The 288358-nt window shown below is 33.6% G+C and overlaps 13 protein-coding genes and 3 long non-coding RNA genes across 21 annotated transcripts; 4 read left to right on the forward strand and 12 right to left on the reverse strand.

The window, feature by feature from the left end:
- Positions 1-4923: 4923 nt before the first annotated feature.
- Positions 4924-6951, forward strand: LOC117911023. The gene is made up of 3 exons (XM_034825190.1): positions 4924-5784; positions 5872-6354; positions 6409-6951. Exons 1-3 carry the CDS (start codon positions 4924-4926, stop codon positions 6949-6951), a joined length of 1887 nt encoding a protein of 628 aa, XP_034681081.1.
- Positions 6952-18792: 11841 nt separating this feature from the next.
- On the reverse strand, positions 18793-19362 carry LOC117911024. The gene has a single exon (XM_034825192.1). It carries the CDS (start codon positions 19360-19362, stop codon positions 18793-18795), a length of 570 nt encoding a protein of 189 aa, XP_034681083.1.
- A 6538-nt stretch (positions 19363-25900) lies between these two features.
- LOC117911890 lies at positions 25901-30405 on the reverse strand. Its single transcript, XR_004650941.1, has 5 exons — positions 29201-30405; positions 27748-27890; positions 27496-27580; positions 27306-27378; positions 25901-26236 (listed from the first exon to the last, which is right to left on the reverse strand). It is a non-coding gene; the product is annotated as an uncharacterized LOC117911890 (long non-coding RNA).
- Positions 30406-35907: 5502 nt separating this feature from the next.
- On the reverse strand, positions 35908-39647 carry LOC117911863 (protein ABCI7, chloroplastic-like). Its single transcript, XM_034826286.1, is given in 4 exon segments — positions 35908-36479; positions 37357-37616; positions 38524-39140; positions 39143-39647. Coding segments are annotated over 4 exon segments (1440 nt in total). The 5' UTR covers positions 39387-39647; the 3' UTR covers positions 35908-36160.
- A 1551-nt stretch (positions 39648-41198) lies between these two features.
- LOC117911379 (gamma aminobutyrate transaminase 1, mitochondrial-like) lies at positions 41199-50393 on the reverse strand. Its single transcript, XM_034825734.1, has 19 exons — positions 50193-50393; positions 48496-48638; positions 48243-48327; positions 48052-48124; positions 46140-46237; positions 45783-45875; positions 45467-45540; positions 45343-45381; positions 45155-45243; positions 44985-45061; positions 44831-44905; positions 44108-44155; positions 43919-44002; positions 43761-43848; positions 43598-43676; positions 43086-43176; positions 42912-42990; positions 42326-42441; positions 41199-41402 (listed from the first exon to the last, which is right to left on the reverse strand). The coding sequence occupies exons 1-19, from the start codon at positions 50235-50237 to the stop codon at positions 41328-41330; spliced, it is 1551 nt and encodes a 516-aa protein (XP_034681625.1). The 5' UTR covers positions 50238-50393; the 3' UTR covers positions 41199-41327.
- Positions 50394-58074: 7681 nt separating this feature from the next.
- LOC117911067 (probable protein S-acyltransferase 19) lies at positions 58075-70250 on the reverse strand. 2 transcript variants are annotated; one of them, XM_034825235.1, is made up of 9 exons: positions 69649-70250; positions 63986-64099; positions 63158-63571; positions 61754-61822; positions 61543-61614; positions 61332-61460; positions 61145-61225; positions 60708-60908; positions 58075-59703 (listed from the first exon to the last, which is right to left on the reverse strand). In XM_034825235.1, the coding sequence occupies exons 1-9, from the start codon at positions 69691-69693 to the stop codon at positions 58612-58614; spliced, it is 2217 nt and encodes a 738-aa protein (XP_034681126.1). In that variant the 5' UTR covers positions 69694-70250; the 3' UTR covers positions 58075-58611. The 2 variants fall into 2 exon arrangements, with proteins under 2 accessions (XP_034681126.1, XP_034681125.1); XM_034825234.1 differs by lacking the exon at positions 69649-70250 and adding an exon at positions 64847-65162.
- A 9500-nt stretch (positions 70251-79750) lies between these two features.
- On the forward strand, positions 79751-92907 carry LOC117911155 (protein FAR-RED ELONGATED HYPOCOTYL 3). Of its 2 annotated transcripts, XM_034825369.1 has the most exons (10): positions 79751-80130; positions 80477-80658; positions 89152-91369; positions 91455-91511; positions 91721-91789; positions 91878-91946; positions 92053-92121; positions 92217-92267; positions 92363-92442; positions 92523-92907. In XM_034825369.1, the coding sequence occupies exons 3-9, from the start codon at positions 89198-89200 to the stop codon at positions 92417-92419; spliced, it is 2544 nt and encodes an 847-aa protein (XP_034681260.1). In that variant the 5' UTR covers positions 79751-80130; positions 80477-80658; positions 89152-89197; the 3' UTR covers positions 92420-92442; positions 92523-92907. The 2 variants fall into 2 exon arrangements, with proteins under 2 accessions (XP_034681260.1, XP_034681261.1); XM_034825370.1 differs by lacking the exons at positions 79751-80130; positions 80477-80658 and adding an exon at positions 88829-88913.
- A 5473-nt stretch (positions 92908-98380) lies between these two features.
- Positions 98381-102235, reverse strand: LOC117909895 (50S ribosomal protein L20). 2 transcript variants are annotated; one of them, XM_034823953.1, is made up of 3 exons: positions 102155-102235; positions 100169-100377; positions 98381-98777 (listed from the first exon to the last, which is right to left on the reverse strand). In XM_034823953.1, the coding sequence occupies exons 2-3, from the start codon at positions 100352-100354 to the stop codon at positions 98586-98588; spliced, it is 378 nt and encodes a 125-aa protein (XP_034679844.1). In that variant the 5' UTR covers positions 100355-100377; positions 102155-102235; the 3' UTR covers positions 98381-98585. The 2 variants fall into 2 exon arrangements, with proteins under 2 accessions (XP_034679844.1, XP_034679839.1); XM_034823948.1 differs by lacking the exon at positions 102155-102235 and adding an exon at positions 100497-101805.
- A 12564-nt stretch (positions 102236-114799) lies between these two features.
- Positions 114800-119036, reverse strand: LOC117911545 (pentatricopeptide repeat-containing protein At1g71210, mitochondrial). Its single transcript, XM_034825951.1, has 3 exons — positions 116133-119036; positions 115353-115411; positions 114800-115217 (listed from the first exon to the last, which is right to left on the reverse strand). Exon 1 carries the CDS (start codon positions 118963-118965, stop codon positions 116320-116322), a length of 2646 nt encoding a protein of 881 aa, XP_034681842.1. The 5' UTR covers positions 118966-119036; the 3' UTR covers positions 114800-115217; positions 115353-115411; positions 116133-116319.
- A 2294-nt stretch (positions 119037-121330) lies between these two features.
- Positions 121331-125534, reverse strand: LOC117911278 (protein FAR-RED IMPAIRED RESPONSE 1-like). The gene is given in 8 exon segments (XM_034825578.1): positions 121331-121782; positions 121861-121908; positions 122001-122069; positions 122206-122274; positions 122389-122457; positions 123186-123242; positions 123344-125479; positions 125481-125534. Coding segments are annotated over 8 exon segments (2559 nt in total). The 3' UTR covers positions 121331-121725.
- A 14697-nt stretch (positions 125535-140231) lies between these two features.
- Positions 140232-147389, forward strand: LOC117911353 (protein FAR1-RELATED SEQUENCE 2-like). 3 transcript variants are annotated; one of them, XM_034825697.1, is made up of 10 exons: positions 140232-140315; positions 143556-145694; positions 145797-145853; positions 145968-146036; positions 146157-146222; positions 146314-146382; positions 146470-146535; positions 146632-146706; positions 146778-146931; positions 147049-147389. In XM_034825697.1, the coding sequence occupies exons 2-9, from the start codon at positions 143598-143600 to the stop codon at positions 146850-146852; spliced, it is 2574 nt and encodes an 857-aa protein (XP_034681588.1). In that variant the 5' UTR covers positions 140232-140315; positions 143556-143597; the 3' UTR covers positions 146853-146931; positions 147049-147389. The 3 variants fall into 3 exon arrangements, with proteins under 3 accessions (XP_034681588.1, XP_034681587.1, XP_034681586.1); XM_034825696.1 differs by lacking the exon at positions 140232-140315 and adding an exon at positions 140349-140604; XM_034825695.1 differs by lacking the exon at positions 140232-140315 and having other exon boundaries at positions 141274-145694.
- A 1578-nt stretch (positions 147390-148967) lies between these two features.
- On the reverse strand, positions 148968-169681 carry LOC117908638 (diacylglycerol kinase 5-like). Its single transcript, XM_034822305.1, has 8 exons — positions 169638-169681; positions 168093-168192; positions 166633-166681; positions 162558-162624; positions 152744-152818; positions 151209-151275; positions 150956-151072; positions 148968-149335 (listed from the first exon to the last, which is right to left on the reverse strand). Exons 2-8 carry the CDS (start codon positions 168177-168179, stop codon positions 149099-149101), a joined length of 699 nt encoding a protein of 232 aa, XP_034678196.1. The 5' UTR covers positions 168180-168192; positions 169638-169681; the 3' UTR covers positions 148968-149098.
- A 26685-nt stretch (positions 169682-196366) lies between these two features.
- LOC117908854 (diacylglycerol kinase 5-like) lies at positions 196367-200079 on the reverse strand. Its single transcript, XM_034822648.1, has 4 exons — positions 200008-200079; positions 198480-198546; positions 198227-198343; positions 196367-196619 (listed from the first exon to the last, which is right to left on the reverse strand). The coding sequence occupies exons 1-4, from the start codon at positions 200022-200024 to the stop codon at positions 196440-196442; spliced, it is 381 nt and encodes a 126-aa protein (XP_034678539.1). The 5' UTR covers positions 200025-200079; the 3' UTR covers positions 196367-196439.
- An 8113-nt stretch (positions 200080-208192) lies between these two features.
- LOC117911051 lies at positions 208193-213697 on the reverse strand. Its single transcript, XR_004650832.1, has 3 exons — positions 213618-213697; positions 212025-212073; positions 208193-208261 (listed from the first exon to the last, which is right to left on the reverse strand). It is a non-coding gene; the product is annotated as an uncharacterized LOC117911051 (long non-coding RNA).
- Positions 213698-214543: 846 nt separating this feature from the next.
- LOC117911025 (putative disease resistance protein RGA3) lies at positions 214544-216812 on the reverse strand. Its single transcript, XM_034825193.1, has 5 exons — positions 216058-216812; positions 215726-215837; positions 215552-215638; positions 215315-215455; positions 214544-214633 (listed from the first exon to the last, which is right to left on the reverse strand). Exons 1-5 carry the CDS (start codon positions 216810-216812, stop codon positions 214544-214546), a joined length of 1185 nt encoding a protein of 394 aa, XP_034681084.1.
- Positions 216813-282761: 65949 nt separating this feature from the next.
- On the forward strand, positions 282762-285403 carry LOC117910356. Its single transcript, XR_004650657.1, has 2 exons — positions 282762-282962; positions 285130-285403. It is a non-coding gene; the product is annotated as an uncharacterized LOC117910356 (long non-coding RNA).
- The last annotated feature ends 2955 nt before the right edge of the window (positions 285404-288358 follow it).

Below are 288358 nucleotides of genomic sequence, written 5' to 3' on the forward strand. Positions count from 1 at the left end.
TGGGCAGCATAAGCTACAATTGTCGTCCAGGAATTGCCATGAAATTGCTCCAGAATAGCTTGAGTACTAAGGCGTTGCTCTTCGCGAAATAACTCACCAAAACAAATATCAAGAGAGAGAATAGGAGATCTATTTAGTAAAGAGGAGCGAATAGATTCATATTCCAAACGTAGTTTCATAAGAAACTGATCACGTCGGGTAGTCGCATGAATAGTTTGAATAGTTGAGAGAGCGGTAATAGGAACATCCGTTGTAACCAAATCAGCATATTCATGCCAAAGAGTCAGAAATGTCGAGTAGTAGTCTTGGATGGAAAGACTACCATGTTGAAACATGGCAATCGCATGTTCTAACTGAAAGCGACGAGCATCGTTATCCTGATGATAAACTTTCTTCAAGTAAGCCCACATAGATTGAGCGAAGCGATGGGGCCGCAAGCGGGTGACAATATGAGGCTCCACTGAACCAAGAAGCCAAGACATGATGCGTGCATCAAGCACAGACCATGAAGGAGAAGACCCAACATCCTGAGATTTGTCAAAAGTGGATGGTTTTTCAACATTTGTGCCATCAATATGACCCCATAGGCCTTTTCCCTTAAGAAAAAATTCAAACTGAAATGCCCAGATAGAATAATTTGTGCCTGTAAACTTAACACACACAGGTGTGGAATCCATAGAAAATAAATAGAACCCGAGACAAAAGGATTGATCAAAAAAAATCCCAAAAGAAAACTAACCCACGACAGCCACAGAAATACCAAGAAAAATTGTTGTGGTTGGGTGCAACACGGATCAACACAGACTTGATCAAAAGACACGAGAGGCACCTCTAAAACCGAAAAGACAGAAAAGAATTTGAGAGAAGAAAAATTAACAACCTTGCTCTGATACCATGTCAAAATATTGTGTGAATGGTCGAATACCTTAGCCTTGAGCTTTGTAAATTATATATAGACTTTACAAGGATGTTATACATGGAAAACAAATAAAAGCAAATAAATTCTCGCATGATTCTAGCCCTATACATGTAAACTATAATCTGTCAAATAATGTATGCTAACTGTACAAAATAATAAATGGAGAAATAAGGAAACAATTGTGGACTAAAATAAGGAAAAAAGTGTGGACAGCAAAGCTGTCCTTTGACAAGTAAAGGTGTCGATGTTGAGTTGAGGCAACAAGAAGAAAAAGGGAACAATCACAAACTTTGCAATGGGAGCAAAAGTTTCACGATAATCTAATCCTTCGACTTGATTGTATCCTTTTGCTACCAATTTAGCTTTATAATGTTCAACGGTCCATTGATTAGAGCCAAAATATGTGCTCTAATGGCACATATTTGATATGATTTGTGCACCAAAGGACATTCAAATCACCCAACTTGACCTAAATCAATGCTAAGGCCCTAGCCATGAGTTTAATTTGTACTTTGGAGACTTATCTCAGGTTCAAGGGAAGAAAATGGTGCAAATTGAATGACTTTAGATTTTGAAAGATCAAGAAAGGGCTAAATGAGGAAATAAGTGAGTCAAGACTCATGGAACTTAAGCAAAGGCAAGACGAGGATCTCATGAGTTTGGAAGATGATAAATGACCATTATGGAGTAAGAAAAAAGGCAAGAAAGCATGGGAAATGAGGCATGAAGCAAGATTCAGCTGCATGGAAATTTAGAACTCAAAAATCTGATGGCATTATATACTCTGACTTTGAGGACAAATTTAGAGCACTTTCTGGAGCCTATTATATACATACTTTATACCGTTTCGAAGCTCGGGAAGTCAGGAGTCCAACGCTTCAAATGGTGTGCAAATCGGAGCTGAAATGAAGAAGTTATGGCCATTTGAAGACAACTGCACCAAGCTAGAGGGTCATTTCGAAATGATTTCAAAATTCAACTTATGAATTCAAAATCCACTTCGAAATGACACCAATTTCGAATTCACCCACTGCCACTTTGATGTTCTGCCTCCTCTACCTCAGGAATTGCATCTAGAGCACTCCATCCACCCTAGGTGGACCCCACACGACTAGAAATCACCATTTTATTATTTTTTAAATCATTTTTAGGAAATTATTTTGTAATAAGTGGCCAATGAGAGTGTGACACATGTTAGGTAATTGATGGTATTATATAAACTCTCTCAATTCTAGGTTTGATGGATCTTGGATATTTTTCTAGAGAGTTTGACATTGAAGGTGGAAGAAGACGAGAACTTTGGTTTGTTTTCTTTTTCTTCTTTATTGAGTATATTGTTTTTTAGTTTCTTTTGATTCAAAGTATGGATTTTTACCCTATTATGGATTGTGAATGTGACATCACCCCCATGAGAGGCTAAGAGCCAACTTGGGTATTGAAGCATGAAAACCTAAGGGCTAGGAAACCTGTAGGGACAATGGGTAAATTATTATAACAATGAGATTAATTATTGATTGGGTGACAATTTATCATTTTTTTTATCTTATCCTTGTGAGTTCGTTTAGGAAATGATACGGTAGGTTATTACTTAATACTAGTGATTCTTGGTAATTCTTGATCATTAGTTATCCTCGTCTTCCCTACTGTTATTTGCCCATAAACAAAGCTATAAGGAGTAAGAAGGGTTAAAAAGTCAAATCTTAAATTGATAATCAATCTCATTCATTTGATGTGATAAAACAAAGGCTATGAATAATTAAGGAAAATACCCAAAAGGGGGGGTGAATTAGGTTTTTCAAAATCTTTTTCTACACAATAATATATGCACAAAATAAATAAAGGAAAGAGATAAAGTTAGAGAATTCAAACTCGGGTTTATAGTGGTTCGGCACTCCCTTGCCTACGTCCACTCTCCTCAATCTCCTAACCGAGTGAGGGTTCCACTAACTTGAAGCTTCAATCAAGCTTTCAATTTTCTTACACTTGGATTCTGGCTCCAATGGGCTCTTACACAATCTCTTCAAGATTTGAACCACTTGAAGGCTTTCACACTCAGTTTACACAAAGATGAAACTCTCAACCTAGCTTAAAGATGGCTCAAGTACAAAAGAAAGCTAGGATGATTTACAAGAGTGCACTAAGAATATGCAAGTGATGGTTTAATGTACTAAGAAAGAAATGAGAGCTTTTTTATCAAGAACAGGTAGGTAGACAATTGATTGTAAAGGTTCTCTTAGTCATAAATGAAGTGGAGCTCTCAATTTATAGGTTTCTAAGCTCGAGAGACAAAAAAAGCAAAAAGTAGCCTCGACCGGACGAGCAAATGGTCGACTGGATCACTAGCCGTTGGAGCATTTAATGCATGACAGGTTACCGTTGCCTCGACCAAACCTCAACCGGATCTCGACCGGACCTCGACCGAACAAGGGTGAGGCTCAACCGAGAAGAGAAAGCTACTGGGAAAGAGAGAAGGTTTTTGTGCTCCCTCGACCTGACCTCGACCGGTTCCCCAACCGGTTGAGCCGGTTGGCCATAGCCTCGACCGGTTGAGTCTTTTAGCCCCGAAAACCTATCCTTTTTTATTTCTTTCTTTTCCAATACTTAGGCAAGGTCTTTAGGTGAGTTAATATGCCAATTTTGAATCAATTTGCCTAAGGTATATTTGATAAAACTCGATTTTTAAAGAATAAACCTAGTTTTCTAAGATGCATGAAAAGGTATGAACATTCTAAGTGCACTCATGCTATCATCTTACATTCATTTCCTATTATCACAAGTCTTCCAAATGATCTCGATCCCGTATTCGTTTGGTCCTTGATGAATTTTTTAGATTATGCCTGAGATTCTTAACAATTTAAAACAATTAGTCACTTAACCATGGTTTGTTATCATCAAAACCTGATTAGGAGAACCCTTGGGCTAACATGATGGTTTTAGGAATATGTTTTTAAAAAGAAAAAATTAGGTTTCAGATGCAATTTTTTAGTTATAAAACTCGACTTGATCGCGAGCGGTCAAGGATCCCAAAACCCTAAGATCATATTACTTAAAATACCCTTGTTTTCTCTAATTTCTACACCCTAGGTTAGATTGTGGAAAACCCTAAACTTGAATCAATTGAATTTAAAATCAATATTCATTTTTTTTATTAATTTAATTTCTTTTACTTAGTTTCACATTATTCACATATTGTTTTTCACTTTAGGATTTAAACAAAAACAATTCATTTATTCAAGTATTAACAATTTTCATAAGCCAGTCCTTGAGAACGATACCTGAAATACTACAAAAGTCGTAGTGACTCTTTCTCTAGTTTTTCTTGACCAAAGCTACCACGTAAAAAGGCTAAGTATTTTGTACAATAGAGAATTTCGGTCAAGAAATTGGTGCCGCTGCCGGGGACTGGCAATCGTCATAACTAGGATATAGTGCATTACTTTGTTTTAGTTCTTTTATTTTTTATCTTTATACATGTTTTTCTTCTATTTTATGCTTGGTTGGGAAAGAGATCTTTCAGGTAGACTTCAAAGAACAACTAAGGAATCTCAACCAAATATGGAGGACACTGAAGAATTCAACAGTAATAACAATAGGCCACGACCACCTGTCCAGGGCCAAAGAACTATGAGAGAGCTTCTAAATCCTCCAGGTTTAGCACACCATCATGTTTTATGCTACCTCCAAATCATGATCATGTTACCATTCGGCCTCAAGTGGTGTCTCAACTACCCATTTTTAGGGGGACAGAAAATGAAAATCCATACTCTCACGTCAAGGAATTTGAGGACATCGTTTCAATTTTTCGAGAAGCCAACACTCCTTTGGAGATCTTTCGCATGAAGCAATTCCCCTTGTCATTGAAGGATAAAGCTAAGACTTGGTTAAATAGTCTTAGACCCTATAGTATCATAAATTGGGGTGATCTACAATCAGTGTTTTTGCAGAAATTATTTCCAACACATAGAACCAGTGCATTGAAAAATGAGATCTCGAATTTCAAGGCTATGGACGATGAGAAATTTTTTGCATGCTGGGAAAGATTCAGGGAGATTGTTGCAGCATGCCCCCATCACGGATTTGACAACTGGATGCTAGTTTCGTATTTCTATGAAGGCATGTCACCACCAATGAAACAACTTCTCGAGACTATGTGTGGAGGAGATTTCATGAATAAAAACCCCGATGAAGCATTTCAATTCCTTGATTATGTTGCCAAGGTATCTAGAAGTTGGGAAGAACCAATTGCCAAGGAACCATCTAAAGATAGAACAATGAACAAGGCAAGAGCTAGTGGAGTGTATACCTTACCAAAGGGTTTAGATGTCCAAGCAAAGTTTGCAACCGTTATGAGAAGGTTGGATGATTTGGAAGCCAAGGGAGTTCAAGAGGTACAAATAGTCAATGAGGGGGTAACTCAACTGTGCTTGATATGTAAGTCTACGGAACATGGTGTGCAATCTTGTCCCACTCTACCTACAGTGCAAGACATGTTTACGGAGCAAGCCAATGCCTTAGGGACATACAAGCAATATTCTAGCAATTCTCCATATTCCAACACTTATAATCCGGGTTGGAGGAATCATCCAAATCTATCATGGAGGGGAGCTAACAATGGCCAGTTTCAACAGCAAGGAAACCGATTTCAGGGTAATCAGACTAATGGGCAACAAGGTTTTCAACCACAAGGTATGTCATCTCAGAATTTTCAACAGCAACATCAAACCTCATCATCTAACTCAAGCCTGGAAGATATGATGAGAGAGTTTATACAGAAGCAAGACAAGCGTAATGAATATCAAAATAGGATAAATGCTCAAACATCTCAAGAACTAGTAGATATTCGAACCACTTTGAGCCAACCTGCTGTAAGTTTATCTCGAGAGAAAAGAAAATTCCCAGCTCAACCACAGAAAAATCTGAGATGAGTAAATAAAGTTTCTGAAGTGCAAAAGGAAGATTGCAATGCAGTTATCACACTCAGAAATGGGAAAGAATATGAAGGGCCCAAGTTACCTGTAAGTGAAGATATTCCTGCTAGAGATGAACCAACTGTGGAGAAAAATGTTAGAAATGAGAAAGCGATTGAAAAATATGAGGAAGTCATTATGAGAAAAGATAAAATGAGTGTTTCCAATCATTTGCCTTTCCCTTCAGCTATGCAGAGACACAAAGTAGGGGATAAGACTTTAGAGATTTTAGAAGTTTTGAAGCAAGTGAAGATCAACATTCCACTCCTTGATATGATCAAGCAAGTTCCTGCTTATGCAAAGTTCCTCAAAGACTTATGCACTGTGAAGAGAAGGATTAAATTAAGTAAGAAAGCATTCCTCACCGAGCAAGTCAGTGCCATCATTAAGAATAAGGCAATGGTGAAGTACAAAGATCCAGGTTGTCCTACCATCTCAATCCAGATTGGAGATTCATTCGTGGAAAGGGTTTTGTTAGATTTGGGAGCTAGTGTGAATTTGCTTCCATATTCAATCTATAAGCAATTGGGATTGGGAGAGCTTAAGGCTACTACCATTATACTCTCTTTAGCAGACCGTTCGATTAAAGTACCCAGAGGAGTAGTCAAAGATGTTTTGGTGCAAGTTGAAAAGTTCTACTACCCAGTGGACTTTATGGTGTTAGATACAGAACCATTGAAAAATGGTGTGAATTATGTTCCAATTATTCTTGGGAGACCCTTCCTTGCTACAGCCAATGCTCTCATTAACTGTCGAAATGGATTGATGCAGTTATCTTTTGGGAACATGATAGTGGAAATGAATGTCTTCAATTTATGCAAGCAACCGATGAACCATGATGATGTGAAAAATGAGGAATCATGCCTTATAGAGGCTTTGGTGCAAGAACACACAGAAAAGTTAATGGAAGAAAATATAGATGAATTTTTCTCTACAATCGTTAAGGAAGAATGTGTTCAAGTTGCTACAAAATGGAAAGAAAAGTATACAATTCAATCTTTGAACAGTGTTGAGAATGATGAAGAAGCAAAAAGGAAGAGGTTGAGATCAGAAAACCAGAGTTAATGCCCCTACCACATGGTTTAAAGTATGTTTATTTAGAGGAAAATGAAGAAAAACCTGTGGTAATTTCAGCTACATTAACTGAAGAGTAAGAAATTAAACTTTTGAAGGTGCTTAAAGAGAATAAAAGAGCGATTGGTTGGTCCATTTCAAATTTGAAATGGATAAATCCCTTCATTTGCACGCATCATATTTATTTGGAAGAGAATGCAAACCAGTAAGGCAACCACAAAGAAGGCTAAATCCCCTAATGCAAGATGTAGTCAGAAATGAGGTATTGAAGCTTTTAGATGTAGGTATTATTTATCCTATCTCTGATAGTAGTTGGGTGAGCCCCACTCAAGTAGTACCTAAGAAAAGTAGGATAACTGTGATGAAGAATGATGAAGGAGAGCTCATTCCTACAAGGTTGACTACAGGTTGGCGAGTATGCATTGATTTTAGGAAGTTGAATGCAGTCACCAAGAAAGATCATTTTCCATTACCTTTATTAGATCAGGTTTTGGAAAGGGCAGCTGGTCATGACTATTATTGCTTCTTGGATGGCTATTCAGACTATTTTCAAATTGCCATTGCATTGGAGGATCAAGAGAAAACCACATTCACATGCCCATTTGGCACCTATGCTTATAGGCGCATGCCTTTTGGTCTTTGTAATGCACCGGCCACATTTCAAAGGTGTATGCTTAGTATCTTCAGTGACATGGTAGAGAGAATCATGGAAGTTTTCATGGATGATCTGACTGTTTATGGGAAGACCTTTGGTGATTGTCTCTTAAATTTGAAAAAAGTTTTGAAAAGGTGCATTGGGAAGGACTTGGTCCTAAATTGGGAGAATTGTCACTTCATGGCAACCTTAGGGGTAGTACTTGGTCATATCATCTCTAAAGAGGGCATTCAGGTAGATCCAGCAAAAATTGAGCTCATCTCAAAGCTACCTTCGCCTACTACTGTTAAAGAAGTGAGACAATTTTTGGGACATGTAGGTTTTTATAGAAGGTTCATGCAGGACTTCTCAAAAATCTCTCAACCTCTTTGTGCTTTATTGCTCAAGGATGCAGAATTCATATGGACTAAAGCATGCCAAGAAGCTTTTGAGAGGCTAAAGTCACTCCTCACTACTGCACCAATTGTGAGACCTCCTAATTGGTCTCTCCCATTTGAGTTGATGTGTGATGCTAGTGACTATGCAATAGGAGCCGTACTAGGTCAAAGGGAGGATGGAAAACCATATGTGGTGTACTATGCTAGTAAAACTCTCAATGATGCTCAGAAGAACTACACAACTACTGAAAATGAGCTCCTTGCAGTGGTGTTCGCACTTGATAAATTCAGGAACTACCTTTTGGGAACTTCAATAATAATTTTTACTGATCATTCGGCCTTGAAATATCTACTCAACAAAAAGGATGTCAAAGCAAGACTTATCAGATGGATCCTTCTCCTTCAAGAATTTAACATTCAAATCAAGGATAAGCAAGGAGTAGAGAATGTGGTTGCTGATCATCTTTCCCGAGTTAAAGTAGAGTCACATTTCGAGGAAGCACAAATTAATGATGAGTTTCCTGATGATACACTTTGTGCAATGGAGAAGTTGCCTTGGTTCGCAAATATAGTCAATTACTTGGCAACCGGAGAGCTTCCATCATAATGGAACATGGAAACAAAGAAGTATTTTCTTTCGCGGGAAAAACACTATGTTTGGGATGATCCATATTTGTATAAGTTTTGCCCAGATCAAATTATGCGGAGATGTGTTCCAGAGGATGAACAATAAGACATATTGCGAATGTGCCATGAAGGAGCATGTGGAGGTCATTTTGCTTCAAGGAAGACTTCAGCAAAAATTCTACAAAGTGGATTCTATTGGCCAACTATGTTCAAGGATAGTAACACTCACTGCAAAAGTTGTCCACAATGTCAACAATTGGGGAAAATCAACACAAGGTATCAAATGCCTCAAAATCATATTTGTGTTGTTGAAGTCTTTGATTGTTGGGGCCTTGACTTTATGGGACCATTCCCTCCTTCTTTTGGTAATCTCAATATTTTGGTGGGAGTGGATTATGTCTCTAAATGGGTAGAAGCAGTGGCATGCAAGAGCAATGATCACAAAGTGGTGCTCCAATTTTTAAAGGAGAATATTTTCTCTAGGTTTGGCATTCCGAGAGCAATCATTAGTGATGGAGGTTCACACTTTTGTAATAAGCCCTTTTCCACTCTTTTGTAGAAATATGGAGTGAGGCATAAAGTGTCCACCCCATATCACCCTCAAACGAATGGGCAAGCTGAGCTAGCAAATCGGGAAATTAAGAGAATCCTCACCAAAGTAGTCAATACTACAAGAAAAGATTGGTCTACCAAGTTGAGTGATACACATTGGGCATATAGGACAGCCTATAAGACTGTCCTTGGCATGTCACCGTACCGGATTGTTTATGGTAAAGCATGTCATTTGCCTATAGAACTCGAACATCGTGCATATTGGGCTATAAAGAAGATGAACTTTGATTCGGATCAAGCTGGAGCTAAAAGGAAATATGATCTGAATGAACTTGAGGCATATCGAAATGAGAGTTATGAATGCTTACGTAATGCAAGGGAAAAACACAAATTCTACCATAACAAGCTTATTTTACGAAGGGAGTTCAAGCAAGGTGAAAATGTGTTGTTGTACGACTCCAAGCTTCACATTTTTCCAGGAAAGCTTAGGTCAAGGTGGAATGGGCCTTATGTGGTAAAAGAAGTCTTCCCTTATGGCACCGTGACCATTTGAAATCCGAGGACAGGTAATGAATTCAAAGTTAATGATCAGCGCTTAAAGCATTTCATTGAAAGATTTGAGATACGAGGAGAATCTCCATTTTCTTGATGGGGATGTCCAAAAGGGTTGAAGCATTTTCTGAAAATCCAATAGGTAAAAATTAGATTTAGGTAAAACTTTTATTCATTTAATTTCTCTTTTATTTTGTTTTATTTTATTTATTTATTTTCCTTTATTTAGTTTTGCATTTTTAATTAGTCATTAGCGATATGGTTAGCATTTTTTATTTATTTATTTTAGTTGTTTTTAACTTACTAATGAGTTTTTGAGTTGTAACAACTTAGCTTGCAAACATCCGAGTGATATACGTAAATGAGAACTTCAAGGGAGTGAAAATGTAAGCCTCACATGTGTTCAAGGTGACAAAGCTCCTACAGGTACGTTGATCTATATTTAAGACCATTGGTGAACTTTGAATACAAATCAAGTAGCCCTTGGGAGAGAAATCCTAAATTTTTATGATGAAGGGTTAAATTCCTTTGTCTTTAAATTTGAAATCTTAAATGGAGATGACACTTTTGGAGACTAGTAATGGGTGATTTCAATACTAAGATCTTTTCGAATTCAAATTTTTTGTTTTGGAATTACAATTTTAAATCTACAGAAAGTGAATTCGAATTGAGATTGATTTCGAAATCACTAGTAAATGGAAAAATAGGTGTTTTGAACTCACAAACAATGAGTTCGAAATACAATGAATTTTGAGATGGATTTTGAATTTCGAAATGAGCAATTTTGATGCTTTAATATGGACTTCAGCACTCACAGTGTGTTACCATCAGGTTTGAATTTGAACTTGTATACCCAGTTGCATCCAATCGGTTTCTTCCCTAGAGGTAGTGATTGAAGAGACCATGTGATTAGCCTTTAAAGCAACAAGCTTTTGTTGCACAACAAGACACTATTTAGGATTGCAAACTGCCTGTGTAAAGGATGTTGGTTTTTTTTTGGCTGAAAGGGAAATGATGAAGGCATGGTGTTTAGGTGACAATTTATCATATGAAAGTACATCGGATAAGGAGATAAGTAATATCTGGTGCTTTGACCAATGTTGAGTTAGATGAAGGAACGTTCCTTGTAGGAAGAGGGATATCAACAAGATACTCATGGAGATAACTAGGTATTGTTGTTGTTTGTGTCAACCGCGAGGGAGGAGCTTGTGGAGTAGGAGACAAAGTTGGAGAGTTTGGTGGACAAAGAAGTATTATGTGAAAGAGAATTTCGCGATAGAGCTTTGACGAATGGAATTAGGAGAAAAAGCTTCTTGAGAGATAGTTTCTGATGAAGAGGATTCGATTTTGGACTGAGAAGTAGAAGATTGATTGGATGTTGTGTGGATAATTATGAGTTTTTTTTTATCTTATTTGTTAGTTAGATAATTATGAACTTTTTATCTTATCTATTAGTTAGTATTTTATCTGTTAAACATTCAAAATAAATAAGGTTAGCCGAATATGACCTGCAGTTAGTATTAAGACTCTTTTATTCTATTGTTTTGGATTATTCTTAGGAGTTATTTGTATTTTTTTTTTATATATGTAAACACAGAAAAAATATATTAAGAGAATAGGGCGCCTAAAGGGCAACCCACAGCATACAAGAGGCGCCTAAAGGTAAGAACGAAAAAGAAGAGGGAATACAAAAAAATTCACCAGCCCCTCATTTAGAACCCAACTAATAAAAAAAGTTGATTCAAGGTAAAAGTGCTATATCTATACATGACTTAGACTAAGACCATTGATTACATACAAAAGAATATTTCATTCTTTGAATTAAAAGATCCTCATTTTCAAAAGTTATCATGTATCTTTCCTTCCAAACCGACCAAAATAAACAAAGTGAAGTTGCCATCTAAGCCTTTCTACGTTTTTGCCCACAAAGGATTTATGCCATCCTAGAAGGGTATCATTAGCCGAAAGTGAAAGGACCCACATCACACCAAACAACGCAAAAAGTAGTTCCGACAAAACCCTTGCCTTGGAACAATGAATTAGAATGTGATTACTAGACTCCTCTTCAACACAACAAAGGAAACATCTGTTATCTATGGGCCACCCCTCATTTTGAGTTGATCAAAGGTTAGAACCTTCCCCCACAAAGCTTCCCAAGCAAAAAAAAAAAACCCACCTTAATGGGGACACAAAGGCTCCAAATGATGTTCCTCGAAAAAGGGACTGCACTTATAGGTTCAAGAGCCACTATAAAGGGATTTAATAGAAAAATTCTTGTCCTTAGTCTCTTTCCAAAGCACCTTATCCTCCAAATTAATTATTAGCCTCTTTCCTTGTAAAGTCAATAGGAACCTCTCCACCGCCTCCACCTCCCAATCATTGAAAGGTCTAGACAACTAGGGATTCCAGTCCCCCTCTTTCCCCAAAGGGTCCTAATAGTTCACTACCCACACCTCTTTTGAATATGTTAAAGCATATAAAGAAGGAAAAGAATCGTAAAGGGTATTGCTCCTGTCAAAGGACACCTTTGTTGTCCACACTTCTTTCCTTATTTTAGCTCACTTCTTTCCTTATTTTAGCCCACAATTGTTTCCTTATTTCTCCATTTATTATTCTGTAGAGTTAGCATACATTATTTGACAGATTATAGTTTACATGTATAGGACTAGAATCATGCGAGAATTTATTTGCTTTTATTTGCTTTCCATGTATAGCATCCTTGTAAAGTCTATATATAATATACAAAACTCAAGGTCAAGGCATTCAACCATTCACACAATATTTTGACATTGTATCAGAGTAAGGTTGCTAATTTTTCTTCCCTCAAATTCTTTTTTGTCTTCTCGGTTTCGGAGGTGCTTCTCGTGTCTTTCAGTAAAGTCTATGTTGATCTGTGCTGCACCCAACCACAACCATTTTTCTCGGTATTTTTATGGCTGTCGTGGGTTAATTTTCTTCTAGGATTTTTTTTTATCCATCCTTTGGTCTCGGGTTCTATTTATTTTCTATGGATTACACACTTGTTTGTGATAAGTTTACAGGCACAAATTATTCTACCTGGGCATTTCAGTTTGAACTTTTTCTCAAGGGAAAAGACTTTTAGGGTCATATTGATGGCACGGATGTTGAAAAATCATCCACTTTTGACAAATCTCAGGATGTTGGGTCTTCTCCTTCATGGGTCGTGCTTGATGCACACATCATGTCTTGGCTTCTTGGTTCGATGGAGCCTCATATTGTCACCCACTTGCGGCCCCATCACTCCGCTCAATCTATGTGGGCTTACTTGAAGAAAGTTTATCATCAAGATAACAATGCTCATCGCTTTTAGTTAGAACATGCGATTTCCATGTTTCCACATGGTAGTCTTTCCATCCAGGACTACTACTCGGCATTTCTGACTCTTTGGCATGAATATGCTGATTTGGTTACAATGGATGTTCCTATTGCGCTCTCTCAACTATTCAAACTATTCACGCGACTACCCAGCGTGATCAGTTTCTAATGAAACTACATCCGGAATATGAATCTGCCAGCTCCTCTTTACTGAACAAATCTCCTATTCCCTCTCTTGATATTTGTTTTGGTGAGTTACTTCGCGAAGAGCAACGCCTTAGTACTCAAGCTATTCTAGAGCAATCTCATGGCAGTTTCGGGACGACAACTGTAGCTTATGCTACCCAAGGACGCGAACCACCTATGCATTCTAAAAACTTGCAATGTTTCTGCTGCAAGGAATATGGGCATATTGCTGCCACTTGTCCTAAGAAGTTTTGTTTTTATTACAAGAAGAAGGGTCACATTATCAAAGAATGTCGTATTCGCCCCTAGAATCGTCAAGCCCAAGCATTTCAGACTTCAGTTATTGTCCCTCCTGTAGCAACTTCTACAGTACTCGACTCTCCTTCAGTTGCATGCTCTGTTCCTGCACCTCCTACACCAGATTACTGCACCCTAGAAATAGTGCAACGGATGTTAATTTCAGCATTATCAATAATGGGGTTCCAAGGTAACAATTCTACTAAACTCTGGTATGTGGACTCGGGGGCCTCTAATCACATGACTAATAATCCCACCGCTTTGTGTCATGTTCGGCCCTACCCTGGTCAATCTTCCATTCAGACTGCCAATGGCAACTCTTTGCCCATAGCTGCTATCGGTGATGCCTCTTCTAAGTTCACTGATGTGTTTCTTGCTCCTCAACTTTCCACGAATCTTATTTCTGTTGGCCAATTAGTTGATAACAATTGTGTTGTTAATTTTTCTGGTAATGGTTGTGTTGTGTAGGACCAGGTAACGGGGGAGCCAATCGCGAAGGGACCTAAAATGGGGCACTTGTTTCCACTATTTTTACCTGTTCCAGATTTTTCTCCACTTTCTTCTATTAAGTCTTTTGCTTGTAATAATGTTTCAAATCTTAGTATGGTATGGCATCATCGTTTAGGCCATCCCAATACTCAGATCTTATCTCATGTATTGAACTCTGATTTACCTGATAATAAGGATCTCTTGAGTGTGATTCTTGTAAACTTGGTAAAAGTAAAACTCTTCCATTCCCTTTGCATGCAAGTAGAGCATCTTACTGCTTTGATCTTATCCATAGTGATGTTTGAGGACCTTCCCCGATTAGTTCACATGAGAAATTTAAATATTATGTGACTTTCATTGATGATCATAGCAGATTTACTTGGGTCTACTTTCTTCACTCTAAATCTGAGGTCTTTCATACTTTCACTAAGTTTTTAGCGTATATTGACAATCAATTTTCTACTTCTATTAAGACATTACGCACAGATTCCGGTGGTGAGTATTTGTCTATTGAGTTTCAAGCATTCTTGGCTTCTAAAGGTATTATTCATCAATTTTCATATCTCTCTACTCCTCAACAAAATGGAGTTGCCGAACGCAAAAATCGTCATCTCCTAGATGTGGTACGTACTCTCTTGTTAGAATCTTCTGTTCCATCCATGTTTTGGGTAGAGGCTCTGAAAACTGCTACTCACTTGATTAACCGTTTACCTTCTCAAGTCCTACATATGGAGCCTCCCTATTTCCGCTTATTTGCTAAGCAACCTAGTTATGATCACCTTCATATTTTTTGTTGTGTATGCTTTGTTCATTTACCTCCTCATGAGCGACATAAATCATCTGCTCAATCTGTTCGATGTGCTTTCTTGGGATATAATATATGTCAAAAGGGATTTGTTTGCTATGATCCTACATTACATCGTACACGTATTTCTAAGAATGTTATTTTCTTTGAAAATCAACATTTCTTTCCTATATCCTCTTCTACTGTGCCATCCTCTTCTACTATGGTCCTCCCCTCCTTTGAGCAGCAATTCTCAAATCTTCATCCAGTCAGTTCTCGCTTTCAACCAAGTATTGTGCATACGAGACGCTCCCGCCCACAGTCCCTTTCGGTGGCTCACTCGATATCTGATCCTACCACGCTCCAGATTCAATCAGTTGCAACACCTCCAGCACCTTTAGTACATCGCTCACCTTGAGTGTCTATACCTCCGAATAGGTATGGATTTCCCTCTTCCAGTTCTGGCAATTTTATTTCAGCCCTTACTGCTGCATTGTCTAATTTTGATATTCCCACATGCTACTCACATGTTGCCAAGCATGATTGTTGGCGACAAGCTATGCAGGAAGAAATTGCCGCTCTAGAGGCCAATCACACTTGGGACATTAAGCCATGTCCTCCCACTATTGTTCCTCTAGGTTGCAAATGGGTTTACTCAGTCAAGGTCCGATCTGATAGAAGTTTGGATCGTTACAAAGCTCGGCTTGTTGCACTTGGGAATAATCAGGAATATGGTGTCAATTATGAAGAGATCTTTGCTCCTATGGCTAAAATGACTACTGTTTGTACGATTCTAGCTCCTGCTGCTTCCAGTGATTGGCCACTACATCATATGGATGTAAAAAATGTTTTTCTTCATGGGGATCTTAAATAGTGTATTTATATGAAGCCACCCCCGGGATTGTTTCCCTCTCTGACTTCACATGTGTGTAAGCTTCATCGCTCTCTTTATGGTCTCAAACAGGCTCCAAGGGCCTGGTTTGATAAATTCCGCACCACTTTATTACAATTTTCATTCAGGCAGAGCAAGTATGACACTTCCTTGTTTCTTCGGAAATCAGACATGGGTATTGTTGTTCTTTTGGTTTATGTTGATGATATTGTGATCACTGGTTCCGATTCTGCTTTACTTGGTCAGCTCAAAACTCATCTCTCCGAGTCCTTTCATATGAAAGATCTTGGGTCTCTCATATATTTTCTTGGTCTTGAGGTGCATCATAGTCCCTATGGTATTTCCCTCAATCAACATAAGTATGCGAGTGACTTGGTGGCTACAACTGGTCTACAAGGGGCTACTTCTGTTGATACTCCCATGGAATTAAATGTCAAGCTTCGCAAAGAGGAGGGCGACTTACTTGTTGATCCCAGTTTATACAGGAAGTTGGTGGGTAGCCTTGTTTATCTCACCATTACTAGACCGGACATTTCTTTTGTTGTACAGCAAGTCAGCCAGTTCCTTCAAACTCCTCGTCATTTTCATTTGGCTGATGTTCGTAGGATCATACGCTATGTTCAAGGCACTTCTACTCGTGGCTTGTTCTTTCCTGCAGGCAATTCTACTCGCCTTGCTGCTTATAGTGATGCTGATTGGGTTGGTTGTGCGAATGCCCGTCGCTCCATCACTGGTTGGTGTGTGTTCTTAGGTGATGCATTAATCTCTTAGAAAAGTAAGAAGCAAGACAAAGTCTCTAAGTCATCTACGGAATATGAGTATCGGTCGATGTCTCTTGCTTGTTCAGAAATCATTTGGCTTCAAGGTTTGCTTGCGGAGTTAGATTTTTCTAAGACCGATCCTACACCTCTACATGCCGATAATACAAGTGCTATTCAGATCACGGCCAATCCTGTCTATCATGAGCGCACAAAGCATATTGAAGTGGACTGTCACTCTATCCATGAAGCCTTTGAAGCTCGTGTTATCATTCTTCCGCATATTTCCACTAACTTACAAATTGCTGATATATTCACCAAGGCTCTCCCTCGTCATCGACATTGCTTGCTAAGTAGTAAATTGATGTTTGTTGATCAACCTACATCAATTCAAGGAGGGCTGTCAAAGGACAGCTTTGCTGTCCACACTTCTTTCCTTATTTTAGCCCACAATTGTTTCCTTATTTCTCCATTTATTATTCTGTATAGTTAGCATACATTATTTGACAGATTATAGTTTACATGTATAGGGCTAGAATCATGCAAGAATTTATTTGCTTTTATTTGCTTTCCATGTATAGCATCCTTGTAAAGTCTATATATAATATACAAAACTCAAGGTCAGGGCATTCGGCCATTCACACAATATTTTGACAGTTGCCACACCTGTGTCGTTTCCAATCAAAAAAAATTGTTCCCACACCATTTGTTCTTCCAAAATCTCACTATTCTACCATCCCCCACAAAAAAAACAATATTTTTAAACATTAGAGGCCCTTCCTTCCTAATTTCCTTCCATAACCCCACCCCGTAGCCCTCCCTTACTTCACGAGTACACCATCCTCCTTCTTCCACCCCAAACTTCTTATTAATGACATTGGATTTGCTCTAATCTCAATCTAACTACTCTTGGCATACGCATTAAAGACATGAAATAAATGGGCATGCTAGACAAAGTGCTCTAAATGAGAGTAATTCTCCCTCCTTTAGAAATATATTGCCTCTTCCACATGGCTAGTCTCTTCTGAAACCCTTCCTCCACCCCCATCCCATCCCAAACCACCACAGCTTTGTGTGGTGCATCCAAGGGGAGCCCCAAGTAAGTGGAAGGAAGAGCTCCCACTTTGCAGCCGAGTTCAAGGGTCAAAATCTCTACATTCTCTACTCTCCCTATTGGTAAAATTTCACTCTTATCCAAATTAATTCTCAGCCTTGAAATAGCTTCAAACCACATTAACAACCAACTTAGAAAAATCATCTGCTCCTGGGAAGCCTCATAGAATACCAGGATATCATCAACGAACAACATGTGAGTAGTTTGAACCCCATCTCCACTCCTTCCTCTTATTCTATAGCCTGATAAGAATCCTCCCCCCCCCCCCCCCCCCCCCCCCCCCTTGCTGCTCTATTTATGAGGCAACTTAAAGTCTCTATCCTAATCACAAATAAGTAAGGCGATAGAAGGTCTCCTTACCTCAATCCCTTAGTGCTGTGGAAAAAACCCGTTGGTGAGCCATTAACCAAAACAAAAAACATTGCAATGGATATACACCAATTTATCCAACTTGCCCATTTCTCATTTTTTTGCATCACTAGTAGCAAAAAATTCCAATTAATATAGTCATATGCCTTCACTATATCCAGCCTGCACAACACTCCACTCTCATTCCTTTTCAGCATAGAATCTATGACCTCATTAGCAATTAAAGCAACATCGAGAATTTGTCTTCTGTCAACAAAAGCATTTTGGGACAAAGACACCACCTTTCCCACCACCTTCTTTAGCCTATTAGTTAAAACCTTTGCTAGCAGCTTGTACAATCTTTCCACCAAACCGATGGGTCTGAAGTCTCTCAGATCGTCTGTCTCTCCTTTTTTTAGAACTAAAACCAAGAACATGATATTCAAGCTCCTAAGAAATCTTCCATTCTCATGGAATTTTTTGAAAAAACCCATTACCTCATCTTTTACGAAGTCCCAAAAGCAAGAAGGAACCTATCAGGACCAAGCGCCTTGTCCCCATTCAACTTTGAAAGGGCAGAGAAAACATCTTCCATAGTAAACACCTCCTTTAATCTGGCAGCCTCCTCAACCCCAATTCTATCCAATTCTAAACCATTCAAACTAGGACGCCAACCACCAAGATTCATCACCGGATTCTGAAAGGCCCTAACCACACCTCTTTGAATCTCTTGCTCTTATGTCAACCAGTTCTCATTAATTTTGATCTTTTCCAAACAATTCCTCCTATTAGAGTTAGCCATCCTATGGAAGAAACCCGTGTTCTGATCACATTCCTTCAACCACACTTCTCTTGATTTTTGTCTCTAGGAGATCTCCTCCATAAGCGCCCACTTCTTGAAGTCTTCCCTTGCCTTCTTTCTAGTCTTTAACTCCCACACCGATAAAACTCTCAGCCGCTCCTGATCAACCCAAAAAGCAACTTTGTCTAGAGCCAACCTCTTGTTAACCCCCACTTTCCCAAACACATCATTGTTCCAGGTCTTCAAATTGGTTTTTAATGCCTTTAACTTTTCTGCTAGGATAAAGCTATAGGACCTACTAAAATTGAAACCTTGCCACCAACCTTTCAACAACTCCTTAAACCCCTCCTTCTTCATCCACATATTTTCAAAATGAAAAGGAATTGGACCTCTCCTCGCCCTACCCCCATCTAACAAAATTAGGAAATGATCATACATCGGCCTTGGGAGAGTACACTGCACCATCCCACTAAAATGTCTTTCCTGATCCTCAAAGACCAGAAACCGATTCAGTTTTGTCATGGATTGACCATTCAACCCCTCACTCCAAGTAAAGGGGTCCCCCTGGAGGGAAAAATCTCTCAAATCCAACTCATCAATCGCCTCCAAAAATCTTCTCATAGATGAGGACATCCTTCATTCCCTACTACGTTCTCTAGGAAATCTGATCACATTAAAATCCCCTCCAATACACCATGGGTCATTCCACAACTCTCGAATGGCCCTACCTCCTCCCATAAAATTTCTCTACACCTTTTCAAGGTAGGCCCATAGACACTTATAAAGGTCCACAAAAAGTCATCCTCACAATTTTTAAAGTGACACCAAATTGAAAAAAAAAACCCATCTTCATTCCTACCAATTCCAACACTCGATTATCCTAGAAGACTACTGTCAGCCCCTTAGTCTCTTGATCCAAAAATGGAGAAAATGGCCTCATGGGTAGGCCTTGCACCCATGAGAGCCTGGATAGAGAGCAAGGATGGCCTGGAGGTTTGGTGGTTCAAACCCCAGGAGTAGAAATGAGAAGGCCATGCGCCGCAGGCGAGCCAGACGTGCACGGCACACGCACCGCATGAGCACCAAGCAGGGACCTTGTGCACACCAGGCTTATGTTGGCTATGGAGTTGGTGCAGATGGAGGCGAGGTTCATTTTGGAATTTAATTTATAATTATTTAAATATTTCATTATGTCTCCTCAAGCATGTATGATGTCTCCTCTAGACATTGTGAAAATGACCTGTATTGCTCTTTAGGGGGGGGGGGGGGTAGGTGACTCAAGGGGGCACCATGGGAAAGCCTTGATCGCACCAAGGGGACACCATGGCATGGCTTTGGGCGTGCCTAGGACACACGGAAGGCACTCAAGCACGCATGACATGTGCAGCGTGCACCCCTTGGCTACAATGGCACGGGACCTGGTGCGGCCTACCTCTTCCCCGCGCAAGCACGAGGGCACCTAAGCCTTGTGCAGGTGAGCCAACTGAGGAAGCCATGGGCGCAATGCCATGGTCTGATGGGGCACTAGATAGACAGTTGACTCACATCCATGATGCCTACGCACAACACAGATGCGCAATGCCCTGTGCACCAAGAGGGAACAGCCATGGGCGCAATACTAATTTTGTTTAACAAGATTATTAATATTAATATTATAATTTAAACTTTATTATATTCATAATTAGATTTGAATGTATTGGGTATTATGACAACCTTACATAGATGATATAATAGTATTGCTTCCAAACATTTGTTTAGTTGATTAAGATATTTAACGAACGATGTGACCACTTATATTTTGCGATATTGTTGAGTGACATCATCTTAAGTGTGTGTTGCGACAATTTAGACTCATGTAGGGTATTCCACTGACATCCTCCATAGATACTAACCTTTACTCCGGAGATCAAAGCGGTTGAGCCCAACATGATTGGTAGTTACATCATGAGTGTTATGTGGCATTATTGGATGCTAAGGGGGACTACATTGTCACTGTAGAGCCTATAGAGCCTTATATGGACTACCATGATTCGTGCATGACATGGTACTGTCATATTACACATTGCTTTATTACATCTATGGATGATGTTGGGCCCATGCGATACATGCCTTATTTGCCTACTTATTGGTTTGTATCACTTTAATATTATTTACATGTTGCGTATAGTTTTTATTTCAGTAAATAATTATACATCATTTTGTGTGATAGACTGAGATAGTGACATCAATCATATCTTGAGAAGGTCATGCATTAGAGGACTCTAGTAGTGATGTTTATCGCACTAGTATTATTGATATTATTCGCATGAGCATTGATGTTATGTGAATTATTCGGAAGGATTATTGTCTCCCATATGTACAACATAAAGGAGGTAGACCACCAAGACTATTGCTCGATTGCCACATGTTCGAGGTCAATGGACATCTTGAGGGAAAGGTAGATATATTAGAAGTCAACCCATCTCCTTGTTAGTGTCAACATCATTACAACCTCCTACTTCTCTATCCCCACGATTAGTACAGTCACCTATCTCTTTTAAACCCAACATCAATGCAACCTCATACCTCTTTAGATCAATGATCAGTACAGTCACCCATCTATTTAGACCCAACATCAGTACAACTTCCTACTTTTTTAGACCCACAATTACTACAATCACCCATCTCTTTCAACCCAACATCAGCATAACCCCTTAGCTCTTTAAACCCACTATTAGTACCTACTATCTCTTCAAACCCAGTATTAGTACCCGCTACCCCATATGTCGATCCCCTTTCATTGCATCTTGATGCTTCCTTAGCTACTCCACTAGGACCTAAGTTTCGGACATCAATCATATCCCCAAACATAGATATCTACACCATTTACTCTACCACCACCAGAGTCATCTATATTTGTCTTTCTACTTTTAAAGATTGCCACATCTACTTAGATTTACCTTTAGTCATTTTGAGGGTTCGATATAGCCTATGTTGACCTAGATTGCTACCTCCACCATTTCTATTTCCGATTCCATCATAAATAAATGTTCATCACATGTCACATGTAGTACTTGCTATAGTTAGAGATGAGCAACCAAAAAGAAAGAGAGTACCAATTATACATAGGTTCTTTCTCGTGGAGGCATGTGAAATTATATATATAAATGTTTAGTAAGCATTTTTGGCGACTTTGATGAAACTAGTAAAAATTACATTTTGTAATAGACTTTTTCAAATTAATTTCATTAACTAATTCGAAATTGTTAGAACATTGAGTTTTGTTTATAGGTTGACAATTTTGTTCCAATTTATGCTTGGACATAGAAGTCTTTTTAGATAGTGACTTGTTTTTCATTGAAGATCAAGGGTTGTTGTTTGTTTAACTGGCAAGTCACAAGTATGTCTAAAAAGGTTTGACTCATGGCATATAAGGCTCTTTTGAGGTATAAAAAGTTTGATATCATTTTTTGAGCTTATAATGTTTTTAATTTATTTTTTTTTCAAAAAGTAGGGACCGCTCAAGCTATTAGAGCGCACAAACGGTCTAAGTCTGCTCAAGCAGTAGTGATAGTCCTGTCGAGTTTAGAAACATATTTTGAATAAATTTCACTCAAACTCTAATTTAGAAACTTGAGATACTGAAATCCTTATGCATTTTGCCTATAAATACCTCTTTTACAACCCTTTGAGGGTTAGAGATTGGAGATTAGAAATATCATAGAGATCTTAGAGTTTGTTGGAGACCTCTCATTCTTGAAAGAGAGACTCTTTGTGAGAAAAGCCTTATTGCCACACCATTCCCATTCTCTCATTCAATGATTCGATTATTTGAATTGTTGGTTGAAGACTGTAATCCCTTCAGAGGGATTAAAGAATCTACTAGAAAGCAATAAATAGTTGTTGTGTTGCGGACGTGAATCAAGTTGTAGGTACTAGAGAGTAAGTCTTTAGGGTAAAACGACCAAGTAAATTTGTAACTTGATTTCGAATAATGGATTTTGATTGATAGGTCTTAGACCTCATGGTTTTTTATCTTCACAGTTTGTGGGGGTTTTCTAAGTAAAAAATCATGTGCCTCATTGCATATTTATTTGATATTACGATTGAATTGCCTAGAATAGGTTAGTTTGTTTTAACCTAATATCTTGTAAGGCTATTCTAAAAGGTTTATATTTATTTTTGTATATATTTTGGTTGAAGATATTGAATATATTGGATTGATTAGTTAATTGAGTATTGAGTTTGTTGAATTGGTTATCTTGTGGTGGTTATACCTATAATCAATTATTGATTTGTTGGAATTATTGTTGAGTTTGTTAAGTTGGTCATTCTGGTAGTGATTATTATTATCTCTATCATATTTCAACATGTACTGTTAATCTTTGGATATCAATGAATCATAAAAATCATATTTTTAATTCAGGTGAAATCTTATTTGAATATACAGGTTATCCCTATAATATCTTAAGATAAGAAAAATTGTTATAATTTATAAATATTTATTTAACTTTTTAAAATCACCACTCCCCTCGAGGTGTTTCCTATTGGACTCTTGGTTGTTCAAGTTCAAAGCAATACCCAATTTTTTCAGAAATGTATCTTCAAGGCATATATGTTGTATGTGTACAAATAATAGTCTTTTTTTACATAAAATTATAAATATATGCTTTAAAATAATAATAAAAAAATCTATATATGGAAACTTAAGAGTATATTATTATTTCAATAAAAATAAATTTGTCACAATGCAAACAAATTAATATTTTAAAAATAAAAAAATTAAATATCTTAAATTAATAAATTATATAACTTTATATCTTATTTATATGTTGTAGACATCAAAATTTTTAATGAAATAAATTGTCACTAAATTGGTCTTTAAAAAAAATGCAACTCCCCAATTCAATAAATTTGGGATCGATAAGTGATAGGTCTTACACACATTTGACATGTAACATATATTAAAAATGTGACATGTGGCAAAATTTGAAAGACTACAAAATTTAGTCTTGCAAATAAAGTTAAATCTTTCAATTGCTGTCAAAAGATAATTTAAAATAAATAAATATTCTCTTGTGAACAAATTTCTAAAGGAAACAAATATTCCCATTGAAGTCAAAAGAGAATGAAAATAAATAAATAAATATTCTCTTGTTGATAAATTTCCTTATTGAAAAAGACAAGTTGCTAAAATCAAGGAACCAAATTCTTTGAATTAAACAACTAAATCTTGAAAAATTATGAAATTTAATTCCCTAATTTCACCTATAAATAGGGGTGACTTTTTTCAATGAGGGGACTTCTTCGGATTGGCAAAAATGACTTTACAGGGGGAAAGAAGGCTTCACAAAAAGGAAAAAGCTTCACAAAATCTGTGATCCTCACATTTCAATGAGTACATTCGGGAACAAGCCACTTGTGGCCTTCAATTGATCTCTTAAATTAAAGAAACATTTTCATGTCGACTTACAAATTGTGATCAAGGTGAAAGAATGAGAGGGATATATTTGATCACTTGGTTTTTGTCATTTATTGGATCAAAACACAATTTATAACCTAATTCACTATTCTATAGCAGCTTATACCCGATCAAAAAGTGATTTTAGTACAAACTACTGTAGTATAGTGGTTTTTAGGTGTCATCCATTAGGATAGATTATTTTTGTAATTAAGGCTTGAATGAGAGGAGAAGAAATGATTGTGATCAAGTGAAAATGATTTGACAATTTATGATAAAAGTTCAAAATAACAATGATTTCAAATTGAGAGGAAAATGGAATGTAAAATATAAGAAAATTAATAGAAAATGAAATTCTCGGAGTTAAGATTTTCTAGAAAACAATTTCCATGGTGAATAGATGTTAAGATCTAATTTTCATCAAGTTAGATTAAAAACCTAAATTTTCATTTAAACCGATTTTTTATTTAGTTTTAGATCTAGATCTAATTTCGCTTCAAATTAAGTCATTTAATCCAATAGATCAATTCAAATCATATATTCAATTCATCTTAAATTATCTTCCAATAATTCACACAATGCAACTATTCAATCTCATCAAATCTAGCTTTAAGAATTTGATGGATCTACCTAGCTTGCATTGTAGTAATCATCCAAGACAATTTGAAGAGAAAAATTCTCAAATTTCAATTAATCAATTAATTGGATCAAATTACCTTTGCAATTCAAGCTCATTTCTCTAATTCACCATAGATCTTGCCTCTAGATCCTCCCTCCTCCGAGAAAAACGAGATTTAGTCACTCATGCTTGGAGATTTGGTCTCACAAGACATGTTTGACTAGTGAGAAAATGAGAGAAAATGAAGGAAAGTAGAAAATTTTATAAAGACAGAAAATCTGGAAAATTCTCCAATTAGAAATGTCTAAAAGTCTCTTTAAATGCGAAAATAAAGTTTCTATTTATAGGCCAAGGTCAAGTGGACACTTGGCATCATCTAAGAGGTCTTCCAGAGGCTTCTTCACCAAGAAATCTAAAGTTTGGTAATAAAATACCCATTTTGCATGAGATCCAGCATTTTCGCACGAGCTCCAACAATTTCGCATGATTGTGCGAAATGGAAAATGCATTAGCACCAATTTCGCCTTCCTGGAGCATTTCGCATTATTGTGCGAAATTTTTGCATGATTGTGCGAAATTTTCGCATGGTCATGCGAAATCAGTTTTTAATTTTCCCTTTGAGCTGCAGCCAAAATTGCTTTCTAGTCCATTTCGCACGACTGTGCGAAATTTTTGCATGATCATGCGAAATGGAAATACTTAATTTTTCAACCCCTTTTTGCCATTTCTTCCATTTCTTTCTTTTAAATCCAGCTTAACCACCTTCAAATCAGCTCCAAAGCTTGGTCCAAGTGCATTGCATTACTTCTTTCATTATGCATTTGGATCATCATCAACTTTATTTGTTTTCTTAAATTTGATTCATCTCTTTTGTCACCAATTTATCAAAATCATACCTTAAAATGACTCCAAAACTTCATAAAACTTGTTAATAACTCTTACAAGAGCAACAACATGTTAATTGTAGTGTTTTAGGTATGATTACTACTCAAAAAATGTGAAACTCGTGAGAATTATTATCTAAAATATGCTCTTTGTGAGTAGTAATCAATATTCTTTTGTAAAAGAATATTACCATAAAGATTATACATCACAATTTATCAATTTTAATAAATAAAAAAATTTGTTTCACATGTTTTTCTATAGTTTTGATAATTTTGCAGGACTTTCACAATATTTGTGTGTATAAATTTCTTGCACACCTAGTGGGACATCTTTGTCTCTCATTTCTTCTGCCAAGAAAGTAATCACTACCAAGACAATGGTTAATGAGGGTGATGATAAGATTGTCACTACCCAATCAACATGCAACACCTCTAAACTGTGTATAGAAAAAGAAAATTAAAAAAAAAAATGTACCTGTTACATATTGTCCTGGATTTTCACATAAGAGTTCATTAGCTTCGCCATTTTTTCTATTTTTGCACTAGCAGACTATCTTTGCAACCCTATTAAATTTGCAAACAACAAAAACAATTTTAGTGGTATGAACCCTATGGATGGTTTTTGGAAAATTTAAGAGAAAATGCAAGACAAATAAAATAAAATAAAATAAGGAAAATAGAAGAAAAGAATAGGTGAAGGAAAATGAAAATTATATTTAAAGTTAATAAATAATTTTTGCATCCTTCTTCAACCCCATTTCACTCATTTTTTTTCTTCTATATAAAGATTAAATAACTTAAAAGCGCTTAAGTTTCTAACTAATTTTTATATTTTATGCTATTTTCTTGCATATTTTTCATGGTAAACCAAACACCAGACAACCATTTTTCTAAGTATTTTTTTCTTTTCCTTGGCACTTTCCATGAACCAAACATGGACTAAGTAATTTGCAAGGCAAAAAAAAAAAAAAGACAGAAAAAAAATAATAGCAAGAGGTGTGAAGGCATTTTTATAAATGCTCTTATAAATTTATTTTATTTTCATGAGAAGTTGGTATCTCTAATGCTTTTAAGATTGAAATAAAGCATTGAACTTTTGAATTTTATGGGAAAAATCAAGCAAAGAAAATGGAGGTAAAAAAATCTTACAATCTAGAGGAGAAAAAGAGAGCAGCCCCACTAATTCAAACGCTTATGCCCAAAAGATGTATCTATTCCCTACAAACTTAAACCTCTCCCGGTCCACACTAACCTATATGTCATCAAAGTGTAACACATAGTCCCATAATATAAAGAACTAATTGATTAAAAAAATCATAAACTTTTTTTCATATGATGGCACTACATGTGTAACACTTTAATTATATGTGTGTTGGTGTGGACTGGTCAGGTTTAGGTTTGCAAGAGATGCATCCTTTAGGATAGGCATTTGAATTTCTTGAACCGCTCTCCTATTCTCCTCTGAATTAAAAGATTTTATACCTCCATTTTCTACATTTGATTTTTCTCGGAGAATTTCAAGGTTGAAGACTCTGCTTGAATCGTGAAAATTAAATGTAAGCATACAAACAATGACAGAAGATAATTTTAGAGAGCAGAAATATATTTGAAACGGTAGGCATATTGAGAATACCTAAGGCTGTGCACCATAGACCAGCCAGAGAATCGAGATACTTCTTGCCATTGATGTCCCAGACATAGGCACCCTGTAGCCATGGATTAAGTGATGGTAAATTAGGTAATCAAAAAAAAATCGGGCTTTTAATACTTCAAAAATAAATAAATAAAAGGTCCCACACAGCAAATTTTTTAGAAAAGTATACCTTAGACTTCTCTATTACTAGAGGATTTGTATCAGAAGCCTGCCACCCGGCTGTGAAAGGTGCCAACATATCATGGCCCTTGAACCTGTCATAATCATGGCATTAGTTTAGTGCATATACTAGATCGAGATTCTATGGGCGTACATGTTCACATATGACATACAAGGTGAACATGTCAACGAAAATTTACGCTTCTTAATATAAATACATCATTGCACAAGAAGAACAGAAAAGAAATAGAACACAAAATACTCTTTAGCATTCTTCAACTCGGTTTCTGCATCTTCCCTTTGCATGGATGCCTCTGTGCTGTTCCATCTGGCCAGCACGGGAGCCCAAACCAGATGCTCCTGCAAACTTCTAGCAGTAGCAACATGATTTTTGTATGAAACAGCCTGTTAAATTAAAAGATAACATATTTTAAAGATGAAAAAATGAAAAAGAGAAGATTTATAGGGGCAGGATTAGGGAGAATAAACAGGAGAATATCTTTAGGCATTCTATACTAATCATATAATTTTATTTTGCTGCATGTAATACTTGAATTCAAAATCCAAAACCAAAAAGCAACACGAAACAATACAAAAAGACCAATACAACAATGTCAAATGTCTATCTAAAACCGATAATATCTTGAATCACAACACAATAAGCATGACTCCAGCCCTTCAAACATTGAGCAACCGTGCCACAGAGCATAGATAAAATTCAACCCCAGCAGATATCTTTCATCACCAATAAAAACTTATCAAACAAAGCAATTGGGTCAGTACAGTTCTCAAGATGAATGACAGAGCATAATCTTGTTCAAAGTACTGATTCTCATGGTCTATACACCAATTTAAACTGTGCTGAATTATTCTAAGAACCCTGAAGAAGTTTCCTATCTCAAACAATTACATCAATGCAACTCCAAAATTAATTCAAAAAACAATACCCCAAAATGGAAAAGGAAAAAAAATGAAAAAGTTAATTCAAAATTATGGTTGTAATAGAATTATCATAATAAAACCTTTACAGTCAGTTAAGAATTTAGAACAGAAAAAAGGGAAAATCAAAAGAAAAGTCCTGAAAGAAAAGGCAATGATAATCCATGATGATGAACTATATGAGCTAGTCAACAAAGCAAGAAACAGAAAATTTTGGAGTAAATAACAAGTGGATTCAACAGAAAACAAATAAAAAAGACACTATTTGAAAGAAAAATAAACTGAATATTCCTGGGAATGGATCAAAAAGAATAAAAAAATAAAACACAACCCATGAAGATGACCTGCTTTATGCAATGATCAAAGCAAGAAACACAAAATTTTGGAGTAAATAATAAATGGGTTCACAAGAAAACACATCACTTGAAGAATCATGAACTGGGTATTCCTCAGAATGGATCAAAACAGAAGCCTTAGAATTAAAAAATAAATAAATAAACACAACCCCATGATGATGAAATGCTTTATGCAACCATCAAAGCAAGAAACACAAAATTTTGGAGTGAATAATAAATGGGTTCATGAGAAAACACATGAAAAGGACATCACTTGAAGAACGATGAACTGAGTAATCCCAGCAAGTATTAAAGTTAGGGTAATATTTTCAGAGATTTTAATTGAGCCTTTTCCTACAACGATTGGCAAGGACCCATTAGCTATTTTGACACTCAGATTATCAGAACAAGGAGCGTATGAAGAAAACAATTGAAAAGTACCTGTCATATGGTCTGAAGGACCTGAATCTATGATCCAAGGTGCTTTTGAAATTCTTTGTGACACTAAGGGCTGCTAAGAAGTTACCTATTTGAGCAAGACTACAAGATCCGACACTGGTGTTGGACTGTTGTGATTGATTCAAAAGTCTACACAACTAGTGTCTGTTCCTTGCTAAGTGAGATTGAAGCGGTTGCAGATTCTTCCCTTTTAGAGATTGTTCCTGCATCTGCTGCAACCTTAAAGGCCCTTCGATCATTTTGCCTAGGCCTCCAGCCTCTAATTAGCAGGTGTTTCATGCAACAACCAGAATTTGTCTTTGGTGTGACTGAGTCTATTACAATGATCACAACACACTCTTCTTCCAGTTCTCTGCTCCCCACAGTATCCATTCTCACCTCCTTTTGAAGCTAGGGTAGAACCTTCCACGGGGGTATTGATTGAATCATTCTCTTCTCCCAACATCACCTTTCTCTGGCTCTCTTTTCTTTTGAATTCAGTAAACACTTCATTAAGAGATGGCAATGGTTCCTTTCCAAGAACCCTTCCTCGCAACTCATCCAGGTCCTCGTTAAGACCCGCTAAAAAAATCAAACATCCTTTCCTTCTCTATTGACCTTCACTGTTTTACAGTACACTCAAGGCAGCAATTGGCCTTTATAAATAAATCTAACTCTTAACATAAAGCTTGAAGATCAGTGTAATATTGAGTTACACAATGATTACCTTGTTTGATCTCCTTCAATTTACACCCGATTTCAAAAACTTTGGTTGAGTTTCTAAGGTCTGAATAAGTCCTCTTTACTGCATCCCACACATCCTTTGCTAAATAGGTAGAAATAGGTACATCTGATCAATCTGGAGCTCCGTTGGATTAATCAGCCATAAAATAGCAATGAAATCTTCTAAGTCCCAACTTTGAAAGCCTGTATCATCTTCAGGAGGCTTCTTTGTGGCTCCTGTGAACTGCCCTAATTTTTCTCTTCCTTTAATCACCAATTTCATAGCTTGAGACCATTGTAGCCAAAATTTTCCATCCAATGTCTGTTCAAGAAATTGTAAAGAGGTATTATGTCCTCCATATAACAGGGAAGCAGATGCAGGTTGAATCGCATGCTGTATGGGACCTGAAGTACCCACTGAAGACTTGTTTCCATGACGTCCACCAGCCATAGCAATCTTCGTCATAAGGTTGAATTAGGCCTAGATGTGCTGCTGCTCTGATACTATGAAATTAGACAGGAAAAATGCAACTCCCTGTTCTATATTTTATTGAGAATGTAAGCCCTAAATATATAGACAATCAATCTATTTAGGGAGATAATTATGAAAAAAATAAAATATTCCTAAGAACTAAGAACCTATGAAACAAAAGGCCAAAAACTATGTGCTTACACGTCTTTATTTGAAAATAAAAAAACAGATAAACACTCTAATAAAATAATTGGATAATTAGCTAGAGTTTATCCAAAGTTATCTGCAACTCCTACTCGCCAATAGGCCCACCAGATTAGCCTATCTCTAAGCAATATACCCAGGAGATTGCCCCATTAACTTCCTCCTGAAAATCCCATTACGCAAATACCCCAAGTGTCAAGTTAAGTTAAAAGAGGGTTCAGCCCTTAACCACTGCACAAAAAGTGGAACCTTCACATTGAAGAGTGGTCAACCTCAGATATCTGATCCATTGGCTGGTAAATGAGCCTTTACCTCTCTATCTTTCCATTAAATTATATTTACCAGCATATGCCCAGTGACATCCTAGAATTCATTTACCTTGAGATAGAAGAGTAAGCCTCCATGTGCCTTTCTGGTGAAATGCCACCATCTCCTTGTCCATTGCACATTACCTTCCAAGGGAAGCTTTGGCCTTTGGCTTGAATACAAGACTTAGGAAGAGAAAAATAAGACAGAAGAGGATGCAGAGGAACAACCATGGGAAAATAAAAGAAGAAAAGAAGCAACTTCTAGACAAGAGTGAAAACAAGATCGAGTGCGTTTGTAAAACAGATTTTTCAAACATGCCAGTTATTTGCTTCTAGGGGTTTGACAAGAGCTCTAGGGAAGAGTATTATGGCATTGTGCTTTATTAGATACTCTTCATGTTTGTTTTCTAGGGAAATTCCAGGATTTTTGAGTAGAAGAAGGCCAAACAACAACTAATTAGGCTAGAATCTATTACCAAACATCTCTTTTGGGTTGCTGTCATCATAAGTTTGCATGTACTCTTAGCATCATATTTTTGGATAGAAATGCAACCTTATCAAACAAGAAATGGTAGCAGTGCTTGTTAGTTCCCTAGCCTAATCTTCATCAAACTCAATTTTAAAGGGCATTTTTGAGTATCATGGATGATTGGTAATCAAGGTTATTTTAGAGACTACATGGGTAGGCTTACAGAGGTTCCTCCAAAGCATTATCATTCTGATATAGCCATTGAGGCTAAGATTGAGGCATTGAACTCTGTTAGAGGCCTAAAAGAGGCAACTGCAGTGGGAGTTCAGATCCTAATTTTGGAGGGGGTCATAATCGTTTTTTACTCTAGTGTCCTGATGTGGAAAAAAGTCATGGAGGTATGACTAATAAATGAGGTGGACTTTTCATGTTTCAATTACACGAATGTTCCTTTGCATGGAAGTCAAAATCATGTAACCAGGAGTTGGATAAAAGGATAAAAGGGTTGCCTTCTCTTCTATGGAGTTTGTTGTGGACTCCCTCTTCCTGCATGAGCTTCTTAGGTTTTGCCTTGTTTTGGGTGGGTTGCTGATGGGGTGTTTGGGTTAGTGGCAATGCACCCGACAGATTGTTATCCTTTAAATCCCTACACATATTCAAGTATTACATATCACATGCTCAGTTCATCATCAGGAATATTGCATGAAAGACAACAGAAAAGTAAAATAAATAAACAATGAAAAAAAATCCCAACATAAGTTTTTTATGCTTGGCGTCAGTACACCCATGTCAAAATGAGACAAAAATGCTTCTTTCACTTGCATGTTTCATTTCTGGAACACCTCTCACATAACAGATATTCTCAAAAGTGGAATTCCTAGCTGGTGCATATGTGAACATGACATCTAGGATGAATTGACCACTTGTTCCTCCATTACCTTAGCTAGTGGAATTAGGCAGAGCATTTTGTTAGTTGCTGACAATGCACCACCTGAATGCTGTTGAGGCATCAAATTTCACTTTTCAATAGTTCCAAGCATGTTGATTCATCCAAATTCATCAATTGTTGACCTCCCTCATAGAGGCCTTGTGTCATTGGTGCAAACCACAACCTCATTTGACACTAAGAGTGGGACATTGGTACAAATGGTTACTTCATAGAACTTAGAGAAGATTGTTGTTGAAGAAATTCTCAAAAATCCCAAAGTCAACAATTGTCATCTGAAAATTTTTGAGTTGGACCCTAATACCCATCACACCAACAAGTTGCAAACTACCAAGGTCGTCTAAGATGGGATTGTAATGCTCAATAGCCCCCAAACAAATGAACATATTACATAAGGTCCTCTTTATAGCATTAACACTGTCAGTTTACAGCAATGAAGGTGAAGACATTGCTTTATACTAAAGAACCCATGAAAGAGGGCATCCCATAGGTGCATCGATTCAAGGTCTCGGTTTTAATACCAAGCACATGCCCACTTGGTGAGAGACTTTGAGAATTCACTAAGTCTAAAGTTATGATTAAATACCAAATGTTAAGACTTTTGCTTGGCTTGTGGCTAAAAAGAAGGTTTATACCAATGATTTGGTTCAATTGGGGAGACCCTACAATGCTCTCAGCCTAGACAAATGCATTATGTGTTCAAAGAGTAGTGAATTAGTTGATCATTTTTTTTTTTTCATTACCCCACTACACTAAAACTTTGACATGGATTGTTCTACATAGCCAATCTCGAGTGTGTTCCTCCTAGACTCAGAGTAGAGATGTTTGGAATCTCCTTTTAGTGCTTTGGCAGTCTACCAAAAGGGAAAAGTCTTTGGTAGGTGGCTGTCTTATCCTTTATATGGGTCGTATGGTTGGAGAGGAATGCAAGGACATTTGAGGATAAATGAAGCTATGTGGATGCCATTTGGTATCTGTTCAAATAAATAAATAAATAAAGTTATGATTAAATCCATTGATCCTGAGGGATTAATGAAGCAGTGAAGAGGCTTGTGAGCATTCCTGGTGTAACACTGAAAATCTCAAAGCAGAAGCAGAGTAACTCAATGGATAGGGTTAACCAGCCATCTCGAGGGCATATAGTCAGAAAGCATCAAACTCTGGCGCTGGTTTTAGTGTTGCCTTTGCTCTTTTCTTTGCAGAAAGGCCTTTACTTCAACTAGTGTAATGTAACCCAGGTAGGCTACATTTGGAAAGGCTGAAGAATCTCTAGGGTGAGAAGTTGAACCAATAATCTGCAGCTGATCACCCCAAAGGGTGGGATTGCAACATGAGGTAATCATAACATAGATTCTCCCTATGGATTAAAGAGAATGAAAGCAAATCAATGTTATCAAAAGCAAAAGGCAATGTCAAAGCGATAAGACTCTTTTTAGCCTAAGGCGAAAGGCAAAAAACAAGGCAATCGCCTGACTATAGTAAGGTGATAAAAAATATACATATATTTACCTATTCAATACTCAACCAATATAAGTGTTGTCTTCAACAATCAACACTATTAATTTTTCATTGCTCATGATGTCTTATAAAATTAACAAAATAGTAATAATTATTCAAAGTGTTAAATATCATATCCCATGTCAAGAGAAACATCATATTGTTTAAAGATATTCATCTTGTCTAAATGCATATTCTAATTTTTCAAACATCTAAAAAGCAAAATAAAAAACAAAATAAGAGATTGAACATTCTTGAGAAGCTTTAGGCATCATCATCATTATAGTCATCAATGAAATTAAAATTGTCGTCACTTCCATCAAGACTAGATTGATGGCTCTCTATCTTATTATTTCTATGATTGATAATACAATATTTCATCTCATACTTTGTGTAAGTGTATTTTGTATATTGGCAATTCCAAGTCACAATTCTCATTGTGTCTCTTAGCTCATATTCTTCAAATCCTCTCTTGGACACTTGCTTTTTCCAAATTGTTCGTGTTTGAAGATAGCTAGAGGAATTGGTAAGTGCATTTGAGGTGATGGATAATGGCAAACAGTGATCAATCATATTTTAAATTTTTTCCTTTTATTGGAAAATGAAATTGAAGCTTAAAAGTGTAAAACATTGTGTTTAAAACATTTGGATCGATTTCTGACTTATTGAGTTAAATGGTAACAGTTTATCTTAAACCTGGATTTTTCAGTTTTGTCCGATCAATCAAACTTTGATCACACCTATGAATTTTCATGATTTTCCAAACAAATCTCAACCATTGGATATGCTTCAAAACCCTAATACTTAAGCCCTCTTTCCAGATGTGGTGTGGGCTGCTATGAGAGAGAAAACCCTAGGTTTTTGAGTTTCTTGTTTCTCTTGCTATATTGGGGAGTGTTTGCCTTGTAAGAAAATTTATGTGTTTGAATTGAAAATCAGTTTTTGAGTTAAACTCTTTGTTCCAAATGGGTTGATTCACCGTGTTCTTCATCCTAACTCTCATATTGCTCTTATATCCAACTTACTGGGGTAAAACTTAAGATTCTTCTTGTGTAGACTCAAGAAAAGGCCAAGAACAAAGCTTGTAGTGGATTCCAAGTGTTTTCTTGGAGAAGAATGGTGGTAGCTTAAGCTTGAAGGTTCTAGGCAAGTGGTCCGAGAAAGGATGAAAGGTTTGGGTTAGGTAAAACCTTATACTCAACTATTTTTTCTTCATAGTGGATTATTTAATTGTTTGAGGCCCATGGTTTTTTTATCTCTTTAGAGGTTTTCCACGTTAAAAAATTTGTGTCATTATCTCTCCTTTCTATCCTATCTTTTAATTTGCATTTCATGAGCTTATGATATTTCATTGTGTTATGGTGATTGAATTAATTGGAGCATGAGCTGAAATGTGTCTATTGAATCTTTGAAAGAACAAGATATATGTTAGTTGTTGTTATTGATTGATGACAAGGGGCATGTGAAAAAGAGTTTTTATATTGATGCAATGTTTTATATATTAGGTTTGGAGAGCGTAGTCTCATTTGCATGTGACTTGCATCGGATAACTTGTTTGGGAGAGTGTTGGTGCATCCATTGTTGCTTGCGATTTGCGTGTTTGTTGGTAAGGTTGAAAAAGAAGATCATTGCATAAGGGAAAAAGAGGGGAATTGTGAACATTTGTGAGATACCATCTCTAATTGTTTTAAAAAACACCTATTCACAACCCCCCCCCCCCCCCCCCCCCCCCCTCCCTTTCTAGGTGTTATCCATAAGTAATATTTATCTTCACTTTGTTTAATCCAATGCTAGATTGAATGAAATTATAATCTAGGTATGTTTAATCTTAACTCATGATCAAAGGCAATCGCCTCTACGCCTTATCCTAAGGCGATTGCCTAGGTGTTGCCTCTTTGAAGCCCACCTTGCGTAAGTCTTCAAGAAGTGACTTTTATCTGCCTCGTCTGGCCTGATGACCTAGGTGACCCAGGTGATTGCCTTTGATAACACTATTCCTTTTTCCTCCCTTTTACCTAACAACCAAATAACATTAGTGGATTTATTTACTGTTTCTTCTCCATCTTCAAATTAATTTCCAAGATCCAAAAATAGCCCAATACGGTGTCATACTCTTTATTCAATTTCTGCAAAGACATGAACCACATATCTGCCACATGGATCAACTGTTGCCATGATTATGAAACATGTTTCAAAATGGCAAAATTAAAATTTCCTTTCACTAAGTTTCAACCATAAGAAAGCTGCCCAGAATTTGAAGGGGACAACATCCTTTGATATGTTAAACAATGATGATAAATAAAACAACAGAACTATATAGAAAATATATACCATTTACTACTCATCATGAGGAACCTTTAAGTGTGGGTTCCAACAGTGCTTTGATATGAGTCTCTACTTTCTTCCGGATAGAGGAATAAGGCAAACGCTCTATAACCTCACCTCCAAAGGAGAAGATGAGAGCCTTTCTAGCAGTCTCTAAATCAATACCACGTGCCAAGAAGTAGAAAAGTTGGTTTTCTTCCAGGTCACTAATTGCAGCTCCATGGGAACACTTGACATCATCAGCAATGATTTGGAGGTTGGGTTTGACATTTACAGTTGCCCGAGGCTCAAGAAGAAGGCTTCTTGTTAGTTGTCCTGCATCCGTCTGTTGTGCATATCTGCATGATGGAAGCAGATGTAATAAAAACAAGTCAGAAACAATTTGAAACATCCTTTAGACTGCCCTTAAGCTATTGGTGACCATTGAACAATATAGGTGAGCACAGGATATGAATAGCATTATATGTGCATCTTCAAAGTTGAGTGTTCAGACTAAAAGAAATTTCAAGTGAGTCGTTTTACTCAATTAGCTCAACTATGGTGCAGGGCGGAACAGACAAACTACTTTTTGCCATGGCCTATTGAGTTCAGAGATGTTTTAAACATCTCCTGAAACAGCTAACTAAGCAAAAATTTTATTCATCATTTATTTATTTTTATAACAAAGAATCCACCCTGACAGCAAGCATTTATTCTAGCTGCAGGTGAAGCATATCCCAGGTGATATGAGCCCACCCCTCTACCCTACAGTACTTAAATATACTCAGGGACCTCAAGTTCATTTCCAGACGACACTATTGCTTAGCTACACCTTGGTAGGTAGTTAACTAAGCAAAACTATGACTTGAATAACATGACTGCATTTTCAACCAGGGGAATTCCATTTATTACAGGCCTGAACAGACATCAAATGTGCTTAGAGGCAACAGGCAAAATCTCATCTACCACAAGATGAAAAACTGGGTGGATACAGCAACATGAAATATATAAATATTAATAAGTGCCAAGAAAAAAATAGAAGTGCAAAGTACGCAAGAAGTATACAAGTGAGCTAAGTCGATATGAAACATCAATACACATGTATGTCTGAAAACAAAATCAAAATGATCATCAACTTAATAACACGTCAAGATGATGGATATTCACACATAGGAGTGCGCCAAAAAGTTATAATATACTATAACAACCAAAAATGATGAAATGAAATAGGATTACCTGTCGACTTTTATATTCCCATCAAATACAGCTTGTCCTAGTGAATGAGCCACAATGCACTTATGAAGTTGCCGGGAGTACCCTCGTGGATGGTCCAGGACTAGTCTACTATGTAGATCTTGTGTTTGGTCACCAACAGACAAGTGAAAAGCTGACAACTCTGTTACTGTATCTGGGCCGACTTGCTGAATGTTGACATTATGCCTGCTCAATTTTCCACCAGTACTTACCTCTATAAGCTCATAGGAACTAGAAGATCCCTGCAAATGATTAACCCAGATTTATAAATCTAATCATTTAGAAATCTAATGGTGTTGGAGATACTCATTATGCCTTAATCAGGATAGTGCTGAATAGGCAGTAAACATTCAGATTGAGGGACATTGGTATTGCAGCTGTTGTAAAGCTGAAATTTCACCAGTTGCTGAGAATTTCACAATGAGTATCTGAAATTCCAGTTTTGTAAGGCAAAAAAAAAAAAATATATATATATATATATATATATATATATATATATATATATATAATATAGACAAGTAAATACTGTTTTTATAAAGAAATCATAGTAAAGTTCAAACCATTTGTGAAAAATAGGGCAGGAAGTAGTTATTATGCTAATCTCGTAGAAACATTCCATGGTAAGGTCTTTTGTTGAAGTTCCTAGAATATAACTTATTCTTATAGAGGAATAATACTCAAGCACGATTGAAGAAGCTTCATGCTGAAATTGTTGTTTTGCTAATATTAAAATAACACTATAAGGTCAACAAATAATAGGATGTGATAATGTGACAGTATAGCCTCATACTGGGTTGCTAAATAACCAGGATTTGTCCAATTATAAGAATTTGCAACTCAACCAGTAAAAGAAAATCTAATAAATTTTAGGGGGAAAAAAGGGCTCATATTGGCAGAAATCAGAGTGGACCATATATCAAAAATGGTTTTGTGAATGAAGTTTAGATTGAAATCAATAAAATCTCATGATATACCCACATCATCTCTGTTTTATCAATTGCCTTAAGTTAAAGTAAACTGAAATTACTACTTTGTGTGCCATTAACATGTACATTAAACTCAAATGCCTAGCTTTCTCAATCAAACAGATCAAAAATCAACTTTGAATAATATATTCAACAACTAGCTAAGCTAAGAAAAGTAATTCACCTGCTGAACTGAAGTCCACTTGATATGAGCAGCACTCAAAGACTGGCTTTGAATGTAAGAATGTTTCACTTTAGCCCCTTCCCCAATCACCACCTCAGTAACTGCATTGGTCCAATAACACTTGTTCTCACCTCCACCCACATACTCCTCGATCACACCAATCTCCCCTCCCTCCTCCACCAACACAAAAACCCTTGGATTTGACACAGGTAACTTCTTAGACCCGATATCCCCACCCTCAACGGAATAGTACACAATATGAAGGGGCATTTCCACGCGACACCCAGCCGGAACATACACAACAACCATGTCCGGTGAGCCCAACCCGTTGAGGGACCAAAACAGGTCCCCTTCAAAATTGGCCACAAATTCAGACACCCTTTTCGTGATGGTTTCAGAAGGGAGGCTCGACAGGGAACCTACGAAAACGCCAGTGGGCAATTGGGACAAATTGGAGAGCGAATATACAATGTGGCCATCCACGATGCAGAGATTGGGAAATTGGGTGTCGGTGGAAATGGCGATTGAAGTTGGTGGGTGTGAAATAGGGGTGACTTGGGAGTATCTGATAAGGGAAGTGTCTGTGAAGCGAAAGGGCTCGTCTTTGCGAGAAGGCATGGAGTAGAAAGCACGGTTTGTGAGGAGGCGTCTCTGAGCTTTTGGAGAGGTGGTGGAGAAGAGGTTGAAGAAGAAGAGAGAGAGTCCTCTAGGCTTTCTGCAATCTGGAGGACAAATGGGTCGGAGAAGGTTGCCCTAATTTTGGGGGTTGAGCGGGATTTGGGTGTTGGGAATTTAGAAGCAGAGGTTTGCATGGATAGTTTAGGATTTAAGAGAAGATGAGGTGAAAGCAAAGTAGCAGCCATGGTTATGGGCTGTGGCCGGTTCCAGAAAGTCTGCGAGGCTACGCGTGGCTCACTACTAGGCGCCTTTAAGGCTGAACCCCGGCCATCCCCAAGAGGGATGATAAGGACTTTGCTGTGTCCAAGGATTGAAATGTCGAAAAATTTCGGGAAATATCGCTTATCGGCCGGCTCCGACACAATATTCGTCACCAATTATCGGTCGACGGAAATTTCGGTAATTTTTCGAAAATATCGCCGATATTTATTTTTACCGATTTTTCGGAAAATTTCCCGATATTTCCTACCAGCCCAGCCCGCGTACAGGATACAAAATCTGTCCAATTTTTTTAAAAAAAAAAAAAAAACATAAGATGCTATTTGGTAATCTGATCATGATTTGCAGGCAAAGGTTGTGTTTTTCAGCCTGGCTCAAAAATCGTGGATTTAGGGTTCGTGAAATTTAAATCGAATGGCACAAAAGCGAAGAGACCCCCAGAACAGATCCAGAAAACACAGGGAGCGAAAAAAAAAAACAATTTTTTTTGTTTTCCTTGGGGGTTTTGCATGGATTTTCTCGGAAATCAAACGAGGATGAATTTTCCCGGAAATCGAATGGGAATGGATTTTCTTGGGAATCAAACGGGGGCTGCAAAAATAATAATAATAATAATAACATGATTTAGATTAGTACGGGATTGAGAGTGGCAGAGGAAAATAGGGCCTTTTTAGGGATTCTCTCGTCTGGAGGGCAACTTCAGAAAAGGGCTGCTTGATGCCCGAGTGAGAGAAGTGAGTGGCCTTTCTCTTGTATGATATTTTTACATATTATTATATAGGATGGAAATGGTATTTTGGAATATCATATTCAATGTTATAAGCGTGTTTGGTTTGCAGGAAAATTTACTACCTCAAATTTTAAAAATTCTAAAAGTATAAAGGGTGGATTAGACATAATCATGTTTTTGTCATAATCATGTTTAACTTGTTTATGTAATCTTGTTAAAATGATTCATTTATGAATTATAATGTATTTAATCCATATACTGATTTTGTATATTTAAAAATTATTAAAATTAAAAATAGGTTCATAATTAAAAAAATTAAGTAATCAAATAGTAAAATTTGATATATTTGATTAAAAATATTTTTAAAATAAAATTATAAACCAATATAAAGTCAAAATTTTAATTTATTTTCCATGCTATAAATATATTATCATTAAAAATTAATCCCTTGTGGCATTTGGATCCGATTCTTGTTTTTTGCTTCTAAAATTTAGGAACTCCTTTATACAATTATGAAATTTTTATACAAAAAAGGCTTGTATTGTTAAAAACACTGTCTAAAATTTTTAAATTTGAAGAAATGAAATTTTCTTACTTTGTGAAATTTTAAAAAAAAAAATTAAATTTTTTTTTTAATAATATATGGTAAATCTCTATTTTTTGTATTCAATCAAACAGAGGATGCAAGTTGGATGAGATGGCCCGATCCAACCCGATATTTGGATGGGTTTTGGCAAATATATTTATTATTCGAATTGAGATTGAATTAAGTTTTTTCAATCCAAGTTTAATTTGGGTTGAGCTTCGACTGAGTTTCGTTCGAAATAACCCGAGTCTAGTTTGAACCGTATCTAATATTTTTATAATATTGATAATATTTATTATCATATATGATAATATTTATTATCTTTTTAAATTTTAAAGAAAAAAATATAAAATTATAATTATGTCATAACTTTTTCATTTTTAAAAAAATATATAAGTTTATTTTTACTTTTTTGTGTTATTTATTATTTAAAGAAAGAGACAATCGAAGATTGCAGTAGAATATCAGAAGTCCATGATAAGGGAAAATGCTTTATTAGGTTCCAGTACTCTCAACAACACATTATTGAGTTTTCTATACATGAAGCCAACAGACCTTTCGTCATCATCAGCAGCAAATGCCCCCTGCTGCTTACTTCTGCAGGGACTTGAGCTCCTTCACCCTCTCTTCAGTAGCCTTCAGTGCTTTCCCATATATGCTTATTAACTGAAATTAACAGCAATTTCAAATTTCCATTAATGCCGGGGCTTAAACTTGTAATCACTTTCTACCATGGTAACAATCACCATATAACGATAACGATGCATTCAATGTCAACTTTGAGTTGAGGAAGAATGATTTCTAATGGCCTAGCAGAAGCACATGCATGCAATTCGTGTAGTTAACGACAACTGCAACATCATTGAGCTTGAATATTGTGGTTTTTGTAGTGGTTTTCACATTTGCAAGAACTGCAAAAGGAAGTCCTCATGCATGGGAACATACAGAAGACACAAGAAACAAGAACAGCATAGATGATAGAACACATGTTTTTAGAAATTGTTTTTGAAAAAATTTATTGAAATGGGTCACTCTTGAAAATGTTAAGGGTTTGTTTGACAACATCTTTGAAAAACAATTCCTAGGGTAAGTTTTTGAAAACAGTTCCTAAAAGTAGTTCACAATTGTCAAACGTGTTTTTAAAATTAAAAAATTGTTGTCTGTTCTATATAATAGAAAACTACTTTTAAAAACATTTCCCAAGCAGACCCTAAAAAGATTCTACATTTATGTCAACGACTGAAAATAATGTGGTCAACTATTTTTAGATTCCAAAAAACTGCATCCTCATTTCTTACACAAAAACACCCTATATTTTTTGCCAAGCAACTGCTTTGACTTATCTAAAAAAGCACCTGGTATCTGACCTTTTGAGGAATCACTTAGAAGTAATGATCCGGGAAATATTTCGTTAAAAAGGCGTAAAATCATCAGTAAAATTATTCTTCCTTCCATCCAAGCACAACCACAAAAATAATGCACCAGCAAACCTCATTCAATCTCAAGATCAAGCATCAATAGAAATGGAGAGAAATTGCTTAAATTCTCATTGGTGAGAAAATAGTTAATAGTAGCAGCACTAAACCTACCTCGTCAACTTCTTCAGGGGTGATTATAAATGGGGGAGACATCATGATGCCATCCCCTGCAACACGTACTAGCATCCCATGCTTCTGGCACTGTGCTCCAAAATATGCACCTATACCTGTAATGTCCACCATTAACGACCATTATTGAAAAGGATGAAAAAAAGGACAAAACCCGGATGATAGAATCACTCAACCTTGTATTCAGGATACTAGCATGTAATGTGGCTACATATTTAACCTAGAACCTTAAGTTAATAGATAATAACCAGCAATATACATCAAGTCGGTTTATCATAAAAACCCTAACAGCTTACTTTAAAGCCTTCTTTGGGCTTGTACATGGCTCAATAAACGAGGAAAATATGCAAGTGGCATAGTAAGGTTCAAACTCATGATGTCCCAAAATACCTAGCTCTGATACCATGTAAGCTACCTATTTAACCTAAAAATTTGAACTATTGGGTAATAGACTAACAATGTATATTAAGCCGATATGAGCTAAAAAAGGTCGTAAAACCCTCCCAAAAACAGAACTTCTTTCATCAACTATAACAAAAAATAAAAGCAAAAGAAAGGTGGAACTTGCCCCATTCAGGAGGGAACACATCATTAGGTGACTTATTGTCTGTGAACTCAGTACCGAGAATCAAGCCAGTTCCTCGTATCTGGAAAAGCAGATGAATAAAACAAGGTAATTGTCTGGTAACAATGTATTCCCAAATCAGCTAAACAATTTAAGTGCTCAAGAAACAAAATGTACCTCCCCAATAATGGGACTGTCGGAGAAGGCTCTTATGCCATCTTGAAACTTTGGGGAAATTCTCTGTACTACCTCAGCAATGTTTCTTTCCCTGAAAACAAATCAAACAAATTATTCTCACAACTAAAAAAGCTAACACGTTTAGTGACCCGGGATCCGCCATTCAATGGGACCCATGAAAGCTAATAATATAGTTTAGAAAGTGCGTCAATTAGGTGACTTTGGACTATGGATGTAAGGGTTTTTTCCACTGTAGTTATGAGTTAACTTATAACAATAAAGAAAATTAAAAGTGAACGCTTAACCCTGAACAAATGAAATCAGATGGTCTAAAATCGCTTGCTCATATTCTTTGCCTTGTGCATAATTCATAGGGTCCATAACAGGCGTTTGGTGAAGATCCAAAGCGTGAAAACCGTGTTTGTGATGACATGTGTAAAGAGTTTTGAATGTTCAGAAGTTTTAAACATATTTATGGAATCTTCAGCATAGATAATCAGAAAGAAACATACTTGTAGATTTTGAGGGCTTCCAATGCAACTGCACAGGAGACAGGGTGCCCGGAATAAGTAAATCCATGAGAAAAAACACCTGGCCAGTTGTGGAATTAGGATAGGAGAAACACTCAACAACAATGATCAGAAAGACAAAACTCTCAATCATTAGTCGACATACCAAGTTTGTTGCTTTGAGAGTGTATAACATCTGAAATTTCAGGGCTCACAAGAACGGCTCCAATTGGCATATATGCAGAAGACAGAGCCTGGAAAGGATGAAAAGATGAGTATAGTATTCTCATGCTACAAAAACAAGGTATCCATGTCATATTTTACCTTTGCCATGGAGACAAGGTCTGGTTTCATGCCATATTTGTCACATCCAAACATTGTTCCAAGCCTTCCAAATGCACAAATTACCTATAACAAAAAAAAATGGTGGGAGTAAGCCTAAGATAAGAAGCAACATTGAAGATCTCCCTTATAACAAACTGGAAATGGAAAAAAAAAATGTAATCCAGATACCTCATCCGCAATAAAGAGAATATCATATTTTTTCAAGATAGGTTGGATCTGCATAAACGTGAAATGCTCTAGTTAAGCATACATATATGAAAAAACATGCCGATAATCAACATACATAATATGTAAGCTGATAGCATTAACATTCAAAACAGATGTGCTTGACAACAAAGTCTAAAATTGACTTAACAAGATATACCACTCTTAAAAAGATATATCATAATCAATAAGCAACTGAAGCCTGGCAGACGATAACTCAATTCAAAACTCAAATCAAGCTATCAACTATATAAAAGTGCCTCAAAGCATTAGAAAGGTAAGACAACTTATCAAAATCAGTACTTTTCCTGAGTTTGAATATTTATAAGAGCATGTGTCGATACTTCATCAGCACAGCCTGATTTAAATAGAATGTTGGGTTTTTGAAGGTTGTTGTGTCATGCCTTCTGTCTGTATTCATCTCTACATCAAACACATTAACCTTGTTTTTTATTTTGTGTGTGTTGGCATGGATGTGTGTCAATTGTCCTTGTAACATAGGCAGCAATGGTTCCGACTGCTTTCACATATTTATGTACACATATCCACACCTACACAGGCACATTCATCCATACCACACTCAAGCAAAAAGAATGCAAGAGACATAGGCACCAATGGGTTCCAGATTCCATAGCAAAGGACATTAGGCCAAGGTGTTTCAAGCTCTCGATGACACCAACAGCTTACCTTATCAAAATAAGTTGCAGGCGGAGGAATCACACCTCCTGCTCCCATGACAGGCTCTGCAATGAATGCGGCAATCTGAAAATGAACAATGGTGCTAGGTTATCAACCCAACCAGTCTTTCTAGTTGTAGAATGATTTCTCGTAGTTATATTACCGTCTCTGGTCCCTCTTTCAGGATAAGATTCTCTAAATTATTGGCTAATCTGGTTGAGAACTCCTCTTCTGACTCACCTGAAACAAGGAAGAGCACACCCATTGTTTTTTTTTTTTAAAGAAATAATAATAACCAAAAAGTGATCTCAGAATAAGAGATAAAATGGCAACCTGGAAGATGATAGCGCCAGTAATGAGGACAATCAGTGTGTAGTACAAATGGAGCAGGCAGATCAAATTTTTGATGCAATGCTGGAAGTCTGGGCAATAATTTTCTTGTTAATGAACTAAAGAGTTTAAAATTTATATAATTAGAATACATTTTTTGATTGGAAATGTTGAATATAAAGTTATCATACCCTGAAAGACTAGCTGATATTAGGGTTGATCCATGGTACCTGCCAAAATGTGGAAATAATATAAAAAGTTTGGAATTTTGCAAAGAAAATAGATACAGAACACATGATTGAGTGATTGACATACGATTTTGCCCGAGCTATGAATTTCTTCTTATTTGGTCTTCCAAGTGCATTATTATAATACCATACCAACTTCACCTATAACAAAATAATTCAAGATAAAAACTTTGTTATTTTCCACCGAAGTTTTGGTTCTGAGTACCAAAACACATGGACTTCAGGCATGATTTGCTTTTTTAGTTTTATTCTTTACTTCATTTTTTAAAGCATTGATGTTATGGATGATATAATTAACCAAGGCAACAATTAATTTTTTATGATAAAGTCTTCCTGAAGGAAGTCAACAAAATGCTTAAAAGTGCCATTTGATCTGATCAAACCTGGGTATCATTGGCTTCTGATCCACTATTTGTAAAAAATGCTTTTCCCATTTTTGTTGCTGTAAAAGTGTTTAGAAGTTCCTTTGCAAGATCCTGCAAGATCAAATGATAATTCAGAGTCAGTAGAAAGATTTCCAGAAGATAACCCACCTAAAAATCCAGTAAAAACAGACATTTGCAACAATAGCCTGTATCTAAAGAAGTAGAAAAACAGAGCAACATGAAATAGCCAAATTTTTAATATAATACAGCACATGGAATAAATAATAAATTAGAAGACGATGTAAAAGAAAGATGCAATGGATAACAAAAAGGAATCGTATTGTTGATAGCTGCAGGAATAGATAAAAAAGGTACCAGAGAGGGTTTTGTAGTACGATTCCAAAAGGAGTGGTAAAACGGCAAGGTATTTAGTTGAGCAATTGCAGCAGCAACAAGTCGAGGTTCACTCCCCCCTGCAAATTTCCAACAATACATAAGCAACTAAAAATGAAATATAAAATCAAATAGTTCACAAAAATATCAAATTTATATCAACTTTGGTACATGTGTGAAATGAATGTGTGTGTTAAGCCAACAGATTTTCTATTCCCTGTATCCTCGGACATGTAAGCAATCGACAGATCTTCTAGCCCTCAACTAAAGTCATGTGTGTGTGTGTGTGTGTTTGTATGCGTGTCTGAGCACGGGTCATATGTAGCAAAGACACAGCATCTTGTCAACCATTGGCAGCGTACTGTCTAGGGTTGCTGACATGTGCATATATAAGATACTTCTGTGAATATCCCTGGCACTTCTGGTTCAGTAACTTAATTTGTCAGTTTATCCATATGCATCAGGCAGAAAACAAACTTGGAATAGTAGTATTCAAATAAATATTTACTTCTTGTTTCTGTCAGAGCCACATCAATTTCAATAAGTAAATAAAATTCCACAAAACTCAAGGATACTTATATTGAGAGGAGAGAAAAATAAACTGGTTGTGATATTTCCCCGTTATATTCTGGCAGCATATTAAAAGGAGCATTTTTTTATGGTTTTACCTCATGTTGATTTATATCCATTGCAACTGTGTATAGAAAAAGAAAATTAAAAATAAAATGTACCCGTTACATATTGTCCTGGATTTTCACATAAGAATTCATTAGCTCCGCCATTTTTTCTATTTTTGACTATTGTTGCACTAGCAGACTATCTCTGCAAGCCTATTAAATTTGTAAAAAACAAAAACAATTTTAGTGATGTGAACCCTATGTATGGTTTTTGGAAAATTTAAGAGAAAATACAAGACAAATAAAATAAAAGAAGAAAAATAGAAGAAAAGAAGGGGTGAAGGAAAATGAAAATTATATTTAAAGTTAATAAATAATTTTTGCATGCTTCTTCAACCCCATTTCACTCATTTTTCTCTTCTATATAAAGATTAAATAACTTAAAAAAACTTAAGTTTCTAACTAATTTTTATATTTTATGCGATTTTCTTGCATATTTTTCATGGTAAACCAAACACAAGGCAACCATTTTCCTAAGTATTTTTTTCTTTTCCTTGGCACTTTCCATGAACCAAACATGGACTAAGTAAATTGCAAGGTAAAAAAAAGAAAGACAGAAAAAAAATAATAGCAAGAGGTGTGAAGGCATTTTTATAAATGCTCTTATATTTTATTTTATTTTCATGAGAAGTTGGTATTTCTAATGCTTTTAAGATTGAAATAAAGCATTGAACTTTTGAATTTTCTGGGAAAAATCAAGCAAAGAAAATGGAGGTAAAAAAATCTTACAATCTAGAGGAGAAAAAGAGAGCGGCTCCACTAATTCAAACGCTTATGCCCAAAGGATGTATCTATCCCCTACAAACTTAATCCTCTCCCGGTCCACACTAACCCACATGTCATCAAAGTGTAACACATGTAGTCCCATAATATAAAGAACTGATTGATTAAAAAAAATCATACACTTTTCTTCATATGATGGCAGTACATATGTAACACTTTAATTATACGTGTGTTGGTGCGGACCGGCCAGGTTTAGGTTTGCAAGAGATGCATCCTTTAGGATAGGCATTTGAATTTCTTGAACCGCTCTCCTGTTCTCCTCGGGATTATAAGATTTTTTTACCTCCATTTTCTACATTTGATTTTTCTCAGAGAATTTCAAGGTTGAAGACTCTGCTTGAATTGTGAAAATTAAATTTGAGCATACAAACAATGACAGAAGGTAATTTTAGAGAGCAGAAATATATTTGAAACAGTAGGGGTATTGAGAATACCTAAAGCTGTGCACCATAGACCAGCCAGAGAATCGAGATACTTCTTTCCATTGATGTCCCAGACATAGGCACCCTGTAGCCATGGATTAAGTGATGGTAAATTAGGTAATCAAAAAAAAATCGGGCTTTTAAGACTTCAAAAATAAATAAATAAAAGGTCCTATGCAGGAAAAATTTTTAGAAAAGTATACCTTAGACTTCTCTATTACTAGAGGATTTGTATCAGAAGCCTGCCACCCGGCTGTGAAAGGTGCCAACATATCATGGCCCTGGAACCTGTCATAATCATGACATTGAGTTTAGTGCGTATACTAGATCGAGATTCTATGGGCATACATGTTCACATATGACATACAAGGTGAACATGTCAACAAAAATTTACGGTTCTTAATATAAATACATCATTGCACAAGAAGAACAGAAAAGAAATAGAACAGAAAATACTCTTTAGCATTCTTCAACTCGGTTTCTGCATCTTCCCTTTGCATGGATGCCTCTGTGCTGTTCCATCTGGCCAGCACTGGAGCCCAAACCAGATGCTCCTGCAAACTTCTAGCAGCCGCAACATGATTTTTGTATAAAACAGCCTGTTAAATAAAAGGATAATATATTTTAAAGACGAAAAAATAAAAATAAAAAGAGTTATAGGGGAAGGATTAGGGACAATAAACAGGAGAATATCTTTAGGCATTCTATACTAATCATATAATTCTATTTTGCCGCATGTAATACTTGAATTCAAAATCCAAAACCAAAAGGCAACACAAAACAATACAAAAAGACCAATACAACAATGTCAAATGTCTATCTAAAACCGATAATATCTTGAATCACAACGCAATAAGCATGACTCCAGCCCTTCAAACATTGAGCAACCGTGCCACAGAGCATAGATAAAATTCAAGCCCAGCAGATATCCTTCATCACCAATAAAAACTTATCAAACAAAGCAATTGGGTCAGTACAGTTCTCGAGATGAATGAGAAAGAGCATAATCTTGTTAAAAGTACTGATTCTCATGGTGTATACACCAATTCAAACTGTGCTGAATTATTCTAAGTACCCTGAATAAGTTTCCTATCTCAAAACTATTACATCAATGCAACTCCAAAATTAATTCAAAAAACAATACCCCAAAATGGAAAAGGAAAAAAAAAACGAAAAAGTTAATTCAAAATTATGGTTGTAATAGAATTATCATAATAAAACCTTTACAATCAGTTAAGAATTTAGAACAGAAAAAAGGGAAAATCAAAAGAAAAGTCCTGAGAGAAAAGGCAATGATAATCCATGATGATGAACTATATGCGCTAGTCAACAAAGCAAGAAACAGAAAATTCTGGAGTAAATAACAAGTGAATTCAACAGAAAACAAATAAAAAAGACACCATTTGAAAGAAAATGAGCTGGGTATTCCTGGGAATGGATCAAAAAGAATAAAAAAAAATAAAACACAACCCATGAAGATGAACTGCTTTATGCAATAATCAAAGCAAGAAACACAAAATTTTGGAGTAAATAATAAATGGGTTCATGAGAAAACACATGAAAAACACATCACTTGAAGAAACATGAACTGGGTAAGAATGAATCAAAACAGAAGCCTTAGAATTAATAAATAAATAAACACAACCCCATGATGATGAAATGCTTTATGCAACCATCAAACAAGAAACACAAAATTTTGGAGTGAATAATAAATGGGTTCATGAGAAAACACATGAAAAGGACATCACTTGAAGAACGATGAATTGGATAATCCTGAGAATGGATCAAAACAGCAATCTCAGAATAATAAAAAAAGCACAACCCATGATGAATAATTGATTTATGCAATAACCAAAGAAAGAAACAAAAAAAAATAGAGAAAATAACAAGTGGGTTCATCAGATAACACATGAAAACGACATCACTTGAAGAAAGTTGAACTGGGTGTTCCTCAGAATGGATCAAAACAGCAATCTCTGAATAAAAAATAAGCACAACCCATGATGATCAACTGATTTACGCAACAACCAAAGCAGGAAACACAAAATTCTGAAGAAAATAACAAACGGGCTCATCAGAAAACACATGAAAAAGACATCATTTAAGGAAAAAATAAACAGGATGATAAAAAAAAAAAAAAATAGTGTAGAAACCTGAGTGTTCCTGAGAGTGGATCTAACGAGGTTTCTAAAAATCATTTTCTATTTTTTCCCTTATCTTCAAAGATGATGCAAGTTGCTATCTTCACTTTCCTCAGTCTGCACTCAACTACAGAAGAGGCAGAGGAATAGAGAGAAAGAGAGAGATAGAGAGAGAGAGAGAGAGGGCTTTGCTTACAACAACTTCAGTTAGGAGATTAATGATTCAAAGAATCGACTCTTCTCACACACCAACATTAGATCCAGCCTGTCCATATTCCTATTTACCAAAAAATCCATTCTAATTTCCATAATTTCACACCTAGATTTTCCCTAAAAAACATTCATGTCCTCACATTAAAATATACTTTTATTTAAACTTTTAATTCACATTTTTTTATCCTATATGTGAAAAATAGTCTGTTTTTTTTTTTTTTCAATTATATCCATTTTATTCACTCCAAGCGGTTTGGGAGATATCCTTAAACCATACATCCTCCCTACTCCATAACTTTTGGAGATCCAACTTTCCAGACGCCTTTTTTTCAATCATTTTTTTTCTATAAATTATTATTTTATCTATATTTATCTATCAATAAATTTCTTGTTGTTTATGAAAACAAAACTTTAGTAGTTTGCAGCTTTTGTTATTGATCAGTGTTATTTATATCTCTCCATTGATGATTTTTTTTTCTCTATTTTTTAGTAAACATCATTATTTTCTTTTTTTCTTCTTTTAATAGTTTTATTAATTTTTAGTTTTTACGAATATATATTAATATGATATAAGATTATACTTCAAAAAAATTGAAGTAATTCCCATTATTATTTTTTATCTTTTAAATTTAATATGATTATCTAATTTTCTCAATTAAGAAGTATTTAATCGGTATGACATGCAAACAAACTGATACATTTTTATTGTTTAAAATGGCATATTACAAAAAGGGAAAAATAAAATAAAATTAAATATTTTCTTTTCTATAAAAAATTGACTTAATTAACTCGAGTTTAATATTAACTCAAACTTTAAAAAAAAAAAAAAAAAGATTTGGATCAATTGGATTAGGTTCGGTTTGAGCTCAAAGGAATCATCAACTGAATCCAATCATCAAAATCGCGATCCTAATCACAACTAACTTTTCTTTTGGTGTGGTTAAAAGTGATTTTCTTAAAAAATGGTAAAAATTTCTCAAAATAAGCAATAACATTTGGTTGGTTCTCAAAGTTAGGGTTTGATAAGACAAGGAACTTGCTTTTTCTATTTTCACCTTACTTAAATAAACTTAATTTTGTGCGGTTTTTCTTTTTCTTTTTCCTTTTCCTTTAAATTAAAGCAAAATGCCCTAAAAATAAATTTCTCTTTCTTTCTTCTCATGATAGTTTTGTCACCCAAATCTTATCATATATTCAGCCACTTGCTATTTGGATAAGGCCATTGACTATTAAAGTTAAAGTTTTCTATCAGGTTATATGGGTTTTTTATTTTTTTGGGAAAAGTGGGTTTTTACTCGTTAATATAAAAATATACGAAAAAAACAATCCAAAATTTTTTGAATCACTATTATCTTCATTTACTTAAAATAATGAATTATATAATTATTTCCTAAAATATATATTTTACTTGTCATGTCATCAATACTAAATAACAACTATACTTCGTTTTCCTTCTTTTAGATATGTTTATTATTATTATTATTATTATTATTCCTAGATTTTCCTAGAGGTATTTGTTTTTGGTGAAAAAAATCCCAAATATTAATAATAATAATTAAAAATATATATATATATATATATATATAAAAAGAATGAAAATATTTATATAGAAGAGTCTAATTGTCAATTGTTAATGATAACATAACAAGTAAAAAATGGTATTTTATTGAATAATTATATGACTTATTAAAAAGTGCATATATTTCAAATTATTTTGAAATATATGAAGATAATACTAATTTAAAAAAATTGAGGTTTGTTTTTCCATATATTTTCATATTAGTGAGTTAAAACCTATTTTTCCCTTGATTTTTTATTAAGAAAAATATTTATTATTTAAATTTAAATTAATTAAAATTTATTTATTATTTCTTCAAGCAAATAACATTGTACTTTCTAAGGTCAAAGCAAATTTTTAATTGAATAATAGATTTCTTGATTTCATGCATGATAATGCCTGATAAACCCTAGTTTAGTACTAAGGAGTATTTGGTAAAATTTAATACTTAATTATTTAAGTTGATTTTAAGTTAAATTATATTAAATTGTTAACTTAAAACTTATTATTTAATTATTATTTTAAATATTAAATATTAAGGTTATTTGATAAAGTTAACTTAAAACATATTTTAAATCATCAAATTAACATATTTATTCTCATAAATTATAATTAAGGCAAAAGATGTTGAGTCACAGAAGAGGTGGTGAAGTAGCAGAGGAGATCATAGGGGTAAAAAGGTAAAATAAAGATGTGGACTTAATATTAAGTTAATTAGTTTTACTTATTACTTAAAATTATTTTTAACTTTTAAGTCATACCATTAAATTATTTTATCAAATATACTTAATTTACTTAATAACTTATTTACATTATTAAGTCACTTTAAGTTGGTATACCAAACATCCACTAAGTTTTATTCTATAAGTATAAAAATTAAATTAATAATAAATGATACATTAATCTTTTATATTTTATTTTATTTGTTTAAATCTCAATTTATGTCTAGCTCTTAGAAAATACTAAATAAAAAAAATTAAAAATTAATTTTCTTAAATCTCGAAGCCATGAAAAAATGGTAAAAGAAAAAAAAAATACTAACCCTATGTTTGGTTGTTTAAAAATTTAGGAAAAAAAATAAGAAGAAAGGATAAAAGAGATGGAAAAAAATCAAAATAGATTTAAAGTTAATAAATTTATTTTATATGTTTCTTTAAATTTATTTTATTTATTTTTTATCCTTATATAAAAATTAAATAATTTAAGAACATGTTAGTTTATAAGCAATTTTAATTTTATTTTATATTTTCTAGAGTAAACTAAAAATAAAAATAAAAATATTTTCCTAAAAAAAAAAATTACTTCTTTCTTGAGGAAAAGAAGAAAGAAAATGCTTTATATACATAGAGAGATTGAGATATTCCTTAAAACTAAAAAAAGGTTTGGGAAATTTAACAATTTTAATTTATTTTCCTCAATTTTTTATATAATAAAAAAAGTTTATAAATTTTTTATTTTTTATCTTCTTTCCTTATAATTCAAAATAAAATTAAGATGAAATTAATGCATTTTTTATTATATATATATACATAAGCCCATTACATACCAAGCTTCAGCATAAATTATGACCTTAAAAAATATTACAAATCAAGTATTAAGAGACCCGGCAATTTTTTAAAAAATATTAAAAAAAATTGTATATTATTATTATTTTTATTATAATATTTAATTTATATTGTGCAAATTATTTTCAATCAATAAATAAATAAATAATACATTGTTAAATGCAAGATTCAATTAGAATTTTCTTTTTATTAGTACTTTTAAGAGGGGTGTGGTGATCAACCACATTCAATGTTCCCTTCCCTTTGATTTCTCACAATTTATTCTCTTCCCACAGTATAAAAGAATAAAACTTTTACGTACAAGCATATATGCAACAACATTCTTTCTAATAATTTACAAATGCAACCCATGTGCAAATACTTCAATACTTTCAAAAATTATTTCATAAGAATAATTATCTCCTTACACTCATTTCCGATTACTAATTGATACCATTAATCAAAATTAACAGAAAAATATTATCCACCTATTTTAGTTCATTTTTCTTCCATTCAACTTATATACCTAAGTAAAAATGATATCATATTTAAAAAAAAAAAAAAATCAAACCATAGAATGAGAGAAAAAAACAATGGCATGAGATTTTAACATGAAAATTTTCTAAAGAAATAAAAAACCTTAGACCTACAACCGATAAAAAATGTCCACTATGAAAAACAAAAATTAAATATTATCTAACTCGAATCTACTGATCATTCTCAAATCACTTGATTAGTCTTTTTCCACTTTTAACTTCACACTTTCTTTTTATTTTGAAGAGTATACTTGAAGTTTGCACCAAGTTTAATCTCAGTCTCTTCTTAAATTCACACAAGAAGAAAATGAGTTTTCACTCAAACCTAATTAATTAAGAAAATGAGAGATGAATGAATAGGAATAATGAACCAATTTTTAAAAAAAATTGATGAAAATCTATTTGGAAATCAAGGGTTAAAAGAGGATTTTCTTAGTAGCCAACCTTTAATTTGGTAAGAGAGGAGAACTCAAGAGGGTAAGGAAACAAAAGATTACTAATATCTCCGTATCATAGGAAGCAATTTTTAGGTTTTTTAAATGAAATAAGTCTTTGATTCAACGGTTAAGATAACATCAAGAAAAAATAATCTAAATCAATTTGACCCAAATCTGGACCAACATTGGAATAAATAGAGCATTTGAACTCTTAGTAAAAAAAAAAATGCTTCCCAAGCTTGTCTAACTCTTTTTAAAAAATATTTTAAGAAAAATAATAATTTTAAAAACTTGGTTGATTCAATTTCATCCATCTCCAACCTCAACTTACATGTCAAGACTTTCATTAGACAAGTAATTTAAGGACCGATTCTAAAAACTGAGTTAGCAGACACTTAAAAATTTTGTATATAATTTCCAACCTAGTTGAATACTCACACCAATAATTGTGAATTATAGTAATATTTGAAAATAAAATATAAATGATTAAGGATATGTTTGGTAATGATTTTAAAAATAATTATCAAAATTCCGTTTTCAAAACTTAATTTTCAAAAATGGTCTTCTTGCCATTATTGTGAAACTATTATAATCTTGTATCTAATAGAATGTTCCACACTTATTCTTCGTGTTAGGAATGCCTTCTCATAACATTGTTTAGGATAATCTATTTGAATTGATTATTAAAATAGTTTTTATTCCAAAAAATTTAAACATATTTTTGAAATTAGAAAAATATTTTAAAACATTTGCCAAAGAGATCCTAAAGTATTATTTAGATATAATTCTTATTTTTTGTTTTTAAAATTAAAAAATAACAATAACTTTTAAACAACATATGAAATTCTTATTTCTTTATTTATTTATTTGAAATTATATATAAAAACATATTCAAAATTGATAAATTATATTTGTAACTCATTTCATTTTGTTTTTTTTTTCCTCATCTATATAAAGATTAAATAATTTGGAATTATATAAAATTTTAATTAATTTAGGATATATTGTCTTTTTTTTTATATTGTTTATCTAAAGATATCGCGAGGGGTAACCTTGGAATGTAAAATTGGATGATTCCATTTTCCAAGTTTTCATGGACTTTGCCATACCCTTATCTAAAGAACTTGTAACCTTTTCTTGTCCATAAATTACATTCCACGCATCATCATAAGCTATGAAATTAACATGTATGACAAATTAAGTATTAAAAGACATTCTGACGTGGCAATTATGTTTGCTAGCTGGCAGATGGGAGATTTTCATATATTTATTACTTTTTTATTATAATGCTTAATTTGTATTGTACAAATTATTTAAAAAAATAAATAAATAACACATCGTCAAATCCAAGATTTGATTACGATTTTCCTTTTTGTTTTTAGGGGTGCTCAGCCACATTCAATGTACTTGGACAGGTCCCAACAAATTTATTAAATTTAATAATTTGTCAGGATTAGAGGCTTAAAAATACATTATTTTTATTTTATATTAAAAGAAAAGATGTGGGCGAGAAAATACAATAATTAATTCTTACATAATTGTAAATTATTAGTAATAGTTAAAAATAAAATAAAAGGGTATGTTTCATAATCGTTTTTAAAAAATAATTTTGAAAAATAGTTGATAAGAACGATTTTTTAAAATTATTATCTAATTTTTGTAAAATAAAAGTACATTTGAAAACCTAAAATATTTTTAATCATTCTACATGTTCATTTAACTATTTTTTAAAATAATTCTTAAAAAATTAAATGAAATAATATAAAATAAAAATAAAAGATATTTTTTAAAAACACATTCTTTTTTATTCTTAAAAATAAAAAATAAAAAATAGATTTTAGTTGTTAAAGGTGTTTTTTATTTTTAATAATAAAAATTTGTTCTTAAAAATAATGCCCGAACAAATCCCAAATGACTAGGGAATGTTTGGTAACGATTTTAAAGACAGTTCTCAAAATTCAGTTTTTGACTATGCTTTTTGAAAATAATTTTATAAGATAATCTATTTGAATAAATTATTAAAAATGGTTTTAATCTCGGAATTTTGAACATATTTTTCAAACTAGAAAAATATTTTCAAAAAAAATTCCAAAGACTCTAAAGTATTATTTAGATATAATTTTTATTTATTGAGATAATAAAACCTTTTAATAAATCAATTTTTAAAAATATTATTTTATTCATATGTCCATAGATTAACCACATAAATTTTTTATTAATTAAAAATTTTTTTTTTGATACTTTTATCTAAAGATACCCATGAGGGGTAACTTGGGAATGTAAAATTTTTAATTATTATTTTTTAAAATACTTGTTTTATCTAAAAAGATACCCAGGAGGGGTAATATTGGAATCCAAAATTGGAGGATTCCATTTTCCAAGTTGACGTGGACTTTTCTATGGCCTTATCCAACAAGAGTACAATGGCATGGAGTGTAGTGGGGAGAAAGATGGAGTCTCCCAACTCTTTTGAGATTCCTTTAAGGCCATGCGGTCCTACATGTTTTTTCAACCTCCAACAGCAGATATTTCCATTGAAGTTTAGGGCATACACCACAAGTATGATAATGGCTCATTTTTCACCTTTACAAAATTTATATAAATAAGAAAATCAATTTTTTTTTTCACATGAGTATAACACATAACAATTTATATTTTTAGAGAATTATAAAAAAAAAAAAAAAAAAAAATTCCCTATTGAAAATCTTCATACCTAAAAGGAGAAAAAAATGAACAGAAAGAAAAACTGAAAATATATATAGATTTATTTTATAAATTTTCCTTAACCTCATATATTTTCCCTCTTCATTTTTCCCCCTCAATCTCTCCAAGAACTAAACATAACCTAAACAATATAACCCTAAACTATTTGAGTATTGGAAAGGCTGAGCTCACAACATTTGGTTGATTCCCAGAAGACACTACTGCTGAGCTACACCTGAAGGCATTTCCATTTCCATGTATGATACTTGGTCCAGTAGAGCAATTAAAAACCATCCTTCACAACCCTTGGGACAATTTCATGTGTAAGGCATTATCACAAGAATGGTATTTTCTAGTGTGTCTAAAATTCATCCTCTTTTTGATAGAGATCAACAAGAAACATGATAGGAGTTGATTCAACAACCTAGATTCACCATCACCTGAATGGCCAGACTAAAAGTTCGCTATGATATTGAATCGATACCATGTATTTGTCCATTGCAAATATATACAAATCTATTAATATTAACATCCAATAGTGTTAATCAACATAAGAAATACAAACTTAGCAATTTATTGGTTAGGATTAAAGAATAAAACTACCTAATATAAATAAATAAGTTCTAGCAGAGGTATATGTATAAATGACAAAAGGCATCCTTTCAGTGTTACATCTCCTGAATTATCATCAGCACTAGTAGTTTAGAAAGAAAGTTTGCAAGTTTGACCCTCAACTTCAATTCATTGATACTTCCTACCAAATTGTCTTGACTATTAGCCTAAAATTCCTTCATGATAATCTATCTTTTCAGTAGCCATTTTTGTCATCTATACTCATTTTATATGTGATGCCCACATTGACTTGGGAGACATTCAATTCCTTGTAATATATATGCAATAGACTCATCTTAACTATATAAATGCATTTTAAAGTTGTGAGGAACTAGGAACAAACAATATCTACATAAAAGGAGTGGGTCGTTACATCATCACTCTTAGCAGGAATTGGGTTTTCTCCCCACCTAAACATGCCTCTTCCATTCAAAAACTACAGAGTATGACCAAATATGGGAGATCAACAAGAGGAATCAGAAATAGTTAAATTGAGACTAAAGTGATGAATTTTCAAGACCTATAAATGAAGCTCAGTCATACAGGGCTAAAATGATTTTTAGAGAGAGCAAAAAGCTTTGGCCACAATGTAAGAGAGAAGAGTTTCTAGGATCACATCCTGACCTGGAAAACTTCTCCCCTCCTTGGATGCACCAAGTCAGAAAACCTGTCCCTGAGGAAGACCTGCTCAAAGGCTCGCAATTCAATCATGTTAGTGGCGGGTCAAGAGCAGCTCCTAGCACAGGTCTCTTCGATTTGCATAGCACTCCATTCATCAACCCTGATAGCTGGAGGGAAAAAATCATACATTTACTTCAAAGTCATCAACTACTTTAAACCCAACCCAGATGGAGGCTTCTGCTCGAAACCCCCAGGGATGAACACAGGAAGCTGGTTTGAGGCTGAATCCCTCTTGAATCTTGACTCCCTGGGCAAGTTCAGCGCCACCCTCTCTTGGCCCTCTCTTGGCCCTGAACCCCTCTCATTTCTCAAACCATCCCTAACTGGAACAATCAACCGCGGGCCACCAAAGAAGATAGACTCTCCTGTATACATCAGCTTCTCAGATTGCTGAGCTGGAGCCTTTAACGCAGATGATGTAGATTCTTGAGGTGGAACAACAGGTCTTCTACCATAGCCACCCATTTCTGTGGTAGGGTTTGATATTCCTATTTGTATGGTTGATCTGTTTCGAGCTTCTGAAGCTGATACAGGGACTGATACATATCTTCCGGCTTCTTGGTCCCACACCACTGATGTCCTTTTCACATCTCTAAGTAGAGAAGCAGCTGGAGCAGAAAGCAATAAGGGATCAGTACTGCCTCCTTTTTGAATGATTTTTTCTTCAAATCCAGTAGAAGGATGGGTCGACTGGTGGCTGATATTAGGAAATACTGCTCTAGAAGTAAATGGTCGATCATGAACAAAGGTAGGAGCTGAGGTAGCTGCAGTAAAGTGACCCACACCATGAGCTTGTGGGAGAGGGCTTAGTGTGACCGATTCATGAACATGGCTAGGACTGCTGAAGCTACTAACACTTTGAGTCCCAGTCTCATATTCATCCCGACTACCTTGACTAGGAGCAAGAGAGTTTCTGATGGGAGAAAGTCTCAGATCATTCTTGAGTTCCTTATTTGCCCCCATGTCTGTGCTCAAACTGCTTGTGACACTTATGTTCCCACTGGAACTCAATTCAGGATCTGCTACATGGCGGTTGTCAACTGGCCGGAGAACGGAAGAGGATGCCCTCGCTTTGGCTGCTGCTCTCACGGCCTCATTTGAATCTAACTTTGCAAGCCTCCAAGCACTGATCCGGACTGGCCTTTTAGGAACCTTGTTCCCTCTTTCTGCAAATCCAGCTGCATCTGGATCCACAGTAGATGGGACCATTCCAGGATCCAAGTGAGGTATAACTTCATCCTGATACAATTATTTCAAAATGGAGAGAGAGAAAAATATATTGTTCACCATCAGATAAAAATTAAATCAAAGGAAAAAAAACAAGCGGATATGTACCAAGGCTTTCCTGTATTTGACCAATACAGGATTTAGAAATTATTTTGTCCCAGTCATTATAAGAAACTGATCAAGAAATAAATGCTAAAAATAAAGAATCAAATTGTACCAAAACAGTTAGGCAAGCATCTCAGGAATTCAAAAAACAAAAACCAAAAAGAGGTCAAGAATGATTTTGCATTGAGGAAATGATATTAAAAGCATCACCATACAGTACATGTGATACAATCAGGTTGGAGAATAAAAATTAGTCAAGGCTACCAGGAGAACTCCTTTGCATGAACTTCATGGCCCAAATTTTAGTATACAAACTACAACACCACTGTGACCTACCATCTCAGTTTTACTTTTACCATTTAAAATTTCAGGCCTCAACTCATTGGATTGAAGCTTCACATTCTTTATCCTCGAATGTGTTGACAAACATAAGCACATTAACTTTGATGGACGCATGTGATAAACTAGTGAACATTTTCAAGCCCAAATTATAAAGGTTGAGCCAACTCGTGATTCAAGACGATGAGTTGATGTATACATTGAAACCCATGAAAAAATTTTCCTTGTCAAATGGGAGGGATTCATAGCAAGAAAACAAAAGCAGCAACATGAAAACCCCACCTAGCAAAAATCCAGTGTATTTAGGATGCAACCTAAGATGGCAAAATACTCATAATTATTATACATGCATCCACATAGTTTCAATGATGTTTAGCTGCTTATTGAGTAATCATTTAAGCACATGAAGCATCCTGGGAAGAGGATGCTTCATGTGCTTAAAGCAATTTGGGAGTGTAGAACCATGGCTCAATGGTAAAATATTTGAGCAAACATGCTCTGGAAGCTTCATGCTACTTTGTAACAAATAAAAGTAAATAAATGAATGGTAACTAACTTCTAAATGACTGTACCTGATAATCAACAAAGACTCTCGGAGGGGTACACCATGCCCCCTTGTATTGCAGTCCCAGGGAACTTCCACCACTCAAGCCAGTTGTCGCTGATCCTGATGGTGAGTATAGCACATTCGGCAATTCTTCATCAACAGATGCTCCTGCTGGTGCCTCACTCATGGCCCTCATCGCCACAACATACTCATACGTTGTAATACCCTAATTCAGTGGGACGGATTGGGAAAGGGAGAGAGAAAATCAAATTCATTTAGATTGCTATGAAAATGGAACCTCTTTTTCTTCTAACCATTGCCTCATTTTTATGCTCTGGTCAGTAATTCAACACCAGATGGATGTACAATTTCAAATTTTTATTTCTTTTCCTTGATTAACCAGTTGCCAAACAGAGCATTATGAAAAATGAACCTAGTATCTGAATTTTCTCGACTACTTACCTTTCTAATCAGTATTATGTGGAAAAAGAAAAGTTCACCCAAAGGTACACAAGCCAGCAATGAAACTGCAGAACATATGACCTGTGCAGAGTGAATTCTATCATTAACATTAGAATTCTTAATAATTTATTACAATTAAGTATCAGATGTTAGCTTCAATGGAAGGCACATTTGAGATGAGATATACCACAACAGTTGCAAATGGAGCACGGGAGAAACCATTTCCAAGTCTATCAATGATTTCAGTCTCCATGCCTTTCTTATTAACAAAGCAACGCACTAGGACAGCAATACCAACTCCAACTTCGATAACAAGCTGAGAGAGAGAAAGTGGGGGAGATCCATTAGCAGTTTAAGACATTTATTTTAAAGTACAACACTTAGGCTTCTGCACATACCCAAATGAGACTGATGGCCATAAGGGAGATAAAAGTTACATAATTTTTCCTCCCCACACAATTGTTAAGCCACTGCATTGGAATATAATGGTGTTAATTTCAAGTAGTAGAAGTAATAATAATAACAACAACAATAATAATTATAGTCACAAAACAAATTGAAAGGTATTCCAGAGGTGTCTGTAAAGAGCACTTGAGAGCAAAAAAATACCCGACAATGGTGATCAAATCCATCCACACATTTGTCACAACTTCTACAGTGTTTGCTGAATTTGCGTACCTGCAACATGAAAAATTTTCTTGGTAAATAAAAAAAGCCCAAAAGGAAATATTGTTAGACCATAAGCTGCATGTGGGCATGTCTACATCATAACCAAAGTTTAATGTTAGAGAAGGATAATGAGGGAGAGAAGGGTGATTGTGAGATTTAGGACAATTTAGGACGGTGAATCAAACTTGCAAAAACCTCTCCGAAACTGAATTTTAGATGGTAATCTCCACAAGAAAAGTCATTCCAATACCTCATCTGAACTGAATCAGCTTCAAGGAATCATCCCACCCTCCTGAATACCTTTCCAAGGCCCCTCTCCACTAAGGAACCCTTACCTGACCAGAGCACCCCCTCCTTACTATCTCCTCTTATATTTCCCTACAAGTTCTTTCATATTCTATTTCACTCCATGGCAGACCTCAATGAAACACTTCACTAAACAAAGCCAGAATTTCAAATCCCTAACCTTCCCCTCCTCTCCAAGTGGCACCTCTTCTCCTCCAAAAAAACCAACCCCGGAGGTAGTCCAATTGCAGATTCTCAAGGTTTAACAAACTAATATTAGAATGATGAATAACAGGCTGATATTATGATGATGAAAGCGGATGTAAGGTGCATGGTATCATCATTAAAACTTTATCTCACCAAGTTTCTCAGATGGAAGATAGCCTTGTTCATTTGGTCTATGTCATATAAGTATGCAATATCCCTTAGATTTTAACATTAGAGCACCAATTAGGGAATAGAAAACATGTACAAGAAATATGATGGCATGGGGGAGTTGTGGAAGAACATCTGTCATTTAATAAGATTCTTTTTTCAGTTGAGACTGGGAGTTGCAGAAGAAAATGAAATCCAATTTAAAGTTTTGATTGCCAAGGGTTAGACAATGATAAGAAACTTCATTTCTTACATAAATTACTCCCCTTACATTTAGAGCCAAAAATTTGACAAGCTGAACTTGGCCTAAGTCAAGCCTAACTCATCCAAGAACCCTGGATTTAAGTTTTGACATAGGGACTGGTCTTGGGTGGAAAAGGGTCAAAAATTAAGGTTGGATTGGTCTTCAAATTAGGGGCCTTAACAAAACCAATCTTTGGTTGATCTAAAGTACATATAGCACAAATAATTCTATTATACGATTAGGAACTACTAAAGTTGCTCTTGGAAGACCTAAAAAGGTAGTATAAATTGTGGTTTATTAGTTTTACTATTATGCCAATCAGTAATCTATAAGAAAACCATGGCATCCATTAGAAAAAGCATTGTATTAATAAGATATAACTTTGAGCTGCTCAGGACTTCAAGTTTACATAAGTATATAGACATGCAGTAGAAAATTACCTCAGCATTGCACAATGTGCAGAATAAAGCATCTTCACCTGCGCCCTGTTGCTCAGCTGTACCTTCTTGTTTGCGGCAATCCTCATGTACAAACAATGCGCAGAAAATTCCTCCAAAATTACAACAAGATGATTTCCTACTTGGAGATTTCACAGGAATATCTACCTTCCCAACTTCACCCACTGAACCTTTCCTGCTAGAGTTAGCTGCTGCTATAGAACTTCTAGAAGCTGATGATGGAGAAGACTGTGGCCCATTCCCAATTTCATCAAATTTTGTGGGCAAGTCCTTGGCTGATAATCCATGCTTTGTGTTGGGTTCATCAATTGCTTGATTATCAAATTTGGACAAAATGCCAGGATCTGCCGGGTTGATTGCAGTGCACCGAACATAAAGAATGAAAACAAGGAGTGCCTGCAATGCCATAACAAGAATAAGAGGAACAGCTCAGTTATAAAGTCTAAGTTTTGCTTAAATAATGAAATCACGAAAAGGATTCCATCATATGCAAATATATTGATGTGTCACTATTACGACAGAAATGATGGTAAGAGAGTGTTACTGGAGTAATGAATAGAGATGAGGAGCCATGTATGGTCATGCTATTTAAATAAAATAGTCGTTTCTTTATTTAGGAGAACCTAAGTATATATTTTCAACAGGTATCAATCTTCTTGTCCCTCAAAATGAAGTAATGGAAATCTTAATAGAACCATTTTTCAAATCTACTTTTCTGTTGATGAAGCATCCAAATTCAAGGATACATGCAGCATTTCAAATCAGGAAGAAATAAAGTTGGATATGTAGATTTAAAATGAATTCACTTACCACCGGAGAGTAAGTGCCGATCAATGCGTACTCCCAGATCCGGCCTCCAACAAAAGGGGCAAAGAAAGCATAGAAGGCAACGACTAACAAGCAGAATACAGTGATTGCAACAACCTATCCAAGATAATACTAGATGTTCAGAAAATAAGTTCAGAAATTAGAAATATAGTTATATATAGACCATGAAAACACAAACACTTCAAATATATGAAAGATCAACCACAACAATAGACTTGTGATATTATCATTATGTTAAGCTGCACAGAAGATGAATTTCTTTTTTAAAACAAAATTTTCAATCATTTTCCAGCTTTTACAGATATAAACAGATATTGAAAAAACCACATTTCTTCATTTACCATTACAAGGTTTCTCTTCAATTTTTTTCTGTTTCTTTTCTTGCTTTTTTTCTTTTTTTTAATGGGTTGAGTGGGGATGGTAGGAGGGATGAAAGGGGGGAAGACAGAAGGTGATGACCTACAACTTCCCATCCCTGTTAGTTGTCTAAGGATATCCTACTCTTTCACTTCAGTTTGCATTTTCATGAAAACCATTATAACTTCATTATTTACAACATAAATTTCTGTTAATTATTATAAAAATTCAACTTACAAACAATAAACTATTCCAAGCATTTGTTATAAAATAATGATAATAATAATAACAATGAACAATATCCTTATCCACACAAATACACACAAAGTTGAATTCAAAGCCTTGGTCCAAAGACTTCAAAGTAGCATTCCCAGGTTAGAACAGTTGCCATAAAACAGTTAACAGTGTGAAGCTTCAAGCTAGAAGGCAATTCAAAACCCCTTGCTTGACATGAGTTATGTGCAGGACCAGTCAGGAAATAAATACCACTTGTTTATCACCGTCTCCACTCCAATGACCATTTTGCTTGTCATGTAAATCTTGAGTAGCACCTAATGGGAATAATAGCATAATGGAGAATTCTTTTGCCAGCAAGAGTAGAAAGAAGCAAGAGCATTTAGTCCAATTCATTCTGGCCACAGATTGGGGAATTTGGATGATGGAAAATGCAAAGATTTTCCTAGATAAACAAGCTTCCAACAAGGTTCCAAAGGCATTGTTGTTTCACTGCAGAGTCCATCATGAAGGAGATCAAAGATATGCAATTGAGGAGTGTTATTCGGGACTGGCTGGCAGTGCATATCTGTCGGAAGAAGAATCATTTTATCATTGAAATGCTCCCCAAACTAGCCCCCACAATCTCTTAAGGTATACTTTAAGTTCACCGGGGAATCCAAGTTGGATAGGTGCTAATACATTTTCAAAGATCATGAAGTCGATAACAATTTACCCTTCCACTAAGGAAGTCAGAATAGCTTGTGGAATAGAACCCGTGGTTCAATCTTCCTGAGAGCTTGGAGGAGGCTAGAGCTTCAGGTTGACCCATAAGGAGTATAAAATTTTGCACTCTTTAAGACGGAAAATAAATAATTAACAAGAAAGGAAAAAAAAATCAAGTAATACTGATTATATGGAACAAAGAAGTCAGCAGAGGGTACCAGAGAGATAATAGTAAGAAGACCCCTCCTCAATTTTAAACGAAGGAAACAGTTAATTTTCCCTTTTTCTAAGTTTCTATAATTATTAAAAAAAAGGAAAACTAGATGGTAGATACAAGTAGTAGTATGATGGAATACATCAAGAAGTCCAAAATTAACAACAAATTGAAAGAGGCAGTATAGACATTAGACATAACTCCAAAAAGAGCAAAGCTACAACAGGCTGCATCCTATTTTGCTATCTTGTAAGTCTCCTTTTATTCCCCAATATTTAGGCTTGTATGGGAGATCTGCACCTTCCAAATTTAGTGCCAAATTGGCCATTAAATGAAATTTCATTTCCAATGCAATGCCATATATGTACATGCAACCAGTCAAAGCATACATGTGTCTCTTCTCTGCACAATCTGACCCCCTTGGTCAAATACAATTCACATAGAACCAAATTTTGCAGTTGGGACCCAAATCTGTCCCTTTATTTCTGTTAAACATGTGCCACAAGATTTAGGCCATCAGAACTTGTGGATACCAAGAGAAAGTGCCCCAGTGATAGTGTTTCCCTTCTGAAATCCCCCATAAACAAATAGTATTGGACCTTGCCTGGTTCAGAAATAAGTTTAGCCCACAATTGTTTTCCTCAAATAAGGGGCCACACATGTGAGCGTGCTTCCAAAGGGATAAATTGAATTAGAATTTAGACCTTCATGACATAGAATCTAGGTCTAAACAATTAGGAAAGCCTTTGAGAGAAATATGAGAACCTTTGAGAATTGTGAAAGTTTGGACCAACAATTAAAAGTTTTTTTTTATAGATTTTGTGGATTGGTTAGGTTCCCCATAGGCAGTTGCTTATTTTTATATATTTACCCCTTCTGGCTTATGTTGTTTTGTATATATCATGTATACTTTATTTATTTAATAAAATATCCTTTTACCTATCAAAAAGAATCAAGGTCCAACAGTGTGCTACTTTTGCTTAGAGACAGCTGACAAACATGAACATAGCCATCAAAATAGTACACACTTTTATGAATTAAGAAATTAATTGAAAAGTAAAAAAGGGAGGACCCCATGTTCATCGGATGTAAACAAAACACTTCAAGCAGTCCATACCCCAATCAAGAAATAGATAAACACAATGCAAAATCAAAGAACTAGTTCCTAGCCCATGGAGTTCTCATGCACCAAGACATTGGCCTCTAGAAGTCTCCAAGTTTATGCACTCACAACTCAAACACCTACAAAGATTCCTCTACGTGCTCCTTTCAAATGTCCTATAATAAACAAAGGAGCTACCTTTTGTATTGCTTCCTCATATAGTCAGACCTCTTTCTGTAATTTATTTATTCATTTATTTATTTTTGATAAGTATAACACTTTCTATCTTTTATGGAATAAAAGAAATAAGACATAAGGAGTTGTTTGACAATCCGAACAACCAGATCAGGCAATTAACTCTACTTTTATGTCTTCTTTTTTTCCTGGATGGGTTAGAGTGTACATAGATGACCATTCAATGTCCATGATATGCTTTGTCAATTAGTTGAGCTCCAAGAAGAGAGCTTGTTTTTATTTTATATTTTCTTAGCTAGCCTTTTGGCACAGATTGTACAAATTGCGTGTACCTAGGTGCATCCTTTCTTAGGCACTATTAATATATTCTCTATTATTGCCTATCAAAAAATAAAATGTTCTCAGAGCTTTCTATATACACCAAAACCAACTAAGGGGCATATAGCTTTCCAAGATTCCTCATGCCTTTTCCCCATGAGTTACCACACGTCCAATGACAGAGTCCTTTATGAAAGAGAAAACCAGTAAATACCAGAGAAGGAGAAGAGTAAGTATCAAAGAGAGCCTGCTGCCTTGCAATGGAGAAGACTTCTTGCTGAATTACAAAGACAAACACCAATTCACCAAAGTCCTAGCCATCAAAAGAAAAAACCCCTTCTAGACATTTCCCTTATCAGCAATCCTCCCTACCACCCTAACTCCGCACTAGTAAATGCATGTCATGAAAGAAGCCACTTATCCTTCACTGCCAATCATGCAAATTTCTGGGAAAAAAACAAAATCATATTCCAATGATCTTGCCATCCCCTAACTCCACAAATTCACAACTAAGCCTTCTCTATCAAAAGCAGAAGGAAAGACAAAATTATCTTTAAGCATCCATTGGACCCACCAACACGCTACTAAAACCATGAAAGCATCCCAACCCTGTCCGATAACAAGCCAAACTGCACAATCCATTGGGCCCTTAAACTCCTTAGAACACTACCCCCATCTACAGTCCTAAACTTATCCACCACCAATCTTTCTCACAATCTATCCACTTTGCATGAAAACGTGGAAAGGCACTTTCTGAGCAAGATATATTAAGAACAAGGAAATCAAGCATGTTTTGTTCTTTGTAGAATCTGAAGGCAAAACCCATCTAGAAATAGAGATACTAAAAGGAAAGGAGTCATCTCCTCAAGTCTAGAAAATAACAAACAATGTCATGTCATAGAAAGCTAAATATTGATCCCTATAAAAGAAAATTGATCCTAAAAAGAGATGAGCACTCTCATTTTAAATGCAACTGAATGAACGAAAGGACAAGCTCCAATTGATAAGTAAAATACTCAACAATTATTTCTTTTCCATGATGTATAATCAAACATGCCCAAAATAATAAAACTGAGTAATCCCATCCAAAAGATGAACTAAAAGCAAAACACAAAAAGACAGAGTAAACTAGGCCGGCTGATAAAATAAAATACTCGATGACTATTTTTTTCCATGAGATGTAGTCAAACATTCCCTGAATGATAAAACCAAGTAACCCAATCCAAAACAGAAACTAAAGCAAAGCACAAAAAGACAGCGCAAACTAGCACAGCCAATAAAATCAGCCTATAACCAACTTTAATATAACACAATTTAGAAGCCCATTAAACTTTTAGAAAGAGCTCAACCACAAAAGACAGATTGAGCAGGAGAAACATAGGCATCATTCTGGAGACAAACAAACATACATCGTCTTCAACAGGGGCCCTCCCCCTCACCCTCAGCTAATCCTGCAAAGACAGCAGAGGGGGTGGGGCACACCACATCAACAAAGGTTCCAATTGGTTACAAAGAAAACAGAGGAAAATAAAAGAAACCATATTTTGAACCTTCTGTTGTTTCTTTTTCCAAAATTAAAAACATGAATCCCAACTTCAGCCAAATAGCCGTATAGAACTCGGACGAGGGAAGGTCTTTGTTTTCTTGAATCCCAAATGGAAAACCCAAGATTCAAATTTCTCATTTATTTCTTATTTTCCTTTACCTAGAGGGAGAGTAAACATGAATCCAGAGAAATAAGAAAAACCAGAAACACATTCATAAATTAGAGATTAATACAGTCACTTTTAAATCAAAAAATAATAATAAAAGCACCATTTAGAAAACAAAACCCAAGATTAAAAAAAAAATCATTTATTTCCCTTTTCCTTACCCATAGGCAGGATTAAATGCAACTCAAAAGAAGCAAGATAACCCAGATACAGATTCATAAATAAAAGCTTATAATAATCAATTTAAAATGCGGAAAAATATATATCATTTAAGACATACAAACCAAAAAATGTAAACACACCTACAAAAACTAGGAAATGACACTATTTTTAGCATTTTCAGTGAATATCCGTAATAATCAGAAACAAATCCATGCGTTAAAGCTTAAGATAAGCCATGTCACAATGCATTAATCATTCTGCACATATTAACGAACAAATGAAACCCCACATACAAAAACATGGATTAAACCCTACTTTTGGCATTTTTCAAGAAATACCCACAAAACAATCAGCTGATGAAGGAAATCCTGTCCAGGGTTTTAAAAAAGAAAAAAAAAAACTTAAAATGAAAAAAGAAAAGTAAAGAATATCATTCAACACACAAATGAAAAAAGAAAAAGTAAAGAATATCATTCAACACACAAGAACCCAAAAGCGAAAACCCACTTACAGAAACATGGACTAAACCCTAGTTTTAGCATTTCAAGAGAACCCACTCTGGAAAACACAATCATCCAATACGGAAAACGCAACTAGGGTTTTAGACAGAAATCAACACAGATTTACGGCGAAATGAGCTTTAAACCTGGAAAGTATGGGCTGGTAGTTGCCATCCATGTTTCCTCACCATCACTGCCACTTCTCAAACCCAAACCGCCACCCAAAAAAAATAACCCAGCAAAAAACCCCCGTCCCAGAGACTCCCACCTAAAGAGAATCTCCAACCTGTACTGCAAAAGCTATAATAAATCCATTTCGAAAACAAATTCCATAAAAAAAATAGAAAAATCTCATTGGTTTGGTGGGCACTTAGATTGTTGTCTGCACGCCAAAAAGAAAGAAAAAATTGAGAAGGATTGCGATGAATTTGTGAGAAAGAAAACCCAAGAAAAAGGAGAAAGTGAGAGAGAATGAGGGTGTGAGAAGTAAAGGTGTTGAAGGGGGTGTGTGGAAACGCAAATGACAAGAGTTTTGGGCGTTGACGGAGGAGGGAAAAGGGTGGTGGGGATATAAATGTCGGACCCCACTATTATTATTCTCCTGCCCCCACTCTCTCCACCACCACTGCTAACTGCCACATTTGTACTCTAAATCTGCCACAGATTCCACTGGTTTATCTGATTCTGAGAAACCCCTCCTCTGAAAGCCAAATTATATTCGAAAAAGTGAGGAGTATTGGAGAAACATGAGCTGGTTCAGACTTTAAGAGAAATTGAAGGAAGAAAAAAGAGTTGAAAATTGAGGAGCTGGGGATTGGTTGGTTGCTAGGAAACATAATGTATCTACATTTTTTTTTCCTGAAAATGAGCTTTTGAGATCTGATCTTAAATTTTTCATTATATCTGAGAACAAAAGTTACAAAACTAGAAACTTTTAGAATTAATCTATTAAAAGAGATACTCCCATTTCTGAATCTAAACTCCTTTAGTATTTTTTTTTTTTTTTGTAAATATCTTTCAAATATATTAATTATTTACATCTATATTTTGAGGAAAAAAAAATCTTTTTGTAAAAAAAAAAAAAATTGATGGTATTTTTATCCATATTTTTTATTAAAAAATTAAAAATTAGATTTATAAAAAGGATAATTTCAATTATTTTTCTTAAAAAAAAAAAAAGTGTTCAATACTTTTTCTAGAACAATTATTGCACTTTTAGCCCTATTTGGATTCATTTAGCCACAAAATTATGTAATTTTGTAACTTTTGTTGCTTTTTTTTTTTCTCTCTTTTTTTTGTTGTCAAAAATGACTTTTAAGGAAAAACTTAATATAGAAGCCATCATTTCTTTGATTAAATGGTATGGAAATTTCTTTATATTTGATTAAAATTTAAATAGTTTTACAATAAGGTAATGTATTTGCCACTTTCTAAACGAATTAAAGCTAAATTCAGAAAAAAAAAAATATATATATATATATATTATGGTAGACGAAATAAAAATTAAGTGAGATATTTTATTATATTAATTTAGTTATAAAAATAAATTACGATTTGCTTTATGGATTCCTTCTTAAAAAAAATGATTGGTATAAAATTTATTTATTTTTATTATAATAATGTGTTATCAAAAATAGTATTAAAACATTTTTATATTAAAAAAATTAAGGACCCTTTGAAATATATTTTTTTGTTGATTTTGAAAACAATAATAATAGTAATAATAATAAATCTAATTTAGAAAGTAAAAAAAAAATAATTAAAACTACTTGAATATATATATATATTTAAATCATTTAAATTCTCTACATCTATGAATAAATAAAAATAATTTATCGATCTTAAATCTATTTTTTATTTTCCTTCATTTTTTATTTTCGTTTACTTTTCCTCTTTATTTTTCTTTTCTTAGTTTTTGTTAAAGGGTTTTCAAAATGCTTTAAATCTTTTATTTCCATCTTGATCTTCATTTGGTTCTCAACTTGATAAAAAAAATTTCTTCAAAACTAAATTTCAAATAAAATAATTAATCAAAATCATGTTTAAGTAGGGAGAAAGCGAAAAAATTTTTAGAATAAATAAATTAATTCAAATAATATTTGAGAAAATAAGGTTAATCTTAGGTGAAGGGAGTGGACTGGGTTTTTAAAAGATTTTTTTAAAACACAACAAATTCAAATAAAATAAGTATAAATATAAAAAGATAAGGTTAGAGAAAACAAACACATATTTTATGGTAGTTTGACACCCCTTAGCTATGTCCACTATTTTCAAGTTCCTAATCGAGTGAGGGTTCCACTATCTTAAAGCTTCAACCAAGTTTCCAATATCTTTACACTTGAATTCTCCCTCCAATGGACTCTTATACAATTCCTTCAAATTTCTATTTACTTGAAGCTTTTAACACTTGCAAAAACACTCAAACTAATAGAGGAAAACCTCTCAACGTAGCTCAATAAGGGCTCAAATACAACTAAAATGCTAAGAATAACGATAAGGGTGCACTTAAAGAGTATGGAAGTGAAGAATTAATGCACCAAAAAGATAATGAGAGCTTTTAGGTGAAACACATGTACTTAAACAATTAAATGTGGATGTTCTTTTACTCATAAATAAAGTGAAATTCTCAATTTATAGGTTTTTAGCATTGAAAGTCAAAATGTCAAAAAGTAGTATCGATCGATTGAGTTGGGGTCGATCGATTGACTAGTCGTTAGACAATAAATGTATGACAAGTGATTGTTAGGCCTCAACCGGGCCTAGATCGGACATCGATTGGGAATGCATGACTACTATAAGAGATAAAAGGTTTTTTGCATCCCACGACCGGTCCTCGATTGACAAGGCTTAACCGATCGACAGATACCTTGTTCGGTTGACCAGTCATTTGACTAGTTCCCCTATTTTGGCTCAAAAACCCATCTTGTGTTTATTCCTTTCACTTTTAACACTTAGGCAAAATCTTTAAGAGTATTAATGAGATAAATTTAAAACGATTTGTCAATGATTTGTATAAGAAAACTCGAGTTTTAAACAAAATTTAACTTTAATAAATAAATCGAGTTTTTAAAGATGCATAAAAATATAAGAAAATTCTTAAGTGCACCCATGGATTTTACTTACATATGTTTGTTATCACCAAAATATGATTAGGAGAACCATTGGGCTAATAATATTGACAAATGCAACATATTTTATAATCAATTACCCTTGGAAGACAAGTGAATTGCATAAATGAGAAAATCTCTCATTCCTTTTATAAATAACTGGATTAATTTCATAAACCTCTCTTGAGGCTTTGGCCAAATACACTTAACTCTTATTGATTTGAAATTTCATCACATATTTCACACATTCTTCTCATTTGATAATTTCATCGGTTCCCCTATAATTCAAAATAAGAGAGGTATTTGATGAATTTTCAAATAAATGGAGGCTAATTGTATTTAGTTAAAACCTCGAGGAGGTAAGTGAAGTTATCCTTAAGGCTATGTTTGGTTTTTGAAAAATTTGAGGGAAAATGTGAAAGAAAGAAAATAGAGAATAAAAGAATAAATAAAGAAAAAAGGAAGGAAAATGAAAAATAAGTTCAAATTAATAAATTATTGTTATATATTTATTCAAACTCATTTTACTTATTTCTCTCTATTACAATAAAATTAAATAATTTAAAAATATATAAATTTTAATTATTTGATTTTTTTAAATATTTTTTGATAGTGAAATCAAACATGAGAAAACCATTTTCCTTTTACATTTTTTTCCCTAATATTTTCCAAAAACCAAACATAACATGAATAACTGCATGCTATATACATTCTGTGTGTGCCATTAATTTTACTTATAATACAAAATTATAAGTTTAATATACAAAAATAAAAAAATTGTTATGGTATGATTAAATTTGTTGTTTATATGATCATTGAAGAAAGAACATGGAATTATTAGTGATAACATTTTAAATATATTTTAATCCTATTCACTTGTTGGGCACTCATAAAGTAAATCATCATTTTAATTTGTTGTCAAATTAATAATGATAATGAATTAGAGTTACAAATAGCAAAGCAATCCACACCATTTTTCTTATTAAAATTTAGTGTTTCACAATATTTTAAACTTCAACAACACTTAAAGAGTATGTTTGGTAGTGAATTTAGAAACTCTTTTTAACCTAAAAATTGATTTTGAAAAAAAATTAGGTATTTGATAAAATTTAAAAAACATTTTAAAAATTTTGAAAAATCATTTGTAATATTGAAAAAATATTTGTAGTGTTTTTTTTTTATAAAAACATTTGATAGGTGATTGTTTTAAAAATACTTTAAAAAATAAAAAATAATATTTTTACTAAAAATAATTTGAGTAAAAACACTACCAAATGGATTTTTAGACGTTTCAAGTGTTTGTAGTTTAAATGTTTTATTTGAAAATGTTTTTATCAAATGTTTTTTTAGAAAACACTATAAGTTAAATAATTTTTCAACAATATAAAATTTTTTAAAATATCTTTTAAATTTTACTAAACATCAAATTTTTTTTTTCAAAAATACTTTTTAACCTAAAATTACTGACAAACTAACTCTTATTAGTCAATTAAAGGTTTTTTATTTTTTAAGTTTTTTTAGTCTTTAATACTTTTAATAGCGCTTCCCCTAGAGTTTTATAAGGAGGAGGAAATAGGAAACACTTCTAACATTTCTTGCAATACCACCCAAACCAATTTTTAGGGTTTTAATATAAACTAAAAATGTTTTCATCATTTTGAAAACATTGATAAACAACCTATACTCGTTTTAGAAATCATTTTTTTTTTTAGTTTTATTATGAAATACTGTAGACCCCCTTTCAGGAGCTGGGGATTTTTAGTTTTTTTTTGTAACAATAACATTGGAAGGATACCTCCTCCTCACTGGCAGCTGGCAGCATCCTAGGCAAGTGGAGGGACCCCTTTCGACACATGAGACGAGCTGGTGGAGGCAGCAAGTTGAGATGGCCAGCCATGCTGTTGGTCAGAGGTGCCATGCTTGCTGAGTGGAGCAACAGTGGAGTCGGTAGTGGCTTGCTGTGGAAGATAGAAACAGGAGGAGATAAAAGGTGAAATTTTCTAAAGGAAAGGGGTTTTTTTCGAGGGAGGAGGGGGACGGAAGCGAGAAGAGTTTCTTTTCTGGGAGAGGAGGTTAAACAGAGGCGGGGGTTTTGTGAGATCCAACTATTTTTGCTGGAGGGAGCATTCAGGTAAGCTTACCATGTATCTTTTGCTTTATTTCTTATCACTACTGTTTTCTCTTTCTCCTATAATTGTTCGGGTTCCGCTTTTATGTTTGTTTAGGAATAACAGGAGATATATCTGAGTAGCATCACTTTCTGGCTTCTTCACATGCTAACTGATCGTTTCATTCATTATCCCTCCTAGTATTGGTTTTATCCTGGGAGAGTTTTGTTTCATTTTGCTCTATGTAAAGATATAAATTGATGTTTCCTCGTTTGAACCTGTTTGCTACCCTTTCCCACCAATGCGAGCCCATTGTAGAGGCATCAGATGTGGTTTTCTCTTCATTCATATGTTATTTGTTTGCTTTTCCTGGCTCTCCTCTGTTCTGGACTCTGTTTTCTTTTTTTTGTTGTTCTTTTTATACGCTCGATCTAGGGTATGGATCGATTGAATATCAGCCAGAGGGAAAGGTTTTGGGTTTATATTCGAGGAATCCGCTGGTAGGTATGTATGCGCAGCGTGGGAAATGCTAAGCTGTTAATACCTCATCCATTTGTTTTCTTGGGCACCCGAAATGTTGGTCAAGTAGTTGGAAGATTAAGATGAGGCTTTTCTCCCACCATTGCTACAGCTGATTCCGCCGCGACTTCTGTTACATGCTCTATGCTGAGGTTCGTTCAAAGGTGTCTTTGACCAAAGTTTATGCAAGCTGGACTAATGGGTAACTCATGAAGAATATCATCAGTTGATTGCATCTGGAAAGGTTCCGAAGGGTGACACGACATTGGATGCAGTTGGCATGTGTTAATGGTGGAGCAATGGAATATGGAGATTTTCTTTGCCGCCATTGATAAGCCGCATGCACTAATGAAAGAGTTGATTCATTGGGCTTGACTGTTGAGACAATTAATGGTGCTATCCTGTAACCATTTCCCTTATCTAATTCTTGGAAAGTACCCAGAAAACTCTGAGAGGCTAAAGAATAGGGTATGTATCCTCAAAAGAGAATGCATAGATGAGCTAGTGCAAGCAGACAGGGATGGCGGAAAGGAGCTTTGTTCAGGAACTCTCTTAAATTCTGGGTCATGGGATGCTGCGTTTCTGGCTGCTGGTACTGCATTATCAGCAAAGATGCATATACTTATGGGCATGGAAAAATTGCATAGGCATTGGTCGAACCTCCTGATCATCAGGCTCAACCTGGTCAAGTTGATGGATATTGCTTCCTAAAATCATGCGGGTCCGGTTGTTCAGTTAGCTTTAAAGTCCGGGTGTGCAAAGGTTACAGTTATTAACATTGATGGACGAGACAACTGAGGGCTTCTACCACTCTGATAAAGTTCTTATCATCTCACTTCATATGATTCATGGTTCATGGGATCCATCCCGTCCACAGTCTAGTTATGTTGATGAGCTTGGTGGAAGGGAAGTAGTTGCCAAAACGGTAAAAAGAAAAGAGCATTTGAGGGGTCTGCTGTAATGGCCATGATCCATACCCACTACCACTCACGCCAATCTTTTTTTTTTTCCTAACCGTATCACTAAACATGTTCATCTCTCTAAAACCATTTCATACCCATTCCCTATTCCCTCACCATCCTTTCTTTCACTCACCACCTTTCCTCTCTCCACGTTCCCCATAACTCACTTCTCTCTCTAACATCTCTATACCCATCTCCCCCACTTATCATCCTTCTCATTCTCTGAATCTACATACCCATCCTCATACCTTTAACCTCATGCCCGTTTTCTGCTGAACCCATTTTCCACGCGTGCATGGCCACCCGAGGCTCTCCTCAAGGCCTTCATTAAAATCCCGAGTTCCACCTATTCACATGCATGAAGACTATATTTGCATGGCCACCCTCCATACTCTTCATGCACTTCACCACATCATGTATCCATCTTCGTTCATGCACACGAACCCACTGCCCTCATCATACCCACTGCCAACCAACATTACCACCATATCTATTCACTTCTCTCTCTAAAACCTACTCATACCCATCTCTCAAACTATCCATAACCCCACCCAAAACCACTTGAACCCATCATCATCTATATCCTCACATTTACCCAACTTCTCCATACTCACTGCCCATTTCATCCCGTCACCTTCTCTCTCTCTTCATCCCACCAAACTCATCCTATCGTATCACCTCTCTTATTTATCCTCCCGTCTTGCATGCACTGGAGGTCATCTTCCCAAAGGCAGGGTTGATGATGAGAGGTTCTCAAGTGATGAGGATTCGCGAAGTATGGTGAAAGCTAAGTACTCAAGTTTCCGAGGCCCATAAAGATCAAATGTCATACCATCTATAACAGCAACTATAGCAGCTCATCGGGTGTCCCTAGGCATTGAGAATCCGAGTTGGTCCACTGAAAGGATACCTCTGCCGTGTCTTAGCCATACGATATTCTGATGTTACAGTGAAGCTTGACTCTCAGCATAAAGTTCTTACAGTTAAACGTGAGCGTTTTTCTGAGTGCCAGAGATTGGGTTGATGATGCTGCCACATCAGCTGAAAGTGATAGGTGGAATACTGGAGAGACATCTGTTGAGAGGAGCAACTACTAGTAAAACTGTTGCTGATAGTGATCAAGTTGGAGGGACTGGTGGCGAAACAGTGAAGCAGAATGAAACTGTGCCAAGCGTTTTGAACAGAATCCCTGTAACGCCTGTCACCAAGAGTACACTCGAAGTTGTCATACCAGAACGCGCAATTCCCAAGCTCATAACCGGATCGAAAAACAAGCTTGCCCAGATCAGAGAGTGGTCTGGGGCTCATGTTACCCTGTAAGAAGATAGACTGGAGGCGACAGGGAAGATGAACTTGGCGTTCTATTTTTAGGACATGCAGCAGAAGCTGTTCATGCTCTTGATGAGGTGGATGGAGCATTGTCCCATGGAGTAAGTCCTGATGGATCAAGGTGGTGGAGGGAGACAGGGATTGAACAAAGACCTGATGGTGTGGTTTGCAGGTAGACGCTGATCAGGGGAGTCAGTGCTGATCATGTTGTTGAGTGGGAAGATAAGTTTTAGGAGGCTGCTGACGAGTTTCAATATAAGGAACTTGGCTCAGAGAAATCAGGGCGTGATGCAACAGGAAATGTATGGCGTGAATATTGGAAAGAATCAATGTGGCAGGATTGTGGGCTTATGCACATGGAGAAAACTGCTGACAAGTGGGGAATTTGCCGCCAGATGATCGAATTGCTTTCTGTCCATGCTCCTTCTCCTGATATGAAACTGAAGTTGCACAAGGAACTAACAAATTAATGGTGGGCGCCTCGTCTTTGCCACTGCGGCTTCTCCTTCCCTTTGTATGAGATTAGAGTAATCTGGAGGAATTGCCACACAGTCAGCGTAAAGTCTAAAACCTGGAAATTGTCTCTTCCTCAACCGGTCCCAGGTACACGTTGAGGCCTCCTTATGTAACCTCCTAAAAGGAAAACCTCCTGGAATTGAGAATGGACCAGAAGTACATGATGAGAAGGGGACCCCACTCCAGCATGCTAAGCATGGCCACCTTTGATTGGGCCATCTTTAAGACACACGTGACTCGCCTTATATTTTCATGCATGTTTTCAAAAACCCATTTTCAAAAAGAGAATCTCACTTTCAAGTGATTTTAAGTCTTAATTTTTCTCTCTCTTGTTTTTAAATAAATCTAGTTTTAATAAATCAATTCCAATCATTTTCCCTTAATCATGCATCTTTTACTTTTTTTAATCTTTATTCATATTTTCATTTTTATTTCATTCATTTCACCTTTTATTATTATTATTATTATTACCTTCCTTATTATTATTATTATTTTATCCTTGTTGTTTTTAAAATGATCCCTCAAATTCCAATTTTCAAATAGTTTTCCAATTCTTAAAAATTCTTCAAATAATTTCAACTTCTTAAAATTTTTTCCTCCTTAGGCATTTTTTTTTAGGTTCTAAATACCTCATTCTTTTAATAAAATTTGGCCGCCATTTTCTCTTCAGCGAGCCACTTTCGAATTTATTTTATATAATTTTAAAATGTTTTAAAATAAGCAAGGGTAAAATTCTGTAATTCCAAGTGATGGAATTCATGGAATTGATACATGCAAAATAAAATGGGCTTTGGTGGGGGCCCAACATCAAATGAATTTTCTTCAAAATAAAAGTGAATTTTGAGTGAAGTGTCATGCGTGCCTTCGATAATTTTGCACTCAATTTAGTGACATGTGAGCTATGTTATGCTATTTATTGTGCACTAACCTTTTTCCTTGATAGCGCATGATGATTCGTTGCCCAGGTACGCGCTCACTCCTACTCTGGTTAATTCATATTTTGCTCATTCTTTATACCTGCTTTGCTTCTCATATTGTGCATGATCGATTTGAGTATTCATCGATTTTCTTGTTGACTGCCACATCAGCTTCACTTTATTAGTAGAGATCCGACTTTAGGGACTTAGAGGGGTGCTACGGTTTTTACCGTACCTTCCCGATAAGTAACCTGACCCCCGAACCCGATCCGGTTTTTCATAGACCACCTTTTCCGAAACAAGGAGTCACACTTAGGGTTTTTCTTTCTTATTTTGTTTACCCTTTTTAAAAATAAAACAAAAATAAGTGGCGACTCCAAGTCATTTTTAATCAATAAAAATCAATTTTTCAAAATAAAAATCGAGCTCGCCATCGAGTGGGAAACGCATTGAGCCGAAATGCGGGGTCCACAAATACATTACTCAAAACACTATCAAATTTTATTTGTTTATATTTTAATACTAAAAAATGTATTTATTTATTAAATAAAATTATACTTCTTGATAAATAATTTTATTTTTATATCTTTATAACTATTCTAAATAAATATTGCAACATATATAATAATAATTAAAAAAGAAAAAGAAAAAAGAAAAAACCTTATGGGAGACCAGCGGACCATGATTCTTTCTTGGACCTTCTCCCAAGTTGGCTCCATAAATGGGCCCAAACGGGCGCGTGGGCTCGAAGCAGAGCTTGGAACACCGGTGAGCACGCGCCGCACGGCCCATCCCCGCGCGTGTCCGAGCTCAGGGTCCATGGAGCCCAGACCTCGGCAGGGGCGTTTTTCCCATGTTCCGCACGCACACAGGAGCGTGGTATAGACCGCTGCCGCCAAAATTACGAAAACACCCTCAGCCACCACCCTCGCACACGCGACACGTGTGGAGAGCGAGTGAGAGAAAAGCGAGTGGGAGATCCCGAAACCCTAATCGCCCCAAATTGGTCGCGGATCCTCTCCCACTCGCCGCCCCTACTCGCGTGTGGATTTCCCGATTCGCAGCAGCAGCAGCAGCTGCTCCCGATCGCACATGCTCGCTTCTTCTTCTTCTTCATCTTCACCATCTTCATCATCTTCATCATCTTCGTCTTCTTCTTCTCCTTCCTAGGTGATTTCTATCTCTCCATTTGTTTTTAATTTCAATTTTGGAATTTTTTTCTTTTTTTAGTTTTGTTTGTTGATTTTTTCTTACGTTTGGAATTGAGTATAACGTGTTGGTTGAATGCCTATGTTGCTTTTGGTTAAATAGTCTGAGTTTCTTCATTCCCAGAATTGAGTACAATTTCATTTAGTATTGTGATTGTTGATGACTGGACTGTGTGTAATGTTCATTTTCGGAATTCAATGCGTCTTCATTGATTTTGTCGAATTCGGTTCAGTTTTTGGTGAATTGGAAGATTGCAGATTGAATTTGCCCTAGCATCAGTGCCTAATCCGCAGCTGAATTGTTGCAGATATCGGATGGTGAATCTGAAGTCCGTTGATAGTTATGTATGATTGAATTGTGCTATTGATTGATGATCATTTGTGCAATGGAGCTGACTCACTAAATAAAGGGTGTAAAGAAGAAATCTGAACTAAATTTGCATGAAAAAGCAGAATAAATTGATAGGGGGAATTGTTGAATCAAACAAAAGTAAGTTACATTATTTCTGTTACATGGTTATGAGTATATACTTGTTGCTTTTTTGTTTGAATTTGTGGAACTTTAAGGTATTGGTGGATCACTTCAAAATTTTTTTATGCTTGTGTAGAGGGCTAGTAGGTGACGTGTGTGATCAACTAGTGTTTACAGGTGATCGGGGCTTTGTCGTCGTGTTAGATGAGCCCATTTTGAGTATTACCTTTGAGCATAGCTCCTGCAATGTTGGGCTTGGATTGGCATGTATTGGTAGGCCTTTGATGAGTAGTTTTTGGATTTGATTGCACATGGGTTTATGTATTGGCATTAGTGGGAGCATAGATTGGGTGTTGATAATATTGTTTGGTATTGGCCAAAACATGGAAATAGATAGAAATAATGGACTAGAAGTTACTGAAGAACATGAGGGAACTAGATGAATAGTGGTTGGACTAGATTGCACATGGGTTTATGTATTGGTATTAGTGGGAGAATATGTCGGGTGTTAACAATGTTGTTTGGTATTGGTCAAAACAATGAGATGGAAATAATGCATCAGAAGTTACTGAATAACATGAAGGAACTAGAACAATAGAACCTATCCATTTCCATTTTTAAATTCAGAATCATGGCATAAGCATGATAAGATACATAGACAATCTGTTGTTTAAGGAAAGGAAGTGCCTTATCGGTGTTATACCATAGCATAGTAGATGACTGCTGAATGGAGTTTGGATTATCACAGGTGTCATTTGGAACAAACAATGTTTTCAATAGGTTAGCTTTGAAAACCCGTTATCACCCACATATATTCTTAGAGCATTTTCGTTGGATTTTGCATTATTTTTGGGCTTAAATAAGGAAATAACAGTAGATTGAATTCAACAAATCAAATATTTATAACTAGATGTCACCAAAATGGAAAAAGATACTGAGAGAATATCATGACTGCACATTTTGTGTGGAAACTAACAAAAATGCCTGCTGTTTTTTCTGTTTAACAAAAAACGTATCCTGTTGACACAAACTCCCAATATTTGACATGTGTCTCAAAAATTTGATATTTTTGGCCTAATTGACACAAGAAAGGGTAAGAAATACTCTTCCAAACCCTTGAACTTGTTTTCTTTCAAAAATAGAACATCCTCAAACCTCCCCTACCCCAATAGTGCCCAAATAAAGAAAAGGAAAAGTCCATGTTGTTTTATTGTTATTGTGATGATTTTCCATATTATCTCTGCATATGAGGTGCCAATTGAACTTGTATCTGATGAAATTGGTTGAAAGCCAATTGGTTTTGGAAGATAAATTGAGGTTTTGGATTAATATGCTATGGCTGATATTTGTTTTGGCCCTACTCTTTTTCATATTACTGTTCGAAAGGCTCGATACAACTTTTACTAATTATACAGCTGTCTGAAACAAGATAACTCAAAAAAGTCTTTTGTCCCAACTGTCTAGGTGAGCAAAATGAATCCCTTCTTACCATCCCAACTCAATCCAGGGGCATATTTCCCTACAAAACCCATGGCAATGTTATTTTCTGCTGCCTCTTCCTATGTCTTTTTTGATCTATCTCCTTTTCTTTTGCTACCTCCAGTATGAATGAAATCACTACCTCAGTATGTTTTTTGCAGGTCTTTGTTGTTCATGATTGAGCCATCTTAGGAAACTCCCGAAACCCCTATATGAGATGGTCATCATCTTACATATGCTCTTGGTTGGAACCCACTCCATCCTAGCCTGTTTGAATAGATGGTACCATAGTCTTATAGTTGCAAGGCAATGTAAAAAGGATGATAAACCATTTCTCTACTCCTCGAACACAAAATGCACCAATTAGTATGACATTGGCATCTACTTTTTTATATGCCTCTGGCCTAGCAAAGGCCTTAACCTTAGATGAGACTTTTGATTTTTATGTGAATTTGGATGAAGAAAAGGGACATAAGTCTGATAGATTGGACAAGGCCACAAAGAAGGATTTTATCGAGAACAAACTTGAGGGGAATAAAGAACAAGCTTTTGCATTTGGGATGGTTGAAGACAAATGCAGATGATCGAGGGAAGACATAAGTCTTTCAAGGTTCTCAATTTCAAAATCGGTAAGGTTACTACGAAAATAAGGTTCCAAGAAAACCAAAGTACACGTGACATTTATGTGGGGCGCCTAAAAGAAAGGCACCAAAAAAAGAAGACACCAAAAAACACGCTCACTCTCAACAAGACTCTGCCCAATCTACAAAATCAATCAAAGACATTGAGCCTTCTATTATGTACACGCTAACCCAAGCTGAAAGATTACAAAGGAATGAATGTTTTAATGTAATATAGGAGTATAGAAAACTAATAACACGCTATCATGTCCTGGACTGTGCACATGCTGTAGGCTTTGAGCATTTTTTTGGTGTTTACAGAAGGAGCAAAATTGGAGGATTTTTAAGGAAGGAGTTATTGGTTCATAAGCTGACGTATAATTTCCTTATTTCTTTATTTGAGTACTCCAAGTTTCCTTTAGAGTGTTGACTCTCTCTTGCTTCGATTTTATTTATAGTTTAGGGCAGCTTAAGTGCTCTATTTTGGCAGTTTTTTTATTTTTTATTTTATGTTTCCCCTTCTTTTGTCTTGTTTTGCTTTGCTGTTCCCTGTTACCTTGTTTAGTTGGATGTGCCCTGTCTACCACAGTTGCACCTCCTTTTGTCAGGAACTTTTCTTAATATATTATTCTTGTTTGCCTATAGATAAGATACGGGATGTGATCCTTATCAAATTCTGAATCTAGTAATTACTAAGTACGTTTCAAACGTTCATCAAGATTAGTGTTGGGAAAATGGCTTCCTAATGGGTGCTTTACTGGGTAAAACTCCAACGATTTATTCCCTAATATTCTCATAATCGGCCAAAATGTTGAGATATTATTCACTTTAGGCTCTTGAGTTTGCCCTTGCATTTTCAATAAAGGGTTTGTAGGCCGATGGAATGTCTAAATTTGGGGCACCTTATTGCATTCTTATAAAAACTGTTGAAAATAATAATAATAATAATAATAATAATAAGAAAGAGTGAATTTAGAAGCTCACTGATATGGATATTGGGACATCTTTTTGAATTCTTGTGGGTGCCAAATGTCAGTCTCGTCAGTGTTCCCTTCCAATTTGCTTCACCCAACTTTGGGTTGCAGAAGAAATGATAATGATGATAATAATAATAATAAAGAAATAGTGAATTTAGAAGCTCATTGGTGAGGATATTGGGTTTGACATGGATATCAGATGTCTCATATATTGGGGTTGACATGAATATCAGATGTCTCATATTTGGCTTCTAAACAACATGTACTAGAGCAACTAGTCTTGGAGCTCAAAAAATGTCTAACTAGACAAAAAAGTTATGGTAGGGGGTGCCTACATAAATAGAAGTATTGGAATCTAAGCACAAATATTAAGCATAATTTTTTTTTTTGATAAGTAAGTGCAAATTGTATAAAAACGCCAAAAGGGGCGTACCAAAGTACACATAGTGTATACAATGGCTGCCTAATAGCGCCAAAAAGGATAAGGAAACAAAAATACTCCCTCCCTCAATCCGTCCCCAACCAATAAATAAAATCAACTAAGGACATAGAAATATTTTCTATAAACAAGTTTGTCCAAGATAATAAGTTGCACAAAAACATGAACTTCAGCCTTTGAACAAAAAAGTTCCATATTCTCAAAAGATCTTCTATTTCTCTCCTTCCAAATTGTCCAGAAGAGGTGCTGCTCTCCACACTTTCATCCTCTTTCTTCCAATGAACGAACCATGCCATCTTAAAAGGGTCTCTCTAATGGAAGCATGAATCACCCAACACACCCTCAACAAAGAGAACAAGAGCTCCCACAACAACCTTTCCTTTTCACAATGCAAGAGTATATGGTCAATTGACTCCTCATGAGCATAATAAAGGAAGCATCTATTGGCTAAAGACCACCCTCTCTTTTGCAATTGGTCTAAAGTCAAAACTTTCCCCCATGTTGACTCCCAAGCAAAAAAACTAACCTTAGGAGGAACCTTAGCATTCCATACAATACTAGTTGGGAAAGGGCCTACCCTTACTTCCTCAAGGATAGAATAGAGGGACTTAACAGAAAAGGATCCACTCTTTGTAACCTCCCTAAACACCTCATCCTCCCTCTCCTCAGCCACCACCTTGTCTTGAATCCTCGACAAGAAGCATTCCACCATCCCAATCTCCCAGTCATTGAGAGGTCTAGAGAAGTTTGGGTTCCAACCACCCCCCTTAGAAGAGTGCACTCACAAATTTGCCACCCAAGCCTCTTTTGAGCTAGCTAGAGTGAACAAGGAGGGAAATGACACACATAAAGGCTCATCCCCGCACCATCTGTCTCTCCAAAACTTGACCCTTCTCCCATTGCCCACTACGAAGAGAGTTCTGGAAGAGACATCTCCCACAATAGCCTTATAGCCTTCCATAGACCAACACCATAGCTACCCCTCACTTCCTTAAGCACCAATCCCTTCCAACTCCCTAAATTTACCACAAATAACTTCTCTCCAAACGGCATCCCTTTCCTTAAGGATAAAATTTGCCACAATATTTTTTTTTTTTTGATGGGCTTAACATTTGCCGCTACTTGCTCTATATTTTAGCTTCTTCATTCCCTTATCTGCCTTGCATATTCAAATACTAGATTATTGAACAACCTATCAAAAGCTCATTTCATATGGGCACCAATTTCTGGCTTTTGTTTATATGTTCGGTCTCAATTTCTGGATTTTGCATATTGTGTCTGGTACACAGTATAACTAGTCAGCAAATTAGAAATGGGAAAATTTCATTCATTATATTCCTGAAAAGTATGAAATATTGTAAACACTTTATGTAGCCAATTACCTAGTTGATAAAGTCATCAACTTCTATAGCATTCTACTGTTACTCTGCTAACAGTGTTTGCTTGAATGATAGAATTACGAAGTATTTTATTTGCTATTCCTGAACATGTCTCAGGTTCTGGTCTTAGCCTCAAATTTTCAGTTTTGTAATATTAGCCTTGAGTTTCCATCATATACCTTATATGTTACAAACTAACAATAGATTCTTAGCTTGTAAAAGAAAAATGGACTTGTAAATTTTAGCTATAGAAAATTCTGTGCATGCAGATTTTTTTATTTCTATTGCTGTGACTCTTGATGTAGTGAGAATAGAAACAAATGGTGTTATATTTGTTGCATCATCAAGGGAAGTTTACATTTTTGTAGAATAAGACAAAAAAATTAAAAAATCTGAAAGAAAAATAAAATAGAGCCTCATCTGCCTTTAAAAAAAAAAAATAAAAAAAATCCTTAAGTCCCTTTTAGACAGTACGGAAACAGATGTTGGAAAAAATCTAAACAATTTTTGATGATCTTTATTCAACTGCCAAAAATGTATGGAATTTTGATAGGAAGGGTAGAATCAGCTAACCACATTTTTATTCATTGTGATAGGACAAGGGAGTTATGAATGTTTCTTTTAGTAATCTTTGGCATGAAATGGGTGTTTCCAGTTATAGTGAAAGATCTCCTCTTTGAGTGGGAGTTTGAGGGATTGTATAAGAAGAGACCATGTTTGGCGAATGGCTTTCCGTATAATTTTTAATGGAGAAGAGCTTTCGGATCAAAGATTAAAGAACTTCATTAAATCCCTTTTGGAATAGTCCCATGTTTCGTTGGGAACGGGAAAGTTCTAAATGATAGAATTATTGGATTGCCTTAAGTGTGGGTACTTTAGGTTTTTTAAGGCTGTTTCTTTTAGATACCATCGCATTTTTGTTTTGTAGCTTTGTGTATACTGCCAGTATTAGATGCTCTGTTTGCTTATCAAACAAAAAATAACTGTCAAAAGTGTTTGTACCATGTGATTACCTATAAAAAATAGATAAATAAACTACAAACAAAAAAAAATATGCATACTGTGATGCTTGTAAGACTAGCATAATTTGATGTTTTATTCAAATTAATATTTTTTTCTGTTCACTAAAATATGAAATAGGATGACGTTTGAGAGAGTTTGATTTTGGTCTTTTGTGATATTTTGTACATGCCTTTATTTGTAGTTATCCTTGTATGGTGGAGGAGTATAGTATTACTTTGATCAGGTTTTGTATTTTGTGGGAAGGACCTTTCGTCCTTTACTTGAACATTAATATTATCAATATATATTTCGTTTCTGATCAATATATATATATAATTTTACTGCTTAGATGTGCTGGTCAAAGCATCCTGGTAGCATGGCCTTTGAATAAACGTAGTGAGTTACACCATATGATTTCTTTTAGGGTTTATGCTATAATGAGCTCTGGATTTCTCTGAACTAAGTGCTCATAATTATCATGAAAACTGTATTCCTTCGGGGAATTTTCCCTTTATTTTGAATAAACATAGTAAGTCACACTGTAAGACTGTACTTCAATCAATGGTTATTTTATATGTAGGAGTTACTTGGTATGTTTTATTTAGCTCATGGTTGGGGCCGGTTTGAGGGGGGGGAAGTTGTTTTTTGTTTTCCCTTTCCTTTTTGGGCTTTTTGGTGGCTGTTGTATATAGCATGTGTACTTTGGTGCGCCCCTTTTTGGCGCTTCTCAATACTATTTCTATTTACTTCTCAAAATAAATAAATTTGGGGTGTTCATGGTGACATAATCTCTGTTAACAATATATTGAAAAAATATGGCCTTTGCTTATGTGCATACATTTCTATTTCTCTTCTAAAATAAATTGCATGGTTTTAATGAGGTAATATATATTGGTTTATCCTCTATGATTGCTTTTTCTCTTAATGATTAAGAAAAATAATTATTATAAAAAAGGTGTAAGAAAAAAAAAATGGTGAAGGAAAGTTAGGCTAAGTGCCATGTTCAAAATGCTAAACAGTGCCCTGATGGCTCAAAAACCATGTGATGATTGTCTAGCTTTGTGAGTATTAAATTTCTAAAACCATTTGATTGGAAACTGTATTATTCATCCAAGTTATACCTATCAAAGATAGAACAGATCCAAGTTGGATTTCTTGAGGCCCAACAATGGGTTTGACTGGCCCAAATTGGTTGATGTTGGATTATGCTCCTTTGTTGGTTTGTTCACTTGGTTGCACTTCAGAAAACCTGCTCTGGTGAATGTCCTAAAGCATATAATGATTTGATTTGAATGTATAGTAAATTGAATTCAAAATCTAGTCTTTTGCTCATATTATGACTCCCTTCATTTTTCATATATAATAACTGGTTGGTGGCAAGAGCAACCCCATCTACCTCTGTTAAGCTTGCTTCTTAGTTCTCCAAAATGCTTCTTAGGCAGCTTCCCTGTGAAATCACTAGATTGGAGTTTCTATACCTTGCATTATCCTATAATTGCAAAATAAACCCTCTGTTACATAGACAATTGTTAGCAGAAGCAATATGCATGAACAGATGGCCACCATGCTGTTTTTCACCTTCATCTTACGGAGTTAGTAGCTTTTCATTTATCTGTGCATTTGTATGAATGTGAGTATACTCTAGTAACTAAATACCAAGGATTTTTTTTTTCCTAAAGAGCTACTAATCATTAGGAATTAAAGGATCTATCCATCATAGAACTAAGTCGGGTCCTAAAAAGATTCTTACTGTTTCTTCGTAAGAGACAAGTTTGTTTACCGTTAGAGACTTATTAAAGGCTTGATGCTACACTTTCTATTGTCATCTATAATTGCTATCTGGGCAGTAAATTAGACTAAGGTATTATCGATGAAGTAAGCTCACTCTCATTAAGGGTATCAAGCATCTCCCTTTGTTTTGTATAAGGTTCTTTATGTCCCTACTAGCACTAGCAGTTCCTCATGAAGTATCTAGTTTACATGCATTTGCACATACATATAACTCACCCATCAAGGAGATATATTTTAATATAGAAATGTGTCAAATTACCATTATTAATAGAAAGGAACCATTAATTTTGTGCAAAGATTATAGCTCTCATTTTTTATATATTTGAAAAACTATGAAAAAGGGCTTTTATTGTGGTATTTTTTCACAACTATTTAATGATAAGCTTCAGATCTATGTAAACTGTTTGGTCACAATAGAATCTTGATTTTGTTAAATATTGAAAATTGGTTTGGGATCTGGGGTTACTAGTGCAACTAAGATACCCATCCTTATCATTGTAGCTGCTCAGAAATGAGTTAACTATTGCCTTCACTGTCATGACCTCATCAGCAACTTCGTATCGTCTACTTCCTCTTCATCTATCTGGTTAGGCATTTTTTCCACCCAAGATTTGCTTCTGTTATCTTGATTACTTAAATAAATTGTGTTAAATGTTTTCAAGCATAAAAGTGTTGGCATTTGTTTGTGTTTTAGTTAGTGTCTTAAAGAGACCAAAGAGGTGTTAAGGGCTGTTTGTTTTAAACTTATTGTTGTTATTTTTACATAATTATCAGTTTTTTTTAATGGTTTTTACTTGCATAAACTTTTTCTTTTAACTTCTCAGGTATCCTTGAAAAAGGATTTACTGGACATAAAAATATACTCTCATCATGGATATAGATCTTAGATTACCTTCTGGTGAACATGATAAGGAAGATGAAGAAACAAATGGAATTGATACTATGTTGAATGGTGAAGACAAACTACATCATGGAGATGGAGAGACCGGAACTATGGTGGACGTTGGAGGTGAGGTACATGGTGAAGATGGAGGGGACATGAATTCTCTCAATGCAGATCTTGTAGTGTTTAAAGAGGATACGAATCTTGAGCCACTTTCTGGTATGGAATTTGAATCACATGGTGAGGCCTATTCTTTTTATCAAGAATATGCTAGGTCTATGGGATTCAGCACTGCAATACAAAATAGCCGTCGTTCAAAGACATCAAGGGAATTTATTGATGCAAAATTTGCATGTTCTAGATATGGGACCAAGCGAGAGTATGACAAATCTTATAATCGACCACGTGCCAGACAAAACAAGCAAGACCCAGAAAATGCAACAGGTCGACGATCATGTGCAAAGACAGACTGCAAAGCAAGCATGCATGTTAAGAGGAGATCAGATGGAAAATGGGTTATACACAGTTTTGTGAAGGAGCATAACCATGAACTCTTACCAGCTCAAGCAGTCAGTGAACAAACGAGAAAGATGTATGCGGCGATGGCTAGACAATTCGCTGAATATAAGAGTGTGGTTGGTCTCAAGAATGACTCCAAAAGTCCATTTGATAAGAGTCGGAATCTGGCACTAGAACCAGGAGATGCAAAAGTTTTGCTCGAATTTTTTACACAGATGCAGCATGTAAATTCCAACTTCTTTTATGCAATAGATCTGGCTGAAGATCAACGTCTGAAAAATCTGTTCTGGGTTGATGCCAAAAGCAGGCATGATTATATCAATTTCTCTGATGTCGTTTCTTTTGACACTACCTATATTAGGAATAAGTATAAAATGCCTCTTGCTCTTTTTATTGGAGTGAATCAACATTATCAATTTGTGTTGCTTGGATGTGCGTTAATATCAGATGAGAGCGCAGCAACATTTTCTTGGTTAATGCAGACATGGCTGAAGGCAATGGGTGGACAATCTCCCAAAGTAATGATTACTGACCAAGACAAAGGCATGAAATCAGCTATTTTGGAGGTTTTTCCAAATGCTTATCATGCCTTTTTCTTGTGGCACATTTTGGGGAAGGTTTCTGAAAGTCTTGGGCAGGTTATTAAACAGCATGAAAATTTTATGGCAAAATTTGAAAAATGCATTTACAGGTCATGGACAGAGGAAGAGTTTGAAAACAGATGGTGTAAAATTCTTGATAGATTTGAACTCAAAGAGGATGAATGGATGCAGTCGTTGTATGAAGATCGTAAACAATGGGTGCCAACCTTCATGAAGGATACCTTTTTAGCTGGAATGTCTACAGTTCAGCGATCTGAAAGTGTTAATGCTTTCTTTGACAAATACGTGCATAAGAAAACTACAGTGCAAGAGTTTGTGAAACTCTATGAAGCAATTCTACAAGATAGATATGAGGACGAAGCCAAAGCAGATTCTGATACTTGGAACAAACAACCTGCTTTAAAATCTCCATCGCCTTTGGAGAAGCATATGTCAAGGTTGTACACACATGCAGTATTTAAGAAATTCCAAGGTGAGGTTTTGGGTGCGGTTGCTTGTCATCCTAAAAGAGAAAGACAAGACGACACAACCATAACTTTCAGAGTTCAAGATTTTGAGAAGAATCAAGACTTCATTGTAACGTGGAATGATATGAAGTCGGAAGTTTCTTGTATATGCCGGTTATTTGAATATAAAGGTTTTCTTTGTAGACATGCAATGATAGTTCTCCAAATTTGTGGCCTTTCAGACATTCCATCTCAATATATCCTGAAACGTTGGACGAAAGATGCAAAGAGCAGGCACTTACTGGGAGAAGAATCTGAACAGGTGCAATCTAGGTCACAGCGATACAATGACTTGTGTCAACGAGCTATGAAATTGGGTGAAGAGGGATCATTATCCCAAGAGAGTTATGATATTGCATTCCGTGTGCTAGAAGAAGCTTTTGTAAATTGTGTTAATGTGAATAACTCTAGTAAGAGTCTTATAGAAGCTGGCACATCAGGCGCTCATGGGCTCCTCTGCATTGAAGATGATAACCAAAGTAGAAATATGAGCAAGACAAATAAGAAAAAGAATCCAACCAAGAAAAGAAAGGTCAGTTGTGAATTGTGGTTACTTTTATTATTTTTTTTTTGTGCTTGTCTGTCATATTCACCAAAGGACTCTCTTAATATTGCAGGTACCCACTGAGCCAGAAGTTTTGGCTGTTGCAGCATCAGACAGCTTGCAACAAATGGTTTGTCATACTTCAAACATACTTGCCTGCTTAAATTTATATTTCAATTAATTTATGTCCTATAAATTATTTTATCATTGAAGATCTGATTTTTGAATTGTGGTCCTCCCAAGCTCAAGAGGTTCTTTACAAAAGGATGCTATGGAAAAAAAATATTTGTGACAATTAAGAAAGGAAGTTTACTGATGTGTATTAAATCGTGTTTGTAGGACAAATTAAATTCTAGAGCAGTAACCCTTGACAGCTACTATGGTGCGCAACAGAGTGTCCAAGGAATGGTATGAAGTGCTATAATTAAGGTCATGCATCTCATGAAGCGTCAGAACAAAATTATAATTTAAAATTGGTGTTTTATGCTTTTTGCAGGTACAACTTAACTTAATGGCACCTACTCGTGACAATTACTATGGGAATCAGCAGACAATGCAGGGCCTGGTATGTAGTGTCATCATTGTGACTATTTAATAAGGAAGATTGACATGCTTACACATGAATAGAGAAACATAATGATGATGATCAAACTTCTGTCTCATATTTGTAGGGGCAACTAAACTCAATAGCACCAAGTCATGATGGTTATTATGGTGCTCAGCAAAGCATTCATGGACTGGTATGTTAATTCATAATGTTTGTCATTAGTTTCTGTTTTAAAGTTATTTCAACCTATAGTTGTTACATTTACAAATTGGGGTTTCATGTCTGCAGGGGCAGATGGATTTTTTCCGAACACCAACTAGTTTTGCTTATGCCATTCGGGTCAGTTTCTCATATATGGTATTCAAATAGTTGGGTAGGGTCATGCCACCTTTACTACATAGCTTTCTTACACTTTTTCTTCTCCTCTATGGCAGGATGAGCCTAATGTGAGATCCGCGCAGTTGCACGATGATGCACCAAGACATGCATGAGGAGCCTATCTCTCGTTACAAAAGTTAGTTTACCTTTAAACCCAAGTTATTCCTCAAATCTGATGATAATTTGGGTATCAGACAACAATCACTTTGTTTGCAGGCAAGGCATTACAAAAGGAAAATTGTGCTGGGGCTGGAAATCTCTGTAAAAAATGAAATGTACCATGCATTGTGAATGGAGGATTACCGAAGAAGAGAACCTTCTTCTCGGTGTCTGTAAAATAAGCAAAGGTAGATGAGGTAGTTCTGTTATTACCCTACATCTGATAGCAATACCCATTAAGCGTTGGAACAAATCCTGAGTTAGGGTTTATTTCTCTTGTAAAGTTTGTTGTATTGTTATATCATATTTGTGACTGCTTCTAGCCCAAATAGTACTTAGTTTGAATTTCTAGAACTTAATTTCATCACTCCTTTGAATCATTCTGCTGTTATCAGAAAATTCCTTACAAGTGAAATAGATAGGGTTTATTGTGTTGTATTAATATCACTTGTTGCTTCAGTCTAATCCTGTTCGGTTGAGACAGTTTGGTTAATAAGTTCTCTCAGAACATCACGGTTGCTGTGGCTGCTGATCTTCTTTTCCTGGAGGTGGCATGATGGTTCAGTTTCTCCGGACCAGGGTCAACCCTAACAAAATCTCAGGTGACAAACTGTATCCTCACACTGTAAGGAAAACCCCAAAAAATCGAACTGTACTAAGCATATTGCATTTGGGGGTTAGCTTTTTGCTATGCACCCCTAGCAGTTCTATGTTGGATACTAGGGTTTCATTCAGTATGGCTTCCTTTATCGTTGATGGGTCTGAGTTGAAGCTGAACTCGGGATTTTTAAAAAGGGTAATTTTGGTATTATGAAAGTTTAGCCATGAGTTAAAGCTGAACTCATAGATTCTAAAAGGGGCAATCTTGGTATTATGAAAGTTCCGCTAAACCATAACAACTTTTTGCACTAGCTAAAGAGATTTTATAGAGGTCCCAGCCAAAACTCCTTTGCCTCTGCCAAGATTTTAATTTTCTAAAGGATGGAATTACCCAAGTGAGAAGACTCTTTAGCTTTTACAAATTCATGCATCCCCACCTCTTCTTCCTTTTCTTCCCACCCAACCACTCCATAACCCTCCAATTGGAGCAATGAACAAGCCAATCATCCTCTCCAATGACGTTAGAAGTGAAGAGGTATAGTTTGTTTTAACTATTTTTGCATTTTCAAAGCTCCCTTTTAAGAAAGATTTGTTGTGAGTGTTCGGAATTTTAGGATGTCCAAAAGTATAGTTTCAAATGCGATAAGAGATGTCTGACATTATAATTTCACTCTCTTACATTATCTTACAACAAATTTAGTGTCCAAATGATTGAATTTTCCCCTTTTTCTTTTTCATGTTCAATTCTCTGTTCTTCATTTTTATTAAAGACGTTATCTACCCACAAAGATGAATGCATTCTAACATGATCCCACCTTAAAATATTTGTAGGTTCATTTAAGAATGTTTTTGACAGTGATTCCACGAAGCATTTTTAATCTTTTTAACACTTAAAAGATAAAAAATTTAAAGTGTTAAAAATATTAAGAACGCTTCCTATAATCTTTATCAAACGAATTCATTTTAGGTCAAGTTATTTTTCTGTCATTATTTTAGAAAAACCATTTTTCCAACAAGGATAATGTTGGTGTAATTCGAAATTTAATATATGTTCAATTTAGTTTTGTTTATTTGAAACATATGAAAAAGTGAAATAGTTGTATAATTTTAAAATTTGTGCTTATAAATTCAATTAATAATGAAATTTACCTATAAATTATGCATGGTGAATTCTCTTAGATTATTTTATGTTTTTTACAACTTATAAATTATAAATATTAATTAATAAACTTGTTCAAGTTTATTAAAATTCATAATTTATATTTCAAACCGTATCAATTATAATTTTTGATACAATGATTTATTAAAACTTATATTTCATATGTCATACACTATTTTTTTTCAAAGTTTTTTTTAATTATATAATTATAATTTAATTTTAAAATTTATCATGAAATAAAAAAATAAAAATTAAATTTATAAAAAATAAACCCGATTGAAGTGGCCATATGGCCGAGTTTGGCCTTAGATTGGGGAAAAACTACCTAGCCCAGCCCAACCCAAGTTTCTCTTTGACCAAAAAGGTCCCAAGCTGTTCAAACTCTATGAGAAGTGCTTTTAAGGAAAATCATTTAATGGTAGATTTAAATTAAAAAAAAAACGTAATTTAAAGTGTTTTGGTAACACACTCCATTATAAATTTTTTTTTTTTGGAAGAATTAATTATCAAGTGGTTCTCTTGATTTTTAAAAGTGATTTTCAAAAGTTTTTCAGACATTTAGATTATGATTGGTTCATAAAAATTTGGAGGAAAATGTCAGAGAAAGAAAATAAAAAGAAAAAGTAGAAGGAAAGTAAAAAAGATATATTCAAACTCAACAAATTATTTTTATATATTCTTTTAAACTTTTTTTAAATCAAATATGAGAAAATTATTTTCCTTAATATTTTATTTTTTCTTTTTTAAGAATTTTATGTGATCCAAACATAGCCTAATTTTTTTAAGGGAGTGTTTTCAAGTATTAGAAAGTACCTCTAACTCTATTAAAATCACTTTCAAACAAGTTCATAATCAACTTAATTGTGCTTGGTAGGTATTTGTTCGAAATTTCATCCATTAAAACACAAATTGCAAATGATTCTAAAAAATCTTTGATGATATCAACATTAAAATCCACTGGTTAGATATCAACATTCAAAATTTTTCTATCTTGCACTTGTCTGCATATAGCATAAAGCTCTTCCATTGTTTGTCTTATTAAAACATCACCAATAGGGGTCTCATCAAAATAAATGCAAGATAGTTTGTCAAATATGAAAATTAAGAAGATTTTTTCTAAATATGTCAATAATATGGACATATATTTTGTAACATGACCGGTGTACATTTGAAAATTTGAAGTTGTGAGATTTTGTGTCACAAAGCTACCTAGTCGGGGGAGTAAATTGGTAGTCCTCAATTATTATCCCAAAAATTTGATGTTGAATTAACAAATTCAAGAGCATATAGAGACAAATAATTTATGTGAAAAATCATCTTAGAGAGATGAACACCAAGAGGAAAATAGATGTCAAGCAAAATCTACTAAATTTATGAAAATTCAAGTGAACAAAATTATATAGTAATCTCCTTGAGACTTAACACTATCAGAATTGTCTTCACATCTGCAATATAATATCTCGATGCTTTTTAATGAACTCCTCAATGACTCGAGGGAATGTGATCTTTTATCATGAACTTCATAAACAATAATTTTTCTTTTAAGGACATTGGGTTAAGCATAGAGTATAGTGATGTTATAGGACACATCGAAAATAAAATTTTCCCCCAAAGGACATATTAATAAACCCTAGTATTTGTGAGCAGATATTAGAAAGTGTAACATATCCAAATTTGGTTTTGGAAATTTGACTGAATACAAAACTATTCAAATGTGGGCAAATTTAGGGGCAAACACTTGAGAGTGCCATTCAATGGCACTAGAACGATTCTTAATTTTTATTTTATTAGTCCATTGGATGTCAATTTTATGCATTTATAATGGAATTAACCCAACTATACTTATCGATGCTATCTCGAAACTACATTTTCTATATTCTTGAGCTTTTATGAGTAGTATAAGTCGCAAGAAAATATGTAGTCTTACATCGTGACGAAGGAATGTAGTATTTTATAGTGATGCAACCTTTTTCATCTTGGCAATAGCTTTAAAAAATGGTTTTTCATTATTTTTAATGGGCCACCAGCTGGGCCGAGCTATAAACTAGGCCCAGGGGCAGCTTCTTCATAATTGGGCCTGGTAAGCCCGGCCCCCTTACAGGCCAGGGTCAACCGTACGGACCAAGCTAAAACCTATTGGGCCTGTTTCGTCAAAACACATCCTTATTTAATATTAGAATAAAGTACAAAGCCGGTTTCGGAGTAATTTTGAGGTGATTAAAAGTACTTTCTAATGTTTAAAAAAATTTTCTTGTAAAAATTAATATTTGACAAACTTTTAAAAAATTAGAGCATCAAATCACTTCTAGATATCACTTGGAAGATGTTTGATAGCATTTTTCAAAAGCATTTACACTAGAAAAAATATTTTTGAACAAAAATTAAGAGTGTGTTTGATATTGAATTTAAAAAATATTTTTATCCTTTCTTGAAAATTTTTATTATTCAAGTGTTAAAAAATTTAGAAACATTTTCTAAAATTAATATCAAATGCACTTTAAGTGTTTGATAAAATTTAGAAAAAACGTATAAAAAGTAGAAAAACACTTATATTATTTTATGGAAAAACATTTGATAGGTATAAGTGATTACCTAAAAAACACTTATACAAAAAATATTTTAACTAAAAGCATTGCAACTACAAATATTGCAAAACACACTTTTAACTTGTTCGGCAGTGATTCAAAAAAACATTTTTTTTCCCTTGAAAGTAATTTGATGATGAAGGGTAAAAGTGGGAGCATGGTATATGACCATTGAGATAGTGGGTAACGGCTGAATCCATCAACCGGGAAACCTAATGATTTTCAAAACAAAATAAAAGAAAATGAAAAGCCCCTTGAACAAAGCAGAAAATTGAATGAGACACCCCAAAAAGAGCTTCTAAATAATTTCATAGAATTTTTTATCATAGTTGCTCAACACAGTGATGAAACAAAATTTACAAGCCTTCTTGAATATGAAGGAAGCATCATGTTCTTTGGAGATGGAAGGATTGAATGAATTAGTAACTTCTAATGTACATATACCTTTAAAAACCTACAAGAAACTAATAACAAAATAGATTTACAAAGAGAAAATATAACTCTTCAACATATAGCATCCATGATGCTTAATGGAAATGACTTAGGTGGTGTTTGTTTTTTTACTTAATTCTAAATAGAACCTTAATACTTAATAGTGTTAAATATTAGGTTGTTTGTTTTTATAGTATTTTATTTCTATTAAGTATTAAAAAGTAAAAAAAAAACCAATATTTTATTTTTTCTAATTAGAAAAAGCTACATATTTTGACTTTTTCTATTTAGTAAAAAGTTTATAATAAGTCATGAAAAAGTAGAAAAACAAACAACCTAAATTCTAAAACTAAATTGCTTTCAGCAAAAAGCCAAAAAAACAAACACCACCTTAGTTTAATAGTTTTCAGTAGAGGAAGTTAATACAACTTATTACATAATTAATAGATTTACTATAGAAATGATGCTACTCAAACTCTTTACAATAAAAGATGCCTAATTTTAAAAGTTTTAGGGATTTTGGTTGCAAGGTTTCATCCTTAGAAATGGCAAAAACCTATGAAAAATTGAAGTAAAGAGTGATAAGGACATCTTCTAAAGCTTATCACTTTAATGCTACCACTTGAGGTGCCCAAGTGGTAAAGGATTGCAAAGGGTTTGTAGAAGGTTCCAGACGAGGACAAAAATTTACATATGAAGAAAAAGGGACATTTTCTAAAGCTATCTATCATATAATAGAGGCTAGAGGGTGTTTCACAAGATATTAGGGTGCATAAAAGTTCAAAAATATGACCAAATCAGCAATTCTAACTAGAGTTACTAAGATATTTGAAGTTGACTAAATGTCACGGGAGATTCTAGTCCATGGTATAAGAGGCCATGGCTTCTTGAGAACAACCCCAACCATGGACTTAAAACAAGAAGAGATCACCTACTAATGGTTAAAAAAGGCTCACATCTAAACAGCAAGACTAGATGATTAAAACCATGGACGATTATGTTAAATGCACCTTATTCATATTAATACTCAACTTTTTTGCATTTTTACTAAAGTTTATCAAAGATTAAGCCAATTTGCTTACATTATCAGGGCTCCACATTATCTCCTTTCTTCGATCTTTTGCATTGCCCTGTTTTCATAAACCACCAAAACCTGGAGCAATGTTAATTATTCAATCAAATATGATATTCGGGGAAAAAAGAAATAACATCATCTTTTTGTTTTTTCTTGCATTCAGTGAGCACTGATACAATATAAAAACCTAACAGGTTTTGGAACATCTGTTACAGACATACTCTATAACAGGAGGGGAAAATGAATGGGAAGGTGATCAAAATGGCCAATTACAGAACAACTGAAATGCCTTCCTTTCTGGGAGGAAGCACCGCTTTCTTATTTCCAGGGAAGGCATTCTGTGAGATATCCACCAGGGCTTTGAAGCTGTAAGGTTCATGCATAGACAGCTCTGAGAGAACTTTCCTGTTCAGCTGGATGTTCTCCTTCATCAACCCATGTATAAAGTTATTGTAATTAACCTGTGAGACAAGACCAAGGTAGAAAACAAGGAAACAAATAAGTCAAATTCTAGCTTATGTATACTGTTATTGAAGGAAAGCCTCCTATATTTTCAGAACAGACAAGTATGAGGATGATAACATAGCAAAATTATGCTCGAAATTTTACAATAGTTATGCTTGAATATTTAGGCTCTCTCTCAAACCAATCTCCCCCTCCTGGCTCTTCCCCTTTTACATTTTATTTTATTTTATTTTTTATGTTCAAAATAGGTTAGAAAATTTGACATGGTAATATTTTACCACAGGATCTAAGATCATAATCCATGGAGCAGAGCAAGAAGAACAGAACCGACTATCTAGCTGATTGTAAGGGAAGTAAGGAGAGTGAAGCCAACTGGGAAAAGGATGTAATTTTGTTGCAATTCGAAAAGGCAGTGCAAAAGTACTTGCACTGTAAGTTGACCAGGGTGTCGACTCCACCTAGTGAGAGCAGTTTATTAGCGCCCTAACAACTTTGATTCAGAACAAAGGCCCCAAATGGTGGCACCTTGCAGAACATTCCAAAACTCAGACAAGGTGGTCATTGACAGGTTTACTGCATTAGAAGAATGGCTTTGCGGTATGAAATTTGCTGCTGCAGCAGCATTGGAGCAACATGGCGCAACAAGCAACAACTCAAACTTGAGTGATGGACACAATGGCTGCTTGGCTAAGCTTCTGAGTAGAATAAGCATTTTATTATATGTGTGCATATATCTCCATATTTGATAACCCTAAAATCATTTTTCAATTATCACAAGGCTTAAAACCTAGAATGTTCTATCCTTGCCCATCAATTAAGCAAGTTCATACAGAAATATTCTCAGTTTTATGTGCTACTCCCTTAATATAATAGGCCACCGATTACAATGCCTAATCATTACAATGATTTGCAGTATCATTGGCACTACTACCACTAGCAACACCACTGCTAACAATCCATAACAACACAACAATTATTCTTTTAAATTCTTCAGTCATCAATATGAACATCCTCGCTACCATCGTAATAGGTAACATTTTTCTCTGTTACAATTAGAATAAATGTGAACTTTTGCATTTTCAAGCTATATTGTCAAGCAGTGAACATTAATGCTCAGAATGGCAATATATGAAATCATTAGGGATGAGTCGAGCTTAGTTGTTGCCCTAACAGTAGTCAAAGTAATTCATTTTCAAACAATTTGCAACAGAGATGGATTGCTGAAAACAAATCATTTAAGGATAAAAATCATCTATGCATCAAAAAGTGTGAGAAAGATCGAGAAAGAAATTAGATTAGGAGAAATTAATAGAAATGAGTTAAAGAAAGAGGTATTTACAGAGCAGTTGAAAAGGAAAAAGGATGTATGTAAAAAAGAGAAGCATACTCCATGCAGGCGGGAGCCAGCATTAATTCTTTCGATCCAAAGAGAGCGCATGTCCCTTTTTTTGGTTCTTCGATCTCTGTAAGAATACTGCAATGCCTTCTCCACCCTCTCTCTCGCTATCCTTATGCAGTTCTTCGCCCTCCCCCTGAATCCTTTTGCTAGCTTAAATATTTTGTCCTTGTTCATCTTTCTATCTTTCTCAATGCAGACTGCACATTCACACAAAGGTGTTAATTCCACTTTGCTTGGCATTTACCTTGGAATGGTTTGTACAATATCAATCAAGTGGAAGTCACCGCTATGAAATCACAGGCATTTAACCATTTACCCTGTGTCATTCAAAGAGAAGGGAACACTATAGATGGGGGAGCCTACTTGGCCCCTTTGATGAAATGAGCAAATTAACCTCAACTCTAACAATGTAATGCTGACAGGAGTGCCAGTGATCCCATCAATGACAAGCATCCTTTGAGAAGTTAGTACCAAGTACTACTCCACAAATCATCAATGGGACCCTTCTATATTCAAAGATTCCCACATTCGTCTTGTGCCAAATCACCCAAAGAGTGGCTAAGCTCGGTTTTCACAACATCCCCCACCAGGTTTCTTCCTCAACCCTTCCAAAGAAACATACATCCCAAGACCGCAACCATCCCTCTTCCATTTTTTTATATGATAAAATGATAAAGGGGGTAATTTTACAAACTTCCAAAAACATGGGGTTTTACGTTGACTCCTATGATTATAAATACTTCTCTCTCTCATATTTTTTGTACTCGTTGTTTTCAGATTTTAGTTCATGAAACAAATCAAAACCACTTGTCCCTCCTTTAGTGATAAGCATATTTCAACTTTGATCCATGATTAACCCATAGTCTCCCAAATTACTATAATCCTTCATAGATTCATTGTTCATGAAGGTCACTAAGTTGTAGTCTGACTGCTAATGGAGATTGTTCCCAATGGTTTTTCTAACAACAAAAAAAAAAAAACAGAGAACACTTTATTCATCCTGGCACACCTAAGGAGTATGCAAAATGAAAGGAACGGGCAGTTTGGTAGGAAAAATGCAAACTTCACAAATGTTTTCATAGCTGAAAATAAAACCAATGAACATTTTCATTTTTTATTGTGAAATGCTTGCATTTTTTTTCCAGATGCAGAAATCAGTATTTTGAATGCTCTCTAAAAAAAGACACTTCTAAGAAACATTTCCACAAATGGTTTCTGAAAACATGTTGCCCAACATGTTCTCTATACCATATCAAATTTTCCAATTTTAGAAACAGAAAACATCTTCTTGAGAAACAGGGCCCGAAAAATTTACATCATTCATTAACGTCAGAGCCTACAGGGGGAACTCTGGCCCTAAATGCAAGTCTATAAAATTCCCGGCATTGAATCGAGCAAGCCCTGTAAAACTCCAACAGAACCCAAGCAACTTTCAATTTCAAAAGCATTTAAGATAATTGCTGTTTCCCACAATTTCTTGAAAAAGGCATAAGCCTCTTCCAAGCGAAAAAAATCATGCAATTTCGCTTCGAAGGCCAGAATAGAATATTCCAGATGTCAAGCACATGGCTACCAAGATTAAGACAGTTAAATTCCCGCCTCTCCTAATTCATATGCAACAGGCATGAATTCCAGTAATTTGTACGAAAAATTACAACTATGATTATCATTGTGATAATTATTCCCTGAAACAGTGTGTTGTGAAAATATCTAACAACAAAAACTCCAAGAGCAGCCGACAAATCAATAAACCCAAGAGCGAACAATCTCAGCACGATGATTTATTCTGCAATCAACAAGAAAAAAGAATAACTTTCGACAGCCCTAAGTCTCTGTTTGGTTTCTGAGAAAACGCAGAAACCAAAACTTCCACTCGAACTGAGCCTCAGAAATTCTCCATTTTTTTATCCCTTTATTTTCAGAAAGCAGACCGAAAAACAACATAAGATAAAGATTCAAAATATTGAAACTTGCCTTTATTGTGTGAGGTTTCTCGAAAACCAAACAGAGGAGAAAATTGAAAACCCTACAAGGAGAGAAAGTGGTGCAGTCGAAGTGTCCGGTTCAGGGGTTTGGTTTTGAAATAAGGACAACTCAGAGAACCGGCCGGTTCAAAATTCAACCCGGATCGACCAGAAATGACCTCCTTACCATTTTTATTTATTTTTTTTACCATTTTTTTTAAAATTATTATTATTAGGATAAAATCAATATAAAATTTTCCTTGTGTACCAATTATTACATTGGCAAGTATTTAAACCTTTAATAAATTTAATAAAATAATATTCCAATACAAAAAATTATTAGAATTTATTTGATAAGGCCTAGTAAAATTCTTTATTTATATTTCTTTTTTCTTGCATTTTTCTTAAAAAAAATTTAGAAGTCAAATATATTCAAGGGAAACATATAAAGGAAAGAAAATAAAGAAAAAAAATTAAAACAAAATAAAAAGTAAATTATTCCACACACCTCTTAAAACTCATTTTACTTATTTTTACTCTTATATATAAAAATTAAATAATTTATAAATATAATTTTTTAAATTAATTTGAGTTAAAATTTGATTTTTTTTTATAGTAATTTTAATGATAAAAAACCATAAATTTTTATTCATTAGTATTTTAGAAAACCAAACTTAATATTTACGACATTTGGATGCTTTAATGTCATGCAAGTTCGAAAGTATTCAAAGAAAAAAAATATCAGAAAAATAAATTTATTGTGTTTAATTTTACCATAAAAATACAAAAAAAAAATACTAAAATTAATTAAAAAATTTTAAATAAATTAAATAAGTTTAAAATACATAAAAATAGTTTAATTTTTATTTTATTTTTTTATTTTTTTATTTTTCATTTTTATTTTCTTTTAATTTTTCCTCACGGAATGAATGGCTTTGAACCTTTTACATAGAAAACTAAAAATCAAATAAAATAAAAATCTATAAGAGCATTTATAAAGGCATTATGGCAGCGATTCTTAGCACAAACAAACTGTTCAAACATTCATTTTCCTCCTACACATTATTATCATTATTATTTATTTTATTTTGGTTCTTAAAAATAGTTTTTAATTATTTTTAGAAACAAAATGTTGTTCCAAAATCCAAACATAAAAAAACAGTTTCTAAGGGATTATTTTGTAACTGTTTTTTAGAGTAATTTTATGTCATTCGAAACAAAAAATCAGGAAAACACATTCGTTAATAAAAAATTATTTTTTGTTTATTACTTATTTTCTTAAGATTGTTTTAAAAAGTAATTATACAGAGAATAATAAAATATAAAATATTAGATATAAAAATTATTTTTAAAACATATTTAAAAATAGGGAGAATTGTGTTTTGGGCCCAGTTAGGCCCAAAAATTAATAAAAGATCCTCCAAACACCTATAATTGATCGTAAGGATATAAGGTTGGAATAGACAAAAATACCTCTTTTTACTTACACCCATGATTTTGTCTTTATACCACCACTCTTTACATGCCCCATCCATAAAATTCTCCTTTATTTAATCATTTTTTTTTATTTTTTTTTATTTTTTAAACTCCTTTAAAAATAATTGAAAAATCAACATTATTTTCTATTTTTAAATTATAAATAAATAAAAATTACATTAATGATTCAAAAATTATTTTGGAACATACTTTTGAAAAAAATATTAATTTAAATGAATAAAAATTATTTTTTACATTTTACAAGTAAATAATTTAATGATTAAAACACTATTTAAAATAAATATATTTACTTTTTTTTTTCTTTTATACTCAAAAGTATTTTAAAGTTTATTTTTTTATTATTATAAAATAAAAAGTTTAAAGTTTTTTTTTTAATCTTTTTCTTTCCATAGTTTAATAATTTTTTGAACATAGACTTTTGTAATAAGTTATATGAATGTTCCAAATTTGTTTATTAAGGAATTTTTTTAATGATTTGAATTAATTGAAAATTTATTGAAATGAGAAAAAAGAAAAAGAGAGAAAGAGGATAAATGAAGAGTTTTTATTTTAAATATCCAACTAAAATGTTTTCGTATTTAGAAATGGATTATATCAATACATAGTATAGTAAAGATTGATTTTTTTCTCATACAAAAGGGTTAAATGATATGTTTACTCATTTTAAATAAAAACAAGTAGTTAAAAATTATATAGATTATGTTTGAGTTTGGTTTTAAAATATTTTTTCTAGTTTTTATTATTTTTTTATTTTTAAAAATTATTTTTATTTTCTATATTGTCTCTTTTTGAAAATACATTTAATTAAAAAAATGAAAAATATTTTTAAAATGAAAATTGAAGACCTTGTTTAATACTAAGATAATAAAAAGAATTAAATTTCATTTATTAATTATTCTTTTTTATTTTTAAAATATAATATGTTCACAATTAAATAAAGGAATTGGTCAATTGTATATTTTTTCACAAAAATGTAATATGTTCATAAAAAAATTGGATTGAAGTTTTTCATCATTTTTTTAATCAAACTACTAGAATCATGTTTAATACAAATATAGGCATATATGCATTACGGGAATATGAAATTTGTGTCACTATACAAGAGTATTTACTAACTGTATAAGGGAAATGTACTAAGTGTACAAGCAGTGTATAAGATTATCATTTATAAAAGATTTCAATCTATTTTGAACCACTCCTTTATTTTCCTTGTCACTCACAAATTGTATACTCATGTCATGCACTTTATTTAACTCCCATATGGAAATTCCGATACTTTCCCCAATAATGATGTTTGGGAAAAAAAAAAACTAACCCTAATTCATCCATCCTTTTATTAGTTAAACCATTAGAAATATGGTTAACACACCTACATGGACATATTACTTAGGATAGATATATTGTACAATGGTATTACACTAATTGTACAAGGGAAATGTACTAAGTGTACAAGGAAAATATACTAAGTGTACAAGGGTGTACAAGACTACCATCTATAAAAAAATTTAATCGATTTTGAATCACTTTTTCATTTTCCTTGTCACCCATAGATTGCATACATACGTCATGCAATTTATTTAACTTTCACATGAAAATTTCGATACTTTTCTTAGTAATAATGTTTGGGGAAAAAAATTTTAATCATAATTCATCCACCATTTTGTTAGCCAAACCATTAGAAATAAGATTAATATATCTACGTGGACACACAACTTAAGAGGGATATATTGCACCATTGTACAATGATGTTACACTAACTGTACAAGGGAAATGTACTAAGTGTACAAGAGAAATATACTAAGTGTACAAGGGTGTACAAAGCTACCATTTGTGAAAGATTTTAGTCGATTTTGAATCATTTCTTTATTTTTTTTGTTACCCATAAATTGTTTATGAAATTTGCACTATTATATAAGGGTGTTACACTAACTATAAAAGAGTATTCCACTCACTGTGTAAGGCAATGTACTAACTGTATGGGGTAAATGTACTAATTATATAAGGGTGTACAAGGTTATCTTTTATGCAAGATTTTAATCAATTCTGAACTTTTTTTTTCTTGTCACCTAAGGATTGAACACTTTTCCCCCACACATTCCTTCACCTAAAAATTGTTTTAATTTGAAATTTTAAATTTCATCATCCAAATTTGTAATTGCATATTTCATTTAAGTAGTTTAACAATATTTTTTCTTACTACATTTACATCCTATATAAAGGAAAATTAACCATAATATTTAGGTATAACCTTTTTTTTTTTTTTGTGAAATCAAATTAATATAAATGGATAACACATTAATGTCATTGTTTTAAATAACTTAAGACAATATAAACAACATATAATAACTGTTGAGGAAAAATTATGAATATTTTTTTACCAAACTATGTCATTTAGATCTTCTCTACCAAAATTAAAACATAGGAAATAAAATTAAAATTAATCACATTTAAAGTGTTTATTACAAGTAAACCGAATGAAATATATATTTTTACTATTTTACCTTTATAAACATAATGTTAGCAGATATTAAAAAAATCATATTTAAATAGAATTAAAAAGGATAAAAAATTATCTTTGTAACATTTGTAATTTTTTTTTTATAAAAAATCATTAATTTAAATTATCAAGTTAATTTAAAATAATTTTTTTTGTTGTAATTATAGTTTTAAAGATTCTACAATTTTTATATTATTACTTTTAATTTATTTTCTTTGATTTTTTATTTTAAATTTCATCTAAACTTGTTTTTTCTTACATTTATATGTTTTATATTATATCCTTATTTAAAGTGATTTTCATCTAATTTGTATTCCATTATATTCTCTTTTCAATTTTAATGTGTTGTTATACCTCTTTACATAACAAAATATTTTATTATTTTTCATCTACAAAACTTTATACAAAAGATATCATGTACGAGGAAAAAAAATAAAAAAAGAGAAAATTATGATATAATTTACATACACATCTCTTAATATGATACATTTGCTTGACTTAATGACATCATGTTTTAATAATTTAAATCATGTCAAGTCCACATCTATTTTAGATTTAAAAAGGCATTTGAATATTTTTCAAATTATTAAGTTATAATACATTATTCAATTAAAAATTAATTATCACCATTAGTTAAAAGATGATCATGTTACAAAATAATATATTAAAACAATATCAATGTATTGTCCGAAAAATAAAGAAAATATTCAAATAATTGTTTACAACCTTAAAGATATTTATATATATATATATTGGATAAAAAAGAATAATAATATTTTTTAAGGTGTTTAAAAATTATTTATTATATATTTTGTAAGTTTTAAAATAAATATTTTATGAGGTATTTAAAAAATTTTTACTTTAAAAATATAGTAATAATCCTTTTCAACCATTGATTACCAATATTTAATTTATTAGGCATGGTTTTTGGGAGAAAAATAATTGATGAAAATAGTAACACCTTTCTAGAAAAGAATTAATTTACATGTCCCACCGATTAATATGTGAGAGAAAAAGATAAGGTGAATGATGAAAGAGAGGGAAAAAAAGAATGAAAGAGAGTGGGAAGTTAGTTGTTTTCTTTTTCTTTTTGACAATAAATGGCATTTTCGGAAAATTAAATGTTTCATATCCTTCTTTTCAATTTGTAGACTTTCTTTAGGTGTTGGGTTTAAATATGAAACTTATGAGGATCTTTTATCAATTTTTGGGCCCGGGCCCAAAACACAATTCTCCCTTAAAAATATTCAAAATAGGTTAAAAACATTATAAAATAGTTTTTAAAAACTATTCTTATAAATTGCTTTTTAAAACTGTTTTTTAAAACAGTTACGAAAAAGACCCTAAGTTTCTTCCTTCCGTTAAAGTCTAATGTGCATTAATGCATAATTGAAAAGTTTTCACAAGGTATTTGTCATATTTTCAAAATACTCTACCAAAAAACCGAGCTAAAATTATTTTCAAAAACATGTGTTCAAAACAAATTCTTGAAAATCCATTTTCAGTAAAACATTTGTCAAAACATGATTTTGAAATTAAAAAAAAAAAAAATTGTTTTCAAAAATAATTTCTAAACAAATTATCAAAGCTTATTTGGAAACTGTTTTTAAAAATAGAGAACTATTTTTGAAAAACAAAAAGTTGTTTTCCTCACTCGAAGATGTGTTTTTTGGGAACTTGTTCTTTCTAAGAATTATTTTTTAAAAATAATTACCTAGAATGATTGAAAATAAAGCATTACAGATAAAAATTGTTTCTTAAAAAATATTTGAAAACATAAAAAAACAGATTTAAGAACATTTGAAGCTCTAAACAGATTTTTGTTCTAGTCTTTATATCTTGGAGAAAAAAATGGACAAGGTATTAATGGAACTATGGAAAGGTAACCATGTTCATCTGCTCTGGAAAAGAAACAACAGTGAGGGATCCTGGAACACCACAACCCTCAGATTGCTTTCTGATGACCAAAGCTGCCTCTGTAACATCTAAACCAACTTCAGGGTGTCTGAACACTGTTATTCCGGTGATCGGGTGGCACAGTTCATCCTCCTGCATGTCTCAAATCGTCGCCAGGCAACCGTGTGGATCTCATATTGTGCACATCCTGCAGTGGAAGACTGGTGTAAGATAAGAAATTGATCTCACAAACTGACCTGTATGCTGCAACCAAAGCTAGTTGGAGGTAGAAAATCCAGGATGCCCCTAAACATGAGGCGAGAGCAACATCAGGGAAATTTCATCTGAATTATGTTATCGGACCGAATCTGCATGCTTGAGTCCCAAAGAACCTGTCATTGCCAGGGTAATTTTCTTATGAACGTATTTGTCAAAGAAAGAGTGTGTACTTTAAGCTCACTGAGCTGCCAGCCAAAAAAGTATCCCCCATAAAGGTTGGTACCCTCTTTCCACAATCTTCATACAGCTGAAACCATCCATTCCCTTCAAGTTCAAACCTATGTATTTGTTAATCTGTCCATGACTGAAAACTGCATTTGTTAATAGATATTTATCCATTCCTAACTTGCTTGTGATTGCTTGAAATGAGGGATTGGCTAATCCCTTAGTAAAGATGTCTACAAGTTGTCCATTTGTTGAAACATATGGTACGCGTATCAGTCAATCTGGCTTCTCTTTTATGAGTGCCGATCCACTTCCATATGTTTGGTCCGACCATGTTGAACTAGGTTATGAGCAATGTTAATAGCAGACTTGTTGTCACAATAGAGTTTCATTAGTTTTTGCCACTTGATTCTAGATCTTCAATAGTGATTTTTAGCCATAACAATTCACAAATTTCATACGCCATGCTTTGAATTCAGCTTTACTACTTGATCTTTTTATTATTTATTTATTTATTTATTTTATGCAAAACAACAATATAATATATTAAGATAAGTAATAAGAGGTACAATAGAAGGATGAAAATCCTCCAAAAAAACTACACCAGAAGTATGCTGGGACTTTTGAAGCACCAAGTAAATCTATATAACTGTGAGGTGTCATAACCAATATAGGAATATACAAATATTAATCAATCTTTGCTAGCCTACACCTTTGGAACTACACATTGACATCCAATCAAGTTGAATTATATTAAGGGGAATACCCTTAAAAGTTGTGGTATTAGAGGCCCAAAAGGAAGCAAAAAAATGAATGATATCCCAAAGAACCTCTGAAGTTTTCACCTTGTCGTAAAAAATCCTAGTGCTTCTTTCCTCCTACACAACCCAAATCAAAGCAAGACAAGTGGTTTGCCATAGAACCCCGCCTCTAATGGAATTTCCCAACCATTTATATGAGATGGCCATCATGTTACACATACTCCTAGAAGGAATCTAGACCAAATGAGCCAATTTGAATAATCTATGTCATGGCCCAAAGTCAAAGGACAATGTAAGAAAAGATGATTCACCGATTCACCACTCTCCTTACATACAAATATCAAGACTGAGGGCTTTGTAAGATCTTCTCAATTATAGTATGTTATTGGTATTAACTTTCTTGTGTGCTACTAGCCAAACGAAGGATTTAACCTTAAGTAGACTTGTGATTTCCAAACAAAATAGCAAGGAATAATGGAACTTGATCAGCATGGTTGGACAAGGCTAAAAAGAACGACTTTATTGTAAATAAACTTGAAGAAGATAAAGACCAAACTCTCGCATTTAGAACAAATGGAGATAAATTAAGTAAGAAAGAGAGGATATGAGTCTTTAAAAATCTCCTATCTCAAAATTAGAAAGGTTGCAACAAAAGTTTAAGTTCCAAGAGAAGGGATAAGTGCACCTAAGAATTGATGAAATAGTAAGGTTTTTTACTATGACAATTCTGAATAAACTTGGGAATTTGGAACACAAAGGTTGATCCCCCACCAAAGTCTTCCTAGAAACGGATTCTTGTCCCATCTCCCACCACTAACCAAGTGCATTTGGTAAAATCCTGAAAAACCTATCAATGGCCTTTCAAGGGCAACAATGTGATCAGCTGACAATAGTGTTGGCATCCCACCCATTAGTATGCGTTTCATAAATGTTTAGAATAATCTAATGTCAAACAACAAAACTTTTATTAGGAAACCTCCAAAGTCATTTCCCTAATAAAGCATGATTTCTTAAAGAAATCTTCACAAACCCTAGGGATCTTTGAACATGGAGAGCAAATAACTAGGAATATGAGACAAGAAAGAATGAATAAGAGTTATCTTTCCACCTAATGACAAACATGCTTTTTTCCACCCATTTTATGTTCACGAAATTATCTCAATCATCAAATTTCAGAAAGCATAAGCCTTTGGGTTCCCTTTAGTGGGAGCCCCAAATAAGGAATAGGCTAATCAAACACTTTGTCACCAAGCAACATTGCCATCTTAGTGAGCTAATTTTGATCAATGTTGATGTCAGAGAAGGTACTCTTATTTAGATTGAATTTAAGTACATATATATGTCCAAACACTTAACAAAATTATCTTAAGAGTTTGCAATTCTTCCAAATAGGCTCTTGAAAAGAAGATGGTATCATTTGCAAATTGCAAATGGGACACTATAGTCTTACTTCTACCGACAGTGAAGCCTTCTAATAACCTACTCTCCACAACCTTAACATCATTCTACTTAATACATCATCCACAATGGTTAAGGAGAAAGGAGATAATGGATCTCCTTATCTTAGGCCTCTAAAAGCTTTGACCCAATCTTTAGCATTGCCATTCACTAAGATTGCAAAAAATACGAAGGATAAACCACCTCTCATTCAAGTCTTTCATTTAGAACTTAACCCCTTCCTTTCAAGTACATGGACTAGAAAACCCTAATCCACATAATCATAAGCCTTTTTAAAATCAATTTTGAAAACCACCATTTCCTCTCCAAAACGTCTCTTTTTATCCACTATTTCATTGGCTATCAACATAACATCAAATATTTGCCTTCCTTGAACAAAAGCTCCATGTGTAACATGGATAGTTTCATGAAAAACACATCATATAAGACTTTGGCTATGATCTTATACAAACAAGTGGTCAAGCTCATAGGTCAAAAATTGGAAATCCTTTTTGTTTGACTCTTTTTGGACACTAGAAGAATGAATACATTTGTACTTTGATTAACTACCCCGTTTCTATGAAATTCTGAAAACATCCTTACTAAATCCTTCTTAATCACATCCCAACACTCTTGAAATATAACAATGATGAAAACATCAGGCTCAGGATCTTGTCCCTATCTAACTGAAAAATGGCTTTAAAAATCCATTTTTCACTAAAAGGGCATTCCGACCATGAAGCATTCTCTATTCAAAAGGGTGACCAATCTCAAACTTCTAACCTCCAAGACTCTCTAGGAGGGCTCACATATAGTTTTTCAAGCAAATGCAAAATCTCCATCAAAATACTATCAATGTTATCCAAAATTGTTCTTCCTTCATTCTCTAAGATCTTAATATACTTCCTATTATGCTTGCCATTAGCCATCCTTTGCCAATGTGGAGAAAAATTGTATTTCTCATTCATATATTAAATATATATATATATATATATATATATATATATATATGCAACCCTTAAAATATATACAACAACAGAAAAAAAAAATTAAAAATCCCTACAAACCAAGGATTATATACACAAATCCACACAACCATATATGCACACAATTGTACATAGATATACACAGTTGTATACATACACAATTATATATGACATAGTTGTGTACACACACACATTTCTATATGACATAGTTGTATTTCCCATACTCCACCTCAAGTTGGTGACTATATATTATCCATTTCTAGCTTGGTAATGATTTCTTGAAATTGAGTATTAGCTAATCCTTTCGCTAAGACATTGGTTAATTGACCTCCAGTAGACACATATGGCGTATAGATTAAACCACTGTCCAACTTCTCCTCAATAAAATGTTTATCTACTTCTACATGATTGGTTCTATCATGTTGTATTGGATTATGTGCAATGTTGATAGCTAACTTATAATCGCAATAAAGTCTCATTAGTGTCTCCCATTTAATCTTCAAAGTCCTCTAAGATAATCTTAAGCCAAAACAACTCACAAATTCCTTTGGTTATTGCACATAACTCTCCTTTTGCACTAGATCTTGCAACAATGTTTTGTTTCTTACTCCTCCAAGTTACCAAGTTCCCTCTAAGAAAAGTGAATTATCCTATAGTAGACCTCACATCAACAACTGATCTTGCATAATCTACATTAGTATAGGACTCTAATGATAACTTAGTGCTTTCCTTCAACAAAACTCCTTTCTCTAGAGTTACTTTTAGGTAGTGTAGTATTCTGTATACAACTTGTAGATGCACTCCCTTCTGGTTATACATAAATTGACTCACTAGGTTGACTACATAGGCTATCTCCATTTGCATATGTTAGAGGTGAATCAAACTGCTAACCAATCTTTGGTACATACCCTTGTCCATGGTTGCATCCTCACTTGCTTCTCCAAGCTTGTGATTAAGATTAATAGGTGTGTCAGCTAATTTACATCCCGTTTTTCATGTCTGCTGCAATAAGTTAAGAACATACTTTTATTGGGAGGCAAAAATTCCCCTTTTTGAGTGAGTCACTTCAATTCCCAAGAAATTCTTTAGTTTTCCAAGATCTTCTATTTCAAACTCTTTTGCTAAGCACTGCTTCAATGCTTCTCTTTCTTCAAGATCATTTTTAGTCACTATTATATCATCCACATGAACTAGTAGGGCGATTACTCCCCTGAGGCTGAGTGTTTAACAAATAAGGTGTGGTCACTATGACTTTGTTTATAGTCAACAATTATCACGACTTTAGCAAATCTTCCAAACCAAGCCCGTGGAATTTGTTTTAGCCCATTCAAGCTTTCTTCAATTTACATAACTTTTTTCCTTTCAAGTGCATATTAAATTTAGCAAAGTGGAAGATCCATATAAATTTCTTTTTCAAGCTTTCTATATAGGAAATCTTCCAAACCAAGCCTTGGAGATTGTTTTAGCCCATACAAAGCTTTCTTCAATTTACATGCCTTTTTTCCTTTCAAGTGCATATTAAAGCTAAGTGGAAGATCCATATAAATTTCTTTTTTGAGCTCTCTATATAGGAACACATTTTTCACATCAAATTGTTGTAAGTCCCAGTCAAATTGGGCAACTAAAGAGAGTAAAACTCTCAAAGTGTTCATCTTGGTTACCGGTGCAAAAGTCTCTTGGTAATTTACTCCATATGTCTAAATATACCTTTGGAAACAAGCCTGATTTTGTACTCTCTCAAGAGAACCATTCACCTTGTACTTGATTGTGAACACCGACTTGCACCTTTCTTGACTCTTCTCCCTTGGTAACTCAACCACATCCCAAGTCCCATTCTTGTCACTTGCTTCTTGACCTTCATGGTTTGTTTCCACTCCTTACTATTTAATGTCTCAAATAAGGTCCTCGATATGGCTATGGTGTTTAAACTGGTGAGAAAATTTCTATGAGATGATGAAAATCTATTATAGGACACAAAATTAGAAAGTGGATTGTGTCTTTTCTCACTGCAATGGGCAGATTTAGATCACTAATCTCAGGAGAAATCTCAGGAGAAGATGAATTATTTCTCATAGGAAGTGGCCGATTCTGATTCTTGGACGGGTTTAGTGATGGTTGCTTTCTTACTTGAGTAAACCAAAGTTGGCCTTGTAGAGCTAGGAACTCGTTTCCCTAAAGGTGGGACTTCTAGGGTTAGTACTTGTATAGATGGTTCAGCATGTGCTTCCGGTTTCAGAGCATGCTTTGCAGCCAGACTTGCCTTCCTGGAATACACTCAACCCATGGGTCAAACTGTTTCATAGCCAATCCAATAAGTGGCTATTAATCAAAATATAGAGAAAACCATTAGAGAACACTCTAATCCAACCTCTTGGATGGAATACTAAGCTTCCCATATTTGTATTTTTGGAATTTGTTATCCATCAAATTATAAGAGAAATACTAATGCCACAATTTCTTCTATGTGGTTACTGGAACTATGGTGTCTGTCATGCAGATAAAATAATATCGTTTTTGTTTTCCTCAGGCTGTGTCATTTCCATAGCCACATCCAGTTGAGTCATCGATCTGACAAAATGCCTTTCATATTCCGGAGGTCCGGTTTCAATGCTGTAAGGGAATAGAAAAGTAAGCTTCTCATTCACACCTCTGTAGTTATCATCCAAATCCATAATTTGAGAGCCAAAGGATCAATACTGACCCAGACAGTTCGTTCAACATTTTTTGGAACAAGTAATATTATCCTTTGTGATCTACATAGAAGCTTCTCAACATCTCTAATATATAGAACAGTGGGACAGGTTTTGGAAACCGAAACCATGGAACTGGTTTACATTCTATCCGTAAGGCCCAAACAAATTGAGAGGAAAAAAAAGAACAAAAAATGGAAACAGAGCAAAAGAATAAAAGGGTTATGGCAGCATCTATTGCAACTTATGCTGAGAGGTACAAGTCTGAAGAAGCTACCCCTGAATGCACAAGCACAAATAGCATAAAGAAATAAGACCAGTCAATTTTATTGGAACTTCAACTCATTCAGATTCGTTTTTTTTCTACCTGACCAGTCACTATTGCCAATGAACCATCTTCTTCAAGAAACGGGCATCAAAACAAATGAAGTAAAAAATTTAGCAGCATTTCACAACTCAACAACTGATTTAATCAATTCTAACTATTAAACACAACTACAGCATAGTTCAAATCTGACACTATGAAAAGTTCATCATAGTCATTAAATCATATCCCACATATTGGAGTATTAACATTAGAGGCAGACAACCCCATTTCTGGAATACTGGCAATTGAATCTCAAATTACCTTGTGGGACAATCAACAACACTTTTTAGAAAAATTCTTAATGCTAAGAGGGAGGTATTCCAAAAAGACCCTCAACAGTGGATGGGAATATTGCAGAGAATTGTTCATTAGCAATTCCCCATGAAGTTCATTGTAGAATTGAGCAGAGTAGGAAGTGCCCTGGTCCTAACATATGCATCTCCTTCTACTGACAAGTGCTTAAGCTGGGCTTCAATTTTTGGGATCTCAATTCCAACCCTGTTTAGCACACAATTTTTTTGTTCCATGACATTTTAGTTAACAAGTGCAAGCAATGATGATAATTGAATTGGATCAAAGCTGAAAAGTCAGAAAATATATAACCAGAACTTGACAGAAAGAGAGAATAATAACCTATCAGTCCTGTCCCTGAGCCTAAGAAAGGACTTCCTTTCTCCTTGCTTTTGTATTTCCTGAAACATAGAAAAACATCAAGGGCAAAACATAGAAAAAGTAAAATAAAACCAACCTGGTATTTTATATAAAAAATTACTGCTCTCTATAATATTAAGTAGAAAAAATGGTTTGTAAAAGATGCTATTACTCTTGAGTAGGACTGAAGCACAGAAGGTTTCCTAAGGAAGGGACTAAGTAGTCGTTTATGATGCCGATCAAGTAAACAGCTTTAAGAACATTTTATTGGCTGCTTCATCACTAGGCTTCTGCCCCAATTGTTTTGCCACCTTCTTAAAATAGTTTAGCTGTGTTAAGGCTCATCCTTTTTTCCCCTTATTAATTGAAATACAATGCTTGTTTCTAATGTTAAAAAGAAAAAAGAAAAGAAAAAAAAAATCTAATATGTGTAAAAACGGGAGGGTTATTCACCATGAAGGAGAAAACAAATTAAAAAACAAACCAAGGATGTGTAGCTTTTTTTCTTATACAACAAATTGTGGTACACCATCTAAGCAAGACAAAAAGAATCAAAATGAACTTCTCCATCAATCTGATACAACACAAGACATGAAGTTAGACTCCTTATCCATTGCCATTCAAAAAATGAATAGATAATTATCTCTTGTTGCCGTTGAGGGAAAAAGGCATGAAAGAAAGCAATGTACAGGAAACAAAATATCTCAGATGATCAATCTTACTGAGGCAGCAAACATTGATTGTGAATGTTTAACTTTATACCTTTAACTCTCCTACACAGGAGACTGTTAATTACTTAATAGATGAATAGATTGGTTGCTTGGTTGGTTGAACCCCATTAGATAAATTGTTTGGCATGCTCAGTTGGATCGAACCCTCTGAAGATCTCCTCCTAGATGAATGGTTTCATATGCTTGGTTGGATCGAAACCTTTGCCGAAAATCTCCTATTAAATGAGAAGTTTGGTAGCCTCTGTTGGCTCAAACCCTTTGCAGAACATCTCCTCCACCCATTTATTGGCCTCAGATGTCCTACCATGCTTAAACAGACCATGTACTAAGATATCATAAGTCCATCTATTGGGTTCATACCCTTTCTGGCATATCCTATTAAACAATTCCAATGCAAGGTCCATGTCGCTCCTAGTAAGTCTTCTCAACAACATATTGTAAGTGTAGAGGTCAAGTGGAAAGCACTGTTGCATAACCTCTTCCAAGTAATTAAAATCTTGGTTCACTCCAATACAACCAGAAAATTCACCAATTAGCTGGCCAAGAATCAAATTAGGAGAAGAAATCTCATTGTGCGCATCTTTAGCATGCACCCAAGTCTCAAAAAGCTCCGGAGTCTTCAAAGAATGCAACAAAAGTACATTACCAATAAAGGATGAAACATGCCGCCCAACTCTCTCTAAGTCATCAATAAGATTTACCACCACATCGTATCTTTTATTCGTGCAAAGTACCTTCACAAGCTCCTCATAACATTCAAGACTTGGAGTTACTCCTTTTTCCCTAATTTCCTTCAGGATTTCCAATGCAATATCCACCTTGTTGGCTTTGCAAAGGCCAACGACCATGGTGTTGCATAGTTTCCTCCCTACCTTCCTCCTTTTTTGCAAGTCACTAAAGAAATTTAGAGCATCGGAGATTCTTTCATTCTTTAGGTAACTCTGCAACATCAGAATGTCAGAACTCAAATTTGGCACAATTCCACTTCTTACCATCATCTCAAACACTTCTCGAGCAAGCTCAGGTTTTTTGGCATGCCCAGCTCCATCAATGAAGAAGTTGTAAACCTGACAGTTAGGCTCCTGGTGAGACAACTGCAACTCTAGCAGTTTGAGAAACTGCTTTTCTGCATTATCCATATCACAAAGACGACAAATAACAGCTCTGAACAAAGACCTTGTAGGGGTATGACCTTTTTCTTGCAATTCAATAAGAAGTCTGGCAGCAATATCTGCCCTATTTAAAATGTTAAACCCACGTATCATATTAAAGTAAGTATTTTTGCTAGCAACCTTATTTATTTTGTTGAGTTCCCCCTGTATCAAATAACCATCATCTACCCTCCTCGCTTTACAAAGAGCTAATATAAATTTGTCATAGGTGGAAGCACTTGGCATAATATTGCGATCCAAGGCAACAAGGACCAACTCCTTCATCTTGTCCAGCTTCCCCTCTTGGCACAAAGCGTCAGCAAGAATGGAAAAGGTCTTCTTGCCTGGGAAATAACCTTGCTCAAGAGAATGCTTTAACACGTGATATGCTTCATCAGTGCTCCCATCCCCACAGAGAGTGTTAATCAGATAGTTGTAGGCCATGCTATTCGGAGAGAGTCCAAACTCTGCCCTTGAATTATACAACTCAAGAGCAACATCCACCATTCCAGCCTTACAAAAGAAGCACAAGACAGCATTCATTGTGACCTTGTCCGGCAAAATCTGACCCTCCCTCATCTCCATCAATAAATCAAGCACCTCCTCAAGTCGATTCTCCCTCAAAAGCCTACATATCAAAATGTTATAACCACATACCTCAGGCACATACCCCTCAGATTCCTTTTTGCTATGCAAGAACTCCAGGGCCCCATCAAGCCTCCCAGCCCGAACAAGATCCCTAATCCACACTCCATAAGCCTGCTCCACGGAAACCATCCCAGACCCCTGAAATTCCTCCACCAGCCTACCCGCCTCCCCAAACCTCTTCCTCTTACAAAGAGCGTCCACAATTAAACCCACCATATGCCCACCACTCAACCCAACTCTCCCGCTCTCGACCAACTGTTCCACAAACGCTTTCGCCTCGTCCAGCTGCCCCTGCTTGCAAAAATTCTTCACAATAATTGAATGGGTAATCTCGTTATCAAGCCCCCTCATCCTAATCTGCTCCACCACAACTCGAAACGCATCAAAACAATTCTCCTCCACCAACGCATTCAATAAAACATGATAAGCAAAGCTATCCAAATCAAGACCCTGAAAACGCATTTTCGCAAACAGTTGGAGGGCAATCTCCGGCTTGCCCGCAACCGCATAACCCATCACCAGGGTATCATAGAACCTAACTCTATGCACATACCGGAGCTCCGTATAATTCTGCAGGAAGTCCAGCATGAGCGACATGAGCTTCGCTCGAGCAAGGATCTTGAACGTGGCATGGAACGTGGCACGGGTATGGTGAAACCCCGGTTGCCTTCCAGCCCAATCAAAGAATTTAAGACAAGACAAAACATCACTGCCATGGGCAAGCACATCAAGAACGAACCGCTCCGAAAGCGGGAGGCGGAGGCGGCCGAGGGCGGCGTCGGCATCGTCCGGCGGGAGATCGGAGAGGATTCGGAAAATCTGGTCCATAAGGAGGATATTTTGGGGGGATTTGAACCACTGTTTGAAGGAGAGAACCACATCTTTGGCTTGAAGAGAGCCGATTCCGCCCAAAACGACGGGGTTATGGCGAGGGAGGAGGTGGTTGTGCGGCGGGGATGCAGGGGTTGTGGGGGATACCGTGGAGGTGGAAATCGAAACTCCCAAAACCCTTAAAACCCTAAAAACCCTAGGTGGATTGGTGGATGAGAGCTTGGTTCTCAGCATCTTTTACGAAGAAGAGCATTGGACTGAGACACTGAGGAGAGACTGAGGATTTTCTTCTCCGAGCAAGATGAGCTTCAAACGAATATTATTATTATTATTATGGATTTTTTTTAAAAAAAGGTTTTTTAACTCAAAATGATAGTTGCTAAAGTTGTTTCTTAGAATATTTTTAAAAATAATTTAAAATATTAAAATTATATATAAATATAAATACTAGAAATAAGTGAAAACAACTATTTTTGTTATAAAAAAAATGTTTCCTAAATTAATTGACAAAAATTAAAAACATTGTAAAACATATATTCTTAGGCTTTGTCTTAAAATTATTGTTGAAAACATTTTCTTTTGAATTTTTGAGAGATAGTTTTTTAACTTAAAAAACATGTCTGATAAAGTTGAGACTAAAAATATATTTTGAAAATAAAGTTATTTTTAATTTTTTGATAGGATTTTGTTCTTAAAAATAATTTCTAAAAAAAATTAAGAATTATAATTGTAAATTTATTTTTTAAAACCATTTAAAAAATTGTACTAAAACAAAGAGCCTATTACTTTTGGTTGTCGTTTTCTGAAAACAATTTTTAAAAACAAGGTAAAATGAAAAACAATTTTTAAATAACAAGTAAAAATTGTTTTTCATCAATTTTATAAACAAAAGAAAAATATGGACTTTTTAAATCATTTTTTGAAACTTATTTTTAAATTAAAAAATAATAAACAATTTAAAAAAATATAACCATACAGATGCAAACTCTCACACACACACACACACACACATATATATATATATATATATATATATAGAAACATTTTAAACTTATTTTATAATCACTAAACACATTTTTATTTTTATTTTTAAAAACAAAAAAATGAAAGTGGAGTTTCTAATATGCTACATATGTTTAATATTTAACATTTAATATTTATAAAAATAAAAAATATAATTTAAAATTTTTATTTTTATTTAAAAAATAATAAAATTAAAGCATACCCAAATAACAACTTCACACAATCCAGGATTAATCAATTAATTTGATTAAGGTTTTGGAGTGAAGGGTTTATGTAATTTGGAAACTACCCTTTAGAACTTGGAATTTTCTTTTCTTTATTATTGAAAGAAGAACATATCTTATAAATCATCCCACAAAATCTAATTAAAAACAAAAGGAAAAAGGAGAATCATGTAAAAGTGTATCATTTGAAAAATATAAATGAATTGGGAACTTAAAAAAGTGAGTTTCATAGGACACTATATTTTGGAGAAAATAATCCTCAAATATTGCACTACAATAGTAACTTGTATATGCTTCCAAAATTACTTTTCAATAAGTTGAAGGTGGGCTGCCACTTATACGATTTTAGGTAAAAATGATTTTTTAAAAATAAAAATTCCACAAAGTGATTTCATTCTCAAATTAGTTCATTTTGTATGTCATAAAACACGATTTTGAATTTTTAAAAAAATGGTAAAAACTATAATTGATAACGACTACTTTAAATTCAAACTTAAAAAGTGGTAGTTACCAATTATGATGAAAAAAAAAAAGAAAAAAAATTCCCAAACTGCCAGGATGTCCAAATGGCTAGAATGCATTATTTTGAAAATTATTTTGGTAGGAGGTTTATTTTGTAAATTTTTTTTTTCAAATATATTATTTTTGCTCAAAACTCCAGAAAAATAATAATAAATAAATGTGGCAACCATGACACCTACCTTTTTGGTACAATGGCCTTTATTTTTTGCTTTTTAAAAAACAATAAGTATAACCAAAGTCGCCATATATACTTACTATTTATAATAGTAAAATGTTTCCATTTTTATACTCTTAAAAAGTACAAATAGAATTGTATCTAGACCACATCTTAAAAATATAAAAATTTCAGGGCATGCCTCTAAATGCAATGTTAAACAATTAATTTTTATAAAAAATTAAACCCGTAAGATTTGGATCCACAATGTATATTATGTAGTCTAACACCCTCGTTTGATGAATCTAATTAGAACATGAAAGACACTATAGATGTTAGTTTAACATGTATCACACTTGACAAGAGTTCATACACTCAACCTCAATACATGTTTATTTCTTAAATGTATTAAACCCAAAACCCAAAAATAACAATTTTATTCCTCAAATTTATTAAGCTCACTTGTAAACCTAAAGGAGGATACACATGAAAGAACATGTTTGAGTGCACAATATCTGTTATGGGCCCAAATCTTACAAGTTTAACCTTTTAGGAAAATTGTTGTTGTTGTTCAACACACACAGTATACAATCGCTATAAAAACCTGAAAAAAAAAAATTATCTTAACTAAAAAAGTTTAAAAAATTAAAAAATTCCAAATCAAATCAAGGAGAAGTGCCTAATCACAACAGATGAATCTCAAGCTTAACAATACAAGAGCATTTACAGAGGTATTATTGCAGCAACTCTTTTCACATCTTTAAGTACAAAGGAAATGTTCAAATTTTAATGATTTTTCCCCCAACAGATCCATCTCCTATCTCATCAGTCATCACATGCCAAAGAAGCATTAGTGTCTATAACAGTATAGGGCTATAAGCAACTTCCCAGTTCAAGAATTAGACAATACAACAAAGGGAAGGTGAGGATATTCTTCTGCTCTGGGAAAAAGAGCAGTCGAGGATCCTGAAACCATGACCAAGATCAACCCAGATTGCTTTCTGATTGCTGTTGCTGTCTTTAGGGGGGGCAACTGCTGTTGTTCAGGTTATTGGGTGGTGCAGTTCATCTTCATGCATGTCTTGAAGCATCTCCATGCAACTGTGTGGATCTCAGGCTGTGCTCATCCTGCGGGTGGGAAGAAGTGAGAATTATAGACTCACAGTGACATTGATGAATGGAAATTGCTGTATCTCACAAACTGACCTGCATGCTGTAACCAAAGCTAGTTGGTGGTCGAAAATCCAGATGCCCCTACATAAAAGGCAAGCAACATTTGGGAAATTTTGTCTTCTGGGTTATGCTTATCAGAAGCGAATTTACATTGGCATTGTAAAATACTATACCAGGCCATGCATGCTTGGTTGAGTCCCAAAGAACCCGTCATGGCTGGGTGCTACTGCATTTAGTTGTCCCTAAAGGCATACAAACCCAGGCTAATAATTACAAAATTCATCCAATTCTTCTAAATTCAACTTCAGCAGCAATCTCAATTTAAAGCAATGACAAAAAATCATTCAACTCTTTTCATCGTACTTCAACACGACTTACCAGCCCCTGCATGCCCTGCTGATTAACATAGTAACCATCATGAGGAGGCTCCATTAAGTTCAATTGCACCTGCAATCAACATCAACCAAGAAAGATCACCCATTTGAATTACATAAATCTTTTTACAACATATGAATAAATTTTAGCTAGCACAGAGTGGCTCAGGTTTATAATCTGCGATACCAGTCCTTGCACATTCTGTTGGGATCCATAAAAGCCATTAAGAGTTATTCCATCTGAGCTTAGATTTCCCTACATGGGTGAAATTCAAAATTAATAGGAATGACAACATAAAAAATACATTGTGCATTGGAGTATATATCAATTGTTTATTTAATATATATATATATATATATATCCAAAAGCTGAAGTGTCAAACTTTTCTCTAACAGGGGCAGTCATGTCTTTAAATAAATTTTCTTTTTGTTACTTTAATCTGGTTGTAATGGATCTTCCTTTCACTCGTTAGTTGAAATGTCAGATCTTCCACTCACCGAACATCTACCTAATCCACACCTTTATAAGAGAAGGCTTTTCATGTCAACTGACTTGAGCTCTAACAATTCCTTTATGCCTTTATCACATATACAGGATACCACCAAACCAAAGGAAACAAATTCAACCTGAACTATGTAAGAGCTCAAAGCTAGTCGATTACTTTTTGTTATCCTGCTCCTGAGCCATAGCCACTAGGATCACAAGTTTAAATGCCCTTTTTAAGTGGTTGGGATGCTTTATGAAAGGAGGGGCAAAATTGCCAAATACATTAACTAAAGGCGGGTTTGGGTCTTCCTAATTCTTCCATATGATTCTCTCTCTTTGGCAACAAATATAAATATATCATCGCTCCCTACAGGATTCATAACCAATAAAAAGAGGGAGCTCTGGCACAAAGTAGTAATCTCAATCTAGTTGTGATCCAATGCAGTTTACATCAGACTCTAGTGATTAGACCAGAGGTAGGATTTTAAAGGACAAACCATTTGCTGCAAGCTATCTTGTGCCTCGGGAATTATAACACCAGGCTCTGATTGTCCCTGAAACATAAAGAACCCTTTCTTAATGATTTTCTTTTAAAAGAGACAGCAACTGCAACATAATGACAATATATGCACCAACCATCAGTTCCAGAACTCACCTTCCTTTTCCTGCTTGCCATCTTCTTCTTACTTGTTTTGGTTCCAAGGCTTCCCTGATTCTCTTCTTCCATGTCACGAGGACCATGAGCATTGCTGATAAATTCTACAGCACTGTTATTTGAATTATTCACATTCACACAATTTTTCAGGGCTTCTACCAGCGTTCGGAATGCAATACTGTAGCTCTCTTGAGACAAAGATCCTTCTTCACCCAACTCAATGGCTCGTTTACATAAATCATTGTAACGTTGCACCCTAGTTTGTATGCGTTCCGTTCCTTCAACTGTTGATGGCTGGTTCTTTGCATCTTTTGTCCACCTCTTTAGAATATACTGAGCTGGGATACTAGAAAGGCCACAAATTTGGAGAACAATCATTGCATGTCTACAAAGAAAGCCTTTGTATTCAAAAGAACGACATAAACAAGAAACCTCTGCCTTCACTTCTTTCCATGACACCATAAAAGTTTCGTTCTTTTCACAGTCCACAACTCTAAACGTCATATTCGCTCCATCTTCAATTTCTCTGCTGGGATGGCACCCAACTACACCCAAAACCTCAACTTGGAATTTCTTGAATATTGCATGTGTGTAAACAGTTGACATCTGTTTTTCCCAGGGTGAAGGAGATTTCAATGCAGGCTGTTTGTGCCATGTATCGAAATCTGCTATTGCTTCCTCTTCGTACCTATTTTGTAGAATTAATCCATACTGCTTCACAAACTCTTTCAGGGTAATCTTCTTATGAATGTATTTGTCGAAGAAAGAGTTTATACTTTCAGAGCGCTGAGCTGTAGACATGCCTGCCAAAAAAGTATCCCCCATAAAAGTTGGTACCCACTTTTTACGATCTTCATATAATGACTGAAACCATCCATCCTCTTGAAGTTCAAACCTACTGACCATTTTCCACCATCTCATATCAAACTTATCATCTGTCCATGACTTAAAGATGCACTTGTTGAATTTCGCCATAAAATTTTCATGTCGTTTGATTACAGGAGTGAGAACTTCAGGGATTTTTTCCAATACGTGCCAAAGAGCAAAGCAATGACGTGCATTTGGAAAGACTTCTTCAGTAGCTGCCTTCAAAGTTCTGTCGTGATCAGTTATTATCACTTTAGGAGCCTGCCCACCCATTGCTCTAAGCCAAGTTTTCATTAACCAAACGAATGTTGGTTTGGTCTCATCTGCAATCAACGCACATCCAAGCAACATGGATTGGAAGTGATGGTTTGCCCCAATAAAAAGCGCAAATGGCATTTTATCGTTGCTTTTTACATAAGTAGTATCAAATGATACAACATCACTGAAATGGATGTAGTCATTCCTACTTTTGGCATCAACCCAAAACAAATTTCTTAGGCGCTGCTCTTCATTCAGGTCTAATGCATAGAAGAAGTTAGGATTATCCTTCTGGATGTGCTTAAAATACTCAAGTATGACTTGGGCATCCCCCTCATCTAGAGCCAGGTACCGCCCTTTATCAAACTGAGAAGGTATTTCATTCCTAAGAAACCCAACATCTCGATACCCACCACATTGTCTAGACATTTCAACATACATCTTTCTTGTCCGTTCACTTACAGCTTGTAAAATGTCAATATTATTCTTTTCAGCTAACTTTACATTCCTATGAATTCGAAAATGATATGCTAGAGCTGGTAAAAGCTCATGATTATGCTCCTTTATAAACTCATGAATTACCCATTTCCCATCTGGCCTTCTCTTCACATGCATGCTGGCTTTGCAGTCTGTCTTCTTTACACTTGGCCGTCGGCTACTACTACCACTATCTGATTCTGGAGTGACCCCATATCTAGAACATGCAAATTTGGCATCAATAAATTCTTTTGATTTCTTTGAGCGCCGACTGTTTTTTATCGAGGTGGTGAATCCCATAGACTTGGCATACTCTTGATAAAATGAATATGCTGCCTCGTGTGATTCAAATTCAATGCCATTACGTGGCTCAAAATCAGTGTCCCCTTCAACCCGTATAACATCCATTTTAGGGGAATTAAGAATCTTTCCATCCCTATCATGCCCTCCATCTACAGCATCAACCATATTTCCACCCACTCCAATACTATTCACATTTTCCTGACAATCCACAGCATTACTAACTGCGTTTTGATTCCTCGCATTTATTATCATGTTCAACAGAAGATAGTTCAAGATCTATTCCCATGAAAAACTGTTTACAGTGAATCATTTATAAAAAGACCTGGAAAATAAAAAGAAAGTTTATAAGGCACACAAGTCCAAGATAGAGAGCAAACTGAAGCTAACTTTCTGATGGCAGGATAAATTTAAACATAAACTATGTTTAACATACAAATCAATTCTTAGCATTGTTGGAGACCAGACAAGCTCAAGAAACCTAATTATCACAAAAAAACTTCCTATCCCATATTCCAATGATTCTCCTTGTACCATCTTTCTTTGTGCCTTCTTATGGTAGATAATTATCAGAAAATCGAAGGTGATTGACAGGTTAAATGCTGTGGTCAAAGGAAAATATTCATTGTTCAAAATGTATATCAAAATAACTTATTATAGGCATCAAATTGCCATACAGCAACAGATATTTCATGTAGCAGGAGCAATCACAATAGGATTCCCAAATTCCCTACATGCACATAGGGCACTTTGGGAACTCATTGTTAAATGCAGCTATTGCACAGATATCTGACTGCTTAACAAACAACAAGAAAAACAAACCACTTATAGTAGAGAGTAAGAAACACGTTTAACAGTCCAATCTCCATTCTTGTCAAAGATTTCTAGTAGGAAACATAGGAAAAGCCCTTTACATTGTCAGACCAGCTATCAAAAGCCTAGTTTAGCAACTAGAGAGACCCTGAACCATCCATTTGAAACCTAGTTTAGCAACTAGGTGACCTCCTAGTTATAGTTAGGACAGCAACCTGGACCAGTTGAACCCAACCCAACCTAAAATTCATCTGTTGCAAGCTAACCTAAGTTCAGTTTGGGCTCTAGGAAGTCTCGGCAAAGACCAACTTAACACATAAAAACATTATCATTTATAGATTTCTTATGGTATGTGATTATGTTTCTAAAAATAAGACACTTGTTTTTTGTTAAAGAATGCCAAAATTATGAGAAATGACACATATTATTTGAAAGTCTTAGATGCTTCATTAGAAATGGAGAGCCCCTCTATTTTGGATTTTTCAGATGCTCTTCCTTGTGGATGGTTGTTTTTTGTAGGCTATCCTTGTAAATGTTTTTTGGTGCTTTGCATTGTGATGTTTTGTGTATACTGCCCACATACATAGGGTGCTCCCCCTTAATACATGCTCTTGTTGTCTATTAAAAAGAAAATACTTGAAATCCTTAAGAATCAACTGTGTAGATTGACTTCATTTTTGTCACATTCTGTACTTGAATAAAAACAAAATAATGAAGTAACACAGTAAAATATGAAGCAGAAAATGTACAAGCACTTCTAACAATTATACAAAAAATGGTACAAAACCTTGACTTATCTTGATGCCAATCATTTCTATTACACAAAATTGCAATTATTTTTATTCCATACCTGTTGCAAGTTTTGATGTTGTCCTTGCAACATACTTTTTAATGTCTATGTATAGATGCATTATTTTGTAAAACTTGGTTTTCCTAATTCATTGGCAATGTAATCAAGACAACAGAGAAAGCAAATTATATAAATTTAAAAAGAATTAAATTCTCTCCTAACCCAATCAACTTGACCTCATCAATCTTAGGATTGAAAACCGCAGACCTAATGTAAGTTTGGTTTGGGTTGAGGTTAGCCTCCAACCATACTGAGTTATAAACCCTTTTACTCTCCTAAGCAGCCACTTAGTATTACTTTCCTCTAATTACTAACATTCCTAATAATGGCTCTTTCCTATGCACCATTAATTGAAACCAGTGTTTCACAAGATAACATACTTTGCAAAAAAATTGAGATCTTATTCTAAAATAATTAGTATACATAAGTTGCATTTGATTGATTTAGAATGATAAAAAAGTGTTAAATCCCCTGACTTTTTAGATGATAGTTTTCTCATTGCTTCCAGGCAGAATTGCAGGCTTGACAGAGTTGCATGGTTCTAAAAATTCTATGAATTTCCACAAATCAAATGAAGTAGCACCATTTCTATAGTGTTGACAGTCAACCAAATTCAAACCTCTAATCCTCAAATTGGATTTAATCATCCAGAATTAACTAGTCTTTCACATTGGTCAAAATTGAACTGAAATCAGACTTTAAAGCATTTAAATTTTTGGCCTTCTCTGAAAATAAATAAAAATGTCTTTGAGTTTCCAAAAAAATCAAAGTACATGATGTCTATCATGTTACCCTCATATTTATTGATAAATTGACATTCCCAACCATTACAGAAATTGCCTGCAGAACACTCCAGTCAGCACCATTGCTATAGTTAGCCTGAAACATTATGCCATAGCAACAAGCCAGTTGAGCAGAGGAAATGAGAACAATTTTTATGTTCAAAAACAGAAAAAAATGAAACCTTAGAAAATGTATTTGGTGGTAGATTTTAAAAAACTGTTTTCACAAACATTTCTGAGAGTGGGTCATTCTTAGAGAATGCTATAATATAGTTTTTCATGATTTTATCAAGCATGAACAATTGAAAAAAAAAAAAAAACAGACATGGGCACTTATCTCTATTTCAAAAATAAAAATGTTTCTGGAAAAACATTTCATTTCTGCTAGCAAATGTGCCTTTTGTTTGGTTCAACATATTGGCTCCCTCATGATAAAGCCCTTAAAACTGTAGGTAAAAGATTCAAAACATACTGCAGTTCCACCACCTCATAGAACTTTTTGTCATATCTGAGTTGTGCAAACTAAGACTGAAATTTGAGCATTTCAATGCTTTTCTAAGCACAAAAGAAGGAATGAAAAAGGAAGAAAACATATATATATATATATATATATATAGAGAGAGAGAGAGAGAGAGAGAGAGAGAGAGAGAAAGAGAGAGAGAGAGAGAGAGAGAGTACTCACACCTCTAAACTTATAGGTATAATATGCATCAAAGTATATACCATCTTATCATATGTATATTTTCACCTAAAGAAATCACACAATTACTATACTTTTCCCACAAAATTATGCAATTACTTGGGTTTTTCTTGGTCCAACAACTGTATTCCCACATGTTCAGCCTCTTGAAACCATACATTTTGCAAAATCTGAAAAATGGGTTCTGCAAACAAAGACTAAACTGTGAATATTCCACCAAAAAAAAAACAAACCCTCAGACTTTGCAACTTGTAGGTGCAATTCACAGTGTATAGCAACTTATTATATATCTACATAGACCTAAAAATTCTGCAAGAAGTGTATTTTTATTTCTTCAACAACTGTGTTCCCACATGACCAAACCCTTGAAACCAAACATTTTGTGAAATCTGAGAAATGGGTTTTTTTTCAAACAGATACTGAAATATGACCATCCCTTAAAAAACTCACAGTTTGGAACTTGAAGACACAATGTGCATCACAGCGTAAACCATATGATTTCATGTGTATGTGAACCTAAACCCACAATTGGAAATAACCCATCAAAATGAGCTCTACAAACCCAATTCTCCAACCCGGTAAAGCATTATTCACACATAAATTTACATACAATTCCTTCATAAACGCACCAAACCCAGTACTTTTTTAATGTACAATGGAAGACGAAGAAGACGACGAAGACGAAAAGGAAGAAGAGAGGGGTTGTGAATTACCTGTTGTTGCACCGCTCGTAGAGAGAAGCTCCGTTTTCGACTCCGAGAGACAGAGGAAGGCAGAGGGAGAAGCTAGGGCACGATGAGAGGGTAAGGGATCGGTGTCTTTTGGGGTGACGTTATCATATTGTCCGTGTTAGTGTAAAAAATAATAAATATTTGATTAAAATTTGATAACATTCATATTTGGAATTCCACATGTAATCTTATTTTAACATTTTTAACCTTAAAATTTTTATGTAAGAAGTATTTGAAATTTGATAGAGATTAAAAAAATCGTTAAAATATTAATTTCTTTTAAAAAAATAAATTATATTTCATGTTTTTAAAAGGGTTATTTTTATTGAAAATCCAATTTTTGAAAATATAACAATTTTTCCTTCGACTTTTTTGTTTCTGTAATAATAACCATTTCTTTTAAAACATTCATATAAATACTTAAACTAGTTAATAACGTTTATGTTGGTTACCCTTTAAACAAAAATCCATGAAGGTTTAAATTTATAAATATAAAGATTATTTCATTTGTTTTAACCAATTAACAGAAGATTTCTATACTCAAACAATTATATATGTCTTGTATTATTACATATGCACATTGATACACCCCGTTGTTAGGTTGGAAGATGCCCTTAACATGGGTGTTGACCCCCAGCTTTGTAAGTACCTACTTGTAGCAAATGTCAAGTAAGTGCATCATCGCCTTCTAGTTAATAAGATTTTGATAAACGAAACGTTACTTTTTTTATATACATGGAGAGGAGAAGGTTTACCTCTTTAAGTTCTCATAAATTGGTTGACTTAAGCCCTTACAAGTTAGTATCAGTGTCATCCCTAGTGTAAGGTTAGCTTCAACTTGCTCCCTCCACGAGGTGGTGTCAATATCATCTTTTGTGTGATCAATGTCAACACACGTCTCTCTCATTTTATGAAGGATGAGGAGCACTTCCTTCAATTTTGTATCACTTTTGTGCCCTTTCCACTTGGTCTCTACACTCCCTCGAATAAGTTCCATTTAGGATGTGACACCCTAATGTTGTTATGTCTTTCAAAGTCGGGAGTAGAGTTTAAGAAGTTATACATGGATTTGGTATGCCTACCCTTTGTTATTACTTATTTTGGGATGTAATGTTTAGATTCACACATTGATCTTTCACATAAATTGAGTTAATTTAGATGGAAGACTTATTGAATTAGGGTTTTGGAAATTCCCATAATTTAAAATTTAGATGATTAAATAACAAATGATATTTTGGTTAGCCAAACATTAGATAAGATAGTATAAGAAATAAAATAACACATGTTATCCCATATTTGATTAATAATGGGATAAAAATAAATTATTTTATCACTCATTATAATGTTTAATCAAACGTAACATAAGATAGGCAGTATAATATATTATCAAACATCTTTTTTGTATTCTCTTTACATATAATATAATAATCCTAAGTTGAGAGGGGATTGTTCTTTTTATATTTTTCATTTGTTGTTCAATTATTCATATTACTTATTTTATAAAATAATTTTTTTTAAAAAATTATTTGTCAAATAATAAATTTTAAAACAATTCCCAACCTATACTCAATATGAGAAATATTTCATACTTTTTTTTTAGCCTTAGGGCACTTAAGCACTCGTCTTTAAATTTTATTTTTTCAATTTAATTTCACGTCTAATTTACTTATAAGTTCATCATTCGACAATTTTACATCATTATACTTTAATAAACTGAATAATACTAACTTGGACCATCTTGAGATGTGTTTTATTAATCTTAAATCTTTCAAAATAGTGTAAATCATATGAAAATATACAAAGTTATAGATTAGGATGAAAGATGCTAATTTAATTAAATAACTTAACAATTAGGGTATAATATAATTTTCAGTTTAAACAAATATCGAATATTAAAATACAAGATATTTTCCATTTTATTTTTTACTCATCATACAAACTAAACATGAATATGTATGACGTATACCTTATATATCACATTTAATTAGAAATTCAATTTTAGAATATGCATATCCCATTGAAAATAATATTATGAAATATGTATTGTGGGATCCTCCCTAAAAAATGCCACATGGCTCTCTCCCCCTTAAGACCCGCGACATAGCTCATTCCACCCGAAGAAGAATTCTATCCGGCCAACGTTCTATCTTATCCAGATGTCTTACAGCCGCAATTATGTCCGGCTGACATCCCACTTTATCCGGATGTCTCACAGCCGTCATTCTGTCCGGGCGACGTTCCACCTCATCCGGATATCTCACATCCGAATCCAGCCGATGTTCCACTTTCTTCGGTTATTTCACATCTGACGCCTGACGCCGGATGAGAGAGAAGGGCGATTCAACTTCCCTGCTCAGACATGTTCGGATACTTTGATAGTGCTTACTCGGAGAACATCCGCAGCCGCCAAATCAAATTCCCCGGACAACTTAGCTTGTCAGACACTCGCAATTCGCCGGATCCATTTCCGCCCACAATCAAAAAGCAAATTCAGATAATACTGACGACCAAGTCTCCTGAACTGTCACTCATCTTCAATGCAAGATAAGCTCGGCAAGATATTCCTCAATTTTATCAAAGTGCCTGACACATCCCCGATATTTAAAGAGGCAAGATATTCCTCAATCTTATCAAAGTGTCTGACACACCCCCGATATTTAATATCATAACTGAAGTGATAGCCGCCACCTGGCGCCAGAAGTATCATGATTGCTTTGACAGCCACCACCTGGCACCAGAAATGTCATGATTGCTTTGCCGCCTATGAGCCGCAATCATGACGATGGGACTCGCTAGCACAGCGGTGCCATACTTTCTGACACTATATAAAAGGGTCTTCACACAAGGAGGAAGGTAAGCCTGCTATCCCTAAGAAAATGCCGATAACTTAATTTCTCTAGCCATGGCTAACAAAACCATCTGAGGGTGTGTCCGGACAACCCATCCGGACATCTTTTTGCAGGAGGAAGGAGGAATTACCACTATGCGTTGATCGAGATTTCGTTGTTGATGACTACTATTGAAGCAGGGGAATTTTGCCATCAACATTGGCGCCGTCTGTGGGAACATCTTTTCTTCTTGGTAAATCCTATACCTTCCAACTATAAAGATGACTTCACCCTCAAGGAGTCGTTCTTCCGCTAGAGGTGGCGAAAGTTACTTCGAGTGGTGGAACAGCATGGAAAGACGACAGCGAGAAAACGAACGGCAAACACAAATTTTGCTCCAAGAAACAAGGAAACTCAGGGAAGAAAACAATGTCTTGAGGATCCAAGGCTCTTCCCAACATCAGCACTATCAGCGGAGACAGGATCCCTATCACAACCAGGAAGCTCCATTCCCCCTCGAGGCGAGCCTAACCCTCGAGGCGCATGAGGCATGGCCTATTGAAACCCCGGTGCACGCTCGCCATGTCCGGCGAGACGAAAGTTCAGGCTCTACTCGAGTCTCATCCAAGAGACGACAGGAGAAAAGGCCCCAAATATCTGACGCAATGCGCGCGCGTCTGGGACCCCAAACACCCTGCAGAAACAGGACTCATGCCGCCATATCACTGGAGGCACACTCCGAGCCTTCAAGCTTGCCTACTTTACAGGGACATGCCGCCCGCCCGCCAGTGGCGCGAATTGGTAAAGATCCCTCGCACACAGCCCATCCGGGCTCTATTAGCAGGCGTCTGGACGACATGCTCTCCACGCCTTTCAGTCCTCGTATTATTAAATATGAACCCCTACGAGGGTTCATCGTCCCGAAATTCTCCACGTATGATGGGTCTAGCGATCCTTTCGATCACATAATGCATTATCGGCAGCTCATGACCCTAGACATAGGGAATGATAGGCTGTTATGAAAGGTTTTCCCAGCAAGCCTACAAGGCCAAGCTCTCTCGTGGTTTCACCGACTACCCGCGAACTCGATTGACAATTTCCAGGATCTGTCCGAGGTCTTCGTGGGACAGTACTTATGCTCAGTCAGGCATAAGCAAAATATCAGCACCTTGCAGAACCTCAAAATGCAAGAAAATGAAACTTTGAGAGAGTTCGTAAAGCACTTCGGACAAGCTGTCCTACAAGTAGAATCATACAGCATGGACACAGTCCTCCAAATTTTCAAACGGAGCATATGCCCATGGACCCCCTTCTTCGAATCCCTCGCCAAAAAACCTCCTACATCCATGGACGATTTATTCCGACGAGTGAGTAAATACTTCATGCTAGAGGACGACATTCGAGCCGCAACACAGCAGGTCCTGGTAGCTAGCCAAGCCGCGAGAGGCGAAGCCACCAGAAGCTTCAAAACACCCAACCATCCTGGGTTGTCCAACAGGGGGCAAGATGAGCGGCGCCCGCCACTCATTCGAACACCTCTCACCAAGTCGTACGAAAAGCTGCTTCCTATAATCCTCGATCTGCCATGCTTCAGATGGCCAGTACCAATAAGATCAAACCCCTCAGAAATGGACCGCAATAAAAAATGTGATTACCATAAAGATAATGGGCACACCACTGAAACGTGTAAAAGCCTCCATTACATGGTGGAGGATCTCCTAAAGGCGGGACACTTGAAGCAGTACGTCCGAACAATGCCTAAAGGTGAAGGATCTTCCCATGGTCGAGGCCCACGCACCCCAGCGGCTCCTGTTAGGGCAGTAATCAACTACATATACGGAGGACCCTTGGATGACGAGTATAACTCCAAAAGGAAAAATGCAGAGACTGCTGCGAGCAGCCACGGTTCGAGAGCACGTAAGCTCCATTCAGCTGGGATTAGCCAGTGGAGGCATCCACCCCATAGATGGAACCATTGTTTTCCCTGCTGTGGATCCGGCCCGAGTGCTGCAGCCACATCGAGATGCTCTCATCCTAACATTAGGGGTGGGAGACTACGATGTGAAAAGAATCCTGGTCGACCCAGGTAGCTCTGCGGACCTGTTGCAGGTGGCGGTCATAAATCAAATGGGTTTCATACCCTCCAGCCTGGAGAATCCTAGAAGAACCCTGTCCGGATTCAATGGTTCTTCCACAACCTCACTTGGGGATGTAACACTGCCGGTTCATTCCGAGCCAGTCATCCTAAACGTTCTATTTTCTGTGGTTGAGGATTTATCCTCTTTCAATGCCATCTTGGGACGCACGTGGTTGCACGTCATGAAAGCCATTCCATCCACATACCATCAAATGGTCAACTTCATCATCCAAGAAGGGCAAATTAATCTTTACGGAAGCTAGCTCGCTGCCCAGTAATGTTATCAGATCGCTCGCGAGGCCGGACCCAGCGCCAACCGCGAGCAATCCCCCAAAGAAGCAAATGCTTTTGACCAATAGCAATTACAGTACCCGGCAGACAAAGATCCCCCAGCAGCAGACCCACTGGAAGCTATCCGGATGTCAGAGGGAGGTGAATGCTTCACGCACATCAGTACCCTCCTTCCGCTAGTTGAAAGATTCGAGCTTCAAAAGGTGCTCCAGCAAAATCGCGATATCTTTGCTTGGGCCCACTCGGACATGTCTGGAATACTTCCGAGCATCGCCTCTCACCGGCTCAATGTATTAGCCACCTCCAAGCCCGTTCGACAAAAAATCCGACGATTTCACCCGGACAGGCAAAAGGTCATTTAGGAAGAAATGGAAAAATTATTGGAGGCCGGATTTATAAGAGAGGTGGAGTATCCAGAATGGTTGTCAAACGTAGTAGTGGTCCCCAAGAAGGGAGGAAAATGACTGGTGTGCGTAGACTACACCAATCTCAATGACGCGTGCCCCAAAGACAGTTTTCCGTTACCGCGGATAGACCAGATAGTAGATGCCACCTCCGGGCATGAAGTGCTGTCCTTTTTGGATGCTTTCTCCGGGTATCACCAAATTCCCATGGCACCAGGAGACGAAGAAAAAACAGCCTTCATAACTCCTCACGGGCTCTACTGTTATAGAGTCATGTCATTCAGACTCAAGAACGCTGGGGCCACGTATCAGAGGTTAATGACCAAGATTTTCAAGCCGCTGATTGGCGACGTTGTAGAGGTATACATTGACGACATGGTAGTCAAAAGCAAAACCCGAAGCGAACACACCTAGCATTTGTAGAAAGTTTTTCATTTATTGAGAAAATATGACATGAAGCTTAACTCGGCCAAATGCGCATTCGGTGTAAGCTCGGGAAAGTTCCTGGGGTTCATGGTTACCCAAAGAGGAATTGAAATTAATCCAGACCAGGTGAAAGCGGTCGCGAACATGCTTGCATTGACAAACAAGAAGCAGTTGCAACGCCTCACTGGCAAACTTGTCGCTCTCGAACGGTTCATAGCTCGATTCACAGACAAGATGAAACCTTTCTTCCTAGCACTCAGAGATGTCAATAAATCCGGATGGACGCAAAGCTGCCAGAATGCTTTTGAAGAAGTTAAGCGGTATCTTTCTCAACCCCCCATTCTAAGCAGTCCGCAACCTAGGGAAAGACTATACCTGTATCTGGCAATTACCGATTGGGCTGTTAGTGCGGTCTTGCTCCGTTCCTTGTCACCCCGAGAGCAAAGACCCGTATATTTCATCAGCAAAGCGCTTGCCGATGCAGAGACAAGATATTCAAGAATGGAACATACTGCCCTGGCGTTGCGCACGACTGCTCAGAAACTGAGTCCCTATTTCTAAGCTCACCCCATAACCGTACTCACTAATCAACCCCTCAGAAACGTTCTGCATAAATCAGACATAACAGGAAGGATGCTACGATGGGCGATAGAGCTGAGCGAATATGGGATAGATTATCAACCCAAACTATTCCTGAAAGGACAAGTCATGACAGATTTTATAGTAGAGTTGCCCGAAGAGCGTGACCTGGACAAAGAATCGACTCCGAATGATTGGTGGTCTCTGCATGTTGATGGAGCCTCTCGCTCATCCGGATCAGGAGTCGGACTCCTCCTCAAAGCACCAACCGGCGAACGGTTGGAGCAATCCATCCGTCTAAATTTTCCCGCCTCAAACAATGAAGTAGAATATGAAGTCATCCTATCCGGATTAGGCCTTGCAACCACTCTGAATGCCTCAAAAGTCAAAATCCACAGCGACTCCCAACTCGTCGTGGGGCAAATACTAAAAGAGTACGAGGCCAAGGACGAGCGCATGACCAAATACTTATTGAAAGTACAAGAATCACTCAGCCGGCTGGGAAAGTGGCTCATTGAGAAAATTCCAAGGGGAGATAATGTGCAGGCCGACGCTTTGGCAGGAATAGCCGCATCATTTCCCGTGAAAGAATCAACAATGATACTTGTGTACGTTCAAATCACTCCCACCATCGCTGAATCACACGTTTGCAATGTGGGCCCAAAGGAAGATAATTGGGCCGTTGACGTCGGAGCCTATTTACAAACGGGGGCACTGCCTGAAGATCCCAAGCATGCCCATAAAGTTCGGATACAAGCATCTCGCTTTACCCTAATCGGGGATGATCTTTATAGGCGTTCCTTCGGAGGTCCGTACCTCAGATGCTTGATCCAGTCGGAAATCCAATATGTTTTATCCGAACTTCATGAAGGCGTTTGCGGCAACCACTCAGGGGGTAGAACTCTAGCGCACCGGGCGCATTCACTAGGATATTATTGGCCCACCATGAGACAAGACGCAGGGATCTATGTAAGGAAATGCTACAAATGCCAAAAACACGCGCCAATCCTGCATATGCCCGCTGAGACATTAAACTCAGTGACAAGCCCTTGGCCTTTTGCGTAATGGGGGATGGATATCGTGGGACCCTTACCCACTGCAGCCGCTCAGAAGAAGTTTCTGCTCGTTGTTACCGATTATTTCAGCAAGTGGGTAGAAGCTGAAGCCTACGCAAGCATCAAGGACAAGGACGTCAAAAGGTTCGTCTGGAAAAATATAGTGTGTCGATTTGGAATCCCTCAGGCAATCATAGCCGACAACGGCCCTCAGTTTGATAGCTCTGCCTTTAAAGGTTTTTGCGCGGAACTACACATCAAAAACCTGTATTTCACGCCGCGGTACCCTCAGAGCAATAGTCAAACGGAAGTGACCAATAAAACCTTACTAAGTGTGTTGAAGAAACGGTTGGAAAAAGCCAAAGGAAAGTGGGTAGAAGAGCTGCCCGACATCCTATGGGCCTACCGGACCACACCCGGAAGGCCGATAGGGAATACCCCGTTTGCCCTCGCATATGGAACAGATATCGTCATCCCAACTGAAGTGGGTATGCCTACAACCCGGACTGCCGTCCAAGGTCAAAGAAATGAAGACGACGCGCTTGCAAGACACTTGGATAGGGCGGATGAGGCTAGAGAGGCAGCATCCATCTGGATGACCACATATCAACAAAAGATAGCTGCATATTAAAACAGGAAGGTGCGACCTCGAACTTTCAAGGAAGGGTCATTGGTGCTTAGAAAATCATTTGAAAACACGGCTGAGCAAGGAGCCGGAAAATTTCAGGCCAATTGGGAAGGTCCGTATGTGATATCAAAAGCCAACGAAAATGGGTCGTACCATTTGCAAACCTTAAATGGAACCCTTCTACTTCGCCCTTGGAATGTAGCCCATCTGAAGCAATACTACCAATGAAAGAGAAATTTTATAAAGGTAGTATTTTTATCTCGCATTTTCTGACCGAGCCAGACATGTGATATAAAAAGGGGCATTGTGGGATCCTCCCTAAAAAATGCCACGTGGCTCTCTCCCCCTTAAGACGCGCGACATAGCTCATTCCACCCGGAGAAGAATTCTATCCGGTCGACGTTCTATCTTATCCGGATGTCTCACAGCCGCAATTATGTCCGACCGACATCCCACTTTATCCGGATGTCTCACAGCCGCCATTCTGTCCGGGCGACGTTCCACCTCATCCGGATATCTCACATCCGGATCCAGCCGACGTTCCACCTTCTCCGGATATTTCACATCCGACGCCTGACGCCGGATGAGAGAGAAGGGCGATTCAACTTCCCCGCTCAGACATGTCCGGATACTCTGATAACGCTTACCCGGAGAACATCCGCAGCCGCCAAATCAGATTCCCCGAACAACTTAGCTCGTTAGACACTCGCGATTCGCCGAATCCATTTCCGCCCACAATCAAAAAGCAAACTCAGATAATACTGACGACCAAGTCTCCTGAACTGTCACTCATCTTCAATGCAAGATAAGCTCGTCAATATATTCCTCAATCTTATCAAAGTGCCTGACACATCCCTGATATTTAAAGAGACAAGATATTCCTCAATCTTATCAAAGTGCCTAACACACCCCTGATATTTAATATCATAACTGAAGTGACAGCCACCACTTGGCGCCAGAAGTATCATGATTACTTTGACAGCCGCCACCTGGCACCAGAAATGTCATGATTGCTTTGCCGCTTATGAGCCGCAATCATGACGATAGGACCCGTTAGCACAGCGGTGCCATACTTTCTGACACTATATAAAAGGTCCTTCACACAAGGAGGAAGGTAAGCCTGCTATCCCTGAGAAAAGGCCGATAACTTAATCTCTCTAGCCATGGCTAACAAAACCATCGAAGGGTGTGTCCGGACAACCCATCCGGACATCTTTTTGCAGGAGGAAGGAGGAATTACCACTATGCGTTGATCGAGATTCCGTTGCTGGTGACTACTACTGTAGCAGGGGAATTTTGTCATCAACATTGTCTTATCATATCTTATCATATCAATCAAACATCGAGCAAGGACCAAAGTTGACCTTAGTGATCTAATGGTCTTGAGTGGAAGGGTCATTGCTCAACATATGCAAGTTATTTTAGGGATAACAAGCTAATCTTCCCCAAGAGTACTCACATTGAGGGGAAGGTTTGACATGTAGATGTTAGCTCTTCTCCACTTGGAGCTATAATATGTTCCAAGGGTCGGGGTTTTGAAGAAATAATTATTTTAAAAAAAAGTTTATTAAGACACAACTTTTTAAACTATTTCCAAATCTACATGTTTTTTTTAAGACATCAATTAAAAGTTATCTTTTGAAAAAATAATTTTAATATAAGTATTGAAATTATATTTTCAAGAGAGAAGTTCAAAATTCAATCGAAGTTCTTTCAATTGGATTTTTCCTAATTATCATATATTTAAAGTTGTAATTTTTTTTTTTTAAATCCTAGAAAGGAGTGAATTAGGATTTGGGGAATAATAGGATGGAAAAATGTAGCATTTTGACTTTTTTCTCAATAATATATAAATTAAGTGACTTATTAATTAATGAAGTTTCATTTTATGCTCCTATAATATAAATAATTTTATAAAATTAATAATGTATGTTATTGAGTGTCTTCAAAATTAATTTTAAAAATTAATTGTAGGGGAGATCAAACATTTTGAGTCTTCACAACAATGTTTTAAAAAATAATTTAAAAATATTTTTAAGAAAAGAAATTCTATTTAAGAACTTGAATATGAAATATAGTTTTTAAACTTATTTATCATAATATACGATTAATTTATGTATGATACAAAAAATTTAAAATGTTATTTATATTTTTTATTATTTTTTTAAGGGAAGTGTCATGATCTTACTCTCCTCCGGATATTGTTCAATTCAGGCTACAATGAAGCACACATGGTCCACAAGTAGACCCCCATTTTGCTTCTTTATTGAGCCTATGCCCTCAAGAAAAGGCCTCGGGGTGATGTTGGGACACTAAAGTCCATCTCCCTTGGGGCCTAGCATCCTCGTTGGCATACTTTCGATTGGAGATCAGGCCCTGATGCCTGTCACGACTTCACTCTCCACCCGATATTATCCGATCTAGAGCTATAGTGGCACAACTCACAAACCGACCCCAATTTTGCTTCTTTATTAGGTCTGTCTAGGCCCTTAAGAAAATGCCTCAATAGTGTATTGTGAAAGTTCTTCATATATGATTTTTCAACACTCACTCCAAGGCGATATGAGACATTACAGTTAGTTTTTTTTTTTTTTTTCAAAAAACCTAAAAAACTAAAAAAATCTCAAAATTGTTCCAAACAATAACGCATTTTTGAGAATAAATTTTAAGAAACCTAATTTAAAAACCTGTTCTTTTAAGTTATAAAACTCCTTTATGTTCTAATTCCAAATAGACCCTTCCTTGTAGCCCAGCCCTTGAACCGGACGATTCCGGTTCGGCGAGTGGTCATGTAACCCATGAACCGGACACTGTGAATTCGCAATCGCGATTTTCTCTCTACAGAGGTACGATACTCTGCTCTTATTTTCTCTTCCATTTTCTTAGGGTTTTCCAATTTTGCCCCCTGTTTGGCTGCCGCGAAATCTCAGGAGAGACAAAAAATCAGTTTTTCTTTTTAATCCTTTTTTCAATTTGAATCTTACATCTTATGTGGATTTGGTTGCTAAAAAATAAAGAAGAAATGGAGACCTGAACTCGTCGAATGAGGCTCGGTCTGAGTGGAGGTTCTGGATTCTGCATTTTCTTGGCGACCAAACAGAGCCTTAGGGCGGTTTAGAGTTATTTTGTGATTGGGTATAGAAAGGATCATTTTGGTGTGATTGTTCAGTGGGGAGGTTTTGATTTTCAGGCTGCAATTGGGGTTTCTGTTGTAGGATATTTACGCAATACATTGTTTCAGAGAATAATTACTGCATTTATAATTCTGACCTTGCAAATTTACTAGAATTTATGCCTTGTGGTTCATATGAAGTTCAAAATCCTTCGAATGTGAATATTACCTGGCTTCTGTTGTAGTGTTATAGTTTTGGATCGATTCCATGGGGTTACTTTTGTAGACTTGCAGTTAGGGCTGCAACATGGGCAGCTCCACCCCCCAACCTGGTGTTGGGGTCGGCATGAGCAAGGTGTGAATGGATTAGGATCGGGCTTGGGTTAGAAAGGTTCTTACCCAAAGATATTAGGGTTGGTGTGGGATGAAGGTCCGAGCAACCTGCCAAAACCAGAACCCACATATTATTTATTTATTTATTTATAATTGTATTATATATTCTTTTATTAAAATATAACTAGGTTTTTAATTATATCAGAGTAATAAGTTTATCATTTTTCTTTAATTGTTAAAGTATCTTTGATATTTATAGTTTAAGTTTATGAATAATCAGCTATGTTGAATTAGGAACTTGAGTTATGATATGACTTTGAGATATTTAACTTTTAATATCTTACTTCATAATATGATTTATATTTTATACTCTTAAATAATTGATTTGTTTGATAATTGTGGTAACCTGAATTACTGACGAGCTTAGCATAGGTTAGGAATTCCCAACTCAACCTTCGGTTGGGTTTGATGTAGATTAGACGTTGAACTCATAGTAAAGAATGATATGAAGCCTATTTGATATTCGGAATTAGAGATGTTTTCTGTTTACACAAACAGAACAAATGGGAATGACAGAAAAGCATTTTTGTGAACATGTTTCCAAAAACCATTTTGTAATGTTTCTTATAACTATCATTTTCCATGTTTTTCCAAAATGCAAGTACTTTAGCACTTGAAAGTGATCCCAAAATTTTTATTTTCATATTCATTATATATGCTGGCATGAATTAGGGGTTTCATTTTCTCTGAGTATTTAGACTATCACTAGAAGCAATTTACATTAGACAAGGCAACCTGCATGAACAATGAATTTATGGATGGTTATAGAAGTCTCAGGGACTACATACTAATATGTTATTGGACTATATTTATCACTAAATAAGGGGATACATGGATTTGATTTGTCTCATGAACCAAAATTTGAGCATGATAAGTATGCAAAAGCAAAAGAAAACAAAGTATATATCATCATAGGAATTAACACAAAAAAAAAAAAAAAAAACCATCCTCTGTGGAAGAGTATAAAGTACGCCCCCTCCAACGTTATCAAAGCAGAACAAGGAAAGAGGGGTGGTTGCTAACTAGCATCCCATGCCTCCACCTGACCTATGCTACCATGATGGAGGACGTTTTCTTGGGTTGGTGCTATGCAGGATCCCTTAAAGACAGTAGATACATTGCCTTTTTCTTTTTGAGGGTTCATGAGGAAACATAGGGGGAAGATGCTATGGCAATAGGGCCTTGGTGTATTTTGTTCTTTCTTTTTCACATTTTTATTTTTATTTTAATATTAAGTAAAACTTTATACAAAAAGTGCACAAAAGGGGGTGCAACCCATTTACACTGGATGCATACAAAAATTGGGTCTTGTTAGCCACTCTTTGGGTGATTTTGGCTCATGAGTAATACTAGAATTTTTTTAGTACAGGAGGCTATAGAGAATTTACGAGATGGTATTTGTTACCTAAATTCTTTAGGGGGGTTAGAGTGAAAGAGTTTGCCGGTACTCCCATCAGCATTATCCATTTGGATTGAAGGTGATTTTGCTTATCTCAAGCAGGTGAGCTGTTATGAAGGCTGTGTAGGCTCCACCATCTATATTGTTCCCTAAGCTCAATGATGATGTATGTTTATTGAATAACTTACAAAAAATGGTGTTGGAGGTTTATTAGAGGCTATGGGGGTGGGCCATTCAACACTTTCTGTAAGCATCATGTACATACTGACTGTTGAGGCTTAGCCTCATCAAAAGGGTTGAATGGGAGATCATGTTGGGTGCCACAAACATTTTTTTGTAGGGCTTGAGCAGTTGTTTAATCCTAGGTGGCTCAGGGCAGGAGAAGGGCATGAAGGTATAACCAGTGGATTTGGCAGATTGTTATTCTGTCTTAGAACTTGGTGACTTGGCAGATTATTTGTCCATCTTAAAACTGGGTTGGTCCTTTGGGTATCAGTCTACAGTTAACCTGGAAGGTGATAGATTGACTAAGAAGGGAGCCTACTCTATTCTGTTTGTTGTGTACTCCCCGCTTCTTTGTACTTTTCTCTCTCTCTCTCTCTCTTTCTTTTTTCTTAAACATGATTTTTTTCCTATTACAGAAATTCTTTGGTTCCAGCTCCTTTCTTGTCAGAATGATGATCTTGAGGTTCCTCTCTCTGGCTGTCTACCCAAATCTGTTTCTAATAAGCTATCCATAGAGCAAAGAGCCAAACATCTACTGTCTAAATTAAGCAACTACTGCTAAATCTCTGACCATCCCAAAACCTCTGAGCCACCTCTCTGCTGTCTCCCTGCACATCTTTTAATGGTTCACGAGTCTTAGCCAATGTAAAATGAAATACAAAGATATCATTCTTCCCAATCCCACTTCCTAGCTGCCTCCAGCTGCCTAGTGTACAGCCATCAGAATTAATTTTCACCCCTATTCTGAGTATGCTTCAGACAAATATCAACCTTGCTTCTATTGTTAATTATCATATGCAAAATATATTAATTATCATATGCAAAATATAGACGTGCCAGTAATGCTTGGAAATGCTGTAATTATAATACTTTGGAACTTGGGCATGAAACAAATATAGAGCTTGGTTTAGATCTTAATTTTATAGATAGTAATTTTCAATTTCTTTCACATTTCAGGTGTCCAGGGAAAATTAATTTTACATAAATAGTATTTTCTCCATGGAGATTGATCTCGAACTGCCTTCAGGCGAAGACGACAAGTTCAACACTGGATCAAAGATGAATAATGATATTGTTGATGTCCCTGATGGAATTCATGTTGGTGAAGATGTTCATGCTCCTACAATAGGTGAACAAATTAAGGAAAACCTTGGAGAGAATGTGGGTGAAGATGTTATTGGTGGTGGGGATCAAGTAGATGTGAACACACTTGGAGCAGTTAGTGGGGCCACAAATTATGAGCCCCAAAATGGTTTGGAATTTGAATCAAAGGAGGCAGCATATTCTTTTTACAGAGAATATGCTAGGTCTGTGGGGTTTGGTATCACAATAAAAGCCAGTCGCCGTTCAAAACGATCCGGGAAATTCATTGATGTAAAAATTGCATGTTCTAGATTTGGAAGCAAGCGGGAGTCCAGTACAACTGTTAATCAACGATCATGTCCAAAAACAGACTGCAAGGCTAGCATGCATATGAAGAGAAGGCAAGATGGAAAATGGACTATATATAGTTTTGTAAAAGAGCACAACCATGAAATTTGTCCAGATGATTTTTATTATGCTATCAGGGGGCGGAACAAGCAATCTGGTGTGGTTGCTCTTCAGAAGAAAGGACTGCAGTTGGCTTTAGAAGGGGAAGATGTAAAGATGTTGCTTGAGCATTTTATCCGCATGCAAGATGAGAGTCCCAACTTTTATTATGCTATTGATTTGGACCATGAAAAACGTTTGAGAAATGTTTTCTGGGTTGATGCAAAGGGTAGGCATGATTATAGTAATTTCTGTGATGTAGTCTTCTTTGATACTTCTTATGTTAGAGACAAATACAGAATCCCCTTAGTTCCTATTGTTGGAGTGAATAATCATTTCCAGTTTATTATGTTTGGATGTGCATTAATTGGGGATGAGTGTGCATCAAGTTTTGTTTGGTTAATGCGGACATGGCTTAAAGCAATGGGTGGTGAAGCTCCAGATGTGATTATTACTGATCAAGAAAAATCGTTGAAAGAAGCTATCCCAGAAGTGTTTCCTGATGCACACCATTGTTTTTGTGTGTGGCATATATTGAGAAAGATTCCTGAATATTTAAGTGGTATTATGAATCAGTATGAAAGTTTTATGGAAAATTTTAACAAATGCATTTCTCGTTCTTGGACAGAAGAACAGTTTGAAAAGAGATGGTGGAAAATGCTTGATAAATTTGGACTTAAGGAGGATCCAAGGTTTCGATTATTGTATGAAGATCGCCAAAAGTGGGTCCCAGTTTATCTAGGGAAAATTTGTTTAGCTGGTATATCTAGGAATGACCTATATGGAAGTATAACCTCTTTCTTGGACAAGTATGTGCATAAAGATACTACATTTAAGGAGTTTTTGGTGCAATACAAAGCATTTTCTCAAGACAGGTATGAAATGGAAGCTAAAGCTGATTATGAAACACAACAGAAGCAACCAACCTTAAGATCTTTGTCACCTTTTGAGAAACAAATGTCAACAATTTATACACATGAAGTGTTCAAAAAGTTCCAGGCTGAGGTTTTGGGAGTGGTTGGGTGTCAATTGAAGAAAGAACGTGAAAATGAGGGAACCATGATATTTCAAGTTGATGATTTTGAAGAACGTCAGGATTTCATTGTAGCTTGGAATAAAACAGATTCAAATATTTGTTGTTTGTGTCATTCATTTGAATACAAAGGTTTCCTTTGTAGACATGCATTGCTTGTTCTTCAAATATCTGGTGTATCCAACATCCCATCTCACTATATATTGAAGCGTTGGACAAAAGATGCAAAGATCGGGCGAACTATAGGTGAAGTATCTAATGGGCTTCAATATAGGGTGCAACGTTTCAATGATCTATGTAAACGGGCCATTAAATTGAGTGAAGAAGGGTCTTTATCTCAAGAAACCTTTGATATTGCAATTGAGGCATTAGACGAAGCCTTGAAACATTGTGTTGGTGTGAACAATTCTATTACGAGTGTTTTAGAGCCCAATACGTTGGCTATTCATGGTTTTCTTGATATTGAAGTAGAGAATCACTCAAACAATACGACCAAGGCATCTAAGAAAAAGAAGGCATATAAAAAAAGAAAGGTCAGTTGAGGCTTGATATCTGAATTGTATATTGCTAGAGCAATACTCAAAGCTAAATAAAATGCTAAGGCCCTTGGCATAAATTTCCTTTGTGTGTTGTAGGTACGTTCTGATTCAGAGGGACTAACTATCGGGATGCAAGACAGCTGCCAGCAGATGGTTAGTAGCATTTTGACATTAGTTATGACTTACTAATAGTTTGCAAGGATAAATGCCATGAACCATTATAAAATCCTGATAATTACACAGTTCATTTGGATTTCATTTGTATAGGAACAGTTGGACTCAAGAATGCACACCCTTGATAATTGTTATGTTCCTCAACAGGACATGCAAGGGATGGTAAGATAGAATCCTAGTGTGGCGGTGAAATATTTCCAAAAGAAATTTGTTTATATAGACTTGATTATGGTATAATTTTAATTGTAATTTGTCTAAAATGGGCTTCCTTAAATTTTGTAGGAACTCGGCTCTAGAGAACCAAGTCTTGATGGCTATTATAGTGCTCAACAAAATATGCAAGGAATGGTATAACATGTTTTGTTTTGTGTATAACATGTTGCTCTAGTTGTGTCACCTTCTATGATTTACTTTGAGTGGTGCTTTACACTTACTGCAGGGACAATTGAACTCAATACCGCCTATTCGTGATGGCTATTTTAGCAATCAACAAGGCATGCAGGGGCTGGTGTGACACTCAAACTATAGTTCTGATAGTGGCTTTCCTGATATGAACAGCAATGGTTTTGACTAGTTGGTTCCATTTATTTTCCAGGGACAACTAAATTCAATACAAACACGTGTGAGCCATTATGGGGCCCAACAGAGCATGCAGGGACTGGTAGTAGATCCAACCATTATTATCACTCCTAAAATGAAATTTGTCTCTGTACATAAAATAATTTAGATTTGTTTCTCTTGGATTGGGGTTCTGTAGTTGCAGGGACAGCTTAGTTTCAGAGCACCAGCCATGCAGGGTTGTTTTGACATTCAGGACAGTCTGCAAGATATGGTATGCATTTGAGATTACAACATGATATATTCTATCTGGAGATTTTAACAGACTGATCACATTTGTGGCAGGAACAATCCGTAGGTTCCTCACAATTTCATGGCATTGTGACAAAACATCTGCATGGCAAACACCTCTCTCGGTAGCTGAATAGTAGTTGAATCCTCCATACCATTTAGATGAAAAAAGATAGAACCGTGGTTGTGAAGTCGTCCTCAACTTGATGTATGCCATTGAAAATTGGTTTGCGGCCATTTTTCTTTTCTTTATTCTTATTCCTCTCTCTCTCTCTCTCTCTCTCTCGCTCTCTCTCACTTTGGTTTGCTTTTTCCTTGTTCAAAGGTCCGATCATCCAAATGTATGGGTTCTTTGTCTCTATCGATTTCATCATGGATTGTGCACATCCACACACATAGAGCCAACAGCCTTTTCTTCAACTACTGGTGATCATGGGACAACCTGGAATTTTGTACATTTGTTAAAATCATTGTATGAAGTTCATTAATTGTAAGCTTTGACTCTTCTAGTCTTTTTATCAATGATTGACAAAGAAATATCTTCGTGCAAATTCGTTTTGCCTTTTTCTTCTCCTTGGCTTTCTCATTGTAAGCAGAAATAAATTCATGTGATTTCATCTTGGCTCCATTGTTATCTATTAATTCAAGTTAGAGATTTTCCTCCCATATTATCAAACTGATGGTTGATTCCTTAACATTACTCTTACAAGAACAAGCTTTCTGATGTTGATCTTCTTCTGCAGATGTTTCTTTTTTTGATGTACATTTCAGTTACTCTCCCTCTCTTTCACACACAACAATACTATTGTTTACTTAATGTTTTAGTCTTTACAGAGCCGGTATGATAGGTTTTTGTTCAGTTTGGTGATAGAAATCTCTCATTTCTTCCCTGTGCAAAAGATTTTCTGTGTCATCGTTCTTTGAATGAGTTTGAAATCATTATTTGGAGCCTTCTGCATCAACAGCTTGAGCTGACCCACACAGGTACATGCCCTGCAACTCGCTCTCTTGCTGCTGCTAATCTTTTGGTGTGTGCTATCATCTGTTTGGATGATTAGGGCTTCATATCTAATGAAGATGACTATAAGGGTTGTTCCATCTGTGTCAGGTTATTCTCACAATTTTGTTTGGGGGTGGGGTTGTTTCCATGTACAGTTTAAGTGTAGGGTTCTCATCTCACCTGGGGTTTGCTTTGCCAATCTGGTGTTAGTAACCGATATAAAACTGTGCTATAAGAAGATTTCTGATTGTGTGTTCTTCATTTTGTGTCTGTTTCTGCCTTTGAATTGAATTGCTTTTAATCTTGATTGGGTATCTCATTATCTGTTGAAGAGTATACATATGAAAGATGCTAATATCTTCTCTGTTTGTAGTTATTCCTGCTGTATAGTGTTGGAACTTAATGTGTGTTTCTCTAAATACTATATAACTTATGTAACCCTACCTATTTTTCAAGGCCAATTTTGATATGGAAAATGGATTAGTTGTTGAATCATGCCTATTGGTTTTGTTTAATTGGGCTAGTTGTTGTAAAATTATTTTTATATGCTTATTCAAATTAATTCACTTATTTTTGTTTTTTTAATGTAAAAATTATTTAAAAATACATAAATTTTAATTAATTTTGTTTATATTTAATTTTCAAATGTTTTTCATGGTAAACCAAATATTTTTAAACATTGTTTTTTCTTTACTCAATACTTTTCTTTTGAAACTAAACATAACATTAATCTCAAATGGTAAATGAACTAAACATAATTTCATGTCCCAAATTTGAAAATAAAAATAACAAACAAAACAAAAATATTACTTAAGATAGGCCTTACAAATTATTATAAGTCTCAAAATAAAATAAGAGTTAGTTATTTTGCTAGAAGGTATAAAAGTAATCACTCATTCTAGTTATAAATTATTGTAAGTCTCAAAATGAAACTTCAGCCTGCTGCAGGTTTGAAGCATAGAAGGGGACCATCCACAAAACTAATCACTCATTCTAGTTATAAATGACTTTCATAAACTTTTTTCTTTCTTTTATTATTTTTCTCTTCAATTCTTTTGCATCTTTTATTTGGTGAAAATAGTTGTACATGCACAAAATCCTAGCACAAACCGTTTCTCATTCTAGGAATGGTGATTCTCAAATTTGTTTCCCTCTATTCAAGCATACCAAACCAAGACCAACCCAAACCAAACAACTCCCTCCATTGGTTTTTAGAGTTGCAATTTAGAGTATAATATCTATAAATAAGGATCAAGAAAATAAAATTCTTTTTCCCATCAAAATTTATGAAATGAAAAACAATTATCTCCGTCTACTTAGCTGGATCGCAATTATCTAAATATTTACTTGCTACTAAAGTAATTCAACTAGATTATTATACCATGGAGCTGAAAATACTCCTCGGCTCTTCTAAAGACATTCTCCTATGAAGCTGTTTGAATTTGCATTTTGAATTGGAATTTACACACACTTTTGTTTTTCCTGAATGATAAATCTCAATCACCTTATTGTCATCCTCAATGGGGAGAGGGTGTTTCCATCTATTCCCATCAATGCTCATATGGATGTGGCTGACTGCACTATTGTAAAGCTCAAACTGGATTGTTCCTACCTGAATTGGAAAGTAAAAATAAATCATATCTTAATAGATTTTATTCTTTATAGTTTTGATCACTATTATGGCATAATAAAAATTAGAACAGATTAATTTCCTAAACTAAAATAAGATCAGATTTTCTCTATGAGATGAATTTGTTTATCATGAAACCATGTAATTAATGAGTAATAGGTATTTGATTAACATTAAATATTTCTATAATTGAAAATTATTGATAAAGATTATTGAATCGATGGTGTATCCTTGCAAACTATGAGTTATTCCACACCTAAATAGCTAAGGATATACAATAGAAAAAATTGCTTCAAGTTATTTTAATCAACTAGTCTTTCAATTGAAAATTAAGAATTAACTTGTCACCATGGGTGTAGAAGTTGTCAATCTACAATATAAATGCATAGTATTAGTGTATTTTAGTTAGTTGACAATTTTATTCAATTCTTACTGATTAGATACAACTTGTCTTAATGGTTAAGAAAACTTTAATCTTCTGTGGCATTGAGTTTGGGAAGGTGCAAAGTCGTCTAATTCTAGGTCAGTATGTATTTATGATTGGTAAAACTTTTCGAATGACTAATGCAAGAAATTAGGATGAAAATTACTTTATGTTTTCTAATTTGGTTTCTATTACTTTTTTAATTCCAAAAGTTGTTTTTGAAGTTTTAAAATTGTTTTTATTCCTAAATTGTATTTTGATTTAAGAAAGGATTTTTGGAATGTTTTAAAAATTGGAAACTTCCTAATTGGTTACTAGGGTTTTTGGAATGTTTTACAATTGGGAAACTTTTCATAATGGAAGTCTAGGGTGTTTCAAATATAAAAGGATTTGTTTTATTGAAAATTATGGGACTCTAAGAAAATTCCAAGTGAAAGAGCCCTAAGAGAACAACTACCATCTCAAAGCTTCATCCTCCAGCTCTCAAACTTTTCAAGATCCTTCTTGAAAGTACATTTAGGTTTCAACAAAAGTTTGGACTTGAACAACTAAACCTCGATAAGAGCTTTAAGGGATTCACTAAGGAGCACATGGGAATGCTTTATTGGGAATGTGTAAGATAGGTGGTGTTGTAGATCTAAGACCCTAGGGAGTAGGCCTATTCAGTCAGGTAAAACTATGTACTATCTTTTCAAATTTGGTGAATCATTTGTAGTTGAGAGACCACCTGTGGTTTTCACACTTAGTAGGTTGTTAGGTGGTTTTCTTACGTTATACCTTGTCTATTGTTAGAATCGATTTTATTTATCTGTGCTTGAAATTTTTACTATCACTAAAAAATTAATTTAAAGGAACAAACTAAGTAGGTAATAAAGAATAAGATTTGGGGATTAATTCAAGGACTATCTATTCACACACCCTTTGGTAGTTCTATTACATCAAGACTAAATATAAAAGTTCTTTTGCATAGTAGTATTATTGGTTAGCCTTTAGGTTTTCACAATAAATTTTTATTGGTTTTCTTATTTGATTACTTATTTAATATACTAGTGTGAATATCCAAATATAGATTAAGACTTCATATTTGTAAGTTTGTTTTATGAAAATCCTTGAGTTCAAACACCTTAAAACATTGTCTAGTTCCACGTTTAAGGAAAATATAAGTGCATTCTAACTACCTGTGCAAGACATTCCCCTCGATCTTTGGAAGGAAGAAAATCATCTCCATGCCATGCATCTCTAAAACAAATAACTTCAAGAAGCTCATCGTTTACAAAAGGATCTTTAAAGTTCTTCTGTACATCAAAATCAACTATGATTCTTCAGTGAGACATCTAATGATGTGATCATAAGGTTGGCATATTGTAGCCATAAGAATAAATCACTTTTCTCTTTGGACATAAAAGAGAACATTTAAGAAAGAGAACTTACATATTTTTTTTTTACATTTGGTCTATCAGGAAAGCAAGGCAAGTTAAGGCAAACGATTGGCCTAATGCTGCATATAAGAAAAAGAAGTCACAATGATGATCAATCAAGTAAAACCTACATAATATGAAAAACCGTTGTTACCTTAATATATGACAACTATAATAGCACAAAGACAGGATTCCACTTAGTAGCTAAGAGGTTCATTATCTAAAAAACTCAAGCTTTTGGGATTAATTATTAGTTTATTATGAATTTAAAGTCATTTTAAGATGATACCTTATTTTTATAACTTTCCTTTCCACTTCTTTGTTTTCTTTTAACAAATAGTCTCTGTTTCTATTATTATTACTTCTTGTTATCAACTTTCTTTAAATGAGAACATCATATATCTTTTATCAATCAAACTTGATCATCAAATTCATCAACTATGGCAATCTCAAATTCGTCACTCAAAGGTTATGACCTTGATGGCTATGTTACTAGGGCATTTTCTTCTCTTCATCAATACACCATATCTAAAGATAATATAAAGAACTCGAATATCTAACTATAATTGGCCTAAAAAATAAAAAAAATTCTATATCTTATTAGATAGATACTACTACTACTCTCTAAATCCTTACACACGTTATTGATCTCCTTACCACACAACCTATTTGACATGCTGTTGAATGCCAATTTTCACCTTATTCATGTGCAATTATCAAATTTTTTTTGTGGTGATTTTTAAACATGCATTAATACAAGGTAGTAAAAAATCTGGTGAATTTATCTTAAACATGTAAAAATACTTATTATATGATTTGTCTAAGTATTAATGAATCCAATCTTAAACAAATGATTTCTATGGTCTTCCATATGAACATAACCTCAACATTTACAAACTTTACCACCATTTTAATAATATTTCAATGGAATGTTTTCAAGTTCACTTATGATCCTTTGAAAACACTTAGAACAACTATGTATAGAATAACACAACACCATTTTTGTGTGTTGATATTCCTTTTAATTTTGAGAGCACTCTTCTTCATAAAATACTTCTGAACAAGGTTATTAATCCCTTTTCAAGGTCATGGAAGAAATTCAAGAGGTAAAGGACATTGTTGTTGTTCTCAAAATGCTTTCAACTATCTATAGGTTGTTTACCACACTATATGCACCAAATATGCTTGCTCAATTGTATGACATCTGTAATGTAATGACAAGTATGTGTTCTTATCCATATCATCCCCCTCCTTAAGCTAAACCTCTCTTGAATTTGATATCTCAAATTTTGGTAAGTTGTTGGAAGGTTTATGAACATGTAAAGTAAAAGTGGTCGAATGTAGTAATTCACCTCAATCTTCTTATCATCCACTTGTACTATGGAGTCCAAGGTACTTATTTGGGCATTGTATTCCATTGTAGAGACACTTAGAAATGTAAGTCCATCATAGCCATTTACACATTCATGTTACTAAGCATTGAAGTTATAGTTCAAGTAAGTTTAGTTGAAAATTATAAATTAGAATATAGTAGCATTTTATATTTACCTGTGGGGTATGCTTATTTCCTTCCACTCTCCTTGTTGATCTTTGGTTTTAATGCAAATAGGTAGAACAATGTTCCTGCATTCTCATGCTCCTCACATTATTAAAAAATAAAACAAAATGCTTTTTTAGAATTAAATATTCCTTTTAAGTACATGAAACTATCTAAAAGTTAACTTGATAGCTTTCAAATAAAGATATCCTAGTACAATGATAACTATGAATTCAAGTAAAAGTTAAGATTTCAACTTCCCATATTGACATAAGTCATAAACAAACTATCATTAAATTAAAGTGAAGTCTAATTTTTTTCATTAAAAATGTTCAAGGATGGACATTCCAATAATGGATATATATGGAGAGGGTAGTTGTTTAAGGAATATGATTGGTAAATCATTGAAAAGTGTAAATTTGATCTTTAAAACTTTAGTCTTGAGTCTTAAGAAAAAAATTAATTTTAAGTGAAAGGTATAGTCATGACATGCATTCACATGTGTTCTGTGTATGTATATATCTATATATGAAGTAGTTAAGCATGGACATGCTTATGTGGCTATCCCATCTGTGCATGCTAAGTTCCTCAAGGAGATATTGCTAGTTGTGTACTTTTCATGTCAAGGTTAGATCCTTTCAATTAACCTTCACTAGTTGGCTCTAATTGGCACTTTCTCACTTCATTAAGGGTTCTTTCAATTATCATTTTCATAACTTCTCAAAAAAGGTGGTTATATGAATTAACATTCTTTCCAAGAGGCCATGAAGGGTAAGCACCTAGTTACTCTATCAAGGGGATACATTTGGTGCAAGGATCATGAGGAATTTAATCACTTCATTGGTAAGCTCATATTTTACATTTCTTTCAAGGGTGCCTATGAACATGTAAACAATATGTTTTAGTTTCATCTCACTTGGTAGTAAGGCTTGATGTCCTTAACATGGTCTTGGTCCATCATGATAGATAACTTACCTCTTTCTTTACTAATTATATAGGATGGTTGGAGGGTTTTGGTTTAATGACTAGATGTTGAAGCTTTCTAAAAAAATAATGATATATAAATCATCAGACCTCCTTTGGTCAGATTCAAAAAGGGATGGAACCACTATTGTTCGTAAGGCAATTGCAATGTCCACCACATTTCTTCTTAAAGCCAATATCTATGTGGTCAACCTCTTCTAATAAAGAAAACTTTATTAAACATAACAAAATTAGGATAAATGAAAATGAGATTATAAAAACTTAACCTTTATTGATTAAGCTTTTCATTAGATTGGTAGAATAAAAGATTATTTTTCATTGTTGATCTTGCAAGAAACTTGAGTTCACCAATGTGATAGTGGATGGTAGAACCTTCCTAATTCATGCCATCTTAAATTGATTGCAAATTTTAGAATCTTCGATGATCTAAAATTTTATTTTATATTAAAAGCTTTCCTAAAATTATCAATTTTGAAATAAAATTATGGAATTTTCCTTTATGTATTTTTTTTAATATATTTCCAATTCAAGATAGAAGACATAGAAAGGATTATTTTTAAAGAGACATGAAATTCTCGCAATCCATTCTTAGAGTAACCAAATGAAATCCTTAGACATTGTAGCAACATCTAACTCGGTACTCATGGATTTGTCTTTAGGTTTGTGGAGAGAGACATTTGAAATTCATTTCATAAATAACTATTGGATCCAAGTATTTAGGTTGGGGGCATCTAAATTTATGAAATTGCACTATTCAAATGATGAACTTCATTTGCTAAAATATTTGGTCTCATAATGATGTAGTTGAAGATTATGAAAGTTGCTACTTAAGGTTCAAAACTTGAATTCTATGTATACCTATATATTTTTTGTCTCTTTTTTTAGATTTACTACATTTTATACAGACAAAATTATGTGATCTTGTAAGAAGATTCTTCAACGTAACTTATTGAGCTTCCTTCTCATGCCCTTTATGCTCTAAATAGTTTTTCATGATATATCTTTTTTTGTAACAACTAAAGTACTTGGTTCTCTTATACATCATATTGGATCCACGCTCACCTTTGTTACCATAAATCTTCTTTTATATTCTCTCTTTAGCAACTAAAATCACCTAATTGGCTCTACTTTCTCCATGGAAAAAGTATCTTTACCATATTGCATGGGCATTAACAACAATACTCCTTAAAACCATAATGGTTAAATTGAAATCATCAAGATAGTCTTTAACATAATTCTTTATATATATATTTGAAGATAAAACAAATTTTTTCAAATAGAAACAACTTATCATTGGCTTGATGATATTTATAAGCGATTGAAGTCATAAGTTGCATATCTAAGTAAACTAAAATTACATCTTAGGTGCATGATAGGTGACAAGCACACTCCTAAAATCATTTGACTTTGAACTAACCTTAAAAAGCCCAGTTATTTAACTTTATGCTTGGGATGTGGTATTTTATGTAGCTTTTAAGGCATTTTAGAGTTGGTGAAAGGCATGTAAGGAAAGTGAAAGAGCATGGATTAGTAGTGGAATTTGTAAATGATAGCTTAATTAACTCTCTATGAAAAATAACACAAAGATAAAGCTACATAGCTCCTAACACCATTTCAGCTTTCACCTAGTGCCATCTTCCTCTATGGAAAATGCAACCTTTAGGCAAAATGGCATTAGGATGGAATTAGACAAGTGTTAGTGCCACCTTAGTGCCATTTCATTTTGATGGCATGGGGTATATTATTTTGGATAATTTGTAGCTTACCCTAGTATCTCACCCTATCATCTCCTACCTTGTTTTTTTATACCTTCACTTAAGGCAACTGTGAGCACATGTAAATACTTTTTTTTTTAGCAAATGAATGGAGTATTTTGGAGAACCTTAGGGGAGATTCATCATTCATTGAGGAATTGCTATTGCCTCTATGGTCTTTGTAATATCCTAATGTTTTAAACTCTCCTCAATGATATTTGCATGTTGCTATTGACATAATTAAGTTTTGTATAAGTTTAATTGAATGCTCTATTTTTACTTTTTAGTTAAGTATTGTTCTCATGCCTTTTTGAATATGATTGATGGCATAAATTGCATGGAATGGGAGCAAAAATCATATCTTAAGCTTAATTTCAATATTAAATGCACTCCTAAACTAGTTAATTGTATGCTACCTATCATATGATTCATTTTCTGGTATTTTCTAGTAGTTGTTAACGTTTAAAACTTCTTTAATGAATAATGATGGTCTAAGGATTCTCTTAGAACATCTCAAAAGCAAAAACGTGGTATGAGTAGAGCTAAATTTAAGGAATATATGGATTACTCCATTCCTTATCTATAAACCATTAGGGTATATGCAAATCTTCCTAGGGCTCTCTAGATACTTGCATAGAAGCAAATAGACATTTAAAACCTTTAGATCTAGAAAATTAGTGTATTAACTTAGATCTAAATGTTCCAAGATTAGATCCAGTTGGTGAAGAAGTATCAAAATCATTGTAGATCTCACAAACCTAGAGATTTTCTGTCACAATGTCTCTTTCTTCTTGAATTTGAGAACTAGAGGGGTGTAATCTTAAAGGATTGATGGCTAGAGCTTTCTTTTCTTTGGTGTGAATAGGGATACAAGACTGAAGCCCTAATTTCTGATTGCTTGATTTTTCGTCGTTTATTGGATTAAAACAAAATTTATAACCTAATTCAACTATACTAAGGTAACTCTTGCCTGATCAAAAAAGTTTTTTTAGCAAAAACTATGGTAGTATAGTGGTCTTAGGTGTTGTCCACTAGGATGGATTATTCTCGGTAATTAAGGCTTAAATGGGAGGAAAAGAAATGATTGTAATAAAGTGAAATTGATTTGACAATTCATGATAAAAGTTCAAAATAACAATGATTTCAAATTGAGAGGAACAATAAAATTTAAAATAAAAGGAAATTAATAAGAAAAAAACTCTTGAAGTTAGGATTTTCTAGAAAACAATCTATATGGTGAATAAACGTTGAAATCTATTTTTCATCAAGTTAGATTGAAAATCTAAATTATCATCTAAACCGATTTTTGATTTAGCTTTAGGTCTAGATCTAATTTATCTTTAAATTTTGTTTTTTAATCCAAGATATCAATTCAAATCATATATTGAATTTATCTTAAATTATCTTCTAATGATTCACACAATGCAACTATTCAATCTCATCAAATCTAGCTTTAAGAATTTAATGAATCTACCTAGTTTACATTGTAGTAGTTATCAAAGACAATTTGAAGAGAAAAAAAATCCCCAAAATTCAATTAGTCAATCAATTGGATCAAATTACCTTTGCAATTAAAGCTCATTTATCTAATTCACCATAGATCTTGCCTCTAGATCCTCCTTCCTCCAAGAAAAACGAGATTTAGCCACTCATGCTTGGAGATTTGGTCTCACAAGGCATGTTTGGCTAGTGAGAAAATGAAGGAAAATGAAAGAAAATAGAGAATTCTATTAAGAGAGAGAATCTAGAAAATTCTACAATTAAAAGTGGCCAAAAGCTCATTACATGAGAAATTCAAGTTTCTATTTATAGGCCAAGATCAAGTGGACACTTGGTATCATCTAAGAGGTCTTCTGGAAGCTTCTTCATCAAGTAATCTAGAGTTTAACAACAAAATGACCATTTCTTACTAGCTCAACCAATTTCACATGGTTGTGCGAAATCAAGAATTCAATAGCAGTAGTTACAAACCTATTGGACCATTTTGCATAGTCATGCAAAATCAGCTTGGCAATTCTCCTTTGTTTGTAGCAAAATTCCATCTTCTGGTCCATTTTGCATAGTTATGCGAAAATTTTGCATGATCATGCGAAATGGAATATTTGATTTTTAAGCTTTCTTTTGTCATTTCTTCCATTTACCTTTTTTAATTCCACTTCATACCTCCAAATCAACTCAAATCCCAGTCCAAACCAATTGCATTACTTATTTCATTATGCATTTGGATCATCATCAACATTATTTGTTCTCTTCAATTTGATTCATCTCTTTTGTCACCATTTTATCAAAATCATACCTTGAAATGACTCCAAAACTTTATAAAACTTGTTAGTAACTCTTGCAAGGGCAACAACATATTAATTGAGTGTTTTAGGCATAATTACTACTCAAAAGATGTGAAACTCATGAGAATTATTATCTAAAATATGCTCTTTTTGAGTATTAATCAATCCCTAAAAAGGAGGATTATATAGGCTTCTAGTGGGCTTAAGTAACTTGAGTCAATTCTAGGCTTGGGTCACTTAAATTATCTCACTTGGGTCTTAATTGACTAATTAGCCCTGTTAGGCTCCAATTAATCAATTAGCCCAATCTAAATAGACCATTCACAAGCTTCTGTGCAACATTGGGTAGTTACTAAAACAACCTTATGCGTACATGAGAAGAAAGAACTTAACTAACCCTCATAAACCGTGCAATCAAGGAATACAAGCTCGAGAAGGGACCATTGGGACCCATAGACAAATATTGGCTCCCTTAGAATCCAATTTTAAAGTTGATTTAATATCTCACTATAGAGAATCAACTACACTTCAATATCCTATGTATATTACAATGAGATACAAGAATTCAGATCCATGACCTACTATCCACTATATGTAGGTTCTCTATGAACTGGTGTCTGTAATCAAACAATGTGAATGCTATCGACCTCTCAAGATTCCTCTACTATCTTTGAGTTATAAATCTTCTTATTATGTGATCAACAGACATACCCAAGCTTATAAAGAACGTATGTCAAACTCCAATCAAGAAATTACTACAACCATAACTTTCTTGATCACGTATCCTTAGGATTACACGAGAGGACATATTGTCTCAGTCCCATGAGATATTGTGGTGTCTCTATTAAGAATATTTGTTGCCATTAGCTTCCATCAACAGTGACCCAAATCATAGGGAATTTATGACCACCTTAGGATCTCATCCATAAATCAAATCTATAACAAACTTTAGCACATTACAAACTTTAATACAAACTTAGTATTTTCTCAAGGTTGAGAGACTATATAATATAGCAGGGTGGTGAGATCATGATTACCCAATAGACAATGTCATGACTCACCCTAGGTTTAGTCTAATGTGTAACCATAGACATTAGCGTACTCACCATAGTAACCCCATCTTAATGGCCAAGACCAATCATCCCCCTAAATAGTAGGTAGTGCACTAAGCCTTAAATGGATTGTCTAAATCTATGAATGGATTATGATCTAATCATTTACTTGCAAGGACTCATGGTTTGAATCTTCTATTCAACTCCTAATGCTCTTAAGTCATGTACAATACAAAAGATGTTAGGCCAGAATGCTCAAAAAGTGTAATGTATGGGATGGATAGATAATAAGGGAAATTAGAATCTTATTAAATAAATAGTAATATATAAAAATGTTAAAATATGTCATGCTTTTAAGGGCTTTGTCCTAACACTAAAGGATCAAAGTCACATGAAGATCAATGAAGTAGTCTTATTTTAAGCAATCCAAAGTTTGAGAAAGGTCAAGGGGGTTAGGGATGTTTAGATGGGCTTAAGTAAATTCTATTAAATTCTATACTCTTTAAATATCAATCTCAATAATGTTGAGAATATGTGGACATGATTTTTAGTTGCAAAGAAATCATTAAATATTGATGAAAAACATGAATGTTGAAGGAACTAAGGCGCTTTCTATAAAAAAATGGTGCCAGAATGGCGTTGCCACAAGCCTTGGTTCCAGTTTTTGCTTAACCTAGTGCCATTTTGAGTAGAAGAAGTCCACCTACTAAAAAAAAATGGTGCCAAGTTGTTGCGACCTTATAACCTAGCACCATTTTCATTAAAACTACCTCCATTTTGTTTTGAAACTCCGAGAACTCGTGAGATCCACATTCTTGGACTTCTGTCAAGCCACCATTAGATCTCTCACCTTGTTTTAGATGCCTCCACATGGTATACAACTTAGGGAACATAAGAGCACCTATTTAAAGAGATTTTGCAACTAGAGAAGGGAGTTTAGAGTCTTCTTGGTAGGGAACTCTTTTTCAACCTCCAACTTTTAGACTTGTTACAACTTCAATCTTTGCAATGTTTTTATCATTTTAGTTATTTTCTAATCTCTCATACTTCTTTTAAATATTCTTATATACACTTATAAGTTTTGGTTTAATACAATATTGAAGTTGAATCTTGAGTTTTAATGATGATTTCCTTACTCCATGATTTTGCTATTCATTTTCATTTTATTTTCATGTCTTTTGAGCAATGGTTTAGGCTAAGGAGAAGGGGGTGTTTAGGATCTCCTTTGTGCCCATGAAATAACCCTCAAATCTTAAGTAATGATTTATTCAACTTATAAGTTGAAACACTCCATTTTAATTAGAATACAAAGCCTTGATGTTTGGAAATTAGAGTTTGGAGGCCCCCATTGAGGCCATCTCAAGCACTTAGTGGTGCAAGTCATTTTGATTTGAGATGACCATTATTAAGCCCTTAATTATATAATTTGGTAAACAAATTAACTATGGGGACTTTAATTAAATTGTGTTTGTGTTAGAAATTCTCCAACTAAGAGCACCTATAGGTAGTCTTAGTTGTGTTAACTTAATTAAGGGTCTTTTCATGGTAAGAAGGGAGCTCGAGGGACTTCCTAACACTTTTGTAAATCATGTTAAGTCAAATTTCCATTTAAATGCACTTGTTTTTTTTTTTTCCTATATTTATTTATTTATAAAATTCATCAACCCCCTTTTCAAGCAATTAAGTGAAAGAGTTTGCCTAAAAAGTTCTAATCCTCCTCCAACCTTTTCAATTGGGCTATTCACCTAAAATCACCTCCTTGTAGTTCAACACCCGATTCATTGGATTTTAAAATTACAATCGACTCCTTATACTTAGAAACTGCACTTTGGCATACAAATTTGGGAGCAGTCAAAGTAGCAACCTAGGTTGAGGAGATAGAGACCCTTATGACCTCTCTTTTGCCCATGAAATATTTTTCAAATCTTAGGTGTTTGGTGAACTCAGGTTGTGATCAACACTTCTTTGTTTTGATTAGAACATTAGTCCTTGATGCTAAAAAACTAGAGTTTAGGAGCCCCTTTAAGAGTATCTCAAGTGTATAATAGTTAAAAGCTATTTTTTTTTTATATAAGATAAGTTTTATTGTGCTTCTAGATATATGATTTGACAAGCAAATAAGTAGTTAAAACTTGGCACATATAGAGGTGTAACTCATAAGTATGATACTTTCAAATTGGTTAAGTTTGTATTAAAAACCTTCCAGCTAAGCATACTTGTAGGTAATCCTAATTGTCTTAATTTGATGGAAGGTATTTTCATAAAAGTAAGGGAATCCAATGGATCCCTTAATGCTCAACACTTTTGAAAGAATTTTCAAATCTAATTTCATCTTAGTTTCACTTAGGTTTCCCCTTTGGATTTAAGAAAGTTTATGAAACTTTTTATTTTATTTTATTATTTTTTTTTAACAACTGAATGAATAAGTCACCATAAAAAATTTCACTCACTTGTACCCTAAAGGCCACTTCCTCATGGACTATTCTCAACTCACCAAGACTCTTAACTACAATTTGTTTCTACATTTAAGGACTACACAATATGGTATACTCATGTAAGAGCTGCCAATAACCTCCCCTACTTTATTGATAACCTATAAGAATATTAGAACATCATTTTATGCTTTATCTATGAGTTCATTAATTCCCATATAAGACATTCTTGCAGCTAAAGAGTTTTTACCCTATGCTTTGAATAAATAATAATCATCATCATCATCATAGAAGGATTCAATGATTTATGTGGTTTGGCACCTTTAGACCCTCTCTTGCAATATCAAACTATTTTTAATAGATTTTACTATCTTCCAAATGGTAAGTCTTATTTCCTTATATATTTGGATTATAAGTAGTGAAGAACCTACTAAAAAAGAGTTGAAATTTTCATTTTCTATCTGAAAATGAATTCTAACACTATCATTTGAAGGTTCATGTCAAACATGCCTTCCTGTTTATTAGATTTCATCTCAAGGATAGTAGCTTGATCCTAATGATATTAAAAAATCTAATGGTGAATTGTAGGTTATTGTTCTCTAATTAAATGACAATAGGTCTTCAAGATGACATAGCTTAAGTCTCACATAATCCAATACTTGAAGACATGATTATTTTGAAGATAAGTAGAGATTCCTAGATAAAACACATGCAAACAAATTTAATGCTTATTTTGACCTTTGTCACAAGGAACCATGAACTATCAAATATTGAACAAAAGTATCTTATTTTTTTTTGTGTCTTTTGACTACTTTAGAATTTCAGTACCATAACCAATAAAAATCACTCTCTCTTTCTCTCTCCCCATGCCTTCTTTCTCTTTTTCACACTATTTCTCTTCCCATTCCCTTCTATGTCACACCTTAATTTAATGTACTTTTAGGTCATCAAATAAACATATGTTTAAATATATATCAAAATTTTCCGATTCTAATCTAACTAGAGCATCATAAGGAATAAAAAAATAAAGAAATACAAATAATGGAAAATTTCTCTTTCTTTCTCTCATTTTCTCCCTATCTCCCCTTCTCTCTCTCTTAAGCCTCTCTTTACTTCTAAAGATAATTTCACTATAATTAAATGTGTTTTTAGGTCACAAAACAAACATATATCTAAGATTCATCTCAACAAAACTAAGTGAACATCAATCAAACCACATAATTGTAATTCTAAATTAAGTAGAGCATTATAAGAAATAGGAAATAAAGACAAATACCATTTTATGTGAATGTTGAAAATATAATTATTAAACAATCACCTTGGCCAAGGCTTAAAATAACGACAACATTCATCATTTTTCTCCAAAGATTCTTCAGCATCCAATCCTAACATAAACATGTCAAGTCAATCAATCAAGAATATAATATGAGTTAATTTGACTTGAATTTCATGAACTAGAAGTTTTGATTATCTTAAAACTCATAATGTAGTGATTTGGAGGGGAAAAAAAAAAAGAAATTAGTATAAAAACATAAATTTATTGTTAAGTGCAACAAATGATTTATTAAATGTATATTTCTAAAATGAGCTGAATATAACTAGACATAGGTTTGATCAATTTTAAGAAGCAAAAGCCCATTGAATATCTCATAGGTACAATATTTAGTTTGAAGTAAAATAAAAGAACATTCCAAATGAATTGACAAACTAGGCCATAAAATTTTCAAATGTGATATGAAAGTATGCATAGTAGCCTTGAAAAACTTAGGGACAAATGAAGAGTTCTACCATATCATTTACTAATTGAAGCAAGCCCTAAAGGAGAGGGAAATGTACTAAAAAAGCTATAATTCATGTAAAATATTGGAACTCAAAAATACAAATTTGTCCTAGTTGCATTTAATCTAAACCCAAGTTCTTCAGGAGCTTTTTTTTTTTTTTTTTTTTTGTAACTTTAATCTCTACAATCCACTTAATTCACAAAATTTAAAGAAAAAAAAATAGAGTTTCACCATAACAATCATATCTCAGGAGCACACTTGGCTAGATATAGAGTTAAAGGTTGAGTGTTAATGGATAAAAACAAGTTAATTTTTTTTTTTTTTTTTTTTTTTTTGTAGAAAAACAAGTAATGATTATGAATGCTCTAGATAATTTGGGTGTTTGAGCTTTTAACTTTTAGCTTATATATTCTATGACTTGATTTCAAAATTAAAGGTTTAGAGTTTTTATATTTATGTATTGCTAAAAGCAAGATTGTTGTATAGTTACCATGTTTGTGAAAATATTTTGGTCCAAATTCACTTCTTAAATCTCTCCCTTTCTCTTTATAACCCTTGCACATTCATCCCTTCCTCATTATGAATGTCATCCCGAAGCTCATTCATTTCTATCTTAGGTTTAATACCACAAAATCAAATTTCTTGGTCTTATGGCTTAATAAAGCATCATCAACTATGAAATATGAGCAATAATTTCCTTCTTTCTTCTTTGGAAACTAGAAAGAATGAGATATACTTAATATGTGTCACAAAAATTGGGAAACATGTTAATTAGATAAAAATATCATCTTAATAAGGCCCAACAATAGATTTAGTGGTAGATAGTAAAAAAAAAAAAAAATATTCTACCAACTTTCATGCCTATAGTAGTAGCCAAGTGAAAATAGAATTTATATAAGTGTACCTAGAATGCCAAGAAAATACAGTGACTAGACTATGATTTGTAAAGTATGAGACAATGACATACACTCTCCATTCTAGGAAGGCGTATTCCATTATAGCATGTATTTCATACTATATGTGCTAATAAATCAGAAGTAAAAGTAAGAAAATTATGAATCCCCTTCGCATCGTCTCACTCTTAAAAATCTTTTTGTTTGATGATGATCAAGTTTATGCTTTAATCAAATATGACTACACCATAAAAACAAGAAATAATGTTAAGCTACTTTCAAATATTGCCAAGGTCATGAATGATTCAACTTTAATGGACATTGTTGGCAAATCTACTAGTTATGATCTAAATGATATAAGGGAAAGTGAAGGATTATTTACTATGATGTCTAACTTACCATTCATTCAGATCTTGAGATTCAAGTATAACTCTTTTAGGGATTAAACATAATTGTGCTGATGTGATTAATTGAATCTAGGTAATATTAAGACTTGTACTTCTAATAAAGGTTTGATGTTTCTATATTAACTCCAATTGAGTTTCTAGTATAGAGCCACTAGAGACTCCAACATATAGGTACTCTCAGTTGTCCCACACAACCCATTGGCTAGCATGATCATATTTTTAGTTTACTAGATTTGAGAAAACATATTGATTGTAACTCAAATAAGGTTATATGTGCTAAAAAATATGGATTTTCATGTACCATGAGTGATAATCATTTCCTTTTAACCTAAATATATGCTAAGTTTCAACTTGAGTATGAATATATTTATCTAGTGAAGAATGCAACAAAAACAAAATAAAACATGAAACTTATGGAAGTGTCATGACAATTGAGAGTCTCACGAGTGATGGAAACAAGGTGCAGAAGCTTAAATCCACAAGAAAATATGAAAAAGGTAATGAAAAAGGGCATTGTCAAATTGCAAGAGCCAAATCAATACCTAAAACTCTACTTTGATATCCAAAATCAATGAAGAGAAGGATTCAAAGCATTTTGAAACAAGGGACATGTTGTATTGAATGCAATTTGGTAAAGGCCCTAGAGATGCCAAGCCTTACTGTCATTTGTCTATTATAATTAACAACACTTCGAATACAAATTTGATACAAGCTGGCCTTAATATCAAAGATTTGATACCCACTTTAACAATATACTCATTTATCGATTTCTAGCAAAGATTACTCTAGCTAATTATCAAAATTTTAATGTTAGTATGATTGCTCATCCAAAATTTCGATACAAGTATGCAATTTTTATTTTTGAGCTTGATTCCATGAGAATGGTCTTTTTAAGGAGCAATTTGTGATGATTAAGGTGTGTTTGAGGTCTAACCAACCGGAGAATGCCATAAGAATGATACTTTTGAAGTTACCAATTTTTGGTACCAACACCAGAAATTTCAAAATCATGTTTAATATGTAGTTCACATTTTGAAATAAGCACTGAAAGATGAGACCCTTTATAAAAAAATTTGATTGCAATTGTGTGTTTTGTTATTTTGTTTCTAATAATTATATTATTTTACTTATTTATTTTATGATATTTAAGGCATTTTATTGATGTTTTTAGGGTTAGGAAGTATACATAAATACCGACATTAGGGTCTTTAAGGTGGGTGGTGATTATTGAAGACAAAATACGTTATTTCTTTTTTAGTACTTGTTAATTAGTCTCCTTGATTTCAATATCAATTGTTAGATTAAGTGTAAGTGGCTAAAATCCTTGATATCCCGATAATATTAGAGGAATGCATCCATGAATTTTAAGAAATTATTCTTACTTTAAGATTTGTAATTTCTTATAATTTGAAAAAGGAAAAATAACTATATGAAACTTATGAGACAAGATATGTTTAATAACTATTGGATTCAATGTATGCTTCCTATAAAAAAGGTTGATTCATTGTGATTTGAGTTGATTATTCGTATGCGAAGTCTTTTATTTATATGCATGAATATAATGCTACCAATAATTATATTAATGCACAGATGTCTCTCTCCCATCAATTGGTATTGGATATAGCTTAACAAAGTGGACAAATATTATAATCTTCTATTTTTTTTTTTTTTATCATGGATAAATAAGTTTGAAGGTTTTAAAATATCCCAAATCTTAATAGAAAAATGTTGTAATGATTATTGAATAGACAATGTTGAAATTGACTAAATATTCAAAATTATTCTATTACCACAACATGACGCATCCCATTACTCATACTTTGTTTTCTTTGGACTATTTCTTTGTTTTTATAAATTTATTTCTCATGACATAACATTATGCTCGCTATTACCGTCTAATATAAATTATTTCTCTATTTGTTAGATCACTAAGAAAAATCAAGTTAATTAAAATGATGCATTTTTGTCAAATTTGAAAGACAAAGCAACATTCTGTTATGCTACCTTCCAAAAGTTATCTTTTAGAGCTCCTTCATAAGTAAGCCTTGTATATAATTAAATACAAATATTACGAAATAGCTCATAATTAATAGGCAATTTAAAAAATAAAGTGGAATGAATCAACATAAAAAGATAGCACCAAACTTATGTTCTTAGTCTCATGAAACAAAGAGAGCAAACAAGATAATAGTAGAAAGTTTGGAATACATATTAATGTTTCAAAAATGCATCCATATAACAATGACTCTTGATAGAGAATAAATATATAACCTAGAAGAAAAGAGAAAAAGTGAGTAAGATAAAGCTCTTACCAATAATAAAGTAGTTCCAAAATGTTGCATGAAATTTTTTGTCACCTTCCTAAAAAAAATATTATTAAAAGAAGTATCAGTACTAAATAATAAAATAAAATTTCATCCACTTGAAGTATTAATGCATATAATGATTAATATGCTAAAGGATGGTTCTTTCTAATTTGAGATTACGTTAGAGGAATCAATGCTCATTGATGTTTCACATGAGTGGTTTAGCAAAATTAAATAATGTATGACTATCACTTTAGTAAAAAAAAACTTTAAAGTCGACATGCTTGGCAGGTTGTAATCTTATTATTTATTACTATAACCTTATTTTCCATAGCTAGGGAAAAAAAATATGTTGTCCATTTAACATCCTTTATAGTTTATGGAGAGGTTTTATTTAAATTTGCTCCTAAATATATTTGTTTTTCAACGGTTTTTATTCATCCACCTATTGGTCTCTTCAGTCTCTTACCCCATTTTCTTTCATGAGTTTTGGTTAAAAATGGCTTCATAAGACTTCACCTTCTAAGAATGCAGGCCAAGAGCAAACCTAAATTTGGAGATCTTTTTTATTGCTAAAGAATTATCTTAAGGTGGTGTAGTTGATTATTTTACTAATTAGAAGTTAAGGTTAAACCTTATTCACCTTATCCATTGCATTCTTTCCTAACACTACCTATCTTCTTATGAGATTTTGTGGGAATAGGTTTTCTCCAAACTTTTCTCAAAGTTTATCAAGTTTTTATTATAATAGCCCAATTACCATGCACAAGCTTTATCTTCCAACCCATAAGCTAACTTTGATACTCTATAGAAGACCAAGGGTATTGCTATATGTACATATGGGACTATGGTTCACTTTGAAAGCTACTTCCAATATAAATATCTCCATGGAAAACTAACTAATTAAATGGAATAAAAGTACCAAACTGACATCACCCACATGAAATAAATAAATTATTATTTTTATTTATATATATATCCCTATTTTCAACTCAATTTGTGCTTCTAACATACTTGATAAGAATGCTGTTCTTATTTCATTGATCTAGTTTAATACTTGAACATATTGCAATAATGTGAATCATTTATAAAAAATAAATAAAATAAAATAAAATAAAATTAAAAAGGGTCATTAAATTGCTTCTAGCAACCTGTTACTACCCCCAAAAATTTAGAGCAACAATTCCTACTACAAAACATACTTTGATACATCTTCTTAATTAGGTAACAAATGGTGTAGGTAAGCTTTGATAGAATTTCAGGTGGAGTTAAAAATTTATGTTACCATGTGATGATTAACAAGTCTATAAATAAAAAAAAATTAAAAATAAAAAACTACAAAGACAACTAAAAATGAAGAATAAAGATATTCAAGCTTAGAGGACTAATGATGCATCAATTTTTTTCAGAACCAGTAGGAGAAATGCTTATGTACATTAAAGAAAAATGTAGTACAAAAACATTACCATAGGTCGCAAGTTTGCTTCAAGAGTACTTTCAAGACCAAAAGCAGATGGTAATTGAAAACCTTCTGGAATGGATTTCATTTTCATTACAACCCCCCAACTGGAACACATATAAGAAAAAACTTAACTAAAATGAGGTTATATGAATGTTACAGAAGGGTTCAGAGGTTCCAACAATCAAAGTTAGAGTAGCCAAAACCACTGTGTAAAAAAGGTGTAAAAAATAGTCAAAGCCTTCAAATGACAACCGAAGACAATTTTCCTTTTCAACTTGGTGATAGAACAAATTAATTCAAATTAAGGAATGTGGCATAATAAATAAGTTGTTAATAGGATATAGAACATATTTTGTAATCAAACTCAAAATTTACAACTATCTAATTTTAAATAATGAAAAAATAAATAGGATGTAAAATAGAGATATATAGGAATTTTAAAATAAAGTCATGTCACCTAAGTGCTACATATGTAGGACTTGTTTTCTATTCATTTTAAAGGAATTTTTTAAGGAAAAAAAATGTTATTTCCTAATTAATTCCTTTAATTTCATTAGGTATTTGAATTTTTATTTTAACATGTTTTCCTAAGCTTTCCATTATGTCTCTAAACTTGTTTATCTTTGAACCAAGGAGTAATTGTGGTGGAATGTAGTGTTTCAATTTAGCTTTAAATTTGGGGTTTTGTGAAATTAGGAGTTTTTGGTAACTATAAAAGACATTATGGAACATGCTATTTTTTTAGTCACCTCTAATCTTTTAATAAGGGCTTGTTGAACAATGCTTTCATAGGAAAATCATGCTTAGTTGAAACCCTATGAAATTTCTTTAGGCATTTGGGTTATCAAAGTTTCAATAAGGCTCATAACCTTAAATTTGCTTCAAAAATTAGGGAATTTTCATATCTTATCAACCATTTCAATATTCCTTGATTTAATTTTTTTTAGATGGCCCCATAGTGCAGGATGAGAACCATTGTTCTATGGTTGAGAAAGTATGACTTCATCCAAGGCCATTGGATCCTAGGTTCCAATATGAATATCAAATCTATAAGGTCAACTTCAATAAACAATTTTGGTTTAATTGTGTAGGACAACTTGCTACAACTTGAAGATCTAAAATTCATTGATTGATGTTAACATGTGTGATTATTATTATAAACCTTGGTTCATTTAAAACAATACATGTCCTAAAATTTGGTTTCATATATATTGTCATGTATTGATGAAAATATGTGCTATTAAGGTTCAAGATATAACAGTTTTATAAATTGAAGATTCCTTAGAAGAAAGAGGAAAAAAAGAAAATGAAAAAAACGCAGCAACAACACCCATGACAGCAAGAAATGGAAGCTTCTTTTAAAACCATGAGCCCTTGTTATAAAATTTTAATGTTCTTGCAATTGATTGAGAAAAAAGAGTCTTTTCTATTCCAAAGAAAAGAGTGTAAGGAAATCAAAGAAAAAACTTAGGGAAGAAAAACTGATGAACAATCATAACTACAATCTTCAATCAATGTTCTATTAGATGCTTTTTAATGCCTTCATTACCTGTCTATATTCTTTTTTGGTTCAGTGATCACCTCTTCTAAAAGCTGACGTATATCCTTAGGTAATGCTCTCGAAGGTTGATTCTCCTGCAAGTTTACGAGTAATGATTAGATGCATGTGATTTCTACTTCACCATTGTATTATGTAATTAGTATGTCTTCCCACCCCTTTGATAAATGTTTTGTTTAGCCTTCAAGATAGCTCAATAGGTGAAGTAGACATTTTTTTAAATTATATTGGTATCTATTTATGATAATAAGTTTTGATAGAATATTTGCATAAATATTTTAGGATATGAAAAGGAAAAGTTTGTGAACTTAATTATAAATATCATGCCAAGTAGGTAGAAATATAAAGAGAAAAATAAATAGTAGAATAAGACTTAGAGTTCAAGTATAGATATTAGGAGTCTAAAAATATGAGATATTTTGAGGGTCAAGTCATATTTGCTTTCTGTTTCCTCGATAAATTCTCCATGGTACATTGAATTTGTTCTCTCCTACATACATATAAGCATAATTGGCCAAACCATTTTAAGACCTTTTATATATTTATGTATACATTTATTTTTATCTATAGGTTATTGCACTAACACACATATTGATCAAGCCATCTTGTGGACGAATTAAATGACCTCAAATATTGCAAGGTTTTTCTTTCTTCACAAAGAAAAAAAAAATCTCTTTAATGGAACATGGAATATTTTAAGGATTAATTGTTTTTTCCTAGAATATTGTTAATAAAAAATTACAATATTTATAAAGCACGTAAAAAATATTTAATATAAGAACTAAAACCAATCTCTAGTCACTTGTCATTTCTTTGTGGTCTAAAAGATTGAATTTCATGGATTTTTTAATGTCTTTGGCTACAATATTACCATCAACTTATGGATAGATCAATAACTGTAAGTATAAAATTGCAAGTATCTAATTTTCAAGGATATATTATGAATAATATGATTAAAACTCAATCAGTTCTAGTTTATAGGAAGATAAAGGGGAAAATGAACAAAATATGCTTAAAAAAAATGTGATCTTTAGACCATATTTTCCTTTTTTTTTTTTTTTTTTCTTTTGATGATAAAAGAAGTTTTGAATTCATGAAAATTAAAAATATTTGTTTTTATCTTAGGTTTAAATGCTAAACATGGTTTGATTGTATGATACTGAAATTAAGTGAAGCCTAAAATTTTACAAATTTAAATTAAACTTACATACATTTATTATACGATATCTTTGAAAATTTAAGATTTGTATACAATATTTAAAAGAAATAAAAATTTATTGTTTAACTGAAATGATTAATCTTTATTTAATAATTCAATTTTGCATGTTATGTTTGAAATTGTAAAAAAGAAAAAAAAAGAAAGAAAATAGTCATTTTATATTCTACATAAATGTAAGGATTATTTTTCAACCATCATTTATTTTTGAAGTAAATTTAAACATTTAAAAATCTTCTTGGTAATTACTTTCTACTAAGAATATTTAAAGAAATAAAAATCTTTAATGCGTGGTCTGAAGGCATTAAAGATTTTGAATTTAAATCCAATGCATGCAGCCACCATCGTCTAATATATATCACCCTTTTTCTCTTCAATTGAATTTTTGCAGCAAAGCAGCCAGTTTAACTAGTTAATAAACTTAAACAGAGAAATTAATTTGAGAAAATTAAACCATTTATTTACATTGAACCCAAATCATCAAAAAAAAAAAAAAAAAAAAAAAAACCCATTTATCATGGTAATGATGAGATTAATTTGTACTATTGTCTTAATGTTCCATCTCATGGGCAGCAATTTTTTTATGACATATCCCTAAGTTTTAATAAGATAATTTTCAAGGTTTTGTAATCCTAATTAATGATTAGATTGTTACAGTCGAAAAGCTACTCCTAAGTTTTACAGAGCAAACTATATATACATATCCCAGTTCTAAATAATTAGTTTTAACCCAGTTCTAAATATTTAAAGAAATATAATGATGCTTTTTATTTTTTTTCATTAATTCTTTAATGCAAAAATAGTTCTTTTATTAAATTAAGTATCATTTATTTGGAATTCTAATTTTATTATATTAAATAACTAATAGAAAAGATTTCGCCTTGGTGGTATAAATTCATTGATTTTGTTGAACACATCATGAAGAAGAATCTTTGATACATCCATCACCTGAAGATGAAAAACAATCTATCTTATGGAAAAACAATTAAATGAATATTTTATTATAATATAAAAAGGTTATGTTTTAAAACCAAACCAGATGTCTATCCGATGTGATGATGCCACATGCTGACAAAAACTCATTTCCCAACATAGCATCATCTTCAAGGTTGATCAACGCTATCAAATTACATCGAAGCAAATCATGGGGACGGGAAACACTATAACAACAATTTTAAAGAGTTAATTAAAATATTTAAAAAGATTTTATACATATTTAATTTTAAAAAATCTTCTTCAAAATGATTTTCACATAAAATTTAATAATATTAAAGGGAATTATTAAGAAATTGGAGGTTGTATGTGTTTATATTCTTTTTTATTTTTATTTTAAAAAATGGGTACATTTTCAACTTTTGTTTTTTTTAAGAGAATTGAAGTTGAAAACAACAAAGGAAAAATAATCACCTTGAATATTAACAAAATACGATATCAAGCATATATGAATCAAATATTATTTGAAAAATATTGTATAAATATTTTACTTTCTTTATTAGACTATAAATTATGATAAGTTGTTAGACTTTTAGATATTAATTTATTTTTGTGTTTTAACTATAAATATATTAAAACGCTTTATCATACCTTAAAATACAAAATATAACAAAGAAAATAAAAAACAAATAATGAAAATATCCAACATAATAATAACATTTTGTTTCCAAAGTTGGTAAAAGTTGAAATTAGGTCCAACTACAAAATCTGTAAGACAACAACAATTAAGCAAAAAGCTTGGCTTTAATGACGTCTTTAGGAAAAAGTCTGAAATATATATATATATATATATATATATATTATTTATGAAAAATACTAGAATAAAAAATTTGTGTTGTGAATGAGATTTACTTCCAAGATTCATCCATTATCAAAAGCAATTTATTTTGAAAGGATCTATCCAATGATTTTTGTGCTATGGTAAAATAAAAACCAAATTATTTGTCCAATTTACGATTATATGGACTAACAAATTATATAAATTCTATTAAATCACATAATACTAGAAATATACGTAAGAGGCTATAAAGATTTAATTTAAGTAACTTGTACTTAAAAAATATTCTTCAAAACAGTTTTCACATGAAAATAAATAATATTACTGGAAAATATTAAAAAATTGGAAGTCCTATTTGTTTATATTCTTTTTATATTTTCATTTAAAAATAAAAATAATGTATGATAGCATATTTGGATTTTATTTTCATTTTCAATTTTTTTGGAAAAGGTAAGTTTACAAAAGGAAAAATTGAAAACATCAATTTGACATTTTCAAAACAAAAAATTTAAAGAAAACAAAAAAGGAAAAAAAAATTTTATGAGATCCCTAATATAAAAAATATGAATATTATAAATATAATTGAAATATAAATATGAACTAAAATATGATCTTTTATATATTGCTTTTTTATTAGACTAAAAAAACAAAATAAGAAAATGCGCAATGAAAATAAAATAATAATGAAAAAATCCAATATAATAATAATATATGTCCTTTATCATCTTCTTAAACTTTACATCTCCACTCAGTTTCCGGCATAAGCATATCCAAATTCTGTAACCCCCAAAATACCGCCAATTGGATCGAGTAAAAACCAATTGGGCCATAGCGGTTTTACCCGAGCCTCCAATCCCCACGATTCCGATTTCATGAAATCCCTTCCCTGTCTTCCCAAGTCGATCGAAAATTGTTTTTGATTGGTCATAAAAACCTTCAACCCTCAGATCATTAAAATTCTGGGAGTTTGGTCTTGGAATAACTGGTAAGGAGGTGGAGGATGAACTTGCGGCCATGTCTGTCATACCAGGAATAACCGCATCAGCTGTAGCAGTTAGCTTTCTCGTTGTCTGAACCAACAACCTTCTGGTTTTGCATATCAGCCAATGCTCCGCCAGAGTGTATCCATGCATCGGACCATCCTTCTTCTTTCGGGGTTCACGCTTCTCCGACAACACCACGCACTCTTCTAATGCGCTGATGGCGTTGTATAGGCAATTCTTCAATCTGATGGGTGTGGATGCCGTGATGTCCTTTGCTTTCAGCACATCTCTAATCTGTAGAAAATGAGCGAGAAGGGGGATCTCATTTTCCCCGCTGTGTTCCTCCTCCGCGTCTTCCAAGTCCAGAATGAACTTGTTCTTCAAGAACTGCAAATGATCAGCAGACATTTTGTTGATGATATTCAAAGTGATGATGAGGCAATTAGATGTATTTGCTATAAATGTGAGTGTTTATGGTCTCAAATCTGAGTTTTCCATACACATGTTGTGTATATCTTTGAATTTTTTCTCTGTGAAGAAAGAATATTCTTGTGTTTGAAGGACGAGAAAAGAACAAACAACAGGGAAAAGAAAATTAGGTTGAAAGAAAGGAAAGCTCTTTATTCTTTTGTATATACCTCTGTGCTTAAGCAAAGAATCCTCATTATCCTCCGATGGGGTTTGATGAATATGCATTCCTTCCGCCATTAGCAAAGATGAAGTGCTAGTTTTCCCCACCTCACACGGTGCTTGAGATTCTCCACTGACCGACGGAGATGACTGGATTTCACAAGAGACAATGATCTTCCATGTTGCGTAATTCACACCTGCCATGTTGCAAGTAATCTTGAAGCAAATAATGGTCATAGATTATGATGCTTCCATTCAATGATAATCTTCCATGTTGAGCAATGGATGGGACCTACCAAATGGAAACATCCCATCATTTTCTTGCATAATTTACACAAATAATGGCAGAGAACACAAGGAACATTTCGATAAGTGAGAAAGGGAACACCCAAAGCAAACAAGTAGAGGACTTGGGAAACCCAAAAAAAAAAATAAAAAAAAATACAACCCTACTTTTGCTTTTCTAAGTTTTATGATTGACCATGCTTTCCTCACTTAAAACATAATTATTAATAACAGAAATAGAATGGTAAAATAACAAATTAAAAATAAACTTCCTTGTGAAAATTTTTTCCTTAAAAATTAAATTAGACTCATTCAACTCTTAAAATTAAAAGTTACATGTAAATTCATAAAGAAAAAGAAACACATATGAATTAATTTTATATTATATATGAAACAAGAGATGTACTACTACCAACCTCTTTTGTTAAATAGGTTTGAGTTACATATATATAGTAACTTTCTCTTTATAAGAAATGAATGTATTGTTATCTTATAATCGTAGGCATTTGAATGGGCGTGGATATCCCAACGATCTAACCTCTCCGTTGTCTTCTTCCTTTGCTATTGCAAGTCCTCCATCAACTTTTTCTTCATAAACAATAGAAAATTTGCAGGCAATTGATATTCAAAAAGATAAGATTTTATATATATAGTTTATTATAGGTCTTCCTTGTTTTGTGTTTGGAGGAAAGGGATAAGAATAAAGAAAAGTAAAAGGAATAAATTAAAGAAAGTTAAAGTGTTTACCTATATCTTAGAGGAATTTTCTTTCTATTTTATAAGAATTTATACTTATGATTTCTTCTTTCTTAAATAAAGAATCTTACTTGAAATTTTCTTATAAAAAAATGCTAGTATAACTAAAGTTCAATTTTAAAAAAACCATGCTCACCCCTAGATTTTAATATATTTTTGGAGTTCTTTTTTCTTTTTCTTTTTTTCATGTACATATTCTCATTTTATAGCTTGTCTAACATGTTTATTCTTTTCTTTTATTTTGTTTCCCCCTTATTTTGGAGTATCTTTACATGTTTAATTTCCTTTTGAGAGTGCATAAAATTTTTAGGAAGATGCCTAACTGCTAACTTTCATTTAAATATTTCAATATAAGCCTCTTTGAAAAACCTTGGTAGTGCTTTTGGATTGGAATCAAAATAATAAAGTTATGGCTAGTGACCCACTAAAAATTATAAATGGTGTGACTATAACAAATGAAAACATACCAAAGCAACCACCACCAGATCTAACCATAGCCACAAACACATATACAATGCAAGTTTAAACAGAATCAGAATTATAAGTTGACACATTAGGTGACGCCTCAAGTACCTTGCAATAAATATGTGACCCCCACTACAAGGTATGATAATCTCAAGTACCTTAGAACAAATATATTCTTATAAGCATACTACATGTGACCCCACTAAAAGGTATGATTTATTTTGTAGTGGGAGGAAAGATTGGCCACAACTAATCTTGTTCTTTGTTCTTTTCCTTTTGTTTTTTTGTTTAATTTTCAAATACAAAATTTCAAAATTCTATGAATGCCTCCAATAACAATAATAAAACATTCTTGTTATAATAATAATTTCCTTATAATAAAACATTCTTGTTATTGTTTCCAATAGGAATTTCTTGCATAATGAGCAAGATTCAAAATATACAAAAATAAAGGAATTAGTTGCATTCCAAACAAAACCAAAATAAAATATTTTCATATACTAATTATGATACATAGTTGTCATGATGTTTCAACCTATGGTTTAGAAAATACAATATACACCTATGTGCCCAACTTCTAGTACCCAAAACAATAAATTTATGAAACAAGAGTTCTAGTTGTTGATATCAATAAAAATCCATTGTTCTCAATTTTATTTTGGTATTCTTTAAATGTAATTAATAGAAATAGAATGATAAAGTACTAATTAAAAATAAATTTCTTTGTGAAAAATTTTCCCTTAAAAATTCAATTGGATCCACAAATAGCTCTTAAAATTGAAAATTACATATTGATTCAAAGAGAGAGATTTTTTTTTAAAAAACAAATGAATGCAATTATTTGACCAATAAATCAAACATGTTTTTTCAAATAATAAAAGTACTCAATTTGTGAAATGATTGAAAGATTATAAATATAAGTCTTATTGATTTTGATAATTTAAAAAAAAAAATGAATTCAATGGAAAAAAAAATTATTTTAAAAGATATTTTAAAAATAACAATTATTAACAAATCAATAATATTAATAACAAAGATTATAAATACAAATCTTGATTTCACTAATGTTTAAAAATTAAATAAGAATTTTTTTTTGGGAAAAAAGTTTTAGAAGTAGTTTATATTTATAAAATTCAATAATCTCATCAATTTGTTTTACCAAAATGTTTAAACCTTTTGTTCCCATGTGTATTAATTTCATTTTATAAGACATGAGATGTACTTGGTTACAAGTTTGAGTTATATATTTACCCATTTTAAAGGTATGTTTGAGAGCTTTTTTGAAAACAATTCTCAAAATAGAGCGATTAGAAACAGTTTTCGAAGGCAATTATTTAATATTTTTTTAGAATAAAAGTTTGTTTAAGAAGTTGAAATGTTTTTGACCCATTTTATATATTTTCAAATATTTTTTTAAAATAAATTTTATACATAATACTTCATTTTCAATAATTCTGTATAATTAGTTTTTAAAATAGTTCATAAAAGTAAGTAATAATAATTGAAAATAATTAAAATATATTTATAGAAAATACTTTATTTCCAAAACAATTAATAAACAAATGTGTTTTCTTATTATTTTATTATAAAAATAAAAAATTGATTTTAAAAACAAGTAACAGATATACCTTTTTAGCTATAATGTAAGAGAAGAAGACACCTTACAAATCCTATTTTAATTTTCTCATGACAGAGGGAACATTATTTTGGTATTTCTTAGTACCACGCTGCAATTGCTTTGAGGCACTATACTAATGAACATGCATGGAGTAGGCCATAAGATTTTTATTATATGAAACACTACCTCTGGTGCCCTTCCTATTTTTTGGGAGGAAATTTAATGTGTTTGAAGAGAGTGATAAGAATAAACAATAGTAAATATAATATATATATATATATATATATATATATATATATATATATATATATATATATATTAAAAAATAATAAAAAAATAAAAAATAATTTAGAAATACAACTAAAAATCAACTTTAAAGAAACTATATATGCTCACCCCGTATTCTAAATGAAAAAATAGATATTAGCTCAACGCTAAAAGAAAGATAGAATATGAATAAAACTATAACGATTGACATTTAAATAAAGTTCTAAATATTTATTTATTAATTAAGCATTGAGATTTTAAACGGGTTTTAAGTAAAATTTATATTTTAATTAATTAGAACTTTTAACTATTTTATCATTTATCAAGAAGGTAAACGTTGTCCCAAATCAACCCATATTCAAATATAAGAGCAAAAACTACTTGGAAATCAAAGTTTAAAAGTTTTTCGAGTTCCTTCACTAAATATCCCTAGATAATATGAAAGGTCCTATAATAGCTCCAATTTGAACTGTACTAAAAGATTGGACCATCCATGTCATGTCATCTATATAATTTTGGTCCTATTACCCAAATCCGATCCATCACTTTGTACCTTATTCTTTACTCATATATGTATTAAGACCTAGATTTTAATATACACTTTTAATATTACAAATATTGACACCCTTAACTTTTCCTAATATAAACAATCATAATTTTACATATTACATCGAATACCATTGAAATTATAAATTAAATAATAATAATTAAATAGATGTCCTAATAGTGCAAGGACCCATCATTACAGCTCCATATGCATTGAAAAAAATCCCAAGGAGAAAATCAATTTGAGAAGACCACTGCAAGGGCTATGAGAGAGTAGAGTTCAGATTGGTTAAGATTTTATCAAGTCATTTCAAGCCTTTCACTTTTTTCCTATAAAATGATAATTATATTTCACTTGTTGAAGGACCATAAATTTTTTAATTTCTCATTTGCCAATGGGTATTCCAAGGATAGTAAATATTAATTTTAGAGCTTAAAAATGAAAGTAAATATCAATTTTAGTTGCTTCTTACAAGTGTTTGGATAAATTAATTTATTGCCGTTTCTTACATGACTATGAAGTAGAGAGATTCATGTTTTCCTTTAAGCTATAACTAAAACCATGTTTTTATTTAATTAGAAGTTTTAAAAACATAATAATTATTCTCATTTTTTTAATAAAAATATTTTCAAAATAGAATTTCAAAATATAAAATTAAATCAAACCGTAGCACTAACTACTTATGTTACTTGTACTTCTTACTTCTACTTTTTCTTCCATCTTTCCCTTATATTTTCTAATAAAATTTATTTAAAAAATGTGAAAAATGAATTATGACTCACTAATTTGAAAAAAAAAATATAGAAAAAAGAACGTAAACTTTATAAATGAGTTTTGTTTTCATCTATTTAAAAATATTTTAAAATACACACATTTTGTCACGATTCAATAATTATTTCTTGAAATTACTTGCTATGGTAACAACACCAATTAAGAAGTAGATGTATAGATGTTTAATTGTAAAGAGCCAATTTTCCTTTTAGTTTAGATTAGTTTTTTGTTTTTTTTTTTTTTAAAAAGACCATAAGACTTGATTTAGGATTTTTTTTATATGTATAGAAATAAACATCCTTAGGAATATTAAACAATAATAAAATAAGAAAATTTTAAAATTAATAATACAATTAAAACTAAAATACTTAAAATTAGATGCAATTAAAACAAAAAAATATTGTATTTCTCTTTCTCGATATTTATATTTTTAACTAGAGTACTTTACAATCGAAGTGAAAGTCAATATTTTGTTTTTATTTTTTTGCTTTTAAATTTTCTAAAAATTTCTTATTTTATTGATGATGTCGGTTAACAAAAATTTTATTCAATTTTATTAGGAAAGATAAGAAGATGAAGGGATTTATATAATATAAAATATATAATCATTATTAACTAAAGGATTAGAAAGAATTCTATTTATCACTTAAAGATATGTATAATTTTTCCACAATAATTTATATATCATATTATATAATAAAAATTTATAATATGTTTATTTTTAAGATACTTTTATTAACAATAGGGCGCTTGCCCTGAGCCCTAACAACTATTGACTCTTGTCTAGGAGATATCAAACAAAAAGAAAAAGAAAAAAAAAAAAGTGCAGCTAAGAGAAATGGTGGCCAAGAAGCCTGTGCACAACCGCATACCTGTGAAAGTGAATGGGACTAGAAGCCAAAATGACTATGAGGCTAGGATGGAAGAAGAAACTTCTTAAATCCAAAACCCTAGTCTCCAAATTCCTCAAATATCTCCCAAAATCAGCCCAAAAAGTCTAAAACGCACCAAAATCAGCCTTCAAATGACAAAATCGATAAGACTCTTAGAGAACAGAGGAGAAAAATGTAGAGGAAGAGGTGCGGGAAAACTATTTATGTTCCTAGCACCAACGAACCGATCGACCAGTCATCAATCAGTTGACTGCTTGGTCAATACGGTCAATGCTCCTTCACTTTCCAATTTTAATCAAAATTTCATTTCTTGATTCTCTTTATGCCTTTTTCAAACAGTTTCCCTAATTTTTGATGTCTAATGTTAAGGGAATTTTAATTTTTGGTTAAAAATTGACTCTTTTCCAAGTGTAAGTCTATATAATGTTCTATATGATGGATATGGCATGGAAATTTATGTAATTAGAAGGATAATCATTAGATATTCATAAACAAGAATTAGATCATAATAAAATCACCCCTAGTTGTCTTCTAATATCAACAAATTGTTCTTCACTTAGAGGTTTTGTAAAGATATTGGCAAGTTGATCATTAGTGTTTACAAATTCAAGTCTTTTGTCACCCTTTTATGCATAATCTCTAAGAAAGTGATGTCTAATCTCTATATGCTTAGTCTTATAGTGTTGCATGAGATTTTTAGAAATGCTTATAACATTAGTATTATCATATTTACTAGGAACATACTCAAAAGATAAACCAAAATCACAAAATATTTATTTTATCCAAAGAATTTGTGCACAACACAAGCTGACTATTATGTATTCGACTTCAACCATTGACAAGTTATCGAATTTTGCTTCTTACTATGCCATGAAACAAGTGAGTGTCCTAAGAGATGACATGTGCCACAAGTGCTTTTTCTTTCAACCTTACAATCGACAAAATCGATATCCGAAAAACCAATTAATTCAAAGTTATCACTCTTAGGACAAGATTGAAATCTAGCACACAAACATATATTATACATGATATAAGGTCTACTAGCAGTCAAGTATAGAAAAGAACCTATCATGCCTCTATACATAGTTAGGTAAATGGATTTACCTTTCTCATCCTTATCAAGCTTGATGGATGAGCTCATTAGAGTCTTCATTGTCTTGGCTTCCTCCATGTTGAACCTTTTGAGAAGATCTTTGATGTACTTTGCTTGATTGATGAAGGTTCTTTCCTTTAATTGCTTGATTTGAAATCCAAGAATGAAATTGAACCCTCCCATCATGCTCATTTCGAACTCATTATGCATGCACTTAGAAATTTTTTCACAAAGAAAGACATTAGCAGCACCAAATATAATGTCATCAACATAAATTTGAACCAAGAGCATATTTTTTTCTTTGGTTTTTATAAAGAGAGTTGTGTCAATTTTACCAATTTTAAAACCATTTTTTAAAAAGGAATTTGCTCAATCTTTCATACCATGCTCTAGGTGCTTGTTTCAAACCATAAAGTGTCTTTTTAAGTTTAAAAGTATCATCTTAATAACTTCCAACCTAGCTACGGGGGCAAAAGTTTCTTCATAATCTATCTCTTCTTCTTGATTAAACCCTTGGGCTACTATCCTTGCTTTGTTTCTAATAATTGTGCCGTTTTCATCCATTTTATTTCAAAAGACCCATCTAGTTCCAATAACTCTTTGATTTGAAGGTCTTTGTATTAATTCCCACACTTCACTTCTTAGAAATTGATTTAGCTCATCTTGTGTAGCAATCATCTAATTTTCATAATCTAAACCACCATTTATATTTTTAGGTTCAAATTGAGAAATAAAAGCTAGATTATTCTAAGAGAAAATCTAGTTCTTACCCCATCAGATGGATTACCTGTAATTTGATCTTGTGGATGATTGATGATGAATTTCCATTATTTAAGAAAGTCTTGACTTGATTCCCTTGCACTTGTTGAAGAGGTGGTAGTGCCAATGGTGATCTTTGTTTCTTAGGATCCACTTCTTTCTTTTCTTGTTGTCTTATATTTTCAATTTGTAATCTGCCCATAGAGTCATCCAAACCTAACTCATCATCAACACTATCTCTTCTTTAAAGAGAATTGTTAGATTCATAAAAAAGTTATATGGATAGACTCCTCTACAACCATAGTTTTGTTGTTGAAAACTCTAAAAGTTTTACTTGAAGTTGAGTAACCAAGGAAAATTCCAACATCCGATTTTGCATCAAAATTTTCAAGGTTGTCTTTGGTGTTTAAAATAAAACATTTGCATTTAAAGAATTTGAAATAACTAATGTTCGGTTTCTTATTTTTCAAAGCACATAGGGAATTTTTTTAAGTATGGCCCTTAGGAAAACTTTATTTAAAACATAACAAGATGTATTAACTACTTCAGTCCAAAATTATTTTGGTAAGTTGTTTTTATTTAGCATGGTTCTTGCCATTTCTTGTATAGTTCTATTTTTCTTTTCAACTATCCCATTTTGTTGAGGAGTTCTAAGAGTCGAAAAATTGTGGTCAATTCTATCCTCATTGCAATCGTTTTCAAAATTAATATTTTTAAATTCCCTCCTATGATCACTTTTTATGCAAGTGATTGTAAAAACTTTTTCATTTTGAACCTTATTGCAAAACTCTGAAAACTCATAAAAACTTCATTTTTTTGGCTTAAAAACAAGACTCATGTGTATCTAGAAAAATCATCCACAATAATACAAACATAAGACTTTTCTCCAAGACTTGGTGTCCTAGAAGGACTAAATAAATCCATATGTAACAACTCAAGTGGCCTAGTTGTAGACATGACGTTTTTGTTTTTAAAAGAGTTTTTGATTTTCTTTCCCACTTGACAAGCATAAAAAACTTTATCTTTTTGAAAATTTATTTTAAGAAGGCCTTTTAGAAGTTATTTTTTGGTTAGTTATTAAATAAAGTCCATGTTAACATGTCCCAACCTCCTGTGTCACAATCAACTTTGATCATGCATGCTTGAAAAACATTTATCATGGTCATCATATTTTGAAATATTTATAATGTAAACATTGTCACATCTATGCCCATGAAGATGATTTTGTCATTTTGAACATCTTTGATAATTCAATGAGATGCTTCAAAAATCACTTTAAAACCTTTGTCACAAAGTTGACTAATGCTTAAAAGATTATGTTTTAAACCATCTACTAATAAAACATTTTCAATGAGAGAGGATATGCCATTACCAATATTTCCTTGACCAATGATTTTTCTTTTTGCATTATCTCCAAAGGTAATATATCCTCCATTTTTCTTTGTAAGGAAAGTAAACTTGGATTCATCTCCGATCATATGTCTTGAGCATCCATTATATATCCAAGAACCACTTGTCCTTATTTAAGCCCTACAACTCATAACTCAAGTTAATTTAGGTACTTATATCTTTTTGGGTCCTTGAGGGTTAGTGACCTCGGATTTTTCAACCTAAATTTCCTTAGTTTTTGCATTTAAAGTCTATTGAGAAGCATTTCTTAGAGTGCATGTGCTACTAATGTGTCCTCCTCTTCCACAAAAGTTGCAAGTAGTGGAAGGACTTGCACTTGTGGATTCCTTTACAAAATAGTTTTAAAATACTTTTGATTATTTGAGTATTTGAATCCTAGCTCTTGTTTATCAAAGATACATTTTTGGCTAGTTAGGATCATTTTAAAATATTTTTTTCCATAAGAAAAGATTGAAAGAAAGAAGGTCAACCATTCATTTTTCTTTCTTAAAATCTCATTCTTTTTTTCAAGAGAGGTTTTAGAGACTTCAACATTTGAAAACTTTTCTTTTACTTTTCTAAGTTTTTTTTTTCAAGTTGTTGAATTTTCTTTTTGAGAAAAGCATTTTTCAAGCCAAGTTTTTCAAGATCCTCATATAAATCTTCAAAGGCATCAAGTAAATCATCATAGCTAATGTTAGAATTTACCTCATCAAGTTCATCTATTGCCATAAAGCACACGTGTGCCACTTCTTTCTCATTTTCTTCTTTGGAGAATTCATCTTCACTTTCACTCCAAGTGGCCATCATTGTCTTCTTCTTTCTCTTTTTGGCTTCAACTTTGTAGAAAGGACAATCATATTTAATGTGTCTTGGTTTCTTGCACTTGAAGCACACTAAGTCCCTATTCTCCTCTCATCTCTCCTTGTCACCATTTGATGAAGATTTTTTTTCTGAGGAGTCTCTTCTAGAAGTGAACCTTCTATTAGGATAAAGTCCTTAAAAGCATGATATGATGTAATAAATTTGAAATTCATTATTTATTTAAAGATATTCTAGTTTTACTTTGATCTATCCTTATTCTATGTAGTATACTATATGAGCATTCTTATCTGCACCTTTTGCATTGCACGTGACTTAGGTGCATTAGAAGTTGTAGAGAATATCTAATTCATGAGTTCCTTGAAAATAGATGACTTGTTCACTATTGGTTTGTGGGTCTAGGAAACCCATTAGCGGTTGTAGTACACCACCTCCTAATTGGAGGGATGATTGGTCTTGGCTATTGGAATGGGTTTCCCATGGTGAGTGCACTAGTGTGCATGTTTACACAATGGATAGGACCTACAGTGAGTCATGACTTAAAGCTATCAAGTAGTCATGACCTCACCGAGCTAATTCATTGTGTTGTCTTTTAACCTTGAGAGAATATTGAGTTTATGCTAAAGTTAGTAGTGACTTTGACCTACTGGTGATATCATAAGTTGATCATATATTCCCTATGGATTAGGTCACTATTAATGGAAGTCGGTAGCAATAGGTATTCTCAATAGAGGTACCATGATATCTCATGGGATTGAGACAGTGTGTCCCCTTGGGTGATACTAAGGAGGTGTTTTCATGGAAACTATGACCATAATAGTTCCTTAAGTGGAGCTTGACATAGGCTCTTTGAGAGTTAAAACATGTCAGTTGAATACACAATAGGAGGATCTGTAACTCAAGGATAGTAGAGGTAGTCTTGAAAGGCTGATAGGTTTCACCTTGTTAGACTATGGACACCGATTCATAAGGAGATTGGACACAATAGATAACAAGTCATATAAGTAGTGTCTCATTCTTATTTACATAGGATATTGGAGTTCAATTGATCTTCGTAGTGGGATGTTGAATCAAATTTAGAATTGGATTATAAGAGAGCCAATACTCTTATGGGTCCTAGCTCTGAGTTCATATACCTTGTTGGCACGGATTGGCTCTAGGTTCAGTTTTGTGCATAAGGCTGTTTTGGTAACTATGCAAGATTGCACAGGGGTAAGTGAATAAGGTCTATGGATTGGGATAATTAATTAATTAGTAGACATTATTGGGTTAATTAATTAATTATGACCCATTTTAGGCTAGATTAAGTGACCTAAGCCCATGTGGGCTCAAGTCACTTAAGCCTAGTTAGGAATCCTATAAACACCCCATAGGGGTTAGGGTTTCCATAACTTTTTGTCTTCCACCATCCAAAGAGAAAGAGAGCTATAGTTTCCACTCTCATTTCCTTTCCACCGGAAGTGTGCTAAGAATAAGGTTGAGTCATCGGGCAGAAGATCGTGGGTTTACGAGACTTCCAAGAGATTCAAGGTTGTCTTCAAAAAATGGAATTTAAGGTTTGGAACATCCAAACATAAAGTTTAGTACTTTAACCCTAAAAGATCAATTTTTAATAAATTGGTATTGCTTATATCTAAGATGCTAACATCTTATTCCTCTAAACTTTTCACTCTCATAAACTTGTTGAATTTCCTTGTGATAAGGGCTAAGTCTTCATCTTCTTCACTTTTCTTTTCTTCTTCAACTTCTTCTTCTTCCTTAGTTATAACCTTGAGAGATATCCTCTTTTTTTTTTTTTTCTTTTTCTTTCCATTCTTGTTGCTTCTTTCCGAAAGTGATCTCATATGTCATCAATGACCTTATGAGCTTCTCCAAAGGTAGCTTAGTCAAGTCTTTGGCTTCTTGAATTGTGGTTACCTTTGCATCCCACTTTGATGGGAGTGATCTCAAGATCGTCATCACCTTCTCTAATTCCTTGTAGGTCTTTTCCAAGGCTTTAAGACCATTGACAATGTCGGTGTAGCTAGTAATTATCTTAACATAAAAACAATTCATAACTACGAACAAGTAAATTGATTTTTAACTCTTTGACTTGATTTGTTCCTTCATGAGTTACTTTAAGTAATCTCCAAATTTCTTTAGCCGATTTATATGGACAAACTCTATTGTATTAATTTCTATCTTTAACACATTGCAAAGTATAAACGACTCTAGCATTCAATTGAACATTTCTTCTATCACGCTCATCCCATTCTTGTTTGGGTTTTAGAACCATGACCCCATTAACAAGTTTTGAAGGAATAGTGGGACCATATTCAATGACATCCTAAAGGTTAAGATCAGAGTATTATAAAAACCAAGTCATTTTAGTTTTCCAATAGGGATAATCCATTCCTATAAAAAATGGAGATGTCTTGGTTGCAAAACTTTCAAAGTGAGATGAGGTTGATGGATTAACCATTACCTCTTAGACGATTAAGTCTTAAATAAGAGGCCTAACTTTGATACCAATTGACAAAATGAGGTTAATCTAATTAAGAAAAACACCCAAGAGGGGAATAAGGGGTAAATTGGGTTTTTGAAAAACTTTTTCAAACACAACAATTTTAAGCAAAGTAAGGAACAAATGCAAAGAGATCGAGTTAGAGATATCAAACACAATTTTATAATGGTTTCACACCCCTTGCCTACATCCACTCTCCCCAAGCTCCTAATTGAGTGAGGGTTCCACTATCCTTAAAACTTCAACTAAGCTTCCAAAGTCTTGATACTTGGATTCCAGCTCCAATGAGCTCTTACACAATCCTTCAAGTAATCACCAACTTGAAGCATTTCTATACACATAACCTCACTTAATCACAACTTAGCTCAATAAATGTTCAAATATAAGGAAAGGTTAGGATGAAAGACAAAGGTGCACTAAATGGTATGCAAGTGAAGGCTTAATGCACCAAAATAAAGAAGTGAGAGCTATGAATGAAGAATAAGTAGGTAGGCAATTGATTGCAAGTGTTCTTTAATTCATAAATGAAGTGGAGTTTCAATTTTTAGGTTTCTAACCTTGACCCCCCAAAAAACAACCTTGATCAATCGAGTTTGGTTTGATCGGTTGACTAATCGTTAGGCATTAACTTTATGACATGTAATCGTTGGGCCTTAACCGTGCCTCGACTAGGAAGACCTATCCTTGGATTGGGAGAGGTTTCACCTTGATTAGGAATGCAAGGTTATTGTAAGAGAATTTTTTTTTTGCATCCCTTAGTTGGTCCTTGATCAAGAAGCTTAACTGATTGACCAATTCCATGATCGGTTGAGCTGATTCACCAGTACCCTTAACCGGTTCACCTATTTTGGCCCAAAAATGTATTTTTTTTTTTTTTTTTTCTATTCCTTTCACTTCTAACACTTAGATAAGGTCTTTAAGAGTATTGATATGTCAATTTTAAAACAGTTTGTTTATGATTCATATGAGAAAACTCGGGTTTTAATGAAAATTTAACTTTAATGCATAAACCAAGTTTTTAATGATGCATGAATTAGTATGAAAAACCTAGGTGCACTCATGCCTTCACCTTACATATGTTTCCTAAGATTCAAAAGTCTTTTTGCATTTATTTGGTCCTTTGATGATTTTCTTGAATATCCTTTTGAATTTTCAAACTAAAACCTGAAACTCTTCTAATTTAAAATCATCATAACTTAATCATGATTTGTTATCATCAAAACGCAATTAAGAGATCCCTTTGGCCAACACTTTTTAATAAATAGTTAATGCTTTAATTAATTTTTTTTTATAATTTTCTTTCATATAAAAACTAAGATAAATTAAATTTAGAAAATAAAAAAGAATTAAAAAATTAACTATTAAGAGGTATATATGATTTTATTAAATATATCATACAAATTCATTTTAAAATTTTTTTTTAATTAATTTTATAAATTTTCTTTATTCAACATTGTTTAAGGTTATGTTTGGTTCTTGGAAAGTACTAGGGAAAGAAAAAAATACTAAGGAAAATTATTTTTTCATATTTGATTTCACTATAAAAAATACAAAAAAAAAAAAAAAAAAACAAGTTTAATTAAATTTAGTTAGAAATTTTTAGATTTTAAAATTACTTAATCTTTATATAACAGAGGGAAATAGGTGAAATGAATATGAAGAAATATATAAAAATAATTTATTAATTTGATTTTTTTTTTTATTTCTTTCCATTTTTCTTCTCTATTTTCTTTCCCTCATATTTTTCCTCAAATTTTTTGGAACCAAACTTAGCCTAAGAGTTAGATTATTTTCTTCTTTGTAGGCATGACAAGGAGAGGTGGAGAGACAACTGTTTTTTTTTTTTTTTTTTTTTAAATTCTATTTCTATTTATCCAAAGAAAGTTCATGCCATTCCTTGAATCCTAATTTTGAGGGCCTTGGACTATATAAAAAGGAAGTCCATGTCAACTCTTTCTAAAAAAGCTTTCCCCTAAAAGTTGAATTTGACCAACAAGTAGATCTTAAAATTTAAAATTTCATTTCAATGAAAAAAATATAAATTAATTTCGTATTAAAAAATACAAATATCGAGAACAACAATTTTAAAAAATAGTTATATAATATTTTTTTTTAGAACAAAAGTCTAGTTGAAAACTTAGAAATATTCTTAACTTGTTTTATGTGTTTCCAAATATTTAAAAAAAATAATATTAATATGTAGTAATTTATTTTTAATATTTTTTTAATTATTTATTAAAATAGTCCCTAAAAAACAAGTGAAAAATCGTTATCTAATATTTTTAGAAAAAAAACTCTTTTTGGGAACTTGATATGTTATCAACCTATTTTAGGTGTTTGTACATGCCTTTTATAGTTGTTATTTAATTAAATTTCAAAATAAAATTTTAAGATAAAAAATAATAATAATCAAATGAAAATCAAATTAAAATAACGGTTGCAACTTGAAAAAAAATAAAAATAAAACAAAAGGTATCTTAATATTTACTAGATTTTAAGAAAGATTTTATTATTATTTTTAAAAATTTTCTTGAAATTCAATATATATTAATTATGATGAGTACTTAAAGGAAGAACATTAATATATTAAATAGCTGCAATGCTTGTATAACATGTATCATCCAAATTTATAAAATTCCATTATTTGAGCCCAAATATGTATTTTATATGACATTAGTGTCACAAAATGCTTCACAGATTAAGTGTCTTGACTTGTCTAAGTGTTGTACAATCTTAAGAAAAGGCTAAGTCCGTGACATTAAGCTCTTAATGGAGATTGTCCCTTTACAAAAAGGGGGAACAATTATGCTTTAAGGATAAATGAGAGTGAAAATTGCTCTAATGCAATTTATCTCTAGGAAAATGAGAGCCAAGGGGATCTCATTTTTCCCAATATATTCCTCCTTCATGTCTTCCAAGTGCTTGTTGAACTTGTTCTTCAAAAATTGCAAATGATCAGCAGACATTTTGTTAGATGACATTCAAATTGATGATGAGGTTAGATGTATTTGCTAAAATGCCGAGGTTTATGGTCTGAATAAAAGTTCTCAATCTCCCTTGCATATATTGGGCTTTCCTCTACGAAGAAAGAATTTTCTTCTTTCTTTTTAAGCAAAGAATCCTCCATTTTGTTGCAGAAGTGCCTGATATTCTTAATTCGTTGACCATCGGGTTTCACAAAAGACATCTTCCATCGCAAGGAACATTTTGAGAAGTGAGAAAGGGAACATAACCCTAAAGCAAACAAGTAAAGCTGTTAGGAATACCATTAATTGCCTACTTTTACTCTTCAAAGTTCAAAATTCACCATCTTGATTTTATCATTCATCATCTTGGAAATCTGGGTTCTTTTTTTTTTTTTTTTTTTTTTTTTTTTTTTTTTTTAAATTTGGTAAATTTAACTTTTCTTGATTTTTATAATTTTTTTAAATGAATTCAATAACAAAAATTCTTTTAAAGGATATTTTTAAAATAAAAATTTATTAAAAAATCAATAATGTTAATAACAAAAATTATAAATACAAGTCTTCATTTCACTAATTTTTAGAAAATTTAGTAAGAATTTTTTTCTTGAAAAAAGTTATAAAACTAGCATATATTTATAAAATTCAATAATTCTGTTTTACCAAATTTGTAAACCTTTTTAATAAAGAGTGAATAATTTGATTAAAAAATTTATAGTTTTCTCTCCTGTATTAACTAAGATAAATTAAATTGAAAAAAAATAAAAAAAATTAACTAATTTTGTTAAATGTATTATACAATTTCTGTTTTCCCAAAAAAAAACACTATTTTTTATTAAGTATGTAGATACCCAATTAGATTATTTCTTATCCCCATGCAACGAGAGGCGGAGAGGCAAGTTTTTCTTTTTTATTTAATTGAATTTGTCCTTCCATTTGTGGAGAGGAAGCCCATGCCATTCCTTGAATCCTAATTTTGAGGGGGCTCGTATAAAAAGGAAGCCCATGGCCTAAAATCACATGTCAATTAAAAAAAATACAGGAAAAAAATATAAATTAATTTTAGTAATAGCTTCTTTGTTGAAAAAGTTTAGTTATATTTATATGCCCACTTTTTTATTAAAGAAAGAAAAGATGAGTTTAGAAATATTTCGAAAATAATTTTCAAAACATAATAGTTACTTTTTAAAATAAAAGTTTGTTTGATAACTTGAAATATTCTCAACCTATTTTTTATTTTTAAAATAAATTTTATATTTAATCATTTTTGTATAATTTCTTTTTAAAACAACCCCTAAAATAATTCTAAAAAGCTTGTTTGGAGAATAATTGAGAAACAAAATGTGTTTTTATATTATTTTATTTTAAAAATAAAATATTAATTTTAAAATTTACCTTTTTTGCAGCCACAAAAGAGAAGAAGAGACCTTACGGATCATATTTTAATTTTCTCACAAGAGAACATTATTTTAGTAATTTATTAGTACTACATTGGATTTGCTTTTGGGCATTGCACTAAGAAATGCATGGAGTAGCCCACAAATGAAAGCTATTTTAAAGGTAATATTGCCTTTGTTGACCTTACTTATATAATATTTTTTGTAAGTCTTGCTTGTTTTAGAGAAAGAATTTAGTATGTTTGAAGGAAATAGGGAAGAATAAAGAGCAATAAAAGGAATAAATTAAAGGAAGTAAATGTTCTCTTTATATTTTATGAGTGTTTATGCCTAGGATTGCCTCTTTCTTAAATAATGAATCTTCCTTATAATTTTCTTATATGTACCATGTTCACTTGTAGATTTCAAATAGAATCAAATAGAAAAATAGATGGTACCTAAAATGGAAAGAAAGAAAAAGATAGTACATAAGAGAACTATAAAAACTAGCATTTAAATAAAGCTATAAAAATTTATATGGGATTTGACATTACTCCATGTGACTTGAACCCGTGATATTTGGATTTGATACCAATTAATAAATCAAGTTTTGACTATTTTATCTAAAAACCAATTTATGTTTAGTGAAGACAAGTAAAACCTTTTATCATATTCGACATCATCCTATTCTAAAAACTATCATTTGAGTTATCCATTCCAAGGATTAAGAGTGACATTATTCCACCATAACAAGATAACTTTAAGGCTGCACCATTCTTAGTTCTTTTTATTTACTTATTTAATTTTTCAAATTTCGACATTCAAATAAATCTCAACACTCTCTACAAATTAGTTTACATAAAAAATTCTTTTTACTATGTTTATACCATTATTTTTAATAGAAAATTTAATTCAATTATTTATGTTAAAATCTTAGTTTATTGGATTATTAGTAATTATATAAATATGGAGTTTAATTTTTTACATTGCTTTTCTCATAAATGAAAATTCATTATTGAATAAATCTACAACTCTACATCTTCAATCAACAAGACACGGTTCATGTCTTATTAATATTCGAAATTGATTATTACTTGTAGTATTTTAATATATTTTTGGAGCATTGTTGAGTATTCTCATTTCATAGTCGATCATTTTATATCTATTTCAACATGTCTAGCCATTTTCATTTTTTTTCCTTATTTTTGGGCATATTTACATGTTTAATTTCCTTTTAATTTAGAGTGTGCAAAAATGTTCAGGAAGATGCCTTAAGCATTAGGAAGAATTTGAGCATGAAGATGAGCTCAAAATAAGACCCTAACAGAATTTAAGAGCCACATCAAGTGCTGAAAATTCTAAGTTCGGAGAAATTTGTCCCAAGTTTCAAATTTGAGGGCCATTCTTTATTTCCTACATGTGTAGGTTAAATCATGAAGTCCCTCAGTTTTTCTATCTCTTGATCTATGTTGCTACATCCTTATTATGTAATTCTTGGGTTTAAGTTTGGACTTCGTGACCGGTGTATCCTATTCTCGTAACCTTATTTTAAATTGTAAAAATGCTTATGATTAGGCTAGTAAACAATAAATTTTTAATGAATCATATGATGATATGGAAGTTAGTTTCGACACTCGTAGAAAAGTTATAATTGGGAGTTAGTTCTAGTGTTGAAGTTGCTTTAAATCAATTATAATGTTAATGTTTTGTAATTTTGCATATCCATATTATATAAAAATTAATTTCATATTACAAAACACAGTTTTTAAGAATAATTTTAGAAAAGTCTTTTTCAGTGTTTGAAATTTCCTCAACCTATTTTAGGTGTGTGTACACGCCTTTTTCAGTTGTTATATAATTGAATTTCAAAAATGAAATTTTAAGATAGCAATTGCAACTTGAAAAAATAAAATAAAAACTATTTGAATATTTAATAGATTTTATTTATTTTGTTAAAATTTTCTTGAAATTTAATATGTGTTAATTATGGGGAATACTTAAAGGATAAATATTAATATATTAAATAGTTGGAATGTTTATGTGACATCTATCATCCAAATTTATAAAATTTCATTATTTGAGTCAAAATATGTATTTTATATGACCTTAGTTTTATTTGTTGTTAATAGATATTGTACCTTTTAAAAAAAAGGACAATTATGCTTTAGAGATGGATGATGCTTTAGGGATTAAACTTTACAAATATAGTGTTAAAGACTAAAAGAAGTTATAAAATTATAAGGCTAATGCATCATCCATAAATACCTAAAATACCTTTAAGAGTCTTTCTTAAAAATGGACAATTAAGTACTCATAATAATTAATACATTAATATTTCAAGAAAAATTAAATAATAATATTTTTTTTTTCAAAAATCTATTTAGTAGTCATATATTATTTATTTATTTTTTTAAGTAGCAACATTGTCTTAATTTATTTTTTATTAGTTTAATATTTGATTATTACTATTATTGTTTTTATTTTATATTTTTTATTTTTGAAATTTAACTAAATAACAACTATATAAGACATATTTATATTAACTTATTTTCATTAATTTAACATTCTATTATTATTAGTTTTTATTTTTAAATTTAATTAAATAACACAATGTTTATCTTAATTTAATTTTCATTAATCTAACATTCCATTATTAGTATTTGTTATTATAAAATTTAGCATTTTTTTTTATTTTGAAATTTAATTACATAACAATTTTATAACACATGTTTATCTTAATTTATTTTTCATTAATTTAACATTTAATTATCGTTATTTTTATTTTTTATTTTGATTTTTTTTAAATTTAATTAAATAACAACTCCATAAGACATGTTTATCTTAATTTATTTTTCATTAATTTAATGTTCAATTATTCTTATTTTTTCTTTTGAATTTTTTTTTTTAAATTTAATTAACTAACAACTTTATAAGACATGTACAAATTTGCAAATTATGAATTTTTGTATATATATATTTTTCCATTTTCTTTGTTGGTTTTCCATATCAAATTACTAGAAAATGTATTTATGCGCATGCATAAATGTCAAATACCAAATGACTGGCTGCCTCGAGCTGCTTAGTGTACAACCATCATAATTAACTCAACTCTCTTCTGAAGTATGCTTCAGACAAGTATCAACCTTGCTTCTATGGTGAATTATCTTATCCAAAATATGGATGTCCCAACAAAGCTTGGAAATGCTGTAATTACATTACTTCGAAATTTGGGCATGAAACAAATATAGAGCTTGATTTAGATCTTAATTTTATAGATAGTAATTTTCTCTATGGAGATTGATCTAGAACTGCCTTCAGGCCAAGAGGACAAGTTCAACACTGGATCAAAGACGAATCATGATGGTGTTGATGTCCCTGATGTAATTGTAGGGGCTGGTGTGACACTTGAACTGTAGTTCTGATAGTGGCTATCCATAATATCTTAGTTGTGATATGAGCAGAAGTGGTTTTGACAAGTTGGTTCCATTTATTTTCCATGTTTGGTTTAAGTGTAGGGAAGAGGGGCGGGCTCATCTCAGCTCGGGCTTGCTTTGCCAATCCAGTGTTAGTAACCGATATAAAACTATGCTATAAGAAGATTTCTGATTGTGTGTTCTTCAATTTGTCTGTTTCTGCCCTTGAATTGAATTGCTTTTAATCTTGATTGGTTATCTCATTATCTGTGGAAGAGAAGAGGTGGTGCATCCCTTCATCTCGTCTCTGACATCATGAACCTAAAGAATATATATGGAAATGAAAGATGCTAATATCTTCTCTGTTTGTGGTTATTCCTGCTGGTTAGTGTTCGAGCTCTCCTTTAAAATGAAGTCATTTAGTTTATGCACTCCATTGAAGGGGGGACAAGATGCTAGTTGTTGTAAAATTATTTTTATATGCTTATTCAAATTAATTCACTTATTTTTGTTTTTTTTATATATAGATTAAATAATTTGAAAATACATAAATTTTAAATTAATTTTGTTTGATTAATTTTCAAATATTTTTCATAGTAAACCAAATATAAGAGAATAATATTTTTAAACATTGTTTTTTCTTTACTCAATACTTTTCTTCTGAAACTAAGCATAACATTAGTTACAAGTGGTATATAATTAACGATATAAACCTTGATGGGAAAATGAGCTAAACATAATTTCATGTCCCAAATTTGAAAATAAAAATAGCAAACAAAACAAAAATATTACTCAAAGATAGGCCTTACAAATTATTGTAAGTCTCCAAATAAAATAAGAGTTAGTTATTTTGCTATAAGGTATAAAAATATGGTCCTTATTAGGTGAGTTCCCTTAGTTCATCATATTGTTGAATAGAAGTTTTAGTGTTTTGTTTTTTAATTTAAGTCTTGTTTGAATTAACTTCTGTTTACCTGAATAAGAACTTTTATGTATGTTTGAATAATTGCAATAAGATCACTTTAGTTTTACAAAGTGCTTGATTAGAAACAAAGACAATATTTCTTGTGTTGCTTTTTGTGATGACAAACCTCTTTTATCATGTGGAAAAAGAAAAGTCCCATTAGAACCATAGCTCTAGCATTAGTCTTTGGGAAAAAGTGTGTTATCCTATACTAATATGAAAATATTAGCAAATGGGAACCCATCTTTACTTATTTTAAGGTTTGTGATTCCAAAAATGTCCTCTACCTTGTCGGGTAAGCCTCCCACATGTGAAAAAGAAATGAGGAAAAAACACTCCCAAAAATCCAAGGCAGCCTTAACTTCTCATCTTCTGCTTTTCATATTTCAAATCCTGGGAAACTCTAACCTCTCCACTTTTGCTTCAAAATTTCCAAAATCCTACAAAGTCCTAATATCCCCTCTTCTTCCTCTCAATCTCAAACCCACAAAATGTAAATTGTCTCCCTTCAAAAATTCACATACCATGATTAATCAACTATATATATATATATACATACTGCATTGAAACTTCAGCCTGCAGGTTTGAAGCATAGAAGGAGACCATCCACAAAAGTAATTAGTCATTCCAGTTATACACGACTTTCATAAACTTTTTTCTTTCTTTTATTATTTTTCTCTTCAATTCTTTTTCATCTTTTCAGCCTGCAGGTTTGAAGCATAGAAGGGGAACTTCCACAAAAGTAATGACTCATTCCAATTATAAACGACTTTCGTAAAGTTTTTTCGTTCTTTTATTATTTTTCTCTTCAATTCTTTTTCATCTTTTCAGCCTGCTGGTTTGAAGCATAGAAGGGGACCTTCCACAAAAGTAATGACTCATTCCTATTATAAACGACTTTCACAAACTTTTTTTCTTTCTTTTATTATTTTTCTCTTTAATTCTTTTTCATCTTTTATTTAGTGAAAACAGTTGTACATACGCAACATCCTAGCTTAAACCATATCTCATTCAAGGAATGGTGATTCTCAAATTTGTCTCCCTCTATTTAAGTATACCAAACCAAACAACTCCCTCCATTGGTTTTTAGAGCTGCAATTTAGAGTACAAAATATCTATAAATAAGGATCAAGAAAATAAAATTCTTTTTCCCATTAAAATTTATGAAATGAAAAACAATTATCTCCATCTACCTAGTTGGATCGCAATTATATAAATATTTACTTGCTACTAAAGTAATTCAACTAGATTGTTATACCATGGAGATGAGAATACTACTCAACTCTTCTAAAAACATCCTCATATCAAGCTATTTGAATTTGCATTTTGAATTGGAATTTACATGCACTCTTGTTTTTCCTGAATGATAAATCTCAATCACCTTATTGTCATCCTCAACAGGGAGAGGGTGTTTCCATCTATTCCCATCAATGCTCATATGGATGTGGCTGACTGCACTATTATAAAGCTCAAACCGGATTGTTCCCACCTGAATTGGAAAATAAAAATAAAACATATCTTAATAAATTTTATTTTTTATAGTCTTGATCACTATTATGGTATAATAAAAATTAGAAGAGATTCATTTCCTAAACTAAAATATGATCAGATTTGCTTTATGAGATGAATTTGTTTATCATGAAACCTTGTAATTAATGAGTAACAGGCATTTGATTAACATTAAATACTGCTATAATTGAAAATTACTGATAAAGATTATTGAATCGATGTTGTATCCTTGCAAACTATGAGTTATTCCATGCCTAAATAGCTAGGGATATACAATAGAAAAAATTGCTTCAAGTTATTTTAATCAACCAGTCTTTCAATTGAAAATTAAAAATTAACTTGTCACCATGGGTGTAGAAGTTGTCAATCTAGAATATAAATGCATAGTATTAGTGTATTTTGGTTAGTTGGCCATTTTTTTTCAATTTCTTACTAATTAGATACAACTTACTTACTTGGGTCTTAACGGTTAAGAAACTTTAATCTTCTGGGAATTGAGTTCGGGAAGCTAGGTAAGTATGCATTTATGATTGGTAAAACTTTTCAAGTGACCAATACAAGAAATTAAGATGAAAATTGCTTTGTGTTTTCTAATTTGGTTTCTATTACTTTTTTTATTTCCAAAAGTTGTTTTTGAAGCTTTAAAAGTGTTTTTATTTCTAAATTGTAGTTTGTTTTAAGAAAGGATTTTTGGAATGTTTTAAAGATTGGAAACTCTCCTAATTGGTTACTAGGGTTTTTGGAATGTTTTACAATTAGGAAGCTTTTCATAGTGGAAGTTTAGGGTGTTCCAAATATAAAAGGATTTGTTTTATTGAAAATTATAGGACCCAAGAAAATTCCAAGTGAAATAGCCCTAAAAGAGCAACTGCCATCTCAAAGCTTCATCCTCCAACTCTCAAACTTTTCAAGATCCCTCTTGAAAGTACATCTAGGTTTCAATAAAGGTCTCAACTTGAACAACTAAACCTCAATAAGAGCTTAAAGGGATTCACTAAGGGCACAAGGGAATGCTCTATAAAAAATGTGGAAGATAGGTGGTGTTGCAGATCTAAGACCCTAAGGGCATATTCAATTAGGTAAAACTATGTACTATCTTTTCAAGTTTAGTAAATCATTCACGGTTGAGAGACTACTTATGGTTTTCATACTTAGTAGGTTGCTAGGTGGTTTTTCATGTTATACCTTGTGTATTATTAAAATCAATTTTATTTATTTGTGCATGGAATTTTTACTCTCACTAAAAAATTAATTTAAATGGACAAACTAAGTGGGTAATAAAGAATAAAATTTGGGGATTAATTTAAGGACTATCTATTCACACACCTCATGGTAGTTCTATTACATCAAGATTAAATATAAAATTTCTTTCACATAGTCATATTATTGGTTAGCCTTTAGGTTTCCACAATAAATTTTCACTGGTTTAATTATTTGATTACTTATTTAATATGCTAGGGTGAATATCCAAATATTGATTAAGGCTTCATATTTGTAAGTTTGTTTTATGAGAATCCTTGAGTTCAAACACCTTAAAACATTGCCTAGTTCCAAGTTTAAGGAAAATATCAGTGCATTCTAACTAACCTGTGCAAGACATTCCCCTCGATCTTTGGAAGGAAGAAAATCATCTCCATGCCATGCATCTCTAAAGCAAATAACTTCAAGAAGCCCATCGTTTACAAAAGGATCCTTAAAGTTCCTCTGCACATTAAAATCAACTATGATTCTTCAATGAGATATCTAATGATGTGATCATAAGGTTGGCTTGTTGTAGCCATTAGAAGAAATCACTCTTCTCTTTGGACATAAAAGAGAACATTTGAGAAAGAGAACTTACATATTTTTCTTTTACATTTGGTCTATCAGGAAAGCAAGGCAAGTTAAGGCAAACTATTGATTTGGTGCTGCATACAGGAGAAAGAAGTCACAATGATGATCAATCAAGTACAACCCATATAATATGAAAAACCTTCATTACCTTAATATAAGGCAATTATAATAGCACACAAACTGGTTCACCAAGCAGCTAAGAGGTTCATTATCTAAAAAACTCAAGCTTTTGGGATTAATTATTAGTTTATTATGAATTTAAAGTCATTCTAACCCTATTCTTATAACTCTCCTTTCCACTTCTTTGTTTTATTTTAACAAATAGTCTTTTTTTTCTATTATTAGTACTTCTTGTTATCAACCTTCTTTAAATAACAACATCACATATCTTTTATCAATCAAACTAGATCAACAAATTCATCAACTATGACAATCTCATATTCTTCACTCAAAGGTTATGACCTTGATGGCTATATTAGTAGAGCATTTTCTTTATTCATCAATACACCATACTAATGATAATATAAAGAACTTGAATATCAAACTATACATGGCCTCAAAAAATAAATAAAATAAAATAAAAAATTCTATATCTTATTAGATGGATATTAATACTATTTTCTAAAGCCTTACATATGTTGTTGATCTCCTTACCACACAACTTATTTGACATGTTGAATGCCAATTTTCACCTTGTTCATGTGTAATTATCAAAAAAAAAAAAATGGTGATCTTTAAACATGCATTAATACAAAGTAGTCGAACTCTAGTGAATTTATCTTAAACATGTAAAAAATACTTATTATATGATTTGTCCAAATTATACATGAATCCAATCTTCAACAACTAATTTCGATAGTATTCCATATGAACATAACATCAACATATACAAACTTTACCAACATTTTAATGATATTTCAATGGAATGTTTTCAAGTTCACTTATGATCCTTTGAAAACACTTAGAACAACTATGTGTAGATAGCATAACACCATTTCTATGTGTTGATATTCCTTTTAATTTTGAGAGCAGTCTTCTTCATAAAATAATTTTGAACAAGGTTATCAATCCTTTTTCAAGGTCATGATAGAAATTCTAGAGGTAAAGGATACATTGTTGTTGTTTTCAAAATGCTTTCAACTATAGGTTGTTTACCACACTATATGCGCCAAATAGGGCTACTCAATTGTATAATATATGTAATGTTATGACAAGTACGTGTTCTAATCCATATCATTCCTCTCCTTAAGCCAAACCTTTTTCAAATTTGATATCTCAATTTTGGTAAGTTATTGGAAGGTTTATGAACAACATCTAAAGTTAAAGTGGTTGAACATAGTAATGCACCTCAATCCTATTATCATTCCACTTGTATTATGGAGTCCAAGGTAGTTATTTGATCATTGTCTTCCATTGTAAAGAAACTAAGCCCATCATAGCCATTTTCACGTTCATGTGACTAAGCATTGAAATTATAGTTCAAGTAAGTTTAATTGAAAATTATAAATTAGAATATAGTAGCATTTTATATTTACCTGTGGGGTATGCTCATTTCTTTCCACTCTCCTTCTTGATCTTTGGTTTTAATGCAAATAGGTAGAACAATGTTCCTGCAATCTCATGCTCCTCACATTATTAAAAAAGAGAACAAAATGCTATTATAGAATTAAATATTCCTTTTAAGTACATAAAATTATCTAAAATTTATCTTGATAGATTGCAAATAAAGATATCCTAGCACAATGATAATGATGAATTCAAGCAAAAGTTAAGATATCAACTTCCCATGTTGACATAAGCCATAAATAAATTATGATTGAAGTGAAGTATAATTTTGTTATTGAAAATGTTTGAGCATGGACTTTCCAATAATAGATATATATGGAGAGGGTAGTTGTTTAAGGAACATGATTGGTAAATTATGTTACTTGTACATCATTGAAAAGTGTAAATTTGATCTTTAAAACTTCAATCTTGAGTGTGAAGAATAAAACTAATTTTAAGTGAAAGGTATAGTCATGAAATACATTCACATGTGCTTTGTGTATGTTTATATCTATATATGAAGTAGTTAAACATGGACATGCTTATGTGGCTATCCCATTTGTGCATGCTAAGTGCCTCAAGGAGATAATGCTAGTTGTGTACTTTGCATGTGAAGGTCAAATCCTTACAATGAACCTTCATTAGTTGGCTCTAATTGGCACTTGCTCACTCCATCAAGGGTTCCTTCTATTATCATCTTCACAACTTCTCAAAAAGGTGGTTATTATATGAATTAACATTCTTTCCAAGAGTCCATGAAGGATAAGCACCTAGTTACTCTATCAAGGGGATACATTCGGTCCATGGATCATGAAGAATTTAATCACTCTATTGGTAAGCTCATATTTTACATTTCTTTCATGGGTGCCTACAAACATGTAAACTATATGTTTTAATTTCATATTACTCGATAGTAAGGCTTGATGTACTTAACATGGTCATGGTCCATCTTGATAAATAGCTTACCTCTTCCTCTACTAATTATATAGGATGGTTGGAGGGTTTTGTTTAATGATTAGATTTTGAAGCTTTCTAAAAAATAATGATATATAAATTGTCAGACCTCCTTTGGTCAAATTCTAAAAGGATGGAACCACCATTGTCCTATGCAAATGCAATGTCCACCACATTTCTTCTTAAAGCCAATATCCATGTGGTCAACCTCTTCTAATAAAGAAACCTTCATTAAACAAAACTAATTTAGGATAAATGAAAATGAGAATATAAAAACTCAACCTTTATCGATTAAGCTTTTCATTAGATTGAGAGAATAATTTTTTTTACTATTTGACTAATGACTGTTTTTCATTGTCAATCTTGCAAGAAACTTAGGTTCACCAATCTGATAGTGGATGGTACGACCTTCCTAATTCATGACAACCTAAATTGATTGCAAAATTTGGAATCTTCAATAATCTAAAATTCTATTTTAGATTAAAAGATTTCCTAAATTAGAAATTTTGAAATAAAATTATGTAACTTTCCTTTATTTATTTATTTGTTTATTTATTTTTTTATATTTCCAATTTGAGATAGAAGACATAGAAAGGATTCTTTTTAAAGAGACATAAAATTCTCACAATCCATTCTTAGAGTAACCAAATGAAATCCTTAGACATTGTAGCAGCATCTAAATTGTCACTCATGGATTTGCCTTTAGGTTTTTGAAGAGAGACATTTCAAATTCATTTTCATAAATAACTAGTGGATCCAAGTATTTAGCTTTGGCGAATCTAGATTTATGAAATTGCACTATTCAAATGATAAACTTCATTTGCTAAGATATTTGGTCTCATAATGGTGTAGTAGAAGATTATGAAAGCAGCTACTTAAGGTTTACAACTTGAATTCTATGTATACCTATATATTTTTGTGCCTTTGTTTAGATTTTATTTGGACAAGATTATGTGGTCTTGTAGAAGATTCTTCAACATAATTGATTGAGCCTCCTTTTCATGTCCTTTGTGCTCTAAGTAGTTTTTCATGATGTATATTTTTTTGTAACAATTAAAGTACTCGTTTCTCTTATACATCAATTTAGATCCACACTCACCTTTGCTACCATAAATATTATTTTATATTCTCCTTTTAGCAACTAAAATTACCTAACTGGCTTTCCTTTCTCCATGGAAAAGTTACCATATTGCATGGACATTAACAACAATACTCCTTAAAACAAAAATGGTTAAATTGCAATCATTAGGATAGTCTTCAACATAATTCTTTATATATATATATATATATATATATATATATATATATATATATATGAATATTAATTTTTTTTTTTCAAATAGAAACCACTTATCATTGGCTTAATGATATTTATAAGCTATTGAAGTCATAAGTTGCATATCTAATTAGACTAAAATTACATCTTGGGTGCATGATAGGTGACAAGCACGCTCCTAAAATCATTTGACTTTGAACTAACCTAAGAAAGCCCATTTATTTAGTTTTGTGCTTGGAATGTGGTATTTTATGTAGCTTTTGAGGCATTTCATAGTTGGTGGAAGGCATGTGAGGAAAGTGAAGGAGCATGGGTTAGTAGTGGAATTTGTAAATGATAGCTTAATTAATTCTTTATGAAAAATAGAATAAAGATAAAGCTATGTAGCTCCTTACACCATTTTTTTTAGTTTTTTCCTAGTACCATTTTTTTCTATGGAAAATACAAACTTTAGGCAAAATGGCACTAGGATGGAATTAGACAAGCGGTAGTGCCACCTTGGTGCCATTTCATTTTGATAGCATAGGGTACATGATTTTGTATAATTCGTAGCTTACCCTAGCATCTCCTACCTTATTTTTTTATACTTTCACTTAGGGCAATTATGAGCACATGTAAATACTTTTTTTTAGCAAATGAATGGGGTAGTTTGGAGAGCCTTAGGGGAGATTCATCATTCATTGAGGAATTGCTACTGTCTATACAGTCTTTGTAATATTATAATATTTTTAAACTCTTCTCAATGATATTTGCATGTTGCTATTGACACAATTTAGTTTTATATAAGTTTGAATGCTCTATTTTTACTCTTTAGTTAAGTATTGTTCTCATGTTTTTTTAGTATGATTGATGCCATGGCAATGAGAGCAAAATCATTTCTTAAGCTTTATTTCAACATTAAATGCACTCCCAAACTAGTTAATTGTTTGCTACCTGTCATATGATTGGTTTTCTAGTATTTTCTATTAGTTGTTAATGCTTAAAAATTCTTTAATGAATTATGATGGTCTTAGGAATCTCTTAGAATATCTTAAAAGCAAGAATAGGGTATGAGTATATATGGATTACTCCATTCCCTGTCTCTAAACCATTAGGGTACATGCAAATCTTCCCAGGGCTCTTTAGATCCTTGCACGAAAGCAAATACACATTTGAAACCTTTAGATCTATAAAATAGTGTATTAACTTAGATCTAAATATTCTAAGATCAGATCCAGTTGGTGAAGAAGTATCAAAATCATTGTAAATCTCTCAAACCTAGAGATCTTTTGTTGCAATGTCTCTTTCTCTTTGAATCCAAGCACTAGAGGAGTGTAATCCTCTTAAAAGTTTGGTGGTTACAATTTTCTTCTCTTTGGTGTGAATAGGAATACAAGACTGAAACCTTAACCATTAAAAAGGGTTTATATAGGCTTCTAGTTGTGAGCTTAAGTAACTTGAACCCATCTTAGGCTTGGGTTACTTAAACTATCCCACTTGGGTCCTAATTAACTAATTAGCCTTATCGGGCTCCACTTAATCAATTAGCCCAATCTAAATAGGCAATTCACAAGCTCCTGTGCAACATTGCGTATTTACCAAAACAAGCTAATGCATATATGTGAAGAAACAACTCAACTAACCCTCATAAACCTTGCAATTAAGGAATACAAACTCGAGAGGGGACTATTGAGACCCATAAGTAAATATTGGCTCCTTTAGAATCCAATTTTGAAGTTGATTCAACATCCCACTATAGAGAATTAACTACACTCTAGTATCCTATGTATATTACAATGAGATACAAGAACCTAAGTCCATGACCTACTATCCACTATATGTAGGTTCTTTATAAATTAGTGTCTGTAATCTAACAATGTGAATACTATCGACCTTTCAAAATTACCTCTACTATCCTTGAGTTATAAATCTTCTTATTATAATCAATAAACATACCCTAGCTTATAAAGAGCACATGTCAAATTCCAATCAAGGAATTACTACAACCATAACTTTCTTGATCATATGTCCTTAGGATTACACAAGTGGACATACTATCTCAATCTCATGAGATATTATGGTACCTATATTAAGAATATCCATTTCCATTAACTTCTATCAACAGTGACCCAAATCATAAGGAATCTATGACCACCTTAGAATCTCACCCATAAGTCAAAGTTATTACAAACTTTAACATAAGCTTTGTATCCTCTCAAGCTTGATTGGCCATATAATATAGCAAGTTGGTGAGGTCATGATTACCCGATAGACAATGTCATGACTCACCGTAGGTTTAGTCTAATGTGTAACCATACACATTAGTGTACTCACCATAGTAGCCCCATCATAATGACCAAGACCAATCATCCCTTTAAGTAGTAGTTCGTGCACTACAACCTCAAATAGATTGTCTAATTAAGTTTGTGAATCGATTATGATCTAATCATTTACTTGCAAAGACTCATGGCTTGGATCTTCTATACAACTCATAATGCTCCTAAGTCATGTACAATACAAAAGATATTAGGTCAAAAAACTCAAAAAGTGTAATATATGGAATGGATAGATAATAAGGGAAACTAGAATCTTATTAAATAAATAATAAATCTATAAAAATGTTAAAATATGTCATGCTTTTAAGGGCTTTGTTCTAACAGTAAAGGATCAAAGTCACATGAAGATCAATGAAGTAGTCTTATTTCAACCAATCCAAAGTTTGAGGAAGGTCAAGGGGGTTAGATGTTCAAATAGGCTTGAGTAAATTTTGTTAAATTCTATACTCTTTAAATATCAATCTCATCAATTTTGAGAATATATGGACATGATTTTTAGTTGTGAAGAAATCAATAAATATTGATGAAAAGCATGAATGTTGAAAGAACTGAGGAGCTTTCTATAAAAAAAAATGGTGTCGACGCAAGCCTTGGTGCATTTTTCTAGTTAAACTAGTGTTATTTTGAGCAAAAAAGGTCCACTTCTAAAAAAAAATGGTGCCAAGATGGTGCAACCCTATAACCTAGCACCAGTTTCACTAAAACTACCTCTATTTTGTTCTGAAACTCTAAGAACTCATGAGATCCACATTCTTGGACTTCTCTAAAGCCACCATTAGATCTCTCACCTTGTTTAGATGCCTCCACATGGTATACAAATTAGGGAACATAAGAGCACCAATTTAAAGAGATTTTGCAACTAGAGAAGAGGGATTTTGGAGAACTCCCCTTGGTGGGGAGCTCTTCTTGAACCTCTAACTTTTAGACTTGTTGTTACAACTTCAATCTTTGTAATGTTTTTCTTCTTTTAGTTGTTTTTCTAATTTCTCATACTTCTTTCTTTTAAATATTCTTATATACTCTTACATATAAGTTTTAGTTTAATACAATATTGAAGTTGAATCTTGAGTTTTAATTATGATTTCCTTACTTTATGATTTTTCTCTTCATTTTCATTCCATTTTCATGTCTTTTGAGTAGTGGTTTAGCCTAAGGAGAAGGGGGTCTTTAAGATCTCCCTTGTGACCATGAAATGACCCTAAAATCTTAAGTAAGTAATGATTTATTCAACTTATAAGTTGGAACACTCCATTTTAATTAGAATACAAAGCCTTGATGCTTGGAAATTAAAGTTTGGAGGCCCCCATTGAGGGCATCTCAAGCACTTGGTAGTGAGAGTCATTTTGATTTGAGATGATCATTATTCAGCCCTTAATTATACAGTTTAGTAAATAATTAATTGTGGGGGCTTTAATTAAATTATGCTCGTGTTGAAAATTCTCCAACTTAGAGCACCTATAAGTAGTCTTAGTTGTGTTAACTTAATTAAGGATCTTTTCATGGTAAGAAAGGAGCTCAAGGGACTCCTTAACACTTTTGTAAATCATGTTAAATTTCAATTTAAATGCTCTTGTTTTTTCCCCTATATATATAATTCAGAAACCCTTTTCTCAAGTAATTAAGTGAAAGAGTTTGCCTAAAAAAATTCTAATCCACCTCCAATCTTTTCAATTCCCCTATTCACCTAAAATCACCTTCTTGTAGTTTGACACCCGATTCACTAGAACTTTAAAATTATAATAAACTCCTTATACTTAGAAATTGCACTTTGGCATACACATTTGGGAGCAGTCAAAGTAGTAACCTAGGTTGAGGAAATAGAGACCCTTATAATTTTTTTTTTTTTTAGCCCATGAAATGTTTTTCAAATCTTAGGTGTTTAGTAAACTCAGGTTGTGATCAAGACTTCCTTGTTTTGATTAGAGCATTAGTCCTTGATGCTAATAAATTAGAGTTTAGGAGCCCCTTTAAGAGTATCTCAAGTGTATAATAGTCAAAACCCATTTTTGACGTAAGATAACTTTTAGTTTGCTCCTAGATATATGATTTGACAAGCAAATAAGTAGTTAAAACTTTACACATATAGAGGTGTAACTCACAAATGTGAGACATTTAAATTGGTTAAGTTTGTATTAAAAACCTTCCAGCTAAAAATATTTGTAAGTAATCTTAATTGTCTTAATTTGATTGAAGGTCTTTTCATAGAAGTAAAAGAATCCAATGGATCTCTCAATGCTCTACACTTTTTCAAGAATTTTCAAATCTAATTTTCATCTTAGTTTCACTTAGGTTTCCCCCTTGTTTTTAAGAAAGTTTATAAAACTTCTTTTTTTCTTTTTTGTTAACAACTGAATGAGAGAGTCTCCATAAAAAACTTTACTCACTTGTACCCCTAAGGCCACTTCCTCATGGACGATGCTCAACTCACAAAAACTCTTAACTACAACTTCTTTCTACATTTAGGGGCTATACATTATGGTATAATCATTTAGGAACTACCGATAAGCTCCCTAACTTTATTGATAACCTATAAGAATATTGGAATATCATGCTTTATCTATGAGTTCATTAATTTCCATACAAGACATCCTCATAGCTAAAGAGTCTTTACCCTATGCTTTGAATAAATAATAATAATAATAATAATAAACATAGAAAGATTCAATGATTTATGTGGTTTGACAACTTTAGACCCTCTCCTATAATATTAAACTATTTTTAATAGATTTTACTATCTTCCAAATGTAAGCCTTATTTCCGTATATATTTGAATTATAAATAGTGAAGAAGCTACTAAAAAAGAGTTGGATTTTTCATCTCAAGGATACTAGTTTGATCTCAATGATCTAAAACTATCTAATGATGGATCCTAGGCTATTATTCTCTAATTAGATGACAATAGGTCTTCAAGATGACATTGCTCAAGTCTCACATAATCCCATACTTTAAGACATGATTATTTCAAAGATAAGTACAAATATCTAGATAAAACACACAAACAAATTTAATGCTTATTTTAGGGTATGTTTATTTTGACTTTTGTCAGAGGGAACCATGAACTACCATATATTGAACAAAAGAATCCTATTTTTTATGTGTCTTTTGACTACTTTAGAATTTCAGTACCATAACCAATAAAAATCACTCTCTCATTCTCTCTCCCCATTCGTTCTCTTTCTTTCTCACACTATTTCTCTTCACATTCCATTCTATTCCATTCTAAGGAGAAGGTCTCACCTTAATTTAATGTACTTTTAGGTCATCAAACAAACAAATGTTTAAATATATCTCAAAATTTGCTTATTCTAATCTAACTAGAGCATCATAAGGAATACAAAATAAAGAAATACAAATAATGGAAAATTTTTGTTTCTTTCTCCCTTTCTCCCTCTTCTCCTCTCTCTCTTAAGCCTCTTTTTACTTCTAAGGATAATTTCACTATAATTAAATATGTTTTTAGCTTACAAAACAAACATACGTCTAAGATACATCTCAACAAAAACAAGTGAACATCAATTAAGCAACATAATTGTAATTCTAAATTAAGTAGATCATTATAAGAAATAGGAAATAAAGACAAATACCATTTTATGTAAATGTTGAAGATATCATTATTAAACAATCACCTTAGCTGGGGCTTAAAATAACAACTACAACAACATTCATCCTTTTTCTGCAAAGATTCTTCAACATCCAATCCTAACATAAACATGTCAAATCAATCAATCAAGAATGTAATATGAGTTAATTTGACTTGATTTTCATGAACTAGAAGTTTTGATTAACTATCTTAAAACTCATAATGCAATTATTTGGAGGGAAAAAAAAATAGAAATTAGTAAAAAAAAACATAAATTTATGGTTAAGTGCATTAAATGATTGATTAAATGTATATTTTTAAAATGAGGTGAATACAACTAGACATGAGTTTGATCAATTTTAGGAAACAAAAACCCACTAAATATTTCATAGGTAGAATAGTTAGTTTGAAGTAGAATAAAAGAATGTTCCAAATGAAATGACAAACTATGCCATAAAATTTTTAAATGTGATATGAAAGTATGCATAGTAGCCTTAAAAAACTTAGAGACAGATGAATAGTTCTACCAAATCATTTACAAATTGAAGCAAACCCTAAAGTAGAGGGAAAGATACTCAAAAAGCTATAATCTATGTGAAACATTAGAACTCAAAAATAAAAATATTTGCTAGTTGCATTTAATCTAACCCCAAGTACTTTAGGAACTCATTTTTTTGCAACTTTAATATCTATAATCCACATAATTCACAACCTTTAAAGAATAAAAAATAGAGTATCACCATAACAATCATATCTCAGGAGCACACTTGGCTAGATATAGAGTTAAAGGTTGTGAGACTTGATGGATAAAAATAGGTTAAAAAAATAATTTTTGTAGAAAAACAAGTAATGATTATGAATGGTCAAGATAATTTGGGTGTTTGAGCTTTTAACTTTTAGCTTATATATTCCATGACTTGATTTCAAAATTTTAGGTTTAGAATTTGTACATTAATTTATTATTAAAAGCAAGATTGTTGTATAGTTATCATGTTTGTGAAAATATTTTGGTCCAAATTCACCTTTTAAATCTCTCCCTTCCTCATTATAACCCTTGCACATTCATCCCTTCCTTATTATGAATGTCATCCCCAAGCTCATTCATTTCTATCTTAGGTTTAATATCACAAAATCAAATGTCTTGGTCTTTTGGCTTAATAAAGCATCATCAACCATAAAATACGAGCAATAATTTCCTTCTTTTTGCTTTGGAAACTAGAAAACATGGGATATACTTAATATGTGTCACAAAAATTGGAAAACATGTTAATTAGCTAAAAATATTACCTTACTCAGGCCCAACAATAGATTTAGTGGTAGATAGAAAAAAAGAAAAAATAATCCTACCAACTTTCATGCCTATAGTAGTGGCCAAGTGAAAATAAAATTTATCTAGGTGTACCTTGAATGCCAAGAAAATACAATGACTAGCCTATGATTTGTAAAGTATGAGATAATGACATGCACTCTCCATTCTAGGAAGATGTACTCCATTATAGCATATATTTCATACTACATGTGCCAATAGATAAGGGGTAAAGGTAAGAAAATTATGAATCCTCTTCACATTATCTTACTCCTAAAAATCTTTTTGTTTGATGATGATCAAGTTTATGCTTTAATCAAATTTGGCTACACCATAAAAAAAAAAAAAAGAAATAGTGTTTAGCTACTTTCAAACATGGCCTAGGTCATGAATGATTCAACTTTAATCGACATTGTTGGCAAATTTTCTAGTTATGATCAAAATGATATAAGAGAAAGTGAAAGATAATCATTTCATTTTAGCCTAAATATATGCTAAGTTCCAACTTGAAACTTATGGATTTTCACTAAATATATTTATTTAGTGAAGAATGCAACAAAAACAAAATAAAACATGAAACTCATGGAAGTGTCAAGGCAATTGAGAGTCTTAAGAGTGATGAAAAGAAGGTGCACAAGCTTAGATGCACAAGAAAATATGAAAAAAAAAAGGCAACAAAAAAGGGCATTGTCAAAATGCAAGAGCCAAATCGATACCTAAAGCTCTACTTTGATACCTAAAATCAATGAAGAGAAGGATTCAAAGCATTTTGAAGCAATGGGCATGTTGTATCAAATGCAATGTTAAATTTCGGTAAAACCCCCGACTTTTGAACAGTAGCATTTAGAAGCCTAATGGTCTATATCGAAACCAAATTGATACTTGACTTAGACTTATTGAAATTTTGATAAAGGCCCTCCAAATATCAAGCCTTGGTATCATTTGTCTATTATAATTAACAACACTTCAAATACAAGTTTGATACAAACAGACCTTAGTGTCAAAGATTTGATACCCACTTTAACAATATATCCACATATTGATTTCTGGTAAAGATTACTCTAGCTAATTATCAAAATTTTAATGCTAGTATGATTGCTCATCCAAAATTTCAATATAAGTATGCATTTATATATTTATTTTTTAGCTTGATTTCATGAGAATTGTCTTTTTAAGGAGCAATTTGTGATGATTAGGGTGTGTTTGAGGTCTAACCAACTGAAGAAGGCCATAAGAAATGATACTTTTGAAGTTGCCAATTTTTAGTACCAACACCAAAAATTTCAAAATCATGTTCGATACATAGTTCACATTTTGAAACAAGCACCTGAAAGATGAGACCTTTTATAAAAAAATTTGATAGCAATTGTGTATTTTGTTATCTGTTTCTACTAATTATTTTATTTTATTTTACTTATTTATTTTCTAATATTTTAGGCATTTTATTGATGTTTTTAGGGTTAAGAGGTATACATAAATACTAACATTAAGGTCTTTAAGATGGGTGGTGATTATTGAAGATAAAATACGTTCTTTCTTTTTTAGTACTTGTTAATTAGTCTTCTTGAATTCAATATTAGTTGTTAGATTAAGTATAAGTGGCCAAAAACCTTGATATCTTGACAATATTAGAGGAATACATCTATGAACTTTAAGAAATTATTCCTACTTTAAGATTCATAATTTCTTATAATTTGAAAAAGGAAAAATAACTCTGAAACTTATGAGACAAGATATGTTTAATAACTATTGGGTTCAATGTATGCTTCATATAAAAAAGGTTGATTTATTGCAATTCGAGTTGATCATTCATATGCAAAGTCTTATATTCATATGCATGAATATAATACTACCAATAACTATACTAATGCACAGATGTCTCTCCCATCAATTGGTATTGGATATAGCTTAACAAAGTGGACAAATGTTATAATCTTTTAAATTTTTTATTATGGATAAATAAGTTTGAAGGTTTTAAAATATCTCTAATCTTAATAGAAAAATGTTGTAATGGCTATTGAACATGCATTGTTGAAATTGACTAAATATTCAAAATTATTCTATTACCTCAACATGACACAACCTATTACTCATACTTTCTTTCATTTGAACTATTTCTTTGTTTTTATAAATTTTGTTTCCCATGACATAACAGTATGCTCACTATTACCGACTAATATGAATTATTTCTCTATTTGTTAGATCACTAAGAAAAATCAAGTTAATTAAAATGATGCATTTTGTCAAATTTGAAAGACAAAGCAATAATCTATTATGCTACCTTCCAAAAGTTATCTTCTAGAGCTCCTTCATAAGTAAGCCTTGTATATGATTGAATATAAATATATAATTAGTAGGCTATTTTAAAAATAAAGTGGAATAAATCAACATAAAAAGATAGTATGAAACTTATGTTCTTAGTTTCATGAAACAAAGAGAGCAAATAAGATAATTGTACAAAGTTTGGAATATAGGTTAATGTTTCAAAAATGAATCTATGTAAAAATGAATCTTGATAGAGAATAAATATATAACCTAGAAGAAAAAGGGAAAAGTCAATAAGATAAAGCTCTTACCAATAATAAAGTAGTTCCAAAATATTGCACGAAATTCTTTGTCACCTTCCTAAAAAATATTATTATAAGAAGTATCAATACTAAAATAATAAAATAAAATTTCATCCACTTGAAGTATTAATGCATATAATGATTAATATACTAAAGGATGTTTCTTTCTAATTTGATATTATGCTAGAGGAATCAATGCTCATTGATGTTTCACATGAGTGGTTTAGCAAAATTAAATAATGTATGACTATCTCTTTAGTGTAAAAAAACTTTAGAATAGACATGCTTGGCAGGTTGTAATCTAAATTATTTATGACTATAACCTTATTTTCCATAGCCAAGGAAAAAAATATCCTGCCCATTTAACATCCTTTATAGTTTATGGAGAGGTTTTATTTAAATTTGCTCCTAAATATATTTGTTTTTCAACCATTTTTATTCATCCACCTATTGGTCTCTTCAGTCTCTTACCCCTTTTCTTTCATTAGTTTTGGTTCAAAATGAATTTAGAAGAGTTCACCTTCTAAGAATGCAGGCCAAAAGCAAACCTAAATTTGGAGATTTTTCTTTTATTGCTAAAGAATTACCTTAAGGTGGTGTAGTTGATCGTTTTACTAATTAAAAGTTGAGGTTAAACCCTATTCACCTTATCCATTGCATTCTTTCCTGGCACTACCTATCTTCTTATCATATTTTGCTGGAATAGGTTTTCTCCAAACTTTTCTCAAAGTTTATCAAGTCTTTATTATAATAGCTTAGTTACCATGCATTTGCTTTATCTTCCAACTCACAAGCTAACTCTAATACTTTGTAGAAGACCAAGGGCATTGCTATATGTACATATTAGACTATGGCTCACTTTGAAAGCTCTTCCAATGTAAATATATCCAAGGAAAACTAACTAATTAAATGGAATAAAAGTACCAAACTAACATCACCCACATGAAAAAAATCAATGATTTTTATTCTTATTTTGTGAGAGATTGTTCTCATTTTAAGGATAAGATTTCTGATAACCTAGAGTTGTTCAAGATCTTTTTAAAAAGAAGGAATAACTCTTTCAAAGGCTTGTTCACGAGTTTACCAATGATCAATTTGATATATATACAACTCAATTTGTATTGTTCAAGTATTGATTTGTTCATCAACCTAGTGAATCTTTGTGTTTCTAACATACTTGATAAGGATGCAGTTCTTATTTCATTGATCTAGTTTAATACTTGAACACATTGCAATAATGTGATTCATTTATAAGAAACAATTAAAAAGGACCATTAAATTGCTTCCAACAACGTTTTACTACCCCCTAAAATTTAAAGCAACAATTCCGACTACAAAACATACTTTGATACCTCTTCTTAATTAGGTAACAGATGGTGTAGGTAAGCTTTGACAGAATTTCAAGTGGAGTTAAAATCTTTGTTACTATGTGATGATTATAAGGTCTATAAATAAGAAAAACTATGAAGAGAACTAAAATTGAAGAATAAAGATGTTCAAGCTTAGTGGACTAATAATGCATCACTTTTTATTTTTATTTTTTAGAACCAGTAGAAGATATGCTTGTGTACATTAAAGAAAAATATAGTACAAAAACATTACCATAGGTTGCAAATTTGCTTCAAGGGCACTTTCAAGACCAAAAGTAGATGGTAACTGAAAACCTTCTGGAATGGATTTCATTTTTATTATAAGCCCCCAACTGGAACACATATAAGAAAAGTTTAACTATAATGAGGTTATATTAATGTTATGGAAAGGTTGAGAGGTTCTAACACACAAAGTGATAGTGGCCAAAACCATTGGGTGTAAAAGAGGTGCAAAAATAGTTAGCCTTCAAATGACAATCAAAGTCAATTTTTTGTTTCAACTTGGTGATAGAACAAATGAATTCGAATTAAGGAATGTGGCATAATAAACAAGTTGTAAATAGGATATAGGAAACCTTTTGTAATCAAACTCAAAACTTACAATTGCCTAATTTTAAATAATGACAAAATAAATAGGAAGTAATATAAAGATATGTAGAAAGACAACTTGCCACAATTTGAAGATCTAAAATTTATTGATTGATGTTAACATATGTGATTAGTATTATAAACCTTAGTTCATTTAAAACAATACATGTCCTACAATTTGGTTTTGTATATATTGTCATGTATTGATAAAAATATGTGGTTCAAGATATAAATATTTTATAAATTGAAGATGCCTTAGAAGAAAGAGGAGAAAAAGAAAAAGAAAATGAAAAAATGCAACAACGCCCATGACAACAAGAAATGGAGCTTATTTTTAAAACCATGAGCCTTTATCATAAAATTTCAACAACATTTGTAATAGAATAAATATCTACTACCCTAATTAAATTTTAATGTTCTTGCAATTGATTGAGAAAAATAGTCTCTTCTATACCAAAGAAAATGGTGCAAGGAAATGAAAGAAAAAACTTGGGGAAGAAAAACTCATGAATAATATTCATAACTACAATGTTCAATCAATGCTCTATTAGATGCCTTATAATGTCTCCATTACCTGTCTATATCCTTTTCTGGTTTAGTGATCACCTCTCGTAAAAACTGAAGCATATCCTTAGGTAATGTTGAAGGTGGTTGATTCTCCTGCAAGTTCACAAGTCATGGTTACATGCATGTGATTTCTACTTCGCCATTGCATTATGTAATTAGTATGCCTTCCCACCCCTTTGATAAATGTTTTATTTAGCCTTCAAGATGGCTCAATAGGTGAAGTAGACTTTTATATATATATATATATATATATATATATATATATATATATATATATATATATATATATATATATATATATATATATATATATATTGGTATCCATTTATGATAGTAAGTTTTGATAGAATATTTTAGGATATATATGAGAAGGAAAAGTTTGTGAACTTAATTATAAATATCATACCAAGTAGGTAGAAATGTAAAGAGCAAAAAATAAATAGTAGAATAAGACTTAGAGTTCAAGTATGGATATTAGTAGCCTAAAAATGTGAGATATTTTAAGGGTCAAGAATTATATTTGCTTTCTATTTCCTTAATAAATTCTCTATGGTATATTGAATTTGTTCTCTTATACATGCATATAAGCATAATTAGTCAAACCATTTTAAGACCTTTTACAAATTTATGTATGCATTTATTTTTATCTTTAGGTTATTGTACTAACACACATATTGATCAAGCCAACTTGTGGATGAATTAAATGACCTCAAATATATGATCCAAATAGTATGTGGACAGATTTTATTTTTAGAAGTGCGATATTTAACTTACCCATCCAAGTGAAAACGAAATATTAGCTTTAGATCCCAAAGGCAATAAGAGAATTGATGGATTTGAATCAGGTTTCGCATTTCTGACTGCTTGTGTGATTAATTGCATGAGTTGATTAGCCATTGCATCCCCACTCCAAACCTGGTGAATATATATGTATATGATCTCAAAGCAAATCCAATGGATAATATAATATCATCAAAAGGATGTATAGAAAGTAATTACAACTCAACTTACAATTATTGTGTTTTTTGAACCCGATCTTTTTATATATTCATTAACTTTGTTGAATATGTGATGAAGAGGAACCTTTGATACATCAATCTGGAGATGGAAAGCAAACTATCTTATGGAAAAACAATTAAACAAATCCTTTATCATAATATAAAAAGTTAAGTTTTAAAACCTTACTATATAATCCTTGTATGAGATGCTACAACATGATAACAACAACTCATTTCCCAACCTTGCATCATCTTCGCAATTGATCAATGTTATCCCAACAAATCTTTTCCAATTGTACCTGTAACAACAACTTTAAAGATTCAATTAAAATATTTTAAAATATTTAGAATATTTTAAAAACATCATTTTAAACAACTCTTATATGTATTTGAAATCAAATATTATTTTAAAAATATTTATACCTTAATGAATAGACGATAATAATTTTTAAACCTTAATTATTTCGTAGTATAAATAATTCACCTAAAACAAAAATACCAGAAATGCTTAGACATTACTCTGTTCCCAGGATCTGCTTGTGAATCGCCGCCGCCAATGTGTGCATTGCTAATGGGAGGCCATCGCAATGCTCTAGAACCTCGTCCTTCATTTTCAACCTATATTCTTTCAGGTATTCCAATAAGCTTCCATACTTGAATCGCCATGCTTGCTCCATGGATGATGGAGGTTGCATCTGATACAAATTGCGAGGGCCCACCATCATTCTTGCTTTGTGGGGGAGTCGGCTTGTAATGATGACATGCCCATCACCATTTCCATCACCATTCACAGACTTCAACTTGTCCTTCAACTTGAAATACCAGTCGATGTTGATGTCCCAGATGCCGTCCAACACCATCAAATACCTTTTACCCTTCAAAGCTTTCCCCAGAATCTCCAACAGCTCTTCTACTCCTACTTCTACCCCAGAGTCCACCACTGCTGCTGCCTCACATTGCTTCAACATGTCTTTTATCATCTCCTTAAACTCCACATCTCCACTCAGTTTCTGGAATAAGCATATCCAAATTCTGTAATCCCAGTTATACCACTGAATGAGTGGAGTGAAAACCAATAGAGCGAGAGTGGTTTTACCCGAGCCCCCAATTCCCACGATTCCAATTTCCTCAAATCCTTCCCCTTTCCTCACTAGTCGATCTAAAATTGTACTTACTTGTTCATACAAATTTCGAAATTGGACGGGATGAAATTCATCGGGGTTTGGTGTTGAAATAACTGTCAAGGAGGTGAAGGATGATGAACTTGCCGCCATTTCAGCTGTAGCGTCTGGAATAGAAAAGTTTGATGGCACAGACTTTGCGTATTGGAGGATGCAGATTGAAGATTATCTCTATGGGAGGAAATTGCATCTGCCTCTTTTGGGGACAAAACCTGAGAGTATGAAGGCTGAGGAATGGGCGCTTCTTGACAGACAGGTTCTAGGAGTTATTAGGTTAACTCTGTCTAGGTCTGTTGCACATAATGTTGTAAAGGAGAAGACCACAACAGATTTGATGAAGGCTTTGTCCGGTATGTATGAAAAGCCGTCCGCAAACAATAAGGTGCATCTGATGAAGAAGTTGTTCAATTTGAAGATGACAGAGAATGCATCAGTAGCACAACATCTGAATGAATTTAATACAATCACAAATCAATTGTCGTCTGTAGAAATTGATTTTGATGATGAGATTCGTGCTCTGATCGTCTTGGCTTCTTTGCCAAACAGTTGGGAGGCAATGAGGATGGCAGTAAGCAATTCTACGGGAAAGGAAAAGCTCAAGTACAATGATATACGAGATTTAATTCTGGCTGAGGAGATTCGCCGAAGAGATGCAGGTGAAACCTCAGGATCTGGTTCTGCCCTAAACCTTGAGACAAGAGGCAAAGGTAATGACAGATATTCAAATCGGGGTAGATCAAATTCCAGAAATTCTAATCGGAACAGAAGCAAATCTAGATCAGGCCAACAAGTACAATGCTGGAATTGTGGGAAAACAGGTCACTTTAAAAGGCAATGCAAAAGCCCTAAGAAGAAGAATGAAGATGATTCTGCTAATGTTGTAACAGAAGAGGTACATGATGCATTACTTCTTGTAGTAGATAGTCCACTTGATGATTGGGTTTTGGATTCAGGAGCTTCGTTTCATACCACTCCACACCGAGAAATCATACAGAATTATGTTGCAGGTGATTTTGGTAAGGTGTATTTGGCTGATGGTTCAGCCTTGGATGTTGTGGGTCTGGGAGACGTCCGGATATCGTTGCCCAATGGGTCTGTTTGGTTACTGGAGAAGGTTCGACATATTCCTGACCTGAGGAGGAATCTAATTTCTGTTGGACAACTTGATGATGAAGGACATGCAATACTATTTGTTGGTGGTACTTGGAAGGTTACAAAGGGAGCTAGGGTATTGGCTCGTGGAAAGAAGACTGGTACTTTGTATATGACTTCATGTCCAAGAGACACAATTGCAGTTGCTGATGCAAGTACTGATACAAGCCTATGACATCGTAGACTTGGTCACATGAGTGAGAAAGAGATGAAGATGCTGTTGTCAAAAGGAAAACTACCAGAATTGAAATCCATTGATTTTGACATGTGTGAAAGTTGCATCTTAGGAAAACAAAAAAAAAGGTAAGCTTCTTGAAACCTGGCAGGACACCGAAGGCTGAAAAATTGGAACTAGTACACACTGATTTGTGGGGGCCTTCTCCGGTTGCATCCCTAGGAGGTTCAAGGTACTACATCACTTTTATTGATGACTTAAGTAGAAAGGTATGGGTTTATTTTCTGAAAAATAAATCTGATGTATTTGAAACTTTTAAGAAGTGGAAGGCCATGGTTGAGACAGAAACAGGTTTGAAAGTAAAATGTTTGAGGTCAGATAATGGAGGAGAGTACATAGATGGAGGGTTCAATGAGTATTGTGCTGCACAGGGAATTAGGATGGAGAAGACCATTCTTGGGACACCACAGCAGAATGGTGTGGCTGAGCGCATGAACAGAACTCTCAATGAGCGTGCTAGAAGTATGAGGTTGCATGCTGGACTACCAAAAACTTTTTGGGCTGATGCTGTTAGCACTGCAGCTTACCTGATAAACCGAGGACCATCAGTTCCCATGGAGTTCAGACTTCCTGAGGAGGTTTGGAGAGGTAAAGAGGTGAAGTTTTCACATTTAAAAGTTTTTGGTTGTGTTTCTTATGTTCATATTGATTCTGATGCTCGTAGCAAACTTGATGCAAAGTCAAAAATATGTTTTTTCATTGGCTATGGTGATGAGAAATTTGGCTATAGGTTTTGGGATGAACAAAACAGGAAAATCATCAGAAGTAGAAATGTGATATTTAATGAACAGGTTATGTACAAGGACAGGTCAACTGTAGTGTCAGATGTTACAGAGATAGATCAAAAGAAATCTAAGTTTGTCAACTTAGATGAATTGACTGAAAGTACTGTCCAGAAGGGGGGTGAAGAAGATAAGGAGAATGTAAATTCACAGGTAGATCTGAGTACACCTGTAGTTGAAGTTCGCAGATCTTCCAGGAACATTAGACCTCCGCAGCGTTATTCACCTGTTTTAAATTATCTCCTGTTGACTGATGGCGGTGAGCCAGAGTGTTATGATGAAGCCTTGCAAGATGAGAATTCAAGCAAGTGGGAGTTAGCCATGAAGGATGAGATGGATTCCTTGTTAGGGAATCAGACATGGGAATTGACTGAATTGCCAGTAGGAAAGAAGGCTTTGCACAACAAGTGGGTATACAGAATAAAGAATGAGCATGATGATAGTAAACGTTACAAGGCCAGATTAGTTGTTAAAGGGTTCCAGCAGAAGGAGGGCATTGACTACACAGAGATATTTTCTCCAGTTGTGAAAATGTCAACAATCAGACTTGTACTAGGAATGGTGGTTGCAGAAAACTTACATATTGAGCAGTTAGATGTGAAGACAGCATTCCTTCATGGTGACTTGGAGGAAGACCTTTACATGATTCAGCCAAAAGGGTTCATTGTTCAGGGACAAGAGAATCTAGTCTGCAAACTGAGAAAAAGCTTGTATGGTCTTAAACAAGCTCCTAGACAGTGGTACAAGAAGTTTGACAGTTTTATGCATAGAATTGGGTTCAAGAGATGTGAAGCTGATCACTGTTGCTATGTTAAGTCTTTTGACAATTCTTACATCATATTACTGTTGTATGTGGATGATATGCTTATTGCAGGGTCTGACATTGAGAAGATTAATAATTTGAAGAAGCAATTGTCCAAACAATGTGCAATGAAGGATTTGGGAGCTGCAAAGCAAATCCTTGGTATGAGAATCATTAGAGATAAGGCTAATGGTACATTGAAGCTTTCACAATCAGAGTATGTGAAGAAAGTTCTCAGCAGGTTCAACATGAATGAAGCTAAACCAGTGAGCACACCCTTGGGGAGCCATTTCAAACTAAGCAAAGAACAGTCACCGAAGACAGAAGAAGAAAGGGACCATATGAGCAAGGTGCCCTATGCCTCAACTATTGGTAGCTTGATGTATGCTATGGTATGTACAAGGTCAGACATTGCACATGCAGTGGGAGTTGTGAGCAGATTCATGAGTAGACCTGGAAAGCAGCATTGGGAGGCAGTCAAGTGGATTCTAAGATATCTGAAGGGTTCATTAGATACATGTCTTTGCTTCACAGGTGCAAGTTTGAAATTGCAGGGTTATGTAGATGCTGATTTTGCTGGTGATATTGATAGTAGAAAGAGTACTACTGGGTTTGTTTTTACTCTTGGTGGTACAACTATATCATGGGTTTCAAATCTACAGAAGATTGTTACTTTGTCTACTACAGAAGCTGAGTATGTTGCAGCAACTGAAGCTGGAAAGGAGATGATTTGGCTACATGGTTTCTTAGATGAATTGGGTAAGAAGCAGGAGATGGGCATTCTACACAGTGACAGTTAGAGTGCAATCTTTCTTGCCAAAAATTCGGCTTTTCATTCAAAGTCGAAACATATACAAACAAAATACCACTTTATCCGTTATCTTGTTGAGGATAAACTGGTAATACTTGAGAAGATTTGTGGATCTAAGAACCCTGCAGACATGTTGACTAAGGGTGTCACTATTGAGAAGTTGAAGCTGTGCGCAGCTTCAATTGGTCTTCTAGCTTGAGGACACGAGGATGAGTTGTAGGGATGAGGGATTGTTTCTTGGAGGATAGCGGTTTGATGTTGGTGATTGGACTAGTCTCCAAGTGGGAGATTTGTTGGGCTTTGTGGAGCCTAGTTTTGTTTGATCCAATTTGACGACCCGACCCGAATAATATTGCATGGCTTTTTAATGGGAGATTTATTGAGGCCTGTTGGGCCGTTTAGCCCATTGTGGAACCACCCTTTGTGATTAGGGTTTTTTAGTGTGGTGGGGTTGTCGTATTATATATATAGAGAGAATATTGTAGCCGCTAGGTTGTACTCTGTATTCTTCCCTGATAATAGTGATATCCCTGCAACTCCGTGGATGTAGGCAAATTGCCGAACCACGTAAATACTATCTTGTGCGTGTGATTGTTTTTCTTTGGCGTTTGTTTTTCTCTAATTTTTGTTTCTCACGGGTTGGGAATTCGGTTTAATTCCCTACAATCCATGCATCGGACCCTCCTTCTTTCGGGGTTCACGCTTCTCTGACAACACCACGCACTCTTCTAATGCGCTGATGGCGTTGTATAGACAATTCTTCAATCTTATGGGTGTGGATGCCGTGATGTCCTTTGCTTTCAACACATCTCTAATCTGTAGAAAATGAGAGCGAAGGGGGATCTCATTGTCCCCCGTGTGTTCCTCCTCTGCGTCTTCCAAGTCCAGAATGAACTTGTTCTTCAAGAACTGCAAATGATCAGCCGACATTTTGTTGCCGATATTCTAAGTGATGATGAGGTAATGAGAAGTATTTGCTAAAAATGTGGGAGGCTTATCGTCTAAAATTCTCAACCCCCATATGAAGAAAGAATATTCTTGTGTTTGGATGACGGGAAAAGAACAAACAACAGGGAAAGAAAAATTAAGTTGAGAAAGGAAAGCTCTTTATTCTTTTATATTTAACTCTGTGCTGAACCAAAGAATCCTTGTTATACTTCCATTGACCTTTGATGATTATGTCATTCCAAAAAAAAAAAAAAAAATTGAATGCAAAAATTTGACCTAACATGTGTTTTCAAATTATAAAAGAGCTTAAAAATTTTCATAAAACAAAAGTTGCAATTTTATCAAATGATAAATTATAAATATAAGTCTTATTAATTTTGATGATTTAAAGAAATAAATAAAGAATTTCAATAAAAAAAAATAGATATTTTAAAAATAATAATTTATTAACAAATGAATAATAATAACAAGAATTATAAATACAAGTCTTGATTTCTTTAAATTTTTAAAAGTAAGAATTTTTTTCTTGGAAAAAGTTTTAAAAGTAGTTTATACTCATAAAATTCAATAATTTTATCAATTTGTTTTCTGAAACCAAAATGTTTAAACCTCTTTGAAAAAATAAGGTTAATTTAATTAAGAAAAACACCCAAGCAGGAGGTGAATTGGGTTTTTGAAATTCTTTTTCATGCACAATAATTTTAAGCAAAATAAGGAACAAATGTAAAGAGATTGAGTTAGAGAGATCAAACATAATTTTGTAGTGGTTCAGCACCCTTTGCCTACGTACACTCTCCCTCCTCAAGCTTTTAACCAAGTGAGGGTTCCACTATCCTTGAAGTTTCAATCAAGCTTCCAAAGTCTTTACACTTTGATTCTGGCTCCAATGTGCTCTTACGCAATCTTTCAAGTAATCACCAACTTGAAACATTCTATACACAACTTCATTTAATCATAGCCTAGCTCAATAAATGCTCAAATACAAGGAAAGACTAGGATGAATGAAAAAAGTGCACTAAATGATATGCAAGTGAAGAGTTAATGCACCAAAAGAAAGAAATGAGAGTTTTGAATGAAGAATAGGTAGCTAGACAATTGATTGCAAGTGTTTTTTAATTCATAAATGAAGTAGAACTTTCAATTTATAGGTTTTTAGCCTCAAACACCAAAAATGCCAAAAATTAGCCTTGATCAATTAAGCTCCAATTCAACCGGTTGACTAGCCGTTAGGCATTAAATGCAGGACAGGTGATCATCGAGCCTTGATCGGGCCTTAATTGGGAAGACCTACCCCTTGACCGAGAAAGGTCTCACATTGATTGAGAATGCAAGGCTACAAGAAGAGAGAGAAGATTTTTGCATCCCTTGATTGGTCCCTGATCGGGAAGGCTTAACTAGTCGACCAATTCCATGACTGATTGAGATGGTTCACAAGTCTCCTTGACCGGTTCACCTATTTTGGCCTAAAAACCTATCTTTTTCTATTCTTTTCACTTCTAACACTTAGGCAAGGTCTTTAAGAGTATTGATATGTCAATTTTAAAACAATTTGCCTGACAGTATTGCAACGAAAAATCATCAAACAACAAGTCATCCAAGCATCCAATGTAAGTCATCAAATATATATAGGCATATCATATATCAAGTATCATTAACAAAAGGGTATAGCCCATGCTATCTTAAAGTGGTGAATAATCAACAAGTCATATATTTGTCCAAAATACGAAAATGATATGCATGTCATGTTCAAAATGAGTGAAATCTACTATATCTATCCTCCTAGATCCTAAAATATCTTCCCCTTTAGCAGCATAAAAAAAAAAAACAAAAAAACAAGAGGGGTCTCTAAATAACGATCAAGGCTGAGGAAAAAGATGAGGAAAAATATATCACAAGTAGGCCATCATCTCCTCATGCTGTCGAGGAAAATGATCCTCAATCTAATCCATTCTCTACTGTAGGTAATCAAATTGAAAGGTGAACCCACTTTGATACTAGTCCATCATATCCTTCATGGAATAAAAACATGTCATTGACTACTATAAGCTCCTCCATATGAGTACCAAGGGAGTTTATTTAAGTTGATAAGTCCATCCATGAAGCGTAATCAGGAGTTGAAGATGCTTGTGGCTATGGTATCTCAATAAAAGTAGGCTCGATGTATGCTAGTTTAGAGAAGTTAGGCTCAGTATATGGAGTGTGATCAGTAGAAGGTCCCTCGTATAGGTAGGCTCAGTCATCATCGAATAAAAAAAAAAATAGGCTTGAACTAAACACCCTCGGTATATGAAGGAATCCTTGTCTAAAGTGGGAGGATATTAAGTTTAGGCTCACTTTACAAGCCACTTTGAGGGTCTAGGCCAACTTGAGGGTCTACCCCACCCTCCATCTATCGAATCTCTACAACCTCAACTCCAAGGTGTACTTGTTCCTACTTTGTCCCTATGACTATGCTTGTGCATGTGCCTATGTTCTCTCTCCTTTTCTAACCTAAGAACCATATGAAGCTTTCTCAAATTTCATCTACCCCATGGATTGATCATCATATGTGTCATAGATACTAAGGGCCTCAAAATCTTTCTCTTTGCTAAGTTCAATATTGGAATCTTTGAAGACTTTAGAAAGGAAGCGACTATAGATGAATACATGAGTCGTGCTCTTGCTGTAGGCAATTATGTGCATCATCATCAGGTATCCTAAATGAATCTATCTCCTAGTTAGAATGGAATTTATAAGGAATGCCTCGTAATGGGAGACCTCATCTCAATGTCTATCTTATGGTAGAAAAATAAAACACAACATATGATGGAGTACTTTATTGAGATAATGATGATAATTTTGTTTAGTAGCCCCATTTGGGACCACAGAGTTGATCTAAGTAAAACACAAGGGCAATGAAGCATTTCAATTTGCATGGGATATGTATGTATATATATAAATACGCCTAGATTCTATTGGTTTGAAATTTCATCAAATGCCTCCTGTCTCTTTCTCACTTGTTGTTTTCATCTATCTCTTTTTGTAATTTAAAATAAGGGAGGTCTTTGACGAATTTTCAAAATTGTGGGAGATTTAAAGGCGTTGAGTTATATATATGTATATATGTATATATTCTTTTTGTTACAACATTACAAGAGAAAATGTTGAATAATAATTGTTAACATAATATTTAAGATTATGTTTTTATAATAAGGATATAAGAGGGTTGTGGAAATGAAATGTTTAACTTTAATGGAAAGTATTCAATTTTAAGAATAAAATTGAAAGTATTTATAAAAAACTTAAAATAATTAAGGATTAAAATATTAGTTTTATGTATCAATGTTGAATTTTACAAATATATTGGATATATACGAAAATATCAATGGAAATTTGGACAAAAAAATTCGATGAAATAAAAATTGATCAAAATTCATAAAAATATTTTTAAAAAAACTCCACAAAATGATAAAAAAAAATAATAATATGTATATTAAAATTGTTTTGGTGAAAAAAAATGGTATATGTATGATATAATATGTGATATATGATAATAATATTTTATGTGTTGATAAGAAATATGAATTTTTTAAGTATATATACTTAATATTAATCTACATTAGGTATTTGATTTCATTAAGGGGGTGTTTGGTACACGGGAATGGGGAGTGGGAATAGACATCTCATTCCTTTTCTCCCTTATTCCTATGTTTAGATAAATGTTAAGAAGGTAGAAATGGAATAAAAAATTATTCAGGCAGAAATCAAATTCAACTTATAAGTCGGATTTGAATTCATCAAAAGTAGGTGGTATTCTGATTTATTAAACCCATTTGATAATATCAAATAACCTAAATTTATTATTTTACCCTCTTATCTTATTCTTCAAGCCCGATGCTTATCTTCTTTGCAAAGCTAGAGATCCATTCATAACCCACTTCTATGTGACAAGTGATTCTCCCAAACTGAATCAATCAAACCTTCCACGACATTTAGAAAAAAAATTTCAAGACCATGATTTTTTTTATTAAAAAAAAAACGAATATTTAAAATTTTTTAAGGTTATGGATTTTATCGGATATGAGACTTGTTGAAAATTATAATGAAATTTGAATTCTTTTATTTCCTCTTTTGGAAATAGGAAAAACATTTGCTAGCTTTGAGAATTTAAATATTATAATATATATTGGTAAAATATAATTTTATAACTACTTAAGAATGACAAATTATTCAAATTTTTAATAAAAATAATAATTGAATATTTTTACATTAAGGTTATATGATTTTTTATGGTTAATTTTATATTTATTGAGTATTTATATTTTTTTAGTCTTATTATTTAATAACAAAAAAACTCTCAAAATTTATTTTAAAAATATTTTAAATTATATGAAAGGATATTATTGTAATTTTATTTCTTTTTCATTTTCATTCCTATTATTATCAAACATTGGAATGGAAACAAATAATCATTCCAATCTTGCATTCCTAATTCATCCAAATGCTAGAAATGGAATCATCGAATTCATTTCTATCCACTAAGAAATAGGAATGGAAACAAAATATTCATTTCCATTCCCAATTCCGATGTACCAAAAACCCCCTAAATGTCATGTCAATAATTTATACATATTGCATTGTAATAGTTTTTTGGGAAAATTACCCTTTAGGGTAGGCTGGGAAAAAAATTACCAAAAAGGGTGGGTGAATGTGATAATTCTTTAAAGAACCTAACATTTTTATTAGATCAATTTACCCTGAATTAAATTCTAAAATTACAATTTTTAAGAAAAAGAGAATTGAAAAAAAATGGGAGAAGACTGTCGTCCCAATGCCCTTACTCTGAAAGCTTCCCTTTCGCATCGTCGGGGTGTTTTCATTGGTGGTATTGTATTGTGTGGCATATTGAATCTTGTGTAGTCGTCTACAATTCCATTGTTCCAATGGTGTCTCTGTTGAAGAATTCCATTCTACATCATTGTTGGCGTGTCTTCATTTTAACATTGTGTCTTTGACGACGTCTTCTACTGCATATTTTTTTCATTGTATCTGAAATAGTTGATTTTTTTTTCATTTAAATATGAGAAATCTTAGATTTTAGTTTCTAGGGTTCATTTAAAATTTTTCATTATATGATTTTAGTTTCTAGGGTTTATATGGGGTACTTATTCACTGAACAACTGGATTATTGCGGTGTTATGTTCTTCGATTTGCAAGGGAAATGGAAAGATAGAGTATGGATGAAGTTTGATTGTGTTATTTGAATTGGTTATTAGGGGGAAACCAATCTGACCTCTTATTGAAGTTGTTCTAGTTATTTTCGTTATTTGTTGTAGGTGGTCATTGAAAAATCTAGACATGAGAGAATTTCACTATTATTTATTTCAACCAGTAGTTTCGTGTTTGGTTATTGTATACAAGGAGATGCAAAAAATTGTCATAGTAGTAGGAACACTGTCTCTACTCTAGCATTTCTCATTTTCCTCCTTATTTATTTATTTAATTTTTAATGTTTGCTTTGTTTTGAGAAGTGAACTATTTTTGTAATTTTAACAGTGGTATAAAAACTAGTATAATTTGAAAGTGGAGTTATGACTTCGTATTGTTTTGGGTTTAAATTGAACTCTCTGCTATATTTTTTTAACCTTTGGTAGCCTCCATTGTTGCAACTGTCATATTTTGATATATTTCTCATTACATTGTTCTAGTTGTGAGACTTCAATTAAATAAGAGATTAACGAAAGATCAAATAGGGTTGTTGGTGGAAGTGAATCCACACGATGACAAAGCCTTAAATATGGGGTGAAGGTTTCGAGACTGATCAATAATATGGGAATAGTTTTTAGCAGTATGGAACAGTGGATAAATAAAGATGAATGGGAAATTATGTCCTTCCATAAAATTCATGAACTCAAACATGTTCATATGAACATTTTAGTTTTAAGTAGGACTAACTTCCTACATATCTTCCTAAGGAAGTAGTGGCTTCTATTGAGAGTTTTTAGCCTATTGATGTCTTTAACCCGTAGTGTCACCATATGTATAAGCACTGTAACAATACTAACAACTAACATCTTCTATACCTTGCAAGTGGTGTACTGAGTAGGGCCTAAGTTTGTTGGATCCTAGTAACTAGTAATTTTAACTTTTCATGCCCAGTGTTGTTTCTTTGCCTTGATTAGAGCAGAAGGGAAAAGAACAATTCACACAACTGACTAAATAATTGGGATTAAGGCTTTGTTCTTCTTCTTTCTTATTTGTTGTTTCTAAACCTAGAAGGAGTAGTGATTGAATTATTGAAATTAACCTAAATGATTGAAATATAATTATCAATTCAGGAGTATGTTGTAAGTTTTAGGTATAAAAACTAGGAGTATTTTTTTAATATTTTGACAACCTTTTTAACTATTCTAATTGGATTCAATATTTTGATTTTATTCTCATATTTCTTTGCAAATCTATTTAATTCTTGAAAAATGAAGGAGAAGAATGGAAAAAATAACTTAGAATCTTATTTTATTTTCTAGCTTTTAGCATTAGTTTCTCAAATATGTTATCTTTTAGATGCTTTATGTAATTTGTATTATTTCTTAAGGATTGTGTTTCCAATATTGTCTTAGGGAGTAAATTAGACATTTTTTTAATGCAAACAAAGTATCATCTCTTTTTCTACATTTCAATTCTTTCGGATTTAATATATATTCTTGTAGTGATTTCTCTCCAATTTTTACGTTTTATTGAATTCTCTTTTGGTTTTTGATTTATGGTTTGCTAATAGTAGTTGTTGCACACCATTGATTCCATTGAGGTCTTTGGTTTGTTTCTTATAGGTATGCACAATGCGGATTTAGAGAGGATAGAAGATGTTCTTACATGAGAGATTTCTAGAAATGGTGCATGATTGTGATACTATACCAACAGGAAAATCTAGTAGTAAGATGATATAGTGGAAACAATAACAACATTAGGTATCGTGATGCTTATTTGTTTGGTTTCTTTTGGTTGTTGCTTTTCTACATGTTTTAAGATTGAAGTATTCACCCTTCTCATCAAGTTGTTGTAGGCTATTTTCTCTACTTCTTTCCAAATTGATTTTTGGAATTCACTAGGTATAGTGAACTTTCATTTTGGCCTTATTCTAATGTCTTCAATTGGAAATATGCCTCTAGATTGTTCACTTTTGGGTTTATCTAAGGTTTATTGATTGTTTCTCTTTCGAAAATATTTTTTAAATGGCAACTAAAATCTTATTTATTGTCCTACATGTATGCATATCAATATCTCATCTTGAAAGCATACTTTTGATATACTTCCATCTATTAGTGCTTTGATGTTGTGTTCATTCCATTGTTTCCATGCCTGCAAAATTTAAAACAAAATAAAATAAAATATGAAGTCCATAATTCATTGAAACAAAATGATGCAAATTTATGTAACTTTGGTAATGATACAAAAAAAAAAAAAAAAAAAACCGACATATCCCAAAAGGCTCAAGGACTGCTCATCATGATAAAAACTATTGTTCCTTTTCCCACTTATGATCTCTAATAATAACACCTCAAAGCTAAATACATCTGATTTTTCTGACAATTGCCTCCATTGCATACTTGGGGACATATAGCCACTGCATTTGGTCTTCAGATATCATGACAATCCTAGAAGAATCATCGAGGGGTTTGTCTCTATTAGCTACCAATATGACAGTGAATAAAGAAGTGTTGTACTAGATTCCAACATAATGATTAGTTGAACCATCAGGGCTAAAGAAACTCATTCTAAAGACACTTTTATTAGAGACTATACTTTGGGGGATCACTTTTCCTCATATCCATTGAGTCATCGTCCATATATTTTTTCCAAAGCCATTGCATTCCTTTTCTAGTAAAAAAGGAATCATCCATACTTTCCAGTGGTTCCAAGTTCCACCAACATTACCTTATTACTTTCAAAGCTTACATGGTAGTCATTTTCTTTGCTAGCCCCACCAATGCCTAGGTGTCCATAAAACAGGGCTTGCATTCAATCTGGGAGCTGTCAGACACCATATTGGATGGCTAGGGGGCATAACATATGAAAATTTTGAACATAAATAAATTAAGTTATGTTGTAATATATTGTAACGTTAGTGTATTTGTATTGTAAGTATAATGCATTTATGTTGTACCTATATTTCATTACAAAAGTAATAGTTCTAAAAATGTTTATTCATACAGTATTGGTATTAACACATCATATCAATATATTAACATCATTCATCTAGTGTATTGAAATTATTCAATAATTTTTGTATATAAAACAAAAACTACAAGTCTTGTGAATTCATATAAGTATGAATAAACATCCGCATGTTATTCCTTTTGTACCAATAATGATGTGTTAATACCAATAGGGTATGAGCATTTTTAAAAGGGAAAATTACCCTTTAAATTCCATGACTTAGTTGCCTTTTAATTCCAAACATTCCTTATCCTCCCAATTAGGGAATTAGAAAATATAGTTGATTATCCACAAGTAATAATGTTTTATCTGTCTAGTTCAAGATGCTCTAGTGCATTGAATTAAAAGCATACAAAAAATCATTTGTATACATATGAATTGGACCTATGAACCCTTTATCATTACATTGAGTTTCATAGTCCAAAAACTAAACCCATTAAAGCTGAAAGCATTGAACATTCTTCTATAAACACCATTATATGATTATCTTTTGTATAATTACACCTATAGGAAACATGAATCCCAACAAGTCCAATATTTTTAGATGAGTCCAAGCACCATAATTGGTTCTCTTTGTATGTATCATTTATGCTTTTGCTTTCTTATATGAGTATCAGTGTGCAATTCTCATAGGATACTTGCTACTTGGTTTTATTTGATTTATTTTTTATTTTCAACTTCCTTAATAGATAGATCATTGAAAAAGAAAGTTTATTGAAAGTGAATTTTTATAAAATATTGAGGTAAAAGAGAGGAAATGTAGGGATGAAAAAATTAACTTAATTCTAATAGGGATCAATAATAGTACTTACACCAAAATAAATAATGGTACAACACAAATACATTACATTTACAATACAATTATAGTAAAAGTACAACACATTACAACAATAATTGATTTGTACTTTTAAAATTTTAGAATGAGGCCAAATCAAAATCTAGCTTAATTTAAATTTCATAACTAGTTTTTATAAATTATATACGGTTTAAAAGGTTAGTCATGATGAGCATTAACAATGTGTACATATTGGATTACAATCAAACAACCTAAATTTGTTATCCACTGATACAATGGCTCAGTGTGTTTACAATAGCATGTATGCAACTATATTTAGGATCACTAATAGTAGTTACACCAAAATAAATAAGGGTACAATACAAATGCCTACATTTACAATACAATTGCACTAGAAGTACAACATATTACAACATTACTTGATTCATTGTACATATAAAAATTTTTAATTATGACAATTGATTATTTGTTATAACTTCTATAGTGTAGCGTGGAGTATAATACATGGATAAAAGGCAAAAAAAATATTATACCACTAGGTTTGAACATTCTTTTAATTAGTATTATTTTATTTTGACTATATTAATGTTTGACATTGTTGTTTAATTTTACTGTATTAATTTTTATTTTATAATATCGTTCATTTACTTCTACAAGAGGTCAAAATAAATAGTCACTGCTCCACCAAAAAACTTAGACATCTACTTGATGATCTAAGTGATGAAAAGAAGACTATAATTCAAGATATTGACTTTGGTGGATTGTTTCAACTCTCCTGCATAGAGCTAAGGCATAACTTATGTAGATGAATGATAAATCATTTCAATATAGCCCATTGAAGGTTATACATAGGACAAGAAAGACAACTTCCAATTACTTGTTCTGATGTAGGTGAAATTCTAGGAATTCCATATATTGGTAGGAGACTTCTACTTTCACGTACCAATAGGAATAATAAGATGGAAAACCTATCAATCCTTAGAGATAGGCTGAGCTCAATGGAAGACATGGACGACTTCACAAAATTGTTTATCTTCTTCTCATGTGCTACATTACTTGCTTCAACATCGATGTTGGATGGTAGTCATGAGTTGTGATGTACTTTGCTTACTGGAGACTTTGATATCAATGTTAATTGAGGCCAATTTGTACTTGACACATTGGTTGCTAGAATTAGACATTTTTGATTGGGTAAAGGCTCATGGTTTATAGGTTGCCTTTTTTTTTTTTTTTTTTTTTTGCAGGTAGATACCTTTTTTTATTAAATGCTAAAGGTTTCCATATCATTTTCTATTTTTTAACAAGTCTTTTCTAAATAACGTATTGATGTGTGGAATATTTGTGTATCCGTTTTTTTTTTATGTGAATAAATTCTACATTCCAACTATGTTGGTACCACGTACCATCCCAATATGTGCAGCATGGAGTGATGACTTGATGAAGAAAAGGGTGCATGCAGAGTTGCAAGATTATGGTGACTTTGGACTAGCTGATGTAAGAGAGAAAATTTTCTTTCTACATTTTCTTTTATTTTCATATTTGAAAAATAATTTTAAAAAAATTATATATTATTTTTATTATTGTAGGTTCAGGAAGATGAAAGGGGGGAAAATGCACATGAAGACCCTGCTAATCTAGTAGATGAAGTTGAAGAAGAGACTAGTGATGTGAGAACCTTCTACATCTATTCTTTTATTTAAAGAGTAAACCAAACATGTTATGCATAATAATATACATCTTTTACACTTTGTACCATTTTGTAGGAAATTATAGTAGAGTATAATGCAACAGAGAGATAAATTCACCAATTGCTTTGAACAGTGAGATGAGTAATTGATAAATTAGCAAAGCGACATAATACAAATAAAATCCGATCACCTTTTCATCAAAGCGGAAGTCATAACCAACTTGATATCAGTGAATCTTTTCCATCATCACCACATGGTAGTTAGGTTTTTATAGCACTAATCACTATAATTTTTTATTACTTTTAATTTAATTGCAAATGTTCTATAATTTTATTTTTTTTTTGGAAAAATAAATTTTGGTTGTTATGCATTCTGAAATTAGCTTATGGATCACCACTCAATGATCGTTCCGCTCATGGTGAAGATAATGCAGGCCCATCGACCTCACAACCAGTAGCGCAACATAGTAGTGTACTTTCTGCATCTTTATTTTTTAATAGTAATTTTTAATGTCAAAATATTAATGAGTACATAATAATGACTAGTCTTTCATGTGCGTGTTATTTTCATTATTGAATTTTTTTCTCTTATTTTCTATATATATAGTTGAGGATGAAGTTCAAACGAATGCTACTATTCCTTACCAGATTGGACATCCTCCATTACGTTCATATCGACTATGTCGACATGCTACTGCCCTATAATCACCATATGTGGTTCAACCATCAATCAATATTTCAACGTCTTCATCTGTAGCAAAGCAAGTTTTGGCATATGCATTAGACGATACATGTGATGAAAGGTAAGGTTGAACTTGATTTAGTATAAACAAGTACAATTAAGACAACCATTTGAAATAATTAGTTTTAATTCGTAACATCGTAATTATTTTTGTGTAGCCAAATATTATGTTCCATGTACGATTTCTTCTTGACAAGGTTCGACTTCAAATGCTTGGGACCTGACAAATTGGTTGACAAAAAGGTATTCATATTTAGTTATGTGAAGTTAGGATAAAATTACTCTAAAACTATATTTCTAATTTTCATTAATTTACATGAAGGTTGTAACCATGCATTGTCGAATTTTGAATGGTAAAAATAAAGAAAATAGGAAGCATTTCTTATCTCCAAACTTTGTGGTAAGATATGTTGTAAGAATTATAGATTGGTTTTCTTGTTTTAAGTAGATTGTTTTAATCTAATGTATGTTTTGTATTTTTCTATTACAGTCTGATGTGAAAAAAAAAAATGGGTACATTATCTTCAAAATACATACATGACAATTTATGAAAATATTTCAAAAATACTCGGTTGGACACATATGGACAAGTTTTATTTAGTTTAATGAAAGTCATCTGTAGTTGGATATTTTTAAGTATTGTGCAAAAAATACATGAACACGACTAATTTGATAAAATCATTGTTTTTTTTTTTTTTTTTCCCTTTTAGTTGTTCATACCAATATGCGGGAGAAATCACTAGTATTTAAACATTTTGAATATTCATGCGAAAAGAATCGAGTTGTTGGATTCATTGATTGATGGAAGGAAAAAACGAATGGATGCCTTCACAGAGAAATTGGTAAATATAGTTATAGTCCAATTACTTATGTGAATTGTTGTCATTATTTTTTACAAATGTCCATATTTATAATTTTATATTGTGTTAAGGTGAACGTTTTGTCAACTTTCACTGGGATTCAAGAAAGAAGACCATCAATGGACGTGACAAAATTCAAATTCATTGTTTCAGAAGTTGTGATTGAATCCATAAGTTACAAGAATTTTATTCATCTTTAACTATGGAAAAGCAAATGAGGTTCTAAATTTACTGATTTGATGCACAATTTACTTTTAATTTCCTTAATTACTACTTGCAGGATGGATTGTGGCATATTTGTAATCAAGTTTATGCAATTATGGAGTAATGGTGGACTTTCTTGTACAATTGCAAATGTATTATATTGTGCTGAATACAATATTTTTTATATTTGATCTTCAATAAAATAACATGAATTTTCGTTAATATTCTATTATATACTCTTTTGTATAGGACAAGGTCATAAAGTACAAGGAAAAACTCCTAACACAACTAATAATGTCACTAGAAAATGAAGTCAGGGAAAATGGCTACCGGGCTATGGATCGGTGATGTTGTTTTATTAGGCAATTCGATTATGTTGTTTCTGAAATGGGATATATTTAAGATTGTATCAATTGATAAAAGTCATTGTGGTAGTTTGTTTGGTCTATAACATTGTAAGTATAAGAGACACATTATGAAATTATGCTTGATTATTCTAAATTGCCAAAATGATTATTTTATATTAGGTTTATGGCTATGTCAATTTTGTTAAGTTGGCAAGTGGATAATAGTTCATACAAGCAATAGTTTCAAAGTGGAAGTTCTATTATGATTTTCTTATTTTTTGTTATTTTGTTGGTTTATAGTAGTTGATTTTTTTCATAGTCTAATGGAGTTTCATTTCCAAATTTACTAGTATGATGAATGATATAGATGTTGAAATGACCATTGCCTATTTTATGATTTTCTTGCAAGTGGAAAATGATGATTGCCTATTTTATCATCGTTATATACCTTCTTAAGATTTCTTCCTTCATATGCTAAAAGCTGCCATTTTGAGTTCATTTAAATGAAAAAAATTAGAAAAATAAAAAATAGATTTTAATTTAATAAATTAATAAATTAATTTCACATATTTGTATAATTTATTTCTACACACAAATAAGTTTATAAATAACTCTATTCTATAATATTTTCAGATCGTTACTATTTAAAAAAAAAAAAAAATACAAAAGATCATTATCAAAACTAAGAAGACATTTCTAATTTGAGGTTACAAAAAAAATTATTTTAAGACATACTTGGTGAGATGGATTTGATTTTCTTTCAGTATTATGCCTTGGTATTTGCCTTTGAAACACATTGTGCCAATCATCGTGAAAAATTGCAAACATAAATCTTTCAAAAAACGGGTCAATATGACGACCAAGCTTTTCAATCAACTTTTCTTTGTTGCTTTTCAGTAGGTTCACATTTGTTGAACCATTATATGTAAGAAATTGGTAATCAACCCAACAAATTAGACTTTATTTAGTCAAAATATCACTTTATTAGTTTATGTTGTAATTTATCATACTGTTAGTGTTTTTTTTTATTATTATTGTAATGTTAGTGAATTTATGTTGTAAATGTAATAAAAGTTGTAGGAAAAACTGTGAACTATTACAATTAAAAATATAACATAAATCCACATGATGGATATAATTAACCTATTACAAATAACTCCAAATACAAATACATCACAAAGTACAATGCAATTAAGCATTACATATATAATCCAAAACATAATAGACATGAAGTAAGTGTATGATTAAGTAATTTTCAAACATAGAACAAAAAATAAAAGTAGTCCTACTAAAATTACTTTATGTATGAACTCAATTCTTATTAAAATATGTTTAAACAATTCATCCACGACATACATTCTTCTTTGAACAACCTCTTGTGGTTCTTGGTAGGTGTTGCTATCACCAAATCCTTCAAGGAATTGCCATTTAAAGAAATGATAGTCATATCTAGTATTTTCATATTGACAACAATAATATAACCTATTTGGGTTATCTTTTGATTCGAAAATTCTAATAGTTGCCCTCTGTCTTGGTGAACATTTACACATATAGTTATGATATAGCAGATATTCACCATTTCTACTATTACTTGTATTTCTAAATGAAGCACTTGAAGATGTCATAATGTAACCTATATTTCAATGGAAACAAGTTAAACAAAGATAATGAACATGTACAAAGTTAATAATGATCTTCTAAATAACATTAAAAACATGGTTTCAAACCACCCTAAATAGTGATAAGATCAGAAGTCTAAAATAGTGGCATATGTAACACAAACATCTTCGTCATGTAAATCAAGTAAATAAGTAAGTTCCAAAACAAATTCTTATGAATTCTAATTTCATAAACCACACATATCATCAAAATCAAAATAAAATAAAAAGTATCATGCCACCATACAAGCATAACACTAAAATCATGGGACGGGTAATAGATTTTTGCATGAAGCTCGATTATGGCATGCAACTTGACATCGCAAACAAAAAGTTAGTCTTTTTTTTTAACTAAATTGAGACTCTATTTGATGGTGTCGAGGCCTTCCAGGTGGTCGTTTGGAGCATGGAGGTTTAAGTGAAGGATATAAGCCACCTTGAGCATCACAAACACATCCATCAACTTCAATTGTAGGCATATTGTGATTTGGAATTAAATTGAAGTATCTATAATATATCAATTCTTGCATCGGAAGCTTGAAATATGAGTCAACATATTCATAAACATCTTGTTTCATCTCGCATATTGCTGCACATGCATGGTCACCAGGTATTCCGACCATTTTCCAAGCCTTACAAGTACATGTACGCTCTCTCAAGTTCACATCTACATACACCTTCATATTGAATACCTTAAACACACCACCAACATAGGGATATACAGGAAATGACCCATTTTTTATAATGTTTTCCAACAACTTTTCCTCTGTCTTTGGGCTAATTGGAGCTTTCCAATTTTCTATGGTAGCCATATGATCACATGCTAGATGAGCAAACTTATCCATATGTGTCATTACTAACATGAAAATTGTGTAATGACATTCCTCCTTCAGCCAAGCATTGAATGATTTAGCAAGATTAGTTGTCATCTTATCCCATCGTTTTTTTGGCAAACTTTGACATTGCCTAATGTTGTAGACCGTTCTCTTCAACCCACTTCACTAGGTCATTGTTATATGTCTTCAATTTTTCCATGGCTACAACATAATCGTCATCCAACCTAGCATACGCAACACTATCAAGTAGCAACAATGCATAATCTTTACCTCTCTTTCCCTTCATACTATGTTTTGTCACATAGCTACTAAAATTCTCCTTCATATGACGATAGCAATATGCATGATTTTCAACTCCAAAAAATTGAGAAACACTATGAAGGATTGCTTGATGCCTATTTAATATTATGACTACCTCTTTATCTTGAAGTATGCCCTTCAATTTCTATAAAAAAAAACCATAGCCAATCCTCATGGTTTTTTGAACTTACAACACCAAATGCAATTGAGAACATGTCATCATCAGCATCATAAGTTGTTGCAGAGAATAAGGAGCCCCTATATGGTCCACTTAAATGGGTTGAGTCAAATTGTAATAACAGGTCGAAAACCCATTAAAAACCCTTGAATTGAAAAAGACTATGCAATGAACAATTGCCAAAAATTCCTATTTTGTCTAGTACATTCAGCAATCGTCCCTAGATTAATGTCTACCAATCTCTGACATAACCATGGCAACAACATATATGCGTTTTTTGGAAAACCATATATTCTCTCATTTGCCATTTATTTGTATGTCCAAGCTTGCTTATAACTCAATGAAACACCATACCAACTCCTAAAATCTTTGCAAATTTGACGAGGCAAATACTGAGGGGTTGCCCTTATTACTTGCTCTATGACACGAGCACCTTACCTTCCCCGCATTGAAGGTTGACTTGAACACTCAACATCTGCACAATGATTGTGTACATTATTGAAGATGTTAACCTTCAAAATTTTGGTTATGCCTACTGAATTAGCAGTTATTCTCCAAGGGCACCCATCCATTGAACAACATATAGATATTCGCTTTGGAGAGTTCTTTTTGAATTTGTATTGAAATTTTTCCAACTAATGACATCGTATATAATGCATTTCTAAATTCATCTACATTAGGAAAACTATGCCCATTCCCAATAATAGGTTGAGGACAAAGACTTAAATCATGTGTCCTAACTTCAATTTCTGCACATCTGGATATGAAGCCTTGCGAAAGTTCTAAATTAGACTCATTGTTTGCTTGACATGATGCAATTGAACTGTGTGTCTTCTCCGTACTATTATGAATGCATTTTATAGCACACTCAGTTAATTAAAATTACAAGCACCTTACATAATGGAATTAATGACAACTAATACAAGATATATCACTTACCAATAATCATTTTGCACATTAACTATACCTCCTTCAACTTCTACTCTTTGAGCCCGTTTTAGTACATAAATACTAGCATAATCATAACTATGGGATAATATCATATGCATGTCCTCATCATCATCCAACTGTTAAAGTGCAGATGGATCAAACTCGAGGGTGTAATGAAATGTGTATCCATTTGAATTAATATCCAACCGTTCACATGCCTTTGAAACAAAATCAACATATGACATCCCTTGTCCAATGTACATGCCTTTTTGTTGCCCACCCTTGTATTGTATTTGTTTATCCTCCTTAGGTACAATCTCCCATCCTTCATGAAGGTAGTCATAAATGGAATTTTCCAAGTCCATTTACCAATTGAGAAGTACGTCTTCTTTCACCGACAATCAAATCAATCCATTTCACAATATTACAACCAAGGAAAATTTTACAACAAATACAAAATAAAAAAAATGAAAATTAATCCAAATATGTTCATAAATACACAAACAAAGTGGTCCTAAACAAGCATGAAACAACCGAGAAAATTTTTTCTTCTGCCATTTCAAATAAGTCTCAACAACAAAACTAAAGTGGAAACCTTTTCAATGGAAATCAATAATAATCATATCAAACAACCCACCCAGAAAATAAATTAAAAATAAAAACACATCTTCAATATGACCAAAATAATATAAAAAATTCAAAAAAAAAAATTAAATAACATTTTACACAAAAAAAATGTAATTTCTTTCTCAAAACCTTTTTCAATATTTCAGATCTACATTGTTAAAATTATTAACATTTCATTTCTTCAAACTGAGTTTTAAATTATTTATTTATTTTTTATTTTTTTTTTGCATAAACTGACGTATTTTTGTTTTTTGGCATTTAAAAAAAAAAATTTACCTTTAATGGATTTCTTACTAGATTCACACAAAAAAACAAGCTTTGTGGAAACTGTTTCATATCATGACTTGAAGTGTTGGAGTTTTTTCCTCTTTGCCTTTTTTCTTCTTCAATACCGACAAGCTGCAGCTGGGTTAAAGAACTTTTTTTTTTTTTTTTTTGCTGTTGTTTTTCACTTGTTAAGGGTAGTCTTGACATTTAAACAAAATAAGGCCTTTGGAGGAATTATCATATTTTCACCCTACCCTTAAGAAGAATTATCAAATCTACCGACCCTTCGGGCTCATGTTTTTCCCAAGCCTACCCTAAAGGGTAATTTTCCTTAGCTTTTTTTTTTTAATACTATGCATCAAGTGTGTTATATAAAGGACATGCATATCATGATTTTTTTTTATATTCAATTTAAATATTTTACATTTAAATTAAAATTTTAAATTTAATATTAAAATTTTGTAAATAAAATAGAATTAATAAAAATTATTTGATTTAATATTAATAAAGAAAAAGGAAGCCACGTGTCACACATGGATGCTTCCCTTGTGAATAGTAGGTGAAATTCCAGCTTTCAGGTATAACATATAATTATTCTTTTTGGGTAGAGGTTCCTACACCATGCTTGGGAGAGCTTCCTAGATTAATGCATTATTTGATTCCTGAAAAGTAGGAAAGCAAAAAAAAAAAAAAAAAACAGATGGTGGCACTATTTGGATTTACAACTTGGTGTAAATTTGATAAAACCTACCAAATTTGGATTAGAACATGGATCAAACTTACCATGATGCCATGCCGATCATGCGACCATAAAAATTATGGATTGAAGTAAAAAAACAGAAGCTAACAACCCAATTGAAGTTTAGAACCTGGTTTAAGTTTCAACGGATAGGCAACGATTCCTATCTTCTATGAGTTGCCAATATGTTGTACAGTTGTAATAAATCACTGTCACATAATTAGTCGAATTAATTAGACTTGTGAGAGTTGTTAGGCTACCAATTCTCCAAAGTAAATTATAACTTAAAACAGTCAATTTGTGAGAGTTGTTAAGACTAAGGTTATTATAGTAGTTTTATTAGTAATTTTTTAAATATAATGAATGATTTAAATTTTTTATATCATATAGGTTTATGAATTTAGAGGGATACAAAGTGGATATTTAAGAATATATAAGATAAAAATGAGATTATTGAAAGGAACAAAGTTAGACTAGTAGTTCAAGGATACTCTCAAATTGAGGGAATTGATTTTGAGGAAATATTAGAATCCTCCTAACCATAGCATGCTCATTAAGAATGAAACTATTTCAAATGGATGTTAAGAGTGCCTTTTTAAATGGAATTCTTAGTGAAGAAGTTTATGTTGAACAACCTAAGGGTTTTGAAGATCCCAAATTCCTCAATCATGTTTATAGGTTAAAGAAAGCTCTCTATAGATTAAAACAAGCTTCTAGAGCTTGGTATGAGAGGCTTACAAACTTACCTTTTAGAAAAAGGTTTTGAGAAAGGGGGAGTTGATAGAACTCTTTTCATTTATAGGTCTAAGTCTAAACTATTAGTGGCTCAAATTTATATTGATGATATAGTTTTTGGAGCCACCTCAAGTGACTTTGCCTTTAATTTTACTGAGGAAATGAAAAAAGTGTTCAAAATGAGGATGGTAGGTGGACTCAATTTCTCCCTAGAATTGTAGATTAGGCAACTTAAAGATGACATTTTTTAGTCTCAGTCTAAATATGCTAGGGAGTTAGTAAAGAAATTTGGCCTTGAATCCACCAAGCACTCTAGAACACCCATGAGCACTACTACTAAGTTTTGCAATGACACATTTAGAAAGGATTTTGAGCAAAAGCTTTATAGGAGTATTGTAAGAAGTTTGTTATATCTCATTGCGAGTCGCTCAAACATTTCTTTTAGTGTGGACACTTATGCTAGGTACCAAGCAAATCCCAAAGAGTCACACTTAACTTCTGTTAAAAGAATCATTCTTTACATTAGTGGGACTTTAAATTATGGGTTATGGTATCCATGTGGTTCCTTTTGCGTTATTATTGGATATTTCGATGGAGATTGGGTTGGAAACATAAAGCATAGGAAAAACACTTCTTGTGTTTGCTTCTTTGTTGGGGCTTGTTCAGTCACTTGGCTAAGTAAGAAGCAAAATTTAATATCTTTGTCTACTGCAAAAGTGGAATACATTGTTGTAGGGAGTTGTTGTACCTAACTCCTTTGGATGAAACAAATGCTTAGTGATTATGGTATTAAACAAAGTACTATGAGTATCCATTATGACAATTCTAATGCCATTAACATCTCCAAAAATCCTGTTCTTCATTCTTGAACTAAACACATAGACATCCGTCATCATTTTATTAGGGATTTAGTTGAAGATAAGGTTATTTCTTTAGAGTTTGTCTCAACGAAACATCAATTGGCAGACATTTTCACAAAACCCTTGAATTATATTAGGTTTGAATTTCTTAGGAAGTTCTTTGGTTTATACCTAATTGACTAAAAGTCAAAAGGGTATAGACTTAAGGATTTGTGCTTTTTGTCTATCTTCTTTCCTTTGGTCTATCCAAGTTCTCTTCTTAGGACATTGTTTTGATATCACTTTTTACTTGCCTTATTAGTAAGAATTTCAATTTCTCAATGTTAAGCATGAGAGAAATGTTCTGAACCTATAAGAGTTGATGTTTTTTTTCCCTAGGATTTTGTTAATCACTTTTGTTCATTCTATTTGTTCTGTCAAGCTTCAACACTTATCTTAGTACTCACGTGCTCCTTTCATTGATTGAGCGCTCAATACTAGCACTCAAAGAGCTCAAGCGTCCATGAGTTGCTTTCAACACTGCTCCATGCGATATAAGTGCTTGAGCTCTCCTTAAGTTATATCTAACGCTCAAACCACTCGAGCACTAATCTTGCATCCAACAGCCTAAGCGCCTATATAATGCATTCCAACGTGTCATTTTCTTTATTTTCTTTTTTTTAGTTCGCTTTAGTGCCCTAGGTTTTTGCTCCTCATCTTCTCATGGTTAGTTCGTGTCCTATTTCATTTTTTTCATCTTCATAGTATTGTTCAAGGATATCTTTGCAACATTTCTAGTGGTTTAGTTTCCTCATGTATTTTTCTTGATTTTCGTGCCATAATACTTTCTTAGTATTAGTAGTAGGAGGTAACTCTTCCCATCCAAGGCCCTTTCGACTTGGATGATTTTCCTTTAGAGTGTTTTCACTCTAAGGAGGATTGTGATAGATACTATTTTGTCCTCTGAGGTTGCTGAGTCGAGGTAGAGCCCCCTATTGATCTTAGGGCTTTTCAGGACACCCCTCTCCCTACTTCCTTTCGTGTTAGAGGCTGAGAGACTCTTATGACTATCCAAGGGACTTTGTATCCTCATCACGTCCACATGTTCTATTCGAACATCCATTCAGTAGTTAGTGGTCTCATGTTTTGAGTCACAATGTATAGCCAAACCTTCATGGTCTCTACTCAGTTTATCAGGTGTGTATTGGGCATGCTTCTTTTTGCTGGTCATTTTTTGGTCTTTTCTCTAAAGGTTCATGCACTCACTACAGGTGAGCTTGTCTCTATTCCTGTCACTTTGTATGACAAGTCCTATCTGATGTCGACTTATGTTTCCATTGCTGACTTCACCAAGTCAGCTTGGGTCCTTACTACATATCTGTCGTATTCTTTCTATCCCTTGTCTTTTCATGCTCAAATATGATATCATGGCCTGCTTCATTCATGCTATCCTTTTTGGGTAATAGTTCGATGTTGCCTAGGTGATTCTCTATTACCATATCTTGATTACATGATTAGATTTATCTATTTCTCCCACAAACTGCTTTATCCCTTGTATTTATGTTTCAATGTGTGCAGATTATAGGTATTGGAAGAGTGTACTAGACTATGATGCATTATGAGAGTATCAACATGTGTTTGAATGTTTAGGTTTAGTCGAGCGTAATTGAGTGTTATGTAAACTCTATTTCAGAGTATTGAGGGGTTTATGTAACAGTGTTGTCATAAAATTGCCAAAGAGAGGGAGTATTAGGGCATTGAGTCTTGTTTTTGTTTGTTAGCAATTTTGTTCTTATTCATCTTGGCTTAGGAAAATTTTTAGATAGTGACTTACTCTCAATTGAAGATTCAAGGTTATTGTTGACTCAACCAAAAAGTCACAGGTAAGTCTAAAAAGGTCTGTTTAGTAGCAAGTTAGGTGATTAAAGGGTTAAAGTGGATCAATATTTTTTCTATGAACTGAAAATGACTAAATTGATGTTTTAGAAAAACAAGGGATGCTCTAGCGGTGGAAATAGCGCTCAAGTTCTAGAACTACTCAAGCATTTATCCAATGCTTAAGTGCTCAAGGCACTTGAGCAATGATTAAGTGCACTCGAGTAGTCGTCCATAATTTGCTAGGCGCGTGGGCTGAAGCTTTTATAATGGTTGGCTGCTGCATATGAGATTTATAGCTCGTGATGTTCAGTATTGTAATATTTCCAGCATGATCAGTGTAGGTGATTCTAATACAGGGTCTAAATCCAATCTTCGCATTAGATCCTACCATAAGTTATGCTTAAGTGTATGTTTACCTAATTATTACCAACATTTTTTTTATGATAATGATGATGATGATGATGATGATGATTTTGTTTAATAGCCCCATTTGGGATGACAAAGTTGAACCATATAAGTAAAAGATTAAGGGCAAAGAAGCATTTAAGTTTTCATGGGATAGTAGTGAATAACTTATGTTGCACGAGATTTTATTTATAAGTATATACTTGAAGTAGTCCAATTGTGTAATACTGTTTTCTATTGCAACATAAGAGAATATATCGAATAATAATTATTAACATAATATTTAAGATTATATTTCAAAATTTTTTTTATAATGAAGATATAAGAGGGTTGTTATAATGAAATGTTGACTTCAAATGGAAAGTATTCAATTTTAAGTTAATAATTTGAAGAATAAAATTTAAAATTCTATAAACTTAAAATTATTAAGAATAAATATATCAATTTTTACGAATATATTAGTGTCGAATTTATAAATATATTATGATATATCTAAAAAGTATTAGTGGAAATTATGCAAAGATGGAAGAAATTAACCCAATAACACTTTCATGAAATATACTACAAGAAAACAAACAGATAAATAATACAATTAGAGAGCTTGAAGAAATATTGGCTGAGCTTTTGTAAATATAAATTAAATTGGAACCATTTCTTTTAATAAAAATTGATTTCAATACTTAATAAAAATATAAAAATCATTTTTCTTAATAAAATTGAATCCTAAAACTTTTTTTCCCCAAATAAAATCAAACTTTTTTCAAATAGAATAGTAAAAATAATTTTTCAAATAAGAGTTGTAAAAATTATTTTCTTGTAAATAAAATCAAAATGGATTGTAAAAATAATTTCTTTTAATAAAAATAAGTTACAAAAAAACATTAGCCCATAAATAAAAATATGTTGAAGAATTTTTTGTAAATAAAAATAAAATCTTTTTTTTTTCTCATGCAAATAAAGTCTTTCGAAATCTTTTGAAGATTTGTTGTAATCTTTTAGAAATAATCAAATCATTTTTTAATTAATTTAATGAATCAAGTCGTGTAATTCTCATATTCATTGTCTTGTAGATTTTATAATCTATCTTTATCATATGGTTGTCTATTTTTTATTATATTAAGTCTTATTTATTTTTGTATTGATTGATTAATTAATTGAATGTGAAAGTTTCTTTCACTTTTATATTAGAGATCATAGGTTTATGAATGTAGAAGGGTACTATGACTCATTCTCATACCTTCATAATAGGTAATATGACCTTCGAATTTGCTTTTAATTCATAAACTTATTTTTTTCAAATAAGAAATTATATATGACTTTTAGGGGTTGTGTAATTATTGGGCTTTTGAGAGAATGAAATAAGTAAAGTTAAAGGCTTGTTTGATAATTGTTTTTGAAAGCAGTTTTGAAAATTGTTCTTTAATATTTTACAAAACAAAAGTATTTTTGAGAACTTGAAATATTTTTAAAGTTTAAACTTTAAAGTTTAAAATAAGTAAGAAAATAGAATTTTGATAATAATAGATATTTAAAGGATTAAATAATTCTTAAATAAAATAATAAACTTTAGTTTTAAAAATATTAAGGGTTTGTATGTTAACATTTATAAAAACTAGTTTATGTTTTTTTAGAATAAAAAATACAAAAATATGTTTCAATTAAAAAATAATTTTTATGGTTTCAAAAATATACATAACATATGTTTGAGAGCATTTTTTAAAATGATTTTTGGTTATTTTAAAAGATAATTATATAAATACAATGAATGATAAAAAAAAAAAATAGAATATCACACATAAAAGTTATATTTAAAAACATAGAAAAGAGGTTCCAAATATTTCTACACCATTTGGCCATATTTTTTAACTTGTTTTTGAAAACTATTTTTAAGTTAAAGAACAAAAAATAGTTTTTTAGTATTTTCTAAAAATAAGAGTGTTTGACGAGTTGTTTATAAAAACAGTTTTTTTAAAAAATAAAATAAAAAACAAAAAACTTGTTTGGATAAGTTGTTTTTTTAATTTTTTTTTTCCTTCGTTTTTTTTTTTTTTGTTCTTTTTTTTTTTTTGGGTTTTATAAAAACATTACAAATTCAATTTATATAATATAAATTTAATTTAATTCATGCTTTATTAAAGATGAAAATATTTTTGTAATTACAAATAAATTTAAAATTATTTTTTAGCAAAATATGAATAACAATATTAGAATAAAAACATAACTTATATTTTTATAAATAAAAAAAATACTATTTTAGTACAAAAGGATGTTAACATCTTTGTAAATTTTTTTGATAAAAAATGAATAATAATAATTTAAAATAAAATTTTTTTAAAAAATATTTTAATTGAAATGAATAAAAAATAAACTTTATTAAAAATGAATAATAATAATTTAAATAATAATTTTTAACAATATTTTAATTGAAACGAATAAAAAATAAAGTTTAACTTTAATTTTAAATATGTAAAGGAGTCAAGTTTTTCATTTCATTTAAAAAAATATTCTAGAATTTTTTATTTAATAAGCAATTAATTAGATAAGTTTTTTTGAATTCAAAATTATTCTTAAAATTTAAAAAAATAATAATTAAAGAATTTAAATTATTAATTATGTATTATTAAATTTATAATTTATTTACCTAAATTCAAAATATTTTAGTTTTGATCTATTTTTTTAATGGTTAGATTTATTTTTTAAGTTCCAAGTTATCTTTAAAAATTGTTAAATCTATTAATAAATTAAATACAAATTATCACTTGTGTTAGAAAAATTGGATTAATCCAACCTAAGGTAATCACCCTAGAAGGAGGTGAATAGGGTGATGGTCTCTTTGTACAAATTTAAATTGTGTGAATGCAAGAGACAATTATATGTAAATATATAATAAAACTATATGAAAACAATTGCATATAAAGTAAAAGAGTGGGAAAGAGAGAATGCAAATACAAGATTTTTATAGTGGTTCGGCACAACCCGGCCTACATCCACTCTTCTCTAGTTTCAATCACAAGCTTGAGGTTCCACTAATCCAAAGTTTCCAAACCAAGCCTTTAAGTAATACAATTGGATTATGGTTCCAATTCACTATCTTGGACTTTTGGCTCTAAGTACTCTTTACAATCTTTAAGAGATATCTCACTCTTGAACAACCCTTCACGTGATACCCCACACTTGAAAATCCCTAAGTGATACCTCATACTTAGACTTTTCTTCTCAAAGATTTACAAATGAGGATAAGAAATATTCTTATAAAATTTTAGTACAAAACTTTAGGCTCTAATATATAATAAAAACTAGGATTGAAATGTGCACTAATGATATGCAAGTTTTAGAATAATAGTGTACTAAAAACCACTCTCTTAAGGCTCAAATATATTTAAGAAAATTTTAGAAAGGTTAAATTCATGAAACAATGAAGATTGAAGTCTTTTTATAAAAGAAGAAAAATATATCAAACTAGTCGTTGGGGGTTCATCTGATCGAGTTGGGGCATAGTTTTAAAAGGCTCAAGGCGCACCAAGGCGCAAAGTAGTCCTGGAGCCTGAGGCGCAAGGCGCATCTAAGGCGCGGGCTTTAGTGAAGTGAGGCGCACCCTAATTTACATATATATTTTTATATAATATAATCAAATTTAACAATCATTTATTTGTCCTAAACACATAAATCATCAAATATCATCCAAAACTTCAATTTAATAAACAAAAAACATAAAAATAAAGAACTCCAAGCATAAAAACAAATCCAAATCCATATTGCTAATTGCCTAATACATATCCAAATCCAAAGTTTCCAAACCTAAAGGTCCAAAACATGAAATTTGTCCACAATTCAAAAACATCATTAACAAACACTTAAATCACAAATTTGTCCACAACAAGCAATCATCACTCCTCTAAATCAACAAAATCATCATCATCATCATTTCCATCACCACATTTGTAGCCTTCCCCATCTTCTTCATCTGCTGAATCAACCATGTCTCCATCTTCATCTTCATCTATTAGTGAATAAGAAGGCAAAGTTCTAGAACTTGAAGCTATCCCCCTTGTTGGTGGTATTATGCTTGAGCTTGCTCTAGCTCTAGCTCTAGTATCAAACCTGGCCTCCTCAGCTCCAGCAACTCTAGCAACATCACCCCATGTCAAATTGTCATCATCAAATACAAAATCATCTTGTGCACCTCCATGAGAATCCTCATCTTCCATTCTCCCTATCAACCATTCATTGCTATCATCTATATCTTTCAAGGAAATTGGGTCAATGGTGTTACGTTCATTGTATCTTCTCTTCAAGGCTCGATTATACTTGATGTACACCAAATCATTCAAGCGTTGATGATCTAACCTATTTCTCCTCTTGCTATGAATCTGCAAAAATTCATAAGCTCATAAATATATTTTAAAGTTTTAACTTTTAAGTTACATTCAAGACTCTATTAGACTATTACTTGTAATTATTTTGGATTTGGTCACTCACATTTTCAAAGATGCTCCAATTCCGTTCACAACCTGATGCACTGCATGTTAAGTTGAGGACTTTCATTGCAAACTTTTGCAAATTTGGAGCTGAAGCTCCATATGCAGCCCATCATTCAGTTGTAGTATAGATATTAACAATTTAGTGAAACAATTCACCTATTTTAGCAAAAATACAATCTAATCATTTAAATAAACAAAACTAAATAACTAACCTGGTGCTCTAGTCTTTCTTGTCCTAACAGCTAACTCATTCCCGAATAGTCCTTGGGCATTTGTGAACAAACTCACTTCGGCCACAACTTTTTCTTGCTTAGCAGGGTCTCTTGTTAGCCTTAAGATGCATTTATACAAATCACTCATAATCTCGGCATCATGCTCTATTTCTGGCTTATCATAGAAGAATTCCGGGTTCAAAAAGTACCCTGCTGCATGCAAAGGCCGATGAAGCTGAATCTCCCATCTCTTATCAATGATGTTGAAGATTTCTTTGTACTTCTCTTCATTTCCATTAAAACTTCTCACAATTACATCCTTAGCTCTATTCATGGCCTCATAGATGTATCCCATAGGAGCTTTTTTTTCACCATCAACCAAACGAAGCACACGAACTAGGGGACCCGAAACCTTTAAGCAAAACACAATAGTGTTCCAAAATGAAGGCATTAGAACTATGTTGGCTATAGTTTTCCCCTTCTGCTCTTTTGCCCATTTACTATCTGACCAATCTGAGCTTGTAAACATCTTCCTCAAATTGTTTTTTTGTTCATGCAATCGCGATAATGTGATGAAAGCAGTTGCAAACCGAGTCTTAGCAGGCCTAAGCAATTCCCTTTGTCCAGTAAACCGCCTCATCATGTTGAGTAGCCCTGAGCGATTATAAATATACCCATTTAGTGATATAGCCCTCTCCAATGTCCTCTTGATGTTTGGTAGCTTTCCAATATCTTCCAACATCAAGTCAAGGCAATGTGCAGCATATGGTGTCCAATACAAATGTGGGCACTTTAATTCTAACAACCTCCCTATATGAAATTGTAGATAATAAATTTACATAAGTTCTCAAGATAAATAATTTAAATTTTAAAAGTAAATAAAAATTCAAGAAATAGTATTTATTACCTGCCATCACATAACTTGAGTGATTATCTGTTATAACTTGAATAACATTCTCCTCACCAACTTGCTCTACCCATTTGTCAAGTAACTCAAACATCTTTTCTCCCGTCTTAATCATTGAAGAAGCATCAATGGATTGCATGAACATGGTTCCCTTTGAACAATTAACCAAAAAGTTCACCAAAGTTCTCTCTTTCCTATCGGTCCATCCATCCGACATAATTGAACATCCATTTTTCCCCCATTCCACCATATGATCTTTCATCAAATTTTTTGTGAGAGCCAATTCTTTCTTAAGGTTAGTAACTCTTACCTCATGAAAAGTTGGTCCCTTCATACCCACACCATATTGGCCAATAGCCTCAATCATTGGTTGGAAACTCGGATATGTGACTGCATTAAATGGAATAGCAGCCTCATACATCCATCTTGTGATAAGCATGTAAGCTCTTTCTCTTGCTTCCTTTTTGTAGGCATCATTGATGGTAGTTTGATTCATCTTTCCACTCTTTCGATTTTGAACAACCATCTTGCATTAGGAGTGAAAAAATGATCCATAGGACCTTTTTGTCTTGGTTTTTTTGAAGAAAACGTCCCACCACCACTTCCTCCTCGGTTACTACCTTCACTAGAAATGTTGGTGACATTCGTTCTACTATTAATCTCCTCACCAATATCTTCATCTTCCAAACCAAACAAATCTTCATTAACATATTCGCTCCCCATATTCATTTGTTCTTTTTGATTTTTCTTGGAACTCATATACTCTTCCATTTCTTCTCTAACATGTTCCGGACATTTTCTACACTTTTTAGCATTTCTATATCCACCAACAAGATGTTGTTTGTGTCTATATATGCCTCCTTTGGTTACTTTATCATAAAAAATGCATATGATGGTGTTCAAATCTTTTTCATTAACCAAACGACCATATTTCCACCCCGGATCTCTTCTTCCACTTGCACTAGAGTCCACTTGAGTTTCACTCTCATTATCCATCTTGCAAACAAATTATCTATACTCCACAATAAAATAATTATAATTAAATTAAGAAAAAAAATTGAAAAAAAAATGCATATCACATTAACAACAAATATGCATGAGAGTGCTTTTTATTTATTTATTTTTATTTTGTAAAATTTTTATGTCAAAAACTCAAAATATAATATTTATATTTAAAAAAAAAAATTACCAATGAGAGTTATGAGATAAGAATGGAAAAAAAATGCAGAAAAGTGAAGAAAAAAGAAAAATACCGAGGTCCGGAAGGTATGTGACTATTTCCCCTTTATTTTTCTCCTATTTTCCCCCTATTTTTCTTCTTCTTTTTCTTCTTCTTCTTCACTTCTCCAACACGGAAGAGGCTAGGGCAATGAATGGAGTGGTCTCGGGTTGAGAGAGACCAGAAAAGGGGGCTGGATGGAAGGAACAAGCCAAAACGGCGTCGTTTTGGCCTGTTTTTTTTTTTTTCTAAAGAACAGGGTCCAAAACGACGTCGTTTTGGTCCCTGTACACTTAAGTGAACAGGCTCCAAAACGACGTCGTTTTGGTCCCTGTGCACTTAAGTGAACATGGTCCAAAACGGCATCGTTTTGGGCCCAGAAAATAAAAAAAAAAATTTAGGGCTCCCCCCGCGTCTCTGCAACTCGACTGGAGGAGGAGGAAAAAGAAGAAGAAGAAGGAGAAGGAGGAGGAGGAGGAGAAGGAGAAGGAGGATCGCGTACCTGGTCGGGCCGTCGGAGGTGACTCGGGCGACCGCCTTGCGCCTTGCTGGAGGCGAGCGCCTTGCGCGCTTAAGCGGCGCCTTCGTGAAGGGGCGTCGCCTCCCTTCAGGCGAGGCGCCGGAGGGTGGCGTCGCGCCGCCCCGAGCCTAAGGCGCGCCTTTCAGAACTATGAGTTGGGGGTCGACCGACTAACTAGCCGTTAGCAGTTAATGTTTGGCAGGTGACTGTTGGACTTTGACCGGTCCTCAATTGGTTGAACAAGCGTTCTAGAAGAGAGAAAAGTTTTTTGCACTCCTCGATTAGTTGAACTAAATAAGTCAACTAGTTACTCACCCGGTTCAACCGCTTGAGCCATTTTTGGCTCAACAACCAACTTTTTCAACTTAAAACCTTTTGAATAAGTTTGGAAAATATTTGACACAAGATTTTAGTTGAAAACATGAAATCATCCTATTTTAAAAAATTTTAAACGAAATAAGTCTTAGACGATTTTGGTACATAGGTAAAGAATGTAATGTACGAAAAACCTAGTGCACCAATAACCTTACAAAGAGATCTTATGAAGCTTAGGTCTTGAAAACACTTCCCTTTGAGGTCTTCTTTTTCTTATTGATTTCCCTTTGTCTTGATTTTGTCTTTGTGATTGCCACTTTGGAAATCCTCTTGCCTAATCACACTTGAAATATAATCTTTAGTTTCAAAACTTGTTTTGTTATCATTGAAACCGAGATTAACCAAACGTTGATTTCACAACTTGATTTGAAGAAAATTTATAAAAATATAATTATGTGCATGAAAAAAATAATAAAATCATTATGAATTAATTTTATTCATAAATTTCTACTATTAATGAGTTTATCATTTGAGTTTCAAATTATTTTTTAAAATTACTAAACTTGTTAATGAATCCAATGTATTAAGTTTTGTTTAATTTGGAGCTTATTTGTTTGGTTTAAAAAATAAAAAATAATGATTCTATGTAAAAGAAAAATAATAGTCATAATAGACCAATTTTTGTCCATAAATTTTTTATATTGATTAGTGGGTCTAGGGATTGAAAGAATTGCATTTGGATCACGATTGGGAATCAAATCAGCAGAGTCGGACATCAAAGGTTCAAGGTCATCTCCTCAAACAAAGTTATCACTAGTCTCATCATCCGTGAGAAGGTGTCGCTCAAGGTCACTTATAAGTCTTTTCACCAAATGGTTGTTCCAACGGTTCTTGATAGCATTAGATCACCCAAGACGATGATGTTTTGCCATAGATGCCGAGCTGCAAGCAACACAACATAGGAACTCCTACCTCAAACTCAAGCTGATCACTACACTATCATATCACATCATATCATATGATAATGGAAAAATATGAGGATGATTGTCGTATTTTGTATTTTGTAACCTTTGTTTGTATTTGGTAATAAAGTGCTTCTCAACTTCGACAGGAGATGGAAAAATCACTTAAGTTGCCGAACCATATTACCATTGATGCAGGAAGAACACAGATTGCACCAAGTGAGTTGTAAAATCATTTTTCCTTAGTCGTAGGTTAATCATGGGCTCGGTAGATGATCAGTTTTTTTGACATATATACATGTAATTAGAAGTTCTAAAGCTATTTTAGAGTGTAGATATGGCCTTCAATTGTGTAAGCTTAGAACTACTCTAGAACCATTCTTGAATTCTGTTCTTAAGAACCGTAGTTGGGATATTTTTACGAGTTGGGTGGGAGAAAGCTAAAAGTATATTTCTTATATGGGCTTTGTAATGGTTAGCATTTGATGTTGAGTAGGGTTCAAAAAATCGGTCGAGTCGTATCCGCCTTGACGCTGACCGTGACGAGTCCGATACCATACCTAGACTCGGCCTTGAATCGGTTGGACTCGGATGATTCGACCGATATTCTTAGTTAACTCGATCAACTCGAAAAAAAAAATCAATAGATTCTTTGCAAAAAAAGCGTCATCACAACAAGAATCAATTTTTCAGAGAAATCAGAGATTCCTCTGCAAAAGAAAACCCATGAAAATTTTTAAAAAAACCTGTGAAAATTTGAAACAAACCCGTGACCCTTTCAAAAGCCTTTAAAAAGAGCCTCAGTTGAATAATAACTTACCTAACCCTAAATCCACCATTGTCGGAGTGTAAAATCTTCGTCTTTGGTGAGGTGTCTGGTGGGAAGGTAGCAGATTGTGGTCCAATAGCCTCAAAGGCTCCAAATCATGGTCTTTGAGGTGTGTTGGGGAAGAAGATAGCAAGGCTACGTCTTCGTGGTGTTGGGGAAGAAGACAGAGGGTTGTGTCTTGGTGGTGCTGCCTGTTGGGGAAGAAGACAGAGGGCAAGGGTTTCAACTTTCAAACCGACAGGTAATAATTAATAAAGGAATTCCCCTTTTTTGCTATATAATTGTGTTTAATGAAGCATATGAGTATATATATACTCTTTGTATATGGTTTAACATTTATTGTTACTATATATAATTTGTCATTCCTTTTCAAATATTGTTGTTATATGTCTTATAAACTAAATAAGACATAATTAATAATTTTAAATTATTTCATGAATTTTTTAATTTTTAAAAATAATTTTGAATTCAAAAAACCAATCTAATTAATTACATATAAAATCAAAACATTTTATAATATTATGTTCATAATTCAATTCTAAATGAGTACATGGAATGAAAATTTTGACTCAATTTTAAAAAGTTAAACTTTATTAATTATTCAATTTAAATAAAATATTATGAAAAATTATTACTTTAAATATTTATTATTATTTTTTAACCCAAAAAATGATGAAGATGTTAATATTTTTATGTTTCTAACATATACTAAAATAGTATTTTTTTTTATAAAAATAAAATAAAATTAACCTATGATTTTATTATAATATCATATATAAGTAAAAAATTATAAGTACTCTTTTGTAATAGATACTAAACCTTCGTTTAGGTTATATTTGATTCTCAAAAAATTATTAAGAAAATTAATTTATTTTTTTTCACTATTTTTATCATAAAAAATATAAAAGAGAATCAACTGCAATTAAAAATTAGCTAAACATTTATATATTTTAAAATTATATAATCTTTATATAGAAAAATAAATAAATAAAATGAATTAAAAGAGCCATAAAAAAATAATTTATTAACCTTAAATTTGTTTAGTTTTTTTTTTTTTTTTTCCTCTAATATTCATAAACCAAATATAGCATTAGTAAATGACTTATTTAATTAAAAAGGTTATTGAAAACCCAATTTTGTAAATCTAACCCTTCATTATTTTTTTGGCATCATTTGAAAAAAACACTCTCATTTTTTCCTTATAAAAATAATTATTTCTTTGAAAGCATTCATGTAAATACTTAAAATAATCAAGGGTATTTATATAAAAAAAAAAATGAGTTACTCTTCAATTATAAGGATTATTTTCATCATTTTTAACTAATTAGGTTTTAATAAATTGAGTTACTCTTCAAGTATAAGGATTATATAAAATTTTGTATAATGGTACAAAATATAATGTACAAGAAATTGTATTGAATACTTTAAAAATATCACTCAATTTTCTATTAGTATAAATAAATTTACATTATATTAGTGACAAAAAATTTCCCCATTACTCAATTACATTAATACTATATTGTAAAATTAAATTACAATATATTATTGAATTTTTTTTTCAAATAATCATAAATTATTTAATAATACGGTATGAAGGGTATGCATTTACATGGTCAATTACATTTATATTTGAATCAATCTTACTTCATTATATCATGTAGATTTTTTTTTATAATATTCTACAATTAAATTACAATAGGAAATAAATAATTATCAAAACAAACTTTTTTAAAAGAATTTTTTTATAAAAATATTCATTTATTTAACTATTATTTATTTTAATTAAAAAACATATAAATAAGTGGAAAACAAAAGATGATGAACTTAGGTGAGATCATGTTTATTATTTTTTTAGTACAATTTATTTTTATATGGTAACAATATGAAACATATAAGTGAGTGAAAAATTGAATATTATAATTCTTATATAAATGTGTTTATATATATTTAATTTGAAAAGTAAATTGTTTTCCTTTTATACATGGTTAGGTTAAAATTTCAAAATGGCTTCAAAACATGATATTGGTTGGGAGCATGCAGAACCTGTTGGTGGTAGTAGAAGAACCACAAAGTGTAAATATTGTGGGAAAGTTATACATGGCGGTATAATAAGATTAAAGCAACACATCACACATATATCTGGACAAGTGGAAGGACGTCCACGTGTACCGGTAGAAGTGTCACATAGTGTTAGACAACATATGTCTAATACTTCAAAAGAAAAAGCACAGTTAAAGAAAAAAACTTGATCTTTATATGTTCCTATTAAAGCAGAAATCAATAAAAAGCTTGTTTTCTATTGAAGGCATGAAGAAAGTGAGTAAAACTATTTCTAAATTCTTTTTCTTTAATGCAATACCCTTTAATGCAGCTGACAGTGGGCCTTACTATCAATCAATGATTGATACCATAGCAGAAGCAGGTCCAGGCATCAAGGGTCCCACGGGATACCAAATTGGAAATACATATTTGGAAGAGGGTGCAAGAGCTTGAGGTATACATAATAACATTGAAGGCTAAATGGCCTATATATGGGTGCACAATCATGTGTGATGTTGGAGTTCTAAGACTAGAAAGCCTATCATCAATTTCATGATTTATTATGATAAAAGTATGATATACCATTCTTCAGTTGACACTACCAACATACCTAAGACAGCAGACTACATCTTTTCCCTTATGGATAAAGTTGTAGAGGAGGTTGGGGAGGAAAATGTTGTTCAAGTAGTCACTGATAATGAGGCAAGTTTTAAAGCAACCAGTATGTTATTGATGGAGAAGCGGAAGCATTTGTTTTAGTCTCCTTATGCAGCCCACTGTATTGATTTAATGCTTGAAGATATTGGAAGCATGAAGCAGATTAAGGAGACATTAGATCAAGCTAAGATGATCACAGGATTTATTTATAATAGTTTGAAAGTAGTGAATTTGATGAAAGTGTTCACCAAGGATAGAGATCTGTTAAAGCCAGGAATAACCCATTTTGCCACTGAATTCATTTCACTTGAGAGTCTTATACGTTATGAGGCTGATTTGAAGAGAATGAGCACAACAAATGAGTGGCGTGAATTCAATAAAGATAGGAACAGAAAAAGTCTAAGAGATAAGGTATCCAACCTTATCTTAACTGATCGATTTTGGAAGAAGGCAGGGGAAGTTCAAACCATCATGGAACCTCTCGTCAAAGTATTGAAATTGGTTGATCAAGATAAAAAGGTCACACTATCAATCATTTATGAAGCAATGGATAGAGCTAAATTAGCTATCAAGGCATCGGTCCAACAATGGGAAAAGTATTGGGAAGTCATTGATAGAAGGTGGGAAGGTCAATTGCACAGACATTTGCATGTTGCAGGTAATAAAAAAATTCTTTACATATTTTTTATTATTTTTTCAAGTACAAATTATTATAAATTGATCATTATTTAATTTATGGCAGCATATTTTTTAAATCTAATGTTCCAATATTCAAAGCATTTATCCAACCATTTGGAAATTAAAGTTGGATTAAAGGAGGTTACCAAAAGATTATAACCAGATTTGGATAGACAAGCAAAAGCTATTAACGAGGTATAATAATAGTTTGTGACCTTTATATAATGCATTTTGTATATGTAATGTGCATTAACAAAAAAAAAATGTTAATGATGTAGGTGAAATTATTTGTTGACGGCCAAGGAGAATTTGGAAGTGCACTTACAAATAAAGCAATAAATCAATCTCTTCCAGGTACTCAATACATTTACGTCTATTACAAATAAGAAATTATCATCATTTTTTGTTAAATATATCATAGTGATTAATAAGTTTGCATTTTCGTTATTATAGCTGTATGGTGGAACAACTATGGCGACGAAGGTCCATATCTACAAAAGATTGTTGTTAAAATTTTAAGCCAAACTTGTTCTTCATCAGGTTGTGAAAGAAATTGGAGCACATGATCATTATATCACACAAAGTTGCGCAACCGTTTTGCAATGAAAAAGTTGCATAAGTTAGTTTATGTGCACTACGATATGCGACTTCGAGTTAAGAATTTGATGCAAGAGCGAAGCAATGAAGATTTATACAATCCAATTGATTTGAATCATATCTTTAATGATGATGATATATTAGATGAGTGGATACGAGAAGCAGAGGAGCCTATTTTATCATCTGATAATTTGGATTGGTTGGATAAAGGTCTTCCCACTAATGAAGAAGATAGAGAAAGAGATGTTGATTCCCGTCGTAAAGGTAAGGCTTCTAGAACAATTTCTTCAAGTTCTAGTAGTGATGATGGTGACAATAGGGGCAGTAGGTGGGGTGGTGGCACTAGTGGGGGCGATAGAGGAGTTGGTGGCACTAGTGAGGGTACTGGAGGATATGGTAGCACTGGGGGCGGCTATGTTAGTCAAGTAGATCCCGACATGTCATGGGCACAAGGAAGTGAAAATTACTATGCCACACAAGATACAGATCATGGATATCAACCAGGGATATGGGAACAATGAAAGCATTTGGAAAGACTAACTACATTTCCCAGCGATGATGATTATTCTATTGGGCATGATTATCATAGATCAAATTATCACCGTATTGATGAGCACTTACAGAATTTGGGTATAAGATCAAGGTCATATTTCAAAGGAGTAGATGATAGATCATATCACAACTTTAGAGACCGTGATAGCTCTTCCAGTACTTTTAGTAGAAATGATTTTAATTGATTTCCAATGATGCATCCAGAGGGATATTCAAATACTGGAACACAACCTAGTGGCTCATATGGATATGATCAATCTTCTAGTAGCAGTAGCATTGCTTATCGAGGTTTTGGATACTATCAATATGGTGTTGATCCCGAACAACCTTCGAAACCATATTTTCCTTATTATGGATCATCAAGTCAATCATCTCAGCCAACATATTTGAGTTATGAACAACTATTTCAACCATATCCTCACTACGGGAATTGCCACCCCAATTTGTATGCTCATCGTAGGATTGATGATGATGATTTTGAACCCCCTCGTCAATCAACATGGAATTGATTATTGTATTGTATGTGTTGTTAGTAAAAATGTTATTATATTTGAAATAAAATAACTTTCTTTTATTAGCATTATCATAAATAACTTTGAGCAGATACTTTTATAATTATTTAAATAATGTTAAATGTGAGACTATTTTATTTTATTATTTTTTTGAGCTTATTTAATTGTATATATTTTTCTGATGATTTACATAATATTTTTATATTTTTTTGAATTTTATAATTAGTTTATTTTATGTATCGCCCGATACTAAACCGATACACCAAGATCGATACGCCTCGGGATCCTCCGAGTCAGTGACTGATACCGCGACTTTGAACCATGATGTTGAGTCATAGATAGCATAATAGTGCTGCTGCATGGGATGCAGAAGCTAGAAACAGGGTCTCTGGAATTGATAAAGAAAATAGAATGTATTAGGTATAGATATTAAGAAGCATCACAAGATTGTCACAATAGTTGCCTAGGAAGCATTTGTAAGCAATTTTTAGACACTAGGAAGTTTCTAGAATCGAGAAAAGAACATGAACAACAGATCACATGCATGGCGATTCTTGGTAAGCTTATTTTCTATCCAGTAGCTTCCTATCAAGCAACCATTTTGGCTTTCTTCATTAGAACCCCGAGTCCAATGGAAACTTCACTTTTAAGAACTCAATCTGTCATAAAGAAGCAACACAATACACACGTTAAAGTTGTTCAAATCAATATATGAATGATATAATTTGTGGCATTTGAGAATAATATATAGGATTTGAAAATACATTCAATACTAAAATGATAATTTATCTACTTTATGATATTATGATATAGGTGTAATTATTTTTCTATTTTAAAATATTTTTAATTTTATATAGATTTTTGTGTTTAACTCAAAAATGAACAAAAAAAAAATGGAAAAAAAATTATTTGAAATCTAATATATCCTCCATCCTCCAGTGTGGATATATGTTTTAAACCTTGAAAATTATCTTATAAAATTAAGATTAGATATGTAAATTCTAAGAATAAAATATTACTATGCGTCAAGTGTGTTATAGGCAATGGTGTTGTGGGAGTTATTATTCTCTTTATTCGGAGTTTATCAGGTGATGCAGTCCACACTTAGAGAAATTCTATTAGACTGACATGGTTATTTTGTTGGAAGAAAGTAGAGAAAAGTTTGAAGGGACACCTTTATGCCTCTTTTGGACAATTTGGAAATAGAAAAATAAAAAATCTTTTAAGAATGTGGATCTCTCAATCCAAAGGTTGAAATACTTGTCTTTGTGCAACTTGTTAATTTGGTGAAAGATTGATGTTCATTGTAAATTTCATTAATTGGATGGGGTCAATTTGAGGGAGGGGATAGCTTTTTGTTTTCTCTTCTTTTTTTGGTACTTCTTGACTAACGTTGTATATATTATGTGTACTTTGGTGCGTCATTTTTAGTGATTTTTAATAGTAATCTCATTTATTGATAAAAATAAATAAAATAAAGGGCATGCATATCATGAATTTTATTTTATATTTAATTTAAATATTTTAAATTTAAAATAAACTTTTTAATTTAATGTTAAAATTTAGTAAATAAAATAGAATTAATAGAAATTATTTGATTTAATATTAATAAAGAAAAAAAAAAAAAAAAAAAGAAAGCAACGTGTCACATCTAGATGCTTCCCTCGTGAATAGTAGGTGAAATTCCAGGTTTCAGCTCTAGCATATAATTATCCTTTTTGAATAGAGGTTCTTCCGTTGGTAGAGCTTCCTAAATTAATGTATTCTTTGATTCTTGAAAAGTAGGAAATAAAAAAAAAAAATCAAGAAAAATGGTTTTTAGTTTTTCAGATGTTTGATTTACCATGAAAAAAAATATATATATAATTAAAATTATTTAGAAATTTATATCTTTTTAAATTATTTAATCTCTAGATAAAATAATTAAAAATTTTAAAAATAATTTATTAATTTCATATCAAAAATTATTTTTCTTTATCTTTTCTCTTATTATATTTTTTTCATTATTTCTTTTATTTGTATTTTCCTTAAATTTTCTGAAAACCAAACATAATGTGAAGATTTTTGAAAAGAAACTCTTAGAACTATGTTTGGTTTTAAAAAAATTTGAGGGGAAGAAAATTGAGAGGTGGAATGAAAGAAAAAGTTAAGGAAAATAAAAAAAGATTCAAAATCAATAAATCATTTTTAAATACTTTTTCAAACCCATTTCACTTATTCTCCTCCATTATACAAAGATTCAATAATTTTAAAATATATAAATTTTAATCAATTTTAATTATATTTTATTTATTTTTCATATTTTCCATAATGAATATAATTTAAGAAAACTATTTTCCTTCACATTTTTTTTTTCAATACTTTTCGGGAATCAACAGTCTTAAGGCTCGTTTGATGGTGTTTTTCAAATTTTGTTTTTAGAAGTTGTTTCTAAAATAGAGAACAAAAAACAATTTTTTAGAATATTTTTAAAACAAGAATGTTTAGTAAGATGTTTTAAAAAATAATTTTCTAAAATAAAAAACAAAAAACTTGTTTGGATGAAAGAATTTGTATTGTTTTTAAAAATAATGTCTTACTTTTATTTTATAAATTTAATTTATAATAATATGAAATCAAATTCAAGTTAAGTCTTATTAAAAAATAAAAATTAAATCTAGATAAATAAAATTTTTTAATTATGAAACAAATTTTTTATTTATAAAAAATTACTAATAAAAATAATTTTACTATTCATTTTTAATACAAGTCAAATAAATACTTTAATTATTATTTTTTTAATTTCTTGTTTGATCATAATTTCTTATGTTTTTTTTTTAAGAAATTGTTTTTGAAGAACCAAAAAAAGGTTTTCAATGTTTTATAAAAATAAGGATATTTGGCAAGTTGCTTCTATAAAAAAGGATTTTAAAAATAAAAAACAAAAAGACTTGTTTGGATAAATTGTTTTCCTTTTTAAATTTGTTTTGATTTTGTAAAAACATTTTGTGGACCCCGCATTTCGGCTCATGCGTTTCCCACTCGATGGCGAGCTCGATTTTTGTTTCGAAAAATGATTTTTTATTTGATTAAGAGAAATGATTTGGAGTCGCCACTTATTTTTGTTTTATTTTTAAAGGGTAACAAAATAAGAAAGAAAACCCTAAGTGCGACTCCTTATTTTGGAAAAGGTGATCTGCGACAAACCGCATCGGGCTCGGGGGTCAGGTTACTTATCAGGAAGGCACGGTGAAGACCATAGCACCCCTCTAAGTCCCTAAAGTCGGGTCTCTACTAATAAAATGAAGCTGACGTGGCAATTGATGAGTAAATCAATGGATATCCTAAATGATCATGCACACATAAGAATCGGGACATGCGTAGACAACGATTAGAGGGAAAATGGGTACATACCTGGGCCACGAGCCACCATGCGCTATCAATAGAGAGGGTTAGTACACCATATAGAGCACAAAACATATCACATGCATCACTAAACAGGGATTAAAATTGTTCGAAGGAAAGCTGGATTTCTGAAATTCATTTGAAAATTTATTCGAAAATTGGAGCTTTAAAATTTATCTGAAAATTGGATTCGTAGAAATTAGATGTAAAAATGGGAATTTTGGAAATTAAATTTGAAAGAGATTGGGATTTTGAGGGATTATTTGAAAGTTCGAGATCTTTGAGGAAAACCAAGTTGCGAAATTCGAGGCTTTGGGAATTAAATTTTGAAAGAAAACATAATTGTGAGTTATTTGAGAAGTAGAGATTATGAGAGTCGATTTATAAAAAGTTGGCAATCTTGAAAATCGTTTGAAGGCGAAATTCATAGAAATAATGAATAAAACAATAGTGACAATGATAATGATAAGTAGCGGGATAAATACGGGAATTGGAGCACGAGAAACTGAAAATGAAGTTCAGAGATAGGACAATTAGAATTTCGAATAGCTAAACTTAGGAATCGGAATTTTGAAGAATTAAACTTTAATCATTGAAATTTTTAAGAGAAATAAATAGGTAAGTATGGAATAATGCTGCTGATTAATCAAAACGATATTAGAACGGATGAAGGTAAATAGTGAGATTTGTGAGATTAAAGATTAAATTAGGAAGTCAGGTTTTTTGGAGAGTTGGACTTTGAACAAGTAAATAAATATAGGATGACAATTCTGCTTAAGGGAAATAACGTTTAAACGAATAAAAAAGAATAGTGGAATTTTTAGGGTTGAAAATTAAGTTAGGACATCGGATTTTTGGAGGGTTTAGACTTTAAATAACTAGATAAAAACAGGATTTATAATTCTAACTAATGAAAATAAGATTTAAACGAATTGTAGTATTTTTGGGATTGAAGAATTAAATTATGACATTGGAACTTTTTAAAGGATTGAATTTTGGATAAATAAACTGATACAGGATGATAATACTAATTAACTAAAATAATCATTTAAAACGGGATAAAAAGAATAGTGGAATTTTTTAGGAGTTTGAAAATTAAGCTAGGACATTGGATTTCGGAAGGGTTGGATTTTAAATTAGTATATAAATATGGGATATTAACTCTAATGGGTGATAATGAGATTTGAACTAATTATTGAAGAATTAAATTAAGATATATGATTTCTTTGAAAGCTTTAGACTTTAAATAGCTAGACATATATGGTGATAATTCTTAATTGATGAAAATGGGATTTAAATAGATTGTTGAAAGATTAAAGTAGGATATTGGATTTTTCAAGGATTAGAATTTAACTTTAATGACTGAGATTTTTAAAAGATGATAAATAGATGTATATGAAGTAATAGCAATAATTAACAACCATGATGTTTAAACTAGTGAAATCGAATAATATAAGCTTCAAGATAAAAATATGATTAACAATAATAATGTCTTTTAATTGTCTCGAAGATGAGTTAACTAAATGGATAAAAATAAGATAACAAATAAAAGGAAATGATTTGATTAATTAATTATGGATATTAGAGGTTTTGTTTTCTTAAAAAAAAAAGATTATTTAGGAATTGGGTAGCCTAATGGGCAAACTTGAAGTGGGCATGGGCCATGAGAGTGAATAGTACAGGGGGCATGAGGCCCTTTATTAATGCAACTGGGCTTGGGCTTCCCACCAGGCCCATTTCCATCATCTTGGACAGGTCCCAAATTCTAATTCCATCACATGCTTGGATTGGGCCCCAACTCAAGCCCAAATTGAAAGCAAACCCAAAGACACCAAATGCTCTCACAGCCCACTTCTCCAACCTCTGCCTGGGCATCACCATCAAAGTCCGCTGTGTCCTTGAGTTCACCGTCAGCCTCATCGTCGTCTTCATCAGAAATTCACATCTCATCATCCTCTTTCAAGGTCCGCCATCCACGTGCACTCGCGCATGCTTGCTCTGGTTGCCGAAGCCAAGGTTCGAACCAGTCTTGGACAGCCACGGTGACGTCCGTGCTTGGGCATCAGCTCCGCTCTCAGGTTAGACGAAGGAGACGGACCTTCCGATCGGGGCTGAGGAGAAAAAGGGAGGGGGTGATCCTGCTCGTTGGTGCGTGGCGGCTTCGCGATGCGACAGGGAGTCAGCCGCCGGAGTGGAGCGTTGCTGTCCGTAGCGATGCGCCTGGTGACCATGGAGATTGGTGGAGAAGTTACTCCTAGTCTCTAAGACGAGCAATGGAGGAAGAGAAGCTCCAATGCTGCCACTGATTCAGCTGACTGGGCCAGCTTGAGGACGCGGGTATGAAGGGTGGCGGGCAGACATGGCTATTCATGGGGGGATACGTGCCGAGCAACGAAAAAGAACGAAGGGAGCAGGCTGGTGTTCTTACTCATGGATGGCGTGGGTGATGATTGATGGTTGGACAAGTACATAATGGAATCAGGTGGGATGAATGGTTAATGGTGAGTGCAAAATATGAGCGTGCATGGTGACAGGTTTGCATGGGAATTCAGGATGGTGGGGAAAATGGGTGTTTGATGTGGTGAAGAAAGAGAATGGTGGTAAAACAAAATAGGTGAGGGAATACAGGGTTCGGTGGTAGCAAGTAACATGGTGGATTTGATGGATGGTGATGTAGGAAATAAATGATGAATGGTGGGTGTGGGTAGCATGAAAAACGAGAGGTGGGTATGGTGGTGTTTGAAATACTTTGGGGATGAGATGTGGGCATAGAAATGACGGTCAGGTCTGCATGAGAATAGATAGGTATTAATTTGTGGGAGAATGGGTATGAAATAGGTGTGAATGGCAACCATGGGCATGTTGGATATAATGGGTATCTGTTGTTTACAACTTCTTGGGTCTGGTTCGTCTAGAAATACCTCACCAGGCCCACATGACCTAGACTCAACACCTGGAATATCCTTCATTTTTTTTTTAGAGCAATAGGATGGACCATGAGGACGATTATCATTACAGACTCTGGTAGTTGGAGAGCATTGCTGAGAACGGAAACAGCACATCAAAACCATGCTCATGAACACAGCCCAACCATCTCTCAAATCTCCATGTCCTTCCCAAGTTAAGAAATCTTTTTCAGAAAACCAACCTGCTACCTGGCTGACCCCCCAAACTACCTCTATCGAACCATCTGAATGGCACCATCTTCCTCTGGTTTGCTTACCAAGAAAAACCTCCCAAAACTTTGACGTCAAGCCTTCCCAAATACAACCCCATGCGAACAATTGACCCAAAAGATGGTATTCAATCACCCGAAAAGAAGCAGAAACAGAGGATATCATGAAGTAAGGCAAAGCATACATAAGGGAGGATAATGCCATTAAAAACTTAACTTCATTTCATGAAAACCAAGAAGCTAAGAGAAACTGGTGGGAAAATATGAATAATCTCAAAAAGCAAACAGATGACACAATCATCATGCAACTCATACGTAGCACAACCCTCATGCAACTCGTACAGGGGAAAGCAGGGGTCAGGCAAACAAAAAAAAATGAAAAAAAGCAAACTTAACACCTTATACAGCCAAAAAGAGGATCCCAAACATTAGAAATGAGTAAGATGTGACGGTAAAAGTGAAGAATCTCAAGTGGGAGATGATCGAACCTGATGAATCCCTTGGAGCTCCGTCCCTTAGTTCCTCCTCTCTCTACTGGTTATCTCTCCGTTTTTGTGTCTTTTTCTCCTGTTTCTATCTTCCCCCGGAAGCCATTACCAGCTCCACTATTCCTCACCTCAGCAGCATGGCCCCCCTAATCACCAGCATGGCCTCTGTCATCTTGATCTGCTACACATCCCATCTCTCTACTGGGGGTCCCCTACCCCTTCTAATAATATGATGAAAATTAAAAAAAACAAACTCCCAGGTCCTCACCACCAAAGGGGGTCTACAAATATGCCCCTCTTCGGTAGAGCTCATGAGTGTAAGGAATGTGAGCACTGGAGTGAAAAGCAAGTGTGAGTAATGAGTGCGATGAAATGAGCTCTATCGAAGAACAAAGGAGACCCCCAAAAGGACACCCAGTGAAACACGGACTCACTCAAGCCAACAAATGAACAAAGGCTCTAATCCCAAGGGAAACTGATATCTCAAAATGTCTCTGAAGCCACACTAAGGACCTAGGCTCCCTCCAAGACGTCTCCAAAAGCGACTCGAAAGACCATATTAAGAATGAGTAACGGTCGAACCACTCTAGAAACACGGGAAAGAATGTGCCAGAAGGAGACTATCCTAAGTGAACTATGTGGAAATGACAAATGTAGGGTGCTCAATAACATGACAGAAGTACGTATCGTGGATTCAAAGGACATCGTCATAAGTAGTGAGAAGGGAATATGAAAGGACAATGACGAACAGGCAATAAGCACGGGTTAACAAGGTGAGGAAAACGAGGATAAACGCAAATCCATGAAGGTAACATGTGTAATGCTAGTGGATATGAATGTCGAGGCCTGTGACTCTGAATGATATAGATAAGAAGGAATGACTCTCAACGTCAAAACACGAAAAGGTGATGACTCAAGGTGCCTGAAGGGATACGTACAATGGCTCTGGACAACAAAATTGAAAATAGAGATGGCTCTGAACGTCGAAACAGAGGAATGGTGATGGCTCTGAACGTCGAAACAGAAGAGTGATGATGGCTCCGATTGCCAAGACTGGAAATGTCGATGGCTCTGAATGCCGAAACTAAGAAGCAATGATGGCTCCGAATGCCGAAACTGAGAATGACGATGGATTTGACCGTCGAAACTGGAAATGGTGATGGCTCTAAACGCCAAACTGAAAATAGGGGGATGCCCTAAACAAGATGACGGTAGGGGAATGCCCAAACGAAATGACAGTGGGGGGTTGCCCCAAATGAAACGACAGTGGGGGGTTGCCCCAAACGAAATGACAATGGGGGGTTGCCCCAAATGAAAAGACAGTGGAGGGTTGCCCCAAACAAAAAGACAGTGGGGGGTTGCCCCAAATGAAATGACAGTGGGGGGTTGCCCCAAATGAAAAGACAGTGGGGGGTTGCCCCAAATGAAAAGACAGTGGGGGGTTGCCCCAAATGAAAAGACAGTGGGGGGTTGCCCCAGGTAATAACTCATAAAGATCAACAAATGGGTCCGATAACCATGAAATCGACACGAGACATGGTAAACCCAAAGAGAGGAGGTATGCCCCAGTAGAAAAGCACTAAAGGGGGTACGCCCCAGTGTGATGACTCGCAAAGATCAAGAAATAGATCAAGTAGTGAGAGAGATCTGCAAAACAGCTAATGAACTCAAAGACGGGGGTATGCCCCAGTGTGGCATGCCGCTGCAAATCTCAATCCGCCGGAAATGGCTGAAAGGGACTCTACGAGTCTCGAACGACGCTCCGCTAAGAGCTCATATCGATGAAGAGCTCAGGAATAATGGTCAGTGAGGCGAATACAATATATCTCGACCGAGTGATGGAAACTGTAACGGATATGTGAGAGAACGATCGCCTCCAGGGCTAAATGAGGGCAATATGCCCCAGTATGGCATCAGATGTACCCGATCTGTCCTGATGACCTGAGAATAACACCAATGGGACACGTAACAGATCTGATATGTACCCCACTGAAATGATGACGCGGGAAATCCAGGCACCAGAGACAAACTCCCTCCAGGAATTACGACTATATCAAAGGGTACGAATCTGGCTGAATGACTCAAGAGAGGCTCCTCGGAGTATCCGAACAAAATGAAATCAAACATCGACCTGGCCTGTATCTCATAACCGTGGACGATCATGTAAACCAGTGAGGATCCATAAATCTCGATCAAGATGAGGAATATGCCCCAGTGTGGCCTCGAGAATGTAACATGTCGAAAAAAAAAAAAATCATATGAGCTCAGATCATCTATGCCTGCAACTGAATCAAACCCTCATATCGGAGAGGTATCCCTCGGAAGAAAACATGACGACACCTAAGCATCTGAAAGCGTGGGCCTGGCTAGATGGCTCTCGATAGGCTCCACTAAGGAATCATCGTGAGGATAGCGAATATATCATCATCTCTGCATACATCTCGCAAATAAGGATAAGCATGTAACTCCCTCGTGATCTGTAAATTTCATCCGAACGGAAATATGCCCCAGTATGGCATCGGGTGCACGATAGGTCCGAAAAACGAATGACATGAAATCATCCATCGTCGCGCATGTGACCTCCATGAAAGTCCGTAAATCTCATCCGAAACGGAAAATATGCCCCAGTATGGGCATCAGATGCACGACAGGTCAGAAATCGAGCGACATGAAATCATCCATCGTCGCGCATGTGACCTCCATGAAAGTCCGTAAATCTCACCCGAAACGGAAAATATGTCCCAGTATGGGCATCGGATGCACGACAGGTAAGAAATCGAGCGACATGAAATCATCCATCGTCGCGCATGTGACCTCCATAAAAGTCCGTAAATCTCATCCGAAACGGAAAATATGTCCCAGTATGGGCATCGGATGCACGACAGGTCAGAAATCGAGCGACATGAAATCATCCATCGTCGCGCATGTGACCTCCATGAAAGTCCGTAAATCTCATCCGAAACGGAAAATATGTCCTAGTATGGGCATCGGATGCACGACAGGTCAGAAATCGAGCGACATGAAATCATCCATCGTCGCGCATGTGACCTCCATGAAAGTCCGTAAATCTCATCCGAAACGGAAAATATGTCCCAGTATGGGCATCGGATGCACGACAGGTCAGAAATCGAGCGACATGAAATCATCCATCGTCGCGCATGTGACCTCCATGAAAGTCCGTAAATCTCATCCGAAACGGAAAATATGTCCCAGTATGGGCATCGGATGCACGACAGGTCAGAAATCGAGCGACATGAAATCATCCATCGTCGCGCATGTGACCTCCATGAAAGTCCGTAAATCTCATCCGAAACGGAAAATATGTCCCAGTATGGGCATCGGATGCACGACAGGTCAGAAATCGAGCGACATGAAATCATCTATCATCGAACATGTAACACTGGTCGTCCGAATCCATAACTGAATCATGCACACATCTCCAAGATGTACCTCCCGGATGGAGAGGCATGATGGCATCCAAGTGTCAAGAAGTGCGGACCTGGCTGGGTGGATCTCAGGGGCTCTGTAAGGTAACGATCATGTCTACGTCTCAGTGAGCATCCAGTAAGTGATGATCATGCAAGTCCGTGAGGATCCATGAACCTCTAAATGAAATAGGATATGAATCAGTGTGGCACCAGAGGTATGATAGGTCAAAATCAGGTGACAGCAAATCAATCATCGTCAAACTCGCGATCCCGGTAATCCGAACACAACTGAATCAGACCTGCACATCAAAGAGGCGACCCCCAGAAGAAGAAGCATGACAATATCTAAATATCAACCAGATCTCAATCACCTGTCCAAGTAGAGGCTGCCGAAGACGACATCTGATCCCATGGCCTCAGGGTGGTCTTAAGACACGGGACGTAACGTAGGCTAGGGTGATAGGGTAATATAAATGAAAGGAAACTAGGCTCAAATACCCAACGATAAAAAAAACATGCCCTTATATATGAAATGCAACATGTGTAGTAAATCCCATGAGCCATGGACCTGAGGATGCCTAATGTGAATATGATGTCGATAAGGAGACCAATGAAGCAAAATGAACTGATAGTGATATGTGTAATGATGATGCGAAGTGAGTATCGAACCCGAGATGGGTCGCTGTAAGGAGAGAATAAGATGTGAAGGAAATGAGATGAATCACAAGCAACGATAAAAACGACAGTGAAACAATGAATATGTGAAGAAAGGTGGTGATCGACTCAGATCAAACATGAAGTGAAGTCACATCAATAATGAATGTAATGATGGAAAGGACAATGACTCGGAGTCCTTAGGAGAAGGTCACTCATCTCTCTCACAAATAGATATGACAAAGCAATACAAATAACATAGGATCTCAGAGAGCTCACATACGAACTCCCAATAACGAACATACTCGATAAAAACGACCCCCGAACATCAATACACATACTCAATGATAAAAAATAATACACACCTGCGTTTTTTTTTTTTTTTTTTTTTTTTTTTTTTTTACATATATACAAACACGCGTACCCTGAACATGAACAAATGAACCCCAAAGATGATATCAATAACAAATGGACACACTCCCAAGTGATAAGGTGACAAACAAACTCTCTCTGACAAGATAACCTTCTCAAACTAAGGATCTCTAAACCAGTGTCCGCGAGATAGATGGTAGAAATGATGTGACTATCCTCCATGTGATGAACTGAGGAGGCTCACCACTCAGGGTGGAGAGAATATGAGACAAACAAATAGTAGATAGGATAGGGAAGAATAGATGAATAACACAACCAATAAGATGAGATGAAAATGCAAAGGTGAAGTGATAGGAAAAGATGATGAGAAAAACATGCCCCTAGGTCCAAGGCTCATGAAACTCCCAAACAATGCATGCATACATTAAAGGGCCCCTGTCCCAGTGTGAAGATGTGAGCAAGGCGATAAGAAAGAAAGGCTATAATACGCATGTGAGGCTCAATGGGCTAGCAACGGACTATGCATCACAAAGGAATAACAAGGTAATGGCTAACCGAAATGATGGCCACCCATCCTGCGACCATGGTCTCAAACATAGTACCTCTTTAGCTGATCCACATTGGTTGGCTCTGAGAATCGGTTTCCGTCTAAATCCATCAGCCATGCAGCACCCTCTGGGGTCAACTCCCTGATGAAATAAGGTCCGCTCCAATTGGGCCTGAACTTCCCTCTAGGATCTCTGATCAATCCCCTGATGACTTTCAAGACTAAGTCACCTACATGTAGTGGTCTGGGCTTGACCCGCTTTTTGAAAGCGCGGGCCATCTTCCTCTGATATGCACGAACATGGTCTGCTGCTCTCAATCTCCTCTCATCTAGGAGATTGAGCTGATCAAATCGAGCCTAAGCCCAATCTGTCTCAGGAATCTGCTGCTCTAGTGCTACCCTCAACGAACCCATCTCAATCTCAACGGGTAGCACGGCCTTCATGCCATATACCAATGAGTAGGGTGTGGTGCCTGTAGAGGTGCGAAAAGAGGTCCGATAAGCCCACAATGCAAATGAGAGCTTCTCCGACCAATCCCGAGAAGTCTCAATCATCCTCCGTAATATCCTCTTGATATTCTTATTCGCGGCCTCTACTGCCCCATTCGTCTGCGGCCTGTACGCAGACGATCTATGATGCCGAATGTCGTATCTCTGTACTAAGGTGTCAACCTCTCCTCTGAAATGTACCCCTCTATCTGAAATCAACTCATGAGGGACTCCATAGCGACAGATGATGTGTGATCTGATGAAACCAGCGACTCCAGCTGATGTCAATCTCGCATATGAGGCGGCCTCCACCCACTTGGTGAAGTAATCGATGGCGACTGGGATGAACTCATGACCACTGGAAGATTTCAGCGAAATCTTCCCGATGATGTCAATACCCCATACGGAAAATGGCCATGGCGAAGTAAGTGCATGCAACTCGGAGGGTGGCACGTGAATGAGATCTCCGTGTATCTGACACTCGAGACATCTCTGGACAAACTGGCAACAATCCGTCTCCATAGTCAACCAGAAATAGCCGGTCCTCATGATCTTACGAGCCAACATATGTCCTCCCATATGTGGTCCACAGACTCCGGCATGAACCTCTCGCATCACTCTATCGGCAGAAGCGCGGTCCAAACATAATAGCAGCATCCCATCAGGTGATCGTCTATATAGCATCTCGCCACAAATCACGAATGGAGTGGCCAACTGTCTCAATGCTCTCCTATCCTTGGCCGTGGCGGCCTCAGGATATACGCCGAATCTCAAAAAGTGATATATGTCGTGGTACCAAGGCAAACCATCATCCATCTCCATATCATCAATCAAACAACAGTATGCAGGAGCAGATCTCGACTCTATCAACAATGGGCGAACAGTGGCGTCCATAGGAATGTCAATCATGGAAGCTAGAGTAGCTAAGGCATCAGCAAACTGGTTCTGCGCTCTAGGCAGATGGGTATATCTCAAATCATCAAATCTCCCGACCAGTAGCTCCAAATACGCGTGATAAGGCCTAAGCTTCACATCTCTAGTCTTCCACTCGCCTTGAATCTGTCTCAATACCAGATTGGAGTCACCAAACACCTCCATCTGTCTAATCCCGAGCTCGAGGGCTGTCTCTAATCCCAAGATACAAGCCTCATACTCAACAATGTTGTTCGTGGCAGGATGTCGATCCGAGAATGCCAAACGAACAGATCTGGGAATGTGATCACCATGAGGGGATATCAACAGGACGCCTATCCCGTATCCAGAATGGTTGGCTGCACCATCAAAGTACATGCGCCAACCCGACAGACTAGTCACAGCAGCGACATCCTCGTCCGGGAAGTCGTCATCAATGGCTCTGCCATCGGAAACCGGTAAAGAAGCTAGATGATCCGCGACAATGCTCCCTCTGACGGACTTCTGAGTGACATAATGGATGTCAAACTCAGTCAGAAGCACCAACCATCTCATGAGGCGACCGACCAGGGCGGGCCTGTCAAACAAATATCTCAGAGGATCTAGACGGGATATCAAGTGCACCGAATACTCGGTCATGTAATGTCTCAATCGACGAGTGGCCCAAACCAGAGCCAAGCAATAGCGCTCAATCATAACATATCTCATCTCGTAGTCTAGCATCCTCTTACTCAGATAATAAATGGCCCGATCCTTGCCCGAATCATCGAGCTGAGCCAACATGCATCCAAAGCCACGTCTGAGATGGATAGGTATAGGAGTAAGGACGGCCTGGTGTAGGAGGCGCCAAGACTGGGGTGACAACAAGTACTCTCGGATCCTCTCAAATGCGCGCTGACACTGATCATCCCAAACAGTAGGCTGACTCTTCCTCAAGAGTCGGAAAATGGCCTCACAAATGTCTGTCAATCTGGCAATGAATCTGCTGATGTACTGAAGTCTGCCCAAGAAGCCTCTGACCTCTCTCTCTGTCCTCGGTGCAGGCATGTCAAGGATGGCTCTAATCTTGTCCGGGTCTACCTCTATGCCTCGCTCACTGACCATGTATCCCAAGAGTTTCCCAGAAGTCACTCCAAAAGTGCACTTCTTGGGATTCAGTCTCAATCTGAACTGCCTAATCCTCTCAACGAATCTCTCCAAAGCTGCTAAGTGATCTGATCTACCTCGGGATTTCACTATCATGTCGTCTACATAAACCTCGACATCCCGATGCATCATGTCATGGAAAAGCGTGGTCGCTGCTCTCTGATAAGTGGCTCCTGCATTCTTCAATCCGAATGGCATGACCCGATAGCAATAAGTACCCCACTCGGTAATGAAGGACGTCTTCTCCATATCCTCTGGAGCCATCAAGATCTGACTGTACCTGGAAAATCCGTCCATAAAGGACAACATCGAATGACCTGCCGTACTGTCAACTAGCATGTCAATGTGTGGAAGAGGAAAATCATCCTTAGGGCTAGCCTTGTTGAGATCTCGGAAATCAACACAGACTCTCACCTTGCCGTCCTTTTTTGGAACAGGGACGACATTGGCCAGCCACTCCGGGTACTCAACCACTGATAAGAATCCTACACTGAGCTGCTTTTGAATCTCCTCCTTGACCTGCAGGCTCCAACGAGGATGCAATCGTCTCAACTTCTGCTTAACCGGTCTGGCATGGGGCAGAAGTGGCAAACGATGTTGGACGATAGATGGGTCAAGGCCCGGCATGTCCTCATAGGACCATGCGAAAACGTCCAAGTATGCCCTGAGCAACTGGATGAGGCTGTCTCTCTCATCTACAGATAGATCTAACCCGATCCTCAACTCCCTAGGCTGATCTGCGGTGCCGAAATCAATAATCTCTGTGTCCCCTACAGCAGGTGAAACCCTCTGATCAACGGGATCCGAATCGGAAGCAGAAGACGAGTCATCGCCTGAATCGTGCTGTGCAATCTCATCATCAATATCAAAAATCTGTGATGTGGGTGAAGATGGTGCAGATAAACCAATATCAGAAGAGACAGGCAAATACTCAAAGATGCTCAAATCCATAGATGAAGAGTCATAAACATAGTCAGAACGGGAGACAAACCCCGACAAAACGTCAAATGAAAGAGGTGGGTCCACAAAGTCGGACGCTCCCTCGATAATGCCAACATGGCTATCAAACAAATCAACAGCAACTATAACATCCTCGACGACCTCTGGAGTGGGGGCAACCTGGATCTCCTCGGCGATCTCGAGGACGGACACCCCGAAGAGATCAAATGGTGAAGCGAGCTCCGGCGGGGCTATCTCCTCGGTCTGGATCAAGCTCATCGCGAGCATCTCATCAACATACTCGTCACGCGGCACGGCCCCGTCCACTACGTCTCCAATCTCGGCAAAAGTCTCGTGATCATCGATCTCATCCGGGAAGTAAAGCGTCATAAGGCTCGTGCGATCTGGGGAAGGAGGAGCAGTCAATACAGAAGTCGAAGGGCCAGGGGCTCCGTCACTCAACTGTAACTGCTGGACGAGGCGCTGAAGCTCGACCTCCTGGGTGGCGCTGAGTCCTCCGATGATCCCATCAGATGGTGCATGTGGCTCTGATGCCCTCACAAAGTAATCGGCAAGGCTCATAGTGTATGGGCGGACAGGATAATAAAAGGGCGTACGAGTCAAGCGAGCCCTCACCCTTTCTCTGCGTAGTCGCGCCATATGACGATAGTCAGCCTCAGTGGGAATGAATCCGAGCCCGAATGGTACGTCACGGTCCGGAAAAGCCATGAACTCACTAGGCCCGTGCTGACGCCGCCCCAGGCCCATACCGGGAAGATAAGACATGCTCCGCATAATATCGAGCACCACCGTGCTGCTGTGCTGGTCGAAGGACATGGCTACAAAGTCTCGGCAGAAATCCTCCATCTCCAGAGTCTGTACCTCGTCAAAGGTAAATCCGGTAAGAAAAAAATCATCATCAGCATGACTAATCTCGAGTACAGGCTCGGCAGAGATGAACCTATCACCCACAGAGTGTACCACAACGACCCGGCCATCATGAATAAACTTCACCTTCTGATGAAGGGAAGAAGGAATAGCTCCGGCTCTATGGATCCATGGTCGGCCTAGAAGCAGGTTAAAGGATGTAGGAATCCTCAAAACCTGAAACACAGCGATGAAAGTGGTCGGACCGATCAGCAGCTCGATCTCCAATGTACCCATGACCTCCCTCCGAGTGCTATCATACGCGCGAACGGTCTGAGTGGAGGGACCGAAGTCAGAAGGAGCGTATCCGAGGGCGATGGCAGTGGCGAGAGGACATACGTTCAGGGCCGAGCCATTGTCCAGAAGGACAGATGGAAAAGACGTCATCGGAAAAGACGATACAAGTGGCTCTGCCAGCCGTCATCATATGAATGAGTCCCTCGGGAGTGGTCGTGGTATCAACTCTGATCTGGCTCAAAGCTCGAGTCAATGCATCCCGATGAGTACTGGAGGACGCTAAGAGGCTCCAGATGGAAATACGAGCTTGAGTGCTCTGCAACTGCCTCAAAATCTCATCGTCCTCGGCTCTGACCTCCTCGGGAGCGGACGTACCCTCAACTGGCCTAGCTGCCGCGGGAGGTGGTTGTCGCATCACTCTACCCCCTCGGAGAACATACTGAATGTCCAGAGTCTGAGAATCATCAACGTGTGGAGCCTGAACCTCCTCAACATCCGGGATCAAGATGAAAAGCGTCCGAACACTGTAACGCGGCAAAATCAATGGCTCAACAGTGGTAGCCCGCACCGATGCCGCCTCGGGAACCAATCGGAATGGAGCAGACATCTGAGGACCTAGAGTCACCCCACTCATCTCATAAATCACATCTGGCATGATGGGCTCTGGGTCTGAATCGTCATCACTCAACATGTGGATGCGGTCATCGATCTCATCAAAGTCTAAGAAATGAATGCCATCGGCTGGTGGAGGGACTGCATGTGTAGTGTGGGCAGGTAACGGGTTTGTGGTCACACTCGGCTGACCCAAGTGTACCAAACCCTGGTCGATCAAATCCTGAATGGCATGCCTCAAAGCGGTGCATCGATCGGTCTTGTGTCCAGGCCCCTGATGGTATGCACAGTGTAAATCCATCCTGAACTGAGGCGGAATCGGCTGAGGCGGTGGTCTCGGAGCGAGAGCGGCCAATACTCCGACCTCTGTGAGCTTCCGAAGAGCCTGACTCAACGGCATGCCTATTTGGGAGAACTGTCTCTGCGTCCTCAAAGCAAATGGAGTAGAGGTCTGCTGAGCTCTAGGCCTGGGGTAAGAAGTGGCGGGTCTCGCAGTGAACTGTGCAGCGTAGCATGGCTGTCCAGTGGCTGTATAAGAAATAGGAGGCCTCTCGATGCTCTGAGTAGCATAATAGGGCAAAGCCAAAGGCTGAGGCTGATATATCTGATCATAAGTCGGGTAAGGTGCCCGTAGCCTGTACTGCTGAGGCGTGTAAGATGGACGAGCCTCTAGAAGTTGTGGAGTAGGCTGATGACGCCTGAGAGGCCTCTGACTAGAGGAACTGATGGCACTCACATCTATCGATCTCTGTCCTCCGAAAGGTTTCTTCCCCTTTACATCACTAGGGGAAGAATCTGCCCACAAACCTCTCGAGATGCCGTCCTCGACATCATACAAAGCCAGAGCCAAAGATCCAAAATCTGTAAAAGGTACCCCGACCACATGCCTGGCAATCCTCGGCTGTAGGCTCCTCAAAACCATCTGAATCTGATCTCTCTTTGATGGTCTATCCACTATTTCGGCAATCTTCCCACGCCAGCGGGAGATGAATGAAGAAACTGACTCGTCTGATCTCTACCTAAGAGCCTCGAGCTCCCTCCTCGATACGTCAACGACAGTATTAAATGCATACCGTCTCAAGAACTCTTAGGCCAGATCATCCCAAGTCCGACGACGTGATACATCCAAAGAAGCAAACCAAACGCTGCGCAGCGCCACCCAGAGACATGGGGAAGAGCATGATCATCTGAGCCCCGTCTAATCCATGAGCCCTCATGATCGTACTGTAAAGCCTCAAATGGATGCGGGGGCACCCAATCCCCGTGTATCGCTCCATCTCTGGCATCCTAAACTTGGCCGGTAAACTGGCCACTGGCATTCCATCAAAATCCTCCCAAGTAATGGCTCTGTCGGAAGTCCTCAACTGCCTCAACCCCTGCTCAAGCCTATCCATGCGAGCATGTGGGTCCTCTGAGGTCGGGGTAGGCACGGTGACGGGAGGCGGAGCAACCTCGGTCTGACTATGTAGGGTGAACGGCATGGCCTGTGGTGCTGACTGACTGGGTGGAGGGGTGGTGGCACTGTATGGTCAGACTGGGCACTATCCGGGGCAGGACCTGCTGGGCTTGCTGCCCATCTATCCTCCGACCAAGGCTAGCTATAGCCTCCTGAATCGAAGCCATGGCCTCAGCAAACTGATCGACAGTAACTATCTGTGAATCCATATCCCTCTAATCTGATCTCTGGTCTAACTGGTCCGATACTCTGATCAATCTACCTTCAACTCTGATCCAAGAAGTCGAACCCAGACTGAACGTATCGGTACTCCTACAACAGTGGAAACACTAGATAAGGTGCGGGGTAAGGGAAACTTCACAAAGAATGTCTATCAAATGTGTCAAAAGGTAGCCTAGAAGCAATCAAACCGATATCCAATCCTGAGCAGATATATAAGAGACTACTGCGAAGGTAACCAAACCTGTTACTACTGAACCGGCTCTGAAGGCCCATAGATGCACCCACGTGTTTGGGAAGGAAAATTCTAATTGAAATGTCTAAGGCTCAAACTACGAGGTCAAGGTGGCTCTAAAAGGAGATAGGTGGTCTTTAAAAGATCCCTAGCAGAAGTGATCGTACCTCCGGTGGTACGCAACCCTCTGCACGCCTCTGAAGAGACGGGGCGCTTCCATGCAAGGTGGTCATCACCTCCACACATGCACTACCTCGACATCCCAGGGGGTTTCCTATGGTGAAACCTCTCAAACTCTCAAAGCTCAATGGTCAACTAAAGTGCACAGTGAATGTTTGGATAAATTGTTTTCCTTTTTAAATTTGTTTTGATTTTGTAAAAACATTTTGTGGACCCCGCATTTCGGCTCATGCGTTTCCCACTCGATGGCGAGCTCGATTTTTGTTTCGAAAAATGATTTTTTATTTGATTAAGAGAAATGATTTGGAGTCGCCACTTATTTTTGTTTTATTTTTAAAGGGTAACAAAATAAGAAAGAAAACCCTAAGTGCGACTCCTTATTTTGGAAAAGGTGATCTGCGACAAACCGGATCGGGCTCGGGGGTCAGGTTACTTATCAGGAAGGCACGGTGAAGACCATAGCACCCCTCTAAGTCCCTAAAGTCGGGTCTCTACTAATAAAATGAAGCTGACGTGGCAATTGATGAGTAAATCAATGGATATCCTAAATGATCATGCACACATAAGAATCGGGACATGCGTAGACAACGATTAGAGGGAAAATGGGTACATACCTGGGCCACGAGCCACCATGCGCTATCAATAGAGAGGGTTAGTACACCATATAGAGCACAAAACATATCACATGCATCACTAAACAGGGATTAAAATTGTTCGAAGGAAAGCTGGATTTCTGAAATTCATTTGAAAATTTATTCGAAAATTGGAGCTTTAAAATTTATCTGAAAATTGGATTCGTAGAAATTAGATGTAAAAATGGGAATTTTGGAAATTAAATTTGAAAGAGATTGGGATTTTGAGGGATTATTTGAAAGTTCGAGATCTTTGAGGAAAACCAAGTTGCGAAATTCGAGGCTTTGGGAATTAAATTTTGAAAGAAAACAGAATTGTGAGTTATTTGAGAAGTAGAGATTATGAGAGTCGATTTATAAAAAGTTGGCAATCTTGAAAATCGTTTGAAGGCGAAATTCATAAAAATAATGAATAAAATAATAGTGACAATGATAATGATAAGTAGCGGGATAAATACGGGAATTGGAGCACGAGAAACTGAAAATGAAGTTCAGAGATAGGACAATTAGAATTTCGAATAGCTAAACTTAGGAATCGGAATTTTGAAGAATTAAACTTTAATCATTGAAATTTTTAAGAGAAATAAATAGGTAAGTATGGAATAATGCTGCTGATTAATCAAAACGATATTGGAACGGATGAAGGTAAATAGTGAGATTTGTGAGATTAAAGATTAAATTAGGAAGTCAGGTTTTTTTGGAGAGTTGGACTTTGAACAAGTAAATAAATATAGGATGACAATTCTGCTTAAGGGAAATAACGTTTAAACGAATAAAAAAGAATAGTGGAATTTTTAGGGTTGAAAATTAAGTTAGGACATCGGATTTTTGGAGGGTTTAGACTTTAAATAACTAGATAAAAACAAGATTTATAATTCTAACTAATGAAAATAAGATTTAAACGAATTGTAGTATTTTTGGGATTGAAAAATTAAATTATGACATTGGAACTTTTTAAAGGATTGAATTTTGGATAAATAAACTGATACAGGATGATAATACTAATTAACTAAATAATCATTTAAAACGGGATAAAAAGAATAGTGGAATTTTTTAGGAGTTTGAAAATTAAGCTAGGACATTGGATTTCGGAAGGGTTGGATTTTAAATTAGTATATAAATATGGGATATTAACTCTAATGGGTGATAATGAGATTTGAACTAATTATATACGGGAATTGAAGAATTAAATTAAGATATATGATTTCTTTGAAAGCTTTAGACTTTAAATAGCTAGACATATATGGTGATAATTCTTAATTGATGAAAATGGGATTTAAATAGATTGTTGAAAGATTAAAGTAGGATATTGGATTTTTCAAGGATTAGAATTTAACTTTAATGACTGAGATTTTTAAAAGATGATAAATAGATGTATATGAAGTAATAGCAATAATTAACAACCATGATGTTTAAACTAGTGAAATCGAATAATATAAGCTTCAAGATAAAAATATGATTAACAATAATAATGTCTTTTAATTGTCTCGAAGATGAGTTAACTAAATGGATAAAAATAAGATAACAAATAAAAGGAAATGATTTGATTAATTAATTATGGATATTAGAGGTTTTGTTTTCTTAAAAAAAAAAGATTATTTAGGAATTGGGTAGCCTAATGGGCAAACTTGAAGTGGGCATGGGCCATGAGAGTGAATAGTACAGGGGGCATGAGGCCCTTTATTAATGCAACTGGGCTTGGGCTTCCCACCAGGCCCATTTCCATCATCTTGGACAGGTCCCAATTCTAATTCCATCACATGCTTGGATTGGGCCCCAACTCAAGCCCAAATTGAAAGCAAACCCAAAGACACCAAATGCTCTCACAGCCCACTTCTCCAACCTCTGCCTGGGCATCACCATCAAAGTCCGCTGTGTCCTTGAGTTCACCGTCAGCCTCATCGCCGTCTTCATCAGAAATTCACATCTCATCATCCTCTTTCAAGGTCCGCCACCCACGTGCACTCGCGCATGCTTGCTCTGGTTGCCGAAGCCAAGGGTCGAACCAGTCTTGGACAGCCACGGTGACGTCCGTGCTTGGGCATCAGCTCCGCTCTCAGGTTAGACGAAGGAGACGGACCTTCCGATCGGGGCTGAGGAGAAAAAGGGAGGGGGTGATCCTGCTCGTTGGTGCGTGGCGGCTTCGCGATGCGACAGGGAGTCAGCCGCCGGAGTGGAGCGTTGCTGTCCGCAGCGATGCGCCTGGTGACCATGGAGATTGGTGGAGAAGTTACTCCTAGTCTCTAAGACGAGCAATGGAGGAAGAGAAGCTCCAATGCTGCCACTGATTCAGCTGACTGGGCCAGCTTGAGGACGCGGGTATGAAGGGTGGCGGGCAGACATGGCTATTCATGGGGGGATACGTGCCGAGCAACGAAAAAGAACGAAGGGAGCAGGCTGGTGTTCTTACTCATGGATGGCGTGGGTGATGATTGATGGTTGGACAAGTACATAATGGAATCAGGTGGGATGAATGGTTAATGGTGAGTGCAAAATATGAGCGTGCATGGTGACAGGTTTGCATGGGAATTCAGGATGGTGGGGAAAATGGGTGTTTGATGTGGTGAAGAAAGAGAATGGTGGTAAAACAAAATAGGTGAGGGAATACAGGGTTCGGTGGTAGCAAGTAACATGGTGGATTTGATGGATGGTGATGTAGGAAATAAATGATGAATGGTGGGTGTGGGTAGCATGAAAAACGAGAGGTGGGTATGGTGGTGTTTGAAATACTTTGGGGATGAGATGTGGGCATAGAAATGACGGTCAGGTCTGCATGAGAATAGATAGGTATTAATTTGTGGGAGAATGGGTATGAAATAGGTGTGAATGGCAACCATGGGCATGTTGGATATAATGGGTATCTGCTGTTTACAACTTCTTGGGTCTGGTTCGTCTAGAAATACCTCACTAGGCCCACATGACCTAGACTCAACACCTGGAATATCCTTCATATTTTTTTTAGAGCAATAGGATGGACCATGAGGACGATTATCATTACAGACTCTGGTAGTTAGAGAGCATTGCTGAGAACGGAAACAGCACATCAAAACCATGCTCATGAACACAGCCCAACCATCTCTCAAATCTCCATGTCCTTCCCAAGTTAATAAAAATCTTTTTCAGAAAACCAACCTGCTACCTGGCTGACCCCCCAAACTACCTCTGTCGAACCATCTGAATGGCACCATCTTCCTCTGGTTTGCTTACCAAGAAAAACCTCCCAAAACTTTGACGTCAAGCCTTCCCAAATACAACCCCATGCGAACAATTGACCCAAAAGATGGTATTCAATCACCCGAAAAGAAGCAGAAACAGAGGATATCATGAAGTAAGGCAAAGCATACATAAGGGAGGATAATGCCATTAAAAACTTAACTTCATTTCATGAAAACCAAGAAGCTAAGAGAAACTGGTGGGAAAATATGAATAATCTCAAAAAGCAAACAGATGACACAATCATCATGCAACTCATACGTAGCACAACCCTCATGCAACTCGTACAGGGGAAAGCAGGGGTCAGGCAAACAAAAAAAATGAAAAAAAAGCAAACTTAACACCTTATACAGCCAAAAAGAGGATCCCAAACATTAGAAATGAGTAAGATGTGACGGTAAAAGTGAAGAATCTCAAGTGGGAGATGATCGAACCTAATGAATCCCTTGGAGCTCCGTCCCTTAGTTCCTCCTCTCTCTACTGGTTATCTCTCCGTTTTTGTGTCTTTTTCTCCTGTTTCTATCTTCCCCCGGAAGCCATTACCAGCTCCACTATTCCTCACCTCAGCAGCATGGCCCCCCTAATCACCAGCATGGCCCCTGTCATCTTGATCTGCTACACATCCCATCTCTCTACTGGGGGTCCCCTACCCCTTCTAATAATATGATGAAAATTAAAAAAAACAAACTCCCGGGTCCTCACCACCAAAGGGGGTCTACACATTTTAAATTCAATTTATATAATATTACTTAATTAAATTTAATTGAAGTCTTATTGAAAATGAAAATAATTTTTTAATTATAAATAAATTAAAAATATATATAGTTTTTAGTAAAACATAAATAGTAAAATTATAATAAAATTATAGATTTTATTTTTAATAAAAAAATATATTATTTTATTATATATTAGAAAAAAAATTATATTTTATTATATTCATAAATTTCTAGTATTAATAAATTTATTATTTTAGTTTTAAATTATTTTTAAAAATTAATAGACTTGCTAACAAATCCAAAGTATTAAGTCTTGATTAATTTGAAGTTAATTTATCTAACAAAAAAAATGAAAAAAATAATAATTCTATGTAAAAAAGAAATAATAGAAGAAATGTTTTTCTATTGTTTTTAAAAATAAATGAAAACAACCTTTACTTATTTTCTTGTTTTATATTTTATTTTATTTTAAAAAATTAGAAACATAAAACAATAATCAAATAGTATTATAATTTTTAAAAACTGTTTTAAAAAACTTTGCTGTCTTTAGGGACAAAAATCTGGTAAAATGTATATTATGTTGAAATGTTATAATATATTGTTAAATATATATCTGGGGGAGTGGGCACCAAAGTGGCGTGGAAGCCACTGCCAGGAAACGAGAGCAAGAGAAATGGAGAGGCAGTGGTGGGTCGTGGGTTCCCGTTCTCCATGACGGAAAGCCCGCATTTTGAGCCTCGAAACCCGCTCCGATCTGTACCAAATTTTGAGAGGGAGTTCAATTCGTGGAGATGAGCATCACTACGGAGTCGGATTCCGAATCCAATGGTTGGATTTTCGGATTTTGGTAGGTTGATTTATTCCCGAAATTTTTATTTAATATTTTCTCGGAGAATTTGTGGATGTTGTTAAACACTAGATCTACTTATCAGTGTGATGGATGGTTGAGGTTTTATATGTACGATTGTTCTTTTAATTTGTTGTTGAATATATGAATATTTGGATGGATTTTAGTGGGAATAATGGTAGAGTAAAATTTAGAAATTAGTTGTTGATGACATAATTTACATGGATTAAAGAGGGATATTTGTATGAAATATTGGAATTATTTGGATTGTCTTTGGAAGAGGAAATGAAAATTTTGGGTGATTATTTTGATATATATTAGTGTTGAAACAAAGAAAATTATCTTTAGAAAAATGAAATAGTGATAATTTAAATTGTAGAAATTTTAATTTTATTGCATGCTTAAATTGAAAAAAAAAATGTTGGATGTTGTTACATATTTACCATGTTTATTTTATATTATTAAGTATAATTATCTGAGTTGAGGATTGGACAATGGTTATATATTACATTGTTACATTCATTTGCATCCATGATTGTGTAGTAGGAAAGATAAAGAAATGGTTGTGTGAAGTGGAAACGAGAATGACAAGAGCCAAAGAGGGCAAAAATGAAAAGAAAAATGAGAAATGAAAGGACCCTAGAGAGCAAATTAAGAAGGGAGTAAGATCCCTAATGTGAAAGATACAGAAGTTTACTTGGGAAGACTCTGAATAGGGAGTGTATTTAGGTACAGATGTGTGTCCTTTGGTGAAAGCTCGAAACAATAGTGCATTGCTTAATTGTGTGTAGGTATTTGCATCATGTTTGCATTTGGGAGAAGGATTTGTATTAATTAGTTGAATGACATCAATTGTATATTGAGCGTATTATTAGAGACTAAAATGATTTATTTATTTATAAACTTAGAAATGTTTGATATGCTATAAACATGATTGAATAAGAAAATTGATCATTTTGATTAGTTTAATTTTAGATGATTGAGGTTTCATTTAATGCATATAATGTAAATATAATAGTATATTCAAGCATGTGATGGTTTTATATTCACCTAAAATATTTAACCCATTGGATGTGAGACATTCTACTGAGCAAGGTGGAAATGCTCACCCCTTTATTTTCTAAAATTTTTTATATATAGATATAGTTTATTAGAAACTACAAGAAGATTAAGGAGTATTCCAGAAAGTCCCCGAAAGTAAAGGAGCCATAGTAGTAATTGTTTTTAATTTATATTACCTCTTTGACATGTATTACTTTGAGTTATATTGATTTTTATAACTTAAATTATATTTTGTTAATTTGTGAAACATCTTTGGAAATATTTTTGATTTAGAGAGTATTGTGAATATTTGAGTAATTATCTTGGGTGGTAAGGTGATTGGTAGACTTATTATACTTGTGAGCAGGTGATGATTGGTTTGGAAAAAAAAAATTCATATTGTAAATCTTAGTTTCATAAATTTATTTGGGATTAGATGTCAATTTATTAAAAAAAAAAAAATCAGATTATAAGGATCGATTGTTTGCTTGGATAGGAGTAACTCTTAGGGTAAAACCTTCGACCTGGGGTCACGGGTCAGATTCTAGGTCGCTAGGAATTTGGTCCATGATAGAATTTAAGCTCAAATACCAAGATCAATATTCTTTGCCAGATACCCCAATGCTGACAGAGCTGAACAGGATTGGTAAGGATTGTTGGGAGGTGGAATAACCATCCAAAGCTTGGTGTCAACAAAGTGAACTTCTCCCAAGAGGAAGATGACACCATCATCCGCATCCAGCAAATGTCGTTTCATTTTTTAAGTCCATTATTAGTTTCTATTTTATGTTCATCATTATTTTCCTATTTCAATTATCTCCTTTATTTTTGCATTACAAACATTGTTGTAATATAATTTTTCAGAATTATTCCTTTATTTTCAGATTATATTGTGATATTTGTATTTGTTCTTAAGTGCTTTTTTCATTTTGTTTCGAAACAAATCTTCCGCTGCACTAATTTTTTTTTTTTAATCAGTAAAAATATGTGGATTAGGAATCCAGCAATCATGAATAAATAATGAAAATCATCCTCATATTTTTCCATTATGATGTGATGTGATATGATATGATAGTGTGGTGATCAATTTGAGTTTTGAGGTAGGAGTTCCTGTGTTGTGTTGCAGGTGAACATTTATTGCAGAAAATCATCTTCCTGGGCTAAACACTAATGCTATCAAGAACCGCTGGAACGACCATTAGAAGAAGAGGCTTGCGATTACAAGTTACCTTGAGCAACACCTTCTTCACCATGAGCAGGACCTTCCCACGGATGATGAGACCAGTGATCACTCTCACTATCCCTAATTTCAAAGGCATGTACTTGGGATTCTCATTATCGCTAATTTCAAAGATATGTACTTAGGACTCTCATTTATCCTTAATTTGGCGATTTCTTTAGCTGGTCATGTGTTTAGGAATTGAACTAATTGCATTTGGATCAACGTAGGGAATCAAAGAAGCAAACTAAGCCATCAATGCCGCAAGGTCATCTCCCTGGACAAAGTGATAACTAGTCTCATCATCCATGAAAAGATGTTGCTTAAGGTAGAGAAGGTGTCGCTTAAGGTCACTTGTAGTAGTAGGCCTCTTCTTCAAGTGGTTGTTCCAGCGGTTCTTGATAGCATTAGCAAATCGGCCAGGAAGATGATATTTTGCCATAGATGCCCAGTTGCAACACAACACAGGAAGTCTTACCATAGACTCAAGGTGTGTTTTGTATTATGCTAATCAGGGTTTGTAGGTTGATTTATGAGTACTGAGCAATATTCTCATATGATGATAGTGCTAATTCCTCTCATCCGCATCAACTCCATTCTCCAATTTTATTACTTCAACTCTTTTGAAATGACCTTTAATCACATAATTCAACCTTGGAGTATACATGTTCTAAATCTTTTTAATTAATTAGGTTTTATTTTTCTTGTCTAAAATTAAAAGAACTAATACAGCATAACAAATTAAGATAAAGTCAACTGGTTTACACATCTACAATCCAATCTCCCACACCAAGATTTTGAAATGATCAATTCTAGGCCCTAGGGCAGGCTATTTCAGTTGCCTTGCACAAAGCTGGCACTAAGAGACAATAATATTATTCCTCAGTGAGATCATGATTAAGAGAAAGAAATAAGCAAGAAAATAGAATTTTGATAATAATCAATATTAATAGATATTTAAAGGATAGAATGATTCCTAAATAAAAGAGTAAGCTTTATTTTTAAAATATTGAGGGTTTGTATGTTAACAGCTATAAAAAATAGTTTATGTTTTTTAGAATAAAAAAAATGAGAAAATATGTTTGAAAATTAAAAAATAAGTTTTCTGTTTTCAAAAATATACATAACATATGTTTTGAGGGCATTTTTTTTTAATTATTTTCAATTAGTTTAAAAGATAATTATATAAATATGATGAATGATTAAAAAATACAATATTACAAATAAAGGTTATATTTAAAAATATAGAAAAGAGGTTTCAAATGTTTGAGTCCCATTGGGTCATAATTTTTTAAACTTGCTTTTAAAAATTATTTTTAAGTTAAAGAACAGAAAACAATTTTATAATGTTTTATAAAAATAAGAGTATTTGACAAGTTGTTTATAAAAATAATATTTAAAAAAAAAAAAAAAAAAGAACTTATTTGGATAAGTTGTTTTTGAATAATTTTTTTTTTAGTTTTATAAAAACATTATAAATTTAATTTATATAATATAAATTTAATTTAATTTAGGTCTTATTAAAGATGAAAATAGTTTTGTAATTATAAATAAATTAAAAAATAATTTTTAGTAAAATATGAATAATAATATTATAATAAAATCATAAATTATATTTTTATAAAAAAAATATTATTTTAGTATATGTTAGAAACATAAGGATAAAATTTTTTGATTAAAAATAAAAATAGAATTTTGATAATAATCAATATTAATAGATATTTAAAGGATAAAATAATTTCTAAAAAAAAAAAATAAGCTTTACTTTTAAAATATTAGGGTTTGTATATTAACAGCTATAAAAAAAAATAGTTTATGTTTTTAGAATAAAAAATAAGAAATATGCTTGAAAATTTAAAAATAAGTTTTCTGTTATAAAAAATATACATAACATATGTTTGAGAGCATTTTTTTTTAATTATTTCTAGTTATTTTAAAAGATAATTATATAAATGTGATGAATAATTAAAAATACAATATTACATATAAAAGTTGTATTCAAAAATAGAGAAAAGCCGTTCCAAATATTTTGGTCCCCTTTGACCATGTTTTTAGAAATTTGTTTTTAAAAACTATTTTTAAGTTAAAGAATAAAAAATAATTTTCTAGTGTTTTATAGAAATAAGAGTATTTGACAAATTGTTTATGAAAACAATTTTTAAAAATTAAAATTTTGTTTGGATGAGTTGTTTTTAAATTTTATCTTTTTTGGTTTTATAAAAACATTACAAATTCTATTTATATAATATAAATTTAATTTAATTTAGGTCTTAGTAAAAATGAAAATAGTTTTTGTAATTATAAATAAATTAAAAAAATAAGTTTTAGTAAAAGATGAATAATAATATTATAATAAAATCATAAATTATATTTTTAATGAAAAATGTGCTGTTTTAGTATATGTTAGAAACATAAGAATATTAACATTTTTGTAAATTTTTTGATTAAAAATTAATAATAATAATTTAAAATAATAATTTTTAAAAATATTTTATTTAAAATGAATATTGAATAAAGTTTAACTTTTTTAACATGTAAATGAGTCAAAGTTTTTATTTCATTTACATAATATTCTAGATTTTTTTAATTAATTTGTGATTAATTAGATCGTTTTTTAATTCAAAATTATTCTTAAAAATTTTAAAATTCATTAAAAAAATTTAAATTTTAATTATGTCTCGATTAATTTATAATTTATTTACCTAAATTCAAAATATATATTTATGTATACCAAAGAAATAGTAAAGTCATGACTCATAATATATTCGTTTTGATTTTTTTTTTCAATTATTAGATTTATTTTTTGAGTTCTAAATTATTTTTAAAAATTGTTAAATCCATTAATAAATTAAATACAAAGTATCACTTGATTTGAAGAAAATTTATAAAAATGTAATTATGTGCATGAAAAAAATAATAAAACCATTATAAATCAATTTTATTTATAAATTTCTACTTTAATGAGTGTATTATTTGTGTTTCAAATTATTTTTAAAAATTACTAAACTTGCAATAAATCTAACAGAGACCATCCATGACTTTTTACCAATGTTTTAAAAACCGGACCGGACCGGCCGGTCCGACCGGTCGAACCGTCGACCGGTGACCTTTCTGGTTCGGTCCAGTCCAACGAACC

Source organism: Vitis riparia, chromosome 3, assembly GCF_004353265.1.
Source record: "Vitis riparia cultivar Riparia Gloire de Montpellier isolate 1030 chromosome 3, EGFV_Vit.rip_1.0, whole genome shotgun sequence".
NCBI classification, from domain to species: Eukaryota; Viridiplantae; Streptophyta; class Magnoliopsida; order Vitales; family Vitaceae; genus Vitis; species Vitis riparia.

Excerpts from the sequence above, each read along its gene's own strand:
- LOC117911155 (XM_034825369.1), top strand. The coding sequence starts at position 89,198 with ATGGATATAGATCTTAGATTACCTTCTGGTGAACATGATAAGGAAGAT. Across the intron at positions 91,370-91,454 it reads ATCCAACCAAGAAAAGAAAG|GTACCCACTGAGCCAGAAGT; the intron begins GTCAGTTGTGAA and ends TTAATATTGCAG. Across the intron at positions 92,122-92,216 it reads AGCAAAGCATTCATGGACTG|GGGCAGATGGATTTTTTCCG; the intron begins GTATGTTAATTC and ends TCATGTCTGCAG.
- LOC117911379 (XM_034825734.1), bottom strand. The coding sequence starts at position 50,237 with ATGATTTTTAGAAACCTCGTTAGATCCACTCTCAGGAACACTCAG. Across the intron at positions 48,639-50,192 it reads CCACTCTCAGGAACACTCAG|GCTGTTTTATACAAAAATCA; the intron begins GTTTCTACACTA and ends TTTATTTAACAG. Across the intron at positions 43,849-43,918 it reads ACCTTGTCTCCATGGCAAAG|GCTCTGTCTTCTGCATATAT; the intron begins GTAAAATATGAC and ends CATCCTTTCCAG.
- LOC117911023 (XM_034825190.1), top strand. The coding sequence starts at position 4,924 with ATGGACGATGAGAAATTTTTTGCATGCTGGGAAAGATTCAGGGAGATT. Across the intron at positions 5,785-5,871 it reads CCACTTTGAGCCAACCTGCT|GAAGATTGCAATGCAGTTAT; the intron begins GTAAGTTTATCT and ends GAAGTGCAAAAG. Across the intron at positions 6,355-6,408 it reads GAGATTCATTCGTGGAAAGG|CAATTGGGATTGGGAGAGCT; the intron begins GTTTTGTTAGAT and ends TCAATCTATAAG.
- LOC117908854 (XM_034822648.1), bottom strand. Across the intron at positions 198,344-198,479 it reads CAAATGTAAAAGAAAAATAT|AGGAACTTTAAGGATCCTTT; the intron begins GTAAGTTCTCTT and ends TTTAATGTGCAG. Across the intron at positions 196,620-198,226 it reads GAGGGGAATGTCTTGCACAG|GTGGGAACAATCCGGTTTGA; the intron begins GTTAGTTAGAAT and ends TTTCCAATTCAG.
- LOC117911067 (XM_034825234.1), bottom strand. The coding sequence starts at position 64,990 with ATGAATTGGACTAAATGCTCTTGCTTCTTTCTACTCTTGCTGGCAAAA. Across the intron at positions 61,615-61,753 it reads GATTTGATCACCATTGTCGG|TGGCTTAACAATTGTGTGGG; the intron begins GTATTTTTTTGC and ends ATTCCAATGCAG. Across the intron at positions 60,909-61,144 it reads ACATAATACTGATTAGAAAG|GGTATTACAACGTATGAGTA; the intron begins GTAAGTAGTCGA and ends CCACTGAATTAG.
- LOC117911353 (XM_034825697.1), top strand. The coding sequence starts at position 143,598 with ATGGAGATTGATCTCGAACTGCCTTCAGGCGAAGACGACAAGTTCAAC. Across the intron at positions 145,854-145,967 it reads AAGACAGCTGCCAGCAGATG|GAACAGTTGGACTCAAGAAT; the intron begins GTTAGTAGCATT and ends TCATTTGTATAG. Across the intron at positions 146,037-146,156 it reads AACAGGACATGCAAGGGATG|GAACTCGGCTCTAGAGAACC; the intron begins GTAAGATAGAAT and ends TAAATTTTGTAG.
- LOC117911025 (XM_034825193.1), bottom strand. The coding sequence starts at position 216,812 with ATGGCGGCAAGTTCATCATCCTTCACCTCCTTGACAGTTATTTCAACA. Across the intron at positions 215,456-215,551 it reads GTTCAAAAAACACAATAATT|GTTTGGAGTGGGGATGCAAT; the intron begins GTAAGTTGAGTT and ends TATATTCACCAG. Across the intron at positions 214,634-215,314 it reads TTTCGTTTTCACTTGGATGG|GAGAATCAACCACCTTCAAC; the intron begins GTAAGTTAAATA and ends GTGAACTTGCAG.
- LOC117911545 (XM_034825951.1), bottom strand. The coding sequence starts at position 118,965 with ATGCTGAGAACCAAGCTCTCATCCACCAATCCACCTAGGGTTTTTAGG.
- LOC117911024 (XM_034825192.1), bottom strand. The coding sequence starts at position 19,362 with ATGTCCTCATCTATGAGAAGATTTTTGGAGGCGATTGATGAGTTGGAT.
- LOC117908638 (XM_034822305.1), bottom strand. The coding sequence starts at position 168,179 with ATGAAAATGAAATCCATTCCAGAAGGTTTTCAATTACCATCTGCTTTT. Across the intron at positions 162,625-166,632 it reads TTGGAACTACTTTATTATTG|GATTGGATGCTGAAGAATCT; the intron begins GTAAGAGCTTTA and ends TGTTTATGTTAG. Across the intron at positions 151,276-152,743 it reads GAAATAAGCATACCCCACAG|CATTAGGCCAATCGTTTGCC; the intron begins GTAAATATAAAA and ends TCTTATATGCAG.
- LOC117909895 (XM_034823948.1), bottom strand. Across the intron at positions 98,778-100,168 it reads CTGGCTCCCGCCTGCATGGA|GTTAATTACAATAACTTTAT; the intron begins GTATGCTTCTCT and ends CTTGTCTCACAG.